The sequence below is a fragment of the Labrus bergylta genome, chromosome 10 (assembly GCF_963930695.1).
Source record: "Labrus bergylta chromosome 10, fLabBer1.1, whole genome shotgun sequence".
NCBI lineage: Eukaryota > Metazoa > Chordata > Actinopteri > Labriformes > Labridae > Labrus > Labrus bergylta.
The window spans coordinates 6,264,891-6,492,635 of record NC_089204.1 but is presented as its reverse complement, the minus strand read 5'-3'; the positions used below and the strand labels follow the sequence as shown (position 1 = coordinate 6,492,635).

Genomic DNA, 227,745 nt, shown 5'->3' with positions numbered 1-227,745 from the left:
CGTGGCCTCTTTGAGTGACAGGTGGGAGCTACTAGCTGTCTGCTAGGTGGTTTCCCCTCAGCTAATTTAGTCCCTGACCTTTAACCCCTGGGCCGTGTTTGTGCTGTTGGAGCTTTTTGATGATTAGTTTGCAGACCGTCCAACATGTCTGAGCTCCAGTTAAAAAATAGTCTAGCATTATTTTGTAAATGTGGTTCTTTACAAGTTGTTAACAGTTTGCTGATGGCTGTAAGTGTTAAGGGTAGAGTGACGTTGTATTTCATTGTTAGCAGTTTGGTGATGATCAACCTCCTGGCATTGGAAGTTTAACTGTAACAACATAGCACATAGCTAACACTATACTGCCAACTATGGTGGCTGTCGAAAGTATAATATACTCCACCCTCACCGCCAGATGAAAAATAACTCGGAGTTGACCGTAGTCATGACGATGAGCTAATGTGGATTTCTCTGGCTTTGATTCGTGTTGGAAATATTTGAGGTGATGTAAGTACTCCACAAAAAAAATGAACGTAGGTTTAGCCTATTTTGAATGTTCTAAATATTCTATTTTAAATATAGTATCTAGGGAGTTCAGCATTTTCCTCACACGCACAAGAACATTTCAGCACAGCCCTGAAATCTATACCTGACTTGCCATTTCACAGTTGCACCTTAAAGCAGGCGACTTTCACGATTGGACGGGAGGACAGGACGTTAAAAGGACGGTGAGGAAATGGCGGACCACGCAAAAGAGTTCCAGGAAATTCTGAGGAGTTTTCAGGAGTTTTCAGGAGTTTTGTGTGTGTGTGTGTGTGTGTGTGTGAAAACAGCATTCTGCATTAATCAGATAATGTGAAGCAGAACTTGGACTGCGTTCCTGCGGCAGATGTTGGACAGGTGTGGGGGTCTGTGGGGGTCGGAGGTTGAAGCTTCATGCTGAACAGCTGATCAGATCCATGCTAAGTTGTGGATCTTAAAATGTGCCGAGCAGCCGGCCTGGTGGACCGTCCTCTCTGCGCTGCAGTAGCTGCAGACGCTTGTGCGATTGTTGCTCTTGGCTCTGACGACGTGAAGAGCAGCAACCTCGTCTCGAGACCCCGCCCTCCTCTGCCCTTTCAGCCAATGGGAGGAGAGCTCTGCAGAGGGTGTAAAATCCTGTCTGGAGGATATATTTCTGCATGAAATATGGATTGAAGCCCGGGTGAGAGCGCGTGCCTGTCTGAGCGTCCACGTCAGGTTAACTAGAGGTCAATGCTCACTTCGCCGCCGCAGACTTGGCGCTGCTCCAACGCTTGAGAAGCAGCAGCAGCAGTAGCAATGCCTCGATCCTGCTCTCTGTCTGTCCCTCTCTATGTGCTCTTCCTCCTCTTCCTCTGTCAGTATTGCGTGCAGATAAGAAGCAGGCAGCCATGTGGTGTGTATCTGTGCTGAGCTCTGGGCTTAGCACGCTCGCTGTGCGGGGAAACGGCTCAGAGGAGAGGAGTCGAGAAAATGAAAAGCTACACAACCGAGGCAGAAGTCAGAGGAAATGTTACAGCAGGAACGTTTTCTCTACAAGCAGATGATTATTTCTGGAAAGCAATCTGTAAAAATATCTTTGAGTAGAAAACCACAGACTTTTGCTTTAAGAAAGATCACATAAATTGTTTTAATGATTTGAGAAAGTTTGAGAAAAGTTAAGCATCATGTTTGTAAGAAGCCTGAACTTTCTCCCTCTGAATCACCAGTTGTCATTTCAATTATTTTAACTGAATGATCAAAAAGTTAAAGATGTCAGGCTAAATATGGCTGGGGAGGGAGGGTTCCAACAATTCTTAGATCTATGATAAAGTCCAATTATGCCTTATGGTATATTTTCTTGTACCTGACATTTCAAATTGACAGATACCACTGAAAATGAACTGTAACTCTTCAAAAATCTGTCTGTACATTGTGGGCCGCTTCTAGAATAAAATGGTTTGGGTGCATCTAACATTTAAAGAGATGCAGCTACAGTGACGGGCAACAGCAATAAAAGATAGAAGAGGTTAACACCTGGTCAGACAGGTCCCATACATCATGGATGTAAGACAGTAAGGGTGCAGAAATGTAAAATGAGGGGGGGATTGCATCCTTTTGCACGCTCGTATAACTGGGCCTGGTACAGTTCAATATAGACTGTTTATTAAAGGGATACTTCCCCCATTTGCATTAGGCTTTGTATCATTAGAAACCTGGTAGTATTTTTGAATGATCGTGCATCCCGCCCTCATTTTCCCCTAAGACGGGAAAGATCTGTATTTCTCAGTCTGAAAAGGAGCCTCATCAGAGGCTGCTTTGGTTAGAGGGGGTGAAACTACAACGGTAGTTCCTCATGTTTTCAACCCGCCCATGGGGGGACCTATCACAGATCAGTGGGTGGACCTCACTCCCAGAACCGAAACTCAAAGTCAGCCATCTTGCCAAGCTATGCTTACAGGCTCTGTGGAGAAAGTTGAGAAGAACGAAAGTACAATAAAAGTATGTTTCAACTTCAAACTGATATGTATGAAGGGGATGGCTACCGCCGACAAGCAGGTCTTATGCCTCGGGTGCAGCGGCTGCTGGCCGCTGAGGCATAAGACCCGCCTGTTGGCGGCGGTGAGGACGAGGAGCCCGGGCTCGAGCTGGGGCGGACTGGTAGTGTCGGTGCTCTCACTGTTTGCCTGTGGACACAGACATAGAGTCTGTTTTCAGCCAGGAATTTCCAAGATCAATTCTGGAAGAAATCTCTGAATCAGTTGAGGGAAACGGCCTTATGATGATCTATTTCTTATTTATTTTTAAGACCACTCATTTAACCGCTTATAACAATTATTTATTACCTATTTATCATGCTTTTAATAGAGCCACTTGTATGTGTGTGTTTCTTTTGTTGTTTTTGTGTCTAGCTGTATGCGCACTGATGCTCTTTTACACAAATGAAGTTCCTAACGGATAAATAAAGTTATTTGAATTTGAATTATGTGTTGTAGTAAATGTCTGTAAATAGAGGACCCTAGCTTCAGTGGGATTGGCATGCGGTACTGTGCATTCTGGGATTTGGTGTCTTTCATCCACGAGCCAAAAAGACACTTTCTGTCTTTTCTTGGTCAAGAAGGCACCAACTTCAAAATTTATTTCACATTTCTACTACATATATGACCCAATGTCAATGCAGATTAATGTTTCAACAGGTGAAGTATCGGTTTTAGGATGGACGCAGTAACAGCAGCCTGGAAGTGAAACCAAAATATTTGGAGCTTCCCCTGCTGACTGGCTGCAGTAAAGGTCATAAACTCCGCCTCCTCCATGTTAACAGATGGGACATAGGTCAAACTATGAAATCAAAATAAACACCAAATAATTTTTTGTCAAGCCTGGATTCCATTATAATAATTATTTATCATCATGCTGAATTGTGCCCAAGCTTAATTTTTTGGAGAACTTTTTTTTATGCAAAAGAGAGCAGCTGTGAGGTCGTGATTGACAGCTCTGATGGCGAATGAGTCTCCTGCAGCGCTGTGTGCACAAGATTATCAGAGAAGAGGAGGAACAGTGAGAGGAAACATAAACACTAAAACAAGAGTCATTGAACTTTCCATAACTGAGTGTCTGCTTCAAACCGACTCAAGAATCTGTTTCGCTGCATTCTGAGCGCACGCGAGGGACCTTTGACCTTCTATCAGGAAATTAAATAAAATGTTTAGGTAAGCGGAAGGGGCATGTGGTCGATTCTGAGGTTCCTCCAGCCAGCTCCAATCTGCACGCGTCTTGTCTTGAAATTAGGTCACAAGCGCATGTTAATGCCAGATGCATGAATACTTTGGCTTTAATTTTGTTCAACGGAGGGAGATGGAGACACACTGTCCATATTGATAGACAGTCCATGAGTTTAACAGGAAGTTGAGATAAGCACTACACTATGGAAGCGATTAGTGATCAAAATTCAAATGATAAAGCTAATTTGAAAATTCAAATGCATTAACAGAAATGCTTTTTAATTTTTAGAATATGGGTGTATTATTTGACTCAAAAATAAAATGATGATTAATTTATCTAATTTGAATTTTAGTTTTCAACTTCAAAAATGCACATTCTTTGACTAAATTAAAATGAAGAAAATTACATTTACTTTATCATTTTCAAAAAATGCCTGGCTAAATCTGTATCATAATTCAAATGAAAAAGCTAATTTTAAAATGAAAATACAGTAAAAGAAACACGTTTTAATTGTCAGAATATCGGTACTTTATTTGACCTATGTTTAAAATTAATATTCAGTCATCCAGTTTGCATTATACTTTTACTCTCTATGTATGCATATTGTATGACATCATTCAAATAAAAACGAAAAGGTCTTTGGCTTTTCGTTTTCAAACTTGCCGTGCTAAAAAGTGATCATAATTCAAACCAACTTGAAAATGAAATGGTGCAGGAAAGTGACGTCAGACTCCAGCTCTCAGGCAGGTGAGCGTAATATTTACAGTCTATGAGGCGAGCGGGCAGAACGCACACTACAATGGGTGGCGGGGTGAATCTTTAACACTAGGGCAGACTTTAGTTCACACTGTGATGCAGGTGGCGATTGGAGTGTTTTTTTCAGCGCATACTGAACTTTCAGCGAGCATGATGCAGCGGCTTTAGAACCCGAGCTGCCAAGCTCTCCCTTTCAGAGGTTGTTTTGTAGTTATTGAAAGAATAATCAACTACAACGCCAAAATTGAATCAAAATCAGGGCAACAACGAGCTTGTACCAGTGTTGAAGATTCACCCCACCACCCATCGTACTGTGCGTTCTGCCCGCTCGCCTCATAGACTGTAAATATTACGCTCACCTGCCTGGGAGCTGGAGTCTGACGTCACTTTCCTGCGCTGTTCACTTTGCCATTTCGTTTTTGAGTTGGTTTGAATTATGATCACTTTTTAGCACAGCAAGTTTGAAAACTAAAAGCCAAAGACCTTTTTGTTTTCATTTGAATGATGTCATACAATATGCATACATAGAGAGTAAAAGTATAACGCAAACAAATGACTGAATATTCATTTTAAATTTAGGTCAAATAATGCACCTATAATCTGAAAATTTAAATGTGTTACTGCTCCTGTATTTTCATTTTAAAATTAGCTTTTTAATTAGAATTTTGATCACTAATCGCTTCCATACTACACATTGAACCTTTAGTTATGATCAAAAAGGGAAATGTAAATTGATGATAATTTGTCAGATTTTTTATGTTTATGCCGCTTAAGACCAAGAAAAGTTTTCAAATATGCACTCCTGAAAATATCTGGATAACTTTGTAGATCATAGCGGCCGTGTGCAGACAGTCTATGCACTGACTCCAGTCACAGTAAATAAACATCACTCCCCCCGTCTCATTGGCTCAAGGTGAATTCTCCTGAGAATATCCTGCTGCGTTCTCACATCAGCTCACTCGAGTATGTTACATGTGAGAATACTGTCAAAGCATCATCATTAGAAAACATTAAAACTTTCTTGGTAAAGTTAGACAAAATAAAAAGTATCTTGACAGCAAAGTTCTGTTTTTTTTTAAGCATTGACAGGTGTTTCTTGCAGCTCAAAGTGTGGACAGAGAAACAGCTGAGTGAAGAATGATAAGGAGGCATCCACACTGCGGTGAGGGAGGATGAACTGAGAGTATCTTCATCATCAGCCTTCTCGTCCTCCTCACCAGAGTCCCACTCAGACTTTTTCTCCTGCAGAGTTCAGGGATTGTTTGCATCACGCTGTAGATTTGTTTGTTGTCACAGCATATAGACGAGTTTCATCGCTTCTTTTAGTCCACAAAAAGTTTCCTGCCCTGCATGTATCCCCCCCCCCCCCCCCCGCTCCACTCCTCCTCCTCCTGGGTGAGTGTCAATTATTCATAAGCCTCTGGTAGCTAACTTGAAACCGATAACCCACATGCTATTTATACTTCATTTCAAATGAACAAATACTTAACTGTGAAGTTCCAGGCAGCCCGCTCGTGTCTGTCTGCATAGCTGCTGCTGATGGGGGTGGGGGGCGTATGGCGGGTGGGGGGAGTGCAGGGTCGATGTTTTTCTGCTTTGGGAGGAAAACTGAAGAGTACAAGCTGCAAACAAGCAAATGGGAGATTTTACCCTGATTTTAAGGCAGTTTGTGAAAGAGTTCAGAAATCAAATTTCATATTCACACATGGACCAAATTGACCTTTTTTCTAGTCTCAAGTCAGGAATTATTTTTTAGAAGGGATGTATATCTGACATTCTCTTTAATGTTCTCTTACCTCAGGAGAACCAGCAACCCCTTCTCCAGTCTGACAAGGATAGTCTCCTGCTGTGATGTGCATGTGTGAACAAGATCAGGACGATGTCAGGAGGATCCTTTAGATATTTTTAGGAATGCATTTCTGAAAACGTCTTGGTCTTGTCTCGGTCTTGATCCCTACATCTTGGTCTTGACTCGGCCTCGGAGCACTCTGGTCTCGGGTATGTCTCGGTCTGGGGTTAGTGTGGTCTTGACTACAACACTACAACTGTGGTGGGAACAGGCGTGTCGGCCTGTTCTGTAGAGACATCCAGAGATGAAGTGTTCAGCTTACACCCAGAAAACAAAACATTCATCCCTGAAAACAACAGAAAAATGAATACATGAAGATTCCCCATTCTCCCTGTGGTTGCCCGGGGGAGCTCATCTTTCCTAAGGTGCAGTTACAGGGGGCTTTGAGGAATAAAAAGGTCAGAAACCCACCGCTTTCAGAAGAGAAAAACATGATGAATAAAGAAAAACAAACTCGACATTATGTCCCGGGCCAGTGTGGATAACACTTAACAGTTTTATTTGGAATATTAAGACAATGAAGCATAAGCCAAGCACCAAGAGTGACAGCTACAAGTGTCGCATCGTACGGCTTTTTAAAATGAACAGGTTATACTGGAAACCACTGATTTTTTTTTTCTCTTTGAACAGTGAAGCAGATACACAGAAACAGACGGTGAGATGTGAACATGGTTATGCCATTTACACGCTCCGAAGTCTAGCTGACAGCAGAAGAAAAGAAGAAAACAAAACAAAAAGGAAAGCAGAAGTCAAATGGAACAGTGTTATTCGTCTGACGGCAGCTCGCTCGGCCCGTGGCGTTTTCTTTTTAAAAGGGCTCCTGCAATTGGTCAGGATGAATAAGGCGGCGTGGGAACACGGCGGTGCTGCAGAGTGACGACCATTATCTCCCATCATTGTCAAGTCCTGCTTCAGCCTCGTCCACACAGCAGCCGATGTGCACATACAGCATTAAAGTGACCATTGTTACACTCCATTGCATATCAGGGAGAATGAAAAATTATATTTCTCTCATACATCTTTTTCTGTTTGCATATAACCCAGCTCTCTCAAATATATACGGGAACAGGAAATAAAATGTTTAAAATATCTTTTTTTTTTTTTCAGTTTGTTTGACCTCTGGGGCTCAGGCTGCAGGAGTTTTTTTTTTTCCTTAACGGTTATTTACATCGGATTCTCCTCGAAACAATCAGAGAGGAACCAAAGTCGGAGGCGAGATTTTGTGAGAAATTTCTGCAAAAGTGAAAAAAGATCCAGATTCCCCCGCTTAGTATCAGCTTGTAGATTCTTAAAAGCTAAGCAGATGATTTCTAACACTTGATATTTAGGAGTTAAAATCGGGATGAAAGTGTTGAGTCTGCAAGAAGGCGGGGCCGCCACTAAACCTGCTGCTAACGTGAGGTAGCATGCTACTGTGGAGAGAAAACAAACTGTTGGCCACATCTTCACAAACATGTTTTCAATCAGCCTCTTTTTCTTTTGATTGTTTTTTTTTCTCTCTGCAGAGATTCACCGCAGAGGACTTGTTAACTTTTCTCTGGGTCTTACCCCCCTATCTGATGATCCTGAGCGATCCTACTGGATAATTTGAGGTCATGTTAGGGCGGTTCTTGCTCCAGATAACCCCTGCAATCATTACTTTTATATCCCGTACCCGTTGCTAACAATGCTCGAACATTTTTTAAATCTTTTAGTGCAGCATGTTTGAGATATCTGAGTCATCCTTTCATGTGTTATGCAACCAGATCATAAAAACTCCTGCAGTCTGAGGCGACCTCCGAACTGGAACCGTAAGTCGTACAGAGACGTTTTTTTTTTTTTTTTTTTTTTCGAGAGGGGGACTCATGGTTTCCTGCTCTCATAGTGCAGCTACATGATGTCACACTGATGACAATAAAGAGTCAGATAGATTCAATCACTGTTTTTCAGAAGATCACAGAATAAACATGTACACACCATGTTCGCTTCTCTTAATGGGGGGAGGAGCTCAGAGAGGGGGCGTGGCTTAACATAGTCCATGATGACACACCTCCTGGTTTAGGGTGGAGGAGGTGTGTGTGTGTGTGTGTGAGAATACCTAGGGTAGTGCAGGTGTCAGGAGGTGTGTGTTGCAGACAGAAAAGTAAAATCACTCATCATACAAACACCCCCCCCCCCTTCTAAATCTGCGGGTTAACTGGCAAACGTGTGCCACACATACGTCACATATTTCCCATGGGGAAAACTGGGCTGAGAGGACGCTCCTCTCAACGGGCCTGCCTGAGAATAAAGGGTGATTTGGGGGGGGGGGGGGGGGGGGGGGGGCAAAGAGACATCGTTCATAGGAGTCAGTGTCATCCTCCCTCACAGTGACCCCGTGTCCCCTCCCTCTATGCAGCTCTCAAACACATGCAGCTCCTGCAGCTCCATCTACACCACTCTGACAAACTTAAGGACCGCCCACTTCTTCTGCACACACGTCTCGACTCCATGAGCTCAAACAGTGACGTCAGGAAGATTCAGACACGTCGGGTCTTTTGGCGTTTCGCTGCAGCGTTTACAGAATGAAATAGCTGAAAACTCTCAGCTTGGAGTAATGGTTGAGGGTTCATACTGGATGTAAATTTGGATACATTCTCAGTCTTACAGGTGCAACTTAATGCACAAAAACATACCATCAAAGGACGAGTATACGATGCTTTCTCTCTTTTGAAAACAAGCCAGACTGATAAAGCTACATCCACACTAATACAGGCTCCCTTTACAATGCTGTTTTAAAGTCCACTTTAGATGATGTTGCAGCCCTGCTTCATGACTTATCTCCGCCATCAGTCGCCAAAAGGCATCATCTGTGTGCTCTCGTCAGGGCCGATACAACGATTTGTTCACACAATATTCATCTCCTGCATAAGTCTTCACTTGCAGGTATTGATCTTAAGTCAAATACCAATATGGCCGATTAAAGTGTTGATTAGTGATTTCACACTTGCACAAAACCTCCTGAAATATTCAGGATGAGCTGCATGTGTGAACACAAAACGCCACATTTTTTCCACTGACTTCCCCCAGACTCTCCTCCCTCAGTGAAGTTGGGAGTGCGCTGACGTGAGACCGCAGCAGGAAATATTCAGGAAAAATCACCACCAGCAAGTCGGAGGGGATTGGTGAGGTTTATGTATCCTGCGGCCGACGTACGAACTTAAGACTGCAATCGCCAGTATTTTCTTCTTCACTCTTCTGTTGATGCGTTGAATAAGTTGCAACGATATAAAAGCTGTCATCAAACCTCAGATTCTGTTGCCTCGTCCACCATTTCTTAATCGGCCTTTGTACATCATGTCTCGTCTCCTGAGACTTGATAACGTACAACAGAGCCGCAGACAAACTAAGACGAGGTCAGCAGTGCTTCCAACGCTAACGCACCACGATACACCGGAGCTGGAGTGAAATACAGATGAATTAGTGTGGACGTAGCCTCAACGTGGACATTTCAGAACCCTCACCACAGGGACTCTGATCACAAATGGTGGTCAAAAGATTTAAAATAGACTGATATTTATTCATTTTTAAATACTATGATGATGATGTAACTTTGATAAATTGGTTAAAACAGGTACATTGCTGCAATAAAAAGCCAAAACAACCAAAAAACTGTCCTGATTCCTCTCACACTGTGGAACACAACAAGTACACAATTAAAGTGCTTTTTACTTCAGAAAACCCCTCGCCTCTCCTCTCCTCGCCCGCCCTCTCCGTGAGCACGCCACTGTTGCACAGGAAGCTCTCTGTCACCCTCCTCCTCTTCAACAGAGCGGGACAAACACCTCCAGGTCAGCTCAGATTTCAGAACAATATAAAAACCCGGTAAAGTCCGGTGTATAAGATGAACACCTTTTGCTTTCATCCAACAAGTGGGCTGCTTCTTATATACCTGTTCGACCAGTATACCAGTTTAAAATGCACAGATGTGCACCGCCATTACAAGTGCAGCTGCCACTGTCTCACATGACCTGACACGACTCGTTCAGTACTGCGAGCAGCATGGAAATCGCTGCGCAGGAAGACAGTTTTAAACCCTCAGAGACAGAATGAGTCTTAAAAATCGGATTGTACGGTACCTCTCAGTACACAGGAAAGTCATATCCAATCATGGTCAAATTAGCCTGTGATTGGAGCCTGTGAGAGGGGCGGGGCTCTGAACCCAGGTGTGTGTGTGCGCTCCAGCGTGATAGACAGGTGACAGTGAGCAGGATAGTTTTACATCTGTGCATTATTTAAATAGGATGTACAGGTGGCTGAAAATCCTGACACATTAAAGTGCAAAGACGAGCAGATCAATGTCAACTTCATCCCCCGGCTGTCTCTCTCTCTCTCTCTGTGTCGCTCCTTCAGAACAAACACGGAGGCGATTTGGTGTTTAAGGTTCTGAAGACAAATGTGCAAACGATGGGAAATGTTTTGGACTTCTGAGAGGGAAATGTTCAGGGTACCTACGTGGATCATCTTTGAACACCTGTTACCTGTCTCAGGTTTTGCACCTCTTTTGAACTTTCGGGTGTCTGTGTGGGATTTACCGGGTGAGTAGAAGAGCAGTCTGTCATTCTGTAATTGCATCATAATTTAAATATCCTCTTTGATTAAAACTACACAGCTGTTTGCTTAAAGACTCAGGTAATTCATCCTCACTGATTCGATCAATATGAAGCAATTTGAGATCATCTTAAGGCTCGATGATTTCAGTTTGACACCCGACCTGCAGGTTTCACATCTGCACACCTCGCAGCTCATCGTTTCCTTTTAATGCAACAAAGGGGGACAACTCTGAATTTCTCCAACCTCCTCCTGAGATGCACACGTTGGATTTTGAAGATAGGGAAGGCAACTTTCTAAAGCTATATTTGGGGAGTTTTTTGGCCTTTATTGCATAGGACAGCTGAAGAGAGACAGAACATGTCGGGAGGAGAGAGTGTGGTCAGACATGCAGCCAAGGGCCGAGGTCGGATTCGGACCCTCGGCCACTGCCATGAGGACTATCTCCTCTGCACATGGGGCGTGTGAAATCTCTCCAGCAATCTCTGCACAGGTAGAGAGACACCACATTTTTACCGACATTTCTTGTCTTCACTCATCGCACAACTGTGGAGTCTGCCGAGAGGAAACGCAAGCGAGCAAGTCTCACAAGAATGTCATTGATGTCAGACCCCCTCGGTCAGACCCCTGAGAGCATCAAAGAAACGCCGGTTTCTTTAAAATCTGAAAGCGCTGCTGGCAGCTCAGCTCAAATTGCGTCCAGTGATTGATTTTAATGATCACTAGTTATACTTTAGAGGCCATATACTCAAACACCAGCAGGAAACTTTAGAAACCGCTTAGGCCCCGTGTCCACCTGGGGATTCATTTTGTCTTAGCACCAGAGTCTTTATTCAATTTTCAACAAGGAGAGAGCGTTTGCAGCAGCGAGCGGCCGCCTGGACAAAAGTGAAGCACCCAGCGTCCTTTATCAAGCGCTCCCAGTTGAAAATATGAGCACTGTTGAAGTCACCGGACTACAGACACAACAGGTGTACTGTAATCCGTTATAGCACCTCGGACATTTGAATAGTAAAAACTTTACCGTGCACCATCAGAGTGAGCTCATAGCTCCTCCATCGGTCTAACCGATGGGGTTAAAGCACCGCCTGATTCAGGATTCGACTACACTGGAACAAGATGAAGTGTTTAAAAATTAAAAATAAAAAAAAGCACCAAGGTCACACTTATTTACTCTTCAGAGAACACAACACAAATGACCCCCTAACCAGCAGCGTTTTTGTCCCGACCACGCAGCGGACTCCGATTTTGTCAGTTGAATCAAGTTTGGCTGTTAAACATGAAGCTATAGCCTCGCAATTTTATCAATTTTTATTATGTATCAAGTTATGTTTTTACCTGTCAGAATTATGTTAATAAGTTTCCTTTGAGTGCAGGCTTTCAGCTGACCGCTTTCTTACACCACACATCGGACTGCAGCTCAGTTCTCAGCCTCTAAGGATTATCAGAAGAGAATTACAGAAACACAGATGTTTAAAAGGACGCAGCAGTGTTAAAGGTCCCATATTATGCATTTTCTGGTTTTATATGCTCTTTAGTGTGTTTTGTGTCCTGTGCATGTTTAGACACATCTATTTGCAAAAATTCAAAGTCCGCGGAAACGCGGCTTCTCCTACGTCCTCCTGTTAGCTGTAGTATTAGCCGCATGTAACGCTCGGTTCTAGCCCCCCTCGATAAAATTTGTCAGTGCAGCATCATTGTCAGTGTGAGATCACTGATCTAAGCCCATTGGCTCGTTGTGGCAAGCCCTGCAGCTCATGTTGAAATTTCCGAGAAGCGTGCTGAACAACTGACCAATAACGACAGAGTGGATCAGCAGACCAATCAGAGCAGACTTGGCCCACGTGGGGTCTAACAGTGTGGGCTCAGCAGAGTGTAGCTGACGGACTCAGAGCGAAGAGGGAGCAAGGAGGAGCAGTACATGAAAACAGACACTTTTTTCAAACTTTAGCTATTGTGAATGTACAAAAGTAGGTACATAGATTAAATATACGAACCCCAAAAAGGGCAGAATATGGGCTCTTTAAGTCTTTCTACAGGTTTTATTTACAGTTTCTGTGTTTTTGAGATGATGAGACCGCTGAGGATAATTCGGACACACTTCAGGGTTATTCCGAGACCTGGTGTGTTCAGTTGCAAACTTCCTATGCTGTTACAATGAAGCCAAAGTGCAGAGATTCAACGGACTGATTAGAGTGGACTTGAGGTCTTTTATGTTGTAGCCCTACACACACACACGCACGCACACACACACACACGCACGCACAACTACAACCAGTCAAATTACATAACTCAAGCGAGCTTCGGCTGCAGTCTACGCTTCAACTTCGACTCTAAAAACTGGGCGATGAAGGCGTTGTTTTGAGTGAGACCTTCGGAAAGTAATCACTGAAGTGTTGGAGACCATCACCTCTCTACTGTGTGTAAATCAGAGAGTTAAATCAGCACCTTATACCTGCACCATGCAGGGTCAACTAAATGTCAGGTCCCCGTTTCCTTTATCTAAGAGTTACTTTCTTAAATTAATAAATATATATATATTTTTTTAAAAACACATTTTGTTAAAAAAAAAGACAGGGATTAAGGTCACAGGATATATTCCAAGTGTTTTCCGTCGGCCTCCTCTGATTCGGGGTTCAGAGTAAAATACTGAGAGGGAGGAAGAAATGTTTGCAGACCTCTGTGGAAGTCGGAGAAAGAACAACAGGTGTCGAACATAAATATTTACATGCGTCAATTTGAGGAAATTGTCTGCAACTATTTCGATAATTGGTCAACGGTTGCATGAGCAGAATTATCAAACATTTGCCGGTGTAAGCTTCTGATTTGTTCATTTTGTTCTGCTTTTCTTTGACGTTTGTTACCATGCACGGACAGCATTTGAGTTTGGGACTGTTGGTTGGAGAAGTTATACAATTGAGGAAGGGTAGATGTAAAGTGTAAAAAATGTTAGCTTATTGATCTATAAAGAAACGTGGCTCAGGAGGATGGCTACACAGGGTCGATGCCCGGGAAGATGCTGACAGAAGGAGGCAGGTGTGAAACAAAATAATAAAGCTAAAACATTTCTTTTAAAACAGCAAACTGCGCAAATGTTTTCCTAAATGTCATAGAGCTCGTATGTGCACCTCAGAACTGACAAACTGCTTTCACAAGTGCAACAATGGCCCGACGTGTCTGAATATTTCCGTATAATGTCTCTCCTTTTTTGAAACCACACAGTGGGAATAAAGTTGACAAGTTCAGCTCGCTCTTAATGAAACAGTAGACTGATCATTTGTCACCATTACTGCTTGAGGGGGAACTCATGTTGAAGGACTCATCCGTAGCCCTCACTAGGCGTTTCGTTTCCCTGATTGCTCTGAATGTGTCCCGACTCGGCTGAAGCTCATGCCACGCGTGCAAAGGGATGCTGAAGTATGTAGCTTCATCCATGGGACGAGCTGTGACTGCAATACACCAATAAGCACCTCCAGATGCCCTCTCCACCCACACACACACACCTCCTGTGAAGGTGCTCCACTCTGTGCTTTGACAAGCTCAGGAAGAAAGAAAAAAAAAAAAAAGGGAGAGCACAAAGTGAACTGTACAACGGAGCCGTGTGGGCTTAAATAGCGGTTTGGGATGAAGAGGGAGGCATGCAGGCAGGTGTACAGGCAGGTGATGAAGTGGTGGGATCAGGCAGACATTTAGCACAAAGCAGGAGAGAAAAGACACAAAGCTCTGATATTTGTGCCTCCCCTCCTGGTCAAAACAACCTGTTCAACACAAAAACATGTGCTTGCCAGACAGCGTTATACTGAATATAATCATATGTATTTTCTGTGATGTAAGTAATAACTAAAGCAAAGATTAGAATGAATCTTGTATAGCTTGTTACATTTAGATTTCATCCCCCATCAGAAAGAGAGAAATGTCTCTAAAGCTCTAACGAGGAGCTCCTCAGGATGTGTAACCCTCCTGCAGCGTACGTGCAGGCTCAGAGAAGCCCCGTCCTATTTGACCTTTGTTGGCGGTTCCCTCTCCAGCCAGCGGACTCGTACTTTCTGTTTATAGTGATACTCCTTGAGAAAGTCCTGCAGGGCGGGTGGTAGTGGCAGAGAGCCTATACCATCGTAAGTGGTCCAGCGGCAGATGGCGGCCCGAGCTAGGTGCTGCAGGCCGAAGGGAAAGGTCCGATTGAGCGGCGCTGTGAGCAGCGGTTCAAAGAACATGCAGGCGCTGGGGTCCTTGTAGTGCTCCAGCAGTCCTGTGACAGTGGACGAATGGAACACACACGGGTCGTGAGCGTCGAAGCTGAAGTTGTGGTTCCACTGCTCGATGCGGGCGTGCAGCGAGCGGTTGTAACGGCGGAAGCTAACGGAGAAGAGGTAGACCTCCTGGGCCGAGTCACGCAGCAGGAAGGTGCCCTCCGGCCGCCCGTCCAGCAGTGCCTCGGCCTCATAGCGGTCCATCACGCCCCAGTAGCAGGGCAGAGCAGTGATCTGCCACAGGTCCGGGACCAGGCAATGGATGTAGTCTATCTGGGTGTGGACCTTCCAGGGTCCAGGCTGCTGCCGGCTCAGTTGTCCGTCCCCTGAAGCGTGCCGCTGTTTGGGCCTCCTGGCCTGCAGACAGAGGGTGGTCGAGTCCTCCTCCGAGTCACAGTCCTGAGCCGACGCTGCAGCCCCCAACAACGAACTGCAGGCCCCCGATGATCCAGCACTCGCAGAGCTGCCGGACCCCAAGGACCGGACCTCCCCAGAGGATTCCCCTGTGCCGGGAGCCAACTTTGGTCCCAGTTTGTAGAGAGAGGAGCCAGGCACTGAGGCCTCCAGGGTGTGGATCTGTGCATTGGGAGGGGGGTCCACACCTTCCTCGATGCTAAGTCTGCGGCGCTCACGCAGACGCTCCTCCTCGTCCTCAGGGGAGGGGTGGGCTGGGTCGAAGGCATCGAGCAGGGCGGTGGAGGAATGGGGGCTAACTGGTGCCGTGTGCTGCTTGATCAGGTGCCACTTGTGTGCGAGGTCTGATCCAGGGGGGAAGGGGCAGGTCTCCAGCATCAGCTCCGTCAGGTGGATCTTGCGTTTGGAGGTAACGGGGTTCTTAGCTGAGCGTCTGCGAGGGGGGAGGGGTAAACACAGCCCAACAGTGTCACTCAGCCGTTGCTTCAGAGAGCGAGCGTTCAGACTGCGTCCTCCAGAAACGGAGTCGCTCATTTCCTGGATGGAGCCAATTCCATAACGTCGATCCCTCCTATTCCCGCTACCCCGTAAACGGCCAGACCGCCTGTCTGCTTCCAAGGAACTTTGGGTTTTGGTGGAACATGAGTGTTTTTTCTTGCCCCCCCATGGGGCATGACGGGAATAAGAGTCTCTGCGGGCCATAGGAACGCCCCCTGAGCCCCCCCGCACATCCTCAGTGTCCTTGTCGAGAGTGATCTCTACAATCTGAGGGATGTCTGACACACAGTTGTGATGGCGGCGGCCTGCTGTTACCATAGGAACTGGCAGGAGGCTTCGCGATGGACTGGGGGCTTCGGACACCTGAGCCTCATCTGAGCTGCCTCCTTGTCCGATGTCAAGCACACAGTGGACTGCGTTGGCGTCCGGCCTGCTCTCACCGGGTCCTGAGCTGCTGCTGTGAAACAGAGTCTGACATTTGCTCTTCAAGTTGCTCCACATGTTGCCCACTTTCTTCATCAACAGGAGCTCCGGGGAGCTGCAGAGAACAGGAGACAAACTGAGTCAGTCACAGGTGGAGAAATCACAGCAGCTACGACGCCCCACATAAAGCTACATAAAGAATGCCCTACATTTAATTCCCTAGACTGCTGCGTATCTAGTAATTAAGCATGGTGAGTCTAATGGGGCCAAAGTGTCTGAGAGGTGGGTGAGCTGGAGGAGTTGGAGCAGTAGAGTGAGGAGTTGCCAGGCAGACGTGCAGGGACACAAGGCCACGGCTATAAATGAACCCAGGATCTGCTCACAGCTGATCTGCTGGTATGTACTGTATTACAGAGCCAGTCTAGACCTGACCGAAAACTTTCCCTGTAACAGCAGCAGACGGGCCACATGCACACCCACAAAGGCTCATGATTTACCGCTCTGCTGCAGTTTGACAGCCACTTGGAAGATGTAGCCTCAAACTGCATTTAAATTCTTCAAACTTTACAGTCAGCACAGGTAGGTGGCCTGACAGAAAACACGAAACCTGCAAAGATTTCATACCGCAGCTTTTATTCTCCTGTTTAAGTTGGGCTTTATTAGGGAACATATTTCTGTGCTTCTATAAAATCCAACAAGTCTAAACACTAACAAGTTAGCTTCTTGGTCCCAAAGGTAATTTTCAATGCCACAACTCATCCCCCACGCCACAGGACTTGTGCACAGCAATATTATATTTAATGGTTGCTACTAGTAACTACAGTTAGAGCAAAGGAAAGAAGAACTTATTCGAGTTCAATTACTGCAGGATGACAGCAAATAACAGACACCGATTTGCACTGCTACTATGGACTGATCAAAACATGAAATGACCTCATGGAAATGGTTGGTGCTATAGAGCTGGTGAAATATATATTTAAACTGGTCCCAGTGTGGTAATTCGTCAGGACTAAGGTTGTCAGAATATCTGATACTTCAGTACCACTTGTTTGAAAACGATTTGAACTCTCATGATTTCTTAACGATAAAGTTACTGCAAAAGAAAATTTGAGAGCAATGTCTATAATGCACAAATGCAAAATGTTGCAGATGTATATGTTCAATTCAGAGAGTGTGCAGGAGTTTGCATGCAATTTTTGGTAATAAAAAAACATAACTTCTTTTTTGTTGCCATGGTATCCAAACAGGCATCGATATCGATTGATCGTTACTAGAATCACATTTTACACTTTCTGCATGGACATTTTCTTCCTGAGCATTTAGTTCGATTTTGAAATCTGCAGCTGCTGCAACTACACTACAGCCCTCTGTACATGGGACATGCGACTGCTAGGTTAGGCTATCCCAGGACACATTTTCAGAGCTTTAGTTAAACAATTTTGGAATCTAAACAAAGAAACAATCGGCAGAAAGCTGAGTACAATGCCAGTAGTGCCTACACAATAGGATGTATTGCACATGCACGGCCAACTCCACTTCATAATCGGTCATCTAGTAAACAGACAGCCGAAATGCTAACATGTCACATTGTTGGTTACATACTCAGCGATCGATCTTCTGGATAATTTTCTCTTTGTGGAGAAGTTTTGTGGCTAGTTTGCATAGAAATCTAAGTGTGATAGTTCATAGATCTAGCAGGAGACTGGGTACGTGAAATGATGGTGCTGAAGCAATAAGAACGACAGATTTTGCAGCTTTGCAGATTTAGAAAACATTCCCATCATCTGCAGACATTTTGACCATTTATACTTTACTCGGATAGACAGAGAGAAGGTCAAAAATAGGTAAACGAGCCCTTCAATTTCATTATTATTCGAGAGCTACAGCTACTCTCCTCCCTCCTCCTCGACTGCGGGACATCCTGTGTGTAAAGTGAACCTCTTCATATTGATAAAGACATTGATCAGCACAGTCAGCTGTGATAGCTCTGTGATGAACAGGAAACCAGACTGGTCTTCAGCACAACTGATTAAGTTGATTAGCTGGGGGGGCCGGTCCGCCGCTAACTTAATCATGACGTCAGAGTGTCTCCCCCTCCCTCCCCCCTGCCTTATCGACTTCCTGCGTAATCTAAAGATGACAACATCTATCTACTCGAGACATGTGGCTGCTTTGAAGAAATATCAAACTGATAAACTGCATCCCTAAACGGGACAGTCGCTGTGATTTATCTCTGTTTCTACAACCATAAAGTCTCAGAGTTTGTGCATCCACTGGTCCGTTGTTTACGCTCTGAAGCCATGACCTACGTTCAGCTAAGTGCCGACCCGCAGAGTCCTCATAGTAACACCTCTATAATGCAAATTAAAATATGCTGAGTACAAATACAAATTTGTGAAACTAATGTTTCTCAGAAGTGTTTAAAACCTCTTAAACGTGTCAATTAGTGCTGCTGTGGCTAACATTTATTAAGAACAGAATTATCATCTTGATGCTTCTGAATAAATACAACAGTAATGCTACGTTTGTATTTGTAAAAAGAAAAAGAGGTTCAAAGTATAGCTTTGACTTACTGTTTATGAACTGAATTTTTAGTCTATTTTGTTTAATTTATTTCATTAATTAAGTTTTCCCCTGTATTAGCTAGCCGCTGGTTAACTTTTTCTTATTAAACGTACCCATATAGTCAAATATTTTAACAAGGTATTTCCTTTCTTGAATGTGCATGTTTGTTAAAACCGATTGATCTATTTCCATATCCTTCTTGTGTTTCATCGCTCTAACCATCTTTTTGTTTTTTACTGTTAAATGCTGACTTTTGTCTCTGTAAGATTTATTTTGGGGCTTTTTATGCCTTTATTAGAGAGACAGGACAGTAGATATGATCAGAAATAAGAAAGGGAGAGAGAGAACATGCAGGAAACGAGCCACAGGTCAGTTTCAAAACCACACCGCCCACTTTAAGGACTTAAACCTTTATACATGAGGCACACAATATAACCGCTTGGCTACTGCCGCCACTAATGCGGGTCTATTAATCACAAAGTCTTCCCATGAATTACTTCTTTAGTAAAATATCACAACCCCTTTAGGCAGGGTTAGTCATTTTCAAAAACTAGCATATTTTGAAAGTAGCATTCCCTCAGTGCTCCGTCTACACCCACCCCCTCCCCTCTGTGCTCCCTCTAAAGCCACGCCCCCTCACTTACATACACAAGTGCCGTTGCTCCAGAAGCGGATCTCAACTCATCTCTTGCATTGTGTAGAAACTACGTCATCTCATGTCTCATTCAGCATAAACACTAAACTTTATCAAAATACATGTTTAAAAAAAATGACTATTTTACTGCTCCCAACGACCAACTCACAGTATAAACTCTGTCATTGGTGACAAGCTTTGAGTGTGGGCTAGTGTACGCAAGAGAGTGAGCAGGGAGACGGGGAGGCTTGATTGGTTCATCAGCTCGGTACCTTGTGGCAGACATTGGATGACCTTTTTATAAGCTTAGAACTGCTACAGGTGAGCGATTTTCTTCATTCCTAACCCTGCCTGCAAGTATGCTACCACCCTCGGTACAAGCCGTCGCAGAGAACGGACAAAAGCGCTGCAGGTCAAAGAAGCTGACACCAGTTAGAAACCTGCAGCACGTCATCAAGGTAAGCAACACCTTTTATTGTGTCTCTGATGTATGGAAGGAAACCTCTGGCCCTGATCCCACCGCACTATGATCATCACGTTGCGACAGAGACGCACCTTGAGAGGAGCTGAAGCCGACTCAGGGACACACCAGAGTCGGCTTCAGCTCAGGGCTGCACCTGACACTTCAATGTTTCCAGTGAAATGAGATTTGTCCATCCAATATGACGCTTGCCACACAAGCTTTGTACAAATGTATATATCAACCCACATTTGAAGACAAGCTAAATTTAAACTTTAACAGCAGTTGTTGTTGTTTTTTTACCTGAAAGTGTACAGCCAGCATGAGAGAAACACTGCTGCACAGCACTAAAAACTGCATGTTCACACCCTGCTCTCCTCCCTCAGTAAGCTCGATGTTATATCAGCTTCATCTTCAGATGCTGCATTTTCCATCAGGGTAGGCGTGTTTCACCATTCAGCTCAAAATTACAAACAATGAAACTTTCCAGTGACCTCGACACAAACGGACAAACTCTCATCATGTCCAAGTTTGATTTAAAAACCCTCCTAGGTGTTCTGTGTCTGCTGCCACAGTTAAAACAATAAAGCTGTTGCATGTAGGCAAACATGGCGCTGCATGCTAAGACGTATCACACTAGAAATGCAGAAATTAGCAAGTATCTCTTCACGGCACTATCTGCTGATGGTAAAAGCTTTGACTCATTTGGCTTAACTCTCAAATGACAAGAAAGTTCAAGGATTCAGAAGATTAACTTAACACGCAGGGAGACAGAACCCATAGAAAGAAGGCGATTCTGAGGGCTAGTCCACACGTAGGCGGGTATTTTTTTCAAACAGATTTTTTCTGTGCGTTTTGGCCTTTCATACGCATTTATGTAATTGAAAACACACCTTTTGGAAAACTTCTTCCAGGGTCAAGATTTTTTGGAAACTCCATTTAAAGGTGGTTATGTTTAGGGCACTGGTGGCCAAGTGGTCTGGGCGCGCGCCCCATTTACCGAGGCTGTAGCCCCCCAGGCAGGCAGGCAGCCCAGGTTCGAATTGGACCTGTGGCTCCTTTCCCGCATGTTGTTTCCCACTCTCTCTCTCTGATTTCTAACTCTAGCCACTGTCTTGTCTCTCCAATAAAAAAGGCACAAAAAGGTGAAGACGGGAAAAACAAAGTTTTGTTCTTGTGACATCACACCTTGCGCTGGTTTCTCCTCTGGGACGCTATTGTGCGACACCGTCACTTTAGTTGACATGAGATTAGTGCGATGGCAGACGTAACCAAACTAGAGCTGGTGCTAGCATTGCTAACTGGACTTTTTACATGCTCACACATACACACACAGTTACTCTACCACTATGTGGACGAGCAGAAGCGCCTGAATGGACAACTTTGTAAAGGAAATGTTCATTGTCCGAGTTGAAACCGGGCCGCCCACTTTGAGGACAACAGCCTCTGTACATGGGGAGTGCAGACTAACCACTAGGCCACTGATGTCCCAGAGAAAACGATTTCAGGTCATTACTGTGATTTGAAGGAAAACACCTCTTTCTAAAAAGGAACAAATAACTTCAATTCACTTGTAGTTTGATTTTTATCCCCCGGTTACAACCACAACCTTCCTGGTATTCTGGTCTAAGTGAGTGGCACTAAAGACAAGTTGATGATTTTTCAGTGATATTTATGGTCTTGACTCGGTCCCTATATGTCTCCATCTTGTCTCGGTTAGTGTGGTCTTGACTACAACCCTAGATTTCTATACAATTTGAAAAAAAAAATGGCTTATGAGCTTCTCAACCTGAGCGTGACACCAGACAAAAATGGCTGCCATATAACTGCGTCGACCTGGACTTCAGAGAAACTCTCTGAGCAATCGGAATAAGATAATAGAACAACATGAAGGGAAATCTACAGACACATGTAAGTTGAAGTTGTGTTTAATTCTGTCTCCGCAACATGCTAACCTACAGCTTATTCTGCTAAGCTAAAAAAAAAAATACATGATTCTTCGTGACTGTCAAACGTTGATAAAAACACCACACCAATAGTCCAATCCAGTGCACAACCATCTAAAGCCGCCCTGAACCAGAACCAGGCTACTTTTGCTCTCTGGCAGCCCAACACACCCATCCTCCTGGGATCACACTGATCTAAGAGAGGACGCCCTCGCTGCTCAGACCAGAGCAGAGTTAATGAGATATTTGTAGCTTCTTGCTTTCTGAAACAAATGTGGGACTGCAGACATTCACACTGAGTGAGTAAATGACTGACAGATCACTCTAATTTTAACCACAACACGTAGAAAACGTTTTTTTTTTACAGGCAAACTATGCAAGGTTTTTTTTTTTTCCACGATGAAAGGTGAACTATGTGTTTGCAGGTTTTAGGTGAGGGTAGTGTTGCATGGTGAAACACAATCCTGCAACCTAAAATTCAGCACAAACTACATCAAGTTTGTTACTGTTGGAAGTGTGCAAACAATACAAAAGCATATTTGACAAAAACCTAAGACCATTGGACACATCTTGTGTTTCTGAGTTGTAATTTGTAACTTGGGCACTTTGCTCGTTGTTGCTCTTAACATATTGTTTGTAAACTGTTACTTCATCATATAAAATGTTAATTATGACGTGTGTTGCTGCCCCTTAGGCCTGGTCACCCTTGTGGAACAGATCTTGATCTCGATGGGTTAACTCCCAGGGGTGGGGAGGAGTCCACACGATATGATATTGGTGTGATTTTCAACATTGTGATTTGCGGAGAACTGGATACAATATAATACCATGTACCTTTTTAACTGCATATCATGTCCACTATACTAAACCAAATCAGGAACTGTTTTGTCAAATAAGAAAAAATTGTCAGTTTTTTCATCTCACTTAAGTCTTTTTTTATTTCTACACAATGGGAGTCAAATCCACAGACTGACCAAGACTGTGATAAAAGTTCAACTCAGTAAAAGGCCACATGCTCCTCACAATCTGAACTGTTAGTATTTCAGTCTAATCAAACTTAACTGAACACAAACATGTATGGACAACTGTACAACTGCAGGAATTTTTAACAATGCAACATGTTAAAAATAAATTGTGCAACCCCTGGGGATATAATATTAAAGTAAAATATTGTGATACTATGCTGTATCGATTTTTTCCCCCACCTCTACAAGTCAAGTTAAATACAGTACACAAATATCTCCATCTTGCATTTTATTAACAAAACCTTTACAGATTTTAACCACCTTGAGTCATCCCATTATCACCATCTTTGTTTCTAGTATACGTTTAAGATATAAACGTGGATGGTTAAGTGTCTGCACACGATTGGTAAAAAGCTTAAAAGTTAACGGCCATGTTTAAACACAAAAGTCAAATGAAAACAAACTTCTAAAAATACAAAAGCTGTCAAATAGAAACGGTTTGAATGCATAATGGTCTGTATATCGCTTATGAATCTCACAGATTTTTCAAAATTCAACCTCAACACTTAAAACTTTTACTTTTAAGTTTTTTCATCAAAAAATCAATTTGTGGCTGCCACCAGACTATGCTCTTGACACAGTTCTGGACCGCCAGCTTAGCTTCTCTAAAAATAAAGAGTTTTCTTTCAAAAAATGCTCACAGTTACTTTATCTACTTAGAGAAACTCGGTGGCCTTGGTGTCATTCAGCAAATTCTAAAACTAATCTACAGATCTATTGTTGAGTGTGTTTTAACTATCATCTTCCTTCCTGCTACGATCACCTGAGCTGTACATTTAAGAATAAACTCTCATCGACAGGCGAAAAAGTGGGCAAACCACAAAAGCCTGGGTCTCAACTATTTACTGATAAGATAAGGAAGAAAGCAAGGAGCATCATGGCAGATAATTATCATTCTTTAACCAGTTTGAGCCCTATGGCATCTAAAAATGTATTTAAGAAGTTATTTACCCAAAGAGCGATAATCATACTTAACCTTAAAAAGGACTGAAGAGATCTAAACCCTGACATGAACTTCAATATGTATCGTGAGAGTCTAAAGCTGGCCACGGTTGAACCATTTAAACATGTTTGATATTTACAATTCGACTGCCTCTGACAGAATACCCGCAGCAGCCAATGAGAGCGGGCACACTTGGAAGCGTCACCAGCCGGATGCTGCCTACTCTCACAACTCACCTTCAGCGAGCGCTACAAGTTGTATAAGCTGCACAAAATCCGTCTTCTTACCCAGGATTTCATCCCGTAATACACTTTTTTCATTTTCTGTTTTTATGCTGAAAAAAACAACACACGAGGAAAGCAAGCCCACAACGTCGATCATCCTGAATATTTGATTTTCCCGAAGTCACGTTTGTTTCTGTGAGATCTCATCTGTTAAATTGTAACTACAGACAGCAGCTGTATGGTCTCCTGGTCTGGCTGAATCGTCTAGTAGTGTCGTCGTCAAATCGTTTGACACTGTCCTTATGTCTCTGGGCTCACATTTTTTAAATATTTGAAAATCGTTTAGTTAGTCGCCAGCTTTAGGCGAATTCCCAGCTTTGGTGGAAAATTAAGATCTATTCTATTCTCTCACAATCTGGTAAATTGAAAATGCATTTTCAAGCAGTGCAAATAATAAAAACAACACCTAAGTCAAGCAGAGACCTATGTCAAGCTAAAATCAGTTGAACAAAACCTTCCTTTTGATTGCATTTTGAGCAAACAATCATTTTAAGGACATTAAGCCTGTCACATTAGACCATACCTGTCTTGGTGTTAATATAACTCTACATACATATCTGTGGTTGAAGGTGAGATCCCCTTATACTACCGGAAAATACTTCTGCAGAAAACAGATAACCTTTACCACTGATGGCAAATAAAGGGACAAATCTGTAGTTTTTAAAGCTGGTGTACAGAAATGGTTGGAAGGCCTTCAGGTTTCTGGAGGCCCCACTTCTCTCTGGTCCCATCCGAGTTAGCTGAATGCTAGCACTGCTAACGTAGCCTACAGCCGAGAATAAATCATTATCTCGGCTTCAGTGTAGTCTGTTGGAAGACAGATGTAAAATAATAATTTGTAAAAACAATCTCTTTGTGTTGTCAGTAAATATAGCTAGTTGTCTCAAATACAGCCTGGTGAGTCGACTAGCAGTTCAGACTCTGGAGCTGTCAAAAATGCTAACGGTTAGCATTCCCTGGAGTGGAGTTTCTAATGTTAGCTTCGGCTAGCGGGGTTAGCGTGTTAGCTTCGGCTAGCGGGGTTAGCGTGTTAGCTTCGGCTAGCGGGGCTAGCGTGTTAGCTTCGGCTAGCGGGGCTAGCGTGTTAGCTTCGGCTAGTGGGGTTAGCGTGTTAGCTCGAGGAGAATCGACACAATAATTCACCACGAATAAACCCGGTTTTTGTAATTTTGCGTAAAGATGATGTAAAGACAAAGGGGTCCATGTGAAGTAGTGACGGGTCGTTTCTCGAGTTCATATCTCTTACCCGTGTGTCTTTGAAAGCTTTATTCACAAGCACTCTTTGTCTGCAGAAAGCGGCTCTGAAGAGAAGTCAGGACTACATCCCCCTGGTGGACCACGGTGTCGGAGGAAAGCACTAAAGGTTCTCGGATACTTGAAGGTATCATCCCGATTATTTTCTAATTAATTAGTAAAATACTAGTAAAAATGTTTAAAGGGCTAAATCATTTTTTAAAGCGCAGCGGGAGCCCCGTTTCCCGTCATGGTGGGGGTCTTCTTCTCAGCCGTGCTCGCTGCTGCTCCTCGCAGCCAATATGACGGAGACGGAGAGCCGGAGAGGCGGACGGTGTTCAGCAGGAGGGAGGCCGACTGACAGCGGCTCAGTCCAATGGAGGACCGGGAACTGACGGCCATTTCCGACGGAGGACGCGGATAGGGAATTCCCCGCAGCTGGCGCCACCAATGAGCGCGCGGAGGCGGAGGAGGATCCGCTGGCAGCGACTTGGAAACGTGGAGAGGTGAAGTGATGCTGGATGTGACAGGGCCGGTGTTACACCGAGAAATGCATCCCTGCCGATAATTGCACTCCCCTCGCTAGACAATGCAAACACAATATAACAGACACAGTTGCAACACTGCCGAATTTTGCGTCAGTACTTAAAATACTATGCTGCTATATTTTGCATCCACCCTTTATTTTACTCTGCAGACACTTCAGAGACAAACTGTGGGCAGGCAGGGGAAATTCTCGAGGTCTGTTGGGGCCCTAAGCAAAACTTCATAGGGGGCCCCTCCACAACAAGCGCTGATCAGCATCATGTCTGCCAGGGTCCTGACGCTGAGTCCTCGTTACGTTTTCACTCCCACACAGATCATTCATCTCCTTTTTTCTCCGCTGACTTCCATCAACAAACTTTGGTTTGTAAATGCAAGCGATGCTTCCCAGGGCATGGACGAGGTGTGTTGTCAGATGGGGCCTCTTTAGGGAGGTTTTCTGTCATTGCAAAATGTACACATTTTGAGCCCCTGCTGTGGTATAAGGTTTGTCATCTTTTCCCAAGAAATACGATTTATATCGTTTTCTAACACTTCCACCAGGTGCATGCAGTTCTTAGCAGGAATGCATTTCTCGGCACAACACCTGACCCGGACCACTGATGTCATCCAGGTGAGAAGAACTGCACGAGCCTCTGCGCCAATTTCAAAACAATTTTTCTCTCTTTAAAATCAAAAGTGAAGAATGTAGCAGAAAAAACAGAATAATAAAATAATTGTCACATGTTGCGCACCCACAGGCTTGATCAACAATTTAACAGGACAGGGACCTTTGAATCCTCAGAATCAGAATTCGTCGGCGGTGTATTAATGCCAATGGGATTAGTGACTTCTGATGGTCTCGATACATTGCAGGCTCTACTATCAGTGTGTGAATGTGTAGTTGTGCAGTGTAAAAACACTTTGGGTAGTCAGAAGACTAGAAAAGCGTTTTACCATTTACAAGTGTGAGACTTGTGTTATCTTCGCTCTTGCAGCATGGAGGTAGAAAAAGCTGCAAAAGCGACTGTGGTAGCGATGGCTTCGACAGCCATGGCTGTGATGGTAGCTGCTTATGCTCAAAGCTTTCCCAGCTCTCACTGCAGTTTCTTCAGGAATTGCTTAATCTAGTTTTTTCTGCAGTTAGCTACATTTCTTGTCCTGCACCTGTATACATTTTGCCTGGATGTGTGTGCACTAGTTTTCTCCAGTGCCATACTTTAACGTATTAATGGATCAAAAATGAATTATGTGCCCAACTTTTCTTTTTTCCATGAATGGGCTGCCAGACAGCATTATATCATAAGCATAGATACTGATGCTAATCAGGACCGGTTCTACGAGGGTGCAAAGGACGCATTGCACCCTCATCTTAAATGTCTGCACCCTCAACTCAATGGACGCAAAAAAATAACAACAGTTTTTTTTACAGTAAGTAATCGAGGCTCTCAAATGACAACAGTGACTCAGATCGTGTTAATTACATCGATGATCTGATGGTCATGTCAGGTGCTTAGTCCTGTCTGTTCACCGGGGATCACATGACACCTACGCTATTTTTCAATACTGTTGCCAGTCACTGTAGCTGCACCCCCTTTAATCTCAGATGCACCCTTAGTCATTTTGTTCTTGAACCAGGCCTGCTACTAATAAGTGCTATATGAACACAATAATAGCAGAAGTTGACTTTGTCATGACTGGCTCAAAAGCCATGGCAAGTAAAGGGAGAGACACCGAAATAATAATTAATAACACTAATTTATTTACAAAAATATGAATTAACTTGCAAAAGGAATTAAGTATGGATGTCAGTAGTATCAATAGTGTAAGTGACTGGTTGTGTGAAAGTGTATTGTGTATCTGTTGGATGGAGACGAAAGACAAAGTAACAAAACAAAAAAGCACATGTAGAAAGGTCTCTCCAAGTAGAGTGAAGTAGCAGCTTATATCATGACTGTGAGCACCGGGCCCAGGTGCTCCCAATCAGACTGATGGACACCACACCTACTAATTACACCAACCTGCAACACAAGAAAAGAGGAGGCACAACCTAACAAGCTACAGGGCCGCCTCAACTAGGTTTTAAAAAGTGGAGCTCAGACTTGTTGCACTTGTCTGAAAGTACACTAAACCACACACAAAGTCAGATTATCAGGAAGATAAAGTCGGGAAGATTTCAGGGACAGTCCTCAGGAGTGCAGTCCATGCATCTATTTGTGAACAAATAAAAAACTAACGTCCCCTATGAGTCGAGGTCCAGCACCTTCTCCAGGACTCAACAGCTGCATAATTAGAAACATTGTTCTACAATCCAGATCTCATGTGTGTCACCGCTCTGAGTTAAATAAGAACAATGCTAAAAGGAGCGTTAGGAGTCACTCATACGCCCACACATGAGGTCACATCCTGCAGGAACATTCAGCATCCCATGACACACTCGTAATGAGAGGTGGAAGTCGTGTGAGTAATATTTTAGTAATCAGGAGCTGAGGTTGAGACCGGTCCGAGCACATTAGCTTTTACATGTCCGACACGCTGATCCAATTAGTGTTTATGAAGGAAATGAAGGAGAATCACATTAGAGCCAAATCTGCTGCCAGAGTGATTCACACTGGTCAGACTCTCCCAGCACGTCTCTGCTGTGTCTGGAGAAAGAAGGCCACAAAGAGAAACTGATAACTAACTAAACTCCTGTGTGAAGGGAGATTTGATCTCAGTCACTTACACTCAGAAGTCAAAGATATCTATATTAGCTTCAATCGTACAGACAATCTATACAACCAGACATTCAATAAAAATCACATCAACTCTACAATAAATGTGTTTACTATATGATCAGACATTAAGGAAACATGCTATGTTGAAGTGCTGGCTTCTCTGACAACAATGCAGCAGCCAGTATGTCCTCCTTCTAACTTTAGATTCTGGTCCTGAATGCTCTGGATTTGTTTGGACCAGAGAAGGTAGGCGCTTTTAAGGCACCCCTACACGGCCGTTTTGGACGCCCCTCGGTTTGCCAGATATGAGACCAGTTATCAGGTTGAACTGGTTCAGATAGAAGTGATTGTACTCGACCTAAAAAGCCTCTTCATGTTTCTAATAAGCTCCACGAGCAGAAACGTGCTCAAACTAGGATCAATATTGGAGATGCTTTTGAAAAATGGAGAGAGGTTAGAACGCAGAAAGGTTTACAGACCGATGCAGAGCTGGATAAACACTGAAGCTTCAGTGTCCACCACATGGCAACCTGTGTGGGAGACAGCTCTCTACAATGTTTAGAATTTGGACTGCAGTACCCATTTCAAACTCTAGGTGTCAGAGTTACATACTGCTCCTTTAACTAATAATTTAAAAACAAATATTTTCTTACTGAAACAAACAAATATTAAGTAAGACAAGAAAATAAAACAGGAAACACCTAAGACACACAGAGAACTGAATAATTAATCAGACATAATACACACAGGACATAAAGAGACATGAGGGTTAGAAATTACAAAAAAAAACAGGAAACACTAAAGACTAAAGCAATTAAAATACACACAAGAGAAATGAAAGCAACACGAAGGAAGAAAGAGACGAAGTCAAACAGAAAATGAAATAAAAATATTAACATAACACATTTCTCAACACCAGAGGTTGCTGCTTGATCCCTCTGCCTCCCTCCGCCAGGGGTTCTGAATACTGTAAGCTAACATCATTGCACACAAAGGCCTAGTCCACATGTTGGCGGTATTTTTTAAATGTTGCTTTTTCTGAGCATTTCGGCCTTTCGTACGCAAACTGCGTTTTAGGTCACTGAAAACTCACCTTTTGGAAAACTCTGGACTTGGAAAAACTGGACTTTTTACACGCTCACACATACATACACAGTTACTCTCCTACTATGTGGACTAGCAGAGACGCCGGAATGGACTATTTTATCCACTTAGGTCGTTGCAGAGGAATGGCGAAAACAAAGACGTCCTTGCATGTCAAGGACATCGTAGTTGACTTAGCATGCTCATGACAGCTTAGTGCGTTTTTCTTTGTTTTTAACAATTTAATTGCAAAATTAAATGAATGAAATTAAATATTTGGATTCCAAGATTCACTAAAACTAAAGTGAAATTAAAACTTGGTTTGACCATCTCAGATCTTATAACATTTATAATCTGGGGTTGGGTGCTGTTCTCTGGTGACCCGTAGGCCACTGGTACACCTTTACATATATATCAGGCAAAGCTTTATCTGCTCCCTCTGTGTTTTAGTCACACAGAAAAGTACAGGACTGTATTCCTTGTGATCTCAGGACCTCTTTACGCTCTCTGTCCCAAACACTCTGCCAGAAATTGGGAAAAGGGCGTTTTTGGTATTCTGCACCCTCAGCCTGGAATCTGTTGCAGAATGATATAAAAACTCAAGGAGCTGGTGTCCTAGAAGGCCTGACACACCAGTCCAACTGCGTCGCTACCTGTCGACCCCCGTCTGCCTTTTTTCAGCCGATACGACATGTTGAATCGGCGTCAACGGTTGGTGAGAGGAATCTCTCTGATTGGCTGTTGGGAGGTTTCATTTCTCTCCAGCTCTCCTCACAGGTTCAGTAAAGCCCCTTGAGCATGTCGCTGTAGTATCCACGCTTTCACCCATTAGTGCGGTTTCTCCTTATTTGTCTCCTCCGCCTCTTCTTTTCTTTTTCCACTAAAAGAAAAAGAGCTGACAACGCCAGCGCCATTTTCAACTTTTTATCAGACATTATTCTCCATTAGTAGACAACCTATAATACGAGGGGTGACCGACAGCGGTGTGAAAATGGTCTTCTCGTATCATAACTACAGACTACCTCCACCTGCTGGCATGGAGAGTTATTTCCTCCCGTACGTGGTGGTTGGCCGTCGGCTGGAGTCTTTGTGGTGTGTTCAAGTGCAACTTTTTGACCAAGACAAAGGCGTCGTTAGGAGATGTAGTCAATGCCACAGTTGGCCTTCGCTATCACTAGATCTTAGCCGTCTGCTTGGTGTGTGAGAGCTTTAAATGTTTTTAAATCTAAAGAAAGACTTGGAAGCAGATTCTACATCTATGCTTTTCAGCTTGACTGCTTGAACTACTGACACCTAGATTTTACTCATATGTTTCACTTTTGATGCTAATTTAGTGTTTTATAAATTGTTCTTTGTCTCTCTTTGTGTCTCTGTCTGTAACTTTGTGTTTGTGCTGTTGACTGTCTCCACCAGGTCTCCCTTGGAAAAGAGGGTCTTGACATCAGTGGGACAGACCTTGTTAAATAAAATAAATAAAAATGATTTAATCTGTCTGTTTCCTCTGCATATTCAATATCTTTACATGGGAGGACATTTTTTTTTAGTTCTGACTTTTTAAAATGACATCAGAGAGCGACTTTAAAGCAGAATTTAATCAATTCAGGACAAAAAAGAAAAGTATAGTTTCAGTTTCATGACTGAAACGTTAGAGTCAGTCACTGTCTTAATCCTGAGTTCATATGATCATTATTCCAAATTATAAAGACAGCTAAAACTGAAAATGATTTGCTCTTATTTGAACTTACTGTATGAATGTTGAGGTCTGTGTTCCTTCAAACAGAGACAAAGGTCAGGTCGCCATCTTGTGGCAGGAAAGTAGAAAAGTGTAAGAACATTCAAATCCTATTAAGATACTTACCCATGGAAGGTACTTGAAAAACCATGAATCTGTCTTCCTCTCTGTCTCTCTCTCTTCTTCTTCTTCTCTGTTCTCTCACATCTTCCTTCCTATGCAGGGAGAAATTCCATAAAAGTTATTTATTTATACAGCCCTTAACTTCTTCTGCAGCTTTCCTATTTTATTTTGCAAGTCAGTGAAGAATCAAGCCGTCAAGCACACGGCTGTTTGAAGGTGGAAAATGTACAAATTGTTGCTTTAAACTCTTTATGTTCTTATCCATCTTGTGGCAGAAAAGTGCATCAACAGACTAATCATTTTTAAATACTGATCCCTGACAGGTACCTGAGAACAAACGTTTTATAGCACGAGTCCATCAGAGTTAACTTTTTGTTTCATGTTATTACTGAATGATTTTTCTTAAGCTTGTGTGTCATTGTTGATGAGTATGACTGATTATTTGTATACTGTTATAAAATCAATAAAGTTGATTTAAAAAAGAGCTGCATCTGTTACCTCTACAATAAAAAAATCTGTGGTATTAGATGTATTAAAAGGCAAAATAAGACACAAAAAAAATCCAGGTGGACTGAAGCCAAAGAAAAATGTTCTCAAATACCGACAGCAGGTGGCGATCATGCTTAAGAGATAACAACTGAATTTCTGCATTAAGAGTAAATCAATGAGAAATCAGGCTGATAGCAAAGAGAGGTCAAACTCTAATAACTTCCTTCTCAAATAAGGTGATTTAAATAAAAAAAAATACATGCAACATTTTGATAATAACATGATACATTTTTGTGGAGCTAGTTGAATTCTGTCGACCTCATCACATTGAGCCTTATGTGCAATATCTACACTGTTCCACACTGCATGTGTATATTTATAAGTACTGTTCATATCTAGTGCTGCATGGTGGTGCAGTGATTAGCGCTGTGGCCTCACAGTGAGGAGGTTCCTGGTTTGAATCCCCGTCTGACAGGAGCCTCTCTGTGTGGAGTCTGCATGTTCTCCTCGTGCATGTGTGGGTTCTCTCCGGGTACTCCGGCTTCCTCCCACAGTCCTAAGACATGCTCGTTAGATTAACTGGTGACTCTAAATTGCCCCTAGGTGTGAATGTGAGTGGGGCTGGTTGTCTGTATATGTCCGCCCTGTGATTGGCTGGCAGCCAGTCCAGGGTCCCTGAATGGGAAAAGTGGTATAGGTAATGGATGTTCATATCATGAATTCCCTGAGCTTGTGATGTCTTCAAATACTCAATGCTATTTTATTCTATATATTTCTATATTTCCTTGCCGGGATTAATTTCTGATTCTGATTCTATGAAATGAACCCAGCGACATCTGAGTTATAATGATCATTAGTTTCCTGGATTAAACCAAAGTTGATCTCACTAATGCGTTCCACAGTTAAACCCACGGAGCCGGTCTCATTAACACAGTAAACACATTTATTGAGAGGAGAGGAGCATCATGGGAGAATGCATCGGAGGCGTCGGCACTTAAGAGGTCCTGGATCCTGAGCGGGACCTTCACACAAAGAGAACAAGAAGCAGAGCTGCGATCGTTCAGGGCTGGCCGCTGCTGCAGTAGGCCGGGACGGAGGAGGAGGAAGAGGAGAAGGAGGAGGAGGAAGAAGAGGAGGTGGAGGAGGAGGAAGAGGAGGAGGAAGAGGAGAAGGAGGATGAGGAAGAAGAGGAGGTGGAAGAAGAGGAGGAGGAGGAGAAGAAGGAGGAGGAGGAAGAAGAGGAAGTGGAGGAGGAAGAAGAGGAGGAGGAAGAGGAGAAGGAGGATGAGGAAGAAGAGGAGGAGGAGGAGAAGAAGGAGGAGGAGGAAGAAGAGGAAGTGGAGGAGGAAGAAGAGGAGGAGGAAGAGGAGAAGGAGGAGGAGGAAGAAGAGGAGGTGGAGGAGGAGGAAGAGGAGAAGGAGGAGGAGGAAGAAGAGGAGGTGGAAGAAGAGGAGGAAGAGGAGGAGGAGGAAGAAGAGGAGGAGGAGGAGGAGGAGGAGGAGGAGGAGGAGGAGGAGGAGCACCGAGAAGGTTAAAGCTTTAATCAGAGCGACTCCAACACAAACTCGACACAAGTCATTCAACAGTTGGCACCTTTGATATTAATAAAAACATGAAACTTATAACAAGTGCATCAAAACAAGAAGAGCTCGTGTTCGGTTTGCAGATCAAGTTCAGAACAGAATCAAGTTACACATTTATACACACCGTTGTCAAAAAATGAATAGCTTCACAAACAATCTTTCAGTTCATGAAGCAGGATGTGACCTCATAACAACAAAAAGAGAAAACCTGTTTATAATCTGACACTAAAGATGGCGTTGAGGCCAATGTTGGCTATATATCCGAGGGCTGACTTTAGCGGACTGGGACTTGCAGCAGTTTGTGTCATTTCTGTAAGCAGGTCATTTTAAATGAGAGATGTAAAAAAAACAAAAAAAAAAACAGTATGACATCATTAAAACCAAAAAAATAATCTGATGCTGTTTTCAGCAAAACTCCTGAAAACTTCTGGAACTGTTCAGGGTGAGCTGCATGTGTGAACGCAAATAGCTGCATTTTTTCGCTCTGACTTTGCCCGCATTTCTTCCTGCCAGCCCCTTAGAAAATTATTATAGTCATTATAGTTTCAGACTCTGTCTCCTTGTCCACCATCTTGTATAGATTTCTACAGCGACGTTATGCCTTGCTTCCCGTCCAAGAAGGGTCAACATCAAGCTGTGAGCAACGTGTGAATTCGCAGCTCTGGAAGATTTCAGAGGCAGTCTACCAGAAACATTCTCAAGAAATGTTCAGGTTTAACAGCTTTAGTTTTAAGATTAGTGCAACTAGTGCATCTGTTGCTTGAAAATTAAATATGTAGAAAGTCACTGCAGCATCACCAGCTGAATGTTGACATCCCTGTTGGAAACCAATGATCAATGTTGACTTACTGTTTTCAAACTTTATGATAATCTTTTAATAATCCAAAATGTGATGTCCAAACTGAAACGAGAGGTTTGTTTGGACATCTCTGACCCCATCAGGTATCGTCTGACTGTTGATGTCTGTTTACATATTCTACATAAAAATGTAGAATCTGTTCTCAGGAGGTACATTTGAAGTCTGAGAAGTATCGACTAAAGATGTATCAGCAGGAGTAAAGACATCCCATCGACGGTTTAAAAACAGACATCTGCATCAGAGCAGCGAACAATCTGGCCGCTAAAGCCAACCAACCCTTAGATTTCCCAGCCTCCTTGAATGTATCATTCTCCAAAACTTCCTTTTCAGTGCATCGCCTTTGTTTACAGTCCGACTGGAAACTTGAGAAGTGACATAAAGATTGTTGGCTGCACAGATATCTGCTCATAAAGCCAGTGGATTGCATTACGATGGATTGTGTTCTGCCTGCTCTCAACACAATCTGTTTTCTTTGCACAAATGCCGGCCGAAACATTACTGATACTACTCGTATAAACTCAAATCAGAACACCTCTGATAACAAATTACAGTCCCGTACCTCCCTAGATTTCATGAAGATCCTAAAAAAACATGTCAGACATGTGGTGAAAGGTTTTTGTTTGATTGGCTCATCGATCGGCTCTGACCTTCTCTCTACACTGACCTGCTTGCTCTCTCTTTTACGTGACCTGCCTTTGTGTTTAAAACTTATTCTGCCTGTCAGGAGAGAACAGAGATACTTTCCCTCAGTTCAGATCTACAGTAAACACTTCCTAGCTGTTTCATAGGCGACCGTGCTGGATTGTGCGTGGTCAGAGTGTGCTTTGCTCCTGTTTGTGCCGGATGGATCCGTTTGTTTCCTGTGCTTCAATCAGCGTTTAGTTCCTGTAGATGAACAGAGCTATAAGCCGAGGAATGTGCTTTGTCTTTCCTTGAAAATAAAGTGTATTTGACTGTGCTTCATGTTGTGCATTAGACAGAATACTCTGGGTCACTTTGAGGTGTGTTCAGACAAAAAAAAAGGAAGCACATTTTTCAGGTAATGCTACGAAACCGTCAATCAGTGCTGCAAAGCCGTCTCAACTCAAGCACACACTGATATCTAGTGGGACATTTGCATGATGGTGTGTCACTAAAGCTCATGCAGTGAGGATGCATCAGCTCTGGTTGAGCCAAACTCCATTGAGTTGTTTTCTTCTCTTATTGCAGACACAACTTACTTATCTCCCTCTGCTGGCTTCCAGTTACTGCTCACATCAAATTCAAAACTCTCCCCCTTACCTAAACTCTATAATCCTTCCCGCCCACTTCGCTCTGCCAATGAATGGCGTCTGATCCAACCTTCACAACAGGGCCCTAAGACGCCAACTAGACTCTTCTCTGTCGCCCGGCGGTGGTGGAATGAATTACCAAACTCCATTCGATCTGCAGAGTCGCTTTGCACCTTTAAGAAAAAGCTAAAGACACTGCTCTTTATGAACAACTACGACCTTAATGATGATGATGATGATGATGATGATATTTAGGATGGTTTTGATGCTGGATAGAACTCTCAAGAACAGCTGTCCATGTTGTGCTCTGCCTCGGGTCACTTCCTGTTGCACCTGTGTGTCCAATCAGACTTAAAGCTGTTTGTTTGCTCTTCCAGACGTTGTCTCTTCCTCTCTAGATCCTCGCTTGTGTTCTTCTAACTCTGATGTGCGTCACTTTGGATAAAAATGTCTGCTGAATGAATTGTAGAATTCAAACTGTCTACAAATCTGCACCATCCTCTAGTTATTTCAGCATCCTTTCAGCCTGATTATTGTGATTAAATCAAATTAAAAATATGTCTACTTTGGGTTCAAAGTGCTTAAGTAAGACAGGTCTCAGTCAAAATAATCCAAACATAGAAGGAGGGGAATCAAACTGAACGGTTTGAATGTCCAGATGACATCATGATCTCAAAGTTTGAGTTTTGTTGTGGATCTGTAAGGCTCAATATTCTCTGGTTGTTCTCAATCATTGCAGACGAATACAAATGATCCTGCAGTCAGAGTGAAAATGTGCTTCATTTCATCTGAACACAGCCTCAGCCCCCCCACACTTTAAAGACACGTTTCTTTGGATGTGGCATATATAATCTTTCTTCTTCTTCTCTCTTAAACCTTCTTCAAGGTGATAAAAGGATAAAACATTACTGTAGGATAACAAAATCAAAAGAGAAAAAAAAGCTATAAGTTGGCAAAGAATATCTGCGCTAAATAAAGCATCTGTTTTTTAGAGCTATAGACTCATAAATTCTGTATAATATAAGTTTTAAAGATGGATAATAAACATCGAAGAGACCTCAGCCTCCTCCTAGCTCACAGTATGTTTCATCATGCCACACTGCAAAAATAAAAACAGGTTAATAAGGCAGAAACAAGACTCTCAAACTTTAAAATAATAAGTCTTAAGCCCAAGATGAGCAGAGCACCTGTGTGGGTAAATCTGCAGATCCTTAACTGACACATAATCAGAGGCGGACAACGGAGAGGCTGGGCCGTCATGTCCAGAAATGTTTTCTGTCACAGTGTCACTGAAGTCAGCCTCTCGTTATTTATCAGCTGCAGGCTCCCGATCTGAACATCTGCACATTTGCACATCTGCACTGGTACTATGAAGAAATCAACAATACGAGCTCCTAAAAATTACACATTTCTCTTTGAACTGAAATGTCTTTTTTTGAATTACAGCTTACGACAACTCTGCACGTGAAAATGATTAAAAATGGTTATAAAAGAAGGTACTTTGGAGGCAGAGAGTCTTGACTGACTGGGTTTTGTGCTCCTTTGGTAGTAAACTGCATCCTCCCCCCCCTCGATGGAAAGCAGGAGACAGAGTAAACGTCTTTGAAGAGCGCTGCTGTGTTTAAGTTCAGTCCTCTCTTTTGTGCATTTTTCTCTTGCATTCAGTCCAGGTTTGGTTTACGGTCGGCTGCTGAATGATCTCTGGGTTTTTTTTCTCTTCTGTATCACGTGATCAGACAGCAGTTGATGCAGCGAGGTCCCAGCCTTCTCTTCAGAGCTCCTTTCTTCTTCTTTGGAGCCAGGATGGCGATGATGGCCTCGTCGAACACCGTTTTCAGGCCCTTCTGGGTCAGAGCTGAACATTCAACGTAGCAACACGCACCGATCTGCAGGGAAGACAAGACAGACTGTCAGACAGGAACTCCCTGTGCTTCTTTAATGGCCATATAAAAGTTTAACATTTTCACACAGGGCGTTTTCACATCAGGCAGGATTGTTTTAGTACCGTGCACAAGCATCACTGCTGTTCATCATGAGTCACTTCGTTCCAAGAAAACTTGCATATGTTCACACTCCAATACAGCAGGGGGCAGTATGCACATAGTTGGTTTGCGAATTCAGCGAAACAGCAGAAAGAAGAAGAAGCACCCATGGCAACCACTCGTGAGCTGAGTCTGTCATGTTACCCGTGGATGTTTTTGTTATTTCTGAGACGCCAACAACAACCCTCTTCCTCTTCCTACCCTCATCTACCGTGCAGCTCAGAGGACGAGCGGGCCCGTGCTGTGAGGATACAATGTTTTTTTAAGAGGTTTAGAGTTGTGTCATTTAGCGGTGCACTTCCTTGTTTGAGCACGGTTGTGTTAACATCTCCCGTGGACCGTACTCAAGTACACATGTGCCCGAGACCACCTCTTCAAGTGCACTTGGGCACGGTACCTGAATACTTACATGCAAGCTCCAGGTAGGGACCATGCTGATACTAGCTACCACATGACCACCACAACCGAAATGCAACTATTTCTAGTTCCAACTTTACACATGAAAAATTACATTTCTAACGAGGCATGTAGTCGATGTTGGTGATCTTTTACAAAATACATTCTCAACCATGTCTCCAGAAAAGGTCAGACATTGAGGGCAATTTTTGCTGCAAGTGTGCCAAGAACCATCATCACATTTCTCTCTGTGTAAGAGAAAAAATGTGGCTCAAACTGAAGAAAGTTGCTAAAATGACTGAACTTAAATATTATCAAATGGACCCTTGAATCCTCCAAAAACGTAATTAGCTTTTTAAATCCTTTCTTTAGTCTCACAGCACACAGATCAACGTCTAAGTGAGTGCAGTTTGTTTGAACAGTTGACCTTTATTCTCAGCCTGACAGAAAGGATTAAAATCAGACCACATGTGGGTTCTGCGTCCTGCAGGCCTCAGACTCTGCTGGACCTCGGCGTTGACCCAGAATATTTGCTGGACTCGTTTCGGGTAAAAGAATCTGCAGAGGTTTGATTCCAGACATTTCTCTGAGACATTCCTGCATCTAATCAACACGCAGGAATCCAGCTGGAGCGGTCACAACCCGGGAAACCGACTGAAAGCTCCAGATCGCGTTGCTGTTTCAGGAGGATTAACGTACAAACCTCCTTTGCGAGTTTCTGTCCCTGCTCCATGGCGATGGGTTTCTCCTTCATGTCGTTCAGTTTGGCGATGGTCTTCGGGTCGTCACGAAGGTCAATCTGAAAAAGAGAGAGAGACTTTTCTGCTCAGTATGAAATCTACTCCAAGAGGCGTCTTTTGTTCTGTTTCACCTTATCCTCATCATCAGCCATAAACCTTTGCTGGGTTTTTTTTCTAAGTCAGCTAGTTAGCTACGGTTAGCGGCAGCTCGGCTCTGAGCCCTCCACGCTCCACCAGAGAACATCAGAGAGACACAAGTTGTTCAGGGGAAACTGCTTTCTCGGTCTTGTCCATTTGTAGAAAGGGACCATGGAGAAAACCGGGCCCAGATGAAAACCGAGGGAACGTTGAAGACTGTGGAAAATTGACTCAAACAGAAGCTCTGCATGTGTTAGCAGCAGCTCAGTGTGCAGCCCCTTCAGAGACTCTAAAGCTGTTTTCACACATGCATCCCTGATGTCAGACAGAACGCCCCTGAAGTCTTCCTAAGTTGTCTATTGCCACATGCACCTCACAGCGGGTGAGTTTAGATTTTGAAAAGGAAGACAGGTGGATGGCAGATGAAGCAACAGAGTCTGTCACTATGATGACAGTTCTGCCTTTTTATCAGTGCTACCTGTAGTGCCATAAAATCACAGACGAGCGGAGAGGAACATAAAGGCAAACAGAAAACATAATAAAGTTGTCAGTACGTGCTTGAAGATCACAGGCAGTCGCAGGACATAAACACTACCACCTACTCCCGCTTGTTGCAGTGAATTTTCCTGCTGTGTTCACACATCAGCTCACTCCGACTTCGTAAAGAAACTTGACCGGAGGGAAAAGTAGAGCCAGAGTTTAAAAAATGTGTCTGTTTTTGTTCACATATGCAGCTCACTCTGTAAATGAGGGGGTTGTGATTTTGGAAAAGCAGCTTGGGTGGCCAGATCAGATCACAAGCAGAGCCCAGACCACTACCTGCCACGCTTCTAGACACGCCCCCACCAGGGCCACAAGCGCCCTCCCACTGTCTTGTCTCTGCGCCCTCCTTTGGGGTCGCACCCCACAGTTTGAGAACCACTGCCGTCTGTATCTGTATCTGTGATCTTATCCAGTTTTCATGTGGTTCATGAGGTGGATCATGTGAGCCGTGATAGGGAAAAAAGTGGATTCACAAATTCAGATCATTCTGATCCAGATTGAAACTTTTTTTTTGAAAGACATTTTTGGGACATTTTCGACAGAAAACATTTGGAGAAAAGAGAGAGGGATGATGTGCAGAAAGGGTCCAGGGTTGGATTTGAACCCACAGCCGCTGCAACAAGGACTACAGCCTCTGTACATGGGGCATGCAACATAACCACTAGGCTATCCAGCACCCCAGTTTCACGTGCCTCGTTCACAATGCCACAGATTTGTTGAATTTTGGGGGAAACCTTTAAACCCCTTTTGTCAGGTTGTTACCGACTTCCTGTCAGATTCTGTTCAATAAAATAACAGGTTATTTAAAATACTCGTAACCTATTTAACAAATGACACAATCTCTGTTATTTTAGAGAGCGTTAATATTGAAATGTACCAAAGCTTTAAAAAAACGACAGATCTTCAGTCGTGTTTTTAACCACAAGCTGCTGTGAGAGAAAGAGAGAGAGAGAGAGAGCGCTGTTCAAATTTCACAAATACGTTGGCAAAGTTTTGGTACCTAAATGTTGCCAACGTTTTTGTGCAATTGAGACAACATGCATGAGTTTGCATGAGCCAGTATTTTGTGCTTAAGACTTCTAAGTTTGTTGAGGTGGTAGCGAAACAGGTATCTATGATTTAATCTTTACTCGTCTCAGTTTGACAATGTGATGTTTTGACAACCCTAGCTGTTACAACATCTTCCTCCCAAACACATCCAGAACCGTATAACGGACTGTGTTTTACTGATCTTGACATGTTGTCACACTTCCTGCTGTTGTGCAAAAACATTTCACAGTCGACCACAAAGTTCCTCACTCTCTCTCTCTCTCTCTCTCTCTCTCTTGTCCTGTGTCTGTGAAACAACAGTTATGATAAATGAAATCTCCCTCACTACCTCACAGCGAGCGACCTTCATTAACCTCCTCCTGATTGATGTGTGTGTGTGACCGTCCAGCTGAGCAGAGAGAGAGAAACTAGTAGACTTTCGGCAAACATCAGCTGACAGAAGATAAATCAGACACCCACTCCATCTTCATCCTCCTCTTCATCACCGCGGGGCCTCGCCTGCTCTGGCATTTGGTTGCCAGGGAACACGGACCTAAAAATCACCCACAAGGCTCTCTCTCCTCAGAGGACGTTTGATATCTTTAGATGGTTTTAAGTCTTATAAAGAAGCTAACACTCAGGATTACTGTCGTCTGTTAACGTGTTCATGACTTGAGTGAAGATTACGAGACATGAGCTCGGCTTTAGCTTCTTTTTATGAGTTCATTTCTGGTTTTAAAATGTCTGATTCAAAGATAAACTCAGAGGTAGAGATCAGTACCGGGGAGGAAATGAAGTCTAGATGTGGAGTTCTGATGTTACCGGGCAGATTTGGAGGTCCAATGTAAATCCCTCTCTGTTTCTTTAAGCCTTTAAATTCCTTCATGGAGCTTTAGGATGTGAAAGTTTTGACCCTGTTGGAGACATATCCATCCATCCATCCATCATCTACACTGCTTTTCCTGCTCAGGGTCGCTGAGGGGCTGGAGCTGATCCCTGCTATCATGGGCCGAGAGGCGGAGTCACTCCCTGGACTGTTCACCAGCCAATCACAGGGCTGACATACAGAGACAGACAACCAGACGCACTCACATTCACACCTACAGACAATTTAGAGTCACCAGTTAACATAACAAGCATGTCTTTGGACTGTGGGAGGAAGCTGGAGTACCTGAAGAGAACCCACACATGCACGAGGAGAACAACAAAAGTCAAATAAAAACAGACACAGTGAGAGTCGGGGAGAAAAGTCAAAGCACTCTTCGATGCTAAGTATCCACACACACACACACACACACACACACACACACACACACACACACACACACACACACACACACACACACATACACACACACACATACACACACACACACACACACCTGAAGCGCCTCATACTGGGTCGGCAAACACTGCAGGCAAACCCATGCACATTGTCTAAATAGCACACATACATTGGCAACATGTCAGAGCAATTCTTACTACTTTTAATCATTTTAGACCAAAAAGTAGTTTTTCCGGTCTGGACGTCCATTACTTCTATTTTACTCTTTAACAGTTGGAGGGGTTGGAGGTTGGGCTTATGTGGAAAAAAAGACATACATTGGAGCGCTGATAGTCTAGCGGTTATGTCATGCGCCCCATAGTGCTTGTTGCAGCGGCCGTGGGTTCAAATCTGACCTCGCCCCTTTGCTGCATGTCTCCCATACTCCCACTCTCTCCTCCCAAAATGTCCTGTCTCTTTCCAGCTGTCATATACAATAAAGGCAAAAAATGCATCAAAATTCTTTAAACAAATGGACCTTTTCCACATGAGCAACAGAAGAACATCAACAGTATTTTTTTTTTTTTTTTTTGCATAAGAACCAGGTTATAAGATTTTCAGCACAAAATCTTGATCCTCATAACAGTTACAACACGTTACACGAGTGTAAATAACAGAGGAAAGGGAAGAATATCTGATTGTTCTCCAGATTATTCAGACATTATACATACAGTATGAATAAAAAGGTGCAGATCAAAGCTGAGCAGTGAGCAGAGTATAGGAGCTCTCACCTGGGTGCCGATGAGCAGGTAGGGGACGCTGGGTGCATACTCCTGCAGCTCGGGCACCCACTCTTCACGCACATTCTGGAAACTGGCGGGGTTCACCACCGAGAAGCAGATGAGGAAGACGTCGGTCATGGGGTAGGAGAGCGGCCGGAGACGGTCGTAGTCCTCCTGGAGGAAGACGAGACAGAAACACTCTGGGTCAGAGGAGGACAGGAGGTCAGGACAGAAGACAGGACTCATTTCCTGTTCCTTATTGTTCATGAATTATTAAAGTGTGCAAAAAGTGAGCTCTGAATGTGGAGCTCCTTCAGTCCTCACTGCAGCCAGGAGAGCTAACGTTAGACTGTGATAAGCTAGCTCCTCAGGTGTTAAAAATATTACTTATATATAACACGGGATATTAAAGAGAAGCCCGGGGTCTACATTTCTTTGGAAATAGGCTGCCAATATTTCTGTACTTTTCAATACAACATGTTTTGATAAAATAAAAGCTTTATGGTTTCAATGATGAATACTATCAAACAGTACTGAAGCTTTAAAATAACTTTTTTTTAAAGATATGTTTGGGCCATGTTTTGCCTTTATTGGATAGGACAGCTGAGGGAGAAACAGGAAGTGTTGGGAGGAAAGAGAGGGGGATGACATGTAGCAAGGGGCCAAGGCTGGATTTGAACCCATGGCCCCTGTGACGAGGATTACAGCCTCTGTACATGGGGCGTGCAACATATCCACTAGGCTACCAGCACCCCTTAAGTCTTGTTTCAAACCAAAAGTGGCAGCAAATAAAAGATGGAGAGCACTGTCGGTCAGCTATTTCACCTTTTCAGTAATATTAATTGGTGTTGTATTACATAGCGTTGGAAAGCCTGAATATTCACCTTTACAACGAGGTATAACTTGTAAGGATCGTGTAGCAGTGGAATGAGCAACACAGCTAAACGTGTGGGTAGCGCCCTACAGAAATGTGTCAAAATCCCCTGCAGTGTTCTTCTGTTGGTATATATTATTAAACTGACCGAAACAACATTTCCTAACTTTTTTTGAGGAGTTTAAATTGGGGATGTCTTTGTGGATTTTAGACAGTGTGCATGTAAAGGAGTTTGTCTGCAATTTTGGTGATCATAAACAAGAAATTAAGGACATAAGGAAGTTTATTTGTCATAGTAGATAGAACAAAATTCAGGATGGCGTTTTCAACAGAAAGGAGCCGCTGCGTTAATACCCACCGTCAACTTGTATTCGAGCATGAAGCAGGTATCTATATTGTTTGATTTTTATTAGTATCATTTATACATCTAAATTCTGTTACCATGCAACCATAGTCTCAATCACTAAAAAGTACGAAAAGGTTCTGAATTGCTTTAGTAGACTGATTTAGGCTTTAATGTAATCCTCTCCTGATTCCACTGGTAAGAACAAAGGAGTTGTTATTCTACTGGACTAACACTACATCCAGGAGTTAGTCTGTTTGGTTCAAGTGTTTAGATCGGATCCACCACAGGCAGTAGATCAACAACTCCTGTGTTCTGTGAGGTCAAAATGATGTTTTTAATAATGGAGTCTGGTGTTTTTGAAGAGAGTGATGTAACAGATGCTTCTGGTTAAAGAACTCATCTTCCTCTGTAACAAAAAGGTCTCTGCAGGGATCCTCTCTGTAAGGCAGACTGTAGTGTTGTAGTCAAGACCACACTAACTGAGACCAAGACCTGAGACCAGAGTGCTCCAAGACCGGGACAAGACCGAGACATTTATGGATCGAGACTGAGTCAAGACCAAGACAAAGAACATAAATATCAACAAAAAATCATCATCTTGCGTTTAGGGGGCGTGTCACTCACTTAGACCAGAACAGCAGGAAGGTTGCGGCTGTAACTGAGGGATAAAAATCAAACTATGAATGAGATTAAGTTATTTGTTCTTTTGGAAAGAGGCATTTTCCTTCTAATCACAGTGATGGCGTGAGAAAGAAGCCTATCAGTGGTGGTGTTGACCAGACTTGATTCAAAATCCAGAGTCTATCCAGTCTGAGACCGAGACAAGGCCGAGTAAATATGCTTTAGATTTCAAGAAGAGACCGAGACCTTCAAAAAGCCAAGACTGATTACGAGTACAACAACACTTAGAATAACTGAGCCTGTGAGAGATAAGGACAACAACTTTTAGTGGACAGTCTAAGGATTTGGTTGCAGCCATTACAGTTTGTTATGCTGCTGCAGGCTGAAGCAATCTACTGAAGGCATGTCCAAACTTTGTTAACCTTTTGGTCAGGTAAAATGAGTCCTCTAAGATACCTGCATTTATCTTTAAAATCGAATCCAACACTCAGAATAACAATCTGAGCCCAACAGTGACATGAGCGTTAATTTATAGTGGGCGAACTTTAGGATGATGTTGCAGCCGTTCCAGCCTGTTTCTCTGCTGCAGGCTGAAGCAAAACAAAACTGAAGTAATTCTTTTACTTTTTTATTTTTTTTTATTTTGGGCTTTTTGTGCCTTTAATGGAGAGATAGGATAGTGGATAGAGTCTGCCCGCTTGGAAGACTACAGCCTCCATACATGGGAGCGCGCGCACTAACCACGGCACCACCAGCATCACGATACTGAAGTAATTCTGAAACGTTTTGTACCTGTCAGTCATTTAGAAGTCAAAACATGCTGAATAGTAACTGCCCCGGTTCAGAAAGAGAGGAATTGGTTGTTACATTTGGAACGCTTTAAGTAAAAACTTCACTAGGACTTGAGCTATAATAATAAAAGGACCGTGCAGTTTATGACCTTCACACGAGAGCAGCTTCCCTTCTCACTGCCAGAAACACTTACAGATTATTTCAGATTCGGGGAGGGCGTCGCCACAAGACACTGAAACAGAGACGCACTGCCATCTCCGATATCTGTGTTGTGTAAACGGCTAATTCAGGGACGCAGGCTGTCCTCTGTGTGTCAGATCAGACCCTCTCTTGTCCTCTCCAGACATAAATCCTTCTGACAGAGTGTCCGACTGACACACACATGAATATTCATGATCCATCGCACTCCTTCTCCTGACTGGATGGGTTTCTGCCGCTAACTCAGAGACACCGGCGATCAATGGATCTCCAGTGATCAGACATGACTAACAGAATGACGAGGACACTTTTTGTCCACATCCCGGAGATCAAACAAACCGCACGTTTTCACCTTCCCGCTGTCTCACAGAGAGTTTCATCAGCTCACATGACAGTTTTTCACCCGGATGCCTTTCGGTGAGTCACAACTACACGACTCAGTCCGACACGATCACACTGATACACCCCTCGGAGACATGGCCTTCTCACACATGGTGCATGATGGGAGATAAAAATGCAAATGAGATTCTCCAGCAGGTCACCTTCTGCTGCGTAATGAACTGAAGATAAACTGCCTGGAATCAATTATGAAAGCAGCACATAAATCTCGGGGGTCAAGTCTAAAAATACTGAGATTTACGAGTTATTCCGACGAGTTTTCACAGATCAGAGTATTGTGAAAGTTTCACAGGATTCCTCTAGTGGCTTTTTTTTTTAAAGAGCGCCAAAGTGTCTGGGATGATTTCACAGGATGATGGAGCGCACTGACAGTTATTTATGTAACTGAACTGTGAGTGACAGGTTACCTCACACCGCCTGAATCTGTTGATGTGATGAATCAGCTGAATGCAAACCATCTGGTGCTTCATGCAAGCTGAGACAAACAGTCAGGAAATGTTTGAGAAACACTCAAAGACATGCTCCACTTCATAGTCAAATTCTTCAATATTATGTGTTAGCTCCACTGAGCAGCTATCTGTGTCTGCGCTCACCACCCCCTGCTTGTTAGCTCGTTCAGTGTTTGGCATATATGAATTTATTTGGTGATAGCTTTTCTGCAGAAAAAACGGAGGGCCAAAGAGATGAAGAGAGATTCTCTCTTTCTTTTTGGAGTTACTCTCTCTGCAGCTGTTTTCATTTTTACAAACAGGTTAGGCCCTGTGTCCACCTAGCGTTTTGTTCCTGAGCAACAGCGTCTTTTTTAAAGTTGTTTTCAATGAGGAGAGAGCGTTTGCAGCAGCAGGTGGCTGCCTGGAGAGAAAAAGCACAACTCCTAGCATTTTTTTCCCCGGAGTGCTCCGACTTTTTTGTGCGGCTGCTCTGAGCACTTGGAGTTGAAAATCTTTCAACTTTTTTAGAAAGGCGCTGTTGACATCTCCGGCGTGATTTTCCAAATGTATGATATTCCCCGTATTTTTGCCACCTATAGATCATGTCTTGTAACCACATCCTCTCTGCTACATAATTAAAACAATCTCAAATTTAAAAAATGTAACAGTGTCGGTCATACAGTGGACATTGTCAACAGACTGTTGTCATAGAGACAGGACGGACGTGTAGCATTTTTCTTCTCAGCACACAAACGCTTCATACTGTACAAGAGCTCCTGAGCGCACAGATAGGTGGACACGGGGCCTTAGAGAAATGTTCAAGTCCCTCATTGTTCTAATTGCATGTCAGCTTGTTAATAAGCTGCATAAAGTGAATAACAGAGGAGCTAACTGCTGACAGCCAGAGCTTTAATCTGAGAGGTTACAATTCTTACCTGAACCCCTCACCTGTCTCATTCTCAGGAGTTCACTGAAACCCTTCAGCCTATCAGAAACAGAGACTGTGTAATAAAACATCCTGACTCCTATCTGAACATTAGTCTCTCTGCAAGAAGATGTTACAGCACATCCATCATGTGCTCCCCCCACAGACACTCTTTCAGTCACATGGGGTCAAGTTCACTGTGTGTGTGTGTGTGTGTGTGAGTGTGTGTGTGTGTGTGTGTGTGCGTGCTCGTGACCTTTTGCATGCACAAGTGAATCCTGCGATCCCCCGCTGAGCCGCAGACATAAAGACTGGCAGTGTTAGACCATCAGCAGTTTACTGTAAACAGGCCCCGAGCTGCTCTGAGACACGGTTCTGTTTCCTCAGCACACCCCTGACACACACCGAAGAAGACCGTCTCTTACAGCGCGGATATAAAGAGACCGACAGTGAACACTCCTACACTGAACTAACATCTCAATCTGAACTCTCTGTGCAGAAATGTTTAAAGTCAAGCTGCTGTGAAGGTGCTTTGTTAAAGTCTTCTACATGTCTTATAGCTCTAATGCTAAGTACAGAATCTGTAACAGCAGCGGACAATTCTCACTGACAAAAAACATTATTATTATGTCATTATTTTAACATTTGCTTAAAACATACAGAGCACAGCTGTTCAGTGGCGTTCCAAAAGTTGAACTATTTCCAAAAGAGAGAGCTGTGAGTGCAGAACTGAGGGCATGTTGTCAAAGAGGTCTGGTTTGGTTCAGCGCGGTTTGGTACGATAAATCCTGATCTCACCTGCGTTTCAACAGCCCACCGTACCCTTACACATCACTAAATCAGTGGCGTAGACCAATAAATTCAACAAAGAAGAAGAATGCAACCCAGACAAAAACTAAGGTCTGCATCTCTGAGGTCGTCCACGGGGCGGAGCTCCACGCTGACAGTAGTTGCAAAAAACAAAAACAACCTTAAAATGACTTCTTTATTACCGCTGTCGCATGGTAAGTGAAGATTCTTTCGACCAATCAACAGACTGCAGTGTGTCTAGCTCCACCCTTTATGGTCGGATCGGAACGCTTGGCACCCCAACAGAAGGGGAGCAAAAAAAGTTGGACGTTACGGATCAGTTATTTTGGTACCATTCCTGACTTTTGAAAGTGAAAATAAAAGTGTACCAAACTAAACTGGACCGCTTAGTGGAAACGGGGCTAAGGCGTCCGACCAGGGCAACTGACCTGCAACGACCCAAACAACTTACTTTAGGAAAAACAAACTCAGAAACGATATCACTACAAAAGCAGATGCAAAAGTCCAAAAACAAATGCAACAAGTGAAAAAGCGCTGCAAATCAAAGGTTCAGTAAAGACATAAACGTTGACGTCCAACAGTTAATCCCTGAGACATAACATAATGTTACATAACTGTAACATTCAGCGAGGAGTTGACAGTAAATATTATGATCAGAGGAGAACAGAGCAGCTTCTCTTCTCTCCATACATGTCCATATGTTTCCATCAGAGCCAGACTCGCCGTCTGTGGACGAGCTCTGCTGAGTGTCCGCTGTCCGCTCTGTGACATAGGAGTGCAATGATATCAGTGAGTCACCCCCCCCCCTCGCTCCCCACCTCCCCTCAGTCGCTCTCTCCATTCTATCCGTCTCCTCCTCGCCTCCTCGGAGCTCGATAAACCCGCTGTGTCAACAAAGCCACAGACGCCTGCTCCAACATGGCCGCCGGGCGTGAAAACAAGCCCAGACATCCTTGCAAAGGTCAGCCTCTGATCTGTGAGTCTGCATTTTCTGAATTAAAGCTCGGGAATATTAAAGAGGCTTTTTGACTCCTTTTTAATGGTGATTAACGAACATTAATGAAAGCCTGCTGCAGACTGGGAACATCCTGCCAGACTCCGTTGAAAAATCAGACAGTTTAATGAAGCCTGTAATGGCAGTTAATGGCAGAGGCACATAAACTGTGAGTGGGACATTATGAAGGAAAGCCTCTTATCATCCTCATGTAAAAGAGCTCTGTTTTATATACAGCCATTTACCATGAGCTGACCTCACAAGTAAAAGCCTGATAACAATAGATGATTTCTCTTGTGATTAAATTATATCCTGCATTTTTTTACTGTGAACATTTTTAATATTTTTTGATTTTTCAGATGACATTTTTCATTAAAAACAAAGTTTGTAAAGTGTGAAGTGTGAGCTGAAGCGTTTTCTGTTCCTTCCTGTTTCTCTGAGTCGGAGCTGCTGAGCGGTGAATGATTCCCAGCTGAGTTAAACCATCTCCTGTGTCCCCCCTTCGGCACCTCCCCAGCCCCCTTCATCCCTCCCCATCTGGGACGTCTCGTGGTCGGTGGGCCTCTTTGGGCTGCTGAGTCGAAAAAGAGTCATCAGACTGTGAGAGCAGCGAGGGAGGAGGGAGGAGGGAGGAGGGGTGAGGTCAGGTGTTTAAAGTGATTACAGTATCTGCGGCTGAGTGTGACATCATCTGAGGAGTCAAGCAAAGGGGGAACGACGGGGTGTGGGTGGGGGTGGCTGGGGGGGGGCACACAGGTCCCACGAGGTCACAACTTGAGTTCCCTTACACTAAAGCGTTTCCATGGTTACCGCAGCACTCACCCACTCCCTGTTTCCTCCTGCTCCTCTTTAGAGTGCAGCAGTATGAGAACGAATGAATAAGATAGGACACCCCCCTCCCCCCCCCTCTGTTTCCTCTGAACAATCAGAGAAAAACAGACTTCTCAGACCTTCATATGGAATAATTCAACACGCAGAGGCAGCAGGGAGAGTGGGAAGGGGGGTTGGGGGGGGGGGATGTTGTGTCAGAGTGTGACTGGTTATGTCGTTGTCAGCCCTGTGATTGACTGGTGACTTGTCCAGGAGTGACCCCGCCTCTCACCCAATGGCCGCTGAGATCAGCTGCAGCCCTCGGCAACCCTGAACAGGATAGACGGTAAGATAATGGACGGAAAACTAGCAGTTGAGGTTGATGACACATACGGGGAGAAATTGTTTTTTGGTCAAGTTTGCCAAAAGTTGCAGTGATTGAACGAACCTACAGGTTAGTGTACGCCTGCCGCACAGTAGGAGTCTTGACTGTTTTTTACCTGACATGTGGAAATATGTGTGGGAATATTTCAGTGAAACATGTCTTCAGTCTGCCATCAACCCATTACATACAGTTTCCTGTGTGTGTTCAGAGGTGGTGATCCGTCTGGAGTTTGATTTATTTCAGAATAAGTGACTGAAATCTACCGTGTGAATATCAATGCTCCAGCCTGCAGGCGCACCTGGCTCTTAAAGGGAATGAGAGCTGACACTCTGAGTGGATTGATTCATGTTACTCCCCAAACGCCCTCATGTATAATCAAGCCACTTAATCCAACCTCGCTGCGCCCGGCGTCTCACTTGGGGGCCCGATTTATCACCATGTAAACAGAGAAGTGTTGTCGGACACGCCCTAAAATCACTTTGTGCCACTTGTTTGGACAGCGTGCTTTAAGCCATCAAACAGGACTCTGCAACTTTTCTGAAGAGTCTGATACAAATACATCCTCACTTCAATCTATCTATTTCCACAAACCCTGCAGGATGTGTTTGAATGCGTGCAACAGTGAAACAGCTTTAACAGATGAAATAACTCGATATGAATGTCTCAACACCTGGGAAACATCTGGACATATCTCAACAATGCAACAGCATAAAGACATTATTGCTCCATGTCACAACGACGTGACAGCCAGGAATCACATCCCATGAGAGCACAAAGACAACATGGGTAGGTACCATTGTGGAGCAGCAAAGCATTGTGGGATCGGCAGCCTTGACAGAAATATAAATATTACAGGGGGGGGGGGCTTATCGAAAATGTGCTGCACAAGTCAGAGGTTTGAGTTTTAGAATAAAAGAGTGAGGAAGAGAAAATGAAACCAAGAGAACTGAATTTATCCTCCCCCTCTAAATCTGTCCCCGTCTCTTCCTCTTTTCTATATCACTCACTCTCTCGTTCTCTCTCTCTCTTTCTTCAGGGTCCGGGTCTTTGATCAGACCCTGCAGCTCTAAACATTACCAGCTGGCCTCGTGCTTTACAGAAAGAGGTCAGCAGAGGAGGGGGCCGAGAGTGGAGGAGGGTGAGGGGTGGCTGCTTTTTAGGAGAGCTGTAACTCTACTCTGCAGCCACGGCAGACATCTGGGAGAACTTCTCCATTTCAGAGACGCTCTGAATCAGCTAACACACACACACACACACACACACACACACACACACACACACACACACACACAGCGTTTATACACGCCAGAATAGACAATAAACTTGTGTTCCTCTTCTCATAGCGAGTAGTAACACTTCCACTATCTGTTTTCTGCAGAAGACGTTTCATCTCAGCCACAGGTAGCTTCTTGGGCGCCTGCCTGTGATTCCTTATTTATGGACTTTTCAACATTCAGCATTCATGAATGAACAGAGCCGAGTAACAGCTGAATATGCCCACATCAACTTTTCACTGCTGGGTTTTTGTGTTTCCGATGGAGGGATCAGATTTCAGATTGTGACTTTGCACGGTTAAATCTGTCCCTGAGGAGAGTGTTAACTATCTGGAGGCTGACAGACTGGCACATTTCAGGTTCCTGCGGAGACGGGAGGTTAGAGGTGTTTATGCAGAGAAGGAACCAAGCTGTCACGTCTGTACAGTGCAGCTAAACAGCGTCTGATCTCAAAGAGGCCTAATGCAGTGTAAACAAACAAAAGTGTTTATCTGTCTGTGTATTCATACTGCTGAAAACTTTTAATCATTGAAACAGAGATGAAACCAGCTCTATATGTGACTTAGTTAGCTGAGTGTGGCTAACATTAGCAATGCTAACACCTCCAGCCTTCAGTCCTCCCCGCAGCTCAACATCCACATGCCTGTGTTAAATGTGATTATGCCAGTTTAACTTGACACAGCCTACAGACACTTTTATCTCCAAACCGTGATGCTCTTACAAGATGCTATCTGTTCACTGTGCTTGTTTACATCAGGGCAGTAGAGTGGGGAGAGCATAAACTGGATCTTCAGACAGGCCCAACCTCTTGGTTTTACCTTTTGGTAATTCGGGTGCTTACTAGCAAGGCTGATGATATTTAGTCGAGTCTTTTGGAAACCCTACTGACCCTGTTTCACTTTGTTTTAAACTCCATGCTTGTTTTGAAATGTTTTGGAGCCATGAAGCACCTGTCATACAAAGTGTTTCCATACAGAACAAACAAAAGTCACTAGGTGGAAAATAATCATCCTAAAGTTGAGGTACACAACTCAGCATGAATAACTAATCACAGGTCCTGCAGACTGTTGTCTTTGCAAGCTTCTTTTGTGAAGTTAAATTCTGCATTTTACAAAGCTGCACTCTGCATGCATGAGCAGGAGGGAAGATCTTATGAGTCCAGTTATCAGCTGAGCATGAAGTGTGTGTATCGTTATCTGAATAATTGTGGTTTCTAGTGTATCCATACAGGCCTAAATAAACTCTAAAGGCGTATCTGAACATTTTATTGTTTATGTTTTGAATTCTGTATTAAAAAGAAAACATTAAATGTTAAAGGTTTTCTGAGTATCGTGCAAAAACATTATAAAAAAAAGCTAAATTAAACCTCAAGAGTTGAAGAATCAGAAGTGAGGCAGCATAAAGTGCAGTACCACAATTTTCCACTTGAGGCCTACTCGAAAGTGAGTCAGTCCCCATAGAGCCTCGTGTCAAACTTTACAGCAGAAATAAACTTGTTAAAGCGTAGTATAAAAAAAAATATATTTATATTAAGGCTTAAATTTAAGCACAATTTGGAGGCGTGGCCTCTTTGAATGACAGGTGGGAGCTGCTCGGCTAATTTACATCAAACATTTTGTCCAATTGTGCCAACTTCAAAGTCTAAATACCAGCATGAGGCATTAAAACCGTAGCCTACAATCCAATGTGTTATGTTTACTTCTTTTACAGTCTATGGAAAAATAAACACAGCTCAATAGCGCTCCCAGTGGTTGAAAACTCCAAGTGATAGCTTATATTGCTTTTGGCTTTGTGAGACCTGATCAAAGTGCTCTTTTAATGTGTTAAAATTTAATTTAGATTAACAGCCAGAATGTCAAATAATTTTGATTGTGAATTAATCTTCATCAACCCCAATTAATTATAAAGTATTTTGAATTAATTTTAGTCTATCTTTCTTTATGCTGATGACGACCTCAATGAGCCTTTCTGCAGCTCAGTCCGAGTCGGATGTGTTTGTACAGAGGCTCTTCTGCCGAGTGCAAACTTTGTGTGCGTGTGTGTGTGTGTGTGTGTGTGTGTGTGTGTGTGTGCGTGTGTGTGTGTGTGTGTGTGTGTGTGCGTTGGGTACAGTTTTATGTGCTGAATGGCACATTGTGAAGAAAAAGCTCAGCATTAGGAGCCCTATTAACCAACCTGTGACATCACTGCTGCACATAGAAGGCCTGTTCTCCACATAATACAACTATTGACCCCACCCCCAAACCCCCATCACCACCACACACACACACACACTCTGCAGTAAAATGAGTGTGAGAGAGCCGTCACCTGTTGCAGCTTAGAGTCTGGCCTGAATATGAAGCCTGTAGGCGGCTGGAGGACAGTTATCAGCCCGAGGAGCACATGGGCGAGCGAGGAAGACATACACTTAGAGTTTGTGTGTGTGTGTGAGAGAGAGAGAGAGAGTGTGTGTCCTTGACATGCTTGGCAACAGGCCTGAGGAAAAAATAAACTGTACCTGACCGGCTGTGTCATACAGTCCCATCAAGTACTGCTTCCCCCCGACACTGACGCTCACTGCAACGAGATGACAAAGATCATAAGAGAAGGAAGAGGAGGAGGGAGGGAGAGGGGAGTCAGGGTCCCCAACCCCTCTCTGCTATGAAGAAGGCAAACAAGTGGTTTTGATTATAGCAACAGATGCAGCCAATGCAAAAAGAGAGGGAGGGAGGAGGGGGAGCAGGGAGTTCACTTTTAATCTGAGACATTTGTATGGTCACAAACACAAATATACAACATTCAAACATTATTATTATTCATTATTAGACACACTGCAGAACATTGTTGCTCATACCTGCATAGTGGTCGAACACCGTTGGGACGTACTCCTCCGGAAACGCGTCGTTGGCGTAGCTCATCAGCAGACACGTTTTTCCCACCGCTCCGTCTCCCACCACGACGCATTTTAACATGATAGTACCGGTTCCGTTAGCCATGATCCCGACCTTACCGTCATCATCACCGGCCCCCCGACGCCCTGTTGTCCTGACTCCCTCCCTCTGCTCCTCCTCTTCCTAGTGCTCCTCCTGCCGCTGTTGCTGCTGCTGCTGGGCGGTGATCCCGCGCGGAGGGCATCACCAGCGGTGGAGGCGCACGGCGCGGCACACCGACCCGGACCACAGCTGCATCCTTCTACCCTCCTGACCACAGCTGGAGACCGTACTCTGTCAAATCTCCCCGTTAAGATTGATCTTTTTCCACGGGTGTCAAAATGATCCCTCGCTGAGAGGTCCGAACAAGGTGTCCCCTCAAAACCCAGAAAACGTCCCCCGCTGCTGCCGCTCCTCCGTGCCGCTGCTCCTCCGTGCCCTCTCTCTCTCCGGTGAGCTCCCCGCTTGAGCTCGTGCAGTCTGGCGCACCGAGCTGCTGCTGGACAAGGTGGGTGCGCTCGCTGGAGGGGCGGGGCTTAGGGTTTAAAAGTAAGGGGCTCGGGATAAAGTGCACTCCGCCTGCTGGGGATGTTTGGAGCTGAGGAATTACATCATGAACACGAGGGTGAGTTAATCAATAAAGTATCTTTTTATAGATCGACCATGGTACAACACACTTTCATAACATTAAACATATTTCAGGCAGGTCTACAATCATCATAGTAGTTCATATCTAGGCCTATATCAAAATAGTCCATATAATGACTAATATTAAAAGCCATGAAGGTAACCCTACAGTAAATAGAAATATCTTGATGTATGACGTCATAAATAGAACAACTTAAATCACAAACACACTATCGGCCTTTACTGTTTTATTATGCCACGTAAACGAGCTTACTTCAAGGAATTAAAATTAGGCCAACCAACACTAAAATGAAAAACTGCAGTTCCTCCAGTGTCCACTAGAGTCTGTCTCCTGCAGTGAGTCAGTCCCCATAGAGCTCCATGTTAAAATAAACATGTTTACAGCAGAAATAAACATGTTTACAGTCTGGTACAAAAACAGTTTGGGTCTCTAGAGCTCATTTCTCTCTTCAACTGTACGGGCTGAATGTTTATACAACTCGTGTATAAACAACAAAGCGTGGCCTCTTTGAGTGACAGGTGGGAGCTGCTCGCTGTCTGCTAGGTGTCACCTCAGTTAATTCAGTCCCTGACCTTTAACCTCTGGGTCGTGTTTGTGCTGTTGGAGTCTTTTGGAGATTTGTTCATGTAAATATCAGACTAATAATCTGTCTCTCTCTGTGAGCTTTATTGGACTAACAGACCGTCCAACAAGTCTGATCTCCACTTTTTACCACCAGTCACATTAGAACTTTATTTTATTTACATGTAACAACAATTAGCAGCTAACTGTGTTCACTGATTTGGGGGAGAAATGTGTGAAAAAACTCTCCCGAAGTCTGTCCTAGTTGGCCAGATGATGTTTGTGCATCTAAGAAATTCCGTCAATATTTTTGGCATAATTTGTGGCCCACAGACCGTCCAACAAGTGAGCGCCACTTTTTACAACCAGTCACATTAAAACTTTATTTTATTAACATGTTAGCAACAATTTGCAGCTGTTTTAGTCTGTGAGAACCATACCTGGCTAGTTAGCTCGTTGACTGTTTGTCATATATTTATTTATTTGTGGCTGCCTGCGTGGGAGTCAGGACTGTTGTTGGATTTCTCCTCAGAGAAAGAGAAGGAGAGTAGTATTGAGATGATAGTCCTTTGAATAAATAGTGTATTTTGCTCACTGCTCAACATTGAACAACTCCCATAGCTTCTTAAGTCTACTCCAGTCAACTCCAGTCTGCTATCACCACAAACAAAATCTCATCTATGGGAAATAATCTGTTAACTTTCTAATTAGGAAGTTAATGAGTTAGCACTGGACATAGACAATATATAGCTTTGATACTTAGCTGTTGCTAAACCCCTGCTGTTCCCCAGCCCCATGCACATCACAGTGGTAGACAACACCCAAATCTGAGGCCCAAATAAGGCAGTGATGAAACCACTGGTTGACATCACAGGCACTAGGTAGATTATTTTTACCGTCTGTGGTCTAAACAGCGGTATTCTGTACCAAGAGTCTAGCTGAAAGGCTCCACAATGACACTCTATAGGCTAGCTGTTTTCAATATCAGCGCTACATGCAGTTCAACACATCCACATTATCCACTGAAAACATTTTACAGAGATCTCACCTGACGCGTGCATACAGGCTATGCTCGTATGCTGTTTGCAGCATATAAATGTCATCACCACCTCCTGCCAATCACTGTGAAAAAAGTCATATTGAGGGACTTCAGGGTCTCCGTCCAATAATGAAGTTATTTGGTTTTGACTTTGTCTAGACGTGGATGTTTGTTTAGACTCTGACCTGAAACTGAAGTCTCTCATAAACATTCAGCTTCTAATTTTAGGGAAGTCTGTCTGCTGGTCACACGACTCTTTGGTCGACAAGACCAAAGGATATGTGTGTGTGTGTGTGTGTGTGTGTGTGTGTGTGTGTTTGTGTGTGTGTGTGTGCGCGTAGGATGGATGGGATATTTGAGATGGGACAGGAAGCTACAGATTGAGTCGCCACAGGAGGAGGTGTGTGTTTATGGCCTCTGAGTGAGCCAGGTGTGTCTGTCTGCTTAAATTAGAGCACTCAAACATCTTCAGAGGCATGTCACACACACACACACACACACACACACACACACACACACACACACACACACACACACACACACACACACACACATATATCTGTTTCTCCTGTTCTCTGCTCTCTAGACTTTGCTAATTCTCTCTGTAAACTTTTGCCGCCTCTTAAGAACATAATTTTACAGTGATCATATGTCATATTTTATGTTTTTTTTTTTAAGTTTCTGGTACACTTTTTGTCTGTGTCTGAACATTAGATTAAGTCAGCATTTCCCTTACGGGGACGGCCATCATTAGGCTTAAAAATTCCCCTTCTGTAACCAGTGGGTGATGTCACTGAGACTACGTCCATATTTTATACAGTTTATGTACATTTCTGTCATTATTACTCTCAGAAATGTATCTTTAATCTTTTGTCTTTATGACAAGCATTTTACGAGACTCTTACATGTTATCTCATCTCGGTAACTGGAGTCACACAGCTGTCTGAAAGAGGAAGGCAACGTACTAATGATGCTCGTATCATGTGACAGATTTCTCTGAACTGAAAATAAAAGAATCAGGTGAGTCACAGCTGCTGGGAAACTGAGAACTGAACAAGTAGAGACAGAAAATATTAAAATAACATAATAACAGCACTGAAGTGAAAGTCAATAACACTTACTGTGACTGACTTTCACATAATCAGTGAACTATATTGACGCTGGTGAGCACATAAATTGAACTCTGTGTCCTTCTATTGGCTGATGGTCCCTAGATATCCATAAGCTCTCCAATCAGCTTCAGGGGGCGGGGCAGAGGATTCTCCTGCTCTCATCACATTTGACAGCTGCTGCAGCAGCTCACATGACCAAACAACAATTACCTCATACATGTAGTACTCCTGAAGAGGTGTTGCATGCAGAACGACGCTCTCTGCACTGGGATGGTCAGCTGACAGAGCTGAGCATGCTGGGAATGAGTCAAAAGGCTGCACTAACATCACCATGATGTTACTCCAGTGCTGAGTATTTCGATTCGAAGTGGAAAAATGCAACTTCCAGTCAGTGATGTTCTCAAAGCAAACAGACACCAACCTGCTGTTTGTCCTCACAGAACTACGGAGGCCCTGAGAGGTCAAAACCCTGCAGTGACATCAGGAGAGAAAGTGAAGAGATAACATGGAAATGTGTCTTGACAGGTGCTTGGTGCTTGGGGGGGGGGGTCCAGACTCTGGAGGGGGTGAAGCTGGACGAAACATGAAGGAACTAAAGGCAGAGAAATAATCATATTTAAAAAATAGGGAGGAACGCCATACAATTGATTCGATGAGTGCCTTTGACAAGACAGCTGATTACCCAATGACAGCCCCAGAAAATGACAGCTCGGGAGAATGACATCGGAAATGTGAGTGAGAAGGATGAATGAGAGACAGACCCAAACATGAAGGCAAATATTGCTGACTGAACTAGAACTTCATTTTCAAATGAACACAAAAATACACAAATTAAAAATAAGGTTATTTTATGGGCCGCACATTTACTTGATTTAGATTTTTTTTTTTTTATATAAAGTAGTTTACCTGGATTACTATGGAAACTCTAAATGGTCATATATTACTCCATTTTATTTACTCTGTTTTCATGAGTTTTTTCAGTTTTTTCTCTGGATCACTCCACAAATGTATCTCATTATCTCGAGATGAAAAGATTGTTTTTCTCATGATAAGGGCCATATGTGTGTGTGCTGGCAGCGCCAATTTTTAATGCAAAACCAATGCAGCACAGCATTTTCAATATTCAGCATCCTGAGTCCAGATGTGTTTTTTTTTAATCTGCTGCTCTCACAGCACTCGGACTTGAAAAAAATTAAAATATTTTCAACAATTTCAACTATTCAGACTCGTCTCTTTTCCAGGATACAATTTCCATGAGCTGCTGTTTTGTCCTTTACATTGTTGTTAAGTTTTCAAGGGTGAATTATTCTTGATTAAAAGCAAATATTAGGCATACAGAATTTGTTTAGACAGACATAACTGTCACTACTGTAAACTGTATTGTTGCTAGGTAACTTATATAACCTAGCAACAATAAGTGCCGGTGAGAAGCTCTCTGAAACTGAGGTCGCGAGCACTGCAGTGCCAAAAAGTACCAGCATGAACAAACACAGACCCTAACAGGATCATTTGCTGCCATTCACCATGCTGCCATTGGCCACTGAGTGAATAAAATATGGATGCATGTCTGCTTTGGGCTTCCATAAATAGCTTTGGATCATAATATTAACTTATTTATCTGTTGCACAGATTTGTTTCTTTTCTATGAGCCTTCAGGCTCTAAAACCTGGGCGCATGTTTTAAGAGTGAATTCTTAAAAATAAAAAATAAATCTTACATCATCACGAGCAAAAATCATGAAGTGGACTCAAATCCAAGCACAGCATTACACCGGGGCTAGGGGGTGCTATAGCCCCATCACAAATCTGTTTATCCCCGGTTAAGACCCCCTCACGAATGTCTACTTTTATTTGAAGAAAAGAGATAACTTAAAAAGTAACTATGAATTCATGAAAAATCAACTATTCATAGCACCCCAACATATTAGTCAAGCTCCTCCTCAGCACTGGGTGAAAAAAATCCTGGCGCCATCCCTGCTCAAATCACACCTCACCTTACAAACAGAGCCTAAGTTTAGGGAGATCTTTAAACCTGCATGTTTATAAAGTTTATGACCCTGAAAGTCAACTTTTAAATGTTGTATGTGTGTTAATAAAATATTTTTGTGCTCTTGTAGTGAATTTGTGGTTCTTAATAACGAGTGTCTAATGACATCTTTATGTTGAAGCTTCCCCAGAAACATTCCTACTACTATATTATAAAACATGTAAACTATTTTAAAGGACATTTTGTGAAGGGCACACGTCGTGTTCTCACAGTGTTTCTGGTTTATCAGGACGCCATAGTGCAGGTGAGTTCTGCTCAGGAGTTCATTAGAGAGCTGCTGACCTTATTTCCCCCGCGTGTGACATTTAATATCTGCTGTCTATTTCTGCATGGAGCTCATTTAAAGGTGGAGGCTTTAACATATTAAGACACACACACACACACACACACACACACACACACACGCACACACAGTATGGTCTGCAGTGCTTTGCAAGTCAGCATCTATTGCATTAAAGTACGGTTTGTTTTATGTCTATTCTTAACAGACACAATGGTGTTTGTGTTGTAAAGACAATGATTGAACATGAATGAAAATAAACCGGTTCAATAGTATGTTATTACACCGGTATGTGTGTGCAGTCTGTTCTATATAAAGAAAAGCAAACAAAGACAGTCGCTCCTCACTCCCACGTCTCCTCTCCAGTTTCCAGATACTATCCTCCTGATCGTAAAGTGCACACGTACGAGCACGCACACACACACACACACACACACACATTTCCCTGTCTCTGCTTGGCGTCAATCACAGCGTGGACGTGCAGACTGAGGACCGGAGAGAGAGAGAGAGAGAGAGGGAGAGAGAGAGAGACAGAGGGAGAGAGAGAGTTGGGATGCAATCTCAAACCTCTCAGATGAGCTCTTAAATTAGACGTGAAGCCGTCAGGAGTCTCAGGCAGCGCTCGGCTAAATTACAGAACGTATTTTTAGTGAAGGCTAGCCTTCAGCTGAGGAACATCACTCACACGCCTGACTGACCCCAGTTTGTTCAACATTGACACTGTTTACACTCCTGTTACAGTGTGTATGTGTGTGTGTGTGTGTGTGTGTGTGTGTGTGTGTGTGTGTGTGTGTGTGTGTTTGTGTGTGTGTGTGTGTGTGTGTGTGTGTGTGTGTGTGTGTGTGTGTGTGAGAGAGACAGACAGACACAGACAGAATAAAAACATCAAATGTCAAACCAGAGTGTCATCCTAAACCACACATACACACACACACACACACACACACACTCACTCATCATGCAAAATAATCAGCTGATTGGTGGAAAGTCACGTACTGTGTTCAAATTTGTGATTTTGATCAACTTTGCATTTTCAGTGACTCTGAAACACATGATGGACCTCATGATGTCACACTTTAACACACTATTACACACTTTAACACACACTACACACTGATTTCTCTGTAACTGAGACTCTGAGAGGGAAATGTTTTCGTTGTGAAATCCCTGCTGACTGAATTAAGGTCAAGAAGACACCAGCTCAGTGATTTACAACAAACAGAGACACAGCTAGGGAAGCCCTTAAGGGACAAGTGAAATAAATACATCAGGTGATCCATTTTGAGAGTCTGAATTAGATCTGTTTTCTCTCCTGTTTTTATGACTCTAGTACAAGCTTATTAAAAAGTATTTGACAGGGCACGGTGGTACAGTGGTTAGCGCCTCACAGTGAGGAGGTTCCTGGTTTGAATCCCCGTCTGACAGGAGCCTCTCTGTGTGGAGTCTGCATGTTCTCCTCGTGCATGTGTGGGTTCTCTCCGGGTACTCCAGCTTCCTCCCACAGTCCAAAGACATGCGCGATAGGTTAACTGCTGACTCTATTGTCCATAGTGTGAGGTTGTCCGTCTCTATATGTCAGCTCTGTGATTGGCTGCAGTACAGTCCAGGGTGTAACCCCGCCTCTCGCCCAATGACAGCTGGGATCGGCTTCAGCCCCCCGTGACCGAAAAACGGTAAAGGAAATGGAGGGATGGAAATTGGTACATACTGTATGTGTAAACACCTGGCCAGCACACGTCAGACTCGGACAATCTGCGACATTTCCTCCGCTGGTCTATCTTTAGCGAGCTCTCTTCTGTGTCCGGGCCTGTTGTGTGTTTTGGGAACAGGAACCAGAGCCAGACACTAAAACAAAAGGACAACCCTCCCATCTTGAGGATGAAGGCAGGAGGCCAAAGCAGAACAAACAACAGGTTTGCATTGTTTAGGGAAAGCAGCTCAAGCAGCTCAAGATGAACATCCTGTGCAGCGTCATGGACCTTTTCCACTAAATAAGTGTGTGTTTGGTCATCAGGTCGGGGTGACACAGAGCTGATATACACAGATTAGATTTCTTTAATCTTGACCTGATAATCAAACCTTTAGTGACGAGGGACTGGAAAGAGAAAGTAAAAAGAAATTGGCATCTTAGGAGAAAATGTAAAAACAACAACTGGTAAAGGAATAAGAGAAGAAGTGTAATAGAAGGTATCAGACAAATAAATACATTGATTAATAATTTAAGTTTGAGTGTAAAGCTTTCATCTCTCCTTAAACCTCACATATTACGATATGTCAAATACACTTCACCATGTTTTTCTAACTCTAATATGTGTCTCTAGTCTGTCTACAAATCCCCCAATGATGAGCAAAGTCCATCGTTCTCCGTCTTTTGCCTGCTCCACTTTTCAGAAAATGTGAACTCAAACAGGTCGTTTGGAGATTTTCCCTTTGTGACTGCATCTGTTTCAAAATATCTTCGACATAAGCAGGGCCTTGACCACCACCTACTGCTCAGACCCGGGGCTCCAACAATGTAAAATCTAAGACCTGTCTAGGTGATGTCACCCAGTGGAATTTGAAGAGGACTTTTGAAGCCCATCATGGTGGTGGCCATATTGGAAAGAGTTGGAGCTGAGTTCAGCCTAACTGCCAATTTCCACAAAGTCTGTGCGTGCGCCCTCACAGGAGAACTACAAGATCACAAGAGAACTACAAGATCACAGGAGAACTACAAGATAACATGAGAACTACAAGATCACAAGAGAACTACAAGATCACGGGAGAACTACAAAATCTCAGGAGAACTACAAGATCACAGGAGAACTACAAGACCACGGGAGAACTACAAGATCACAGGAGAACTACAAGATCTCAGGAGAACTACAAGATCACAAGAGAACTACAAGATAACTGGAGAACTACAAGATAACATGAGAACTACAAGATCACATGAGAACTACAAGACCACAGGAGAACTACAAGATAACATGAGAACTACAAGATCACAGGAGAACTACAAGACCACAGGAGAACTACAAGATAACAAGAGAACTACGAGATCACAAGAGAACTACAAGACCACAAGAGAACTACAAGATCACAAGAGAACTACAAGATAACAAGAGAACTACAAGATAACATGAGAACTACAAGATCACAGGAGAACTACAAGATCTCAGGAGAACTACAAGATAACAAGAGAACTACAAGATCACAAGAGAACTACAAGATCACAGGAGAACTACAAGATCACAGGAGAGCTACAAGACCATGCGGGAATATAGAGAGAAAAACGAGCAAACAACATGCCGCTTTGTCTTTCTGAGGATGACTTCTTGTTCATTTGGTTCCTGTTTTGACGTAGTGTTGATAAAGTGATAGTAAATTCGATAGTGAGTCCGTACATTGTGTGCATTTCCTTGTCTTCCTGTGGGTGTAGTTCTATTCTGTCCTGCTTGACTCGTACTTACAGCATGCCCGTCGAAAATAGACTCTCATCGTATTTGAAACAGAGCGTAGTGATGCTGACAATCGCCAGGAAACAGGAGCGTGACTAGAGTGGAAGCGAACACAGTATGTGGGAATTGAATAAAATGCGTCAGTCAGATTCGCCCTGCCCCTAATTATGAAATTATGAATAATTCTTATCCTACATGACATCAAAACGGATGAGTTTTAAAAAAATAACTCCCCATAAAGCACGTGTTGAAAAAAAGCAATTCAAACCAAATTACTATTTGAACCAGGCTGTGAACGTGTGTTTTTCTGCAGGTTTTTCTTCATTTTTCCACACCAGATGTTTCTGCTTTGTAAATCTTATCATGAACTCTTAAACACATTTTGTCCCCGGGAAACAGCAGCCTCAGTTTTTCATTGTTTTCATAAATGTGCATTAAATATGTTTAAAAGCTAAAACCCTCAAAGTTACGTGTTTTTTTTTTTTTATCAGCTTTAGATCGGGAACTTTTCTCTTTGGTATTCTCAGGAGGTTCAGATCATGATATCCGTCTTACTCTTTTGTAACTCTCTGGCCCCCTCTGCTGGTTGTCTGTGTTTGACCTACTTTTTTTTCACTCATCTCACTGAAATCTGTCATCTCTGCATACCAGAGGAATTCATGGCTGACCTGCACAGAGCCTAATCTGATTGGTTTCACATAACCACAAGTCAATTCTTGGATAAGACAACAAAGAATACTTTCTTGGTTTATTACTATTGATTTATTTATATAAAAGTGCAGATAATCATAAATAGCGGTTATAAATAGTGAATGAATACAGGGTGGAATAAATACAATCAGAATTGTGTGATTCCATTTCTTACAGATCTGCAGAGTTTTTCATGTGTTCACATCTTAGAAGTAAAAAATAAACTAAAATCATAATAATACAAATGATTTATAATCGTCCATAATGAATCCTGGTCACCGAGTCGTCAGCAGGAAGATTTTTTATCCATCGCAGCGTGGTTATCCAGACCCTCACCTCCCAGCCAGTCCTCATTCAGCTCCCCCAGGATCTCCTGCAGGGACAGCTCGGGTAGAGCCGCGTGTGGGACCGGCGCTGGGTATGCAGGCTTTCTGCAGGCCTCCAGAGCTGCCCCGGTCCACGACTCCTCCAGCTGAGAGTACTGACCCTCCAGTGGGGGGCTGTTCTCCTCACCGGCGTCCCAATACCCGGAGTCAGGGGTGTCAGGCGTGGAGGAGTGGGAGGTAGAGCTGGGCATGTACATCTGCTCTGCTGATCCTGGATACATGAAGCTGGAGTTGTAGTTTCTCATCTCCAGAGGCAAGTGGCACCACAGAGGGGGGGTCTGGCTGCCAGGCTGGGACCAAAGGGCCCTCACAGGAGGACTGGAGCTGCTCCCCGCCTGTTGACCCTGCTGAAGCCCATACATGGAGCTGTAATGTGCATGCTCCTCCATGGTTGAGTAGGCTGGAGGACACTGTCCGTAGTAGCAGACTTCCTCCATCTCTTCCTTCACCTGGGCGGGGTAGGCAGGCGGGGGCCCCTGAGGCTGGCCCCTGCTGGCATGAGAGTCATGGACGGGGCTGTCAGTCTGCCACAGCGCTTTCTTTGCTCCTTTACACTTCAGAGTGCGAGCTCTTCTGTTCTGAAACCACACCTGGATGGAGAGAGAGAGAGAGAGAGAAGAGACAGCGCAGGTTAAAATCAGGAAATAAAAACACTTCAAGGATTTTTTTTTTGGTTAATCATCAACAGGCAGTCAGGGGGGATCAGCTCTCAGGGCATGTTGTACTGTCTATCTGTCAGCTGATAAAAACAGCTTGTGTCATCTTCTCAGATAGAGAAATAAAGTGATAGAGTGATAGCGTATCTGCAGGTCTATGCAGGATGCATTTGAACACAGAGCCTCCTGATGATAAGAAACTGCAGAGAAAAACTACAACAGAGAAAAACCTCACAACACAAACACACACAGCCATCTCAGGGTTTGTACTGTTCGATACAAAGATGACTCTCTATAAGGTAGTGACTGTGTACCTGTATGCGTGATTCTGGCAGGCCGGTGGTCTGGGACAGGTTCTCTCTGAGGCTGATGCCCGGGTACGGGTTGGTCTCAAAGGTGGCCCTCAGCAGCTCCACATGTTCTTTGGAGAAGCTGGTTCTCTTCCTGCGGCTGGCGCTGCGAGAGGAGCCGCCACTGGAGGGTCGGGCATCATCTGAGAGGACGAGGAGAGAGCCCGGTTACACATCAGACGGCATTTAGACGTCTTCTTCATGATTCTCCACTAAGTTCGGCCCAAAATGCTCGTTCTAATAAGTCATGAAAGTAATTTCTACATATCCAATCTGGCAGAACAAAAACATGTGACACTTAACCATGCTGTAACATTTCTCTCTTTGTTTACATTGATCTGGATTTGTACTGATTAAACTTACACACACAGTAAATAATTAAATACCATGACATGGGGGAACTGAAAAAGTCAAACATCTGTGAATAAATTGCTGGTTGCTGCAGAAGCTTTTTGCAGGATTATCATATCTAATCACACTAAACCTGCTTCTAAAATCTGTGAGCTGAAGCCCACCTACATGTCAGGAGGACGGTTTGTCTTTAACCAAACCCGACGACTGTTTGAAGTTTTTTACAGAACTGAAGCGAAACACAAAGTTGAAAATGCACTCAGCTTTAATTTCTTACCGTTGCTGGCGTCCTTCCACATGTTGAATCTCTGCAGCTGAATGAATGAATGAATGAATGAATGAATGAAGGTCTGAGTGCAGAGGAGTTCAGAGTGTTGCTCCTGTGTGTGACTCTCTGACTGTGTCTCCTGCTCCTGACAGGTACCTTTATATTGATCACCTGAGACCCAGAAGGCCATGGTAAAGCCTGAACAGAGCAGAGGGAGGGGGAAGTGGGGGGGTCGTTTTACTTTGAGGAAGAAGTACTCTGACCCCCCCCCCCCCCCCCCCACCCCACCCCACCCCACCACCCTCCTCGTTATCGCCTAATGTTAAGGTCAGTGGTGAATGTGAAGCTCTGCAGGACAAAAGAAAGTGTCCGTGTGCCTCATCGATACCACTTCAGTGAAAGACGACAAACATGTGAGTGTGTGTGAACGTGGGACACATTAAGACACATCAGTGAGACCCAAAGACAGAGAGCTTTATGCAGCGGCTTTAATTTTTTTAATAGTTATTATTATAAAAAGCTTTGTCTGTATAAAGGTGCATGTTTATTCTTAAACATATTTTATTAGTTTAACTTAAAATAAACACAGGAGAAGGCAGCACAGATGTTTCCAAACCTTTAAAAGAAATGAAAAAAGAAAAGCTAACATGGCTCATAACAACATGCACACATGAACACAAAGCCTTCTTTGGATTAACTACAGGCCAGGGAAAAATGTGACTGTGACATACACATAAAAACTTATAGAAGAGCACTGACTTCAGGGCGCTAGTACAGAGAGGCCAGGCGTCACATCCTTTACCATGCAGCATTCAGCTGCTTCATACACTCCGATCGTACAGGATGAACTCTGAACTTTAATGAACTTGCTCCCGAAATCCCTCTTTTACTCATGTGATACTTTAGACTGTTTGTATGTGCTGTCCTGTATATGTTTGTGTTGTGTTTTTATTCTCTCGGTGTAAGGTATATTCCCCTTGGGGCATTAAAAGATTTCATTCAACACGGCGATGATCTTGTTTTAGAGTAAGGTCTTGTACCTGCTTTTTGTAAAGTGCCTTGAGATAACACTTGTTATAATTTGGCGCTATACAAATAAAGATTGGCTGATTGATTTTCATGATTGTGGGAAGACAAGATCAATGATAAAACTGTGAAAAACTTACAAAAGTGTGTCCATGTCTCATGCTTGCAACACGACGTAGAAGTACAAAACAACATAATTTAAATCTCAAACATGAAAAAACAAACGTGGTGATTCTTGGAATGAACCTTTAAGTTACTTTAAGAGGTTTTAGGGGGCGCTAGAGGACATGATCTAAGACGTGAACACAAATTCACATCGTTATGTTTGATTATTATGAAGCGAACTACTAAAAAAAAAGTTAGAAAAAAATCATCAGTAAGTCCCATTAGTGATCCACTCTCTTGAAGAATAATCACAGAGTTAAAGCATGCACTCTGAACTTTATTTATAGAGCACACAGCCGATCCAACGAGCTGAGCAGAGGAAAACACAACGCAGGAGAGAGTAACAGATAAGAAGAATGAGGGGACAGGTAACGATTTTGTGCAGTGGTGATTGAACATTGAAGATAAATGAGTAGAAATATGTTTGAAGGAGAGTCTTAAAAACACCAAAAATGAGTGAAGGACGGATGTTGGGAGATAAAGAGGGTCACAGTGTAAGCAGTAATGAACCTGCATGAAGGGCACAATCAATCCATTCTTACTGAGTCAAACAAACATCAGTCATCCGGGACGTACTGGAGCTCAGAATAAATGTTGGTTAATTGCTGTCACAAGACCTCTAATGACTCCACGTCGTTCAGACGGTCACTTAACACGTCTTTCTCCACGTTTCATTGCTGCCCCTTTAATTCTAATCTGACTATTGTTGCTCCTCTGATTGGTGTGAATCCCAAAACAGCAAACTGATTAACCATCGTCAGTGTTAAAGAATCACTAACTCCCAAGATGTTAGCTGAATTTAAAGACGAGCTGAAGCCCGTCAGTGGCTCCTCTCGTCTTTTCTTATGCATGAGCAGCGTCTCATTATCTCCAGAGGAGGAGAAATAACAAGCCCGGCTAATTGTTCACTGATTAACGGACGGTAGCTCTGCTGCACAAAGAGAGAGAGAGAGAGCAAGAGGGGAGAGCCTGTCAGCGGGGTCGACATGTCCAGGCTTTGACCCAGCTGTGTGCAGATGTTGTGAGGATTAACCTCTCTATGCTGAGCTCTGCAGGGTCGACACTGTACCTGAATGTTAAACTTCAATGTGGGGAAAATCAAACCATGACGATACCTGTTTCAAAAACACAGCATCAAACATAGAAGTCCTAGTCTCCTAATATTTGGACATTTGTTGATTTGATCTGAAATGTGCAGCTCACTTCTGCAAACCGTCCAAAGTGCACAAATACAACTCTCTCTCTCTCTCTCTCTCTCTCTCTCTCTCTTCTGCTCGAAGCAGCTTTTTAGTTAAAGATTTGACTGAAGTTCTGAGTTTAGTTGAACCTGCCGTACATTTCGGTACTAGACTGCATCGTTTGAAAACACGTGGTATCAAATCGTATCGCAGTATGGGAGACAGCTTCAGTGCTCTGACATGCTGCGAGAAAACGTGTACAGGACGTTTAATTTGATTTGATTTAAAATGTATTTAACCAGGAAAACCTCATTGAGATGAAGAATAATTTATAATAGTGTCCTGGTCATGACAGGCAGCAGCACAATAGACAAGTTACAGAGCTACATACAGGAAGTCACACGTTTGCCTCCAGGAGTTATACCTTTTAACTTTCCTTAAAGCTCGTACTGAACTGAGAAAACTGGCGTTCAAGAATTCTGCTCCCTCTTCTTGGAATTGGTTGCAAGAGTAACCAATCTTGTAAGATAGATTCTTCATTTCAGTGAGACTCCTGGTTAAATAAAAGATAAAAAATGAAACACAGAACGATTACAGATACAGATCAGCACATCCTGAGTCTCAGAGCAGAAAAGTCATCATCTACAACCTGAAGCATCGTCCTCCAACACCTTCAATCTACTTTAAAACATATCTGAAGGGACCAGATCCCGATCATTCTGCAAAGGCAGCGTACCTGAAACTTATTTTCCTCATTTCAACACCACTGTAAATATTAACGGACGAAGCCTGTGTGACGTCAGACATGTGTTCCTGCAGGGGGCTCAGGAGGCATATCGGCAGCAGCCGCCCAGCTGTCAATCATGTACGCGCCTAGCTATGGATAACACGTATCGTTCTCGAAATAAAAAAAATCACCCCCGTACAGCGTGTGCTACTGAGGACAATAATTAATCAGATCTATTTGGTTTTTTTTTTGTACCAGGCTGTAAACATGTTAATTTATGATGTAAAAACGTTTTTTTCCTTCCCATGTGTGTGTGACTTCCTGTGTTTTTGGAGCCAGCCTCTAGTGGACGCTCGATGAACTGCAGGATTTTGCACTTCTGTTGGCTTCATTTTTCAAGACCGGAAGTTGCCGCTTGTTCAAGACATACTTTAGGAACATATAACAACAACAAGCTGTGACTTCTTTGTGCTTTGAGTTTATTTCTCTGTGTCCGGTCTGATGCTCGTACGTCTCTTTGACCATGTGACGTTCTCTGAGCAGAGAAAACACCGACTCTGAAGTCAAACAGTGCAGAGGGGTCAAAGTGCAGACGCAAACTTCCAGTGTTTGTGGGCGTAATAGAAAACAATGCAGCTTGAAGTCTATCAGACTTATCTAATACAACAAAAACCAGCGAAGAACTCTTCTTTTATCTTTATCTGGAATAACTTCAAGAATCAATGTCTCCGTGTGGAGACGGCTCCTGAGAGTCCCGACTCCTCGCTCCGCTGTGCTGCGACCAGAATCCCTATCAGAGGCTTTACACAACAGGGCACCCGCTGCTGTAACCCAACTACCACGAGTCACGTTTACTCTGAAGGTTGATGTGGAATAAGTTGTGTTTTTTGATGTTAAAAAAGTACACTTTGCTTCAGAAAAAGTCTTATCAATGAAGCAGATTAAACGGGCAGTTAGCATACAATGATCGAGTGATTAAAGATAACCAAACACTGGTTCAGCTTAGAGGCTATTCACTTCATGTAAAATGACTATGAAGAGCTTTGTGTGGCGTTCACTGACACAACACAGATCTGCATATTAAAACAAACGGTCATATGATCAGTTTATCTCTTTATGTAAAGTTTAATCCTGCGAGCAGACGGGGCTGTCAATCACAGGACGACCCAAACATCCAAATATGGAGCAACCACTGAAGTCTGATCAACTGACAGAAAGTATTCACACTGTTGATGCTTTATTATTGTATGGTTTTGCAATATGACACAAAATAAAATTTTATATACGATATAACACAACATGATGTGATACGGTATATTATACCAAATACAATGCGACAAAAGATTTGATATATGAGATAAATAAGACCGGAGGTCCTCAGGTAACTACTCAACATACACATGATAACTATAACAGGTTAGAGCGCATCCTTTCTGAATCCAAATATCTGGACTCTTTGTGCAGCTGCATACCTTCTTATCCAACATCAGATTATTCTCTGTATCTGCGTGGGAAAAGTTTAGACACTTTGAAAGAGTCTAAAACACTGAGAGGAGTTTAAAGTATGTGGCCTCACTACATGAAGTCCCCGCTCTGAATCACAGACTATCTGAAAGCAAACAGCTCGCACCCGGATAAAGTCTGACAGGACGGCAACTGATACTTAATGCATCACTTTTTTTTAATCTCACTTCCATGGAGTACAAGGAGGGTGGAAAAAAGCACTCTTATCACGAGGTAAGAGTGCAAATATATAATAAAGGAATGACACAGGGATAAATAAATATGCAAATAAATAGACCAATGAATAAACATAGTAGAATAATTGTACCCTTTTGACATGTATTTGTTATTTAATACTGTATATGTTGGGTTTTCTACATCTAATAGCAGATCTGTTTCTTGTGCATAAATCAGTTAATATGTTTAACACTACTTTACTAAATAAGACACTATAGTTTAAGTATTACAATTATACTCACTCTCTTTATTTATATCCTAAAGTTGTGTCTTTATGTATTGTAAGCATGTCTGTAAACTAATCCTGTACACAAACAAAGCAAAAATATTAAAATAAGCAACTTTTTTTTTTTTTTGGCTCATGACCGCACTTTGACTTCACAAAACTCTGGCAACCTCAGACATCCAAAACACGTAGGCTACAGCTTCTTGCTCAAATTAATTTGTTTTGGATCATGAAATATTTGAAACATTCAGGTTAAAGCACCTTTACGTTTTTTTGGTGTTTATTATTGTGGACTGAGGAATAAAGGGAGGGAGGACATTTCTGCAGACAGACACAGACTCTGCAAGTTTCTTGTTTTGGCATTGGCTACCTTTGACCCAGCCTGGGGTCAATACATTTTAATATACAATATATTCGTTATTGACCAATACATACTAATTTCGGGCGACCCCACGTGGAGTCGGGACCCCACGGTTGGTAAAGCCTTTAGTAGGTGCTCTGTGTTGTATCTTCTCATTATTACATAATTCTCTTCATGTCATTTCCCCGCACAGACAGATATGTCCATCCTGCCACGCGGTAGGTACCTCTCTCCTCCCGCCGCTGTTCCCGCACGGTCACATTTGACGGGGGGACCACAGCAGAACGGCAGCAGCGATGGCTAAAAGTGATGGATGCGATTACTTTAAGAGAACCAGCTTGTTCTGGATCATTTCTGTCACATTTGGGATGGGACACCTAGCTGTAAGTTCAATTATAAAGTAGATTTGTTATTATTTATTTTTAATAAATACTGTTTTTGTTTTTCATTTTCTCGCCGTGAATGCCACATAGAGATTGTGTTTCGCAAAACATCTTCCGGCTGGTTTATTATTGTCAAATTCGCTTTTAACTCCACAGAAATTGAAATGTTTAAATGTAATTTAGATTCTAAAAGTCTAGAAAATGTTCTTGTGTAAACACATGTTTAGTTGATGTATTATCTTATCGGGATTTATCAGCCTCTCTTTAGGAGCAAAGGTGAAACTCAGCCTCGTCCTAAGTCCAGTTTTTGTCCACTGTCCCGACTTTGAGATACTCTCTGTTATTTTAAAGCAAACAAACCCGTGCTAAACCTCTTTTGTAAATATGCTAATTTAAGCCTCATACTCACCTGTAGCTGTGCAGCAGAGGTGAACGTGTTATTTTGGGGTTAATTGAGCTGAAGAGCTGTGTCAAGAAAATATGAGACTATTTCATCATTTGATAGTAAAATGTGATGTATGATACAATTTTCTGTCAAAAAAAAAACGCAGGTGTGTTTGATTTCAACCCTGCTTTTATTTTGAAATAAAGTAAGGACCTTCTGGTAGATGTCAGCACATGAACTAATGCTGCATTCATGTGGTGTCGGACAGACCGGAAAAAAGAATCTCCAAGTTGAAAAATGAACATGAACACCTGCTCAGACTTCCCGACTTGGTGTCGGAATCGTCATCACCTGGGGGGCAAAACATACTTTTTATTAATTCACATATTGCACATCAACTTTTTGTTTAAATATAACTTGGAACAGTTGCATGTCACACATCCTCTTCTTAGCGTCCACGCTTTTTTTTTTGCTGTTGTTACATCATTCTCACTTTCAGAACTGAAATCATGTGAACACACTGAAGTCGGAAGAACGACTTCCCAACTCGGAAACTTGGAGCACCCGAGCTGCACATGAATGCAGCATTAAGCCCAGAAACAGGAAATGGTTAGGGATACCAAACTGAGGTCAAAGGAACGGTAACAAAGGTCAATGTGTGATTTCATGGATATTACTTTGGACTCGTCAGCTGAGCTGTCTGAGAGTTTGTTAAAGTGGAATGAGACATTCAGAGATGCAGCAGTGTCCTTCTTTTACATCACTGAGACTACAGGGAGACACCTGAAAGTTCACAGTTAAACTATAAACTCTGTCGTTTTGGGTGATCGACGACATAAATAAACATGACGTTGAACCCTCAGAGCAGAGGGCCCCTTCCAACAATAACACCTTTGTCACAGTCCACACGGACACCTGACCTGTTCCAGGTGCACAAAAGAGGACAAAAGCCGTCACGACACAATGAGACATTCTGATTTACATTCCACTGAGATCTGATTGTGTGCAGGGCTCATTTTATTTTAGAGATGTAATGAACAAATACGGACAATTTAAAACAATATCACTAATCTGCAGGAATATATTTCCTTTTGTACTTTCTGAGTATATAAGTATATAAAACATTAAGTGCACTTGTGTATCTACATATATAACTGTGTTCAGTCCTCGATTGTTTGAATTGTTTGTTTTTAGGGAATGTTTCAGTTTCTATCTGTAGATTTCATGTTAACTGATTGTTGGTTGGAGCAGATTTCCACTTAGAGAAAACATTGATTCTGAGGGAACATTTGGAACCCCCCCAAAAAAAAAAAAAATGATTTTTTTTTTTCAAAATGGAAATCCCGTTAAAGAAAAACCCAACATGGTGCTCTCAGCCATAACTGTGTCAGATTCCATTTCAGTTTCATAACAAAGCTGCTCTTTGTGGAACATCTCTGCGTTTGTGTCATCATCTAAATCACTGCAGAGACTTTAACAACCGAGAGAACCTGACATCATACAGCTCATTATCTGCCAGCTGCCCTGGGATTTTTTATATTTAAACTTTAATGGACCAGATAATCGGGAAGCAGTCACTCAGTCTCTCCAGCTGCATGGCGTCATGTGTGCAGATTATCACAGAGTCAGTAACCACACAGTCCTGAAATTCTTTATTTCTGCTAGAAGAACATCCATAAAGGTCACATGTCGTCTGAGTCTTTTAAAGCTTGTCATACTTTGCTAACTTTATGAATGTATGAATATTCAGCCTCTCTGTCTGTGATTTTCAGTGCATGGTGTTTGCACCGGAAATAATTCCCTTCCAGCACCTCGGCCCGTACGGCACCTTCTGCAGATACCTGCTGGATAACTATGCCGGCGTCCTGCATAAAATGTGAGTGATTTGAAATGCTGCTGCTCATTCAGTTTGTGTGAGAAATGTTGATTACATCCTTAGGAGGGCCTTTCATTTTTTACTTAAAGGGGACATATTATGAAAAATCCACTCTGACAGTGTTTTTGAACATTTATTTGTGTAACCTGAGTGTCTACTGATCCACAAAATGTGAAATAAACACATCCAGTCCTTTGTTTGTGGTCTGCATAAGTCTTACAACACAGAGGAGTGTGAATGTGTTCTCCTTGTGATGTCACAGTGGGATTTTGGATCTCCACCCATGGACTCCACACGCAGTCTAGAGCAAAACTTTTGCGCAGGTCCATCATCTTTATTCTCGCTAGCAAAGGAGTTATGTCTACTGGGAAAACTCAGGGGGGGCTCATTGCATTTAAAGAGACACACACACCAAAACGGAGCGTTCTGAGAGAGCTGGTTTATACAGGGTCACAAACCTCCTCTGGTGCTTGATTCATGTTATATTTTGACCAAAGCACAGCACAGATGTTTCATTTAGACCACAGGGGGACTGTTTGAAAAGGTGGAGAAGGGGGGGAATATGTCCTCTTGAAAGAGTGAGCATGTGAGTCATCTCCTATCATGAGATAACAAAATAAAGAGAGGTACAGCCGTCAACATGAGTCCATTCCATGATCTTAGTTTAATATGTTGCCAAAACAGATCCCATCTCTCTGTCATCTTTCCTCCCACATTCATTTTTCCCAACATGTATTCAGTCCATTCCTGCACAGTGGGCCCCCCGGGGTCCTTCCAATTTTCGCTGTATAATCCTCGTTGCTGTGATAAATACAACTTTTAAAATGCTACATTTTGGGATTTGTTACTTTAGGCACCAATGTCTTGTCACTAAGGAGGCAAAGTCGTGGGTGCACCGGGAGAGTTACACCAAAATGGACGCAGCATAGCACATTCCCAGATCAGATTTAAATATGAGCCCAAGTCGTTCTTACACTTCCTACAACAGCTGTTCTTTATTGTTGAGAATAACAGCAGAGGCATATTGAGGATCCTACAACTTAAAACACTACAAATTCAGGTCCTCAGAGATCCTTCATTCAAATGTTTCAATCCCAGAGCGAGGGGGATGGTGTCATTGTGAACTGCACCATCGGTCGATTGTCCTTCAAAACAGTCATCACAGCTTTGCAGCCGTATCGACTCTGTAACATCTGCATCGATATGTATTAACAAGGAGCACATGACCATATATTTCCATATGGATGTTTTGAGCACAGCCCTAGATCTCTCAGCTGGAATACTCTCTTTAATCAACGTTAATGTTTTTAATCCGTTTACAGGTCGTTAACACGACTTTGCCAATGAGTCGTTTCCCTCAGGTGACCCGCTGCAGCGCCCTCACCCTCGCCCTATTAAGATAGTGATCAGAAGATAACGACGGATGTTAAAGTCATGTGACTCCCCGAGCAGCCTGAGCAGGGAGGGACCGTTCAGTGTTTGTTGGTTTGATTCTTGTGACGTGATTGATCCTTTCCAGGTCGTCATGTGATTGCTGTTTAAAGTAAACAAACAAACAGCGTAATGTTTAAAAGTGTTACAAGTCTTCTTTAAGAACTCGAGGGATCTTTTATTGATCATCAAAGCGGTTTTCACATCTGTACTCCTGATATATATCTAGTTAACTTCAGGATATTCTCCTGACCTGGCTGTTCACATATGCTCCTCATAGCTATATAAGTCAACAAAAAATGAAGAACACATTATGTGAGCGGAGATTGTAGCAGTCGTGGGCAGACGGTCAATGCACCAACAAGTCACAGGATATCGCTCCCCCCTCTTATTGGCTCGAGGTGAATTCTCCTGATTATATCCTGCTGTGTCCTCACATCAACTCAATCTGACTTGCTGCGGAAAAAATACCAGGGGTCTGGCAGGAGAAACTCTGGGTGAAAAATGTGTTCACACATACAGCTCCTCCTGGAAATATCAGGAGTTTTTCAGGAGTCTGAAAGCTCTAAAAGTTTAAAGTATTGTTGTTCTGAACGGACAGTCTGCAGAGGTTCACGTGTTTCTCTGTGTTTCAGGTGGTGGGCTGCCTGGGCAGTCCATGTGTTTGAGGCCTGGTTTGCGTTGAGGGTGTGCAGGTAAGAAAAAAAACATGACAAACAGCGTCCACTAGATGGTGCTAAAATCTAATTTTTCACAAAACTGTTTCCTTCGTCTTCCTCTGAAAATGTGGGTCTCAGGAAAAGTTTAATAACTCCCTAAAAGTCTTCATAGTATGTAGATGCCAAACTAACATCGGAAACCTTCTCATTTGAGATGTTACTGGTTTGTGACAACAATAACTAAGTCAATCCTCCAATCAATCAAAACTTTATTAATCACTCAGGGTCCAGAGGAAACGATTCAAAAGACATAAAATACAATGCAGAGTATAAAAACATGCAACATGGATGCAATGCATGGTATGAAATCATTCAATAAATAAAAACAACGCCCTCAGAGAATACAGCTGTACCAGTGTGTCCATATCTGGGATTGATAGCGTGCTGTGCTGCACTTGATGCTCGTCAAGACCAGCATGGTTTTATTCTGTGAGTTATTGAGTCGGCAAATCAATTTAGAAATAAGATTAGAAGATCATTTTCTGGGGCGCCGGTTTTCTAGTGGTTAGTGTACGCCCCATGTATGAAGGCTGTAGTCCTCCAAGCGGACGGCCTCTCATGCATGTCATTCCCTACTTTCTGTCTCCCTGATTCCTGACTCTATCCACTGTGCTGTCTCAAAACAAAAGCAGAAAAAGCCCAAAAATAAACCTTAAAAAATGAACATAATTACTGTTGGGGCTTTTCTGCCTTTATTTGATAGGTCAGGGGACATCTCTTACCTTATTCTATCCCAGCGTACCTGTGCAGTACTCTAGCGCCCCACTGTAACAATAACACACAGCCTCTGTATAAGGATTCCTGACTTATCCTTTCAGCAGTAATTACATTTTTTCAATCATTTTTGAACCATTTGTTGACTTTGGAGTAAAAAAAAAAAAAAATGCTGAGTCATGATGAGAATGGAGAAACTGTAAGAATAAGAACACAATGGAGGAGCAGTCTGATTTCATTTCATTGTTTGGTGTCTCTGTGTGTCTGCAGTAAAAAAGGAATCACCAACACGTCCGCTCGCTGCCTGTGGTGCGTCCAGACCTTTCTGTTCGGCTTCGCCTCCCTCAGCCTGCTCCTCAAGTTCGACCCCGAGCGTCCCAAACAGCACTGACGGCTGCAGGACAAGGACGAGCCCGCAGAACAACACGCTGAGTCCAGCGTCCTGCCTCCTCAAACCCCCTTTGCTAAATCCTGCTGAGAGGGCGAGCAGAGGAAGACAGTCGAGCCTCTCCTTTAACTAAGTTTTGAAGTGAACACTACATTTTCTTACTAAGTCTCCATCTCATTCCACAGATGTTCTAACCATATAAAGGACAGTTGTATTTCCTTTATGATAATATGTTTTTTAATATATAATAATAATGAAACAGATAATCTCAGAGATCTTTTAATAAACGTGTGCCGAGCTGAATATTTAGTGCAATAGAAGAGGAATCTTTTCTAAAATCATTTTTTACCCTCATGATGTTTACAATCAGCGTGTCTGATGGAGGTGTGCAGATTTTCTCAGCTGCTGTGATAAAAAATAATAACGAAGTTTAGTTGTAGATGGTACAATCCACGTGTCCTTAAAGCGTGCTGCTGAGTGTGTTAACAACCTTCTCATTCGCCTTTCTTTTCCCTGAAGTGCTTAGAGTTTAAATTTCAAACTGTAGGCTGGAAGTCCTGGATGTTAATGCTGCAAAAATAAAGAGTGACTGAACAAACTGCACTGATTGTGTTTCACTCGCTGTTTTTAAATCTCCCTAAAAATGTGCAGAAACCTGCAGCCATCATGCTAACAACAGAGCTGAGACACTTTGAACCAAACCCTGACAACGGTTTTTGTTGATGTCGTTAGATTTGTCCCTGGTGTTATCTCACACATATATAAGCTGATTAGAGTTTATAAAGGCTCATTTCAGATTTTTTTCACACTTAAACATTCAGTAAAGTAACGTCACTTAAAGGCAGGGTTGGTAATTTTCCAAAACTAGCATGATTTTGAAAGTAGCATTCCCTCAGTGCTCGGTCTACATCCACCCCCTCCCCTCTGTGCTCCCTCTAAAGCCACGCCCCCTCACTTACATGCACGAGCGCCGTTGTTCCAGAAGTGGACCTCAGCTCATCTCTTACATTGTGTAGAAACTACGTCATCTCATGTCTCATTCAGCAGTAAATAAACTCACAGTATAAACTCCGTCATCGGTGACGCACTTTGAGTGTGAGCTAGAGTACACAAGAGGTAGAGAACGAGCAGGGAGACAGGGAGGTATCTGATTGGTTCATCAGATTGGTACCTCGTGGCAGACATTGGTCGAAGTTTTTACAGACTTACAACTGATACAGATGACAGATTTTCTTTGTTCCTTTTTCAGAGAACATGAGTTATTAATTTCTGTCAGGACCTAAAGACAATTTCAGCCAGAATCAGAAAAAGTGGATCTGGAGGGAATTACCAACCCAGTCTTTGAGTGATCAAATTCTTCCTCAGGGGAACGTAGCATGAGCATAAGCTTAGCGTACTGAGCTTTGGGTAGTGAGTGGAATTATGAGATCACGGATACAAGCAGCTGAAATAAGGTTCCTCCAAAGGTGGACTTGGCTCAGCCTGAGAGATAACCGGAGGGAGCTCAGAGTAGTGACGCTGCTCCTTTGCATGTAGAGAAGCCAGTTGATGAAGTCGCCTGCCTTAGGTCTTCAGGAAAGCCCAACTGAGAAGAGGCAGAAGGTCTTCTTTCTGATCATGGGTTTAGGAACGCCTCGGGATATCCCAGGAGGAGCAAGGAAATGTTGCTGGGAAGAGGAACGTCTTGGGCAACTTGCTTAGTCTGCTCAGACCCAGCCCCGGACAAGATAAAGAAAATGGATGGATGGCAATTCATAGCAATTCATCCAAAGGTTGGATAAATATTTACGACTACAAACATCAACCAGAACCAGATTTGTCAGCCAGGGGTCATGAATGTGTCCAATAAAGCTCACAGAGAGAGACAGGTTATTAGTCTGATATTTACATGAACAAATCTCCAAAAGACTCCAACAGCACGAACACAGCCCAGAGGTTAAAGGTCAGGGACTGAATTAGCTGAGGTGACACCTAGCAGACAGCTAGCAGCTCCCACCTGTCACTCAAAGAGGCCACGCCCCCTCATTATACATCATTTTAAGCCTAAATGTAGTTTTAACAGGTGAGTTACACACAAAAGATTAATTTGCATCTACAGGAACTGTAGAGTTAGGTGGTTATTCTGTGGGTCTGTATCGACTTGCAACCTATTTTTTTATTTCATATTTTCATTCTAATAATCGTTACTCCCAAAATATTGAATATAGCAACTTAAACCAATCCACCACTCCCCAGAGGACGTGATTCGTTTCTCCCTCGCTGTCATGAAGCACACATTGAAATGTCTTTTAATCACAGTGCTCTTCCAGTGGAAGGTGTGGGTGTGACGTCGTCCGACTGAAGCTGAACCAGTAGCACCGGGTCATGATGTCCTCTGCTTATGAACTTAAGAGCATTAGGCGTCTTAAACCTCCCAGTATCCACCAGAGCTGTCTCCAGTCATTAATCAGGGGTGGATGGTAAGGACAACACTTACTTTTACATCCTCTCTCACTTTCACTCTTAAGTGCAAAAATACCTCTCGACAATTTGCACTCTCTACTCGCGCTCCAAAAAAATCACAGCACTGTCAAGATTTATACGTTTTTATTGCAGAATACGAGCTTGGATCGACTCTATCATCAGACAGTATATACATACAGAAATATATACAAGCGTTTAGAAAGAAACAGACTGAAACAGCCCGACACAGCCGCAGCAGACGCCTGGTTCTGCTCAAGGTTTCTGCCTAATAAAACGATGTTGCTAAATGTTTCTGTGTGCTGCGCTCGTGGTGGATGAATGTTATAAAGAGGACATGCACTTTTTGTTAAGTGTCTCCAGATAATGTTTGATATAAATTGGTGGTTAACAAATAAAGATTGACTCATTGATTTAAAAACAGATCAGTACAGAAGCCCAAAGCGGACATGCTTCCACACATTTAATTTTAAAACAACTTAAAAAACAATTTTTTTTAAGTTGTTTTCTCGTGATCTCATGAATTAACTCATTATCACAGGAAAATCAGCACTGTTACTCCGAGAGAACAACATGAATAAGGCCGAGTTGATTATTTCAGCCAGAAATTTAAACTTTTTGTTGCATTTCAGTTATTCTGTTAAACAACAATAAGGTTTTTTTTAATAGTTTTTGGGGGGCTACAGTGGATAGAGTCAGAAATCAGAGAGCGAGAGAGAGAGAGAGAGAGAGAGAGAGAGGGGAATTACATGCAGGAAAGGAGTCACAGGTCGGACTTGAACCCACAGGCTTACAACTTGGGTTAAAGTTGTGTTAGCCGTTTTTGTCTGTTTACACCTCACTGCTCTGTAGAAGGAAGAGTCACACCGCCAACTACTGGCTTGGCATGTCCACTTCAGCGTTTTAAGTCCTTCTGCGGATTCTGTGTGGGCAACAGATGTTATCCAAGATTTGTCTGAACGCGTAACATTTTTGAAAACTAAAAACCATTACAGTTTCAGTGGATTCTTGTGTAAATGTTGCCTAAGCCGAGATCTCGAGGACAAAAAAGGAAATTATTCTCAAACTAATGTTTGAGGATGGGTGTCCGCTCAAGGTGTCCGTAGTTTAGTGAAGTGTACAGTTTGAATTGATTTAGAAAGAGGCCTGTACTGTGCATTATTGCCATGTAAATTCAACTATAAGACTTATAAACATCATTAATGACAGGGTGCCATGATGAAAGTCCAGACCGAGTATTCTAATTGGACAAGGGGCGGTCCATCAGTGTTTATATGAAGCATTGTAATTAGATGTAGCATTTTGCTGAGCATTAAAGCTAACTGTCTCACAACCAAGATTAGTATTTCACTGGTCGCACAATAAGTCCAAGTGTCCACCTAGTATTTTTCTTCTGAGCACCAGCATCTTTTTCAGTTGTTTTCAATGAGTAGAGAGTGTTTCAGCAGCAGGCGGCCGCCTGGACAAAAAGTGCAGCGCTCAGCGTTTTTTTTCTGTCAGAGCGCTCCGCCTTTTTTTCGCGCGGCTGCTCCAAGTGCTCAAGTTTAAAATCTTTCAACCTTTCAGAAAGGCGCTGATAACACCACCGGCAATCTTTTCCAAATGTATGATATTCCAGGTATTTTTGCCAGCTATGGATAGTGCCTACCCAAATCCTCTTCGCTCCATGTCTGCTGGAGTAAAAATGATCTCAAATATAAAACATACAGTAACAAGCAACGAAGCAATGTTTGTCATACAATGTTTGACATACAGAGGCCGTTGTCAACAGACTGTTGTCTTAGAGACAGGAGGGACGTGCAGCGCTTTTCTTCTTAGCACACAAATAAGCACACTTCTTCAACGCTTCGTGCAGGCACACAAAGCCTGCGCTTTTCCACCTCGTAAAAACGCTAGGTGGACACGGGACCTAAATAGCGACATACAGATACATGTACATGATACAAAAATAAATGTTTACGTGTGTTCAAGTCAAGTTGAAGTCAAGTCAAGTGATAGGCTAGTAGTAGTTGTGTTGTGAAGCAAAATTGAATGATAAAATAAACACAAATAATAAACAGTTGTTGATCATCACTGTTTACTTCTATAATCAGCTCACAGAACTTTTATATCAAAGTAATATCACGCCGCAGAGCCTCCAGTGTGATATTTCTTATTAGCAGCAAAAGTAACAGAGTTAACATGAAGTGTCTATAATCTCAAGGCTTTCTGTACACACATTGTTTTGCCATAGACTGTATATTAAGATGGACAGAGAAACAGCCGCCTGGGAGTGAAGCCAAAAGATTTAGAGCTCCCCCTGCTGACTGGCTGCTAAATAGGTCATAAACCCTGTCTCCTCCATGTTAACAGATGGAACATAAGTCGAACTTAAAAGTTAAACTACTCGTCAAATAAATTATCATATGTCATGATGGTTAGTTCTTATGATGCGGGTTATGTCCTAATTTTCATTTTTCTGAGTAGTGACAGGGGTATTTTGGCTTCACTATTGTACGACAGGAGGAGATGGAGACGCACTGTCCATATTGATATACGGTCAGTAGGTTTGGCTAACAGCAGTTCTCTTAATGAGATAATGAGTTCCTTGAAACAGAGTTAATATATATCACATGTGCATCTTACAGGATGTGTTTGCACGTCGTCACAGATTTTATGAATATATATTTTCCTCTTCTTTTTTACTGTTTTATCAGTAAATGTTCATTTGGTGGAGGCGATCACCGGTCCAGCCAGCAAACAGACGGGTAGCGCTCACCCAGCGTCTTACGCAGCTGAGCGCTCTGTGTCCTGTCCCTGGTTTCCACCACACACTCCACCTGTGCGCACACACACACACACACACACACACACACACACACACACACACAAACACACACGCACACAACAGTAAGTCTTGCAACACCTATCACTGATGACTTTGAAAGTCCAGTGTATTTGTCAGTACAGGCCATAGTGCACAAAGGCAAATATGCAAAACCAGAGAAATTCTGCTCCATCCAAAGCAAGAAAAACTGAACAAGAAGTCGTGCTCAGGGTGGCTAAGAAGCTAAACACTGTTATAATTTATAACAACTGTATTCCTGGTTGCAGCCATGTAAATGTAGATAAATATGACAAATGATTATCATTTCATCGATAAAAAGATAGAAGTGTTGAAGTCATCGGGCAGTGAAAATCTTGAGGGACATCAGAGCACATTTTACATTAATGGTAATGTTGCCTCGCCAGATGTACTGTTAACAAGCTAACAGATTTTTACGGAGCCTTAAAGGAGACATGGGCAGGACATATTCCTTTTGTCGTTATGTTTTGATGTTTTGTGTAAAGAACTCTGAATCTCCTTGTGATGAATTGTGATAAATAAATAAACTTGCCTTGGTGAGCAAACGAAAAGAAGACAAAAGCATGAGGTACAAAAAGGAGAGATTAGTTTCCTACCTTTGCTTTGAACAGGTCTGTCTTATCACCTTGTCTCCGATGGCAGACATCCAACAGCCTAGGAGGAAGAGGACGGAGTAAAGTATTAAAGGGGCATAAAAAATAGAACGGATTGGAGCGTAAACAGAGCAGAGGTCTTTAAATGGACGGCAGCTGACTGTACCTGACGTCCTCTCTGGACAGGAAGTCGAGCAGCTTAGCCATGTCTCCTGGCCATTCTCCCAGCTGCACAGAGAACTTGCTAACCCGATCGTCCAGCACCAGAGCCCGGTCCACACACTGCCGGACCAGCTCCAGGTCCATGTTAGCACTGGTCACCACTACAGCAACCCTACAGCACACACACACAAATACACACAGGCAGGGAGTCTTGATTCATCTGAGGCCAAACGGATTAACTCTACTGGCTTACATCACTCACAGTCAGGACTATTTTTAAAGGTTGTTTATTTGTCAATTTATTTGTTTTTTATTCATTTATTTTTATAATGGACATGTACCAATATCAACCATAAACGCTGACATGTAATGAAATGTCCCGGAGTGAGCTTAAAGCTACATGATGTCTTTCTTTGGCTCTTGGAGAAACAGGTAGAGGACTTTTTAGTTACTGTTAAAGACAATAATTGATTGAATAATTAATTGATAGATTGGTTGATTGATTGACTGATAAACCTAATTAAAGTACATTAATTACATTCTCAGGTTACATGCTTGTTCTGCTTTGACCTCAAATAAACCTGGGATGTAGCTTCCTTTGAATAGACAGTAAACTTTTTTTTTTCTTTTTTTTGTTTAACAACAAGAAGGGAATGTACTGTTGAAACACATCACATGTTTGACTGACTGTGTCCACAAACAGTGTTTATTGAGCTGGAAGCGCCAACAACTTTAATTTCAGAGCTCCCTCACTTGCACGTACTGTTGCTAGGTTACGATGGCTGTCCTGTGGCACTTCAGCTTCCCTCTGTAGTAACCATTTAGTTTGTAAGATAAATATTTTCTTTTTATCCAAGATCATTTTAGTTTTGTTTTTTTTCTAACCCGCAATTCACACATACTACGTCAGCGCCACGGTTTTGCTCCGTCGGACGGCTCGCGCCCATTCACACTGGATCCGTTTCTGGGACGTCAGCGCAGCGGAGCACACCCATGACACATCACAGGAGAACTACAAGATCCCGCGGGAATAAAGAGAAAAACATGCAAACAACATGTTGCTTTGTCTTTCTGAGGATGCATTGTTGTTAATTCGGTTCCTGTTTTGACGTCATGTTGATAAAGTGATGAAAAATACGATCGCGAGTCCGTATATTGTGTTTTATTTTGAAATTGACCGGATGCTCTGTGTGTTTCCTTGTCTGACTTCCTGTCCGGGCTGTCATATTCTGTCCAGCTTGATGCGAACTTGCAGCGTACTCCGGCGAAAATAGACTCGCTGCGTATTTGAAACGGAGCAGAGCGCAGTGCTGTCGGTGGCTCGCGCCGGAGACGGACCGCAACGCGCCCTGTGTGAACACAATGATCGACTAGAGTGGAAGCTAAGTACAACGTAGTGCGCAGCGCTGACGGACCGCGACGCGCACGGAGTATGTGTGAATTGGGCTTAAGTCTGGTTGAGATAAACAGTACCAGGAAAAAAAAGTTACTATCTCTTCCGCCATTGTTGTTGACAAAGTTGTTATCATAAGCCCCGCTCCTTCTACATTTTGATTTGGGGGGTAACGTAGAAGTGACAGTGACCAGCATACCACTGTTCTAAATTTAACTATTTCAATATAAAGTGCTGTGAACGCAGCAGAAACAAATCAGCTGTCTGCAAGGGCACAGAGGATGCTGTATTGAATTTGTTAAGAAAATAGGCATTGCTAGCACAGAAAATGGCCGAGTAGTGTTAGGGTGGCTATACACGACACAATTTTGGGCCCAATTGCAGCATGTCAATCCCCGCTTTCTCTCTCCCCAATTTCTGACTCTATCCACTGAACTGTCTCTAAATAGGCAAAAAAAGCAGTAAAGAATAAAAATGATGACTCACTTTTTGCCTCTTAGTTCTGGTAGTTGTCCAGCCAAGATGGCCGCCAGTCCCATGGCTCCCTCTGTGTCCACTGTGGAGCGTTCGAACTCCTGAAACCGCAACATGGCCACCAGAGAGTCCTCCTCACTGTGAGGGAAGTAATGATACAGGAGATTGCACAACATATTCCTTTTTAAAATCGAGATTCCTCTGACTAGATCTAAAATGAATGGTACAAAATCATCAATGTCCTTATTAATTCACTTAAAACGGATCAGCCAGTATTTCAGTAGTATAATGGTGACCTATAATCTGAATTTGGAGATGGACATGTGGAGTTGCAGTACCTGACAGAAATGACTCTATCCACGAGTTTCTTTGCCAGCTGGAAGGTGTTTTCACCGAGCGAACGCTCCATGAGATCTGACAACAGAAATGTAGAACTTGTGTTACTTCACTTTCCGCTGCTGAGAAACTAAAAAGCTACATGAGCTGCTACCAGAAGAATATGTTTAAAATGGTTAATTTTACTCTGGGTACACATCTCAGGACCTGAACCTACTAAAACATTACCTCCGTAGAGTTTCCTGTTGGGGTTGCTGTGAATGTCTTTGACTGGACTGTCAGTTTTCAGAGACTGAAGCAGCAAAGGGAAACTTTCAGGCTCGATTCCCTGTCAAAGAAAGTCCATTTAGTTAAGGTTGTTTTCACATGACAGGGTTTCATATTTAATTAAACTAGACAACATGATTTGCTATTTAAAAATTGTTTAAAGTAACAATAGATCTTATTCTAGAGATCTTCTTAAAGTGGAAACAGACCACTAAGCTTGTTTTTTTGTTTTTTTTACATGGGGACACCAGAGTGAGGATCTGAACAAAAATAACGCCAAGTTGTTCCTCCTGATCTCAGCAGCAGGTACAACATGTTGAGCCTGGTTGCCAAGAGCAGGCAGAAGTTGCTCATAAGTCTGCTCAAAGCCTATTTTAAGGATTTCTGTTTGGAAGAGTTAAGCTGAAGAAAATGTTCTTCATTCCAACCCTTCAGTGCAGCTAGGCAAATACCTATGGAAGAGAAATTACACCATTTAAGAGACATGTACATCAGGGTGTCATCTGCATAGGGATTTCCCACAGGGAAAATAAAAACAGAAAATCACATTGGCCCTCATATGGAGCCCTGTTGCACACCATAAATAGAAAAATTGCCGAACCAGCAAACAGTAATCAAACGTCTGATTATTTACTTACTATGACAAGGATTTTAGAGTTGAGGTGTTTGATGGCTGCAGCTGTACCGGCCAGTAGACCGTACTGCCCAGCTGCAGGAACAATCACTGCATCCAGTTTAGGAACTTGCTCGTAGATCTCCATGCCAACTGTACCCAGACCTGCCAGGTACGCTGCACTCTCATCTCTGGACAAAAAAAAAAATAGAAGAAAAAGAAAGAAAGAGTATGTCAGATAAAGTGTTCCTCGATAAACGGACCACTAAAACCTGTTTCTCATCTTTGTTCCTTGAGAAGTTCTGCACTGTACCCAACCAAAAAAGCGGAGCAAACAGTTGACTGCATTGTCGCTTGCTTGCATTGTTTGAACACGACATTTGAAATGAATCTTGCCTCCACATTTGACAGCAAAATAGAAGTTGTTTCTTGGTTCCTTACATCCCCCTGGAGATGCACCACATTTTTTGGTTTATTCAACCTCCTATCTTAGGAACCCTGGATAAACTTTCCTGCGACTTCCAGCTTCCCATGGAAGATCAGTCTGCGACCAGTAAGCTTAAGCTCAAGGCCAGCAAGGTTTAGCTTGACTGGGAACAAGTTCTTCTCTGAATGAAACCAACTCCTGGAGTTGAATTTCAGTAGTTGAGTGCTTAGTCATGTTTCTCTGGGGAGTTTTTTTTCTCTAGAATGTTATCTAGACTTAATTCAGCGGGATAAAATAATTGTATTTACTTGTATAGAAGTTAATTAAATTAACTTGCTATTACTTTTCAGGCCAATACCACAATTTTCGAGCAAGGCACCCGAAGCCAAAACATAACACACCAATCTTCACATAAACCATACATTCACTATTTAATGTTTGTTAAGTTCAAAACTGAAAATTTAGAAATGGTTCTATGCAAGTTTTATTTCTAAGTGCAAGAAATTTGAAATGATGTTTGAAATGTTACAAATAACCTCTTACTCCACACCAAGAGATCTTTTCATTTTTACACTTTATTTTTTGTACTTTGACTAATGCGACTGAAATGGAAGAACATCTTTCATTCTGATAAGTTTGATGTTTTTAATGACTCACATTGTTCAGTGATTGGTGGTTTCACTGCATGTTGTAAATCATGTGTGTGGCTGCCATTTAGACTTAGACTAGACTTACATAGACTCAGATGTGATCTTAGTGCATTAAACAGGCGCTTAAATGCGAGTTTTTGTTTTTTAAAGTAGTTTGGATCCTACAGATCTGATGCAAGGCCAGCAGAGGAGTCTCAAGGCTGGCATGTTTTAATGACACCTTCATACAAATTTCTCCCTCAGTGACTATGGGAAACCATATTCTCTTCATTGGCATAGCATGTTTGCTCTGAATGCTCTGAACACAATTAGATACTGAAGCTGCTGAGGCACCTTGCAAGGAGATGAAGTTTTGCCAAAAAACAAACGGCAGGTATAAGTATTAAATATAAGTGAATACAGAGACAAAGAGAGTTAAGTTTAAAATTTGTATCAGTATAGCTTTTTAGTGCAGAAGTACACAAACTTATGAATTTTTTTTGACCCTGTGTGAAATGTCAAAGTATAAAGTGGGACTGACTCTTCCAGGTACATGTATCCGTTCTCTGAAGCCAGGTGGCGGGCGTGTTTCTGGGAGTCGTGTCCCGTGCTGCCGTAGGAGATGACCATGGCCCCGTAGTCTCTGTAGATCCTGAGGCGTGGCGAGGAGCAGCATGACGGCATGATGACGAACACCGGGATCTTCAGCTCCACGGCGTGATGAGCCACGGCCATCGAGAAGTTACAGTCAGTGGCCACGATCACTCCTTTCCTCTGCTGCTCCTTGAGGGACACAAACACATGATAACATGACGCACATCATTAGAGGTTAAGCTTTGAGAGCCATGCACGATTTTATGTCTTACAAGGACTTAACTTTGTGTAGCCTAGGTTGATTATTTTACAGGTTTCTAAGTCTCACAAGTTTAGCCCTTCATCTTGATTCAAAGCAACAATATGTAGGACTTTGGTATGGTGAGCTTTGGCGCCCACCAAAGGTCTCTCTGTGAAACTGCACTGACATAAGACACTCATAGTGCTGTTACGCCTCCTCCTCTTTGACAACGTGCATTTGTTAACAAGCAGAGGTCGGAGAAGCCAGATTTTGAGCAAATACGACTCTGCTATCAGCTGCAGCTCGTTGTTTTCGAGCTGTTAGCATGTGGAGTGTTGGTATGTGTATTGAACTGTAACCATGACGTCTATATGCTGTGTTTAAATGGCTCCATTGGAGAAAGTAATTTATAACTGAAGTGCAAAATCCTGCAGTTTGTCATAAAGCTTAAAACCCGCCTCAGCTCCGGCTCTCAGTCAGTCGTTAGGTTGACTGAAAGTAATTTTTCCAGCATAGCGACTACTGCTGATGAGCCTCCTACAGTAATGGATGGCTGACGTCACTCAGCCTTCGTCCATTAATATTTACAGTCTATGTTCCAAACTTAAGATAACTTTGAGATTGACAAGAGACAAATTATGGGCATAAAATTGATTGATTGATTTATTTACTTGTCTGCAAACATCCTTTAAAACTTCAATTTAAAGGTCATAAAGTTACATATTGTTGCTTTAAGAGCATGTGAACTTCCAGCCAGGCACCAGTTAACACTGTGATAAAACGCTCTGTATCGTCAAGACTTGGCATTAAAACCATCATAATCATCATCAAAGTGAGAAACTCAAAAATGTGAAGATAATCCCTTTGTGCTGCTGACGATGACTGATGTTCACCGTAGTTCTTAGGGTTGACAAGAAACCAGACTTTTAAACTTTGATACTGGTAAAAAAAAAATCAAACATTATAGATACCTGTTTCAATACCACAGCAACAAAAATAGAAGTCCTGCTGGGTAATTTCTAAGAGTGCTCTCTCTTACACGTGCGGCAGCTTTCTGTGAAAAATCTGACTGTAGAAGTTTTTTAAAGCTTTGGATGCTACCAAACATTAAAAGAATGCAGATCACATTGTTTAAAACACCTGGTATTAAAAACGTTGATGTCTTATAATCGTCTGATAGAAATCAAACTCACTTTGGTCACAGGTACACACTCAGGGAAACATTCCCGAGTTGCTTCCATTAAAGCAGAGACTATTTTTGTCCCTTCAGGTCATTGCTCAGGTCAGCTAACACATGTGACAGCAGCTGTGACCTGTCAGCGAGTGATCCCCTCCCTTTCTCTCACCTGTGTGAGGGAGCAGAGCAGGTACAGGACTCCTCTTTCCTTCACTGAGCCCGTGTAGTGCAGGTGCTCCTTCTTCAGGTAGATCTCCATCCCGTACTGTTTGGACAGCCTGGAGTACTGCACAAAAAATACATAAAAACATGAAAATGAAGAAAAGATACAAGCAGCGTTTCAACTCTGTGTTTGAGAGGATGTACGGAAGCCTATTAGGGCCAGTCATAAGGGAAAAACTGAGATTTTATATTTTAATTAAGCAACTTGAGATTAAAGAATAAATGTCACAAATATTCCTCCTCTGATTATTTTTTCTGGCTTAAAGCTAACACTTGTTCTGGAAGTTAGACTCCAAACTCAACATGTTTATCATGTTTATTTCATGTTTATTTTTATCTTAACAACTGAGCTGCATGTTCAGCACTTTGACTTTATGCTCAAAGAAGGACTTGACTCTTGACGTCTCTCTCCTTTTCTTCTTTTCTTATTCTCTATTCTATACGAAATGCAAAAAAAGTTTCCTTTACTTGATAATTGTTTTCTTATGGAGTTAGTTTTATCTCGAAAATCAAGGACAAAGACCTTTTTCTTGACAAAAGACGAGGCAATGGAGAGCTAAAAATATATCATTGGAAATGCAAACTCTGACAACTCTGACAACACTGGCCACCGTGCGTGAAATCTGTCTGTCAAAAAACAAGCAGGTGAGAGGAGAGGTGTGTGTGCTGCAGGAGGAGCGTGGGTGTGTGGGGCTGAAGAAGAGAGATGACGAGCCGACGCCATAACAAGCGTTAACCAGTATGGGTAAGATGAGATCTTCCATCCACCTATTATCTATTCCGCTTCTCCCGTTCAGCATTATAGTGGGGCTGGAGCTGATAACAGCTGTCATTGAGCGAGAGGCGGGGTTACACCCTGGACTGTTCACCAGCCAATCACAGGACTGATATATAGAGACAGACAACCAGACACACTCACATTCACAACTACAGACAATTTAGAGTCAGCAGTTAACCTAACGAGCATGTCTTTGGACTGTGGGAGGAAGTTGTAGTACCTGAAGAGAACCCACACATGCACAGGGAGAACATGCAGACTCCACACAGAGAAGATTCTGACAGACGGGAATTCAAACCAGGAAATAATTATAGACAAAAAACACGCTCAACTCACTTTCAACAAAAACAACTGGGTGCTGAATCCCAAAAAAATGTTTGAATAAGAAAAACAAAAAAGGACACCAAATTTTATATTTTAACTGCCACACGAATGTTTCGAGCCTCGGCTCTTCCTCTACTGGGATGGAGCAAAGCTCATCTTGGACAAAGTATAAATTGATCACACCTTTGGATGTTGAAAAAATGGCCTGTTCACACGCTGAGGAAGAGCCGAGATTCAAACCAGGAACCTGCTCGCTATGAGGCTAACCACCGCATCACCGTGCAGCCCATTGCATTTAGCAATATTAAAAGTTGACGTTATTTCGAGTCGAGGTAACAACTGTCTCACAATGTCAGTACAAAGACCCAGAGCAGCCAAGCAGCTATCATGGCAGAGTCTGAAGTTGAACTGGAAATACCCTGAGAACAAGCCTGAGACACTTTTAAACCGTTTGTGTGACAGCTACTGTAGTGGATTCACGGATCACAGTTGATCCGTATCATCATGGTGCTATAAAAACCGAAAGCCTTCTTTGGAAAACCCTTTTTAGCTGATGTGGCTTAGTATTTATTCTTGACTGCAGAACCAAACTATGGCAGCATCTTGATCGTCATATTTTAACGCACAGGGCTGCTGTTAAAACTGGTGACAAGTTGCTGTCAGAATGTTTAATGAAATAAACATTAATTTACGTTATTAAGAATTTTTTCTTTACATTTTTCAGAAACCATTTTCGATAAAGTGCACCTCTTAAAGTGATGAGGATATCACTTGTTATTTTTAAAGGTCAACAATCACTTTCTTCCCGACCCCATCATCCCAGTTAGCTCATGCTAAGCTAATTTACCGTGCAGGGTGTCTTCTGTATCTCCGTCTGGATCCTGAAGGCGGCGGCGCTGATGTCCTCAAAGCGCAGGAACTGAGGAGCCGGTCTGGTGACGATCCTGAACTCGCTGAGACGTCTGGTTTTCGGAGGATCCATGAGAACGATCTCAGGAGTCTCTGTCACTTTGTCGTCATGGACTTTCACGTCCCCGTTCAGGAGGTCTTCCTCACCGAAGTCCTTCAGCCGCTCCGGTTCGATGAGGGTGGGTCTGCGGCCCGCCGTGCCATTTGTGACGGGGCCGGATTTAAAAGAACATCCAGGCTGAGCGGAACCCAAACACAACTCGTCTCTGAGGAACAACAAAATACACAGATGTTCACTTTAATGTCTTAATCTCGTGGATTAGATTAGGGAGGAATTAATTCAGGATTTAAAAGGGATTCCAGGTATTTTTAAACAAGGCCCTATTATTTTACATTACTGGGTCCAGTTAACTAATCGCTCTGATGGTTTCGGAGTTGCTCTTGTTGATCTATTCAGCGTGACACAGGCTGTCATAGCTGCAGTAGAAAACTTTAGGCCAATCTTTCCAATCAAAGTGCGACTGACTCAGATTGTAATGAGTACATTTAAGAGAGGGTCCCGACAGAGAAAGACCTTTTTGTGAGCCAGAAACATGTGTGACAACACTCTCGTCAAAGACTCCAACACAACAACAGGAGTTGTGGGGCGTCAGATAGCCTAGCGGTCATGTAGTGCGCCCCATGCATGGAGACCATTGTCCTCATTTTAGCCTCTGTGGGTTGGAGTCTGTCATCCCCCACTCTCACCTCCTAACATGTCCTGTATCTGTTCAGCTGTCCTATCTAATAAAGGCAAAAATGCTGAAATAAATACTAAAAGAAGAAGACAGGATTGGTGAAGGATTGGTGAAGGATTAATCGATAATAGATTAATGGTGGGACCGAGAATGATCAGCGTTGACAATAATCAATAATATTAACCGTACAGAGATGGAAGGGGGCCAGAAGTCAAGTCGTGCCCAGGCCCCGGTAAATGCTTTGTCCAGCCCTGGTTTCCGGGTTTTTAATTTATATCTGAATTAAACTGAAATGAAACAGACCTCAGGCCTGACACCAAGGTACCTTCGCCCCACCCTCTAAGTCTAAGATGAATGCATTCACCTTTCATGTCCGCCCAGCTTCCACTAACCGTGACAGATCACATCTCGGTGACAGTTTATGATTCATTGGGTCATTCGAGTCAGTCGTCTTTTTGAGACACAGAAACGATTAAAGCGGTAATGTAGAGCCGGAGGAGTGACAGTTTGATTTATAACCGTTCAGTTCAGGAGCACTGAATTAAACAGACTGTACAATTCTTTTAAAGCGCTCTACAGTTCTTCTATATTTCAGATCTTAAATAACGCAACAGAAGACATACTCATTCAGATCCACAGAGCATTGGGATGGACAGATTTCTGTCTTCTGACTCACACTAAACCATACATGTATTTTTAGCCAATCAGAGTGTATCACATCATCTACAGCAGTGAGTCGAGAGTCTGTAGGGGCCCTTGGCAAAACATTAATTAGGGGGCCTTCCAACCAGAATTCATCACCATCATGTCTGCCAGTGTACCAACGCTTGCTCCTCTTGCTCCTCTTGCTCCTCTTGCTCCTCTTATTCCCTGCTTCTTTTTTATCTCCTAAGCTGTTTTCATATCTGCACTCCGGATAATATCTAGATAACTTCGGGAGGACTGCTCTAAATATTTTCCTTACCTCGTTGTTCACATATGCTCCTCACAGCAGGAGACTATCCCTGTCGGACAGGAGGGGGGGCGGGGGGTTTCCTGAGGTAAGAAATGACTTAAAAAAAAGCGGCATCAAAGTAGCGGACGGAGCAACAGAGTCCGCTATAATGACAACTTTTGCCTCTATACCAATGCTATGTGCAGGAATGACAACATCAACAAAAGAGTGGAGAACAACATACTGGAGAACAGAAAACGTAATGCAGCCGTTTAATAACGTACACACTCCCCCCTCCTATTGGCTCGAGGTGAATTCTCAGGAGAATATCCTGCTGCGTTCTCACATCAGCTCACTCGGACTTACTGGGAGTCTGGCAGGAGAAACTCCCGGTGAAATCTGACTGAAAAAATTGGCTGTTTGTGTTCACACATACAACTCCTCCTGGAAATATCAGGAGTTTTTTGCAAGTGTGAAAGCACTGTAAATTAATTGCTTTTTTCAGACTGTAAGTGGATGCTACACTGTTGTTTACTTCCTCATTCCAAGAACAGAAACCAGCAAAATAACGGACCGACTGGCAGTCATACTACAGACTTCTGTTGAACTTAGTATGCAGTACATTCAGCATACTACATTGGATAGTAGTAAGTAGTAAGCGGTTTTAAACAGCCATACTGTATTGACTTATCCAGCTTGCAAGTAAGCCTGTTTGATATTTCCTCTCCCAGCAGATGTTTCTCCAAAACCTTTAAACATGGATCAGCATCAATGGAGCCTTCTCCAATGTGCAGGTGCGTCTCCATGCCATCATGGATCCTGGCTTTTGAACTGAGCGCTGATAACAAGCCGGATGATCCCTCTCCTATTTAGGACACAGCGTCTATAGCCGCTTTTTCTGAGAATGTGATTACTCCGTGTTATCCGTGTTTCCTCTGTATTGTTTCTTTGTTCATCGTCCTGCACGTCCAGCAGCCGCTGCAGCTTTTTAATCTGCTTTGTAATTAATTAGATAAATATGACTTGATTTAAACCTTTAAATGCTCTTTTTTTAGGTGAATTCTGTCCATCGAAATTTGCCCTTAAATTATTAATTAAGACATACAGTACTTGTTTCCTTTATTCGATTAATAGTGAATTATGAGCAACTAAAAAAGATATTTCCAGGTTGTGTGTATTGAGGTTAGCTCAGGTTAGACTTGATTGTGAGCGTTTTCCTACTGAAGTAGTAAATCTGGAGATCCTTAACACTGTATAAATGTGATAATTAGATTAAAGTCTTTGGGGATTAACTCTGTCACTTAGCTGTCAAAGCAGATCACAAAGGGTTAATGATGAAGTTTCACACTTTGAAAAAGGCAGACGCTCTTCTCCAACCTGTTGTCAACAACACAACTCAAGCAGAGTGATCGTTTTCCAGCCGAGACAATCCTATGAATTTATCTGCAGCTAACGGTCCAGAGAGCGCCGTGCAAGAAGAGTGAAAAAAACATCAGTGAAAGAAAAACTTTAATGAGATTGTAGTTTGATTTAAAATATCCTCTGACCACCAGGGGGAGCTGTTCTCCAAAACAACAATCTGAATGTGCCAAAAGTCTGCAGAGAACATCACACTCTATTTATATCGCAACGATCTGCTGTAAACAATATTGTCACCTTTCACCTCATACCAGGGGTCCTTCAATGCCCTCTGCCCCACATTCAGACACACAGTGAACTCCTCACACCGCACACGTCTGCACCTGTGATGAAGTTGAGTGCAAACACAACACGAGAGAGGGGATGGAGCAACAACGCAGACAGTCTGAAGGCTCAGAAAGCCTCCTGAAAAATCTCATATGTTCAAAACTGTTCAAAGTGAGATCAGAGCAGAAAGTAAGGAGGACGTCAGAGCCAGCAGGCCGTCATCGTTTCACCCTCTCGGCTCCTTCATGTTCTTCTAAGTACTGAAGGTCCTGACTGGTTAATTCCTGACTGGTACAGTTTTCATCTGTGTGAGGAAATAGCACCTAAAGCTCGACATGACCCTGTATGTCCATGATGCATTGTTGCAGGTGCAATCTTTGCATCACTCTGGCCAATTGACTTGCAAACCATGACCTCTAGAACTTACATCTGCATATCAACAGAACGTTTTTTTAATAATTTTGTGGTCAAAATAAATTCACAGCCTGCTTTTCATACACAGACAACATTTCTTATAGTAACACTTCCTGGGTTCATGTCCAAACTCTGCTCTGAGGTTAACATCAGTATACACACACACTCTTGTTGATGTCAGAAACTTTTCTCTTCAGTTTGATTTTCTAAAAGGTCCACTGTCCTTGTGCGTTTAAATATGATCTTAAAACTGTAAAAAGCATCAGTTATTAGGAATTTGTGTCATCATCATGTATTTTAATTTGTTGCCCTGCACCTACTGTACTAGTGAAGTGCAAACATAACCACCCTGAAACTTTTTGTTGTCCTATACAGAATCAGCTCTTTATCGGTGGAAAATTACTGATTAAAGTCGCAGTGAATTTGCTCAATTCTATTTAAATGCATGCTATTTAAATACATTTCTGTCATCAAAACAATAGAAAGCCTCATTCAGAGGGCCACATGTTCACTGCTCCTATTGCACATTTTATGGTCTTTGTCTGGTTGGTTGTAAAAAAAAAGGTAGCAAGCAGATATAGCACCACTGCTTTTAAGACACATGTATCCAAGATTTGTTGAAATCGCAGAAGAAGAACTTGCAACCCCACAAACATTTGCCAGTATGGCTGTAAAATAATCTAGAAAACACATATCTCTTGGAGTTACCTGGAAACGAAGAGGAGAACAAGGTAGAGGACAAAACGAAGGAACAAGTCTACCAGGGCTTCAAAGGTTGGGAGCTGCTCTCCTCTAAGAGGGGCAGGAGGTGAGGAGGAGGAGGAAGGTTCGAGCAGAACGATCTGGAGAGAGTCTGTTGATTTGGAGAGTGCAGCAGCCAAACTTAGGTTTGGATGACGGGTAGATGATTGTGTTAATTTCTTTATGTGATTAGAGTGAGGAGAAGGAGGAGGAGGTGACTGGAGATTTGAGGGTGAGTCTTTTTGGTGAGGAGAAGAAAAGGAGGTCCTCGGGGAAAGAGGCACAGAGGGTGTGGAGGAAGGATCTGCGTTGGAGCACTTAGCAGGAGGTAAATCTGTATCTACAGGGCTGAGCAGGTGAGGGGAAAGGTCTGAAGGAACCAGGGGGGTAGAAGTTGTAGTTTCCCACCTCTGCCAGAAGGGGTCATTCTCCTCGCTGCCTTTGAGCGCAGGTCTGGGTGCATACAGACGCTCGAGTCGCTCGCTCAGGTAGCTGGAGTAGAATAACTGCGCAGCAAAGTTCATCCTGCTCGATGTGTGTCCTCCTGCAGTCCGTCTCTGGATCTGGATCCCTCTCCTCTCTGGCTGTGATGTGTCCCAGGGATAAAAGGGACACTGAGTGGATATGCTCCCACCGTGTTACCTCCCCTACCGTCCTTCCTCTCTCTCTCCACAGCCAAAGGCTATTTAAGAAGAGATTACCCAGAGGCACATGCACGGTGGCTCTGCAGCGTCTCTCTCCGCTGGCCTGGCCCCTCCCACAGCTCTATTTCTGGGCCCAGACCGGGATTACTTCCCCTTTCTATGACGTAGCTATAATCAGATGTCTAAGGAGATAGCTGCAGACTTAGGGTTTATCTAGGGAGCAGTGATCTGGAGGCTCAACAGCACAGAGGAGACGACTGAGGGTGGAGGATCAGGAATGAAACAGAGTGGGGTGATGGGTACCAAAAGGGGTGAAGATGAAAGGTCTATTAAGTTTAGTATAAACACAAGGAGAAAGGATCCAAAGGCAGACTATAGCTGTTTTCACATATACAGTACATCCCTGAACATTTCTAGAAAATTTCAGGCAGACTGCCCTTGAAATCTTCCAGAGCTTGTTGGTTGTTCACACATGCACCTCGCGGGGAAGACTTTCCCTGTCGGACGGGAGGGGGTGATCTCAGGGTAAAGCAACAGCGTCTGACTAAGGGCCAACCTCTGGTGTTGAAAAATGAAGACAATGTAGACAAAAAACTGCAGTTCCTCAACTGTCCACTTGAGGCTGCCTGCAGAATGGGGCGTCTGCAAAAATGCAGTAATAAACATGTTTACAGCCTGGTTCACAAAATGAAATATGTCAGATTAGCTCATGTCTTTATAGACTCACATTAAACTGGGTCTGAACTTATCTGTTTTGATTGAATGAAGGATAAAAGTTATTGATAATAAGGGGCGTAGCTGACCTGACTGATGGGCAGGTGCATTGCAGCGTTTTGTCAGGAGGCTTAAGGCCCACATTGGCTCCAGCTCTCAGCCTATTGTTAGATACAACAGATAGTCTGAGATGGGCTTCAAGCACCTCCTTTAGTAACTAATGGGTGCTTCTTCCATGTTTATTTACAATCTATGAGTCTGACACGAGAATGCCTTTATATCAATGCTATGTGCAGATCCATGCATTCTCAGTATCAACAAAATAAGTTTCACTACTTGCACAGAGATAGCGCACATCAGTCTTTGATTGTTTACTGAATGCAGGATATAAACATCACCAACCCCTCCCTCTCACTCCTGAAGCTGTGTTCTCACATCAGCTTAGTCCGGCTTCATGTGGAAAATGTATCAGGGGCTCGGCAGGACAGATATTGGGTATAGTGGGAGTAAAAAATGCGGCTGTTCACATTCACACACTCAGCTCACCATGAACATTTTCAGGAAGGATTCAAGCTGCTGAGCATGCTTGATTGTGTGCAGGAAAACAGTAAGAGCAAAGAGCTGGAATGCAATGACAACACTTCAGCTTTTAATTTATCTTTATAAAGATATAATCTGTATACAAGCGAAGAGAACAATTCAACTCCATTTTATGCATCTCTAGTTGCAGCCAGACTCTAAACAATGAGCAGCACAAAGAGGACTCTTGGCCTGGTTACACAAAATGAGTTATCTGCTCATTGCAGATCAGTGCAGCTCAGGCTGCACCAGGAGCTCACTCGTGTTGTGTAACGCTGTCTGACTGTTAAAAAGGGATATTTGGGGGTTTCAACTTACTGTTTAAAACAAGTTAAAGATCGTATTTCAGATGAGATGCAAGGCAAGATGTTCTTTATGTTTGATTCGAATTAACAAACGTGCTTGTTGAGAAAAGTGAAGCCTGTGGTTGAAGCAGAAGAGTGCTCAGGATAAACACTGTGAACATGAGATATGACTGCAGAAAGAGAGAGAGACAGGCGGCCTCCCAGACTGACAACATAGACTTTAAAGAAGAGGATGAGAGGTGCGCTCTGCTGCCAGCGCTCTGCAGGACGTCCAGATCCTTCTCAGCTCTGATGGGATGTCCAACACGTCCCTAAAGTCTGAACGGAGCAGCGACAGAGACGCCAGCACTCAACAGGTTCCAGATAACGAGTTTGATCAAACTCACAACAGGAAAGTGTGTAATCAGCGATAATCCCTGCAGCAGACATGGCTCACACTGTATGTGCAGGTAAATCTGAGCAAAGTAAATGGATGATGAGATGGGCGGGGCTGATAGTCTAAGCAGAGTGCAGATAGTGGGAAATGTCAGTCAATGAAAAAGAAGCTCAGAGGTTTTAGGGACAGGCAAATTCTAAAAGTAGGCCTATTTATTTTTGCTGTAGAAATCATTTCATCTATATGGTAGCTGATCTGAAAATATTACCCTAAATACATTTACTTAGAGTAGCTCTAACATGATGGCTTACATATTTGGTATGAGAAGTTAAATCTTTTAGATACCAGCTGTCATTTTTCCCATGACACACATTTGGGTAAACTGGGGGTGAAAAACTCAGCCCTTTGCATTGACGTATACAGCTCAGCCCAGAACGAATCTGGAAATATTAAATCGTTTTGTGTAAACCTTCTTCACATTTTGTCCACAGGGGGTGCCACATCAACACAAACGGAAAGTCCACAAGAGGAGCTTTAAGGGAGTTGAAAAAATGTCCTTTTTGCGTTGGAACAACAAACTCAGGGATGCTCCTCTTGGAGGACAACTCAAGTTTATTTGTTAAGGTGTCTTCAATACGCTGAGTATGTTTGATGTGGGTCAGATAAAGCACCCAGTAAGAGTTTTATTAAAGTGCAACACCAGAGAAGATGCAAATTCAAAAACACACGGGAAAGTCCAAAACAAATGTAATTAATTAACCTGCTGCAAGAAGCTGAAACAATGTCAGAAACAGCCAATGTGCTGCGTAAACGATGGCGGTCTCCATGCTGGAAATGCTGTCTCAGTCTAACGTTCAGTCAACCTAACGACAGGCTGAGAGCTGGAGCTGAGGCGGGTTTTAAACCTCCTGACAAACCGTTACACCGCGCCCACCTGTCAATCAGATCAGCTACACGCCTTATTGTGAATAACTCTTATCCTTCATCAAATCAAAACTGATGAGTCATCAGAAACATTCATCCCTCGTACAGTGTGTGTCGATCGAGACATGAGCTAATCACACCTATTTGGTTTTTTTTAACACGGCTGTAAACATGTTCTCCTTTTTAGAATGGGTGTGTATGTGACTTCCTGTGCTTCTGCAGCCAGCCTCTAGTGGACACTCGAGGAATTGCAGGATTTTGCACTTCAGCATCGGCTTTAGAACACCAGAGGTTGCCTCTTGGTTCACACGCATCCACAAATCTCAACCGATCAAGATTTATCTTTTTTTTAAAAGGGGCAGGTTGGTCTTAGTCAGGGGGCAGAAGGGAACAAAACAAAAAAGGTATTACAAGAAGAAAGTGACAATACTTCAGAGGACCCTGGGCCATCATAACATCTGACAGGAGTTACACTGTAAAACAATGAAACAGGAGGAGTGACAGAAATAGACGTGCAAGAGTGACAACCCCCTCCACCTCCTCAGATCAGTGACGTTATGTGATCCTCGCCGCGGCTCGTGTAGGACTTAACATTCACCCCTGAACCGATGGTCACTTCATGACCTGTGACCCACATTTACAACAACAAGGTGTTTGAAAAGTATCTCTACATGGTGCTGAGCCAACTCGTAAAACTCCAATGATACTGATATTCTAGAAAACAGGCTGAACTTCAACTACGTCCAAATTTATGTCCAAGATTTGGTATTTGTTTCAGTCCTCTCTCTCTTTCTCTGTGTTTTTTTTAACTGACAAACAGAATTACTTTTCGTCTCCGTCTTTGATCTGCTCTCTCACTTTTCCTCCGGTTTGCTGTTTTGCTTCTTAACGTTTAGATCTGCTTAAGAGACCAGACGAGAGGAGAGCACGAGGCAAAAGACCGACGGGATTAATGAAGATCACCACATTTACCACCAACAGTCTGAGCTGAGTGTTTGTGCGGGTGGGCGGGTCACACGCACACTCTCACACACACACAGACACACTGACACACACACGGACAGACAGACACAGATAAATCAATTGAGGGGGAATAACAGGAACCAATCAATGCCATCAAAAGGTTGCTTTTGATGGCATTGATTGCTGCTCCATTGATTCGATTTCTCACTTCCTGCTGAAAGAAAACAATTTCCCACAAAGGAAACGACAGCATTGAGTCCTCATAACTGTATCAGTTGTTTCTTAAAAGCCCTGCAAAGATCGCCCAGCATCCGGTGAAAGTGCCGTGTCTAATGAGCAGCTGAGAATTTAAATGAACTGTTATTTAACAAACAAACAGCAGCAGGTACAGAGGAGACCGGATGCCTTTCAGTCTACAGGAACTCTGTAGCGTCAGCCTGAGGGTGGAGGATAAAACTCTGTATACAGACGGTGATCTGGGCACTGCAGGAGAGAAGTCGCCTTTCTGACCACCTGCCTGCTGTAGAGGTCGATAAGCTGGACCTGACTCCTAACAGAAATCTCGCTCGCCACTTCAACGTGGCTACCGAGTCTGTTTTTATTGGCTGGAGTCAGATTACAATTCCAGGCAATACAACATTAAACAAAAACTTTTATAAAACAGGGTCATCATTTCCATCCATCTATAACACTTTTCCTGCTCGGTGTTGCAGGGGACTGGAGCCTTGGACAGATCACCAGCCAATCACAGAGCTGACATATTGAGAGAGACAGACAACCAGCCACATTCACATTTCGCAATTTTTTAGAGTCACCAGTTAACCTAACGAGCATGTCTTTGGACTGTGAGAGGAAGCTGGAGTACCCGGAGAGAACCCACACATGCACAGGGAGAACATGCAAACTCCACACAGAGAGGCTCCTGTCAGACGGGGATTCAAACCAGGAACCTCCTCACTGTGAGGGGACAGAACTAACCAATGCACAGCCCAGAAGGTATATTAAAAGAACAAATTTTCCTTAAAAAGTACACCCCTGTTGTATCATTTTTGGTAATGGCGACATGTTATTCAAAGGACGGTTTGTTGTCTAAGGATCAGGAGCCTCGAGGGATTTTTACTATCCATAGATTGGTTGGGGGGGTGGGGGGTGGTTCAGTGGTGGTAGCTGAGGCGGGCAGAGGCAGAGAACTCAAAGGTCACAGGGCACGATCAGACCGGGTACTGAATTAAAAACGAAAAATCAACAATGCACAACTTCTTACTGGTTTTTAACAGACATCATCACATCACTCCTGTCCTTGCTACCTGTCACACTTAGAATTGATTTTAAGATTTTACTGATCACTTTTAAAGCCCGTTTTGGTATTGCCCCGAATTACATCAGCGAAATGCTAACCCCTGATGAACCATCTCGTGACCTCAGATCCTCAGTCAGAGCCCTTCTGGTCGTTCCAACGTTGAGGCTCAAATCTAAAGGAGAGCGACCCTGAGGGATCAGGGCCCCTCGACTTCGAACGACCTGCCTGAGGAGATGGGGCGAGCAGACTCAGTGGCATCTTTAAATCACTTTGATAGACTCACTTTTATGTGATTTCTTAACAAAAATCTTTAAATCCATTATAAATCCTTCATCTAATGATTTTGTCTTTTAATTTATTCCTCCCTTTATTCAGTTAACTGGGAAAAGACTCATCACACAAGGATGTGAATTCGTCAACCACAGGCCCATTGTGAAGCTCCTCCCCTTCCAGAAGACTTAAAATGACTGTCATCAGCAAATGTAATAATATGCCTTTGGGTGTGGTTGCTATGACAATCATCAGGTACAAGAGGAATAAAATACCATTAAACTCACAGCTGATCTCAAACAAAGTAAAAGCAGATTCTTCTCACCCAGAAGAGTCCCCTCCCCGCTTCAGACCTCCTCCCCTTCCTCTCACATACTGAGCTTTTTTGTGCTGCATCTCATGTTTTCATTAGGAAACTGGGCGCTACTAAACCAGAGAGGGAGAGAGAGAGAGAGGGCAAGAGAGAGAGCGAGAGATGGGTTAGAGAGCGAGAAAGTGAACGGAGCACGGAGAGAGAGAGAGAGAGAGAGAGAGAGAGAGAGAGAGAGAGAGGAGAGAAGAAATCATTTTTCAGGATCTTACTTCACTTTTACTTTCTTTGTTTTCTGTTAACTTGCCGGACGTCAGGTTTCACCATGACCTGCCCCTCCTCATCCTCATTTGGACTTATCTTGCTCCTGATTGGCTACACTGCAGCAGGTAAGGGAGGCACCTAGGTGAGGTTGAGAGGAAGAACTTGGAGCTGAGAAGATTTGATGATTTATGGATCAGTGAAGTAAAAAATACATTTTCTGATGCAAATACTTTCTGTACATCCGGTCTTTGTTGCATGATTTTACACACTTCACTGTTGTGTGTGCGTGTGTAGATGAACACACACGAAGCTGACATCATGAGTCTGTGTGTGTGTGTGTGTGTGTGTGTGTGTGTGTGTGTGTGTGTGTGTGTGTGTGTGTGTGTGTGTGTGTGTGTGTGTGTGTGTGTGTGTGTGTGTGTGTGTGTGTGTGTGTGTTCAGGGACTCCAGCACATCTGTTTCTAATTACACTGCAGCTCGGGCTTCACTCACAGTTTCAAACATCCCTCTCTCCGTCATCCGTTGTGTTTCTGTCCCTCCTCTATCCCGAGCCTCTCTCTTTGTTTATCATACCGAACTAAGAATCCAACAGAAACTTCACAAAAATGTGGGAAAATCCTCCGGGGACAAAAAGAGGAGTGACGGCCGAGAGTGTGAACTTCATGGACTTCATCCTGCAGGAATGAACAACTGCAGGATGCTAAATGAACACAAAAAAAAACATTTTTTATCTCATTTATCATCTTCCCTCGTCCAATCCCAGATGAATTTAGAATGTAAACAAGAGAATCTGACTTGAAAATTCTTATTTAAACTATGTTTTATTGTTTGAGAGATGTGGAACATTTTTGTTTCAAAAATTGATTTAAGACATTAATAACATTTATCCTCCTGAGACCCAGCATTCATGTGGGTCCTCTGGGAGACATGAATCTCCAAAGGATATTTTTAAAACCTTTTAAGTTATCGAACTGAAACCTGATGGCCGATGTACAGAACATCTTCGCCTTTCCAATGAGCTGCCATTTGTTGGGGTGTCTCATTCATATCAGGAGTTCCGCTGTAAAGTAATTTTAACATGAGACTCTATGGGGACTGACTCACTTTAGCAGACAGCCCCTAGTGGACGAAAGAGGAACTGCACTGCTATTGTTTTCAGCCATTGAGGTTGTCTCTCCTGGACATATTAAGGGGTGCAGTGCATGGGTGAACAGAATACACACAGAACTGGGAGAACAGCGCCACCCTCAGGCCGAAGTCAGTTCAGAGTAGTTGACATGTTAGCACGAATAGAAGCTTAAATGTATGATCAGCAGTAAGAGCTAAAAGTAAAGATTTATAAGTTAAGCGTTACGATAAGTTGATGTGTGGCAGTTTGCTCTAAAAGCAGCTCAGTGAAAGTGTGAAAGCAGCTTGTTACTAGTTACTAGTTTCATTCACTTTTCATTTTGATCAGGGCAGAGGTGCTCTTTAAAGGGATAGGCAAGAAACTGCTTGGGGCCCCCAGGCCAGTAGTTAGCTCAAAATGTGCAAATTTTGCAATGACATTAACCTCCCTAAGAGGGCCCCATCAGACAGCGTTCACTCCTGTTGCCTTGCTAAGCGTTGCGTTCATTATTGTTGTCAATGAAAGTCACATAAGGAAAATGAGTGTCGGGTCTGAACTCTGTGAACACACACTGAGCTGATCCAACTTCTCAAAACTGCACTCCACAGAGTCCTCTCTCTCTCTCTCTCTCTCTCTCTCTCTCTCTCTCTCTCACACACACACACACACACACACACACACACACACACACACACACACACACACACACATGAACACACACACACGAACACACACACACGGCCATTTACCTCTGTCCTTGGGTGGAGTCACTGAGTTAGATCATCATCTGTTTGCATGTGAGCGTGTGTGTGTGTGTGTGTGTGTGTGTGTGTGTGTGTGTGTGTGTGTGTGTGTGTGTGTTCCTGAGAATTTTTTTGGGGGGGGTTTTGTGAGATTTCTCAATCCTCTGAAACATTTCTGAAAGGGAAGAAAAAGACTTGAGCCAACGCAAACAAGAACAAATGTTCTCTGACTGTTTCACTGCAAAAAGTTAAATCTGAGTCAAACTAAATGGGTCTGATTCACAAAAGGATTGTACGTCAAATGAGCGGAGTTGATGAGGAACTGTGGGTAACAATAAGACACATTTAGCAGCGATAAAGCTACACAAATGAAACATGAGTACAGGTCTGGTGCTGAACTAACCAGGATTTGGTGGCTCTTTTGAAAGTGTTAGCCGCAGAGGTTTAAAAACAGCTGTGGTCTTTTCAACACTTTATCTGCTTCCTTGTTTTAAAAGAGCTCAGAGGTGATTTTGTTTTTGATGTGTCAGCAGATATTTGGGCTCATTTTGAGTAACAGTTTCCAATCTCTGTGATTTCTTTCCTTTTCTTTAGAGCTGACATTTTACAGTGTGGAAAATCAGACGTGTTAATAAGCCTTCTCAGCTGTGCAGCATCAGCACGTTGACGCGTCTGTGGTTTACTGCAAACAACACACACAGCTTTTTCTTTTTGTACAGCATTAGTGACAAAGGGGGTAAAGGGGGCAGCTGTGGATCGGTGGTAGAGTCAACCATCTCTCTGCTAGAATGTCAAGGGTTCAATCCCCAGTTCCTGCAGCCACCAGGCTCTTAACCCCAAATAGCTCCCGCTTCTTCAGCAAAGTGTGAATGTGTTAGAATGGATTTGTTCATTGTTGCTCAACCTCTGGCACGCATGTTTTAGATGTTTCCCACTTCCAACACACCTGATTCAAGTGATCAAATGATCAAGACCCCTGATATTAAACAATTAATTTGAATCACATGTGTTGGGAGAAAGAAAAACCAAAACATCCAAAGCAGTGGGTGCTGAGGACCAGGATGAAGAAGCACTGGATACTGATGGACCCTTTACATAGCAGCCTCTACCATCAGTGTGTAAAAGCGCTTTGAGTAGTTAGAAGATGAGAAAATAAATAAACAAGCTCAAGTCCATTTACCACGCACCATAAAGAGCAGACTATGCTGCATTCACAGGCATCAAACAAAGACACACTGACACTGAGATGGAAGCACAGCTGTGTTCAGAGAAGCAGCAGCATGTTCTGATGCAGCTGTCGACTGCAGGCCTAGTCCACACTGCTGCGTGTATTTTTTTAACGCTTCCACATACACACTAAGTTCTTACAAACATCTCCGTCCAAATAAAAAACCTTACAGCTGTACTGAGCACGACAAGTCGACAACGGTGTCCTTGACATATTTACATTTTCTCCCCATTTGTCTGCAATGACCATTTCATTTACAAAGTTGTCCCACCACCTGAAGCCCGACCTGGTCTCGCCCCAAAACCGCTGACGTTGGCGGCAGGGATTGTGTCGTTGGAGTGTTGTATAAAGCAGCAGTGACCTCCGTCGTCCAAACAGGTGTCTCTGCTCGTCAACATAGTCGGGGAGTAACTGTGTGTGTGAGCGTGTAAAAAGTCCAATTAGCAATGTTAGCACCAGCGCTAGTTTGGTAAGTTCTGCCATCGCACTAATCTCCCTGGAAGAAGTTTTCCAAACGGTGCCGAAAACCCAGTTTGCCTACGTGTGGACGAGGCCTAAAACTTAACTCGTGTTTGAAATCTTCATGTTTTCAACAGACTCCTTAAAACTCTTGTGTTAACAGAGTTTCTGCTGAACTCTCTGTACCTCCATCCGTTCCTCTCTGTCGGCCTGATTCTTGTCTTGTTGTGAACGCTCGCTGTAATGGAGCCTGTAAGATGTTTCCATGAGATATATCAGTAAAATCAGCTCCATCTGAGGCTGAAGCACGACGATGTGAGGGAGGACAGATAACAGAATGAGAGAGGAGAATCATTTGTGTCTGACTCTCCTCTCAATCTGTCAGAATCTGTATTTGCCACTGCATGTATTACAGACTTTTTTTTTTTAAGTAAAAAGATACATTTTATCTTCACTTTTTTCTTGTTCCTTTCTAAAGAAGAGGGTAAGAGCAACATGTGGACACAATTATTTATGTCTTACTTTTCTCAGATTTCTGGTTGACTACATGTTTAAAGATCACATATTCTGTAAAATACACTTTACTATGTTTCTCTGACACTAATATGTGTCTCTAGTCTGTCTACAAACCCCCCAATGATGAGAAAAGTCCATCCTCTCCGTCTTTTGCCTGCTCAACTTTTCAGAAAATGTGAGCTCAAACAGGCCGTTTGGAGATTTTCCCTTCATGACATCACAAAGGGCAGTAACCCCCAAGCCCTTCCAGAGAGGGGGTGTGGTCAGACACAGCTCATTTACATATTTAAAGGTACAGACACAGAAACAGCCTGTTCTGAGCAGGGCTGAAATAGAGGGGTTTATAGGCATGATCAAATACAGGATCAGAGTGGATTTAGAACAACACACATGTTTTGTGGAGCTCTGAGACTTATTGACACTGAAGAAGGGGAGGAGAATATGTGACCTTTAACCTCCTCAAATTAAAGCTGAATTTTGACTTTATTTGCATTAAAAGTATCTAAAAAATATATTGTGGTAAAAAGTTGATTGAGACTCCATGTAGAAACGAATACAGAATTCCATGTAGCCCTTTATCCTCGTCTTTACATGCCAGATGTGAATTTGTTGAAATTATTAGCTGTTTTCTGAAGAGCTTAGAAGAGAAAATCTAAACAAAACTCAGTCTGTGTTTATGAGACAGCAGGCTGAATGTCTGGTGTTTTTCACTTATTGTGTCCAAAATGTGCATGTGTGGATCTCACTGCAGCAAGTCAAACTGAGTCACTGCAGAGAGGACAAACTGAGACACTTAACAGACTGACGTGTGTGAAAATGAAATGTATTAAAGTTAGACAACAGCTCCCGACATGATGAGCTGTTCAATTTTGTCAAATATTGAAACCTCTCAGAAACAGTTTTGACGTGCACAGTTTAAGTTTGAGCCGTTGGAAAGAGCTCGCCGTGTTTTGGCCGTAAACGTAACTTAGTTATCAACATTGTTATGGCTAGATTCCCAAGGAAACTAGGTCACAGGCTTCCTAGCTCGTCAGTAGCTATTGACTGCATCTGTGATGCTCTCCTCACCTGATGGCTGATGACAATCAGCTCAGCAGGGGGGCTATGGTGGGGGGGGGGCAGTTTCATGTTTGCCTATCATTTGGTGGGTGGTTTTGAAGGGCTATGTTCTTGAAGAAAGAAGGCCCCCTCATGTGGAACCTTTTTGTACAAAAAAAATCAGCGGTTAACCCTGATCTTGCTTGTGTTTCCACAGCCAACTGTACCTTTACATGGTACGTGAGGTGTAAGCTGGATGGTGATGACAAACGGCAACGATGGAGGACGACCAGCATTTTGTGTTTGTTCTTCTTAGTATGTGGCTGTTTGACAGAAAGCTGCAGGCCAAAAGCAAAAAGAGCTTGACATTAGTCTCTTGAAATCCACGGTATATTTTACAAGGCACATTTAGTGTTTGTCCTTTATTACCGCTGTTGCTCGCGAAGTGAGGATTATTTTGATCGATCAGCGGACTGCAGTGTGTATAACAGTCACCCTTTAAGATCGGATCGGCACGCTTGGCACCCCAACAGAGGGGAAGCAAAAAAGTAGAACGGTACAGTTATTTCAATAAAGGTGTTCTGTACCGGACTGGACCAGAGGTAGAAACGGCGCCTAAAAAAATTCATGTTCAGTGGATGAATGAAAAGTTCTCTGGATTTAAACTTCAGTCAGCGTGAGCTCGTCCTGCAAGCTGCTCAGGAGGCGTTAGAAAAAACAGGAGCAGGCCGCAGCTTCCTCTTAAATATGTGGGCTTCAAAGACAAACCGATAATTAGAAACATCAGAGAGAGAGAGAGGAGACGTCTGGAACAATGCGTGTAACCCCCCCCCCCCCCCACACACACACACACACACACTTCATCCTCACATCCTGATACAGAGAATCACACGCAGAGCTCAGAGACCGACTGCAGCATGAACCATCACTTAACTTTAGTGATTTCAGATTATTCATTTATTAAGATGCATCTTTTCCTTCTCTCCAGGACCTGAGTCCGACCTGCAGCCTCGAGCGGTGCGTTCAAGTGCCTGTCAGGAGCACATGAATCTTCACAACCGCCTGGACGTTGTGGAGAAGGTGCATGCTGTTTCCAAACTCAGCTCACAGTTTGTCCTGATGGGATTTTAATCATGCAGGATTTCAGATGTTTTTCCCCCCCTGCTGTAATTCTTTATAAAACATCAGCCTTTATCTTTTCTTAATGCAGTAAACGTTCTTTTTTCATGCTGAGTAACAGTAAAAGTCTCCTTGTTGACCTCGTGAGTCAACTGTGACCTCTCGTCAGCAGCTGTTTGTGCAGCTGTCTAATTGTTCTGAATAAGTGATGGTTTAATTCATGAGACGACCCTTTTATTCATTCTATAACTTATTCATATTTTACTCATGTGTGAAACACAAAAACATGTCTCCTGCAGACGGTGGAGGACACGGTGGAGAAGCTGGAAGCGGAGCTGGCTGCTCTGCTGGAGACCATTGAAGCTCCGAAGTGGCGCCCTCTGCTGGACAATACCGGACAGACAGCAGTGGATATACTGGAGGATCCTGTGCAGATAAACTGACCATACAGGGCTCCTAAAGACGGACTGTGAAGGACTGAATGTGTTGGCAATGCTATTTCTAAGTCTACCTTACAAAACACGTGCCAGCCTCTTCTTTTTCCAGTCACATTGAGTTATAGAGCGAAGTGGAAAAATATTCCTGTGGTTATTTTTCTCTATAGATCAATATCAATATCTGAGGTTTCAATTTAGTAACTCTGCTGGATTAAACAGAATCCTGATCATGAATGAAGCTTGAAGAAAGTGGACATTTCATTTGTTAATATTAATATTTAACATGCTCTTAAGTTGTCAAAATAAAAAAAAGAGTCCATGGCACGCTGAAAATAACTTTACTTTATTTTATGATTCACTCACAATGAAATATAAGAAAGATATTTTCAGCGTGCCACTGACTTTTGATTTATTTCTTGTGGTTTGTTCCTGCACCTGAGAACATGTTTAGGCTGTGCACATGGGTCCCTGCTGGCCATTTAGATAAAGCCACATTTTCCACTCTGACTTTTACCCACACTTTTTCCTCTCCGGCCCCCTAGTGAATATTCCACATGAAGTACATCGGCTCATGAGGTGAGCCGATGTGAGAACAAAGCGAAAAATATTTTTACAAATTCAATGAGTGAGTGACAGGGGGTGATGATGACGTTCATATCCTGCAACTGGTTATATGATCCGGTTTGCCCGTGACCGTTGTGATCTCCATGCACGCACTGAAACTGCTTCATTATATTTCCTGATGATAAGTCTGTGCTTCTCCGTTCTTTACTTGGATAAAAAGGCAAAAATTGTCATCATAGCGTCGGACTGTGTTACTTCATCTGCTACGTTTGCATTGTTCTTTTGACATCACGTCTCACACTGCAAGGTTCATGTGAACAAGAAACTGAAGAGGAGTTCAGGGACAATCTGCCCGAAGTTTCCAATACAGTTTCCGGAGTGCACATTTGAAAACAGTTTTCTAACAGAGAGATCAGAAAATAAGAGTCAACGCTGAAATATACAAATTTTTGTCTTGAGCAACATCATCATTATCATAATAATAGCTTGTGTGAATTCTTCACTCACATGCCAACTCTCAAATGTGCGTCAGAGTATGCCAAAGTGATTTCTTCTAAGCTAAGAACAAATCACAGATAAGAAAACTTTAGTCAATGTCAGAATCTTAATGGGTTTAGAGAACACATTTCTTTTTAACAAAGGTTGGTGAATGAGGCTCTGATTGTTTGCACTTTGCATGTTCTTTGTCCGTGCCTGAGCTTTTCTCTGAAATCTCAAATATGATCACAATCTTTTAAAATGATGGTATAGATCTGTTTCCCCTTTGTGTTGATGGTTCTGAATGGTGGATGTATGAATGAAGACCTTCCACCCCTCATGTCTGCAGGAAGAGAAGTGAATCAGAGTTCAGTTTTTATACTCTGTTCAGTCCTTTTATCCCTCTGCTCTGTGTCGCCCTCTGCAGTCTGTGCTCGTGTATTTGTGTGAAAATGACACAGACACAGACAGGGAGTTACTGGAAGGAGATTTATTTCTTTATCAAAGCAGTTAAAGCAGCATGTTTTTGTTCACACGGAGCAGTTTCAGTTGGTGCAGTAACAAGGCTTCACTGACTCCCCGTCAGAATCCTGCAGCACGAGAACATTATGCAAAAAAAAGGATCACAAGGAGGAAAAGAGTGGCATCATAAATCACTGTTTTTCTTCTTCTTCTTCTTTATCTTAATTTGAGTTCCTCACCGGGGCACTGAGATTCAGACTGTAATCCACAGATATCGACGGTAATGTGACGCCTCGTGAGCATCCAGCGGAGAATAGGAGACATGCTGCTGCAGGTCAAACACGAGCACAACGCCTTTATTTTCAAACACCTAACGGCATCCAGAACATTTACACAGAGAGTAACATGTCAGGAGGGTTTTGCAAGCACGGCCCGATCAGGAAACATCTCTGATATGAAAGAATGAGTGCAGATTAGTAACCTCCTGTATCCGTCAAAATCAGCTGTCAACAAAACAGTTAGTATAAAGCAGACTGGTCGATGAGTCTTAGAAATATCTGAGCTTCTTTTCCACAAATGGAGACATTCAGTGTATTAATAATGCAGCAAATGAAGCTAAAAACAGGCATCAGGTCCAAATATTCTTCTTTCTCTGCTGCAGAAACAATAACGTAACATTTAAGAGCATCACACACACCTCGCTGCACTCATCCAGCGCAGGAACGAGCCTGACGTTTACGGGACCCAAGCGTTAAGACGATCTACGGGATGCCAGAAGGTTCTGCATATCATCTAAAAATATCATGCCGTCCATATAACACTGGATTTATACGATTTTGTACAGTTTAAAGTTCACAAAACTCACTGTCCAAAAAACAGCAAATGCAGGCCAGGTACAGTCTGAGTCTATAGTCAGGTGAGCACTCAGGTGTGCTGTCACCCAAAACTTGTACATGCACAGATCAGCCAATCAGGCTCCAGGCTTTGGCAAAAAAACAAGCTTATACTGTAAAGGTTCATGCAGAAAGAGCGCAGGGCTTCGGACTAAAGTGGTCAGGTATTTAACTTTGGCCGACGTAAAGATGCCACTTTGTATCCCTTTAAGAAGCTTCTTACTCTAATCATGTTTACCGCTTTAGACGTTTGAGGAAATATGGAATCTGCTTTCTCTTTAAGAGTCATAAGATACCATAATGATGTCTGTGTGTTCACCTTGAAGCCACAGGTACAGGAGGAGGCGATTAGCCTAGCTTAGCATGAAGGAGGAAGACACAAACAGTTAGAGGTCTAGCATTGATTTAAACGCCTCAGCCTTGAAACGCAGCTATGTAGTCATCTCTGCGTCTTTGGCACTTGTCAAATCCTCCTCCCAGCATATGTTATTGATATGTTCTGGTGTCTTAAACTAGGCAGCGTGGCTCTGTTTCACTTCCTGCATCGTGTTTGTTGTTGTATTTGTATTGTTCAGCATCAGTCTTTTGTAATATTTTTTCACTGTCATGTCGTCTGTTTTCTGCTCACCCTGCATCTCAAATCATCACTTCCTTCCGCCATGTCTGTCGACTCTCTTCTTCAGCTACTGATGAACAAAGGATGCCTGAAGCAGATGGCGCCCTCTGCTGGTTAAAGAAAGGGTATTGCAAAATATAGTTTTGCCAAATTGATTTAAATCGTCCATATTTATTTTGATATTTGATTGTATTGCGAGGTATCGTTACATCCCTACTGTCAAATAGAATTAACTTTATATCATCCACAGACAAAGTCATTGACTTTGAATCTTACTAGCATACCGTTAGCTTTCTGGCTAACAGATTCACAAAAGCGTTTAACTAGCTAAGGGGGCTACAAACATCACCTGTTGTGAGGTGGTTTCTTAATTTTCCTGTAACTCATAACAATTAATTTAAACATGGGCGTTTTATTTTCTGAGGATTTTTTTAAACCTTGGACTTCCTGTCGAGCCTAGCCTCTAGAATTTATGCTAAGCTAGGCTAACTTTCTCCTAGCTTCAGCGGAATTCTTACAGCACAGATTTTTTTATAAAGAAAGCAAATTGACATATTTCCAAAAACATCCAAGTCAACCTTTAACCCCCCTCCCTACCTGAAAGAGATACTTTATACATAATCACAATATGACCGTATAAATGATTTTCACTTGCAGAAGGAACACTGACTCTATGCTATACTGGGAAAAAGAGACGTACATTCACACACTTAAAGTTCCTTAGAAATGGTTATGCAAATGGTAGAAAAGCTTTGGCATATTCTGCCTACAAGTTGTGCCTGCACACTTGGAAAGAAGAGCCGAACGAAGCGCTCGCAGCTTCACACCGCTCTTCTTTGACTTCGTATGTCGCAGTCCCACATAAAACTGTGGAGAGTTTAAGTACCTACACTGTTCGCTATTTACACTGTTTTCATTTTATTAGGCCTTAGGGTTTAAAGGTGGACTTCTGCTACATGTTCCCAGGTGTTCACACTGGGATTAATGGTGCCACCTTAAACGTAGCACTATCACTATGACAGAAAGAGACTAGCTCGCAGCTACACGTGTAATACAGCCCCAAAACAAGCTCTGCGGGGAGAAGAAGAAGGTACTAAAGGAGCACTTAAAGAAGGGACGAGAGAAGCTATAGGGAGTCTAACAGGTTCTTATAAGATGTGACTGTCGGTCTGTGTTTTCTCCTCAGAAAAGAGATTCTGAATCAAACTGAGCACGGGACTGAAATACGAATCCTCAGGAAACAACCACAGACGAAAGACACTGACTTCCCAAAAACCAAAGTACCTTATCATCCTAAAAAAGCAGAATAAAGAATGGTTATCGGACACTTCTTACCAACGATGTATCCATGGCTACATGTGATTAAAAGGACGGTTTAGATTTATTTTTTGTGTGGGGTTGTGTAAAGCATTGGGTCTCAACTTGGGGGTCAGGAGCCAAAAACAGGTCGCAGAACCATTTTCAGTGGGTCCTGAATGTGTGGCTGGAAAAAAAAAGTCAATACATTTATTTTAATCTTTTTTTTTGTTCCGCTTCATAGCTCTGCATCATGTTTTTTGTAGCGTCTGAGGCAAATCACAGGGCTGAAGTATAGAGACAGAGAATCAGCTGCACTCACATTCACACCTACGGACAATTTTTTAGAGTAATCAATTAACCTAACGAGCATATCTTTGGACTGTGGGAGGAAGCCGGAAAACCCGGAGAGAACCCACACATGCACGAGGAGAACATGCAGACTCCACACAGAGAGGCTCCTGTCAGACGGGGATTCAAACCAGCTGTGAAGCAACAGCGCTAAACACTGCACCACTGTGCCTAATTTAATTTAATTTAATTTTAAACGATGTGCCCCCAGTCGGCCATTGGGGCTTTTGTTTTTAAGGGTTTAGAACCTAAAGTATCACTTTGTTTTGAGCTTCGTTTCAGTGTCAGTGCTCCTGCTGGATCCTCCGAACAGGAGCCGTGCTGACCTTCATCATCAGTAGGTAAAACACTCACCTTATTCATACAACCCCACAGCAAAACAACGTGAACTGTCCCTTTAACAAATACTGATGATTACAGAGAGACAACATGAAAGCAGCGTGTGACTGTAAGAGTGTCTCTGAGGTGTTGAAACAGGAGGAGTGTGACATGAAAGAGTCTGAGAGGAGACAGAAACAAAGACTGAGAGCTGCGTGTTCTGAATTATTGAGTCGTCCCCGTCAGACTCAGAACAGGAAGGCAGTGAGGGCGTCCCCACCGAAAAAACCAACAACCCCCCCCCCCCCTACCCCCGAAGGAAAAACTGCTATTGCTCTGGATGTCATCATGCTCGTGGAGCGTTCAGGATCAACACCTCCTCTACCTTAATTTTCATGCTATATTCTGTAACGTTGCATAGAAGTTAGAGCTTACTCTAGGGCGGGCGGACTAGTAGGCGGGGCTTTCTCTGCTTCATTCATGCCTTACCGGAAGGATGCTACAGAAAAAAAAGGAGGGGGATAAATGATGGGGGCCATTTTGGGTCCTGATGTGCGTTAGTTTCCTCCTCCAGGCTACGACAGAGGAGGGAGGAGATCTGTTGGCGTGGCACAGAGAGGCCTGCGAGCGTCACTGTGAGGCGATATGGTGCTAGCTAGCAGCTGCCGGGGGAGGAGCATACGGAGCCGCACATGCTCAGTTTGGAGGAGGACTCTGGCTCCGGCTCCGGATCGGGTTCGGGTTCTGGTTCTGGTGCGTCGTCATCAGTGGCCCCGGGTTCAGCCTCTCCGTCACCGTCTCCGCTGGCGTCATCGCCCCCCGCCTCGGACTGACCCTCCTCCGGACGCCTTTTCAACCTGACAGAGGTGGATAAAAAAATCACACAAGTACAAGTTTTAGGGGACGCACTTGGATCTAGGGTTAATTACTTTTTTGCATAACTACTTCATCAAATAAAGTAAAAGATAAACTGGAAAAAAAACTGCTCAGTTCAATGAGTTATCCTGTAAAATATGAAAAACCAATATCCACAGAAACACGGTAAGAACATTTTTTGTTTAGATGAAAGTGTCAATCAAGCTGTTGTCACACAATCATCCTTGAAAATTTCTGGACAGGCTTCCCCTGAATTCTTCCTGAGTGACCTGTTCATATGTCCAGAAAACACAACAACATAAAAGAAAATATAAGAACAGAAAATACACCATTGTGTGAGTTATAGTGTGCAACAGGTGGGTTCATGAAGATCGATCGGGTTGCCTGATATAATGTAAATGTCATCAACTCCGCCTGCTCGCTCACGGTGAACTGCATAGTTCCTGCTGCATTAACACATTGATTCACTCTGACCTTACACGGTGTTTTCTGGGGAGCTGGCAGGAGAAAGTCTGGATACATCTGGGGTGAAAAATGTGTTTTGATGTGTTCACACATGAAGCTCCTGAAAACTTTGTGGAACTTTTAGGAATTTTCTGTACGTGTGAAAACACAATATGATAGTGCTCTGTCTGCACCCCCTCCCCTCTGTGCTCCCTCAAAAGCCACGCCCCCTCACTTACATGCACAAGTTTTTACAGACTTACAACTGATACAGATGACGGATTTTCTTTGTTCCTTTTTCAGAGAACATGAGTTATTAATTTCAGGACCTAAAGACAACATCAACTAAAATCTTAAAAAGTGGATCTGGAGAAAATTACCAACCCTGCCTTTAATATGTCAGTACGGCCTTCTCATACATGTTTTTTTACTAATATTTCTCCTTTAATATGTCTCTCTCTCTCTCTCTGCGTCACTGTTTGAAAGTTGAAACAGAATGTGTGCTTTCAGCCGTGTTAGCGCTGGTCTGCTGCTCCTGTGCTCTCTTACTTCTCTCGGTTGAAGATCATGAACTCCTGCTGCACCACGTCAAGGCACTCCTGTAGGTAGTCGTTCTCCTGCAGGCAGAGGACAAAGCAGAACATCGTCAGCAACGTCGAAGACCTTCACGTGTTCCTGATCGACCTCTGAGGGGAACATTCATCCTCATTTCCTCTCTTCCCTCCGTCGCTCTTTTTGAACCTCGTCATGAATTGTTTGTGAACTTCCTCAAATTGGATGTTTGGCCTGAGACAAAAATAGATGCTCATATTTCCGAAAGCACTTGAGGCCATGACAACAGCAGTGAAGGCTTCATAATTTAATAATCTGGGTAATAACGCAGTGCAAGCACACACACACACACACACACACACACACACACACACACACGTCTCATAACCAGGCTAATATTCGAGGCACACACTCCTCACACACACACACACACACACACACACACACACAGGGCTGACGGTAATAAGTGTGTGAAGTCATGATGAGTGTGTGATGGGGACAGGCTGTTTCTCATAAATACTGAGAGGATTCCTCCTGTCGGCTGTAAATAACTTAACACAGAGAGGCCGAGGAGACAATCTGACTCCTGATCTGTGGCCAGAACACGATGCTGATTTAAAAACAAGTCTCAGCTTTAAAATTAATGGATGACTCCATTAAATTCTACAACAACAAAACCATTTTGAGTGTGTCCTTTATGTCATTTGATGTTATTTCCTTGACGATGATCTTGTAGTCATCCACTCAGATTCATTGTGTTCATAGCGCTGATGAAAAGAGGAAATAAAGGTTACAGAGAGTCAGGCTGACATGCACCAAATTATAATAATTATGTCTTGAATTATAAAGCGCCTTTCAAGGGACCAAAGGAACATCAGAACACACAAACAAAACAACACAATTAACTAAGTCCATAAGCTGAGGTGAACAGGCGGGTTTTCAAAGGTTTTTGGAACATGTCAAAGGAGCATTGTGGGTAACAATGTTCCAGAGGGTGGGGGCTGCCACGCTGAAGGCTCTGCAGGTTGGTGTGGGGGAGTGGAAAGCAAACCAGGGTCAGAAGTTCAGGGTCAGAGTGTGGGGATGGAGGAGGTAAGAAAGGTACTGGAGAGGGGGGGAAGCTGTGCTGAGATGTGTAGGAGAGGAGGAGGATTTTGTATGTGATGCAGGACTTGACCTGGAGCCAGTGAAGGTGGATCAGGGTGGGGGTGATATGCTGCCTGGGCATACCATGCCTAAGAACACCCCTAAAGTCCAATTGGTTTGACTAGTGTGAGTGCTGTGCTCAAGTATGGTACACTTCCTTGGCTATGGCACGTTTAGAAGAGGAGTGCTTCAGCACGGTACAGTTCATGCACGAGCACAAGCACGCGGGTACACAACGTGGACAGCCTTCATTCTGGAGAATCCCGGAGTGTTCTGTCTGTCTCTGACTAACACAACTCAAAATAAGACACAATGTCAGTAAAGTAGCTGTCAGGTTCTCTGTGTTGTTCTCTGATGTGCGGACGCTGACTCGACCGTGCTTCCCTTTTTATTTTATTTTTCCAGTCCATCTGTAATGTAATCTGAGCACACTTCATAATAACATAAAGTCATGCATGTGTTGTTTTGCGACGTTACGTACAAGAGGTAACCTTTGCTCAGGCCGGGTTAGTCCTGGAGCAGTGTGAGTGCAGGCCAGCGGGGGAATGGGGAAGGAGGGAGGGGGGGGGCAATCATGCTTCAGCCTGGTACGGGACAGTTTTGCCTGGTGTGAGTGCGCCCTGAGTCTAACCTAAGCTAACTACTATGAGGACTTTACCTCTGTATGAGCGTCCTGTGCTTTCTACCAACTGAGCTAAACCGTTAACTGCACATGTAAATGAATAGTTGAACAAAAGTGAAGCCAAAATATCTCAATGGTGCTGACCAGTGTTGGAAGAAACGCATTACAGTAACTCCACTACTATGTGTGTTAAAGTGTAGTAACTAGTTACTTCTCAAATCCATTGACGCCATTACAGAAAGTTAAAAGCAGTCGGTACTCGTTACGTTATAGCCAAGGTTTTCATCATTTGAAAACCATACACATGAAGCTACAGACAAGCAGACAGTTAACTTAGCATAGCGATAACACTATCTCTCTCAATCAAAAACAGGAGAAAATATGCCAGACAAAACCTCCCTGTTTCCCATTTCTTGTGTTTGCGACGAGGCCAGCAAAGCCATTTCTGTTTAGAGTCAGGCTCCTCAACTCGTGCAGAAATATTCCTTTGAATCTGAACTGCTTTTTCTTCATCTCTTCTAAAGTCAGGACGATAAAAGGTTTGGAAAAAGTGTGAGGAATCCTTCAATTTAAAACCCTTTTTGTTGTTGTTGTGTAACGATCTTGACATCCTGCAAAGGATTCATCTAATTTCCCTCCGTTCAGTCTCTCTCTTTTTTACAACCAGCAGTAGAAAACACAGAGTGACATTAAAGGAGAGATTCCTGTCTGATCTTAACGCTGTAATCAGTGAATGTCCTGGATGCCTGCAGCGGGGAGACTTGTACAGCGAGCCTCTCTTTATGTCTCTCAATGTTCCTCATGTCATGAGGAGGAAGACGCTCCTGCAATCTAAAAATATACAGTTTTGACAGGAAGTGACAGAGCGGAGAGGGAGGTAAACCTGAGCCGCATTATTATCCTCCTGTCCTGTCTCGTCATGTGTGAGTTATACCTCCTACTGTACACAGCAGGTTATTATTTAAAGATGTGTGTGTGTGTGTGTGTGTGTGTGTGTGTGTGTGTGTGTGTGTGTGTGTGTTTGTGTGCTGGTGGAAACAACACTAATCTGATGTGCACATGGATACTGAGATCACATTAACGTGGAGGCAGTAAATCACAGCCTTGTGCGACGGTAAACAAGCGTTTTAAATGGGACTAAAAATAACCCTCGCTACCATCAAAGAGAATAAAAGCCTTTTAACAGATGACGTGACATCTTGAATTCCACCTTCATCCTAACAGCTCCTCCTCCTCCTCCTCCTCTTCAGCACTCTGCTTTTTAACGCTGGCGTTATCACCATCTCGCCGTTTTCTCTCAAATCTGAAGCCAGAATACAAAAGACCATGAAGGCGCAATATACATTTAATCTGTTATTAAATATTATTATTATTACTATTTTTATTATTAATAAAAGATGAAGCAGATGAAAAGCTCTTCTGATGAGTTTGAGCCTCTCGTACACACACCACCAATTCACGGCGCCATATTTACGCCTCTGCGACGTCGTGCTAATGCTAACTCTTTAACTCAGTAGAAAGCCTCACAGAGCAGCAAGAAATTCCGCCAGTCTCACAGATGACTGGAGTAGATCCTGAAGTATGTACTAATTAAAAAAAAGACTTTGAATCATGAATCCAGAATCGTTTTGAATCAAAAATAGACTCTGAATTGAATGGTGACCCCAAAAATTGAGATTGAATCATGTGTATATCTATATCTATCAATCTCTAAAGATCAGAGATAGATCTAAGAAAGATATCGGTGATTATATCAGGATCAGAATTCCCCCTAGTATTGGTATTGGCCCCAAAAATCCTGTATCAGTCGGGCCCTACATCTGGCTAATAGTACAGGAAAAAAACTGAAGGCTTCAAAACAGAACTTTCTTAATCGAATTGTTGAAATAACGATTGCTATAACTTCTTCTTTTGTGGTTTTGAGATTATCAATGAGCTCTAACAGTTAAGAATATTTCAGTCATTCAGGCTCAGAGTGATTACTCGCAGCTTCTATCATCGTTAAGAGACCATGAGGTCCAACCAGCAGCCCCGTGCAGAGGACAGGTGTCACTCACAGACTGTGAATCTTTGCTGTTGTCTCGGGATCTGTTCTTGGCCAGCCTCTTCTTCTTCTTGTGGAGGGGGCGGGACTCCAGGATCATCTCCTCCAGCTCAAAGGTGGGGTCGCAGTGCAGCCGACCTTTCTGTAGGAGGGAGATGTGCACGAGCCGATCATACACACACACACACACACACACACACACACACACACACACAGGATCATAAATCATGAGGTACACAGAACCACAAAGTGCACACATACAACACACAAATACACTCACACACACACATACAGTATGTGCTCTACGTTAATGTGCACAAGCTTTATGAGGAGGATGCATTCAGCTGCTTTGCATTATTTAGTCGGTACACATGCTCATTACGATCTGCAAACACGAAGACGCGCCCGTGTGTGCCTTTAAGTGTTTATTATGTGTGCGCGCCGACGGCTCTAAAACTCACATTAGGAACAAATCCGGCCTCTGTCTTCTTTTCGTACACGGCGTCCCAGTTGACGTCAGCGAGGTAGGGAGAAGTCTGCATATCAGACAGGCTGGAGAAACGATGCTCAGGGTTCACTGTCAAGAGCTGGAAGGACAGGACACACACACAATCACACACACACACACACACACACACACACACACACACACACACAGGAATGTTACCTACTGCATGTCACCTTCACAACTTCCCTCCTCACTCTCAGCCGGGCTCTGCTCTCCGGGAGGAGAAATAGACTCCATAAATTGAGGGTGAAAAATAGAAATCAATTTGATGGTTTCCGTCCTCTCTGTTGTGCACTTTGAGACGGCAGACGTGCAGCCAGACTGTGTTTCTGTGCTAAGTGAAGGGAACATAACAAGGAGCCAAAAATACTCTCGTAAATTTGTAATCCTTCCTGGCTTCCCTGAAACTATCTCTCCACAAAAACTTCAACATTTAATATTTAAGGTTTTCATCCGGGCTGGACGCACTTCATAAATTCAGAGTTCTTGCTTTCAATACAGAACTATCGTGATGCGTCTTCAAATATCTCATACAGGAAAAATTATAAGAGATTTTTCTTATTGGAAATGTTTGTAAGCAGGCACAAGAGAGAGCACATTATATTAAAAACATAGAAAAGACATTATGATATCATCAATCATTTAAATGTAATATCACTGCTGCAGCAAAGTTTCCCGCATACTCCTTTCTCCTCCTGCTAGGCATCACCAATTTATTCTGAAAAAAAAAATCACAATGTCTCTGTTCGTCTGCACCTTTGTCAGGGTGTGATCTCAACTCATTAGATATCTCTGTTAATCGTCCTGTAAATAGGTACATTTTGTGAGGTAGAGTCTCAATGTTGATTTAATTATGCATTAATCGGACTAACGGATAGCCTAGCGGTTATGCCACATGTGTAGAGGCTGTAGTCCTCATTGGAGCGGCCGTGGGTTCAAATCCAACCTCTGCCCTTTGCTGCATGTCATCCCACCTTTCTCTCCTCCCAACATTTCCTGTCTCACTTCAGCTGTCCTATACAATAAAGGCAACAATGGCCCCCATAAATATATATTTAAAAAAATGATGCATCAATCAATCAATCATTATTTGTATATCGTCAATTCCTAATATCTCGAGACTCTTTACAAACGAGCACATGGGATGATACGCAGGAAGGATTTCTTCTTTGTATTCCTCACATTCCTGTCGTCCACACTTTCTTGCTGCTGATGTCGGAGGTCAGAGCAGGCCGTGCATGAATGAGGACGGCGGTGGTTGTGGAGACGACACAGTTATGTCCCTGCATGTATGTTCTCTGCTCTAATGCCGGTCAAATTTGAACTTTGTACTTTGACTTTGTGCTTTTCCCTTCATTTACTGCATGTGGATATTGGGGTGAGAGACTTCTGAAGATTGAGAGACACTTCTAGTCAGACTAAATGTCTCACACCTGAGCACACACAGTAGGTGGAGCTTTGTCTACTTAAGATCATGGTGGGGATTGTTTGAGAACACATGTGACAAAGGTTCAGAGGGACCCTAACGTTGTGATTGATGCCGAGCAAGGGTAGTGTGCAGGATTTTGTCTTTTTACGTGAGAGTTTGTCATACGCACCTACTTCCTGGGATAGTTGGATGTGCGATCACCTCCTTAAAACCTTCTCTGAGCTAAAGAAAACGATCCAGGCTGAGCAGTGAGTTTGTGAGCATGTGACCCAACCTCCATGCGAGAGTCAACAGTGAGACGTGGAGATATCAGGAAGAGCTATCAGAAGCAGAAGTCTCACAGCTAACCACTACTTTGACTTCTACTTCAGTCAGATGTAATCAAAGTACAGCTACAGTACTTTTTACTTCCCTACCCTGTCAGTAAGATATATACTACTAAGAAAAGTTTTTCATCCATTTCATAATTTATTTATGTTAATATTTTCCACAGTCATTTTTTTAAATATGTTGCCACCACAGGAATACCAGACAAATTCAACCAACAGGGGGCACTGTTAATCAAATCAGACACTCATCAGGTTCCCATCAAAAATGTTTCCATAATTAAGACGGATGATTAAAGTCACATATTCCACTAAAACAAAAGGTGGCTCAGTTTAGTTTGAATCGCATCAGTCTGGGTTTTCTCCTCGGGGTAACCACGGGAAACGATAACAGGATCTGACTTTGTTGTCATGTTAACTCTCTCCCCGTGCTTTATTTCCTTCTGAGGGTCAGCGGCTGATTCAGTTTTCTCCTGCAGGGCCGGCCGAGTCCAGACATGGTAATCGATCAGCAGCCGAGCGGAAGAGACCGGAGCTCGGCCCAGAACACTCAGACACTCTGCACATGCACGCACTCTCTCGCACCGACTCTCTGCCACAAAATGTCCTGTTTAACAAGCCAGAGCTCCTCATGCTGACACTCAAATCTCAAACTGACCACGAAAAAAAAAACAGCAAGAGGAGCCAAGATGATCTTTCAGCACATTTCCTCTTTAAGAGAACAACAAAGGAGGACTTTTATATAACAGCACGAGTCTGGGTCAGAAAAGTTTTGAGTTCCTTCAACAGGAAGACTTTCACTTTTTAAAAGAACAATGTGAGATTAAAGGACATGTTTGATGAATGATATCGGCAGAAATACTCTCTCTCTCCTCTCTCTGTTTCTGTGCTTCCATCCTTCAGATTACCATCTGTCGTTTCTTTCCTCCTTTGCCCCGAAGGTCTCGGCTCATCCTCCCCCCCTCCAGCTTCTGTCCCCCCCTCAGTACCTGCTTCCTCAGAGCTGTTTTATCCTGATATGAACCCCAGCATCACATCTTTATCTCCTACTTTCCCCCCTCCTGCTCCTCTTCCCAGGGAGGACTATCAGGGTCCAGGCACCCCCTTAAGTTCATCTCCTTATATTTTTACTTTTACAAAAATGGAGCCTGAAACTCATTTCATACGGACTTAAGAGTGGGTTTCTTAGATAACTTATCTGAGTTACTTCCTTCAAATTAAAGAGCTAATCCTTATTGATGCCCCTCTTGAGGGTCCAGCTCACCTTCCTCATGAGGGAGACCAGGTCTTTGGGCCAGGTCGGGCTGTACTGGACGCTGACCGTGCTGAAGAGCTGGATCAGAGACTCCACAGAGTTACTGGCGTGGATGTCGTAGGGCCTCTGGTCACACACAAAGACATGAAACAGAGTCATGAGAAAGAGAGAGACAAGATTGGAGCTCAGGTTTCAAACTTTTAAAAAAATGAAATGATGCCTTACCCATCCACGCAGCACTTCAAAGACCGTCACCCCTAGTGACCACCAGTCCACCTCAAAGGCGTAGCCTGTCCCTCCACTAACAAACGACTGGAAGATCTCTGGGGCTGAAAACAGAGAAAACTTCTCAAACAGCTGCATGAACATGTGGAGAGAGAGAAAGAGAGAGGAGGAAGAGAGAGAGAGAGAGAGAGGAGGGAGAGAGAGAGGAGGAGGGAGAGAGAGAGAGAGAGGGAGAGAGGAGGAGGAAGAGAGAGAGAGAGAAGGAGGAAGAGAGGGGGGGGTGGAGAGAGCGATTTCATGTGCAGGGAGCCACAAGAAAGCGTTCATCTATCATCAGCTGAGCGATGCAGAAACATGATGACATGGAACACATTAGAATTCCTGCTCTGGCACTTCAGCGATAAACATCATTTAAAAAAGTGCATCTACTCGAACCATTGGACATCGTGACAATAACAGGTACATTTAGAGAAGTAGGATGATTATGTAACCAAAAAACAGTCGCTTTAGAGCCACCAGACTCCATTGACCAAAACAGTGATTTAACAAACAGAACATGAGAGTTAATGTTCACCAGCTGCCTCAATCAGACAAATAACCATTAAAAAAATGGAAACAAAAGAAAATAACAAACAAAAACCGGGTTATTAATTTATTTGCTCAAAGAAATCAGAAAACACCAAAGATGGTCGACAAGAAGTTTGTTACCCATGTAGGGCTTTGTCCCCGCTAAGGCTGTGGCTCTCTCTCCGTCCTTTATTATTGTGGCGATGTTGAAGTCCGTCAGGTGAGCGTGACCTGAAAAAAAATGAGAAGAAGAACCACAATTGATCCAAATCAAATCCAAAATTCTGTTTTAATCAATGAATGTGTCCGACCTACATACAGAGAAGCAGTGATAATAAAACATGACCCCCTCATTAGACTGGATCACTGAGTCTTTGTGGTTTTGGTACCTTTGGGACTCATTATCAGTCCGTGTGGTCAGATTTGTGTCCTACTCGTCCTGATGGACTCTGCCTCACTGCTGCCTGTTTACTGAGCACTTTACAGGGTTGTTCTGTTTCATAATGCCCACTTATCTCCTGATAATACAGACACAACAAGTAGATACCAGAGCTCAAACTGGAAGAATGTTTTGTTGGCATTTTCATTCTTAATTAAAGGAGCAATAAGTAACCTGGCACCTAGTGTTTAAAATGGGTACTGCAATCCAAATTCAAAACATTGGAGAGAGCGATTAAGCTGCAGCAATTAACACTTTGGTTGTTTTGAGGTTAGTTTGAGCTTTAAACAGTGAATGCAGTGTGAGGAGTCCTTGTATGTACAAGGTTGTATCATCTGCATAACAAATGATAATAGAAGAGTGTGAGAGAATATTAATACTGCTTATATAGACTCTAAATAATCATAACGGTCCAGTGACTGGCTCTTGTTGTTGCTCCCCATCTTAGCCAGTTTACATGTAAGCAGCTCTGAAAGCTTCTTTTTCCTGCTAATCATAGAAGCCTGAACTTTAACACACTCATGCACAGAGGAAACAGTTCACGCTCTCTCACCTTGCTCGTCCAACAGGATGTTGTCTGGCTTCACGTCTCTAAAGGAAACAAAATCAGACACTTCAATCAGATACTTAAAAAAATGTGATGAAGCGTGGCGGGCAAAACGCAAATAAATAGTTCAACCTTCTTGTGTTTTCTAATTTGCTGCCATGCGAGCACCAAGATATAAGGACTGACAGGGCTGTTCACTGTCGTATGATTTAAAAAAAATGTACTCCTGCAAATGACCTTTATGTTTTTAAAGATATATTTTTGGGCTTTTTGTACCTTAATGGTAGAGATAGGACAGTGGATAGAGTTGGAAATCAGTGACAGAGAGAACGGGGAACGACAAGTGGGAAAGAAGCCACAGGCTGGACTCTAACTCGGGCCACCCACCTGGAGGACCACAGCCTCCGTACATGGGGTGCCCACACTACGCCACTGGCGCCGCAAATAACCTTAATTTTAATCATTAATTCTGCAAACATTATTCAGGTTAACATGAACATATTTGCAATATTGAACTGAGTCTAATGCATTTGTATCCCCTGATGCAGCAGCAGCTTTTGGTATTTTTTCCTTTGAATTACAGCAGAGGAAGACATTGCAACACAACATGTAACAGGCAGGAGGTCGGTCAACTGTGGAGAAAAAAACACAGAACTTTTCAGGTTTTGAGGGTTTTTCTCTGCGCCTGAGAGGTTTTAGGTTTTATTGATAAAGGTTAAAGAAAAAAGAAAAATGGAGACACACTTGTTGAATTGTTGGTGTCTTTAAAAGTGTTTCATAATCAGAGTTTTTAAAAGAGTCTGATTTGTTTAGATAATCTCCAGTTTACTCACACATGCAAACACTGTAACAGGCGTAGTTTATAGTTTAGATGTACACAGTATGTGTGGATGTGAAAGTCTGTAGGAGGTGTTTGTAGGCTGATGCATGTGTGAATTACATGTTGGTGTAATGTGTGTGTGTGTGTCTGTGTGTGAGCATGTGTGAAGAAGAAATTCTCTCCCGCATTTCAAACGTTGCTGGAGAACACAAGCGTCAGAGATCCCCCTGGAGGATCCTGCAGGTCTGTCTGCACATGCAGCGGACACAATCACAGCCCTGCACACACACACACACACACACACACACACACACACACACACACACACACACACACACACACACACACACACACACACACACACACACACACACACACACACACACACACACACACACACACACACACACCAATCTCTCCACAGGCAATTAACAGAGCCCACACATCTGATTTAATTACGCCTCACATCATGCTGGTGTGGAGAACACACACGCTCCGCAGAGAGCAACGACACCTCCCAATGGATGCATTTGTTCACTGCGGCTATGCTACGCTAAGTTGATGGTGATATCACGTGCCAAACTCTTGGAGAGGAGAGGCGAGGGGTCAGAGGGATCGGGCAGCATAAAGCTGGAGGGAAAAACATGCACACATGTTCCCATGCGGCATCTTGGTGCAAGTGTCAGCTTAAATCTGAGCTGATTTTTTTTTTTTTATTCACTAAATGTTGGATTCAGTCTGCAGCTCGAGACATGAGACAACATGTAAAGTAACATCTTATTATGCAGAAGAAGAAGAATAGATACGTAAGCAGGTTGCAGGTTGAACTAGTGACATGGTGTATGAGGATGACAAATGAAGAATCCTGGTGGTCGGTGCAGAGACTAAACAGAAGAAAAAACAGAAAATGACTTTTTCTTCTCTCTTCTCAGAGGACCAGTTTTACCTCCTTGGGCATGGTGGCGGCTGACTGTTGCTAGGAGACCAGAGACCCTTCTTCCCACAGTTGGTGCAACAAAATAATTGTATAGTATTCTGCTGTCAAAAACTTACAGCGTGGAACTAAATTGCAGAGCCGTAGAAGAGCGTGGGTCCCCGCGGGGGAGGAGTGGGGAACACAGACACAACCATGTCAAAGGCAGAACAGCTGATGTCAAGGACGGAGAGGCGGAGAGATGAGAAGCATCCATCGGCTTTTTCTGAGAGTAGGTCCGGCGCTTACATTAAGGATGTGTTTGCTAAAGACACTACATGACTTAGCAACACCCGGGTGAATGGCAGCAGCTGAGACAGAACCCGTGTGGAAGCCGACTTGCAGAAGCTATCCCCCCCCTCTCTAGAGTCGATGCTCACACAGGTCACCATGTGGTGGACACTGAAGCTTCAGTGTTTATCCAGCTCTGCATCGGTCTGTAAACCTTTCTGTGTTCTAACCTCTCTCCATTTTTCAAAAGCATCTCCAATATTGATCCTAGTTTGAGCACGTTTCTGCTCGTGGAGCTTATTAGAAACATGCAGAGGCTTTTTAGGTCGGGTACAATCACTTCTATCTGAACCACTTCTCTTGCCCGCTGCAACACCTGTTGGTTTGACCTGATAACTGCTCTCATATCTGGAAAACCAAGGGGCGTCCAAAACCGCCGTGTGGGGGTGCCTTAAAACCGTTTACCTTCTCTGGTCCAAACAAATCCAGAGCATTCAGGACCAGAATCTAAAGTTAGAAGGAGGACATACTGGCTGCTGCATTGTTGTCAGAGAAGCCAGCACTTCAACATAACATGTTTCCTTAATGTCTGACCATATAGTAAGGTCACTTTATCATTTCACTCTCTACACATCTTACTGATTGGACCTTTAACAAAAACATAAAAGTGGAGAAGTAATTCTTTACCTTAATATACCAGGAATATCTCCATTGAGAAAAAAGCACAAGGGAGTTCTGGTCAAGATGGAAGCATGAATAAACCAAAATGTTTCTATTATTTACCCATTTTTCCCAATGTGAAAGAACAGATCATTTCTACCCATTACCTTGCTAAATGTTCAGGTGAATCAGACGCTCAGGATTGCTTCACTGTCCACAGACTAAAACACACACACACTCTCACACACACCGTCTGTTGTTTGAAGAAGAAATGAAGCCCCTCTGAGGTTTTAAACAAGGTTCAAACAGTTTTTCAGCCATCTGTGATTCTAAATCTGCAGTCTGCAGGGATCCACACACACACACACACACACACACACACACACACACACACACACACACACACACACACACACACACACACACACACACACACACACACACACACACACACACACACACACACACACACACACACACACACACACACACACACACACACACACACACACACACACACACACACACCCTGCTGTGCTCAGCAGATCTGCACAAAGAGCCGTGGATGGAGGGTCCACTCTGGTTGAAGATGATGAATGTTTACACTTAACAGAAACATACACGAGGATGTTTCCATGTGTGTAAAATGAGAACAGGGATGATGAGGAAACACCTTCAGCTCACACAACCTTCAACTACAGCTGCAGGTTAAACTGGAGCACGACGGAGCCGATGGAGAGGGCACACTAGTATTTCTACGAGGAGCCGCAGCCCGATGCCCTCTGTGTGTCTACAGACAGGATGTACTTTTACCGCTGAGGTGAAAGAGGAGGCAGGAGAGATAAGTCAACAGGATATGATGAAGGGGGATGTGAACTTATATACTTATACTTAAACACTTGAGTCATGTCTACAGGAGTGCACATGAAGCTGGTTAGAAAGACGCTGTGACTTTGTGGTGCTGACATGAAGGATTATTTCCTCTGAGACAGAATGACGGCCGTTCTGTGTACCTTTACCTGTTCATTAACAATGTTTAATGTAAAGACAGATATGGACACTGACAGAGCCTTCTGACTATACTCTACCTTCTTTGTGCCCATATTTCTGCACATTCAGTCCTATGAAAGCTGCTCAGTGGCGCATGAAGCAAAATAAAAGTCAGACTTCAGCGTGTAAAAGTATCCTGATCTTCTGCGTTACTGGGCCCACAGAGCATGCACACTTGGAGTCGCAGTCCTGTGGATCTGATCTGCGTTCATAATGTCGACAAAATTATCTCTGAATTCGACTTTTATTGCATTTTACAACTTTTAGGACTATTTATTTATTATTTATTAGAGGATTATAAAAAGGTTATCTAAAGTGTTCATATAGGGAAGTTGATGTACCTCATAGAGAAATGTATTCGCTGATTTTTAATCGTCTCTTTCCCAATGTAAGCTTAAAGGGAAACTTCTTTTTGAACCTGATAGCGTCACGTGACGCTGCAGTACCAGGTTCAGCCACAATGCAAAATTAGCTTCAGCAGTCATGTGCACTCTCTGGGGGCTCGACATGGATATCCATCAGAACAGCTGGGTGAAGATTGGAGGATTGAATATCTGTGTTCCAGCACCGAGCTTATGATGCTGAAACGTTCCTCAAGTTCAAGTTTAGTTTGTCACCGCAATTAATCATCTGGGTTTCTTCTGGAGCAAAAATCAGCCTTTCAATGTGAAAGAAAAAAGATTTGACATTTATCGTGAGAACATTTTTAGTCATATCGCCCAGGCCGAGGTCATCACTATGTTTCTCTGGAAGATAAAAGTATAAAAACACGTTTGCATTCTGTTCCTCTCGAGAAGTCTCAAACACAAAGCCTATTGACAGTTAATAAAAGGTATGCATTGTAAAGGCATGTTTTGTTTCTACACTCAGATGTTTAGATTGACATGTTTGTGTGCATTTGTTTAGCATATTCTCATGAAAATCACCAAAACGAGGATGCATTAAAAAGTACTACAGGCACTGGAGGAGGACTTCTTTGAAGCGGTCTCTGAGGGTGAAAGTAAAGACGTCTGACTTTTACATGAATTCATTCTGCAGTTCCAGTTAAAGAATAAATCATTACACTCATAAATCATCAATAATAATAATAATATTAAACGCTGTGAGCTGCAGAAGCAGAACAGAAAAGCTCCTGAATACTAAAAGTCACAGACGTCACCTTGAGCTGATATTCACTCTGAGTTCTTTTGCTGCAGAAGCTATGAACTCAAACTCAGCTTTAGTATTTTTGATGAAATAAAATATAATAAAGACGTGAGCTGACACTGGGGCTTTGGGTCTATTCTGAAAGTATTCTGAGTTAGAAGAATTATAGATACACGGTCCGGGAATGTTTCTCTCATTTGTCTTTGTTTTCTGAAAGATTGAATCAGAACCCAGGAAATAGGACGTCTGTTCTCTCAGTGAGTGTCGTCGAGTTTAATGACTTTTTATTCCGTGCAAAACTTGAACACTAAGGAGCTAAAGGAATCCAAAGCAGCGTCAAATCCATAAATCACAATTACAGAAACAAAACAACAGTGACGGCTAGAAGTGGTGGCATTCATGGCAATTTAAGAATATGTTAGGATTCAAATGGAAGCTGCATTAGTCAATATTTTTCAATTAAAAGGGTATTTCTATTCGATATAAACCTCGGCCCTAAGTTTTGTTCAATATGACTGAAAATAATACTTGAATTGACCCAAGAGATTCTTTCAGCCTGCAGCAGTGAAACATCATTGTCCCTGACAGGCTCTGTGTCTTTAGCTTTTTCTTAAAGGTGCAAAGGGACTCTGCATATCAAATGGCGTTTGGAAGTTCGTTCCACCACCAGGGGGCGAGAGCCAAGGACTGAAGCCTCCGTACGTGGGGTGCAACATAACTGATTGCATCACATTACTGGAGATACAGAAGCTGCGGATTTCAACCCAACAGTTTTAAATACTGTATTTTACCTGCACAGTAACGAGTTCCAGCATCTATCTGGATAAAAGAGGAGGAAGATATCGTGCAAGGTGAGTTTGAGACATGGAGAAGTTGAGTGAGCACCTGTGGATGATGTGCTGACTCTGCAGGTAGTCGAGCGCCAGCGTCATCTCGCAGAGGTAGAGTTTGACGGCGTCCTCGCTGAACTGGACACTCTGCTGCAGGTGGTAACGCAGGTCTCCTCCCAGCAGGAGGTCCACCACCATGAACATGTCCTCCTCATCCTGGAACGAGTACCTGAGAGCCGGGGAGGTACAGAGGGAGACACACAGCGCTCACTCAGTGTGCAACATGTGAAATATAAACAAAGACCGAGCACACACACAACATAAACACAACACTTCTTTTGCGTGCTGAACATATGCAAAGCTTGCTCTGTAAACATCTGCAGACACACATGCATGTTTACAGGAACTCACACAAAGACAAACATGGTGGATATATCTGTGAGCGACAACATTTATTCATGCTATAATCTCTGTGTACAAAGACTCCAACGTTGTCTTTTATATTCCATAGTTTTCAGAGTTATTTCCTCACAGTTTTGTTAAGATGAAGATTTATGACAAAAACACAATTTTGTCTTAAAAGGATCAATCGAAATCTAGCCATAGCTGAAGTTAAAACTTGCAGTTCCTCCAGTGTCCACTAGAGTCTGTCTCCTGCAGTGAGTCAGTCCTCATAGAGCTCCATGTTAAAATAAACATGTTTACAGTCTGGTATAAAAACAGTTTGGGTCTCTAGAGCTCATTTCTCTCTTCAACTGTACGGGCTGAATGTTTATACAACTCACCTGTTTACATTATATTAAGGCTTAAAGAGATGTAGAATTAGTGGGTGTGGCCTCTTTGAGTGACAGGTGAGAGCTGCTAGATGTCTACTAGGTGTCACCTCAATTAATTCAGTCCCTGACCTTTAACCTCTGGGCCGTGTTTGTCCTGTTGGAGCCTTTTGGAAATTTGGAGAAAGGCAGTCTGGCTTCCTTTCTGACTGGAGAGCATCTGTTATCAGGTGATCTGTTCAGCCACTCGAGCCGGACTTTTTATGCATAATGACTATTTTTGTATGTTTTAGGCTTCGTGTGCTTCTGTGTGAATGAGTACTTTCTGCCGGGCCCTAAACACACATAATTAAGTTATTGAAGTAATTGATCAACATTCATCCCGTCTATGTGCCACTTGTTTCAAAGAGTACAAATAGAGTTGTAAATAACTGCAGCTTGAAAACAGCCTCTTTCCCCCCCACTTGATGTGATTTCACTGAGCGCTCCTCCAGGTCCTTTTAAACATTTTCAGGCTTTTTAATCATGCACATCAAATTAAAACACACCGCCTCTCGGTGATCTGCGAGGGGATTTGTAACACTTCACTTCACAGTTTCTGCCCCAAACGCTGAACAAAACATGAATCCACACGGGTGAACAATCTGTTTTGGTACAACAGGAGCTAATTTCTCAGTTAAGAAGGAAAAATAAAGGCAGAATGATATCTTTACCCGACCCCACGGCTCAGTGAGCAGCAGAGGAGAGAAACAAACGTGGCCTCGTGCTTTCTTCTTTCACACTCGGTTTAATGTGGCTGCTACTGAGCCAAATCTTTATTTTTCCATTAAAGCTGTGACACTGTGCTGATATTACTTCTCCTCGTGGCTGCAGGTTGTCTCAGTATCTGCAGGCTCGGCTCTGAATGTTCTGATTGGTTCCATTCAGGTGTAATTTCCTGCCTCTCAATAAGAGAGACGAGGCGAGTGTTTCTGCGGAGGGAAAATGATTTCATCTCATCCACAGATCGCAGCATCTGAGGGGGGAAATAAAAAACATTGGCAGGACTGTTGGGCCTTTTCTTTATAACACACTTTAGATTTCAGCTATGAAATAAAGTCTTCCATCATGTGTTTGGGGGGATAACAGATAGAGGGAGGCAGACCCACAAACAACATATATTTCCCTTGACGCGTTAGATTTTCACCCCTTTGATTTGTTTTGCAACACTTCATGACCGACAGAAAATAAAGGGATGAATGAGAGAAGGGAGATTACGTTTGTGATGCATTTTAGGAACATTTAAAAGTGTTGAGAACAAAGATTTAAACTCTGATCTGGGAAAGCTATCATCTATCATCCACATAGTCTTCTCTTTTAGTTCAATCTCAACATGTTTAATTTGATCACAACATATAAGCTTTATTTATTCTAACATTTGGACATTAAAGGCACAGTATGCAAAAACAATAACAAAAGATGACGTTGAGGCTGGTGGGGTAATCATGGGAGTTCTCTCTGCTACTCCCGCTGAATACACTGCAATTACTGAGAAGTTGGCCAGTGGTTTGGACATCTGCTTTCCAATAAAACCATAGACTGTATAAAACATGGACGTAGTCTCAGTCAACATACAGTTAAACCTGGCTCAGACAATCACGGGTTCGTTCCTTACTCAAGGCTGCTCGGAGCGATTATCTGCCCAAATGATCTTGTAATGTGTGTCGTACAAAGATCCAATCTTAACCTTCCCGATCTGCTCGGAGTTCCTCGGGGCGACCCTGATTTCTATCAAACGTTTGATATTAAGGGTTTAAGATCTTTATGATTACGTCATGAAAGGGTCTGGTGGAAGTCGTTTAAGACTAAAATAATCATGAGAGAGGAGGGAGGACAGTAGAGGGGGCGGGAAGCAGGACGCAACCTGCACAGGTGAGCTGGACACCTGAACTGCATCTGACAGTTAAAAATCTTAGGTTCGACCAGAGACATGTCATTTCCCCCCCCTCTCTCTCTCCATGGTTTCTTACTCTACCCACTGTCTTGTCTAAAAAAGGCAAAAAGCCCCAAAAAATAAGTTTAAGAAAAAGCTACAAATAAATTGCGGTTGCAACGTTTGAAATGCAACATCAACCTGACTTCCAATCAATCCTGAAACCTTCAACTTGGCGGCGCTGCAGGCAGGTCTTAAGCCTCCTGATCAACAGCTACAACGAGTCCACCTGTCAATCAACTCAGCCACAGCCCCAATTATCAAAGGCACCCCTGGTACAGTTGTCATGACTACAGACATAAGCTATAGAGGCCAAACTGTAATCATGTTCATGGATATTTCAATATGGGACCCAACGGGGATTCCTCTGGTTTTGCAGAAAGCCTCTAGTGGACACTTGAGGTACTGTAGTTTTTTTGCTCTTCTGCATTTGGCTTCTACATCGGAGGTAGTCGCTTGATTAAAACGCGGATCAGCCTCACAGAGTGGCCTCACAGATGGCCGGCCCCGGGATGTTGTTTGCTGTTGGCAGGGATCCCTCTCCATCACCTTTTTATCACCTCATTGTCACAGTTTGATTTCGGGATCCAGGTGACGGATGAGGCTGCACTCTCTATCTCACTGTTCCACTAAACAGCCTCCCCAATCCTCTGCTCAGATATCAGGGATCCTGAGAGAGAGAGAGAGAGAGAGGTGCACATCGGGTCGGGCTGTCACTTTCAGACTCTCTCTTGCTCTCTGAGGTGACAGCGAGATGTCAGATACGACAGCACCATTAAAAGCTCCGGCACTGACGGGCCTGCCACCTTTCAGGCTCTCTGCTGAGGAGGGGACGGAGGAGACACAAAATATTTTATTCCACCTTTTTTTAGGGAACACTTCAATATGAATCAATACAAAGTGAAATCCAGAAATGGCACGTCATAGAAATCAAACGAAAAGAGTCTTCTGCTGTCTGAAAGTGGAGAGGAAGAATTTGATTGATTCCAGTTTGTTGATTTTGCTTTTTAAAGGTCACATATTCTGTAAAATCCACTTCACCATGTTTTCTCTAACACTAATATGTGTCTCTAGTCCGTCCCCAATGATGACAAAAGTCCATCCTCTCCGTCTTCTGCCGGCTTCACTTTTCAGAAAATGTGTCCTCAAACAGGCCGTTTGGAGATTTTCCCTTCATGACATCACAAAGGGAAGTAACCCCTCCCCCAGGTGGGTGACACTCCCACAGCTAGGTGTTTGTTCTGCCCTCTGAGTCTGCCTTCTCACTGTAAACAATAGGACATGGAGTGAGAAAGCCCGAGCAACATCCCCTTCTAGATTGATGAATGCCATGTCTTCATAACCTGGAAACTCATCCATGTTTTTCATTATTTGATGTCCATATAAGGGCATGTGAATCACCAGCTTGTGTAAAGTATGAAACCCAAAGGAGCAGGACAGGAGAGAAGTGAGGCTGAAACTGTAGAGCTCCCCCTGCTGACTTGCTGCTGAATCATAAGCTCCACCTCCTCCATGTTAACAGATAGGACATGAGTACAACTAAAAAATCTAGATACACATGAAATATATTTCTCTCTTATCGTGTTGATTTGTATCCGAATGCTCTCCTGCAGCGCTGTGTGCACCGGATTATCAGAGTAGAGGAGGAACAGTGCGAGGAAACGTTACAAACTCTAACACAAGAGTCTCTGAACTTTCCATATGTGTAAGAGTCTGCTTCAAACTGACACAAGAATCTGTTCTGTTTGAAAAATCTGTATTGGCAGAAAATATAAACAAAAGGAAACGCTGGACATCTACGGACATTTACATAAAGACACGCAGACATGTCCCTGCAGACAGATACACGTCCTTCAAAAATACAACACATATATAAAAATATTGAAGGAATCATCTTAACCTCTGTATATTCACTTCACGTCCCAGAAATGCTGCAGTCCGACACCATGCAGGGTTTGACTGTATTTCTCAAGCTCTTGCTTTCTTTTAACATCTTTCATCACTTCTACGTCTATACTGACTGCAACACTGATCAAAATGTTTCACAGTATATTTACTTTCTCATGCACTCTGGATTTTGTCAAAGCACTCCGGGAGTTTACTCTTCCTTGCCTCCAGCTTGTTCCTGAGGGATCTGAAGGATTTTCCTGAACCGGATAAGATATACAACCCTCCCAGCATGCTCAGGGACTGACCCCCAGGTCTCCTCGCAGGTGGACGTGCCTCAAATATCTTTACCAGCAGCTGTCGAGGAAGAATCCTGATCAGATGCCAGAACAACCCCTACCTTCTACTTTTCACGCACGAGACCTACAGCTCCACTCTGAGCTCTTCCTCTGATGTCCCTGCTCCTTATCTTTTCCCTCATGATAATAAAACAATTATTTTAAATGCTCATTTAATTGAGACGGGGGAAGACCAAAGAGAAAGAGGGGGAAAAGGTCAGGTTTTAATCCTGATTCAAGGGGCTAATTTTATCTGAGAAAAAATCAGATCTCTCATTAAAGCCTGGACTTCCTCTTCAACATGTCTGCAAGCTCAGAAAAAACAAACTTGAATTATGGACTTTGTGTAAATCTGGACAGTGTCTCCTCTCTGCTCTGTACCTGCCTGTAAGAAACATTAACTTAACTTAAGCCCCAATAAGACCTGAAAAACATCAGTATTTTCCGACCTGTGAATTTAAATTGAAAACGGCTGATGTGCTGTATCTCTTCAGCTCGTTAACTCTTTTGGTTGAAAATATGTCTGAAGATCTGAAGGATTTTTAAATCTTCTGTACTTTTACAGACCACAGATCTTTAAGATATCAGAGAGTATTAAACCATGTGGTCTGGTGAATCTTAAACCTTGATAACATTACTGTTATGTTCAGCAGCTAGTCTGGAACTCTGCCTGATGTTGGGGGTTATTGGACATGTAACCCTTTTTCACACATTATGCACTCCTGAAAATTTCGAGAGGATTTCAGGAGGACTGCCCCTGAAATCCTCCTGATCTGGTTGTTCACACATGCACCTCACAGCGGGAGACTATCCCTGCTGGATGGGAGCAGGGTCAGGGAGCACCTGAGGCAAGATGTGACGTAAGAAGAAGAACGATGCAGACGTGGAGGATGAAGCAACAGAGTCTGCAACACAATGTCATAATTAGAATCTCTGCCTTTACAGTACATCAGTATTAACTAATCCATTCATGCACATTCACACGACCCTGACGTAGCAATGGTTTCATTTTAGGGTTAAGTGTCTTGCGTAAGGACTGAACCAAACAGTAAAGTCAAAGAGAAGTTTTCACCTGGCATAGAGCAAACAGCAAAGTCAAGAGTGTCTTATAGGTGACATCTTTCATCTTAAAGTCATTTTATTTACTGCACATCCTGCTCTTTGCGATGCTCTTCATCCTGTAAAAGTCTGATTTACAAACAGCACAGTAAAGCTGTGAGTGTGAGTAAATACCAGGCCTTAATGTGGGATCTATGGAGAGCTGTTTCTGTCCAAAACCAGGAGGAGGACATGTGGACAGGCGAGGACAGGACGAGGCTGCGACAGTCTCAGGGTCTGAGAGAGGGAGGTTTGTCTGCTGGAAGGAGCACGAGGAGCGGGCTGAAGTAATCAGGCCACGATGACAAACGAGCGCGGGGAGGCCGGGAAGAGAGGGAGGTACAGGGACAGTGAAGAGGAGAGACACAGGAGTCTGTGATGCTCCAGTCGGTCTGAAAACTTTGTCTACTCTGTCCTACATAAAGACGATGATCGAGGTGAGCTGCCTGGACCGAACACATGACTCAATCACAAGGCGCTCGCTCGCTCCTCGGAGGATTTCTGCAGCAGAAACACGAGTCAGGCCTTCAACAAGTCGCCTCAGGACTCAACACCTCCTCTGACCTGCTTCCACAAGGTGCACTCCACGCGTCCTACAAAAAGTTCTTGGTTTTTTAAAGTTTTTTTGGGGGGCCTTTTTGTCTTCATTAGATAGGACAGCTGAAGAGAGCGGGGGTGGAGAGAGTGGGGGATGACACGCATTAAAGTTCAAGGTCGGATTCGGACCCACTGCCGCTGCGATGTGGACTATAGCCTCCGAACTTGGGGTGCTAGGCTTTGCGGCAACCGGGAGTTCTTCTTTTTAAGTATTGAGAGGGGAGTTTGATGGCTGCAGGTCCAGGGCAAAATAATCTGTGATCTTTCATTTTAATGAGGTTGATTTAATGCTGAGTGCCCTCACAGGGCTCGTTTAAACTGCTGGGGAAAGTCCTTGGCCAGCTAATATTCAGTAACTCAGTATTTAAATGCTGTTATTTTCTTTATGGTCCTGTTTCACGACTTCATCTCAGTATTCGTCTTGAAAGAAGGCATGTTATGAAAACACCTTGTGCTCATTTGACATCTTCTCTTAGTGTTTGTAGAAGGCCTGATAATCACAAGTGGGCGAGTACAAATCAACAATATGGACCTTTATCACCTTAAAAAAGTAGTTTCAAGGGTCCATCTAATAGTATGCTAACTTTCAACAGAGAGAAGGCCGTCTCTCTTTTGTCTGCACAGCACCCCGGTCGCCTGTTTACTGCACTATGCAAGTTCACACAGCAGCCTTCAGTTCTAAAAGAAGCCCGGTTCTGTTCTGTTTGATACCACGGCTGAAGCTGAGAGGAAGAGGACAGGGATGGTTGAGCTGAGAAAAAGAGAGAGTCACCGATCAAGAAGTCTGACTAAATATTGGACAGGCTTTTACATGTTGGCGAGTAAGTGGGCTGCAAGTCTGACGTCTAGCTGGCTATGTTGCCGCCGGACGGTTGAAAACTTGTGAAACTATTACCGGACAAGTTGGTATTAAGATCTGTCTCGCGGCTAATGAGAAGTAACAGTCCAAAGGCAGAGTGTACATCACCCCAGATATTATTCAGAGCAACGTTAGGCTGTATCGCTATCGGCGTCATCGTTGTCTCATGTTCAGCAGATTTACCGACTGCAGGACGTCGTCTGACCCGAGTTAGGTCTCAGGTTTGATACAAATGAATCAATAAATCCATCTGACACCAAAAAATTGTCTCTCTGGTTAACTTAGTTTGCATGTAAGCATGTAATAAATGATCCTCTCCAAGGTAGACATTCAGCCAGGGTCTACAGTCGTCAGTTGAATACACATAAACATTCTCCACTTGCTAACAGCTAGCGACTCTGATGGAGTCAGATTTGCAGGAAGTCTGGTAACATTACTGAAGCTCGTCAGTGGACGGGGTCCTTTGGTTTCTCACAACGTCTTTGCCGGCTTCTTCGACCCTCTGATTGTAAACAAAGGCACGCTGTCTGAGATGGGGAGGTGTTAACAGCATCTACTGTATGAGTGTTTTACAACAGAGCAGCTGCACTCATAATCTTTGAAGGGCTCAAAGAGCAACAAACCTTCATCTTGTTACTTCAAGAGAAGATTATAGGAAATGATCTTCTGGTGTTATGAGAAAGATTTAAGCCCCTCACATGGCTGGTTCAGACTGCTGACTGTGGGCGTACAGGCTAATTTGTTCCACAGTCTCATAAGGCCTTGTTCTATCCAGGCCTGAGATCAATATTCCTAATGGAGGCTGAATAAGGCACATCCATCCTGAGCACTCCTCCGCCCGCTCGCTCTCTGACTCTGATGGAGGGATGGTCAGTGACTCACCATGTTTGGGTTTAGAAACCTCTGAAATCCTTTAAGTCGATCCCCGGGGAGTATGTCTGAAACTTTGTCCAGTCGCTGTGACGACCCCGAGCTCCCCTCAGAGTCCATTTGGCCATGATTCATTACTTTGTCTCTGGACCCCCTCGAGGAGGACCGACGCTGCTGTTTGAGTGAGATCTGTTGTGATGTAACGCTTCAGGCTGAACCTAGATTTCATAACAAAGCACCACTCTCCACAGAGCAGGGATCAAATTCTGCAGGTTCTCTCCTCTGCTGCTGGGCGGAGCCGGAGACCTCTGCACTCTGAGGTTGCACACACGCCGAGGGAAGGAAGAAGTCAGCGTCTTCTCATGTGTCACAAATCCTCACAAAGCTTTGTGTGGATTTACTGTGTGCAGCAGATGATAGTTAATTTTTTCCTCCTCCAGAGTAATCCATTCAGCGCTCCCTCCACTCCTACACATCGTATCCGTGCAGCAGCGGGGGAATGGTCACTGCAATTACTGAGGGCTGCAAAAACTTGACATCTGCCCAGCTTAAGGCCGCCTTTAGTGAGCGGATGGGATTCAGTGTGGGCCTTTCATGAGGTTGCTTCCTAATGAATTTCCTTCGACGGAGACGTTCAAAAGCAAAATTCAGGATGACTCAAAGAAAGCAGCTTCCAGACAGACTGTGTGGAGGTAGGAGCTGCTGGGAAAAACCTTACAAATCCTCTTAGTCTGCTGTTCTTTCTTGACAAAACAAATCAATGCTGCATACTTCCTCTGCACTGTCTCACCCCCCCCCCCTCCTATGATGTACCAATCATTTCTTCCTCATCACCTCTGTTTGCCGTCTTTTCATGGATTCTTTCTTCTTTTTCCGACCACATTTTTGACTTTCTCTTGGTGCTGCATCAATACAAACACTCCTAAGAAAGCTCTGTCAAAGTGACTGGCGTCTTCTTTTGTCTGTTTGTTTGTTGTAGAGAAAAGAAGTTCCCCAAAAAAACTCCAGCTAGTTCATCACACATACAGAAACAGCCTGATCTACAGGGGCTCACTACGACGGTGTCTTTGATAAAGAAAAAATACTGAGATTTAGGAAGTTGTAAAAATATGAGTAGTCTTGATTTCAAGACAGAAAAGTCTTAAAAATGGAAATATAAAGTAAAATATATCCAGGTAGCTCGCTGCTCATCTGATATTCCCGTTTAAAACAACATATAGGCTAACCACAGCCTAAAATGACGACGACACACATCCAAAAATATGACAATGAATGTTTGTCAACAATAATTTTTTCACGACAAAGACTAGACGTTGACCTCTAATCTCTGATATTACAAACACTGACAACACATCAGTTATGTTTTAGTTAATTCTAAGATTCATTTATCAGACGCTTTTATCCAAAGCGACAAACATCAGAGAATAAAGGAAACACAAGGGAGGATCTAGAGAGGAGGAAACGACGTCAGGAAGAGCAAACAAACAGCTTTCAGTCCGATCGGACACACAGGTGCTGACAGGAAGTAACCAGAGGCAGAGCACAGTAGGTGTTCATAAAGAGCTGGGTCTTTAGCTTTTTCTTCAAGGTGCAAAGGGACTCTGCATATCGAATGGAGTTTGGAAGTTCATTCCACCACCAGGGGGCCACAGAGGAGAAGAGTCTAGTCAGAGTTTTAAAGATGTGGGACAGCACTGAAATGTAAGTGGGTGTCTGTTGGACGTTAAATAGCTATGATATTTTCATGTCCGTCAATCTATCTGTCAAAATAGAGGCAGGAGAGAGGAAAGGTGTGTGAGCGCTTCGAGTAGTCAGAAGACTAGAAAAGTTCAGCTTTCAAGCTAAAGTTGTTATCTCAAGTTAAACCTTCGATTTCCTGTGATAAGTGGTCGATTTATCGAGTCTTGTGAAGACTCAATTTCAGTATTTATCACAGGTAGGACTTGTAATCCTGATGTTATGGCATCAGTAAATCAAGATTTTGGAAAAACATCTGGTATATACTCGGTACTATAACCGGTGTCTGGACTCATGTCCTCTTACAGATTCCATAAACCAAGATTTTTTTTTCTCTGTGGTTCTCATATTTTGTCCTTCTTTGACTTCCTCCTGGAGCTGCATCAGTAAAAACACAATGAAGCTTTATCAAAAAACGCTGTTCTTATGACTTCCGTCTTTTTCATTTGTTTGTTTTTGAGAATAGAATTTCGCCAGAACCCGGCTGGTCCATTGAGCAACCATTAAGAAAGTCACGCACCAGAGAGTGCTTCGCTCTGCTGAAGGAGCCTGTTGATGCTGCAGCAGTCTCATCTACAGGGACTCTGTTAAACAGCATACCCACGCAGTGAACCAATTAGCATCCTGGTTGTTATACAGTGAGGGAGAGGAGGCGAGGAAGAGGCAGAGCTCTCATCAGTCCTGTCTCATTACCTGCCCGGCTGAGACGCCGTCTCCCACTGCAGCTAAATGAAGCAAGACACTTTAAGAGATGCATACAGGTGCAGCAGAACGACGCTGTCACGCTCACAGAGAGGCGGAGTAAACTGGGGCAGAAACAACAAACTCACCATGGAGTCTAGTCTCTGTGTTCTCCTCTCTGCAGCTCCAGGAAGGAAGACAAACTTTCCTCACATTGTAAACTCCCGAGCTCTGAGGACACAGAAGGCGTCAGTGAATGCATTTATCTGACCGGGATGATTTTGGTCAGTTTCTGCAAAGTGAGAACCCCAGATTTGTTTTTTCTGGATCAGAGTTATTCACACTCTCTCTCTGTTTTTTTTTTACATGGAACCAGTCTGGTGATGCTAACTTTAGAAACATCCACCCAGCTGCCCGGGCTCAGGGTCTGCACGTTCTGCAACAACAGACTCAAATATGAACAGCTGCATTCAGACACTACATCACACGGCTCATGGCCGGCATGAAAATTACAACAAAACCACAATGCACTCCCTCTCTCGACCCTGACTTCACACAGAATTCTTCATTTCCCTCTTAGGGAAATTTGCGTGTGAAGTCTGGGTGAGCTATTGGATGTAGAATTAACCCCGAGCGAGCAGGCGGGGTTGGACATTTATATCCTGCAACCTGTGGGGGACCATTTCATCTTAGTGCATGTAACGAAGCTGCTTCATATCACAGTCATCGCAGGGTCAGACTCTGTCTCTTCATCCGCCATCTCTGCCCCACCCTTTTCCCATCATGTCTCGCCTCCTGAGCTCCTGAGAACCCCCCACCCCGAGCCCGCTGTGGGAATTCATGTAAAAACACACATGTCGGAAAGATTTCAGCTGGCTGGCTGGCTGCCTTTGATTTTGATAGATTTCAGGAGTGCATGCTTTGGAAAGGCTTCAGAGACTTTCAGTATCAAGCCTCCCTGGAGAAGCATTACAACATGACCACCCAGTGAGAATGATTTTATGATGTTTGCCTGTCTATAGCCCACTGCTGGTTTCTTTACAATTTTTTGACAATTAACACAGTCACATGCACTCTATTAGTTCCACTGAGTTGGAGTCAAGACAGATTTATATAAAACTTAACTAGAGCTGAAGGCAGCACTGACCGGGCCCTCGTCTGGGCACTGTAAGGACGTGTGGTTGGGATGCTTAGCAGCTGCGGAGTGTGCGGCAGTGTCTTTATCAATGGCCAAAAAGGTTTTTAGACCAGCTTAGCCAAAGCTTGTTGTGTCTTACCACTAGGGGGTGCTATGACAAAATTTCTGTTTTGACATGTAGACATGTGTAAAAGTTTACTGGAGTCATTAAAAAACCCAATTTCAACCTCTGCTGGTTCGTTTCAGCTGCTGTCTCTTTAAGGCCCCTCTCCCCATGTGCCCACTTTCTTCTGATTGGCCAGCTCTCTGGAAGCCTTCCAGGTAGGCAGAACGCTGCAGGGCTGCTCTCCAGTGCTGGGAGAAGAGAGTCTCTGTACTGTCAGAGGTTTCATCGTCTCACATCGAGGCTTCAAGCCGTCTCATGAAATACTTGGTTTCATGTCGGGGAACGATCAGGTTATTTGCAGAACAAGTCTTTTCGCGCCCTCTGCAGACTTATCCAACATATGTTTACCTCATGATCTGAAACACTTTATGTGAGTTTGAAATGGGGATCAGCAATATAGGTCAACTTTGAGTTAGAGCCACATCCTGCTGCCTGGTGTGAAATCCAGTTTGGGGGCCATTATGTCCACTCTTTTTGAGTGTTGTTAGTATCTTGTCATCATTAGGGTCTCCTCTACAGCAAAACTGAAGGTGATTTGGATAACCCCCTATGGAGAAGTTAATCAAAATATGACCCCTGGAAACGGGCATACACATTTCTTGGAGATGATGGATTTTTTAAACTGGTTGGCTGTTTCCAAAAGCCATTCTTGCTTAATGTGTTGGTGCACTTGTTTAGAAAATGTGTAGGGGGCGCTGTGGAGGCATTTGGCACCACCCATTTGAGTCCATCAAATATAGAATATTAACTTTTGCCAATTTGGCAAGTTTGAGGAGTTTTTTTGAGCATGCTTAGGCCCACAGAAATTAGAGTCATTTGGCACTCCTGGACAAACTTAGATATGTCTCGAGGAATAGGATAATACATTTATTTTACTGACCCTGAAGCGACCCTTTACTGATAATAAAAACAAGTTAACTTGTGCATCAACAGATGTCTACTTTCTGGACTGATCCTGCTCCATCTGTGTGAATTTCCAGTATGTAAGAAGTGACTGAAAGAGACACTGAGAATAAACTGCTGAGTGTGTGACAGTTAAAACTCTGCTGATATGACGATGTCTATTAGCTCCCTGTGAGACGGACAGACCCTCTCTGAACATTTCAGTGAAGCCGACATGAAAGCAGAGGGAGGAGGTGTGAAACTTTTCATTCCCACGTAGCTGATATGATACAGTTTTTTTCACTAATGGGCATTTGATTGGATGCAAAGTATGAAAGAGAGAGAGAGAGAGAGAGAGAGAGAGAGAGAGAGAGAGAGAGAGCAGAACATAGAAAAGTAGAACACAGAAGGCTTTGGCAGCCGTACACTCCTGCAGGGAATTAAACTCTAAAAAAAAACACACAGGCGACGACTGTAGGCTCATTAAAATGCCCTCAGTTTGTTCTAGAAGAGCGGCTTCTCCTGCAGCCGAAAAATATCTGCAGATTAAATCATTCACAACCTGGTGAAGGGATGAGTCCAGGACACGACTCGCTATCTGCACACCATCACAGCGCCATCAGATCCGTAGAAAAACTGTGCACGTGCAAAAGTGCTGCGTGTAATATGCCGTGAACGCCGTGCCAGGGCCCCAATTACATTTAGAAACACGTCCCGCTCGGAGATGAGCGCTGAATAATGAACGCAGCCTCAGTTCACCCACATATATCAGACTCAGGGGAAGAGCGAGGTCATTTAAACCACAGTAATTATCAAATGTGCGCTTCTCGGAATCACAGCCAAAATTAATATCCTGAAATATCCTCCTGTGTTTAATTGGAGAAGGTCGCTTTCTGGAGGAGGACTCGCTTCAACATTTAATCAAACTTTTTCCTGCACTTAGCTCCAAATGCAGGAAAAGGAAAGTGCATGAAGCACAATATTCACACAGAGAACATCCATTTAAGTGCATCAGACCTCAAGAGTGAGCATGCTCTCTGAGGGGAAAAACACAAAGTGCACGGACACACAAAGCAGGCAAGGCGACACACGCAGTGCAGACCACATGTAGAGTTTAAAAACAAGATAGTCACCAGAGATTTACTAAAAAAACATGTTCAATTTCCTGAAGGATCTCAAGCTCTCTAAAGACGTTTCGGACCTCATCTCTCTCGATACACTGCTGCTTGTTCATGTACTTCATGGCGTACATCTTCTCCGTGTCCCGCTTCTGCACGATGCATACCTGCAAGAGAGGAACACAACAGAGAGGAAGAGGACATTTTAGTGCAGGAAAAACTTGTTTTGCATTTTGGAGGTTGTCACAATACCAAAACTTTTTCTGTTTTCCTAGATTTATTTTCCAGCTTATTTATCTTATTTTGATAGGAAGAGATAGGTTTAGTAATGAGAGAGAGAGAGAGAGAGAGAGAGAGAGAGAGAGAGAGAGAGAGAGCGGGGCGTGGCATGCGGGAAAGAAGCCACAGGCCGGACTCAAACCTGGCTGTGTGCTTAAAGGGCCTTAACCTCTGTGCGTTGGGCGCAACATAACCGCTAGGCCATCGACAGCTTGAATTTAAGACTTTTATACGATTCTGGTAAAAATCTAATATTATTACACCTTTCAATACCACAGCAACAACAACAACAACAACAACAAGTCCTAGGCTTCAAATATTGAGTCATTTCTTGTTTTTCATTACCCCCACAAATTGCAGAAAAACTCCATCAAACTGTCTTGATTGCACAAATACCCTGGCAACGTTTGGTCACAACATTTCGGCAGCTTGAAGTTAAATATATGATTAAAGAGCTGTCAATTTTTTAAGCTTCTGCTCTCTTTGATACTAATGATGATTAAGGCCACTTTAACACAAACATGATCCACTGAAAATAAAGTTCTACATTCTGACTGCTTCAAACACGGATCCACATAAAGGCCTAAAAACACTAGTACAGTGATGACACAACAGGCACATGCGCACATGCTCCTCCTTCTTTCACAGAGCGCTGAGGTGTAAACAGACAAAATCCGCTAACACACAAACGTCTGTGTGGACGTAAGATGAGGTGGGGTCGTTACTCCAAATGACCCAAACATACTAAGCCTGTAAATTACAAGAATATGTCGACAGGGAGTCATGCCAGTACACATTTTCATAAACAAAACTTGTCCGCCACTGTTGTTGTAGTCCACCTAGTGATGCATGACTAAAGACTAAAGTCTCAGTTTTCAGAGGAACTGCATATTCCAGTTCACGCGCGATGTTGTTTTTTAAAAGTTTGCATTTTCATGCACCAGAAACACTGTTGTCGTGTAAATAAACAGCAACAAAAAGTCACTTTTTTCACGGCTGAAATTGTTGGTGTGTAAACAGAGAGTACCTAAAATAACAGAGATTGTGTCATTTTAAGAAAAGTGGTTTCAAATTGTATCAAAGTATCGGACATTTTGACAAACAAAACCTGTGTTTGAATTAATAAAATAACAAATGTGCTTAAATGAACACGTAAAGCAAGTTTGTGTTTGCAGAGAAAGAGAGTTTTCAACACCACAAACTCTTTGACTCTACCGTGTGTTCATAGAGAGAGACGTTCTCAAACAGACCTGAGCATCTCTTAACTGTCGACTTCTGTCTCTGTGAAGTCGCTGAGAAGCTCTAATGAACTTCATGTCAGACACACGAGCTTGTGGCAGAAAGCGCTTACTAACAAATCGGCTCATTCTTTATGCATGAGTTTGGAGGTTTTGTCAGGAAGCGTGTGTTAAAGGTCAGAAGCAGGACGAGACAGCGGAGAGGTCAGAGTCATTACGGTGACATTAAAGTCCGACTACGATCGTTATATACATCACGCGGGGGATCCTGAGCTGCACACATTCAAGTCTCAAACACTCCTAGTCGACTCAGGGAGATTTCGAATAAAATCAGCAGTTTCTTTGTCTTGTTGGTGTTAAAGTGGACCTTTATAAACTCCACATGAGCGTGACGACGGCTCGAGACAGAAGAAAGTGAAGCGGGGCGTCAGGAAACATCATTACTCATCACTGTAATACACTTTAAATGTGCCAGCCTTCGGTTCGGAGCGAAGGAAGCGGGTCAGAGTGGAATCTGATTACCGAGCAGCTGCATGTTAAGCACTCTCTGAATCTCCTCTTATTCCTCCACACAGTCTGAACTTTGTGCCGCAGGTAAACAAAGTGAATTTCAAACCTTCACTCAGGCAGAAAACTTGACATCATCGTTCACTGACACTGCTCTTCATGGAGAGAGGGAAAGATTTTCTTCTTGGCATCTGAAGGAACGCTCAATAAAAGTTGAAACAGAACCTCTGCCTGCCGTATCGTGATATATTTCCTACTGAAACGGGATAGCCAGTGATGAGCCAGACTTTTGTAACTGGGCTGGCTGAACCAGGCCGCGCCCTAACTTTTGTAGGGTTGGCTGGAAGTGCCAGGAATGCACAAACTCACCCTTTCTATCTACACAATAAAGTGGCAACATTTAGGTCAATGATTCCAAAATTTCTGATAGTTTTCAACAAATCGGATGAGAAGTTGTGAAGTTTGGACCCCAGACGGTTCATGACTTGTGACAGAACAAAGAAATGGAACTTAACAAATTTCTAAAAGGAGCTAAAAGACTTTTTGACACCACTTTTTTTTCCAGACACACAAACACGATCCACCACAAATAGCTCCCAACGTCTGAAGTCAATATTTAAAAACTATCCAATCAAAACGGGCGACATTGAAATGCAAAGGAAGCTCCCAGCAGCCTGTTGTGACAAAGCCAAAATGGTAGATTTAAACACAAGCCCTGCCTCTGACAAGCCAAACAGCCAGTCATAGTTTGTTTAATCAATCAATCAATCAATCAATCAATCATTATTTGTAAAGCACCAACTCATAACTTAAAATGTCTAAAAATGTAAATTCTGGTTGGTGGTTTTTTTTTTTGGATTTTGAAAATTTCAAAAATCAGAGAATCGAAAAAGACCAAGTACTTTGAGTTTTCCTTTTGTATCGTTCATCACTAGAAGTACACTGAGTTACACAAGTCTATCATATTCCTAACATTTATATACTTAATTAATGTTCATTGTGTTATGCAATGTTTATTGTTGTATGTTGGATGTGAATGATGATGTGGATTGTTGTCTTTTTTATGGCTGCAGCATGGGTGAAGAGCCCAAGACAAATTTTAAAGCAACATTAAAGTTAATCTTGAATCTTGATAACAAGTGTTACCTCGAGACGCTTTACAAATAGAGCATATGGGATAATATGCAGGAAGGATTTCTCCTTTGTATTCCTCGCGTTCCTGTTGTCCACACTTCCTCGCCGCTGAGGTCGTAGCAGGCCGTGCATGAAGGAGGACGGAGGTGGTTTTGGGGATGACTCAGTCCGATGGTGGTCAAGGGACGTCGGGTGGTAGTAGTGCCCGATCACCCGGCTGAAGGTTAGGGGCGCTCTGTCTACTCAAGAGTCTAGCTTCTGCTGCCGGGACCTTTTGGGGAAGCAAATCTGATTTCTTGGGGGGGGGGGGGGGGGCTATGACCACCTTTGGCTACCACCTGGGAATAGCCAATTGGTAAACTCATTGATTGTAGATTATAATTAACTGCTCACGTACTGAACCAGAGGAGTTTACTGCAGAAAAACTTTACATTTCCAAATCCTGCATTTGGATTTCTGGCCCCCCTATCAGCCCAACCATGCCTCCCTTTAGCCTCTTTTTCAGCATGATATCAGCTCCAAACCCTCCCCTCGTGGAGCTCAGCACAGACCTAGTTTCTCTTTGCAGTTCGCCAGGCCGCTCTGCACCATCTGCACTGAGCTGGAAGGTAGGAAATATAAACTATAACAAACCATAGTCCAAAAGGTCGGCTACATATTCACAGCTTTTTATTTTTACTATGAGAAATAAGCCACATGCATCATAATAACCCATTTATGTTTTTCTCTTTCAGCGTGTGCATCATCTGGGAAGAAGAGTCAGTTTAAGGAGCGCCTTTAGAGGCTTAGGGTGTATTTTGGAAATCTTCTTTACTGCTCAGTTGGGAGTAAGAAGCAGTAAAGTAAGTCTCTTACAATCCAAGGAGACCTCCTCTGTGCACGCTAAAATAAAATCCAGATACTGTGTGCAAAGAAGAGACAGTAATGATGTGTGGAAGTAACCGCAGAGCTGATATATTTTCAGTATGAAGGGAACCTTATCTGGCTGCACCCAGTGGACATCACATTTACTTTCTTCTTCCTGCAGCAGAACACGCTTTACTCAGAGAAGTGATCTGTTAACTTGATGCAGCACAGAAGAAGGTGTTTTGTTTTGTTTTTTTAAATGGTCTCCGCTCACAAATCCATAAGCAAGTGAGCGTAATGCAACTTTAAAAAAAAAAGTTTGAAGGGAAACGTTCTCAGTGAAGGATTATCGTTTTTAAACTCTTCTGGAAATCTGGTTTGAAAATAAAACACAAATGTGATACCACCACTTCATTCTTATAAAGCCTCCACAGAGACAGTGAAACTTGTATCTCATCTGTTGAGTCTGGACTTCACAATAAACTGGTAAATCTCTATCTATACGTGGACACATTTAGTCTGCAGAACAAGAGCGCAGCAGATAGCGGAGGCAGTGATTCATGGTGCTTTCAGCGGCTACAAACCACGCTTTGTAAGAGGGTCATCTTGGATTTGGGTTTTCAGAAGCTTCAAATAAGCACCTCGTCGTCTCAGAGCTTAATGATGAGAACTGTAGAGAGTACGTCTTCAATCTTGTGCTAAAATTATGAAAATGTTTTGAACAACCTAAAGTGTGTCCCTGTGTTTGTATCAGTGTTCATCAGACGACATCGTTCAGCTTCTGTCTTCCTTACCTCTTAAATTTTTCATGTCAGTTCATTCACATGCAGGATGTGCACTTACGGTGGCTCTCGAGGTTCAAACTGCCAAACCTCTTTGCCCTTTAGTGGCTAATGTGTCCCTCTGGACCAAATAAAAACTAAAAAAATCATTATCTCAACTCATTAACTCTCTTACTGCTCTTACTGCTGCAGCTGTAAGAAGAAAGCCTCCTAATATCTGTAGTACCTGTCTTTACTTTATCTAAACGATCTGATGAGAAAGAAATGTGCACATTTTTATTCTTTGAATGATACGTTTCTGATTTTAATGATGACTTAATCAGCAGTCTCCATAATTCAGAAGTCGGTCTGAAGTTTTTAATGGACTCGTTACAGCCGGCTGTAATAATCAAATAATACCTTTTTATATTTTGATTAGTTAGGTAAAAACTAATTTTATTTTATCTTTCTCTTTTTACATCCACACTGAAGATACACTAATCACTGCAAAGAAACAGTGTTATATTGTAGTCCTCTGAAATCACAACAGTTATTGTTCCATCACAGTGAGATGCTTCGTTTCTCACACTCTTCGTTCTTTAGCTTGATGCTAACACGTACTGGATAGTGGCTAACAGGATTAGCTTAGGAATCGATCTTTTTCACTGGACACAGCCATGAGCAGCTGTGCTCGCGGGTCCACAAAATCACGGCTGTTGATAAATTTACAGGATTTACAATCGGAAGTCTGTATAATGTGTTTTATTTTGAAATTTACCGGATGCTCAGTGCGTTACCTTGCATGACTTCCTGTTTCAATCTGCTCTGTTCAGCTTGCTTGCAGCATGCTCTGTCGAAAATTGCATATTTGAATAGTATCTCAGCTTGAACGCGCCGAGACGGACACGCATGTGTGCAGTGGAAACACGAGTTCAGCTGTAGAGTGCGGAGCGAGGACGGATCCCGTGGAAACTGAACATAAGAAATTGTTATTTTGCAGCTTTCAACATCCTGAGTTAATTTTTTAAGGAAACTTACTTTAAACAGAATTAAACTAAATAGATTTTTTTTGTCAGTAAGTTTCTATGAACTTTACAAACCCCTGCCAGTGTGCGTTTTGAGTGATGATGTCATTCAATATTCTCTGTGTTCTGTTGCTCTTTTTAAGCCCAGAACATTGAACTGCATATTTCTTTTTTGAGCTTTTCTAATGATCGCCGTGTGTGGAGTATAAAACCAATCAGCCTGTCAGTCATCTCGCAGCAGCTCGGTCTTATCTGCACCCTCAGGAGCTGGTCAGCAGAGAGGGATGATGACTTTTTAAACAGGATTTATTCATATATTCATCGAGCATATTAGCCATTCATCGCTTTGGACCCGTTTAGTTTGGAGCGGAGAGAAGTCTCAGTTTGGAGGCGAGAGGTGTGAGGCAGGATGTTTGCCGAGTTATTTGCATATGAATGGAGACATTTTCACCCGACTGTAATCAGGTGAGATGACGGATTCAGACGATGCTTATCCAGAATGATGGCGTCACAGACCTGATCTCTGTGAGCTGTAATGGACACTAAACTGTCTCTAATTAATTCTGTAACATTATCTCCTAAATGCTAATGTTCAGCACGGGGCCAGCCCCCGTCAACCAGCCGAGAGGTTTTTTATTGTTCAGTTCTAATTCAGGAACACCTGCTATTCAGACTGCCTTTGAATATTTGTCACTTATAAAGGTCATTTTGTTTTCCGGCAGGCAGGTTGGAGGCTCAGGGCGAGTCTGAGGATGGAGCCAAATTTCTCCACCGGCTGGCTGACGAGGCATCATAGTTAAGAGCCAGCTAATACATTTGCATGTCTGCAGATTTATTCTCATTTAAATCACACCACAGGAAGTCAAATTAAAGCCCGTTGAAAGAGAGTGTTATTTGGAGCGCCGAAAGCCTGGCGTTCATGTCGTCTGCCCCATGTACGGAGGATGTGGTCCTCGTCGTAGCGGCTTTGGGTTCGGGTCCGACATCGGCTCTTTGCTGCATGTCATCCCCCCCTCTCTCCTCCCAGAGTATTTTATTTGAACAACAAATGTAAGCGACGTCTCACTGAAGGTCTTAAAATTATTTATAAAATATAATATCAAGAAAACAGTTTGTGGACGCAATTTTACTATTTTATTGTGATTTTGTGTCAGCAGAAATCAAAATCTGATTTATTTAAATTCAAAGTGTCTTTAAAGCGTCAGCCATAAGGTCTCAATCAGATACAGGTCGGGTCTTTTGCAATGCGGCCTCCGTCTGAACCGCCGGGTCGGCACGCGTTCCACTTTGACGTCACACTCACAGTCACAGTTTCTGCTCTGACAGGTCGGGCAGAAAAAGAGCCGCCCGCACTCAGGGAAAACAAACGTGCATGACAGCTGCGATTGAGGTCGTCAGTGGAGAGACAGTCTCCCCGTATCCACGGCAACAATCACTTGAAGTATAAGAGACAGCTCTCTTCTCATACATGACTGATTTGATGTTTCGTCGCTGTGCCTCTTTAAATTGTATTTTATTTGTCATGTCAGTCCAATATGTGATTATGTAGTTTATGCATTAGAGCTGTGTGCAAAGAAACACAGATATGTAGTGTCTGAATTTATTCAGTGAGGACGACAGGGCTTCATTTATTAATAGGCTATAGATAAACTCACATTGAGGAAGGAAGAGGAGGAGAACAGAGAAGTAAAAGACGTGCAACAAGCTGGTTATCACATCATGAAGCATCTTAATAAGACAATACAAACAGACATCATTCAGATCTGTCAGGTTTCTTTTCGGTCAGGCAAACGCTAAGTTGTCAAAATGTTGCCATGTCAACTCATATTGTATACGAGAGAATCGTTAACGATGGTCATCCAAAGCTCATGAATTATGTGCTAACACTGTACGACACACACACACACACACACACACACACACACACACACACACACACACACACACACACACACACACACACGTAACTAGCAGCTAAATCAACTCAAATATTTCCTGTATGGCTCTTTCTCTTGTTGATATCTTTCATGATTCATGAAATCACACAGTATCCCCCGGCTCAGAGCTGCTGTTCAATGAGCTCAGTAACTGACTTAGATCTTTGATCTGGATAAATGAATGCATGAAAAATAACGCTGACATGACTTGAAGCAGTAGGGGAAAAAAAGAGTTCAGATGAGCTTATTAAAAACTTATGAAGCCGTGCATTTCAAAGGTGAAACATGAAACTCTCTTAGGCTGATTTAGAAGTTCAGTTCGGTGCTCAGATTTAAACCCAATGAATCAATAGAAGGAGTTCTGAGTTTGAACATTTTTAAGTATTTCCAGCAGCAGGAAGGTGAAGCGCACCGCTGTGCCTGAGTTCATGCTAATGAAGGAACATGTCTGCTGCTCGCCCTGCTGCTCGCTGATGTGTTTTTAATAGTTTTTGGACAACAACGAAGCTCTGAGGCACACAGGAAGAATCAATAACACACACAAGACGTGTCAGGAGAAACATTCAAAATTGGTTTGAGCCTGTTCACGGGAGTTTTTGGCGCTACATGAAAACATAGAATATCAGGTTTGTTGCGTTGCTTTCTCTTGTTTAAGCAGGAATGAACGCTCACCAGTGTTTCCAGCAGCTGTGTTTACGCACACTGTGTGAGTACAATGCTCCGTCACGGTCCAGGTAACTCTGAATTTAACACTGCAGCTGTCAGACTCCCGTTCAGCTGGGGACTTAAATGGTTTAGCGGCTAATGAGCAAATACAATTAAAGAGAGAGAAAAAAAAAAGGCCATTCATGCGGTAGGCGAGCAGACTTTAGACTTGGCTCCAGATTCAAGCAAACAGGACGACAGCTCTGCACTGCCCGGGGGCGAGACACTGTCACAACGCTGGCTGTAATCTCTGACCACGCGGCTGCACACTGCACCTGTTTATCTCTGCTAAAGGGAGCCTTTTAGACGTGGTCAGGGCGAGAGTAAAAGGTGGGGACGATCGATTCTTCAGAGGAAAGTGTTCAAAGTCATTTCATGTGGAGGAATTCAAAGTCAAGGTGGAGGAAGGCCACGGATGAGAGCCCCCGTCTGTCTCCTCCTTAGCATCCGATGCTCGATTTGAATAGTTTTGAGCTCTGGTGCATGAAACTAACTTTGTTTTTCCTGCAGCTCGATCATTATTTAATCAGTCCTAGAAAGGAGAGCAGCACTAATAATAACGAGGAGCTTTGGAGGCTGTTTCCTGGAGTTAATCTGCACAGGGTCAGCCAGGGGCGCCTGGCAGCCACAGAAACACGTTCCTGCAATTGAACAACACATTCAAACATCCTCCAATCTAAATAAAGCCACCGCACTTAATCACACGTATGTTCTGAAAAGCATCGAGGAGCCCTAATGAGGCCGTGTGAGCAGCTTTTACACAATAACAATGGTGGGGTGTTGTGATGGAGGCAGAGGCTTGTAAAGGTCTGAGAGCAACAATAATTCATTCATAATTCATGATTTATTACTCAACGTACCATTAGAGAAAGCATGAGAGTACACATCCTACTGAAAGGGTAGAGATCATTCAAAGACCTCTGAAATAAGTGGAAACATCTGCTCTCTATCAGTGTTGAAAAGTATCAGAATATACAGACATTCATGATACAGAATGAGAAGTACTTCAAAGGTTATTTATGGCCGCTGTCAGTTGTCTTTGGATCTGAAAGTTGGGGGTTCAATCCCCAGCTCCTGCAGCCACATGTCCAATGTGTCCTTGGACAACGCTTAACCCTGAGTTACTCCAGCTGCTTCAGAGTAAAAATGTGTATGAATGGATTAGTTACTTCTGATGGACTCTTTACTCAGCAGCCTCTACCATCAGGGTGTGAATGTGTAGATGTGACCTGAGGTGTTAAAGCGCTTTGATTAGTCAGAAGACTAGAAAAGAGGTAACACAACAGGAGGTAAACTAACCACAGCACGGCTGGATTACAGCTGCCTCCATCTCGGGATCTTTGTGTTTTTTCGTTTGGTTCGGGTGTTTTAAAGAAGCAGCTCGGATCCAAAGTAACTAACCATTCAGGCAACAGGGCAACTTGTTTGGTCTGCGACTTTTAATTTGTTTTAGGGCTGTCAAACAAAACATTTTTCCAATCATGATTCGACTCTGAAATTCAATAGTTAGTCTCCATAAATCACATTTTGAATCTGGTGTTTAAAATTCCATTATTTTGCATCTTCTAAATGTTTTGTATGCTTTTATTTTGTATTTTTGTCCCGTCTCAAGCTTAAGGTGTCGTTACTTCCTGTTTGGAAACAAATCTGCTTTTATTCCTAAAGAAAATAAGGAACTTAGCTTACACTGCAGGAGACAGATCAGACTTTTCAAAGTGCTGCTGGACGGGCGGGTGATGTTAATTTGGAGGTCATTGAATCATGATGCAGCGGGGCAGCCGGAGATTCTCAATACAATCAAATTATTCATCATCTTGACGAGAAATAATTCAGTTCATTCAGGGTAAGAGAGATTGTTTCTGAAAGCGACGAGAGAGGAATACCAATTCTCCAGGTCGGACTGACTGAACCCCAGAGCGGCTTCCTCCCGCGGTTTCGTTAAAACGACCCCCTTAATAAGCTCCTCCGATGGCCTTTTATTAACTGACGGATTCCTAACATTTGAATGTTATCCTGCCAGACGTATTGAAGCAGAGGTGTGATGGATCATATGAGAGCCGAGTAAGACTGGCAGCTCTGTTGGCAAGAGCCTCAAACCACTCTGAAAATAGAGAGCCGAGAAGATGATTACTATCCTTTAATAATGTGAATCATCCATCACTGAGGAGATATTAAATCCTGCATATCACTGCACACTCACTCATAACTTTACAAGATATATATTTAATATGTATTTAAGACGTTCATCTCCCAGTTTGAGAGGAAAGTTTCTGAAAAGCTACCCATCAATAGAAGGGTAGTATGATGTTGTACTTGTTCTCTGTTTGGAGTAGAAGCCCTGCATTTAAAATCATAGAAAGTCAATAAATAACCATTTCAATGAACTGAGAAGTAGGAAAAAAGTGATACAACAAGTGTTTCAAATGAAGATTCTGTCAGTTTATCTAAAACAAGTTGGATTTCTTGTTGACAGATCCAAAAATTAATGCTAGACCAAGAAATAGCAGTGACCTGAGTGCTCCGAGACTGAGACAAGGCCGAGACCATAAATGTCACAGAAAAATCGTTATGTGTCACTCACTTAGACCGTACCACCGGGAAGGTTGCGGCTGTAACCGGGGGATAAAAATGAAATTATGAATGAGCTTAAGTTATTTGTTCTTTTAAAAAGAGGCGTTTTTCTTTTATTTTGACTTAATGACGTGGAAAAATAGCTGATCAGTGGTGGTCTTGACCGATCTTGATTTAAAATCCGGAGTCAGCCCAGCCTGAGACCGAGACAAGAACCAGTAAAAATCCATTCAAACCTGAGGCGAGACAGAGTCCTTTAAAAAGTGGTCCAGTGACCAAGATTTGAAGTACTACAACACTCACCAAAAGTAGCTCAAATCTGCTTCCAGCTACTTGAGGCTGACCAGTGCACAGTCCCTTTGTAGGGACGAGTACTGAAATCCAGTACCAATATGGGACTGGTACCAAAACGTTTTCTATACCGGCCTGAAGCATGACACAGATTTTGGTGCTTAATTTTGGTACAAATCACTCAATGACACAGAGCCACAGACTGTAGATATTAATGGACGAAGTAGGAGTGATGTCACCGAGCTTTAGAGTCCCATCGATGGCGGTCTCCATTCTGGAAATGCTGCCGGTCAACCTAACGACAGGCTGAATTTAAAAAATCTGAATACATAATTTTTCATCTGTCTGCAAGATGAAAAGCAAACAACTTTTTTTGAGAGGAGTTTCTAAAGGGAACTGAGGACGTCCAGAGTCGTTTTAGAGCCATGCACACTGAGAGTCGTAGCATCTTTGTCCTTCTTTGCACTGACTGCATAATAAACTCGCTTCATTTTTTTGATCCAACCACACTTTGAGACATCGATTGTGAAATCAAACTGTCAACACAAAGTCTCTGACACACACTTCTTTAGCACTCAGACACCTTCATGGAGTATCAGGTGTGATGTCATATCTCTGAGAATACACTGATGTGACTCTGTCCTCGCGTGCATGGAGCAGCTGAATCTCCACAAATAAAAACCTGAATCCTCTCTCTGCTGCTCTAAATCTTTCATACCTGGACCCCAAACCCTCTTAGTCTCCCCAGACCCCCCCCCACCCCCCCTGCCCTGCTTATGTCTTAATGTTGCTCTGTGCTCCTTGAACACAACATTTTAAATTAGCTGAGCATATCGCTTGTTCACAAAGTAAAAGCTCTTTCATGTGGCTCTTCAAAGCGCAGTGCCACCGTTAAATCCCAGCACAGTGTTTACCTTTACAATCCGCTCTTCTTCCTCACCCCCCCCCCCCCCCCCCGCTCTGCTATAGTTAGCTGTCCTATCAATTGTTGTCAGAGGGTCTAAAGCTCCGAGCCAGGCAGAGAGAAGGAAAAGGTTGGGTGTTAAATTTTGGAGAGGAAGCTGCAGACTTTCTGTTTTGTAGGTCAGGTAAGAGCCGAGTCACACAGAAGCCTCTGAAAGAGACACAAAGGGAGGGGAGAATGAAAGAAGACCACCGCCTGAGGGGGGAGGACGAGGGAGAGCAGCTTGTGGCCTCTTCTTCAGAAATGTACTGCACATAAACGTCTATCAATCCCTCAGATCAGCTCTCAGCGTGTTTGTTTCTGTTGGGATAGTTTAACACTCAGCATTAGTATGATGGCTGATAAGTGCAAACACTCAGTAACATCCGACACAACTAACATTAAAGAAAGAGTGTGCCTTTTTGATCCAGCAGATGTCGTCCTTTAGCACCAGCAGAAAACCAAAACAAACTGCTGTTAGGAGACACCTCCTCCATACTGAAGCCTTCTCTCCTCCAGAGACACACCTCCAACCCCTCTACACTCATGTTCACACAAAGGAGTAATGCACACGCTGTGAACAGACTTATCCTCGGCACGAGATGCAATCAGCTGTGTCCTGCATTGTTGTGTTAGCATGCTAATGTTAGCGCTCTTTAGCTAGCTCGTAGCTTCACATTGCATGTAAACTGACACAGAATGAGCGTGATCTAAAAACTCTTACTAACATCCAAATAATCAGTGAGTATGTTCTTCTTCTTCTCTCTAGTCCTTGACTAAAACAGTTTTTATACACAAGGGGAGGAGCCGGCCGTCCCGTCCATGTAAACACGGCTCTGACAACAACACAGCCAGCAGGACTTCTCCCTCATTGTAGACAGTCATGACTCAGAGATACATTTACACAGGATAGACTTCATTTCTGCTAAAAGTATGTGTTAAATGCCGCACATCCTTCCTTAAAGAAAGTGTCCATGAAATCAAAAAACAAATGCAATGACAGCTGCAAATGAAATAAAATATCAGCAAAAAGGCCAAAACACCTTCATTAACTGCACTGCTAGGAGATGTTTCATGTTTTCTCTGCAGCGTGTATCAGTCGTTTCATTTGTTTTTGCATGTGCTTTTGGATTTGCATCATTTGAATTTTCTCCAAGTTTTTCCCGATTAAAGTCTTTTTCAGCTCTTGTTGGCCTCTGCATAGAAGAGATGTAGTGGAAGACAACCTGAAAACACCCTGACTCACACGCACACACTCTCCCCCGAGCTGCAGAGTGCTCTGAATGAGGCATGCGAGGCAGATAGACTTTCAGGCTCTGATGAACATGTCATCCGGGGGGGGGGGGGGGAAGTAATAATTTGCTCTTTCATTTGGTTCGTTCCTCTGGATGTGTCCTGCTGCTCTGCTGCTGCTGCTGCTGTCAGCCTACAGGAAGTCAACGTGTTTACCGAGCTCTGCTGTCCGTTTACACAGCTCCACAATGAACTAGTACAGCAGGCATGAGCATTGATAAACACAGCCATGGATCTGTGAGAGTGAGGGACGGGAGGCTCCGTCGTGCACACAGAGAAATAGAAGGTGTGTCCTTTTAAGATGTGAGAATCATCAGAAGGAACGATAACGAATCAAACGCCATGCATGCACATGAAGACCGCACTGACACTTTAAAGAAACAAACACGTGTCTCTGACAGCCTGCGAGTTTTTCTGCCTTTGAAGCAGCCTCACAGAAAATCCCTCAGTGTTATTTGAGGAATTAATGTCATGAAGGGAAAAGCCATAAAGAGCTCCACATTTACACTCTTTTTCTCAAAGTAATGATCCAATTCCTTAACTCAGCATCTTTCTAAAACCAGTGATCTCATAAGTCTCTTCACCTCCATGTGCAGAACTCACTGGTGTCTGGTTGTTTCATGTACTGATGTATTTCTGCAGCTAGAGGTGACGCAAACATTTTCTTCATGTACAGTAATTGAATAAAATATGAAATGTAAGTCTTACTGGTATAGAAGGCAAAGTCTGTTTTTGGGGGTCTCTCATAGGGAGAAAAATGTATATAAACTGTCTTCCTGTGTGATGATTGCGTTTATCAAAGTCCACAACGTTGGGTTTCTGTGCAGCTGTGCAGCCCTTTTAGTACCATCTGTTTTCACCATGTGGGCTTTGTAATCCTGGTATCTTCAGGTACGCTTGTTGAGCTCTCAGCCTGCTGTAACGTTGATGGTTGTGAAGTTCAGATCCACACCCTGAGATCAATTTGCTGAGAACACTCCACAAGCTTTATTGGAACAGTTTAGCACTGTGTTCTATGCAGGATTATGACCTCACAAGAGAGAAAAGTTGGAAATAACTTGGTCGACGTCATAGATATCCTGGTTGTAAAAAGTGGAGCTCAGACTTGTTGGACGGTCTGTTAGTCCAATAAAACTCAGAGAAAGAGACAGATTATTAGTCTGATATTTACAAGAACAAATCTCCAAAAGACTCCAACAGCACAAACACGACCCAGAGGTTAAAGGTCAGGGACTATTTCTACATCACTTTAAGACTTAATATAATGTAAACAGGTGAGTTGTATAAACATTCAGCCCGTATAGTTGAAGAGAGAAATGAGCTCTAGAGACTCAAACTGTTTTTGTACCAGACTGTAAACATGTTTATTTTAACATAGAGCTCTATGAGGACTGACTCACTGCAGGAGACAGACTCTAGTGGACACTGGAGGAACTGCAGCTGTAAAGTTGTACATTTCAACATGGAGCTCTATGGAGTCTGACTCACTGCAGGAGACAGCCTCTTGTGGACACTGGGGGAACTGCAGTCATGCAGACTTAATTTTATTTTTTAAGCCTGGAGGTTGCTGTTTTGTAAATACACCTAATTTAACACTTCACTGAATGTAATTTACCAAGACATTGTGTCACTGTGGAACGGTTGTGTCATGGCTGAAACCCAGTTTTAATAATAATACGATCATATGAACCCAGGTGCAGAGACTCAATGTATCATATTGATATATTCCAGGGCCAGCCCGTGGCATAGGCAGCATAGGCAAGGGGCGCCAGCCTCCATAGGGGGCGCCAGCCTCCATAGGGGGCGCCAGCCTCCATAGGGGGCGCCAGCCTCCATAGGGGGCGCCGCTGGTGCCTCAAATGAATGAGGCAGAAAAGTTGAAGATAAGAAGAAGAAATAGAAGGGAAAATGCGTTTAAATATCACTAAATATTATTAATTTAATATCATTTTCATGGTTTTAATTAGCAATGTTATGAAAGAAGCCATGAAAACACAACTAGGCTACTTCACATATTTAAAAAGGCTCTATTTTCTTGCCTCCTGCTTGACCTGGTGCATCACAACACAGCTGCTCATTACCTGCTCATTACCTGCTCGTTGGGGAGGAGGAGGGCAGGTGACTTATTAGAAGTGAGTGACAATGAGTGTACCGATTAATATCAAGTTTATAAATGACCGTGATGTAAAAAACAACAAGAAAGCCCTCGGGAACCCAGGGGCGAAAAAGAAGAGGAGGAAAAATATGAAACAGACACAGAGGTAAAGTGCTGCACGGATCAGTTATTTATCTGTGGTAGTTTAGCTAGCTTGTTATGGATGGATGATAGTAACATCTGTGTTTACTAATTCCTGATGAGTAGCTTGAGTTAACATCAGTTAGTTCCACTGTACTTTCATTAGATAAATATTATTCATGTTAAGAAAATAATCTTATTTTCTTCTTATATTGTTGGACACAAAACCTACTTATATATTTATTGACATCTTTGTGTACTTAGTTAGCTTTCACCTTAGTCGATTTAAATGTTTATTTTCCTCCTCCTGTTGTTAATAGTTTTAAGCACTTTCCTTTAGAGTATTTTATGTTTATTTAAGAGCCTCATTGAATAGATAGTTGTGCATGCTGTAGGTCTGGCTGTAAGGAAAACATTTGGGCTCACCTAAAAAACTATGCTGTATGAGGTTTCTGTTTCTGCTCTGCAGAGAAAATAATATTTTGTTTTCACACTATATTATAAAATGCAGATTGTTTCACAAATGCTCCTCTTCTCTCTCCAGATGCAATCAGAAACATTTAAATCCATCCCCTGCTATACCCGGGCCGTCTGGGTCGTCACTTCTGCACCCTAAACTGTTTGGTATTGTTTGTTCTGTTACATTAGTTATTTTTATTCATTTATAAGAAATATTAGTGTTATTACCATATTATTCAATTTTTTTAGAAGTATTTTTTATTTTAAATAAAGAAATTCGGTTGATAATAAGTTTGTATGCCAGTTTTCTTTAAGTGGATGAATATTGTCTTTGGTGGTCAAACTGGCTGCAATTTAAGGGGCAACTGCTGAAATCTTGCCTAGGGCACCAAAATGGTCTGATATATTCCATGACTCATCTTCCATCAAGGACTCTCAATTTGAACTCTAAATAGAGGAGGCAAGAGAAATAAAGAAACTGAGTTTTTATTGCATGTCCAAACTAAAAGAAAATTCCACATGATTCTATTTTCACTAAACTGAAAAACAGCCTCTCGGGGAAAAAAGTCACAAGTGGTAGAAAATTGTTCTTAAAGCTCACATGTATCTGCCTGGAGTATATGTGCTTACATCAGTTTATATAAAACCCATACAAAGGTTTTGAAGTCGCTCATGTATGAAGGTGGCGAGATATAAGGGCTGTATAATGAGGATTACATGCATCGCAGAATGTAAAGACACAAAAAGTGCCTGAAGGCTTCTCTCAGCGATATTCTCTCTGGCTTACTGCGGGTGTTAGAGGTGTCACTGCATGTTTCATTAAAGGTGGAATATCTCATATATATTCATGCGTTAGGAGGAGGCTGTTACTTGATAACTCGTTACATGTAATCTTATGGAGATGCATGCAGTTTGAAAAGTCAAGGTGCCTTGGCCGTCAGAAGTTAAAAACTGAGAGGGGTAAAGATGACCCTCTCAGAGACTGACACCCAGAGATTTGACACCGTGATGTTTCACTTCATATTTCTGACGGCTTGTTTCTGTTTCTGTTGTGAAGGTTTTATTCCCTGAGCTCGCTGTTAAAGTCAATGTGGCTCACTTCGCCATTCACACGCCTCTGGGACTGACAGAAACACTTAGAGAGGGTGTGCACGTGATGTCATAGTGGGCGGAGTCACTGCTGTTACACTGAAAGCACCTTACAGGAATCAGAGAGCAGTTAATGGATTTAAATCAGATGAAAGGTGCCGTCCTTTCAGTTATCATTTACTGACGCTGTTGTGATATGTTTATAGGAATGTTTGGATTGGTAACATTAGGTTAATAAAGCCACATGACAAAGCCATGCAGTGACAGAAGCACATACTGTAAACAAATAAATGATGCAATAATAAACGCCTTCCAGTCAGCTCCAAAGACAGATCGGAGCTGGTCAAGGACGAGAATGTTAGCCAGGAGAAGGAGACTAATGCAACTGATTCAATACACATGCACTGACATAATCAAATCACGTTTTAGGAGGGTACTTTCACTGAGCCTTTCAGACAGAGGTGCTGTTTGTCAACAGGCAGGGCAGGCAACTGCTTGTGGCCCCGGACCAGAAGGGGGCACCCCGAGTGCTTACAAACTTAAACCAAAGCAGTGACCGAAAATGTGCAAATTTTGCAACGATAGTAGGAAAAAAACTTCCTTAAGGGGTCCCATTTGACAGCACACGCTTTTTAAATGAATTTTAAAAAATTGAAGAAGACTTAGCCGTCTACAGGAGACAAAAAAAAACAGGGGAAAAGAGGAAGAGGAGCAAGCGTCGGGACACTGGCAGACATGATGGTGAAGGTTGGAGGGCACCCAATGGATTTTTGCCCAGGGCCCCAACAGACTCTAGAATCGCCACTGCTTTCAGGGGCCCAGCCCAGATGTGGTCCGCACACGGTCTGACTGAGGGGGGCGAGGTCCAGTGGAAAGGTGATGTGAATGCTTACCCTCTATATGCATGTCTGCTCTGTGCTATGTTGTTTCTTGGCAAAATTCAGCTTTTCAAACATCAAAAAAAGATTCATGTTTTCAATTTTTTAAAGTATTTTATCAGATATTATTGATGTATCCTGAAGGCTCGCCTGGAGCAGACAGGAGGAAAACAAATTTGAGCTTTTAAAGCAAACAAGAGACATTTATCTGAACTAATTTATCAGAACTTCATGTAATAAAAAAAAGCTGGATATGATCACATTTCAACGATTTATTCTCCGTTGAGCTGCACACATATCAGTTAAGTGGAGGTGGGAGAAAACTCTTCTCTTTCTGGTTAAATTCATGATGATTATTTTAACACCCAAGTACTCTCAGGGGAAGAAGTGTTGGAATGATAATGAATAAAAGCAAAAGTGTAACTTTCCTTTCAGTAGAAAGCTTCATGAAACATTTCTCATTCATTTGTGTGGATATGTAGAAGGACGTGCTCGGGCATATTCGGAGGATGATGAAAATAAAATGTGAAAGATTTCGAGGTCATGACAGCAAAGCTGCCAATCTCATTTTCTGCTGTGCACATAATATATTTTATTGGCAGGATTGTGAGTATTCAAAATGCTCCATTATCAACACTACAGAGACAGATGGGTCAAACTAAAACAAAACAAATGAAAATGGGGCATTTCAGGATCTCTGTCCTCTCTGGACTTTGTGTTCAAGCTGCTTTCTGGGTCCTGGGGCGTTTTTATCCATATGGCCCTCTGTTCCTTAGAGTGGCTCTGCAGCAGAGCTTTGTACTGACAAACCTATGGAGGTGGAGTGTAATGGAAGACGCACATTTCTAGGCTAATAGGTTGCCGAGGGCTACACTGCGGCTGGGCCGTGCTGCAGCACTCTGCAAAGCCAACTCTCACGTGAGCTCTTCACACCTGCAGCTGGAGGCCGAGAGGAGGGAGGAGCAGGCTTCAGGTGTTCAGAGGTACAAGGAGGACGCTCAGGGCCTGGTTCACTAAAAGGATTGTGCAGCTTCAGTACCTGCTAAACGTGTACAAATGAGTCAAAGAGACAGTCTAATTCACAAAACACACGCAGAGGGTAAAATGTTCCCTAACTGTGCTGCAGAGAAAACAGTGTCTCTGTGCGCTGGTGCTGTTTGGGCCAGAATTTTAAGTATGAGACGGGAGCATACTGGTGTTACTAAACCGCCCCACAATACACTGCGCCTCTCAGAATATCCAATCGCAGAGCTCGCCAGCCAGACAACAAGCGGCTTGAAATAAAAGTTCTGTGCAGAAATACATTTTACATGTTGCCAAATACTGTTTAGATGACTTCATAGTTGTATCAGTAATGAACGTTTGCATATTGTTGTGGAATTGTATTTACAGACGGTCGCGCTAGCTTGATGCTTGCTCATTGAACGGAGCTCAGACCAGAGTCAGTGGTGTAGTGGAGTATGCCTGCGTATAGTTGTATACCCATCTATTTTTCAGTCTCCATAGGGTATACCAATTTCTAAATCTCCTCTGATTCACACCATTGATTGACTGACCATATTCAGTATGTGATGCTGTGTGACGACCCTCTGGCATGGCAATTCCTAGGATGGTGAAGGGATGACCCTCTCTACTCTGTCTCTAGTTGGCTAACTAAATATGCAAGAGTAGTTTTATATCACTGTTAGTAACAGAGGCTGTTTATCCTACACTGGACTAAAAAGATATTTTGGGGAAAATTACCCATTTCTTCAGGCACCACTACACCACTGACCGGAAGTACGCTGCTTGACTCGTATTTTAGTATGTTGCTGGTGCTACTTTTTAATACAAATTGGCCCCTTTATATGTAAATCAGCCTCAGTACAAAAAGCGTCTGATAAGCAAACACCGGCCGAACAGCCACACACAGTTGGAGTAAAAAAAATTCTGTCAGCCGAGAGCTGGGGGTGACTTCCGCAGGTTTAATGAGGGATGTCACGCTCAAACTTTCCAGAGATCAGGGAAACAATTCTTCCTCTCAATGACTCATGAAGAAATTATCTGTAAAAAGAAGTCTGTAAATATGACTTTGACATCAACAGAACACTGGGTTAAATCAGTCCAGAGCTGTGAGCGGCTCGGAGACAGCCTGGAGGAGGAGTTGCACATAACTTGTTGTCCTTGTCTGCTCCATTCAGGGAGGACTCTTTGTTTTAATTAACCAGACTCATATCACATTTTTTCAATGTTGAAAAAACTCGCCTCCCAGCTCATCATCTTTGTGTGGACAGAACTCCGTCAGCATGAGAGCACAGCGCTGTGCAGAGAAGCTTCTCTCCACATTCAGACCCAAACGAGAGCAAACTGCACGGAGTGGGGAAACCTAATGGGTGTGTGCACTTGACTATTACAGCTACACGCTTTGTGAATTAGACCTTGAGACAAATGACTTGTAATTTTTAGTGCCATAAGCGACCGCAATCCATGCTCTGTGAATTCCCCCCCTCGGTGTGCTGCATGACGTGGAGCCTTGCAGAGCTAACGGAGAGAAAACCTTAACAAAGGCTTCATCATCTCCTGACCTTTTCTTCTGACGCTGCTCCCCTCCCGGATATGATGAGGGTGTCAACGCCACTCTCTGTATCGTCTCCTTCCCCACTTAACTCCAGCTCCTGTCTCTGCCAACACACTCTCTCCTAATGAGGGTTCACTCCCACTGAAGTGTGTGTGTGTGTGAGGCTGAAGACACAACTAGCTGAGCTCCCGGTCCACCTCTGACCTCCGTTAACACCTTCCTCTCTTTGTTTGGATCTTTACCTGTCTGTGACCGCTGGCATTAAGGAGCTGTCACTATAACCTGCTGTCAGTCACGCCTCCCCCGGGTGTCACACTCGCTCCGTTCAGGGCCTTAATGAGCCCCACGGCGGAAACGACAATCTCGCTATATGGGGCTTGAGCTCCGGAGATCGAGCGACAATGGGGGGCAGAGGAGTGATGCTCATGGGGAAATAGGAGAGGGAGCTACAGGGGAGCAGGCAATTATCCGACTCTCTGCTGTATATGGTCGTCCAGCTCGATATCAGGCATGTTACAAATGAGCGGTATGCTCCATGTAGCTGTGGAAATAATCACACCTGGAAACCATCACTCCTCAACCCCACACAGGCAGAGGATGGCTGCTCCAAAACATCAGAGGGAGAGTAAAGAGAAGGGAAATTCATACTGAATTAATGCCATATATGATTGTGAATAACACATCCCTCTGCAGAGACAGGTTTCTTTACTGTGGAGCCCACAGAGCAGCTTTGAATTAAACTGTGAGAGGAACAGATGGAGCCTGATGTATTAAAAGAGAGGAGGGGAGGGAGATGAGTATCTGCTCTGATATATTAGAAGAAGAAACAGGGGTGATTTGCTCCGGGTAGAGGGGACACAACATCAGATGTATTTGAATAAAAAACCTCTGCAAACAAACTTTTTCTGTGATTTCTCTTTTTCCAGACAGTTCTCATTTCCTTGAGTAAAACCTTTGCGAGTCGTAAATGACTGAGCATGTCGAGAGAAGACAGAGAGACTCTCGGGGATTAGTCTCATACAGGGGATGAGCAGAGTGTAATCAGAGCAGAAACTCCTGTGGGATAAATAGATTTTGTCAGTTAATTAAATTAAGGAAAATATCTCAAAATGAGAGTTGACTTTCACTTTAACTGAGGTCATCAAAAAACAGAGCCGCCTGTGCTTCCCTGAGCTCCTGTAGCTCCCCGTAATTCATTTTTTTTTACCAGATGGAGGGAAAAGTCAGCGTAATTGGCTAATCGATCATTCAGGAAAACAAAAAAGGATTTTATAAAAAAAAATAAACTTCACCATGTTTCTCTACCACTAATATGTGTCCCAAGTCTGTCTACCCCCCAATGATGAGAAAAGTCCATCCTCTCACTCAAAATGTGTGCTCAAAGAGGCCGTTTGGAGATTTTCCCTTCATGACATCACAAAGGGCAGTAGCCCCTCCCCCAGGTGGGTGACACTCCCACAGCTAGGTGTTTGTTCTGCCCTCTGAGTCTGCCTTTTCACCGTAAACAATAGGACATGGAGCGAGAAAGCCAGGGACACCCAAGCCCTTCCAGAGAGGGTGCGTGGTCAGACACAGCTCATTTACATATTTAAAGGTACAGACACAAAAACAGCCTGTTCTGAGCAGGGCTGAAATAGAGGGGTTTATAGGCATGATCAAAGGATCAGAGTGGATTTAGAACAAGACACTTCACACACATGTTTTGAGGAGCTCTGAGAATTATTAACACTAGTTGAAGAGGAGGAGGAGATGTGACCTTTAAAAGTTGTTTGCTTCTAACCTTGCACGGAAGTGACAAATCATGAATCTGCATCATGACAGAGTTATTTCAGCATCAGCAAGTAAATTACTGTAAAATATTTGTATTTGGGGATTTTTGAACTGAAGTAAGCCACCACAGAAATCCTGGTACTGATCCGAGCAAACCGGTCATCAAGCTGTGACCTGTGCTGTGTCCGAAAACACTTACTACATACTGCTATCTACTCAAAATAAATATACTGCATACTGAAAACTAACTCGACTGTTAGCAACATACTACAATACGGATCATGCAACGTACTTCCGGTGTGAGCTCCGTCCCATGAGCTAGCATCAAGCTAGCGCGACCGTCGATACTTCAATTTTATTCAAACAACAATTTCACGTTCATTACTAATGCAACTAGGTAGTCCTAATAATATTATTTGGCAATATGTAAATGTATTCCAGCACAGAACTTTTATTTTAAGCCACTAGTTGGCTGGCTGGCAAGCTCTAAGACTGGAAAGTCTGATAGCCGCATTGCATTGTGGGGCAGTTTCGGAAACAGCACTGCTCAGCCTCAAGAAGGATTTATTTTACATATTTAAAATACATTTAAAATCATCGTTGTTAGACTAGCAGTTCAACGCAGGCGGAAAGTTTATCCAGAGATGGTTCATGGAGGAGGAGGGGAGAGTAACCCAGCTGTGAGAGAGTCCAGGTGATGAACTGGCCGTTATTTCTTCTTCTATTTTAAACACAAATTTTAAAGTCGAGATATGAATAAAAAGAGACAAGGAGCAGAGTAAAACCAGCGTCACTCATGTTTGGTTTCAGAAGAGGACGTTTCCTCTACTTCTCCTCTCAGCTCCGTCCTCCCTCAGCAGCCTCCTCTGTGCACGAACGAGCCCCGCACACACACGATCACACTCTCTCTCTCACTAATGCACACTAACACACACTAAAACACACACAGCGCTGCACTATAAAAAAAGCCATTTTCACGGAGCACCTACACAGGCTGTGATATATGGATCATGTTTCAGAGCTACAGAGTGAGGAAAACACCTCTGCGGGTTTCACTCTGCTTTCTGCCTCAAACACACAAACACTGACACTTTTTTAATTCTCTACACACAGCTCGGACTAAAATATTCATTCCAAGGAACTGGTGGATTGCTTTATTTTTCTCAGGTTTAAAGACAACATCCGTCTTGTTTAAGACACATAAACTACATTTATTCTGATCTGACATGGTGCATCTTCCCTGTAGTATATTGAGGTTTGATTGAGGTAAAGATGGGTCAGTCATGACAACAAAGTGATGTCATTGTCATTTTTTTTAGAAGCGGTTGCCTCCATGCTCTAGCTTCCCGCTCATCCCAAAGACAAATTTTATTCAGTAACTATTCAACACTTACAGACAGCAGCCTTACACTGGCAGCTGCAGGATTACATAAAAGAACAGACCTCTGCTTTATGCTAAGTTTTGACTTTTGCAGAGGGATTAAGCTTCCTTTGCAATACCTGAAAATGCTCATACACCACTTTTTAACTTTCCTATAGCTTCACCTATAGCAGATACCCATCCCCCTCTGAGACTGGTGTGATTGTTAAAGATATAATACTACTCTCACTATGTGAAGGTGGCATCATTGTTTAATGACCTGTGGTAGAAAACTGAAGGTACCGAGGCGTGCATGCGTCTCAAACTGAGCTGACGTTCTTGACAGCTGCTGCTGACATCTTATAAAAGCAGAAGACTGTCCCGTGTTTAAAAACTGAAGCAGTTTTAATTTGGTATTTTTGGTAAGTAAACAAAAAAAAAACAAATACAGGCTAAAAAGAGTGATAGGGAAAAAAAAGATAGCTGACATTGTGCTAGCCTTGCTCTTGTTTAGAGTGCTTTGATTACTCATGGAGTTTTTTAATAACTGTAAAGGATCTGCTCTGATACCTCATCGGGAGGAATCTGAAATACTGAAATGGGTTTTGGACCCTCTCAAGCCACAACTGTACATCATTTCCGTTCGTCTCTTGGCCCTTAATCGCTGCACCAAGTCAACCCACGATTCATATTTTTGGTAGGTTAAGCTTAACAGCATTGTTGAGGCGTCCCACAATTCAGAGTGTGAGCATTTGTTTACCTACACAGTGGGAGAAGGAGACTGTGACGTTATGGTGTAAGGACAGCCCTGCGTTGGCGCGTGCTTTAGTCCGCTTTACAATAATGCCGTGTGAACAATGACATGAAGTAAATGTGCAAAAACGTATCACTTTCAGAACAAATAAAAGGAGCCATAGGTGTGAAAGCACCCTAAGATATAATCAAAGATAATGTATCATTTCAAAGATTACATGTCATTGTGTTTATTGTCCAAGAGGAGATTTCAGATGTTTATGATCTCACCTTGACAGCCTCCTGCAAACATTTGTAGGTCAAAGTGAGATTGAAGATGAGAGCTCAGGAAGGAGAATAAGCAGCAAAGTGTCTGTAAACTAAAGTCTTACATTTGTACCTTTCCTCAACGGGCTGATGCACTCACATCTTTAAGTCTGAACACCCCCATTGTTCTCCCAAATAGCCTTTGTTTCTTAAGTTTTTAAAAGTGTAAGTCATTGTGCACCAATTTTCTGTGTAGCCAACTACAGCTGTGTGTTCACAGAACAGGGGTGTGTGTTTAGCAGGAAGCTGAAGACTCATGTTGTTAAGTATTCAGAAACAGCAGGAACTCAGAGTGAGGCCACAGAGGGCCAAAAGAAAACACAGACGGGACGACTTTCAGCAAGGACAAACCTTATCTGGACGTCTCCGCCAGCATCTGTCTGACTGTTTGTGTCTGTCAGCATGTGTGTGTGTGTTTATGTGTGTGTGTGTGTGTGTGTGTGTGTGTGTGTGTGTGTGTGTGTGTGTGTGTGTCTGCATAAAAAGTGTGTCTGTGAACATGACTGTGTTACAAACATTGCATAACCAGAGGCTGTCAGACTGGAGCGTCTGTTTTCAGCCTCTCAGATGAAATGTTTGCTTTTCTCGTCTGATGCAACAGAACGGAGACGTGAAGAGAGACGCGGCAGCTCATTTCTACTTCTTATGTGTGAATTTTTAAAAGAAGCATGAATGAACATTTATTTACATGCATATTTATTTTAAAATCATTTAGTTTGCCCTGCCTCAGTGTTAAGGCTGACTGTATTTCCCGGCTTTCTGCAGCTTCCCTCAGCATCATCGGGGAAGTGACAGCAGCTTGAGGGAACAAAGCAATAAGTATGAATTAACATAAATTCACATGGTAATGTATTCAGCATTGGGATATGACTTTCCACGAAAACAGGGGGGGTGGGGGGGGGGGGGCGTTTTTGAGAGAAAGCTTTGAGAAGCAAAGCAGGGAGAATTTGCAAACTTGTGCACAGACACGAGTTTAATGAACAAATATTAGGCGAGATATTTACGATTCAAAGTGAAGATAAACTATTCCAATCTCTGGAGCCCAATTGTGCATCAACACACAAACACACCCACTGCGCCCTGAAGTCATCACAAACAAGACGTTCAATACCAACACAAAGGAGTTCTGCTTCGAACAAGTTAATCCAAAATGTCTGTTTTATCAACAATGGCCGCCACGGCCCGACACTGGCACCTGAGAGCAGGCTGAAAGAGCTGCGGTGATTTGGCTTCACAATGTGCAGCCGTCACACACGCTCGCAGACATGCCAGGTTTCCCTCCGCACTGTATTCAGCCTGAACATCGAGTACAATGACGAACGCAGCGGCCTCTGATTTGTGCCGCTCTGTAATTAAATGGAGATGTGGGTCAAAACTCCCAACAGGTCGTCTGTCAGGAGAGAGGAAAAGTAAATTGGCTCCTCTAAGTGATTTTACAGAAAGGATTTCATGAGCTGCATTTATGACTGTTATCAAAATAAAAGTATTTATCAAGAGAACTCAAATGTGATCCCTCGGCCCGCCTAGCGTTCTTCTTCTGCAGAGATAATGACTGCAGGCTAATTGAAAGAACGCCCATTACATTAAAAGATGGAGGTCACATCACCTTTCCAAAGCTCCCTTTCCCGATGGCACGCAGTATCTGGAAGTGGTCGAAGTTCACTGTGAAGAAGAAAAGAGAGAGAGAGAATGCGTCAGTAATCATTTAGGTTTGGCAAAGATAGAACCTTTGCATTTCTTGCAGGGCGACACATTAAATTAAAAACTGAAACGATGACTGTGAGGTGAAAGTTCTGACTGTAAGCATTCATTTGATGGTGTTAACATTTACACCAGAGGAGGAGGAGGAGGTGCTGTAGATTCTTTCATAAAATGTTTTCCACTTTTATGTGACAAAAAAAACAACTTCACAAGTCAAGACTTTTAATGTTTGGTTTCTTTGTGACCAAGAGAGAGAGAGGGCTGGAACCTATACAAGAAGTCCTTGATGATTGGAGCCCACTGTGGTGCAGTGGTAAGTGTGCACGCCCAATGTACGGAGGCTATTCCTCCAAGCGGGCAGCCCGGGTTCAAATCTGACCTGTGGCTCCTATCCTGCATGTCTCTGTCCCAGATTTCTGACTTCATCCACTCTCGTAAAGTCACACAAAAAAGCCCCAAAATACATCTTAAAAAAAAAGAAAAAGTCGCAGTCTGTCAGCGTCGCTTCCACTAGTCAATGCTCGTATTTCCACAGCACACGCACGTCCCTGGAGCTCATCTCCATTTTAATTTTGTGCAGAGTCTATTTTCAACGAAGCCAACTGCAAGTACGCATCAAGTTGAACAGAGTAGATCGTTCCAGAAAGGAAGTCAGACACAGGAACACAGAGAGCATCCGGTCAATTTCAAAATAAAACACAATATTAAGACTCCTGATTGTATTTTCCATCACTTTATCAACACTACATCAAATCAGGCACCGAATGAAGAAGTCATCCTCAGAAAGACAAAGCAACATGTTGTATGCACGTTGTTCTCTTTATTCCCACGTGATCTTGTGGTTCTCATGAGATCTTGTGAACCCACGCTGAGGTTCCCCTGGAGGAAAGAGAGAGTTCAGAGAAACTTTCTCCTCCATGCTCCGCAATCAGTCATCTGATTTTTTTATTTATGATATCAATATGTGTAATGGCACAGTCAGATGTTCTGGCTCGTTGCCTCCTTCAGTGGGTGTGTGTTCTGATGATTGATAGGTTTGTCCTTTGAGAGGAGGAGGGTGAATAAACCCTAAAGCCTTGCAAAGAGGAAACACTCAGTGAAAAAAATAGAAAAAAGGAATAAAAAAATGCAAAAAATAAATAATGAACATTTTATCACTGATTTATTCCTGCATCATATTCAGGACTGCTTAAGAAAGAAGATGGGGCCCAGGTGGTCGAGTGGTTAGTTTGCACGCCCCGTGTACTTGTACTCAGATCAGCTTCATGTCCGACCTGTGGCTACATGTCATTCCCCACCCTCTCTCTTTTTTTTTTATTCTGATTTCTGACTCTAATCCTGTCCTGTTTCTAAATAAAGGCACAAAATCCCCCCAAAAAAAATTTAAACAAAAAGAGAAAAGATGTAATGCCTCGTCCACAGGGGGCGTCAAAATCAACACTGCAATAGCTTCAGTTAGAACAGCAGCTAAAAGATTTTTACACTTTGGGCCTGATTCACTAAGAACAACATCCAGGATTTGTTTGGACCAGAGAAGGTAGGCGGTTTTAAGTAACCCCAGCTCAGCCGTTTTGGACACCCCTCAGTTTGTCAGATATGAGAGCAGTTATCAGGTCAACAGGTGTTACAGCGATGGAAGCGGTCAAGAGAAGTGGTTCAGATACAAGTGATTGTACCCGACCTAAAAAGCCTCTGCATGTTTCTAATAAGCTCCACGAGCAGAAACGTGCTCAAACTAGGATCAATATTGGAGATGCTTTTGAAAAATGGAGAGAGGTTAGAACACAGAAAGGTTTACAGACCGATGCAGAGCTGGATAAACACTGAAGCTTCAGTGTCCACCACATGGTGACCTGTGTGAGCATCCACTCTAGAGAGGAACATTTGGACCTCATTCTTGATATTTCCATTTTATTCTCATTTTGACACTCAATAAATGTACTTTATTCTCCAGCAGTTCATTGAGTTGTTTTTTTTCTGTTTCCAGAGAAATCCATCATCATGTTACTGTGAGCTGAATTTAACGATGGAGTTCTGTCTGACTGTGATTCAGGCTGACGAGTTGCAACTGACCTCCTCCTGATCACTTCTGATACTGATTACCTGTGTGTGTGTGTGTGTGTGTGTGTGTGTGTGTGTGTGTGTGTGTGTGTGTGTGTGTGTGTGTGTGTGTGTGGCAGACAGATGTGATCACAGCAGGTTGAATCTAACTCCTGCAGCTTCTCCTTAAAAGTCGTTCAGCTGCCGAAAGTCTCATCCTGATCCGATTCGCTCCCCCCCGTCCGTCAGACAACCAGCGATCATGAGAGAAGGAACACGTCACGCTGAGCTCCTCCAGGCTGACACGCCGCCAACAGACCCTCAACACCCCCCCACCCCCCCCAACCAGAACATAAACCACATCACGATTTCTGCTCGCAGACAAAAGACACGAGAGTTTAGTGTGTAAGAAAGAGAGTAATCCTGTGAGGATCCTCTCTGCTCAGTCTTTTGTACACGACTAATCCACTCATATGGCTCTCACACTCACACGCACACACACACGCACACACGCACACGCACACGCGCACACACGCACACGCGCACACACGCGCACACACACACACTCTTAGACAATTCCCAAGTTGAACCAGCACCAGCCCAGAACCAGCCTCAGGTTCACTTTGGTGGAAGAGGAGAATTAGAGCATACCACTTATTTTCCTGTAAATAGTTGATCTCTTCCTCTGTACAATCTTGAGGAAAAGTGACGTTTTGGAAGCAGTGTACGTCTTCTTTAATATCTAACAAGTTTCACTTCAAACCCCACAAATAGCCAAGGACCGGCTCAACAGAATCAAGAGAAGAGCTTGCAGCAGCAGAAACGCTTTGTTATGATTCAGCAGCCTTGACTGTATTCATCTTTTTACCTGTGTGACTAAACATTCAGCAGCTTTTCATGGAGTGTCCTCAGTGACACGCAGCACTCTTCTTCCCCAGCAACCGGTGTTGATTGATTTAAAATGATTAAAGGACAGAGGGTGTCCATTCAGCTAGACTATACGAGGCGGATGTTTTGAGTAATCTGCCTCTTTTCACGGTCGAGCGGTGCTCACAAACAACGCTGAGAGGAGCTGAGAGCGTCACTGGACGTTTTCTCCTTCAGGTTGTTTTCCTCTGAAGATGATGCCTAACCTCTGCAGAGGATGAGGAGACAAAGGGATGAAGATGAAACCTCCTCCTCTTCTGTGGAAGCTGCTGACACACCAGGATGAGATGCTGAGTGGGCTCCACGGGGGGCCGCGGCGGGTGATTGGCTCCTGCTGCGGAGCTGATGTTGGCATGAAGCCCGTGTCAAGGGGCAGGAAGAGAGCGAGACTGAGGGGGTCTGACAGAGTGTGTGTTTGTGTGTGTGTGTGTGTGTGTGTGTGTGTGTGTGTGTGTGTGTGTGTGTGTTTGTTTAACTGAGCTAATGAGTCAATTCAGTTCTCAGTGAAAGACACTCCTCTGGTTCTTTAAGTCGCACAGGAGAGTAAAGGATCGTGGGAGATGCAGTTTGTAATGATTTATTTTCACTCTAACGACAGATCTCTCGTTCTTTGCAGAATCATGTTCCAGAAATCTGGGTTTCCTTTTTCGCTTCATTTTGTACATTTATCGAAAGCCATCTAAACATGGTGAAAATGAAGAGAAGGGGGAGTAGAACATGGTCTGTTTGCAGGACAACGTTGATTATATTGTCCTCTTTAAAATGTTGCAAATTTAAAGAACATTCATACTTCTCACGTTTCTGAGTTGTTGAGATTTAACGTTTTTATTTATCCATTTTAGTGGACAGACAGGACAGTGGATAGAGTCTGACAATGAGGTTAGAGAGAGAGATAGGGGAATGACCAAGCGGAAACATCGGGTCTTGAAAAATGAAGCCAGTTCAGAAGTGCTGCAGTTCGTCAAGTGTCCACTAGAGGCTGGCTCCTGGAACACAGGAAGTCACAGCATAAATGAACATGTTTACAGCCTGGGACCAAAAACCAAACATGTCTGATTAGTTATTGTCATCAGTGGCACACACTGGGTGAAATCTTTTTTAAACGGCTCTGTTTTGATTTTATGAACGATACGTGTTATCCAGTTATGTGTGTAGCTGACATGATTGACAGGAGGGCGCAGTGCAACAGTTTGTCAGGAGGTTTAAAACCCGCCTCAGCTCCAGATCTCAGCCTGTCGTTAGGTTGACTGAAAGTTAGACTGAGACAGGATTTCCAGCATGGCGGCTGCTGCTGATGAGCCTCTGGAGCCCCCTGCAGGAACAGATGGCTGACGTGACTCAGGGTTCAAAACATTAATATTTACAGTCTGTAGGAATGTAGCCACAGGTCGGATGGCACTGGGGCCATCCTCTTTGAGGTACAGCCTCTGTACAAGGGGGCAAGGCCGGCAAAGATATTAGGAGACAGTGCCACCTAGTGGACTCCTGCAAAGCTTGTTTACATCCAAGCTGTAGAGCGAGGCGAGAAGGTGCTTTAACTGGAGCTACAGCCGGTCTATGGAAACAACTCCCCCACAATCGCTGTGCTGCATCATATTTGACTGGTATCAAGGGCCAGCATACAAACTATGCGAGGGTGAGGACATTTAATCGTTTGGTCGACTAAACGCCCTCATCCTTAGTTTTAGCTTCTTCATGCGGGACTCCTCTGCTCATCTTTAACGGGCTGTACATGAGGAGTCTTCAGGTTTGGACCTGTTGTTCGAAAAAAGAGACTCAAACTGAAGACATCACGCTGGCTGTGGGAATGTGACATGTAGGAGATTAAACTTTAAACTGAACCATCATTACTGCTGACCTACTTTATAGAAACTTTATAAACAGCTGGGCTAACTTGGGTGCTGATTGCACTTTGTAGTTGATGTTAATTGTAAAAACAGTGGATGATAAAAGAGAGAGGAGGAGAGACCTGACAAGGTGAACCGAGCGGAGCACACCTTGAAGACCAGGAGAAAATACATTATGCAACCAGTTCATTAACCTTGTTAATGATACCCGGGGAAACACCGGCGAGCAGAACAGATACAACCCTTTAAAGTAAATCTCTTCAACGTGCAAAACTTTTACAAGAAAACAAGTGGAGCTCACAGTCAGAGGGCGGGGATGTAATCAATGCTTCACAGATTAAAAAGGGAGCTTTACATCCACGGTCATCATCGGAGTGAAGAACCAACAGCGGAGAGGCAGAACGTGATGATGAATCCAAAAAATATCCAATTACGACCAAGACTCTCACAAGAAAACAGAGTGTTGTAAAGTCTTATTTTGGTATTAATTATGGATCCTGAGATGGTGTAATTTTAATGAGACCATCTTTATTAATCACCATCACTGCTCCCGGCATAAAGAGGGTGTGTGTGAGGGGAGGAGGGGGAGGGGGAGAAAGGGGGGGGGAGACAATTTATCAAGAGCGCAGATGCTGATGAATTATGAGTTCGACTCGTGTGTTTGAGTTCCTGCAGTTCAGACCGCTGTAAACAGATGCTCTCTGCTTCAAGGTTGTGAGTTTATGATATTTATGCAAAATCACACACTCGAGAAAAGTTGGACGCACTCAAGATTTATTGGTACTGAGAGGTTTTTTTATACAACACAGAGACTGTAGCGCACAAATCATTCAGAGAGCTGCATCCAGGCGTCAGAGTGTTCAGTGTCGCTTCGTGTAATATGTTTTAAATTACTTTGGATTCAAGTATTAACTTGTATAGAAACAATCAAGTTGTACCAAACCGTATAAAATGAAGCGTCCCTGAATCGCATCGCATAGCTCTAGGGAATCGAACCGGGTCGAGCCTTCTTGTAAAGGAAAGATTCACACTCCTACTGCTGACTTAAGGAATCTTTCCGGCTTCAAAAAATGAGCGAGAGTCAGAGAGGTGCTCTTCTGTTCTGATAGCATGCACACAGCATTCATGAGTGCAGCGTTCTGTCTCCGCCGTGGTTTTGCTCTGTCCGGCAGATCGCCGACTCTACTGGGTTCTGGGATTTCTTATGCGTAGCGGAGCGCAGCCATGAGTAGCTAGAAGAACGGGTTCACAAGATCACAAGGGAACTACAAGATCACACGGGAACAAAGCGAACATAAAAACAACAGGTGACTTTGCCTCCAGAGTTTGATTTTATTGTTCATTTGGTTCCTGTTCTGATGCTTTATGTCTGACTTCCTGTCTGAGGCGCTCTGCTCTTATCAGCTTGACGCGTGATTGCAGCGAGCTCTGTTAAAAAAAATAGACTTGGCATGTATACGGAGCAGAGTGGCTCTTCTGGCATGTGCCGGATATGGACAGCAGCGTTGTGTGGAAACCTAAGAATGGACAACAGAGGGCGTGATCAGCCTCTGGAGTGAGCGGCGTGGAAGGAACTCAGCGCACACGAATCCTGTGGAAACTAAAGGTACCTCAATGCTCCATCTGATGGTTTCATAACGTGCTTTATGAATATTGTTTTCTATAAAGTGGTAGCCTCAGTGATTCAGTTTGCACGACTGGCTGATTATTGAAACATGATGAGTCAGGCTCAACTGAATCCTTTTAAACATGTGAACACACACACACACACACACACAGAGTGAACTGTTAATGTAGATTCATGGAGCGCATCAGATCCCTCTGAGTGGACGCTCCGCCGTGAGGAGGAGCTGCTGGACCCGGATCAAAAAACCTCCCAGCATCGATCCCTTCCTGTCCTGTCTGTAGAGAATACTCCTCTGCTCTAATCCGATCCTCTGCTGTCTGCCTCTGTCGTGTTACAGCGGCTGTACGAGCTCTGCCTCACACTCTGCTGACAGCGCTCCATCTGCAGACACACACACAACACATGAGCCGACACACAAAAACCATCGGCGCTTTGAAGCCCGCTCTGCTGTACTTTTCTCACAGCGTCGGTTTTCTCTGGCAGCTGAATCAGAGTCTGAGAGCAGTGACACTACACGCTGACACTCGCATCATCGGAAAGCACCGCTTTGAAAAGAAAAAAAAGAAAAACTCAGTTTGCTTTACAGCCGCTTCCTCTCCCACGTGACTACTGAATATTTGATCGCAGTAGTAAGTCATATTTCATGCTCTGTAGTAGTCGAAGCTGCTGCTGGGACTCGCTCCACCCTTTGATGTCAAACATCCAATTGTATCCATCGAGCAGCAGAGAAGCAGAAGATTTACTGATTGCGCTCTCCGCTTCCCAAACGATCCCAGAGACTGAGCGCTGCACGGTTACAGACCCTTGTGATCTTGACCTTTAATCAGATCCATATCGATGGGATCTCATTACAGGATGGCAGGAAAGCACTCACATGTTCATGGCGTCAGCACAGCAGGCTGCATGAAGCACAGGATGACGATAAAGAGAGAAAGTGTCCTGATAGTAAATATAGTTTAAAAAAAAAACAGGCTCTTTATGCAGAAATAGTGTTTGTATAAAGTCCTGGGGATAAAGTCTGCATATCAGTAGTATTTTATTTAAAAGGAAGAATGTGCGACTTTTTGATCCAGTAGATGTCGCCGTTGAGCACCAGCATGAAACCAAAACAAACTGCTGTTCTGAAGCCTCCGCTCTTGTCAAGCGACACACCCCCCGACCCCTCTCCACTCATATTCACAGCGGGCAAAGTCGCCCTCTGCTCCAGCTGCAATTACATGTTGCCTGCATTGTTGTGTTAGCATGCCAAAGGCCCCGACACACCAAGGAGATCGTCAGCCGTCCTAGTTGGACCGTCGGTGAGCGGTCGTCTCCCTAGTTTTTGCGGTGTGTCTGGCTCCGTCGCTACCCGTCGGTGAGAGGAATCTCTCTGATTGGCTGTTGGGAGGTTTCATTTCTCTCCAGCTCTCCTCACAGGTTCAGTAAAGCCCCTTGAGCATGTCGCTGTAGTATCCACGCTTTCACCCATTAGTGCGGTTTCTCCTTATTTGTCTCCTCCGCCTCTTCTTTTCTTTTTCCACTAAAAGACCAAGAGCTGACAACACCAGCGCCATTTTCAACTTTTTATCAGACATTATTCTCCATTAGTAGACGACCTATAATACAAGTGGTGAGTGACAGCGGTGTGAAAATGCTCTTTTTGTAACATAACAACGGACTACCGCCCCCTGCTGGCATGGAGAGTTATTTCCTCTGACGCATGTGCAGAACCTACGTGGTGGTTGGCCGTCGGCTGTAGTCTTTGCGGTGTGTTCATGTGCAACTTTTTGGCCCAGATGTGAGGCGATGCCACAGGCGGCCTTCGTCTCCACTCGTTCTTTGCTGTCTGCTTGGTGCGTCAGGACCTTAATGGTAGCTTGTAGCTTGACATTGAATGTAAATTTACACAGAATGAGCGCGCTTTCACACAGATACACAACTACTGAAAAACTTCCTGGAATTGTTGGAGTTTCCGTGGGTACGGTACATTTTTGGATTGAAGTCGGGGTGAGCTGATGTGTTTTAAAACTCACCGCAAGCGAGTGGGAGGGAGCTGATCAGCATGAACATAATGAAACAGCTTCTTTTTGTTTTCTTTTTACCAGTATGATCCTCTCTTTTGTTGATATTGTGATTCTGTGGAACTACATGTTGCATTGATATAAAAGCAACAAAACTGTTACAGTGTTAGACTCTGTTGCTCCTTCCACCCCCCCCCAGATGTGAGGGAAATGTGAACAGGCAATGCAGGACGTTTTCAGGGACAGCATTGTAAAAAATGTCTTCACACTTTAAGGAGTGCATATGTGAAAACGGCTCTGGTTTCATTTGTAGCGGGTCCCAAAGGGGAAAACGTTTGTTGTCTGAAACGTCAGAATGACACATCATTAAAAAATCACCATCATCACTGAGCAGCAGTCATCTTCATCAGTTTGTCCTCGTACACTCAAACTCTAAATGGTGGTTTGTGATGAATATTCAGCAGCAGCAGCACAGAGCTGATCATCTTCACAGCCGGGACGTTTCCAGCGGTGGACCTCGGCTGATAATTGGGCGAGCACGCAGATCTGCACAGAGAGTGTGCCGCTGCAACTTTAGATTTAATTCCTGCAGATCGGACGCTCCCGGCGGGGCCGCTGTCATGTGGTTTCACCGTCTTTGAGTCTCCTCGCGTGTGCATTAATTACCCTCAGAGAGCTTCTTTTCTTTTTTTTTGATTTGCATCGGCTGGACGGCTTTCATGATGACACAAAGGAGTCACACTGCTGGAAAATTAAAGCAGCATTAAAGCCTGATGTGGCTGTTTGTGTAACTCACTAATGTGATGAAGCTCTATTGAAAACCCTGTTGCTAAGGTTACACACCAAATGAGAATGGACCTGAACTCAGAGAGGACCGATGGAGAGCACAGATCAGGGAGGAACTCGACAGCTGACAAACTTTTATTGGGTGTTTGATATCCATCTGAGTGGACATGACTGTTTACTTCTGCATCCATCATTCAGGTGGACGACCCCCCAGACAGGTTTATCCCTCAGTTATCCATATTTCTCTTTATTGTTGCTACCTGACTTATTTTTCCTTCCTTCCTTTCCTTGCCTACCACACACAACAGTCTGAAACCCTCTCACATCCAAAGACATTTCAGTTTTAGACTTTTACAAAGACTGGGCCTCATGCAGGCTCACTAGAAGTAGATATTTGTTTGGATTATTAGTCTTGGTGACATCACTCATTTGTTTCTGAAGCTGCATTGTGACGCCAAACGATGCAGACGCCATATTGGAAATGCTGCCTCCTTCTTACTTTCAGTCAGGCTAGAAACAGACAAAGAGGTGCAGCTTAACCGGGCTTTTAACCTCCTGGTAAACCGCTACAACACTCCCACCTGTCAGTCAACTCAGCCAGGATCATTAAGCCAAACTCTTAACTCTAGTCAAGAGGGATCGTCCTCAGAGAAGCGCTGCGTTAAATGTTCACTTTTTGTTTCCACAGAAGAAAAAATCTGAAGGATTACGACTTTAAATGTTTCAATAAATGAGGCGACGCCTGCGAGCTAGTGCAGGCAGTCAACTCGAGCTGCACAGATTTCACACCTGACACCTCCGTCCAATTAGCGGTCTATTTAAGCTGCAAGATTCCCGGTCTCTCCCTCTGCTCCTTCATCCCCAGCTCTGACCTGCACCAGTACTGCACTCTCTCTCTCTCTGCCCCAACCTCCACCCCAGCATCCACAATGTAGATATCATCCCATCACTCCTCAAATTTCTGCATGTAAATTCAAACTGTGAGGAGTGATGAGGTCAGAGCCTAGATGACAAACACAATAAACACAATAAAATCTGCTGCCATAAATATTTTAAACGATACAAACGTGAGTTGTCTGACTGAAATAAAAATTAAAAACAGCTTTTCTTCTATAAATGCAGTTTTAATAAAGCGAGTCTTAAACTTTGTGAGTGTGTGGCTGTTCAAATCTGCACAGATGTCAGTAAACCATAATAAACATGTAGGCTGGTATGTGACAATGAGAGAGGAGCCTTGAAACTGGACCTCCACACGAGGAGAAATCTCTCGGGGCGGCTGGATCCACATCTGAAGGCTGTCAGGACGCAGAGGAGGAGCAGAGACGAAGAACACTTCAGAGGATAATTCTGCTCTGCAGCGGGGACTCCAGCCTGCACCGCACTGTCACCACCAAACATCATGTGGACCGTGTGAAAACTTCTGAGGTTGCCATAGCAATGTGTGCCTTTGTGTTTGTGTGTGTGTGTGTGTGTGTGTGTGTGTGTTACAGCCACATCATCCTCAGCAGCTCTGCATCAGGATAATGAATTCACTGTTATTCACACACCCGGGCCGGCATCGGCACATTGTGTGTTCATCATTAATAAAACAAAGCGGAGGCTTCTTAATGGACTGTCTGTGGATTTATTTGGATTATTATCAGATTCTTTATTTTGTATATATAACAGGGGTCAGACGATTCGTTGTGACGGTTGTGTTCGTGGAAGTTACCTCCTGCAGCACTGCGTTCAGATTCTTCAGTGCAGCAGTTCTGGTTTTGTTGGTTTCAGCTCAAATCTGCAGCTCAAAACGAGATCATTAGAGCCTCATTATCATCAGCCCTCGGTGTCTGCAACAATTAATTCTTTTTTTCCGTTCATACTAAATTAATTAGCAACTGTTGAATAATACTGGTGCCATCTTCCTCTGCTGCTCTCTGCACATAATAAAATTCTAAATTGAGTATTTATGAATTCAACTCTGAACGTTGGACTCCCCTAATTAGGATCTGTTGCGCTGTAAGAGATAGAGCAAAAAATAACGAGGGCAAAACAAGTCACATAATGTTGGCCATTGATGCTGGTCAAATGTTGTGCTCAAACTACAACGCAGCCAGTTCAACCTGCCAGGGCTGCAGCTGCATGTAATGGGCCTTCTCTCCCAGACTCTACCACCCCGGATGTAAACAGGCACGGTAAACGGACGACATCTCATAGGAGCAGCGCGTCCAGCAGTGTATATCTAGAAAACGTTTATAAAAAAATGTAGTCTGTCAGGTTAAACTGACTATTAAACTTCGACTGGAGCGATGCACAACCACATTTATCACAGGCACGTGGATGTTAAGGATGCACTCTTTTAGACTAGTCATTCAGTCTTCTGTTTTACAGATAAGGAAAGTAGTCGCCTGGGAAGATCCCTAATTTCAACAGAGGAACCCAACTTCAGTTCAACAATGTTAGCGCCGGTTTAAAACTATGCCCACCTTATGGAGTGGACCATCCTCAGTTTAGCAGACTTATGACATGCTACAGCTGACAGAGACAAAAACTGGAGCACTGAGAAAACTTTTGAGGAAAACTAGACCTCTAAAATGTAGGTTTTGCTTCTGCAAGGAGACATAAAGAGGATATTAAGGTGCATGGTGCGTACTCACCGAGGCTATCAATACTTTACCCAACATCTTGTACCAAGGTTCAGGATGATAAACTGTACCTTACACCTCTAGATGAAAAAATATAATTAAGGGAAACGTGGTTTGAAAAAGTTAAGAAGGCAGCTTTTGAAGAAACACTGAATTTGGTAATTGGTGTAGAATTAGTTCACAGAAAAGGTTGAATTATTCTCTGGATGAGAATTGGGTGAAAATGATGAAATATTTTGTATCTTGTTAAGCGCAAGTTGTATAGTCCTTGTTGTTCTCTGGATTTTAATTGTACAGATTTATGAAGCTTGGCTAAAACTTTTAAACAAGGCTTCCTTCATGCTGTTGTCACAATGCACACGCAGAGACGACCCAATCTCTGATATTCCAACATGTCCTTCAACTCAGCACAACCCCAACTCCTCCACCTTCCTCTTACATCTTCATCCGGACCTGGTTCCACAAAGCGCCGTGCTGTGACCCATCGCGGTGAAGAAACGGAACAAAATGCCAGCATAACCTTTCAACTGATCACAGAGGGATACATTAAGGATCTATTTAGAGCCTGAGGGAGGAAGAGGAGGAGGAGGAGGAGCCGACACAAAGAGTCTGCAAGAGATAAGACCAAGAACTGTGATGGTTTAGATAAAGTCCTGTGCAGTCCAGCTCTATACAGCTGAGGTCAAAAGAAGAAAAGCTGTCTTATTTCCAGCCGCTCAGAGGTGAAAAGTACACACAGGGTTGAATAATGCATCCTCACTTCCAGCTCCAGCTGTCCTCATGTGAACACAAAAACACAAAAGTGCAGAGCGAGCTTCAGCGGGACGCTGCAAATTATTTACGATAACATCTCCCATCCAAATTTAAAGGAGCTATTTTAAACATGACCATCATTATTTTACATATTTGTACTTTGGACGTAGAGAAACAAGTTTAATTTCAGAGAAATGAAGAGAAAAAGCCCTTTAACACTTCTGTGTTGAAGCCAGCGCTCTGCAGGTGTGACTCTGTCTTTCAGAGTGTTTCAGGTGAGAGGATGTGGACGCTGTGGCCTACTTATTTCCCCTTTGCAGCTCGGATCTGAAAGCACAGGCAGGACACATCGTGTTCTGGCCCAGATACACCTGACTTCTATTAGTCCTCACAGGTATTTAGGACGAGCAGCTGAGCGGTTTATTCAGATCAGTGCTCAGGTGTTTGCTCACACGGTGCCTCAAGCCAAAAATCGGTTACAGAAAAACTCCCAATAACACCTTTTCTTCTTTAAAATCGACTCTGACACAACCTGTGAGAGTCACTGTGTGTGTGTGTGTGTGTGTGTGTGTGTGTGTGTGTGTGTGTGTGTGGACGTCAGGAGGCAGGTTTGTTTGCACACACACTCCTCCCTCCTGGGGGTGTAACTGGCAGCTGGAGAGGCGGAGCTTCTGTCAGGTTTAATAGTGTCATATTTCAGTCCCATTCATTCACTGAGGAGGATCTGAACAGTGAGAATATGGAAGTGTGTGTGTGTGTGTGTGTGTGTGTGTGTGTGTGTGTGTGTGTGTGTGTGTGTGTGTGTGTGTGTGTGTGTGTGTGATTGCAAACTGCTTGCTTCATCTTGTGAGGGATTAAGAGACATTTCTGCTGGAAAACCTGATTTTCAGCCGCATGAACACCTCACAGTGAGAGAGCGTGTGCACGTCGCGTCCTCGGGCGCAGGAAGTTTGTCTTTATTCAGCAGGATGAAAGGGAGATTAGAACTTGCAGTGGTGCGTCCCGGTGTCCAGAATAATTAAATCCGAAAGCCGGTGGTTGTAGAATATGTTTGGTGTGAGAGGAGAGGAATCGGATATTAGCGACGTGCTTCATGTAAACACGGGTTTTTACAGGCACACAGATGAAGACGCGCTCCCTGCCTTAACCTGATTTTCTCTCAGTAACCTTGTTTCTGGTATGAGCAGACAAGACGCCGCTGGGTGAGCTCACATATAGACAGACACATGTGCACAGCTGGAGGGAGGATGTGGGGTTATCTGATGCACTATATGATGGTTTGTAATGTGAGGAAGAGGAGTCACCTTCCTCTGACCTCCATCTCTCAGTACCAGACCAGAAAACATCAAATCTGATCGAAAAAAAACTTTCATTATCAGACTAAATCGTAGAGGATCATAGAGACTGAAATCCCTTGCCTTCATAACTTACAAGTGGTTCAACTTTGACCTTTTCTAAACTTGAATTGACTTGACGTTTACTCTGTATCATCAGACACAACAACACATTATTGACATTGACGGTTAGCTTCATCATTTCAAGAATTAGCGGGGAAGCAGAGAAAACTGTTTTTCTGGTTTCAACGGGCAAGAAATGTCTGAACCTGCTAAATTAAACAAATGTTTCACTACACTGCAGACAGACACACACACACACACACACACACACACACACACACACACACACACACACACACACACACACACACACACACACACACACACACACACACACACACACACACACACACACACACACACACACACACACACACACACACACACACACACACACACACACACACACACACACACACACACACACCTCGTCTTCCTCGTCTCCTCGTTGTCTGTGAGCTGGGTTAGGGTTAGGGTTAGGACACATGGAGGAGGACGAGGATGTTCTCTCACTTTCATTCAGGTTTTTCCTGCAGGAATCCACTCGGCATCTCTTCCCCTCGCTCATGAATCGAGTTCAGTAATTGAAGCAGTGGGAATGCCGGCTGAACGTATAGTCGTACATTTTCCTCCTTTGGAGAAGCGTTAGACCACAGAGCTAATATTGAACTTTCTGTACGGCTGCTGAAAGGAGGCTAAAGTGAGCACTTGTGTTTGATCTGTTAGAAGCTCCCATAGTCACTTACACTCTTTAATTTCCCAAGGCAAAGAGCATCAGATCTATGGTCAACAGTATATTTATCCATCGCTCTAAAGGGCCTGTGGAGAGTTTGAGGTAAAGTGCAAACAAAAAAATAATAGAAGAGAAGAACAACACAGAATCCTTATTGTGCCCATTCAAACTGATAACGGTGAACAATCTGAAAAATGACAAAATACATGTCATTAAAACACTTTTAAATATGAAATTAAACTTGAATTTAATCAGCATAAATTCTTGCTTGTGGCTAACTTGCAGTACCTTCACGGCCCACTAGGGGGCTGCAGCTCAAACTTCTGGATCACTGTTCTATGCTAATAAATGATGGAACTGCACTGGTGCACAAACAGACATATTAACGGGTCTGATTTTCAGACGTTTGGGATGCCTTTAAACTGTGAAATACTTAACAATCCGTTTACGCACGGAAACCAGAGGTACAACAAAACGAGCAGAGAGTATTCCCCTCCCATTGTGTTGCTGCTGAGGCCAATTATAGCGTCCCCTCTGCTGAAGCGTGAGTGCCGAGTATCTGCAGGCAGAATCTGAGCAGAATGAAGAGAGAAAGTGAGAGTCTGGAGCGGAGATGAAAGAAAGAGAGAGCCTCAGTATTCAGCGCGAGTAATCAGCCATCTCGCTCTGCATCTATCTTTATCCTCAACCAAATCTGCTCACACACACACGGCTACTGACAGCAAACAGTCACACACACACACACACTCAGACACTCAAACACACAGAGACATACAAGTTTACTGTCCATGGAAGAAGACATTTGCCTTCAGCGTAACCAGGATGATCAAATGCATACAACAGTTTAGCCGACGACATAATGAAGAGCATCGTCTGCATCACACACATCCTGAAGACTTTGGAGAACAAAGAGTCCATGCTTCATTTCAAGCAGGCGTCTGTCAGATCTTCTCTCTCTCTCTCCTGAATACTGTAACACATCCACAACAAGTGCAGCTTTCACTAAGAGACAAAAAGTTCACGAGGACTGGAGAGCATGAAGTGCTGCTTTGTCTTCAGTTAAACTACACAGAGTCCAAACGCAGCCAGTCGGCTCTCAGCGTGTTCACAGTTCTACACAGTGAATATATTTTAAAAAGAATCATTTCTTTGTTTCCGTTGGATTCATTCAATCACAAGAAACTTTTACAGTTATAAAGTCTTTTCAGGGCATCACACAGATCTGAAGTAGCTTGAAGAGGAACATGTCGACGTAGTGATATTTAAGACAAAAACACATTCAACACACAGAAGATTTTCAAACATTTTGTTATCACGCTGTTTCCCACAGAATGACGTTCTATGTTTGGCACTAGAACGCCATTCTGTGGTTTAACGTATCAGATACTATTCGTTGAATTTTTCAGCTTTTTAAACCGTCCACTCTCAAACAGCTTCAAACTTCTTCTTCTCTCTTAATCACGGTGCTTGACCAGCGTCACAACTTTCGGTTTGTCTCTCCATTCATGTATTTTCAGTCGTCATGTGTGCAGCACTTTGAATCGCCTTGTTGCTGAAACGTGCTAAATGAATAAACCTGCCTTGCCTTGCTGTGTAAATGGAAAAAATGTCCCAATTTACACAATCTTAGAACTTTTCCTCATTGATGCAAACATGATTAGCCATTGAAACAATTAAAGTCGGCATCAGATTGATTTGTTTGTTACATTCGTTATTATAGAATATAAAGGTTTTGTTTCTTGTTGTTTTTAACTCCTGTGATTCTGAGAGTCCTGTAGTATTTTAACACCACACAGTACATGTCTCTGTCCACTAAGTCTAAACTGCTCCACCAGATAGGATTGTAGACTTCCCACCGCAGAGACTCTATGAACCAGCCTGAAATAAAATCATGTTCAAGCTCACTAACAGCCTCATCTCTGACCCTCATCACGCTCTGAACGCAGAATAAGAACTGTTATGATCAATGTTTAAACAAGATCACACTGAAGCATTCTTTGTACACCTGGCAATCCTAACATTGAATATGGAGCTGGATCCCAGAGCAAAGAGTGGCGGCCTCTGGATATTAGTTTGGTGTTTAAAAAGTGTTAAATGTTTGTATTTTTGTATCTTGTCTTTCATTTTTGTTTTGCAAATGGAGTCGCTGTGATGCGAGACTAATTCAGACTTTGTCTATCACTAAAGTTCTCTCAATCAATCAATATTTGTCTCATCTCGGGGCTTTAAAACCAGTCGATTGCTCAGGTCTAAACTGTGATTTAGGGCTGTAGAGCTGTAGCTGTAGCTCCTGTTAACGGCCGCCATACCATCAGAGCGCTCTACTACCCGGATGTAAATGAGCACAGTGAACGGATCGTATCTCATAGGAGCAGCACGGTTTGTGTGTGTTTTGATCGAGAGAATGGAGATTAAATGTGTGTGTGCTATGTCAAGTTAGACAGAAATATAACCACTGGACCGGAGCAACGTGTGACCAGCACAGGCATGTAGACTTTAACCCTTTAAATCCTCTCACTTCAGAATGAAGATCTGTCGTTTTTCTAAAAGTTTCACTACTTTAGGATACTATCCATCATGGAAATAACGGAGGTTGTTTCGTTATAAATCCCCTGGTATTTCAAAATATGTGGACAGCCTTAATGTGAACCGGTTGATGGCCCAGTTCTGAAGTTATGACCTGGTTCTCTGAGGTTTTTTCTGCACTCTCCTCGGCGTCTTCTGTCTTCACTGTTGACATTTTACCTTTCACTGCTTATTTATGCGACTTCACTGTGACAAACGGCCTACATGAAGCTCCTCTGCCCGGCCCGGAGAGAGACCAGAGCGTCTGAAAATTTAAAGAGCTGCTCACTGATTCAGCAGCCAAAGAGGGAAAGAAGGGACGTTTCCAAAATGAAGACAAAAGACAAAGTGTCCGACAGACCGGAGCAGCTTAACCGTCATTTATCTCAAACTAATTTCTCATCCTCTGCTCTGTTGTCAAAGTGTTTCAGCGAGAAAAGCAGAGCAGAAACTAGCAGGATGTGCACCTCAATCAATTCCACAGCCCTCCCTTGGTAATCAAAGTAGCTGCCAGAAAAGCCCTTCTGGCAGCTACGCATGGACATCAACCTGACCGCTTGATTATGTTTGCAGCCTTTTCAGCCAAACGCTGCTCTAATATTACTGCCTAATGTCAGCCATATGCTGGTCTCCAAGAAGCCAACAGATTCTGTTTCTAAGAGACATCCTGAGTCAAAGTCAGCATCCACACAGTCAGACTTATGTCAGAGCCGTGCAGCTCTTTTAAAGACGAACAGCGAGAACGAGAAGCAGCTGCTTCACAAACACCAGTTACTGTGCAGACGGCGCGCTTCACGAGGAAAAAGACTCACGTTCAAAAGGAATTCAGGTATTTAGGAAAGCTTGGAGTCTGAGGCTCTTCTGTTAATCTCTCTCTCTCTCTCTCTCTCTCTCTCTCTCTCTCTCTCTCTCTCTCTCTCTCTCTCTCTCTCTCTCTCTCTCTCTCTCTCTCTCTCTCTCTCTCTCTCTCTCTCTCTCTCTCTCTCTCTCTCTCTCTCTCTCTCTCTCTCTCTCTCTCTCTCTCTCTCTCTCTCTCTGATTGTTGATGGACAGCTCATGATGGATAGGCCGGGTCTTTGTAACATAACAAAGAGTAAGGTATTTTACCTGCTTTTCTCAACTGTCTTGAGATAACACTTGTTATGAGTTGACGCTATACAAAAATAAATTAAATTGAACTGAATTGAACTGTTTGAGGCGATGATAGTTGTGCACCTTCTGTCTTCTGCAAGGTTAAATGACTGTTTTTGCGGATGGACTCTGGTGTCCTTGTACAGCGTGATGTAACCGCTGTTTCTGCTTTAAAAGTAATCATTTTTTATCTTGAACATAAAGGTTTATCTCTGCAGGGATCCTTTCTGTAATGTTGTCACACAATGAGGATAACAACCATGAGCCTGTCAGGTACAACAACAACAACTTCTAGTGGACGGACTTTAATTCAGGGAGCTATGAGGGAGACTATGCTGCAGCCATTACAGCCTGCTTTACTGCTGCAGGCTGAAGAAATCTACAGGAGCAATTCCTAAAAACTTTTTTCTACCTTTTCTTCAGGTAGGCTTCAAAATATGTAAATGACAACCAGCTACCCCACTACTCGTGACTATTAAACATTTGATTTGGTGCAAAAACGGCATTAAAAAACTGAGAAAACCACAAAGGTACAAGACTGTGTGCATGTTTTTCTTCCTGAGTCAAGGAACTACACATCCCACAATCCATTGCAAATGACACCTCTTCTTAAAAGTAACTTAAGTCGTTGTTATCGTGTTTATTGACTGTTACATTCACTGCATCAGAACAAGATTATTAGTACATTTCCTGTTAGCTACCTAACTAGCTCGCCTGCTAGCTAACTATCGGTTCACATACAGCACTAAGGGGTGGGAAACATTGCCATGGTAACAGCGAGCTCCACCAATCAGAGATGTAGCTGTGACACTATGATGGTGGGTAGTGTAGTTCTTTTTCCAGATAACGTGAATAAACCATGTTGTTCTTCAAACGAGGTTGATATCAGAACTCGTGTCTCCTACAGGAGCATAAACCATCGCTTCTCACTCGGGAAGCTCGTGGTCAGTCTACCTGTGATGGTTATGACATCATGGCTAATAATCAAATCGGACATGGAGAAAATCAACGTGATTTTGGTATGTGAACATCACTCTTGAGCTCTGTAGGTCCCAGGATTAAAAATAGCTGAATTCACTTTGAAATGCATATGTGACCTTCTTCCATTTACTCCGTACCTTCAGTTCTCTTCAGCTGCACAAAAGAACTCTCCATTAGTACGTCCCTTCAACAGAAACATCCAATAATAAAATCAAAGGCACATTTGGCCGTATGCGTGCGTGCATCATGATAGAGGGAATGATCATTACGGTGTCGATGTAACCACATGACTCCTGACACAGCAGATGGAAATGGACTCAGAAGGTCTTTTGGACAGTGTTCGGTGGGTCATAGGTAAGTGGCACCTGTCTCAAATTGATGATGGACGGGTTTGGACACTGACTTCTGTCTGGTAATAAAGACGGTAGACTCCCTCTCTCTCCCTCTCCAGAAACATCCTCTCAGCCTTGAGAGGTTCCGCCCTGCAGAGCTCAAGGCTTCTCCTTTAATCACACAGAGCCGCATCACAAACTGAACTGTGATCAGCGCCGGCCCCCGAAAACATCTCTCTTAACCACCGTGATCATCTGCTGCAAGGCTGAGAGAAGAGAAGTACTTAAGGGGTCTGAAGGGGCCGCTCCTGATCGATCCAACAACCTCTCCCCTTGATAGAAATCTGAATTACAGCTGCACCCTTTTCTAGGAGGTAGTAAAGAGAACGCTGTAATCCCTGGCTCTATATTATCGTAATGAGGGGACTAACTGTCTAAAAGGTACGGCGAGTTGTTCGGGGAAGCTGCTTCAGCATACAGCTGTGGAAAAAAAAAGGATTTAATGGCTGCAATGAATTTCCTGCATCCAGGCAAAGCAAACTTTTCAAATGTCACATAACAATACGAACAAACTAAAGCTGCTAGAACATTTCTAGACTGCCCCAGAAACCTTCCTGAGTTGCTTGTTCTCACCTTGTGTAGGAGCAGAGGGGTTTGGGTCTCAGGAGGCGAGACATGAGGCAGAAAGAACATCACCGGTGTGCAGGTGGCCTCGTAGTTGATTTGCTCGCCCCATGTACCGAGGCTGTAGTCCTCAAAGCGGACAACCCAGGTTCAAATCCAACCTGTGGCTCCTTTACCGCATGTCATTCCTCACGCTCTCCCTCCCTGATTTACGACTCTATCCACTGTCCCGTCGTTCTGATGAACGCATAAAAATCCCAAAACAAAAATTGTAGAAACATAAAAAAGAATAAATATAAGAAAAAAAGAACAACTCAGAAGTGGCAGATGAAGCCACTGAGTCAGACGCTATGATGACAACTATTTTGGTACGTGTAGTTTGACACATTCAGAATATCAACAAAAGAAAAGAACAGAAAACACAATGAAGCGATTTCATTACATGAACGGAGATCGCACCATATGCTAACACACAGTCTATAGAGGTGGGCTTATTGCAGGACATAAACGTCACTCCCTCCCCTCCCACTATTCCTGAAGAATTCCTGCAGCTTTCTCACATCAGCCCGACTTCCCATGTGACATTTACTAGGGGGGCTTGCAGGAAAAGTTCTGGGTAAAGTTTGAGTGAAAATACGTCTATTCACGTTCACACATGCAGCTCCTCCTGAAAAATTGAGAACATGTTCAGGAGTTTAGTGTGTGTGTGTGTGTGTGTGTGTGTGTGTGTGTGTGTGTGTGTGTGTGTGTGTGTGTGTGTGTGTGTGTGTGTGTGTGTGGCAGCGGGAGACCTGCAGCTTCTGTGACCTGTTAGGTACAATTAGTGTTTTTTTTTTTTAATGAAGGCTACAAAGAGAGGAATGTGACGTCTTTATCTCAGTACAGTATCTTCTTCTTCTGAAACAAAAAGCTCTCTAAATGTAGAGATTGTTTCTGTAATGTTGTCAGACTCTGAGAAAAACAATCTGAGCCTATCAGGGACAAGAACAACTTTTAGTGGATGTACTCTCTGCTCAGGATCACAGCCCGCTTTAAGGCTAGTTGAGGAAATCTACTGGAGCAATTCAAACTTTCATTTTGTATTTATTAGTTATTCTGGCCAAAATATGTGAATAGGACCCCGGGTTTAAACAAACAACACATGGAGTGGAGATACTTTGATCCGGCTCATTTACAGCCGAGGATTACTGTGAAAACATTACAGAAGACCAGAACAACAATCTAAGCCAGTGATGAAAACAACGAAGGGAAAAATACCAGAATAACCCTTTATCGATTCCACTTGGATCCAGTAATGAACACACACACACACACACACACACACACACACACACACACACACACACACACACACACACACACACACACACACACACACACACACACACACACACACACACACACACACACACACACACACACACACACACACACACACACACACAGAGGAGTCATATGACCACTTGCCTGCAGTGAAATGACCTGGTTTTTGCTGAAGTTTTCTCTGTAACTTGGCCGTCACATTAACGATCGCTCTGTGGTCTATCACAGAGCTTAATGAGTCCGCTTCCAACAGTCTCATACCCCGTACACTGACAAGATATTATGAATTAACATTACTTCCATGCATGACACTAATCTTGTCCTAATTACGCAATTAAATATCTGCCTTCAAATAGGTTCACATTTCAAAGGGTTCAGTCGGGCATGAGCGGTTTCTTTCTCACAGCAGATATCTGTGCCGTGTGTGACGGAGGGGTAATCCTGCAGGTTTTTGTAGTATGAGAATTTTATCTACACATACTGTAGGGATGTCACAGCACTTTTGATGCAATGCGAGTTCAAATCAAACAATATAGATAAATGTTTAAATACCACCACAACAGAAAATACAAGTCCTATAGGCACTGTAGGGCTGCACACTACATTACAATCTGAGCTTTCACAGCACACACATCACACAGATTTATCGCACTAGATAAAAACACGTTCTTTTTAAAGACGTGGTTATTTCTCACTGTGCACATTTCACCTGTTTGATTGAGAGCCATGCAGGTGTCATGCCTGAGCTTCAACAACGTGTTCATGCAGTCAGATGAAGCTCTAACTATCAGCTCCCCTCAGACTAATGATGTCAAATCAATGTTTAAAACCCCCACCATGTTTTTAAGGAGGTGTTCACGCATCCAACTCTCTCGTGAACAAGGTGCGTAGGACATAAAACTGTCACACTGACGTGAATAAATCCTGCACACTTCTCTTACTCAGCATCACCATTTAATTAGAAAAAAATCACAACGTTTCGATCCCTCTGAACCTTTGTCAAGAGCGAAACGTGGAGATGTTTTTCTAATATAATGGTGATGTCGAGCATGAGTAGTGTGCAGGATTTTTTCTTTTCAGTGTTGTCAAAGCCACTAAAAAGCTTTTCTGGCTTCAGGGGGGACATGATGAGAACACAAGCTTTGTGTAACACATGAACAAACAGCTGATGGAAATAAAAATGGAGTGATAGAAAGGCTAATATCTAGGCTACTCTTTAGAGTTTGTTTACTAACCGTACTTCATTTTGTTATCAAAATACAGAACATCACATATCTTACAATTGTCTCTCCATGCAGGCTTTATGTGTGCTTTAAAAGCAGACTGCGCTTGATTGATTGTCTCTATTTTTCATATCGCAGAAGGAAAAGATGCCAGGATATATCTCAACATCATACAGCCCTGTATGGCCCCCAATGCTGCTTCATTTATTTGTAATTACAAAACTAGCAGGCAAACTCCTGCACACTGTCTAAATTGCACAAATACCTTGGGAACTATTTGTGCAATGTGGACATTGTCTTCAGTTGTCCCTTAAAACAGGGGATACTCAAATCTTAATGAACACTAGTAATAATACTCTTGCAGCAGCTCCAGGTTGAACACATGACTGAAGCTCTGAAGCTGATAATCCAAGAAACTAAGGAGTGTCATTTGAAAACACATGCTATCACAAAGGTTGACAACCTTAATCTACACATGGACTTATTACTGCTCAAACTAGAGTCACTTTGGAGGCGTTATTTATGAAAGCTCGCTTCTTTTATCTTGACCAAGTAGAGCAACACTTCCAGGCACAAAAACAAGCGCTGAAGTGTTGCTCTGTCAACATGGTGAAGGCTCCTTCCTCTTGCTGGCCAACAACTTTGACAACTAAGCATGAACTCCATGTCGGTATTACAGCCAACAGACTGGCGCTAACATGACATCACACATTCAGTGTTGCCACCCAACAACACAGCTGTAAGTCAGAGCTGAACTTCTGAAGTATAGTGGGTTTTTTTTTTGCAGTGGGGACTTACCATCCTCCTTCTCGTCGAACACGGGTCTCTTTGAAGAACTGTTGGCTCCCATCCTCTTCTTCCACTTGCCCCAGTGAAACATTGATGCTCAGATTGCATTCCTCGCCTCTTGAAGAGAAACTACAGCTCTGTGTTGGACACCCTTATCAAAAAACAGAAATCATAACCGTGCATTTCACCCAGACCGTCTCCGTTATTCCCCCTTTTTTTCCCCCCCGTTATTTACTCTCCCCGGGAGTGTAAGACTCTTCCTAAGCCATTTGAGATGGAGAGCGGTGCAAAGTAAAGGAAATGCTGCTCGGGTTGTGACACTTGGAGGTAAATGTAATCACTCGGCACTGCTGGTGTTCAGTTGTCTTCCGTAGCCTGCCAGTACAACCGAGAGACTTGTGTTTGTCAGTCTGAGAGTCGGAGCTGTGTAAAGCTACACGCAGTCACCGGGGAGGAAAACCGGAAGTGCGCCTTAGAAATAAAAGCCCACAGATGAGGCGCGGCAAAATGAGCAGGAACTGAAGTCTGCGTCATAAATAATGCTAACCAATCACTTGCGATTCAAGAGTCCTAGGTAAATCTTCGGTCTCCATGCTGGAAATGCTGCCTCAGTCTAACTTTCAATCAACCTAACGACAGGCTGAGAGCTGGAGCTGAGGCGGGTTTTAAGACTCCTGACAAACCGTTACACCGCGCCCACCTGTCAATCATGTCAGCTACACGCCTTATTGTGAATAACTCTTATCCTTCATCAAATCAAAACTGATGAGTCATCAAAACATTCACCCCCGTTACAGTGTGTGTCGATCGAGACATGAGCTAATCACACCTATTTGTTTTTTTGAACCAGGCTGTAAACATGTTAATCTCTGCTGTAAAAACAGGCTTTTTAGAATGGGTGTGTATGTGACTTCCTGTGCTTCAGCAGCCAGACTCTAGTGGGCACTCGAGGAACTGCAGGATTTTGTACTTCAGCATCTGCAACACCAGAGATTGCTGCTTGATTTAAGCCAAAAGTTAGTCGGTCTTTGGGGGCCCCCTACTAGCCCGGGGCCTGAGCAGTTGCCTGCCTTGCCTGTTATTTATACAATGACACAACAGTTGTACCATATGATTTAGATTTTGTAAAGTTAGATGTTGTTTTCAATTTGGACAGTGATTGCAAGATGCCTTATTATATCTCACTTTGATCAAGTACCACAAATAGTTTCTGCAGGGCTTCACAATGAAAATCCTATATGTAACATTATATTGTAGACTACATGAAGTTGAACAGACATAGAAAGAAAATGTAAGTCTTTCCTAAGTTTTGCTTCATATTATATAATCAGTTATATCAACATAGCCTGTAGGCTACTGTATGTAAGATAAGTAGTCTAATACTGTGTTATTTTGCTGTTTAAAATTTAAAGATTTTAATTTATTTTTGGGCACAACTGGAGACATTTTGCTGTGATTTTAGATATTAAAAACAAGGTATTACCCAAAATTGGGTGTAGTATCAAAACAGGTGTCAATATTGTTTGGACTTTTTTCAAGTTTCAAATTCTAGTATGCTTGCTACCCATTTATAAGTTTAGCCTAAATCATTTTTGATGATATAACGACATTATTGTCACGTATACAATTATTCATAAAAACGGCGGAAGTTGTAGTGGTTGGAGTGTTAGTTTGAGGAAATGTACTTATATAGGGCTATACACTTTGTACCAGGACTTTTATACTGAAAGGGGTAACCGGAAATCCCTTGTTAATGTTCTACCTGTCTTGACACCTGTGAGAGTAGTGTGACAGTTTGCTGGCCAGTGACTGAAGCCGACGTAGCTCTGTGTCTGCAGACTGTCATGCATATCAAACCACGAGGAGCAGGCAGCCTCTCTGCAGGAGCAGCCGGGATGGATGAGCACAAACCGGGAAGCTTCATCAGACGTCACCGGCAGAAACCCGGTGCTGTGTTCCAGTTTAATGAACCTCATTTGGAGATGGGTGGGCGGTACCAATTCACTGACGGGGTGGGGGTGGTTTGGGGGACAGCCAGGCATTTAACACTTTGTCTTCACCAGCTTTGCCTGCTCCTGTATGAACTTGAAAACACTTTTTAATTTTTAAATGCTTAGGCTACATCTTAAATTATTCTTTACAAGAATCAGAGGAGTTCACTATGGGCGCAGCTCACTTTGTTTGACCCCGTATTTTTGCCGTAGTTGGTGTTGTCCTGGTTACGTTGTCATGGTTACGGCGTCAAACCATAGACTGTAAAAATTATTACATAAATAGTCGAACTCAAGCGGCTAAAGGTTAGCATGACATTTCTCTTATGTATTTATTCGTTCCGTTAACAATTTATAGTACATAAAGTCGCGTTGACGTGTTGTGAGTTTGTTCCTAAACGATCTGGGTAAGCTAAAAGTGTCGCTGATGTGGAAAAACTTTTGCTAATTTAAGCTAAGCTAACAAACTTGTGAAACGTGTATATAAACGTCACGATTCATGCTTTTCAGAATAAAACACCTCTGCTTGGTGTTTTAATTATTATTCATATTAATTATCTTTATAATATAGCCTATATTAATTTAAAGCCAATACCATATGGATATATTATTTGGGAGGATTTTAGAGGATGCTGAAGTATTTTGTTATATTCTTATATTCTAATTTATTTTGTTATTGTAATGTTTTTCTCCCTTTATGAGATTTGTTAAGTGTTAATGTAAAGTTACGTTATAATTATTTGTGTTGTGGTACTAAATAAGAAATAAATATTATCAATCTGTCAAACTAAACTTGTCCACCGGATGTGGTGTTTACATTATTATTATTTTGAATTTTCAGTCAACAGTGCGCAGTATATATCTCAGTATCAATTCAACAATGACCTCCGCAGAGAGGAAAAGGGAGCAGAAGAGGGAGGAGGATCAGGAGGAGGTGGTGTCTGACCTGCAGCTGAGCTTTGTCTTTGGGAACAGTCTTGTCAAACCCCAGAGCCCCCATATGACACCAGAGGATGCTGAGCCCCAGGAGCTCCCCGAGTATTATCCAGCAGTGATGTTGGATCTGAGCAGAACTAACCTGAAACACATCACAGACAGTATTCTGAAAGATAGCAAACTAAAGGTCAGTTTGGACTCCACTGTGTATTCACCAACTCTGCTCATAACAATAGAAACACTACAGTGCTTATAAAGCTGTAACATTAGGGAAAACTATTTTAAAATGTCAGTGGAATTTTTTTTCTTCTGCATTATCCATTATTCTAACGGCTCATTTTATCATCCTCAGTGTTTATACCTTGAAGGGAACCAGATAACCCACGTCCCAGGTTCATTGTTCATCAGCCTGCCCAACCTGCGGTGGCTGGATCTCAGAAATAACCAAATTGAATCGCTCCCCGCTGAAATTGGCTCGCACAGGTAGGCTCCTTATGCAACCGCTCTTTGAAATTTATGCTGATTGATTCCAAGCCCCTCGGCTACCATGGGAGTACAGTACATTCGTTCTTCTAAATGTCACATTTCAGAACATTTTTAGATTCCCATTTTTATATCTCAGAGTACTTTTGTATGGAGAAAAACTGAATGCATGATTCCCAAGAGTGGAAAAATAAGATTTCTTTTTGATTAGGGCATATTTTGTACATTTTTGTCGTGTTCCCATTTTCCTCATTGAACCCGGTCAGAGTCAATCATCTCATATTCTCTAATTTCACTCATGCAGATGTCTGAAAACTCTACTTCTGGAAGGAAATTCCATCTCAGAACTTCCAGCAGAGTTGGGTAAGTTGAGCTCATCTTTACCTGCAAACCATGTCTCTGTTCTGTGTAATAATAACAAGCCGTCTGTCCGTTTCATCAGCCTCAATCAGCCTCACTGGAGTTCAGCAATCCTCCTAGTGGTTGATACAAGATCTGTAGCTTGCATGAATCGCCTTAAAAAGAGGATCAAATATTTTCTAACCTGGCTCCTATTTTACATGTCTAAGTGATTGAGTGAATTATAGGTGCACATGTTTTTGAATTATTCTTGAATATTGCTTTTGCCTGCAGCCATGAAAAACGCTTTAATGCAAATCGTTGTGCACAAATACACCTAATCAAAGTCTGTCCACTAGAAGTTGTTGTTTTTGTCATTGACAGGCTCAGATTGTTATTTAAGGTGTCTGACACCATTACAGAAAGGAATCCCTACAGAGAAAGACTGTTTTGTTTAAATGAAGAAGATTATTTTAACCAGACACAGCTGTTGTAGCACTCTCTTCAAAGACACCAGATGTCTATGATAAAAACAATCATTTTACCTTTCAGATTTTTGGAGTAGCTTGTCTACTGCTCAATCCGTTTTTTTTTTTGTGTGTTAATGCGTGTTATAAATAAAGTGTGCCTAATCCGTACTAACCATTTAAAACATCGAAGTAACCCACTTGACACTGAAAGAAACATAATCATTAAGGTAAGTCATTAAGGCATCATTAGATGATCAACTCCTGTGTTCTGTGCCATAGACTGTAAATACTAATGGATGAAGCCTGAGTTAAGGTTGCCTCTTGGTTGCATGGTGAAATAATCCTTCTGATCAAAGGAGTCTGGTGTCTATGATGTGAGTGATGTAACAGGTTTTTCTGATTAAAAGAATTATCTGCCTCCTCATTGAAAAGGTCAAATTCTGTAAGGATCTTTTCTGTAATGTTGTCAGAGACAAAAACAAGAAATATACTTAGTTGTACTTTAATTGGGTGAATCTACCCCAAAGGGTTAAGTTACAGCCGTAGTTGCACTTTTTGCAGCTTGTGGCTGAATCAAAAATAGGCCCTAAAATATTTTGTTAAAGGGACCAAGTTCAAATACACTTGAATTACATTTTTACTCTAAAAATTACTTAAAAGACACAGCTTTAAGATATATTTCTGATGTATTCATTGTAAATAAATTCTGGATGAATGTAGAAACTGTGACCTGTAAACACAGTTCTAAGATTATTTTTTTTGAAATGCCCTCATTCCAGGTCGTGTGATCACCCTAACAGGCTTGAACCTGAGGTCCTGCCCCATCACTTTCCCCCCGCAGGACATCGTGAACCAGGGGGTCTATTGCATCCTGCAGTACCTGAGGTCATGTCTGACGAAGACTCCTCCAGGTGAGTCAAAGGCACCTTAACTCTGAACAATGCAGCAGCGAGGTGTTCAGTGTGCACGTGCATCCCAGCCATCTGCTCTTTTAGTCAAAGCTAGGACGCGCTGGTCACAAAAATAGCTCCTTGCCCTGGTACCACTTTACTGGTGTGACTTCTGTTGCCTTGGAGACGGCGCGTGACAGTCGGCTGACTGCTCCCACCACCCCTCCTCCCTGGAATATTTTTAGCCAGATGAAAATGATCGATAACCTGTGGGCTCTGAACGGGGAGCGCTGTGTTTCCGAGCTCTGTCTGGAGGTAATCACTGTGAGCAGCCCGAGACGGCCCCCCACAGGAGAGGCTGCTGCTGCACAACGAGCCCATCACACCCCTCAATCACTGTGTTTATCTCCCCAAATACAAGGTTATTCAGAAAGACAGGGCTCCCGTCTCCAGGGGGAAATCTCCTTTCAATAGATCCACTCAGAGTCAAAGTTTTTCTAAACACACCATTAATCGACATTCTGCATCGTGATCTGCCTTTTAGGCTGCAATAACATGAAGGACTTATTGTAATTGTTTTATCCACCCTCATACTTTCTAGATAATGAGTTCAAGGTTGCTGGTTAACACTCTGCAACATCATGCTCTCTTGGAGGAGATCAAAGTCTGAGAGATGTCCGGTACGGCTTTTCCTGCCTCATAACTCGATTGGCCTTCACCAGCTCACTATCAGATACCTCTGCATGAGTCTGAACAGACAAACTGAAAACCCTGACTGGCTGTGATGTAATGGCTTTTGTTGTCTTATATCCACGCTAAGGTTAAACTTTTTGTAAAACAAATGCAAACAGAGAACAGATGTCAACAACTTGAGTTCATTCTCAAGTATGACAGGAAGGAAACGGTAATAAATAAAAATATACATAACAATTCTGTGAGTAAGAGATGTTTCCAGCACATCTGTCTCGCTCCTGTCCGCTGATTCAGTGTCAGATAAATACTGATTTTTATGTAAATATTTACTAAATCTCGGGTCTGTTTGTTTTTGAGAAGAGGAGACCACAGTGGATAGAATACAATAGAAACCCTTGATTGTCTTTATACAATATAATGTACAATGAAAGAAGAGTAGCTTGACCTTCCTGTGCATGTGCACAACATTTAGACATCCACAGGAACTACATGCCGTTTGAAAGAGAGAAACTGGATACTGAAGCCCTGCAGAGAGAGTTGCACTGAACAGTGAAAAGTAACGTGCACTTGAGAAAAATGTGTCCCTATGAATTTATTGCACTGTTGATGTGTGATGATTATTGCACCTGTGTGTGTGTGTGTGTGTGTGTGTGTGTGTGTGTGTGTGTGTGTGTGTGTGTGTGTGGAGATGTGTTTAGTAAAAACTTTGTAAGCGAAAAACACAAAAGGAATCCTGACCATGAAAAGTGGAGCAAACATCCACACCAGCTCGGATAAAGCAGTTCTTCTAAAAACACTGCAGCCACCTAAGCTTTAGAGAGACACTGACTGTTTTTTAAAACTTTATATATGATTTATCTTTGGGCTTTTGGTGCCTTTATTTCAGAGAAAAGACAGTGGACAGAGTCAGAAATCAGGGAGAGGGAGAGAGAGAGTGGGGAATAAAGAGCAGGAAAGGAGCCACTATAGGACTAAACTTCTACTTTCTACTTCAATACTGGAGCTCTGAATTCAAATACACTCTCTGCTTGTTGTTATCAATTATCATTGGGCAATAGCTTTCCTAACAATTGTCTGTGTTGCATTAAAACAGAAGTTTCTGGAGGCAGCCAGAAAGCATCCTCAATTGCTGCACAGCCTTCTGATTAAAAGATTCAAATAATGAAGGATCTTTTTGAAAGTGTATGTATCAAATCTGTGCATAGTTACAGATTCTGCAGTTGAGGCTGTGTTGGAGGCATTTGTGATTCTGATATTGATATGAGTACAGCTGTTAGGATGAGGCCATGTCTTCTCTGCTCTTTGTAAAGAGCTGCATTGATAGCCTGTTATCATGAGGGGCTGCAGCTATAGCAGCTTTAAACAGCAGGGATTCTTTCCAGAACTGGCTGCTCCCTTCGTTTAATGAAACATGTTAAACTTGTAGGTGCAGTGGATGTGTCGGTCGTGGAGCTTCCGCTGGTGGAGAAGCTCCAGCTGTCCGAGCTGATGGGGTCAAGTGTGGAGGATCAGGAGGAGTCTGTGGACGAGGAGGAGGAGCTGCAAAGATTCAGGGACCTCAAGCAGAAGATGATCCTGCTGGACAAGGCTGAGCTGGGGCCGATAGAACAGGGAGACAGGAAGTCCCGCCCTCGTCCTGTTATTAAAAGGTGAGTTAAGATGAAGTGAAAAAGTTAGAGAGATGCCATTTTTCTCTGAATGTGTGATATAAAATGATTTTCATCTTTCTTAAATATTAGAGGAGGAGTTTATTGTTGTGCAGTCACGACATTTGATATGTCCTCACTGTCTAAAAGTATTAAGTGTCCCTCTGGAGAACATTTCTAGCTGCTGTTTATATGAGATGAGATGAGATTGAGATTCAACTTTATTGTCATTACACATATACAAGTATAGAGTAACGAAATGAGGTTTGGCATCTCACCAGAAGTGCAAATAAGCAGAAAGTGCAAGAGTCAGTGCTATGTACAGTAATTACAAAATTTACAGATGTAGACTAAAAAAAGTGAATTATTAGGTATATCTGGATGGCTGGATTAATGGGATGCTATAAATATAAATAAATGCTATAAATAAGTAATGCTACAAAATAAGTGTATTCTTAGGATTATAATATACAGATTAAGATGCAGTGAGCATGCTATACTAATAATATACAGATTAAGATGCAGTGAGCATGCTATACTAATAATATACAGATTAAGATGCAGTGAGCATGCTATACTAATAATATACAGATTAAGGTGCAGTGAGCATGCTATACTAGTTTACAGATAATATAAAGAATATGGACATAATATGAACATACTATAATACAATAATACAGGTGGATGAGAGATGTGTGTGTGTGATCAGGAGGAGTGGTGGGGGGATGATGGGTGTGAGGTGATATGCAGGGGAAAGGGGGGGGGGGGTCAGCAGGGGGCGGAGAGAGAGAGGGAGAGAGAGAGAGAGACAGAGTTCAGAGTTCGGGGGGTAGAGTTCAGTAGAGAGACAGCTCTGGGGAAAAAGCTGTTCCTCAGTCTGCTGGTTCTGGTCCGGAGGCTTCTGAAGCGCCTGCCGGAGGGCAGGAGGGTAAACAGTCTGTGGGCAGGGTGGGAGGAGTCTTTAAGGATGCCATGAGCTCGCCGCAGACAGCGTTTTCTTTGGACATCCTCAATGGCAGGAAGTGGACACCTTGTGATGCGCTGGGCGGTTTTTACCACCCGCTGTAGCGCCTTACGGTCTGCGACAGAGCAGTTTCCGTACCAGACTGAGACACTGCTGGTCAGGATACTCTCGATCACACAGCGGTAGAAGTTCATCAGTACAGCTGAAGACAGGTGGTGTCTCTTCAGTGTCCTCAGGAAAAAGAGGCGTTGATGAGCCTTCTTAACCAGACTGGAGGTGTTAGTGGACCAGGAGAGGTCCTCTGTGATGTGGGTCCCCAGGAACTTGAAGCTGGAGACACGTTCAACAGCCATCCCGTTGATGTGAATGGGGTTGTGCATGCTTCCTCTTTCTCTCCTGAAGTCCACGATGAGCTCCTTCGTCTTGCTGGTGTTGAGGAGCAGGTTGTTGTCAGCACACCAGGCGGCCAGATGCTGTACCTCCTCCCTGTAGGCCGTGTCATCGTTGTTGCTGATGAGGCCAATCACCGCCGTATCGTCCGCAAACTTGATGATGGCGTTGGATCCATGTACAGGTCTGCAGTCGTGGGTGAAGAGGGAGTAGAGGAATGGGCTCAACACACAGCCCTGTGGTACGCCTGTGTTGAGTGTGATGGTGGTGGAGCAGGTGTGTCCTGACCTAACATACTGGGGTCTGTTGGTCAGAAAGTCCATATGCAAAGCTAACAGAAGTTCACCTCTTATTTAATGCTCTTAAAGCGAAATCCTTCTAACTTCAAATCGAAGAACATTCAAATGAAAATAATGAATGTTAACTTTGCTCCAATGTGTGACTCAGTTGGATGGAAAATGTCTCCCTTTGTTGGATCTGACGCTTGTCGTACGTCGGCCATGTTGGCTACTTCCCTTTCATCCATGTAGCCTCATGTCGTTTCCCTCAACGACTGTTTGTCTTTGCACGTCTTTTCCCCAGTTTTCTTCAGGTTACGTTTCTCCTGTGTGAATGCACTGATGAAGACATGGAGGAATCGGCTTTTCTATGAGTTAGTGTCACGTCCGTTGAGTTTATAATTAATGTTGGGAGTGTTGGGAGTGCAGCATCCAATAATGCAGAATATAAACAATGTCCCTAAAATGTGTTCAGACTAAAATAACAAGATTGTCTTTACAATGTGGAGGAGTGGAAACTTTAGATATTTTTTGCTAAATGGCAGAGGGTGAATGAAAAATTAAGTACAGCTATTCAGTATTTGTCATTGGGTCATTGGGAACTGGGAACAGGTGGAATTTGATAGATTCCCTGTATGTGTCCAAAGGTGACAAAATCTGCCCGAAAGCTCCCAAATAAACTCAATAATTCTATCCACTGTTTATTACACACACACACTATCACACACACATTTTATTTGGGTGTTATGTGCCAAATCATTTCTTGGCGGGGATAAGTAACTTCCTGGAATCTGCCGGTTACCTGGCAACTGGTGCTAGAGAAGAGATAGGCATTGTCCTTTTTTATAATCCATTTTTTAAAATGATTGAACAAGAAGGGTGTAACACGGAGCTAAAGATGGTCTGCTGGGAGGATGTTGTCCCCTCTGGATGTTGCCAATACACAGTTTCAGGTCTTTATGCTAAGCTAAGCTAACCAGCTGCTGGCTTGGGCTTCATATTTCAGTTCAGACGTCAGGTTTCAGACTGATATTGATCGTCTCATAAGCATCCAGAAGTGATTAGCTGTGTTCCCACAGAACTATTCCCTCAGAAGAAAGTCTCAGCCTGGCTCTTTCATTTCTCTCTGGGCTCAGATCAAATCAGATCATCATTTTATCGCTCCTGTCTTTGTTTTTGAACACTGTATCGTCTCTGTTGGACCCGTTCATACACTCTGTGAAATGAAGTTGAAAGTGATCTTGGCTCTCTAACAGAGGAGGTGATCTGCTTTTGTGTCAGTAGACAACTTCAGTGCTGAGGTTTGGAGTTTCGCCCGGGAAAAAAGGGACAGCGAAACATTTTTTAATGACATTCTCTGCAGAGAGGAGACACGCTGATAAAAAATCTCTCCGGGTTGTCTCCGCTGGGACTCAGAGCTCCGGAGAGCAATAAAAATAAAGCATTTTGTTTCAATTTATTCGGCAGAAAAAAGGCGACTGGCAAGGCCGGCATAATTCCCGAGCTGCCGTTGTTTGACACTCGGAGGAGGCCAGAGGAGAGGAGACAGGCGGCAATGAAGGAGCTGAAGGAGAAGCAAGCCATCCTCGAGCACAGAAGGAAGTGAGTTATTTTCTACTATTAGAGCTCGAGTTCAATATAATTATGACCCGAGTTATTATCCTTCTGCACAACTACTGGGGCATTAAAGGGGAATGGCAGTACTTTTAAATCTTGGTTCTATTTTTACATATTTTGTGGTCTGAATGACGTTCAAGACATTTTGCCTCACTTGATCTCTTCAGCCGTCAGCAGTTGACCAGGCTGCAATGGCTGCAGTGTTATCTTGAGGGGCAAGACATGGCATTACAAGAACAACACAGGAGTGGATGAAGCAACAGAGTCCACATTAATTTGATTATTTGCCTTTATGTCAATGTTCGTGTAGTTCGTCCGAATCACAATATGAACTTAAGATTGGAGAAGAACATACTGGAGAACAGAAAACATAATGAAGCCGTTTAATCACATGCACGGTGATCGTAATGGTCGCGTGCAGATGGTCTATGGTCGTGCACTGATGAAATTGCTCAAGTTGTTGCATTCGAATGCTTCTACCTGCAGCAGTGAGACAGTCTTTAAGGGCGCACTCAAACTAGGTAAAGTAGTCCCGTACCTTGCTTAAGCACGATTGTCCCCCCTCCTGCTGGCCTGACACTGCTCCACGGTTACCTCGAGCAAGTGTGTGTGTGTGTGTGTGTGCAATCAGTGCACGACCAAAGACTGTCTTCATAAACGTCACTACCGCCTCCCACTCGCTCCAGGTGTATTAAAGCCTGTCTCACTGCTGCAGGTAGAAGCATTCGAATGCAACAACTTGAGCAATTTCAAAACTTACTACAGCATAAAATCAGGAGCCAGGTTTAAATATAACATGTTAAATTACAGTTGATGAATTGCCTAAACATCCACTCAGCCCAGGTGTTACTGGAGATAAGAAATCAATCAATGAATAAAATAACTATAGTGTTCTTTGTGCAGGGATTTATTTTGTGTAATTGGTATTAAGACAAATCACCAACTGTAAAGGATCGATTATATATTCTTAATTTAAAGACACAAAGAGTCATCTGTGTGCACAGTACTGCAAGCATTTAGAAACAAAAGAATCCAGAATGATGAATCACTGCATTTTGTTTTCGGGCTCCTCTGCAGCAGCCAGGAGGCTCTTCGGGTGTGGCATTCACAAGCCAAGCAGAAAAGGCCCAAGAAACAGAGCAAACCGAGAGATCAGGAGGTATGAAATAAATCACACAAATGTCCAGCTGTCAAAACGGATCATCCACCAGGGGGCAGTAGTGCACCAGCTGTGTCATACTGGTTTAATGACCATCACAATGAAGGGATGTAAAGATAAAAGATACTGATGTTTGTTCAAAGAGAGAACAGGAACAGAGTGTGCTTACAGTCAAAGCTGATGCTCATGATGTTGGCTGCATCACTTAAATATAAAGTACTAAACATCTGGGCGATTCAACATCCTGAGACTGATGCTGAAGACCTGGACTGATTGGTTGGTTTGCTTTTTTGGGGTATTGTGTCATACTTAAACAAACAAGCTTACTAGACACAAATATTAAGAAATAAAGGACGAGAAACCAGACGCATAGATTACAATAATGATAATTTTGAGGATATAAACCAGACGGACTCTTTTCCCAAGCTGTACAAACAAAACGCTAGCAGCTTGTAAGCATTAAAATGAAACAACTGTTTCTTCACCCTGTTGTCTTCGTCAGTGCACCAAAACATCAAACAAATATTTGACTCATCAGAGGGGTTCTTCACTCCTCATTAAAAGGTCAACACCATAGAAACATAGATGAATCCACAATTCCTCCTGATACACATCCTTCACTCAACTCTCTGTTCGGTGAAATGAAGAACAGCTGTTGTGCTGTTTGTGTGCAAAGCTAACACAAGTTTACCTTTTTTTTTAATGCTTTTAAAGGGAAATCCTTCAAAACTTCAGATCAGATTGTGCTTTAGAAGAGGAACCTTTTTTGTAGCAGATTGCATCTGTTATCTTTTAAAGACTGAGCTGTAAAAGGAGCATGTAAGTTTGTAATGTTATGATATGTTGAACCACTGCAGCGGAATTTCTGGTGTCTAATAACCCCTTGAGGGTCGGGCACTTTGTGTACATGACACAAAGAGAAATACAATCAATCAAAAATCTAATATTACGGGGCGCTGGTGGCACAGTGGTTGGTGCGTACGCCCTATGTATGGAGGCTGTAGTCCTCCAGGCGGGCGGCCCAGGTTTGAGTCCGACTTGTTGCTCCTATGTCATTCCCCACTCTCTCTCTCTCCCTGATTTCTGACTCTACCCACTGTCCTATCTCCACAACAAAGGCACAAAACGCCCAAAAATAAATCTTTAAAAAAAAAAAAATCTAATATTACGGTAACATCTTTACTCTCAGTTTCAGGAGGCAGACACAGAATCTAAACCTGGTGTCACAGAGGACAGAGGTGGTTCTCTACAGAGTCAGACTTCCTATAAGACCATCACAGAGCACGAGGAGTCCAGGTAATGAGAGCACTGTGACACTACATTTATAATTATACTAAGAGTAAGAATAAGTAGAGTGCTTTCCAGGAACTAGAAGAACACAGCTGCAGCATTAAAAGACACGAGAAGAACAATCATAATGGAGGGTCATGTTGAAAAGACATCAACGATCAGATTTAAATTGAAATCAGTCGTCCTTCTCAGTCAGAGGAACACGACTGTGGAACACATTAAGTGTCTCTAGGCTGCGTAAACGTACTTAAATGAAACTGACAGCTATGACAAAGAGTGTCCAACGTCAGAGGAACTTTTAGCAGGTCAGTCATGTGTGACTGTTGAAGTGTTTTCCTGTAATACATGCAATGAAAGTGCCTGTTTTTCACCTGTATATCTACAAACACTGAAACGTACAGAAGAGTAAATGTAAGTTTAACCTGCAGTGGGACGAGGTCTATCCTCCTTAGTTCAAGCTTTATGATTCACGATACCGGGTTCACGGTACAATTCTCTCACGATTTATTTTACAAAATGATGAGAAAAAGAGTCCTTTTTATTTTTTCATGAAAACACCAATGCACCTCATAATCTCTTAGGCACTCGTTTGGGTGAGCGTGGGCTGCAATCCCGCTCGTTTGTGTGGTTTGGCCTCCACAGCTGCCATGATAGCGCCTGCTTGTTACAACCAACCGCCTCTGCTCTACAGCTGCTGACGCTCACCATATTACTGCCATTCATTTTTCAGAGTACCAATGTGAACCATGACACCTTTGAATCTATTTCTAACTGCCTCACGATTAATCTTTACATCCCTATTGAAAATTCTGCAGTCAGGCATCAGTCCACTGTGCACTCCTCACTCAGGCTTTCCTGCTTCACTCTGCACATATTAAGCCATTAATGGGATAGCATCAAGCTACATTGCTAACTCCTTAGTTAATCATCTGCTGCATGTTTACTGGAAGTTCAGAGACATCTGAAACAAAGTGTAGCCTTTGTCACTCACACTGCAGAGTGGGAACACATTAAAAATACGTTTTAAAAGGGGGCTTAAAATGGATCCCTTGGGGTGCAGATGGCCTAGCAGTTAGGTCACACCCCATATAGTCTGTAGTCCTCCAAGTGTGCAAAGTTTTGTTTTACTTGTTTTTACTAATTATTTGTACTCTATTTTCTACTTCATTATTCAGTGATGTTTATTTTCCTTAAGATCACATTCAATGGAATTTACTTCATAATCTACTTTTATCCTTTTTAATTCATATACTTACAGTTTAATTGTAATTGTAGTTTGTGTTTTTATTTATTTAATTTACACTTTCTATCCATTCTGTCTATTTTAATGTGAAGCACACGTTGCATTTATTGTATGAAAGGTTCAAAATATCAAGATATTTATGATTATTAATACAATTATTATGACATATACAAACCATATTCACTGGATTAACATCTGAGGTGTTCAAGTCTCCATGATAATGGCTTTTTAAGTGATCCACAACCAACTGTTTAGACGCAAATGGGAAGCTAGAGACACCTGGTGGAGAAAGAGAGGCATTACACCCACCACAGGACAGCTGCAGGTTCTTTTGTTCTTTATGAGCAACAATAAAGCTCAAAAACAGAATAACCACAGAAGAAGAGACAATTCAGTCTTTTCTTTTTACAGTCGTGGATTTGATTTCAGTCCCAGGATTACGTTTGTTATCAGTTGTGTACCAGACATTCATCTAAATACTTAGTCTTTCTGTATTCTGACTATGTGATCTTTGACCTGTGTGTTTTCTTCAGGTCCGCCCGTGAGCTCGAGCGGCAGTTCTGTGCCCGTGTGGAGACGCTGCAGGACCGACGCAGGAATCCCAGGGGCAGCAGCAGCGAGCAGATGGCGGCGGCAGAGCAGGACATGGAGGAGGTTTGGACCCGTTTCTCATTATTCACACAACCAATCTATAATCAATTCGTAGATCATTGATCTGAATTTGCTTCTTTTCTTTAACGACAGATGAGGAAACTGCAGACTCGGCTACTGGAGAAGAAGACGAACCGAGATAGAAATCTTGACAAGCGTTTCATCATGTTCACTGCAGACACCTTCACTGCAGACACCTGGCCGAGTCACCCTCAGAACTGACTGCCCTTTGAGTTTTTGTCAAACTCAAAACTTCTAGTGAAGAGACTCATCCCTTTATACATGACTGTGTTAATGCTGGTGACTTTAAAATAAAAAACACATTGTTGTTACTGCGTGAACAGTACTTTGAAACTCACCATTGTACCCCGGAGTATGACAGTCTCTCCATCATACTTTACATACTATCATACATTCTTTTGTTTAAATTAGACCATTTAGTATACGTCCTGTTTCTGCAGGGTTTAAGTGCTACTGGGACTCATTGTGCAGCTGTTAATTGTTATATTAGCTCAGCCGACCCAGCTACAACAAAATTGAATCTCTACAGAGGAAGTCGTCTTTGTGTTTCAAACGGTTGGGTAACAAAAGAAGCAACATGAGGACAAAATTCAGGGAAACTGTCGATGTGCTTTTGTCGAAACTTTCTGACAAATCATCGACTTAATGTTCACTTGCCCATCATGAAGTTCAGATGAATCAATGATGGAAAAAAACTAACATGTATTTGTACTGGAGGGATCATTGTGGGGGAACCCTGGTTTACAACATTAAGTCAGCTATAAGTTGAGTTTAATTGACAATGCATCACCATGATTAGAAATATGAAAAGCTATTTCAACTTTACAATCAGAGATGATAATTAGAGGGATTCAAAGAAGCTGAAATGATACAACATGAAACGACACAATATTCTTTATTGTCCCCTTTGGGAAATTTGCCTTGGACGCCGAGTGCTGCAAACTTTGAGCCGCCTCTGCAGTAAAGAAAAATAAAACACTAGAAGCAAACACATCTACTTGTACAATTCAGAGAAGCACGTAACAATGTTGAAATGTAAGATAAAAATGCAGTTACGTGACACGGGTGCAAATTGAAGGCTGGAGGTTTGAGATAAAACTTCTTAAATGTCAAGATAATCGGACCCATCCACCGTTTAGGCCTGACATTTATCACAAGCATTCAGATGAACAGTGGCTGGGTTTGCAGCAGTGATGTCAAGCTGAGGACTTACAAGAGTGGTTTAAGAAAATAGGCTACTGTATTTCCCCAATACAGGGATAATTCTACGTATAACTACCTAAGTGTGCACAAGATAAAAACTTGAGATAACTTGCACGAACAAGTTATTATCTCTTACACAACATGATTACCATGTGCACACAGGAGAAAATAATGTATGGGGGCACAAAAATAATTAGGCCTTTCTTGGGCGCACAAAAGACATGATAGCTTGTGTGGACAGGATATCATGTGTGCAAAATAATTATCTTGTGCACACAAGAGAAATAACTTCTCTCAATCTATTTATGGCAAACAACAACAAAGGTGCATACCACACAATTTAATTATATTGGTCGCACAAGGAAGGAGAACTTGTATATTTTGGACTTTCTTGGACTTCAAGGCTCCTGCAGTGGGCTCTTTTGTGTTGGATTGGACACAGGATCCTACATTTATGGGGGCACAGAATAATTAGGCCTCTCTTGGGCACACAAAAGAGAAGATATCTTGTGTGCAAAATAATTATCTTGTGCACACAAGATCTCGTCGCAAACAACAACAAAGGTGCATACCACAAGATAATTATATTGTGCGCACAAGATATCTTGTATATTTTTTACTTTCTTGGACTTCATGGCTCCTGTAGTAGGCTCTTTTGTGTTTTGTATAAGATTAAATACAGGTCGTTTATAGGCTCTGTCACGTCTGTCAGATTTGTCGACATACGCTCACACAATTAAAGAAACAAATCTGTGCATTGTATATTTTCAGACGCAATGGTTGCAGATGTAAAGTAAGATCCGTCAGTGTGCTCTGTGTGTGATGATGGGAGTCATCCCGTTGAGGGAAGTCCGTCCTGAATAATGGCATCAAACAGTCAAAGTGAGGCAGAGGAGGAAGGCCTCCTTCTCCAGCACACACAGAGCGTGATGTCAGCGCTAACAGTCCTGTTGTAATTGACTTGGTGGGGGTGATGGCGTCATTTCATGCCCTGCTGTAGCCTCCTGCTCCAATAGCGAAGGGGAGACGGATCTTTGGCCGACGCGACCGTGGCTCCCTTGGCCGGGATCGAGCACCGCCGAGCCGGACACTTGACGCCGGGAAACATGGAGGCTGCGGCCGAGCAGCTGCGGGCCGGCTCTCGGTTACCTGTCACTATCGATCAAATAGTTAACGATACACTGGTGGTGACGCTGACCTACCGGGAGAGGAGCTACACGGGGATATTACTCGACAGCGACAAAAAGTGAGTGTTATTTATTTTACTCTTTTTATACGTTTTAATTAACTATCGCAGCTAACGGCTAATCCATCTTTGATGCTAACCAGTCAGAGCTAGCTGTTAGCATGTTAGCTCGCTGGGCCTCCATACAGGAGAGCTAACTGTTAGCATGTGTGCTAACTGGTAGCATGTGTGCTAATGGAAAACTGATTTATAATGTACAACACATTAAAATGGTTATATCACGTTAAGCCGTGGTTTATATTAAAGCCATTTATTGTGTGTGAAGGTGGTGAGCATGTCTAAAGATAAAGTATGATGACTTCACATGAACAATAATGTCAATGGGTTCATCTGTAGCTTATTGTGTTAGCATAATCTCATACAACACATGAAAACGTTATGAGGTAAAAAAGAGAAGGCCTTGGCTTTACAGTGTCATGTATATCACTCATATTCTGGTGTATTAACACACACTTACACACACTTACACACACAGACACACACACACACACATGGCATTGTATAGTGTGTTAGTTTTCTGTGGTGTTGATTCAGTTCAAATAAAGTAAAATAGCCCTTCATAAGCAATCACTGTTGATCTGTATACAAAAGAAAATGGTTTAAGATACTCCTGAGAAATCTGTATTTTACTGCTTTAGATTTAAACCTGGTTCTGATGAGATCCAGTTACAATCTTAGGCTCTGTATCATCCACATAAAGGCCCCTCTCCTGCTAGAAAAACCCCAATCCAGTTCAAGAAAAATCCTTATATATGAATGTTTATGTTTTAATGTGTTATCAGTATCATGTCTTATCTTCCCCTGCTGCTCTGTGTCACATGTATAAGCCTTATGTGCACCTTAGAGGCCACTGGCTTTAGACTATTTATAGCAAAGAAGAATCAGAATCTGACCAGCTTTGCCCCTTAGTATGCTTAGATAGTTTTTCATGTGAGAGCTCGAGCTGGCCTGAAAATAAACCTACCCAGATGGGAAAAGGCAGGCCTTGGAATAACTGAAAATAGGCCTTTATTTCAGGCCTCTTCACTGACAAAATTTGACTTCTTCTTCCTTTCCAGCTCATGGAAATACACTTCCTGTCATTGTCTCCCACAGGTTTTTTTTTAATGTCATCGTCTCAGCCTGTCATGCAGGCATATCTCCACATCTAGTTACACTGTAAACAACGTGAAATGGCACAAATGCATTGAGCGTTTACTGTGTCCTTGTGCTGTTCTGAACTAGCACTGCCTGTTCCCTGTCACACACAGACCTGTTTGTGCCTTGTTAGTCACTCCAAGGGCTGATATTCGCCTGCTTTAAGGGGCACGTAGAAAAAGGTGAGGCACAAGCTGCACTGGGAGACTATTATTCAGAGGTGCCTGCCAGTTGCTCCTCCTGGGGAGGAAATTGGGCTCCCAAAATGTGCGCTAATTAATAATCTCACCACACACAAGCCCTGATCAGACACGGATGCAAAACAAACTGAAATCTCCTGGCTCCTTCCCTATACGTCTCTGAGTCCCGAGTGATTCATGGGATTGTTTTTGTTCAGTCAGATGTTGGGGTGGGGGGGGGGGGGGGGGGTTCCTGGGCATCCTGTAGTCTCTTTGTCTGCTGTCTCCTGACTAAAGCTACACAGCCACGTTACTGTTGCCTGCAGTCACTCCTCAGAGACTCCTGGGCAGTTTGGGCCTTCTTTGGACATGTTTGTAGGTCTCTCTGTTAAAAAAAACAGAAAAGGGAATACACAAAACCACCCAAAGAGAGTCAGTGATGCTTCAGCTCCATTTTTGTGGCCTGTTAAAAACAGATACCTCCACAGACTCTAACCCCCATATGTAAAGAATTTTCAGCAGGCAGGTGACAGGGAGAGTCGCTCTTGCAAAGAAAAACAAATTAGTATAAATAAGAACTGAACCAGCTTTGTGTGCGTTCTTCTCTTGTGTCCTAATTGGAGCAGCAAGGTTTGAAGTGTGCTGTCCCTCTTGGCCTTCAGTTGTCTGACTTGATGAAATTAGAGCCTGACATTACAGCATGGCTATGTAGAGGAAATTGCCTAACTTAAGAAATCCAAGAAATGCTTGTCATGTGGTTGTTTGTGCTTCTAATGTAACTCAAAGAAACACACAGTGATTCAATAATTGTTGCTTTTCTTTCCTTAGGACCGGGCTTTTCTGTCTGCCAGAGTTTACAGCCAAACCAGAGGACTGCCTGAAATCTAAACCAGCTTGTGAAATCCCAGAAGTCCTGGGTGAGGAGCCGATTTCCAAATCTCCGAGCCAGGCGTCACACACACCAAAGGATGAAAACACGCTCCCTGAAAGCGGCGTACCTGCTGCTCCTCCTCCTCCCTGCCCCGTTCCTACACCAGTGCCAGCTGGACAGACGCCTTACCCTCCTTATTTTGAAGGAGCCCCCTTCCCTCAGCCCTTATGGGTGCGCCACAGCTACAGCCAATGGGTACCTCAGCCACCGCCCCGACCAATCAAGAGAAAGAAGAGGCGATCGCGAGAGCCCGGCCGCATGACCATGAGCACGATCCGTCTGCGGCCGCGACAGGTTCTGTGTGAAAAGTGCAAAAACACTCTGAACAGTGACGAGGACAGCAAAGACGGCCTGAGCAACAACTCAAAGACTTCTAGAAAAGAGAATTCACTACACAGCGATGACGACGGGGAAGATAAAGAAACCCCCGCAAAGCTTTCGAGAAAAGAGGACGGCGTTGCTGCGAGAGACACCAAAAGACGTGAAAACGGCGCCAACCTGGACAACAAACGACTCAGGAAGGACAAACGGGGGGAGTCTGAGGGGGAGAAGTTCCCCGGAGGTGACATTATCCCCCACAGTCCGGTCATAAAGATCTCCTACAGCACTCCGCAGGGTAAGGGGGAGGTGATGAAGATCCCCGCTAGAGTCCACGGCTCAGTCAAACCCTTTTGCCCCAAACAGCTGGTGCAGAACGGCGTGGGAGAGAACGGCAAAACGCCGTCTGATCCCACCAAGGAGCAACGGCACATACTAGACGCAACAAGGTCCGGCCTCACCGTGTCCATTCCTAAACTTAAACTCACCCGGCCTTTCACCACCGTGGGTCAGGACTTACCTTCTCCAAAGATTCGCTTGACTCCCCCGTCGAGGGAGGGGGAGGAGAGTGCGGTGGAGTACGAGGCCGAACTCGTCGGAGGCACAAGGAGGCGGAGCCCCAGGGTGCCGGGTCCCTGCCTCCCCCACTCGGAGGACTCAGGGGAGGGTAAGAACTCTCTGGAGTTGTGGTCGGGAAGTTCAGGTGAGGAGGCGGAGCGTGGACACAGTGACCTCACACTCCTCATCAATTTCCGTAAGCGTAAAGCGGATTCTTCGAGTCTGTCGGTCTGCAGCAGCGACAGCCTAGACGAGTCCAAGTCCTTCAGCTCTGACGGCACGTCCCCGGAGCTGTGTGACCTGGCCCCCGGGGAGGACCTGTCTGTGACGTCATCTTCTGTCCCGTCGCGGGAGGACTGTAAGACGGTGCCGCCTCTCACAGTGCGGCTTCACACCCGCAGCATGACAAAGTGTGTAACAGAGGAGGGTCACGCGGTGGCGGTGGGCGACGTCGTGTGGGGGAAGATTCACGGCTTCCCCTGGTGGCCGGCGCGCGTCCTCAGTATTAGCGGCACGCACAAGCAGGAGACGGCGAGCTGCGAGGCCCAGTGGCCCCAGGCCAAGGTGGCGTGGTTCGGCTCGCCGACGACCTCCCAGCTTTCTGTCGCCAAACTGTCGCCCTTCAGAGAGTTCTTCAGGTCCCGCTTCAACAGGAAGAAGAAGGGAATGTATCGGAGAGCCATCCTGGAGGCCGCCAAGGCCGTGGGTCACATGAGCCCCGAGATCACATCGCTGCTTTCACACAGCGACACGTAGGTCAGTTCAGACTTCACAGGTTGTCACATCTACTGTTTTTAATAAATATCTACCTGAGTGTTCAAAGACTGACAATAGAGCATGGTGGTACACCTTTAACAAAACAGACCTTAACATCCTCCACCTTCTTATTTAATTCATGTTCATATTCTTAAGCCCCCCTTTTGTTTTGTGCCTCAGAGTTCATAACGCCCCCGCACGGTACACACAAGCGACCAATCCCTGGCGCTTTGTTCTTGTGTCCTACGATGCAGCTTTATTCAAAGGGAGGAAATCTAACTAGAAGTTATTACATTATGTGATTAGCTAAGGTTGCTCAGGTTATCTCAGAACTTCTTAATCGGTGTAATAATAAGGACAGGTGCCGTAATCAAAGCGCTGCTGAACGGATGCTTACATGACATGTTATTGAGCGCTGCACACTTATAAACAGCAACACATACCTACAAGCTAAACAGAGGTTGTTCTGTAAGCTGGAGGACAACATAAAAATGTTTTTGGTACCAAAAATAAACAAACCTCATTGACCATTTACAGGAATCTGTGAAAAGGTCTTGCTTTGATTTTCCCCCAAAAAATATAAAGGCACTTTTTATTTTAGGAAGTAACTGATCTCTTTTCAATCATAAAGAGGGCTGACGTGCAGTGTAACAACTCAACTCAGATATTTCCAAAGATGGAAAACAAAAAAAAAAAGGAATGTAATGTGCACATGTCCCAGGAGGTGTGATGTCAGTTAAGTTACCTGAAGCACGCCTTGTTGCCGCTTTTAGGTTGTTTGATGCAAATCCAAACTGCCAGTTTTCTAGTTTCCATGACTCATGGTCAACATTAAAAGTCTGCCTGATATTACCACAATGAGTCAGAGAACAGACCATGCAGAGTGTATGTGTGCATGCAAAAAATGTACAGACGTCAGGCCCCGCTGCTGCTGTCACAGATACACCGCGTGCCGGTTCTTGTTAAAGACCCTGACAAACCAAGGAGATTGTCGGCCGTCGGTCCAATTAGTCGGTTGGCCGTCGGCTGTAGTCTTTGCGCTGTATTCAAGTGCAACTTTTTGGTCAAGACAAAAGGCGACGTGAGGTGACATCTCTTGTCGCTCTTTGCCATCTGCTTGATGTTTCAGTGCCGCTGACTGTTTACGTTTATTGGCTACACCTGCTGTGTGCGCGCTGAAGTGTTGTGGAAGTCACAGGCAGCTCAAGATGGGAAGCTTTGGTTTTATTACAGGTTACAATCACAGTCCTAGTCATGTAGGTTCCTCTACTAGTCAAAAAGTATTCAGCCTGAACAACTGAGTAACAAGTCTGCTTGCGATGAAATCAAAGCTGTAGTTGTCATAGTAAATTAAAAAAAAGGCAAAGTGCACGGAAAACAAACGCTGCACCTTTTAGCCAGGTGGACACTTTCTGCTGCAAACACTCTCTAATCATTGAAAGAAGGTGGACACATGGCATGTTTTTTGTCTTTTGAGGCTGATAATATTTTAGGTGTTAAAATACCTGGAAAAAGTTTGCTGAAAATTGTAAAGATTAAATTAGATTTTCTAGCCCAGCCTCAATCTTTTAGTTGTATTGTCGCTGATGTGATGATGATCGTGTTTATGCTTTATGAGGAGATTTGAGTGAAAGTGTTTCTGCAACAACCTGCCTGTTCAAACAAACACTTTTAGTTTAGCCAAAGGAGGAACCCCCGCTCCGAGTGCAAAGAAACCGCTGTGCTCAAATCAGCCAAACAAACATGAATCCGTCTTTTATGAATCGGCGGTACTGCTGACTGTAAACAGGAACAGCTTACAAAAACAGCTCAAAAAGGAAATTCACAGGTATTAGTCCGTCTGCAGGGGAAAAATACAACTTTTCCTGGGATATCACAAAGTGCAGCTCAGTATTTATTTAGCCTAGGCCATGTTTTTTTTATATATATTTTTACATATTTTTGGAGGGAATTTCTAGGGCTGCTATTTCATCCTTGTAGCAGACGTACCCACTCAAAGTGCATATGTCATTGTCACAGAAAGGCTCTGATTTTTATTCTAAGAATCTGACAACATTACAGAAAGGATCACTACAGAGAGACTTTTTTTAAGGGGGGAACTCACACTAGTCAATCCGTAGCCTGCCCCAAAAGTTCAATTAGTTTAGTCACAAGTATGAAGTATGTGTGCTTGGGCTCGGTTCAGTTGCTCAAGCAAGAGCAGAAGCATAGGTACACAACGTGGGCATGAAGTATAATCGATCCCTGCGTGCCTGTGTTCTGGTTGTATCTGACTAAAATGACTCAAGCCACAAAGATGGTGAATGCAGTCATACCGTGCTTCAGCGTTGTACTGAGAAACTTTGTGTAGTGTGAGTGCACCCTAAGTCGTAGATGATTACATGACTCTCTTCAAAGACACCAGACTCCATTGACTGAAACAGACATGTTTCCTGACAGAACACAGGAGCTGCTGTTTTCATGCCGCCTTGACGTGTTACTTTGTTTTTGTTGTTGTGTGACTTTGGTTTGGTAAATGGAAAGTTTGGATCCAACACTTGTGATAATGTGTTACACACAGAATCATAAAAAATTAACAAACTGAAGCAGCTCAGGTTAATGTTTGATGTAAAATTACTGGTGTTTTCGATGGAGTCTGGTGGCTTTGAAGAAAGCAGCGTTTCCAGATTTATTTATTTTTAAGGTTTATTTTGAGGCTTTTTATGCCTTGAGCAGGAGCTCCACAAACACACACAGTCAGACATGCACGCACACACACAGCGCTGCACTCCCCAACTGGCTCCAAACACTTAACACACTGTTACCACCACATGGTATGGAGGGGTGACCAGTTTGTCCCTCCATTACGGCTCTGCGACAGTCAGATTGAACGGTCACAGGGTCGTAAATATTGCGACTTGGGACAAGGGGAATCAAAGCTGTCGAGTCCTGTATGAAATCTAGTTCAAGTTTTGTCTTTTTTTATGAAGAGTATGCAGCAACCCTTAAATAATCGAAGCAAGAACACTCTGCTCAGTGTTCCCTAAAGGATTATGTTTGACCATCGCTGTCTTTCACACTGCTGCAGGCTGAACAAATCAACTGGAGTTATTTCAAATGTTTTTTTAGTCCCCTTTTTTTAGCCAAAAGTATGTAATAATCAGGACCAGAATAACCGATACCAGAGTTAGCCTTAAACAGCAGACTGCCATGTCGAGTCTATGACAGCTGTTCTTCAGTGCTTTTTCTCTTCATAGCCAAGCAGCAGGTCCTCGGCTCACTCTCTGAGGTTAAATATTGTCTTTTGAGTAACATGAGAGACTGCTCCCTGCTCTTCTGTTTACTCTGTTATGGGCTCAGAAGCTAAGAAGAGGTGGCTTGTAGCTGAGAATACACACAGTGAGGATGAGCCTATATTTGGTCCTTTTTTTTTCCCCCAGAGCTTTCATAAAGGAAGTGTATTTCCTGCTCCGTCAGCTTCACAGAGGTTTTAGTTGGCTGGAAAGAAGCTGATGTTCACTTTGGTGTCCATAATCTCCAGATGACGAACATGACATGTTGAGAAGCACATTTTTGACACATGCTGAGACTTCAAAAAATCCCCTTAGCGGATGTATGACCTGCTTTATTTGCTCGTCGTTTTGACTCTTTGCTCTTTCTCTTCTCTCTGTAGACGCTGAGGATCGACTGGTGGACTCTTTTCTTTTTTTTTTTTTCTTCGTCTTCTCTGAATCCTCAGACTCTGTCATCCAGACCCAGGAGGGAGTACGTGAGGTTGCCACGGCTACTCTTTAAACGCCGATTTTCTTTTTTCTTTCTTCCACATGGCTGGTGGTGGAAGTAGCCGCCAAGGTGGAGCGTCTCTGAGACTGGATAAGGGAGCAAAAAAAGGCCAAGCGCCACGTGGTCTATAGAACTCTTCCTCTTTTTTTATTTGTTAGATTTAATCATATTTCAATAGAGCCGACACTACAAGGACCCAAATGTATTTATTATCTGTTCTGGTTTAATATGAACTTGTCTGCTACAATCTCACAAAACCTCCCGGTCTGCTGCTGTCTTTATCGCGGCCCTCGCCGCCGCTGATGTGTTCACTGCGAGGTTGTCTGGCCACAGGAAGCCGCTGGCATCTTCCCCGACCCCACCCTTCCCCTGGACATGAGACCCTTTTTCCGGAGGTTTAAAAAGTCTTACCATGAACCCTCTTAATTATGAAACTGTGAACGGCTCCATCTGACTGTTCAAGCTCCTCTAGCGATCAGTGTTTCCATCCTCGTCGCCTTCTGTCTCATCTGTGGATGTATTTATACTGAGCTCCTTTTCCTCTCCAGAATCATCTTGTGTCTCTTTTCATTTCATTTTTTACCCCTTAGGAGTAACATCATGACAGCCAACGTCCCCCTAGTTCATCCCGAGAATCCTTTCTTTCCATCACTTTACTTATTTAATGCGTCACGTTTAAGAAAAAAAAGCACTTTATCTGTACCTTTGGTGGCCTGCTGTAAGCTCCCCGTCTGAAACACTATTGTGAGATTACAGCCCTAACAGGCAGCAGGGGAGTTCACAAGTCTTTGTGGTTGACTATCCATGGCCTTGGAGATACAAAAAAAAAAAAAACCTTTTTATTTTATGTTATTATAGGATTTTGGGGGGCACCAGACACGGATGGTTGTGTACACTGTATTCTGCATTTGGTGTGTTCCTCTCACTCACTACAAAAATCCACGTTTAAAGGGGAATTCTCATATTTTCTAATCACTGACCTCGATTTATTTGCATACTTAAGAGTCGACTCAAAGGTTGACTTACAGGTTGAAAGTTTTGGAATTGGTCCAGAAGAATTTCTCAGCCTGCAGCAGTGAAACCCTAAATGTTTTTGTCCCTAACAGGCTCTTGACCTTTTTTTGGGGAATATGATTATTTTAAAGGTTACATATTATGCAAAATACTCTTCACCATGTTTTCTTTAACTCTAATGTGTCTCTAGTCCATCTACAAATCCCCCAAAGATGAGAAAAGTCCACCCTCTCCATCTTCTGCCTGCTCCACTTTTCAGAAAATGTGTGACAGCTCTACCAAACTCCATTGACAAATTCTGTGATTTTAACTTGCAGAAAACACAAATTGTTGGCCAGTATCTGCCTTCAGTGATTACTTCTTTGTGATTCGCCGATTAAAGTAAAGTTCTTTAAACATTGAACAAAAGGACGTACCAAATGAATACGTTAAAGCATCCGTCAGCAAGCATCTTTAGTTTTCGGTCGGATAAAATGACTGTTTTTGTGGATGGAGTTTGGTGGCTTTTGAAAACTGGGACATCGAGGTTCAAAACAATCATCTTCTTCCCTAACATAAAGGTCTGTCTCTGTAGGGAACCTTTCTGTAATATCATTATACATTTAGAATAACAACATGAGCCTGTCAGTGACGAGAAAAACATCTTTTAGTGGGTTGTTTTTATTGATAAAAGATTACGTAGCAGCCATTACAGCCTGTTTCACTACTGCAGCCTTAAGAAATCCTCTGGAGCCATTCCAAACCTCTTGAACGTTTTAGTCAATGAGTTGCCCAAAACATTTTTTTTTTTTTTTAAAGGGGGTTGTTCTTTGTTTAAAAAATACTTGAATTCCCGTTTAAAATTTCCACTGGAGAAACCCAGGTGATCAGTCGTGTCGGAGCCCCTTCTGCATCATCAGTCAAAGCTTTATGAGTGACATTTGGTAGAACATGAAATTGAACAACATGCTGTAAGAAAACTGTGAATTCAGCGGCTCAGTGTGCCGAACAGAAGCTCTCCGCTCGTCACAGGCTGCAGTTATTGAGTCATCGGGCTGAAGCAGACTGTAATGCCGACCTTTAGTGACCTTTGTGTTGAAAGCAGCACTGTTTGCATAGGGGGAGGGGGGCAGCAGTGAAGGTAGGAGACCACATGGAGGTCTGTATTAAAAAAAAACGTACTAAAGATTGCACACAGCCGGCCAGCCGTGTCCTCTGCCTGTCTGGGAACATGACGTTCAGTTTGAGGCTCAATGAGAGGAGTGTGTTTATCGAGGGGGGAGGGGGAGGTGGTTTGGGGTGGGGGCAGGTAACACACACCTGTTCTGATAATCTTTGGTTTGACTGTTTGCTGTCGAGCTCGGCTAGATTCCAGGCAGCCTTACACATCGAGGAGTGGGAGAGTTATAAACGTACGAATGCCTGAGAAAGAAATAACGTTGTCAGGATTTCCTGTGCGCGAGCAACACGGCGCTCTACTGTTGCCCACGTTGGTCAATGTTATTGGCAATTTATTTTTTTGTTTTCTTTTTTACATGTACTGTACATAAAATAAAATATAAAGCAATAACCCTGCTGTCGTGGATGGTTCACTTTGTCGTAACTGATCGGATGAGAGAGCTTTGTTTGATTTCATTTGACTCGTGGTCAGATTCTTTATCAGTGCGCCGGCAAACATTGCGGAAAGATCACATCTCCCAAGATCAACCAACCACACAAGGTGGTTAAAGGTGTCCTCCTGAGCGGAGCCGTTTAGGTTGGTTGTCATCAGCGTTAGCCTCACTGAAGTTGATCACAACAGGAAGTCTTCCAGCCTGTGACTAACGTTTGTGATGGTTGGTTTTAATATGGCTCTTTGTGTCGCCATTTCCACTATGTGCAGCTAAAAAAAAAAGACTACAGTGTATGCAAGACTCATCATTCATTGGCTGGTACTTTGTTGAAGGAAGTTGAAACTCTCTTTTGATCTTTGGAAAACTCTGACTTCCTTTCCGGCATGCCAGTCAGGTTCCAGTTCAAACCCAGAGGAAGTGCGCCGACCGCTGAAGCTAATTTCACATGATGGTTGGAACTGGTACTGCAGCGCCACATGATGCCAATGGGCCCAAAATGATGTTTCTCATAAGCTTACATTAGGAAAGAGACTTTTATAAATAAGATGATTTTTTTTCTTTTTGAGGGACATGAATTTCCCGATACAAGGAAATAGGAATGGGAAATAATGGGCCCCCGCCTCTTAATGCAGTATCCACTCTATGATACATCCCTGGTCCTGTTAGCATGATGAGCTACAGCTGCAACCCACAGATTTATTGACACGTGTACAGACAAAACTGGGTCAGGGACGTATAGATATTTATTGGGACTCTGGACACAGTTTTCGGTAATTGGTGCTCCGAATCTAAAGAGGAACCATTTTTAAGGCAACTATGACTTTAACATTTAAGGAGACTTTTTATCAAACACACCCTGCAGTGCTGTGATTGTATCTTTGCTAAAGGTCCAACAGTAACAGGCTCTACGTTTAATCCCTCCTTATATCTCTCTTCCTCTCTGCCCTCGTCATCCGTCCCCCAGAGGCCAGGCCGTGACATGCATGTTGATTTGTAACCTCAGAGTCATAAATAGGAGCGGTTATGTATGAGCGTTTCATAATAACTCATGTGCAGCTCAGAGGACAGGCGGTCTGTGAAGGTGAGCCGACCCCGTCGTCTGTCTGTCTATCTCCTGTGCAGATCTCTTCAACTGCAGGTCTCCCCTCCCCCCACACCTGCTCTGCTTTCGTAACTCTGCACTCGTGTTTCCAGTGAAGCAAAGCCTCGAAACAAATGCACAGATTAAACAAGGATGGATTTTAAAAAAAAAGAAAGGAAAAAAAACTGTCTGGTGTCAAACATCTAATCTCTGAATTGTTTCCACAAAACAAAACTTGAAAATCCAGTCAGAGGATTATACATGATGGTATATATAGTATGCCCCGATATGTGACCATCGGTGGTACACAATGCATTGTGGGATATGATGTGTCTATTATGTAGAGTATGATGATGCTCATTCATCGTTGGGTCACCACGTTTAATGCTCTTTATAGTGAGTAGTGTGTGGTTTCAGACAGCCCGATTCAGTTGTTTCTGATGATATAGGTCGACCGGAAAAAAGGTCCAATAGTAACTCGCTGACAGGGGCGCTCACATCGAGTTGGACGCACATCGAGCTGTAACCTATAAGCTTGACGTCACTGTGCATGCAACGTACTGAAGGACAGAAAACTATGTTCTGTATATGTGTGGTGATCCTGCAGGATTATCCATCATTGTGTAGTTTTGATAAAGCGTCACACCGAAGCATCACAGATCTATTCCTTTGGTTTTTTGAAGTGTAGAAGCAGGTGTGCAGGTCACTATACCACCAAAGACCTGAAGCCCAGCTGAGTCCAAACCTGTTTGTGTCTTTAGAAAGCATTTAGATTACCCTGCACGGGGTCTGCCCTATGGTCCCTCAGGCCGACCTTCCCCCTGCAGCAGGGCCGGCCCATTTTATGATTTGGATGTGTGACCTTGTATTCACTGCTTTAGTAATACTGATCATAGGGTGAACATATATGAACATAAACATAGGGTTGAGGGAACAATGACTATCTGTGAGAGATCCTCTGTCACAGCTTGAAGGTCAGAGTGGAGATAAAACCGAGATTTACAGTTCAGAAACACACATCTGGTTCTTCCTCTTGTGTTTGTGTCGGCTGAAGCTTCTGTTGGTTTTTCTTGTTTGTCTTAAATCTGTTTCCTCCTGCAGGCGAGTCGTCGCCATCTGAGGCTGTTTGGCTCGGTGACTTTGGCTTAATGTTGCTCTGTCACTCTGTGCAGGTGAGGATGAGGAGGAGGAGGAGAAGGGAGGGGCTCACTGTGGAGGCACACACACAGAAAAACACACTCATTAGAGTGTGAAACAAAGAGTGTGTGTGTGTTTGCTGCAGGCAGGACAGCAGAGATCTCTCCTGCTGGGGGGAGTTTTTATGAAGTGAAGCCAACCCCCCCTCTAACTGTGGCTCCTCTGGGTATGAAGCAGGAAACGTCTCATCCTATTTATTCACAATCGGCATTTTGGCATGCATGCTGCAATAATATCTTATATTGTCATTAGATTCCATTTTTAGTGATCTGCATTTGGATAGAAATAAATGCACATGTCAACACGTCATCAAGAACATTGACTAGAATTAGATTCTATTCTGTGTCTCTTTGGGTTTAGTATAACTAAATATAACCTAATGAAATGCTCAAGAAGGTCAAAATGATGCCAACGAAGAAGAAGCCATTGAGCTGCAAACAACACATGCATGCAGCCAAACCCAATATGATACAAACAAACAACACAAATAACAGAAACTCTGCAAGTTGCACCCAACAGAGACTGCATCTGCTTCAAGGCTTCACATACCGATCATACCAGAGCATGCCAGTTGTTCGCTGCATGGATTAGCCACAGATGTACAGCTACAGTCTGTACATTATGTGGATAGCATTTTTATTAAAACGTTTTTCCTAAGCGGACATCGATGTTGTATGCTGCATTGTGCATTCAGAGTAAGTTTTTGTCTGTATTGAGTGTTCAGAAATTCTTGTACATATTCATAAATCTGCAGTGCGTTTGTTATTCACTCAGGTTAACTGAATCGTAAGTGTACCAGTGATGTGTCGGTTGTAAATAAGCTGGCTCATTTCCCACCAAGCAGTCCACTTTTGGTAAGGTATGTACGCATTTTGTTTGCTGTTAAAAGTTAGCAGTGGTACAAAACTAGTTCTCTGGCTAGAACTAGACACAATGCAGTCTGTTGGTTGGACCTCTGCTGGACGTCCTCCATTGTTGCCCTTTGTTTACTGCGTCGCCTTCTTCTTCTTCGTTGAATTTATTGGCGAGCTACACTGTGTCACGCTTTTGTCATGCTATTACGTAGCTGATGCTGCTATCGCCATCTGGCTAACACTCCGCTTCCCAACTAAGGGTTCAGTTTGCTGAAACACAAGCAAGATCAGAGTTTACTGTACCAAACGGTTCTGAACCAAACCGGACCGCTTGGTGGAACCGGGGATTTTATGTGAACGATGGGCGCCAGCTCCCGTCAGAGAGCTGTTTTCCTTTTCTTTCCCTCCATTTTTGTTGTTATTTAAAATCCCACAGAATGAAGGGGATATCTTTTCTCCACTGGTTGTGTCGTCTGGATTAGCAGTGTGTTTCTGTAGTGAGTTCAGCCATCTCTCTAAATTTGCAGCATGACTTTGCATTAGGTTTGTTTCAGCATGCATCATTCTGTGGCTTTTCATGTTTCTCTTTTTTTCCCCCTGTTTGCATGTTATTTTCTTAATAGTATAATATAATAATATAATATATTAGTGTGCTGCATGGAGCTCCTCGTTGGACGCCACGACAAAGACCAGGGAGAT

At 43.1% G+C, this 227,745-nt stretch overlaps 9 protein-coding genes across 17 annotated transcripts; 4 read left to right on the top strand and 5 right to left on the bottom strand.

The window, feature by feature from the left end:
* Positions 1–6,789: 6,789 nt before the first annotated feature.
* On the bottom strand, positions 6,790–26,019 carry socs5b (suppressor of cytokine signaling 5b). Its single transcript, XM_020641306.3, has 2 exons — positions 25,565–26,019; positions 6,790–16,576 (listed from the first exon to the last, which is right to left on the bottom strand). The coding sequence occupies exon 2, from the start codon at positions 16,555–16,557 to the stop codon at positions 14,872–14,874; it is 1,686 nt and encodes a 561-aa protein (XP_020496962.3). The 5' UTR covers positions 16,558–16,576; positions 25,565–26,019; the 3' UTR covers positions 6,790–14,871.
* A 7,120-nt stretch (positions 26,020–33,139) lies between these two features.
* rhoq (ras homolog family member Q) lies at positions 33,140–55,182 on the bottom strand. Its single transcript, XM_020641300.3, has 5 exons — positions 54,557–55,182; positions 54,221–54,279; positions 42,874–43,038; positions 39,072–39,167; positions 33,140–37,816 (listed from the first exon to the last, which is right to left on the bottom strand). Exons 1-5 carry the CDS (start codon positions 54,696–54,698, stop codon positions 37,655–37,657), a joined length of 624 nt encoding a protein of 207 aa, XP_020496956.1. The 5' UTR covers positions 54,699–55,182; the 3' UTR covers positions 33,140–37,654.
* Positions 55,183–64,573: 9,391 nt separating this feature from the next.
* mxtx1 (mix-type homeobox gene 1) lies at positions 64,574–66,491 on the bottom strand. Its single transcript, XM_065959775.1, has 3 exons — positions 66,470–66,491; positions 65,806–65,984; positions 64,574–65,425 (listed from the first exon to the last, which is right to left on the bottom strand). Exons 1-3 carry the CDS (start codon positions 66,489–66,491, stop codon positions 64,736–64,738), a joined length of 891 nt encoding a protein of 296 aa, XP_065815847.1. The 3' UTR covers positions 64,574–64,735.
* A 5,617-nt stretch (positions 66,492–72,108) lies between these two features.
* On the top strand, positions 72,109–78,382 carry tmem254 (transmembrane protein 254). Its single transcript, XM_020641295.3, has 4 exons — positions 72,109–72,266; positions 74,424–74,527; positions 76,594–76,653; positions 77,662–78,382. The coding sequence occupies exons 1-4, from the start codon at positions 72,180–72,182 to the stop codon at positions 77,780–77,782; spliced, it is 372 nt and encodes a 123-aa protein (XP_020496951.1). The 5' UTR covers positions 72,109–72,179; the 3' UTR covers positions 77,783–78,382.
* A 1,966-nt stretch (positions 78,383–80,348) lies between these two features.
* LOC109989533 (L-threonine ammonia-lyase) lies at positions 80,349–97,413 on the bottom strand. 2 transcript variants are annotated; one of them, XM_065959758.1, is made up of 11 exons: positions 97,144–97,413; positions 92,162–92,489; positions 90,160–90,276; positions 88,520–88,755; positions 86,948–87,113; positions 86,271–86,370; positions 86,045–86,120; positions 85,719–85,844; positions 83,844–84,011; positions 83,681–83,738; positions 80,349–83,058 (listed from the first exon to the last, which is right to left on the bottom strand). In XM_065959758.1, the coding sequence occupies exons 1-11, from the start codon at positions 97,257–97,259 to the stop codon at positions 82,960–82,962; spliced, it is 1,590 nt and encodes a 529-aa protein (XP_065815830.1). In that variant the 5' UTR covers positions 97,260–97,413; the 3' UTR covers positions 80,349–82,959. The 2 variants fall into 2 exon arrangements, with proteins under 2 accessions (XP_065815830.1, XP_020496969.2); XM_020641313.3 differs by having other exon boundaries at positions 88,520–88,761; positions 97,144–97,412.
* A 5,835-nt stretch (positions 97,414–103,248) lies between these two features.
* Positions 103,249–110,830, top strand: LOC109989530 (placenta associated 9). Its single transcript, XM_020641308.3, has 3 exons — positions 103,249–103,509; positions 109,466–109,557; positions 109,896–110,830. Exons 1-3 carry the CDS (start codon positions 103,446–103,448, stop codon positions 110,037–110,039), a joined length of 300 nt encoding a protein of 99 aa, XP_020496964.1. The 5' UTR covers positions 103,249–103,445; the 3' UTR covers positions 110,040–110,830.
* A 719-nt stretch (positions 110,831–111,549) lies between these two features.
* Positions 111,550–196,584, bottom strand: LOC109989521 (serine/threonine-protein kinase 32C). The gene is made up of 12 exons (XM_020641301.3): positions 196,167–196,584; positions 172,361–172,416; positions 145,832–145,983; positions 131,756–131,929; positions 125,997–126,034; positions 125,146–125,235; positions 124,438–124,541; positions 124,222–124,338; positions 121,156–121,281; positions 120,708–120,836; positions 116,880–116,947; positions 111,550–115,867 (listed from the first exon to the last, which is right to left on the bottom strand). Exons 1-12 carry the CDS (start codon positions 196,246–196,248, stop codon positions 115,666–115,668), a joined length of 1,338 nt encoding a protein of 445 aa, XP_020496957.1. The 5' UTR covers positions 196,249–196,584; the 3' UTR covers positions 111,550–115,665.
* Positions 196,585–197,834: 1,250 nt separating this feature from the next.
* On the top strand, positions 197,835–211,567 carry LOC109989532 (leucine-rich repeat-containing protein 27). Of its 7 annotated transcripts, none has more exons than XM_065959872.1 (11): positions 197,838–198,104; positions 198,990–199,271; positions 199,437–199,567; positions 199,872–199,930; positions 201,156–201,287; positions 203,386–203,608; positions 206,705–206,839; positions 207,935–208,013; positions 209,203–209,309; positions 211,080–211,200; positions 211,291–211,567. In XM_065959872.1, exons 1-11 carry the CDS (start codon positions 198,057–198,059, stop codon positions 211,417–211,419), a joined length of 1,446 nt encoding a protein of 481 aa, XP_065815944.1. In that variant the 5' UTR covers positions 197,838–198,056; the 3' UTR covers positions 211,420–211,567. The 7 variants fall into 7 exon arrangements, with proteins under 7 accessions (XP_065815948.1, XP_065815946.1, XP_065815944.1 ...); XM_065959871.1 differs by having other exon boundaries at positions 197,926–198,104; positions 207,932–208,013; positions 211,291–211,566; XM_020641311.3 differs by lacking the exon at positions 197,838–198,104 and adding an exon at positions 198,174–198,454 and having other exon boundaries at positions 207,932–208,013; positions 211,291–211,566.
* Positions 211,568–213,197: 1,630 nt separating this feature from the next.
* On the top strand, positions 213,198–223,871 carry pwwp2b (PWWP domain containing 2B). 2 transcript variants are annotated; one of them, XM_020641289.3, is made up of 3 exons: positions 213,198–213,667; positions 215,812–217,542; positions 221,199–223,871. In XM_020641289.3, exons 1-3 carry the CDS (start codon positions 213,528–213,530, stop codon positions 221,203–221,205), a joined length of 1,878 nt encoding a protein of 625 aa, XP_020496945.1. In that variant the 5' UTR covers positions 213,198–213,527; the 3' UTR covers positions 221,206–223,871. The 2 variants fall into 2 exon arrangements, with proteins under 2 accessions (XP_020496945.1, XP_020496946.1); XM_020641290.3 differs by having other exon boundaries at positions 213,201–213,667; positions 215,812–217,546.
* The last annotated feature ends 3,874 nt before the right edge of the window (positions 223,872–227,745 follow it).

Coding starts and splice junctions, on each gene's coding strand:
- socs5b (XM_020641306.3), bottom strand. CDS start 16,557: ATGAAGAAAGTGGGCAACATGTGGAGCAACTTGAAGAGCAAATGTCAG.
- rhoq (XM_020641300.3), bottom strand. CDS start 54,698: ATGGCTAACGGAACCGGTACTATCATGTTAAAATGCGTCGTGGTGGGA. Junction 43,039..54,220: donor TGTATGACACAGCCGGTCAG/GTACAGTTTATT, acceptor GTCTTCCTCCAG/GAGGACTACGACCGTCTCCG. Junction 39,168..42,873: donor ACCTGCTCATCGGCACCCAG/GTGAGAGCTCCT, acceptor TCTCTTTTTCAG/ATTGACCTTCGTGACGACCC.
- mxtx1 (XM_065959775.1), bottom strand. CDS start 66,491: ATGTGGAAGGACGCCAGCAACG. Junction 65,985..66,469: donor GTGGAAGGACGCCAGCAACG/GTAAGAAATTAA, acceptor TCGTCCTCTCAG/ATGATGCCCGACCCTCCAGT. Junction 65,426..65,805: donor TGCCAGAATCACGCATACAG/GTACACAGTCAC, acceptor CTCTCCATCCAG/GTGTGGTTTCAGAACAGAAG.
- tmem254 (XM_020641295.3), top strand. CDS start 72,180: ATGGCTAAAAGTGATGGATGCGATTACTTTAAGAGAACCAGCTTGTTC. Junction 72,267..74,423: donor TTGGGATGGGACACCTAGCT/GTAAGTTCAATT, acceptor TGTGATTTTCAG/TGCATGGTGTTTGCACCGGA. Junction 74,528..76,593: donor GCCGGCGTCCTGCATAAAAT/GTGAGTGATTTG, acceptor TCTGTGTTTCAG/GTGGTGGGCTGCCTGGGCAG.
- LOC109989533 (XM_020641313.3), bottom strand. CDS start 97,259: ATGAACTTTGCTGCGCAGTTATTCTACTCCAGCTACCTGAGCGAGCGA. Junction 87,114..88,519: donor GGATACATGTACCTGGAAGA/GTCAGTCCCACT, acceptor TTTTTTGTCCAG/AGATGAGAGTGCAGCGTACC. Junction 84,012..85,718: donor CCAGAACTAAGAGGCAAAAA/GTGAGTCATCAT, acceptor TGTGTGCTGTAG/GGTTGCTGTAGTGGTGACCA.
- LOC109989530 (XM_020641308.3), top strand. CDS start 103,446: ATGACCTGCCCCTCCTCATCCTCATTTGGACTTATCTTGCTCCTGATT. Junction 103,510..109,465: donor GATTGGCTACACTGCAGCAG/GTAAGGGAGGCA, acceptor CCTTCTCTCCAG/GACCTGAGTCCGACCTGCAG. Junction 109,558..109,895: donor GCCTGGACGTTGTGGAGAAG/GTGCATGCTGTT, acceptor TGTCTCCTGCAG/ACGGTGGAGGACACGGTGGA.
- LOC109989521 (XM_020641301.3), bottom strand. CDS start 196,248: ATGTTTCACTGGGGCAAGTGGAAGAAGAGGATGGGAGCCAACAGTTCT. Junction 145,984..172,360: donor GGAAAGGGAGCTTTGGAAAG/GTGATGTGACCT, acceptor CCTCTCTTGCAG/GTATGCATCGTGCAGAAGCG. Junction 126,035..131,755: donor AGTCAGCACATCATCCACAG/GTGCTCACTCAA, acceptor TGTTTCCTTTAG/AGACGTGAAGCCAGACAACA.
- LOC109989532 (XM_065959871.1), top strand. CDS start 198,057: ATGAGCACAAACCGGGAAGCTTCATCAGACGTCACCGGCAGAAACCCG. Junction 199,931..201,155: donor AGAACTTCCAGCAGAGTTGG/GTAAGTTGAGCT, acceptor CCCTCATTCCAG/GTCGTGTGATCACCCTAACA. Junction 208,014..209,202: donor GCAAACCGAGAGATCAGGAG/GTATGAAATAAA, acceptor CTTTACTCTCAG/TTTCAGGAGGCAGACACAGA.
- pwwp2b (XM_020641289.3), top strand. CDS start 213,528: ATGGAGGCTGCGGCCGAGCAGCTGCGGGCCGGCTCTCGGTTACCTGTC. Junction 213,668..215,811: donor TTACTCGACAGCGACAAAAA/GTGAGTGTTATT, acceptor TTCTTTCCTTAG/GACCGGGCTTTTCTGTCTGC.